We start from the raw sequence: 239,823 nt of genomic DNA, 5'->3' as shown, positions 1-239,823 counted from the left end.
AATAGTCTAATAAGAGCTGGTTAATGATACATTTTTACTACTCTTTTACAGGGAGAAACCCTATTGTCACATGTCAACCAAATACTCGGATTACAATCCTGAAGAAAACTGTGACTTGAGTTATTACTATGGCAAAAGCTAATGCTTGCTCAAACACCATCATAAAACCTGATTATAGGTCTAATGGACCTTGCTACAAACTCTGAGCCTGGAAACCTCCATTGAAAGAAAGGAATGGTTGGCTATTGGGAGTGATAAAGCTTTCTTTGTTTAGTTTAAAAGAAGGGGTTTTCTAATATATGAAATCATAAATCACTAATTTTCTAAATAAAATTCAAAGGTTCCAAATCCTGGTTTTATTTGCATTGTGCAAAGTGATAACTTCCAAATTCTGTCCTCTAACTCTTGCTAATGCCAACAGCAATAGCAGCAGGCTCTGAGGACTCTGAGTTCCCTGAGGACTGTGAAGACCACAGATGTCAGTGGGTCATGTGGGGAACCCACTGTCAGGAGTTTCATCAGCTCAAAACCGGACACAATTTTTTACACAGACTCCAAAGTCAGTGCTTCAGATTATTTACCAGAAAGAACCTAAGCAGAATTTTAGTTTACCTGATGGTGTGAAGTGCAGAGTCACAGAATGGATCAGGATGGCAGGGACCACATCTGGTCCCACCTCCAGGCAGGGTTATCCCTCAGCACATGGCACTGGATTGCATCCAGATGGATTTTAAACAACCCTGGGTGTGTTTGGAGTCCAACCTGTGATATGGATTGGATCAAAATTGCACCACAGTGTCCCACCCAGGCTGGATCTGTTCTGTTTCAGCTACAGCTGAACCTCAACCATTACACACATGCTAAAATCACTGGTAGCTCTATGAGTAAGTTTTTCTGAGAGGCACCACAATCTGGGATTTACAGAAAACTCTCCAGACACATTTGGAACCTGATCTCACAAGGCATCGAGCATCTTGGATTCCCATTCATGTTTAATATCTTAACAGGAGGATCTTGACACTTTGGAAGATATTAAGAAATGGGAGCACAAAGTTAAAACTTTCTATTCTATGACTCTTTGTCTTTTAAAACAATTTATTTAAATGACAGATGCTTTTTTTAATAATAGCATTTTAATAACAAAACCTTATCTGAAATTCTTCCTTTGTTGCACTACTCTTCAAGGATCTTGTACTCATTATACATCAGCTTCTCTGTCAATAAGCAGGCATCCTCTAGAACAAAAAACAGCAAATAGAAAAATACTAAAATGTCATAAGTTTATGTATATACATCAATATCTACATGTTTTATATTTGGGGTTGGCATCTAATTAATCAGATTTGTTTCTGTCTCAAAGGCTTATTTCTGTAAATTAAAAGTAATTACACGATCAAAGGCAATTAAATTCTAAAACTGGGAATATGTGTAAAAAAACTGAGGGAAGCGTGAATTCATTCATTTATGAGCAGGAAAAATATAATTATTTAGACATAGCAATGCAGAGATGATGTGTAATTGCCTGTCAAAATCAGGTTAAGCATTGATAGCAATGACATTTTGTAAAAATCAGCAGATTGGTATAAAGTCTGTGGATTAAGAGCAAATACTGTACCAGGAAGGTCTTGAACTGATGTCCTGGACAGAGGCTCACAGATGCTTTGAGGCACTTGTTTCTTTACCATGTTCTGTTATAAAAAAAAAAAAAACAACTGCATGAGTGTTTTAGACTTACAAAACTTCTAATGGTTAAAAGGCCTAAATGGATTAATTGAAAAACATGACCTACGGAAAAAGGTCACAAGAAAAGGAAATCTAAAAATCACAAAGGTGAGTCACATAAGATATAATTCTAGAAACAAGGAACTGACAGGGGTTTCTGGTCCCATTGCTTGTACTCCTGTGCAGCAGTTCATTAACAGGACAGGTCTAGGTGGGACCAGCTGGGGAGCCAACAAGGGAGATACATCTGGGAAAAGACCATGGCCAACAGAGCACTGAAAGATGGCAGGCAGGAGGAGGAATGGAGCAAGGCAGGAAGCAAGAGAAGGCTGTGACTTCTCAGTGGGGTCTTCCTCATGGGATGTGATCAGGGAACAGGTGGCTGGGAGGCCATGGCTTGACTCTGCAGTTCTTGACAGCCACAGAGCTCATTTGCTCCCGTGATGCTGTCTCATTCCTCCCTCACTCTGTTTCCACACCAAACTCCCACCTCCTGGCTGCACTTCCTGCTCTCTTCTCAGGGACTCTCCAGCAACACAATTTCCTCTGCCTCATTCCACCTACACCATCCCTGGGGCATTGTTCCTTATTTTGGGAACCACTGATCTGCTTCACCTCCTCAAATGAAGAAAGCGCACAGATCTATCCAGTCCATCCCTGACATCTATTCTCCAAGGCTTCTGATGAAGGCTGTTTCCCAACATCCCTAATCTCTCTGTTTCAGTGCTTCAAAGCCTTATTGCTCCGTTTCTTCCCTAATACTTAAGATAAATATTTATTGCAAATTAAACTGATTTTTCTCTTGTTCTACCTTTTGCAGACACAAAGAACAATGGAGAGCAGCCCTCTTTCAGAATAACTCCTTATAGCTTGAGAGACTATTTTCCTTTCTGTAATCTTCTCTTTTGGAGGCTAAGCAAACACTGTCACTTCAATATTTGAAAGGAACTCATGTTTCCTTAACTGGACGCTCCTCAATTTGTCACTACCTCTTTGTACAGTGATGCCTAAAACTGGACTTTAGCTTTCAGTCACAGAAATACCAACAGTGTTTGTTTGGCATTGTAATTTAACTTGTGGCCAAAATAAATCATTGTTCTGGTGGGGCTTAAAAATAATGCTTGAAGCAGTGTCTCTGCTGGTACAATGTCTGGAACAGATTAAAACTACTGCACGACTCATGACTCAATAAAATTTCTGTTTTGTCATTTCACAGCTTTTTATTAAGTATAGTTGCTAACTCGGACTTCATCCATAGTTGTATGCAAGTAAGAACAGAGTAAGTAAATCTATGAAAAATATCTGAGAATTGCCATTTCCCTATGGAGTCTCATTTTGTATGAGGGCAGTGTGTGTGTTAGTGGTTTACTCTGTATTTAACAATGCAGTTATTCCATGTAACACGTTCTGAAACTAGGCTTAAAGTACATGAATTCCTTTCCTAGCAGACCAAGCCTTAAATGAAAAAAAAAACTAATAAAACCTGCATGGCTTGGTTTGGTTTAGAAACTCAGCCTGTGGCAAGCAGCCCCAAAGTGCTCGCAGGGGTCAGAACTGCACTGTCCCACACCAGCTTCACACCAGCGCAGTGTTGCTGCTCTTTCCAGTGGATGCACTTTGGTGGAAAGGTGGTGCAAAGAGTGGCTGGGTACAGCAACATCTGTATTTCCAGGCAAACACATAGAAAAATGTGTCTCTGACAGCTACAGACACTGACACGTGCAAGAGACAGTGGGGATGTGCACATGACAGATGGGGACTTACAGCAGAAATTGCTTTTCTCGTGCACCTTTCGGCCTTTTGCCTTCACACTTGGGCACCAACCTATTATTGGCTGATTAACAGCTCTGCCCTTCCAGCACATATTAAGCATATCAAGGATAACTGATGGAATACTGAGCCATAAATGTTTTCTTGGCATTTGTTTGGCCTATGCTATTTGGAAACAATAAAAGCATCTCATATTCATAATGATAATACATATATACCAGCACAGATCACACCATCAAGCATTCTCCTTCCATCTTATTGTGCAAAATGTGGAGATAACATTAATATGTATTAATAGAATGTAAATATAATTAATCATAATAGGATGTCCCTGACAGATTACCACTGCTGTTGATAAAATATAATTAAAATTGTCTGGTTGGATTTTCAGTGCAGCTAGAATTGGCATCTCTGTTCCTTCTGTTTTCATGTGTGTATCTACAGAATGCTACACTTCTAAAAATCTTATTATTTCATGATGTTTTTGGGAGAAAACAATGAAGGACTGCAGCTCCTTTACATTATATGATTAATGAAAAGCCATACAAAAGAAAGAAGGCCACATCCACAAAGATTGAAGCTGCAACTAACTCCAGAGAAGACAGGAATTTTAGGCACCATTCTCTCAAAAGATTATAAAGAAAATGAAACAGACAACACCTGAGACTGCATGCCTGTGTGATGGGAATCCATTCAAATGCAAGGTTTGCATTATTCAAAGACTGCTGGACTTTATTAAACAAGAATTCCACTGAAAGCTCCATGAAGTGATGAAGTCATAAGAGGATTATTGTTTCAGGTATATAGTTTCAGCTGAAACTAGTTTGAAAAAAATTTTTTTTTGAGAAGATGACAAGTGTGAGCATAGCAAGCATGAGGTGACCCAGAAACCCTCTTTCACTGTGTTTTCAAAATAAAAAAATGAGGTAGGGTCTACTGAAAGTGGGAGGTGGTGGGCTAGGATACAAAGCAAGGACTTTGTGCACTGCCACCTCATCACTGGAATTCCCTGCTGCAGGATGCTGAGGATGCAGCAGTTTCCTGTGGGCTCAAGAAGTGCTATGGCAAACAAATAGAGGCAAAGCCCACAGGCTCTCCTACTCCTCCACTACAGCTCACCTGCTTAAGCAGAATCCTCCAACACATCACCTCAAACAAGACATGGTACCATGTTGTTATGTTCTCACATGGATTCAGGTGCCTGTACACAAACAAGGCCCTGTTTGCAACTCCTGTTGATGAGACTGAACTCGGACTATAGTGTACATACAAAAGTTGTAATACAAGGCAACACAGCATTTTCATGACATCTATTTTCCTTTAACAGAGTTACTTACATGTATTCAGATCCACCCCTAGCCAATACTGCATGTTTTGTCACAAAAGTGAGAGAAAGCAAGACTATCTCAATGTATTACCATGATACACATCTGATGAGATAGAACCCATTATTGTATTTTAAAATTTACTTGCCTTTTTAAAGGTCACACAGCTGCTTTGAGTTATATAATCTGAAGAATGATGTAATGGTGTAGGAATACAGATAGAGCAGAAAATAATATGACTGCAAACAACATGCTCATCCCATACTTGCAGATGAGCTCCTGATGTATTTTTCTGTCTTGATACATGAAAATTGATGCAATGCCTTTTAGAAGCATGTTGGGCCTACCTGTTTAACCATGTTTTCTGACTTGGTTCTCATGGAATGGAGGGAGTTGTACTGGGAGATTTCATTAATATAAAGATTAATGAATTTGGACAATTTGGGCATGCAAACCATTTCTATCAGGCACATTCCATTTAGAATAAGCAGTAAACCATATATAAGGGTTGTGTCAAAGTTTACTGAATAGGGCCCTTGGTAGCTAATGTAACATTTCTCCAACAAATCAAAGGTATTGTTCTATGCTCACATGAATATACAGTAGCCATTACCTTAAATTTAAAACTCACTGTGAGCAGCAAACACACTGTGGGGATATGAAGGCCATATTGTATCAGTGGAGTCTGCAGAGATTTTCTTCATATGGCTTTGCCTGGTTGAAATATATGTTGCAGTTGAAAGCTAAAGGGATTACTTTTGAATAGTCATCACAAAGGTTGATTATATTCGTATATCATTTAGCTGGACCCTGCAGGCTATTATTCCATTAGCTGTGCTGGCCCTGCACTGTCAAAAGGTTGATCATATAATGTAAAAAGGGTCCATGCTACGTTAAGGTATGTGGAGCAACTTGAAGCAGCAATCTTTTAAGAGCAGCACAGCTCTGTACTTGAAGGTAGATTGCATTTAAAATAAATACCCACAAAATGGAATAAGTACAATAAACCTACCTCTGTTTCCCATTTTTCCTTCTTCGAATAGGCTGTATATAATTTGAGTAAGTTAATTGCACTAGGTAAGATATTGGCTGTGGAGTATTTTTTCATGCTCACAGCTAAAGAACTACACCTCAAAATAGCTGTGTCTTTACATGAAACCCTCGCAGAAACGACATTTCTGGTGAAATAGGTTTGCTGATTCCACTTCCCTTGCACATGCAAACACACACACACATTTTCTTCCAGTGCTTAATAAAATGGATCTTCAGACAGTTCCATTATGTGGATGCCTTAATATTATTTTATGCTAAAACATGGAGAGAGAATTAGATTGAAAGCATCTTACTGTTGCAGGAGGCAGAGCAATCATGGACTATCCCTAGATAGCAAATGCTCCCATTGGGAAACACTGCCAACAACACAGGCTAATGAATCACAGCAGTTATTAATCATGGGCATTTGGAAAAGCCACACATAATAGAGATGGACTCTCAAGATGAGGAAGGTTAGAAGGTGGGACTGAGAAAAAGAAGATCATCCAATTGCATTTTAGAATAAGTTTATGGATGAGTATTTGCTTCAGTACAGTTGTGCCCATGCTTGCCTCTGTCTTTCTAAGCAGGCAGAGAAAGAAACTATTTAAGTGGCTCAGTTCTCTCAGCTTTCAGATCCTTGAAGGTCAATTTGGCAAAAATAAATAAATAATAAACACACAAATACAAGACCCTTAGGGCTTATGGCCTACTGGAAGTGAGACAGTGCTGCTTTTATTAGACAAAGTTGTTTAATTTAGATTGTAAAAGCAAGAGTTGGTTCTCTTTCAGCACACCATATATATTATTCAGGGCAATGAATGAGTCTTTATGAGTACAAATGGGAGCCTTTAGTGAACTACAGCAAACACTGGAGCAGGTAGATTTCTCTGAATAAAGGCTTCACAGATGGGCAAGTTTATGAATGAGAAGCAGAATTTATTTTATAAGCTTTTGAAGAGCCAACTCAGACTATGGCACCATAACAAAAGTGCAAAGTTTTTCTGGTTTGGGTGAGAAAACCTAACAGGAATATGAATTTTCCCCTGACTAATAACTTCTATTGTTTACTTACTCATATTCAGCAGTTCTCAGACAAATTAATCTTCCTCTCTTACATAGTTTGGGCATGTTCCAGACATTTGTACAACAATGGAAATCTCTCTTGATCTTACCTTTTTCAGTTCTGTGCATTGTTATACATTCATCTGCGACATCTTTTGCTCAAACCATTTGTTGAATATCGATTTTAAATAACAGCCCTATCAGGTCAAATTGTTGATTGTAGATAGAAAACCAGAGATTTTTCTCAAGGCCAAAATATGACACTGTGTCCTTTGTGTATCTGGAACTTAGAGATCACAAAAATTCTACACAAATATTGGCGACACAGAAAAATCAGCTTTGGAAAACAATCATCAAGATCATCACTTCAAACATTAGGAAACCTGGACAAAATTGCTGCCAGTTTTTAGCTTATAGTTTTACCTTTACTGTCAACAAGTTCTACAATAAATCCAAACTATTAGCCTAAAATTTCAGGACAGCATCTTGCCTCTGGCTCAACTTTGTATTTGCCATTTTGGGTCTTGAATATTCTCAGTCAAAGGCAAAGTTTTCCAGCAGCACAAAGCAGGTGAGCATCTGCCTAGCTGGTTAATCAAAGTTTCCACAGTCAAAGCAGAATTCCCAAATGGCCTAGAGAAGGGTTTCTTTCAGTCCCTATCCAGATGCAGAATAGTCACAACTGCAACCTACGTGCTGTCTCCTAAAGACAGGACAAGTCCTGGGGGGACCTGCTGAGCAAACTTCTGAGCAAAGGGTTTCTGCTTACTCTTGTGGTAGAAGCCAAACTTGCTCTTGGCTACCCTAAGGAGCTGGTAAGAACACACAAGGAGTATAAAAGCACTTCTATTACTTTTACCTTTGCCTATCACTAAAGACTGAGCCTGAAATCTACTCAGAAATCCATATGAAAGGAAGCCCTTACCTTGCTCACAGAAGAGGCAGTTTATTGTCTCAAAGAACATCTACCAGTATTTCAGAGGCATTCCTATACACTTTTACAGAAATGTGTCTATCTCAATGATATTGCATCAAAGTTTTAACACGCATCTTTAGAGTTATGAATGAAATCTTCTCTCAAAGAAGCAGTAAATGGCTGATGTTTCTGACAACATATTGATCATAACAGAAGCAGCATATTTGCTCCTAAATTGTGTGCAGAATTATCATGGCTACTTCACTTTAAAAAAAAAAGTGAAGCCAGGTATATTGGTTGCTCAGTAAATAAACAAAGTACAGTAGATGTGAAAACACAGATTTCAAGCACAGTTACAATTCTGACACCAATTCATAACAAAGCTACCACACTGAAAAATTCTTGCTGTCTTCCCCCAGTTCACTACAGTCTTGGTACTGTAAATTTAAATATTCTGCTGGAGAATTTACTTTTTGCGTTTACTGTGCAACTTTTGTGTATGACTACACATAAAACCTCATCCTTTTTCCTTTACTCAGACATAGTGCTTTTTATCTGTTAAATATTCAGTATAAAGACACAATTAAAACCTACAAGACAGCACAGTAGGACAGTTCATGTGCCTGCCTTTTGTGAACACCATCTTCTACCCACTCAAACACTGAGCAGAAGAGCTGCTCACTGGCAGTGTGTAATATTTATCTCTGAATATGCAGCTTGATGTGTCTTCAAAGGACCTGGCTGTCACAGAGTGGTCAGCACTCCTTTCCCTGAAATTCAGGTTCCTTAAAGGTGTCCCAGGGGAGGAAAGCTGGGAAACACAGATTACTTAAGACGTCCTCTTGCTTAGCTGTATGCTGTCATCATACCAAGGCTCAAATACAGTATCAGACTGCTCTGACTTAAAATATCTATGATTTTAGTTCCTTCTGCTTTACCTCTGATGAGCATCCTGTGTAATTTGGTTAAGAGTTTCTTGTTCTGCAGCTCTCATTCTTTATGTTTTGGATTGGCTCTGCTGTTTTCTGGTCTCTAAAAGTTTACCTGCCCTTCTAGAATTACACTTGTAAGAGCACTTTTTCATGGCTGAGAGCATCTCCAGTGATCTCCACCTCCATCTCTCTGTCTGATGGCTTGCAAACTGTTTATCATCTAAGGTCTCTATAATGCAGGTTTTTTTGCCTGGGAAACTGTCTTCCATGAGCTTAGCCAAAGGTATCATCTGGGTGCAGAACTAGAAGCCAGCAAAGCAGAGAAATCCCAGCAATGCATCTGCTACAAGAAAAAAAAGGAATGCCATGGAGATTTTTTTTCTCCTTACCTGACTTTAGCTTAACATCTTCTAAGGCACCCCAGGCATGAGTGCATCCTCTCTGCCTGAGGAGATGTAGGGAAGTGTCTGGAAGATGATGTTCTTTAAAAGGAAGATATGGAATCCCTTATGGAAGTATCAATTTTCTTGTGACTTATCTTTTAAAAATAACCAACAAAAACAGCTGCTGGAAATGAAAGTTCTGGTTTTGCAGGGTCCTTGCAGTGACCATGCTGACACTGGTGTCCTATAGGACATACCTCTCCCATGGGCACTTGGGAGAATCCCCTTTGTCTCAGCTTTTGTTGCTGATTTTACCAACAGATTGAGAACACAGAATTACAAATCAAACCTAATTCTCTTCACCGGGCATTGGGAACAATACTTTTGCTGGCCACAGCAACACAGGGTGTTTAGTTTCTCCCTCCTAGTTTTTGAATTTATGGCCAGGCTCTCCCAGACAACGTGTGACAACTTGAAAGACCAAGACTTGTCTTTACAGCTAAGTAGAGAGCTCCAGCTTTCACACCAGTCACTCGCTTCTTTTGATGAGAAATAGATTCACATGAAAAAAAGATTACACTGAAAAATGGAAATGGATTTTCTGTTTTATTAGCAGTAGCACAAGACTTGTGAGCTACTTTAGAAAGTTAGAGAACTACAGAGACTTTTAAGAAAAAGCAGCAGAAGCTAGAATTTAAAAATAAATGCTCTGGCTAGTCTGGGTCCAATTCTCAACTGATGCAGCCAATGCAGGCTCACTGAAGTTAGCGTGGTTATGTCAGCTTTGCCAAATTGCTTCAAAACAGATCTTTTCAGAAAACATTTGACTTCAGAAATTTTAAATTCACTTTGAATTATGCCATACCAGTCACACTGTTTTGCTCAAGGAACATCAGAGATTAGAAGTATGCAGCAGGAAAGCAAAATGTCTTAGTGAAGTAAAAAATGTCCCCTCCCATTCTACTCCTTAACCACAGTGATGAGAGTCACCAGCAGGTACTCCCAGTGTGGCAGACACTTAACAGAGCTGAGGGGAGGCATGGGAAGGAGAGCAGCAATGGTGACCTGGCTTCTTTTGGATCTTGTCCACAACCACAACACAAGGGGAGAAAAAGGAACAGGATTATTTAGGTGTTGCTGCTCAATTTTGTCCCTCACAAAGGCACCAGTGGAAGAGCAGGCAGACACCAGCTGCTGCTGGTTTGAAATGCTTTCCTAAGATGAGAGAAATCATCCAAAGCCATCAGCTGAGAAATAAGGAATTTCCCCCAGAGCACAAGTCTGATAGGGATTCTGGCAGATTTTATTTTTTTTATAAACTGTTCCCACAATTGAGGAAATCTGTTATAAGATTATCTTAGGGTTGAAAATATAATGATTTCCCCAAATTCACAAAGTGAATGGTGAACTTGAGATGATTTCAGGTGTCTGAATCCTTTACAGACCGGGGCACTTGACTGAGCCTTCATGCCCCTTCATGGGAGGATGTGAGAGTCTCTTTGGAAGTTGGATAAATGCCAAGCACTAGGTAGGAGACTCTGGGTACCAGTAATTTGATAATTTAACATCAATCTGTACTCAGGTGAATGTTTGGTGCTTTGACACCAGGTCTTCCTTATAAAAACAGTCACTGGCTTAAAATCCATGCTAGGAGCTGTATGTTCTGATCAAAACACAGTCCTACCTCATAGCCAAGCTCACAAGGTGTAACAGACAAAATCTATTGCTATAAATTGCAATAAGACAGCCCCACTTGGAGGTTTCAGAGTCTCCAGGTCACAGGGGAGCCTGCCAGGCATGGCAGTGGGGAATAGCCCTGGGAAGGTTTACTAGCCCCACTGCAAGTCTCCCTGGTGGAATGTTTGCTGTGGCTCTATTTAATTCTTAATCTCTGCATCTCTGTTTAATTCCTAGCTGCTTTAGAGACCTGTTGTAACACAGCAGTTAAAGAAAAATATTCACATGTACTGCCAGGCCTCCCCAAAGAGTACTAACTTGACACGTAGGCCATGACAGCTGGGCTTGGACTACTAAGAAATCTAATCCAGGGTTTCCATCATCTCAGTTGTTGCCTTTCTTTCATTACAGTTTGACTCAGCCCCTAATGGATTCAGCTTTATAAAATCAGAAAAAGAGGAAAAGAAAGCAATTTATTCATGTTTCACTAGAGCTCGCAGAAGATGTGAATTTTCTCTAAAAATGCAAATTATTTTGTGCCACGCAAGTGAGACTGGGCAGCTAAAGCTCTTAGAGGAAGGGCCTTTCCCAGGGCTAATGTTTTTATACCCAGTGATTGAATAAATTGATCCCTTTTTATCACATCTCTTCTGCTCTCCTTTTTCTTCAAAAGAATGTAACCAAAGGTACCAAAGCGCCCTTTTTAATTCTAAGAAAACTGATTATGCGTGTTAATTTAGTTTTTAATCCCAGACATATCAAAATAAACACCATAGGCATGCGGAGCAGAAATCAATATCTCTTAAGCATCAAGTTAGTAAAAACAAGGATTTAGTAAGAATCCAAGATGTAAAAGACTAATGTACAAACTAAGCCCTTATTTATGTAATGTGTCATTATACAAGCTCAATATAAACCTGAAAGAAACTATTCCAGAAGAGCAGAAATGGTTTACTTGCACTGCATCAAAAATGACCCCATAAGACCTCCTTTACTGAGCTAGCCCAGATATTTAATGTGAACATATGTTTTTAAAGGATTTCTTGTCTTATGTCCAGTCATTCTTGTTAATTCATGGGACAGCATACTGCAGATGTACTTTTTTCTATGTTACATAAAGCAAAAATTACATTTAACAAGTGCAAGGTTGGTCATAAAAAATAAATAAAAATAGACTCTTAAAAGCTGGGAAATTACAAAGTGAAGCTATCAGTCATTCTTATTGAGAAGGGTGAGGACAACGTGAAATAAAACTTGCACATCTATGAAGAGACATTCCTAATATGCCAGCACATGCCTGTTATTTCCCATTCTCTATGGGTTGCTTTCATTGGCCCAATATTTCTTCCTTTAGGGTAAGCTGCAGTGCATGTTTGCTCTAGATTCTGTTTCTAGTCATTGACTTCAATTTTAACAGTAATTCAATTAAACATTTTGAACCTATGTGCAAAGTTTGCTCACTTGAAAGAAGAGAGAAGTCAGTTTTTGGGCGTTTCCTTCTGGGTAAGAACTTCAGTCTGCATGTTTGTTTACCAGTAGTGTTATTTGTTAATATAATTGTTAATAGGCTAATAACATCACTTCAGCTTAGTTTTCAAACACTAATCCAAATCTAAGTGTTCATTTTTGCACCTTACCCATATGCAAACTAATCAGACCACTGTAATGAGTATTTAGTTCCTTTTGTATGATTTTACCCTTTCTGAGTGCAGAGGTAAGAAGCAATACCACTTCAAAAAAAGGAATATTCTCTCCTACTTTTTTCTGACACTAAAGATCTCAATCCTGCATCCATTATTTGTACTTTTCTTTCAAGAATTGGTATATTATGGCATTCAGAAAGAGGAATTACTGTTTTCTAGGTCATTGTTAGGTTACAGATCACTAAGTTCACCTATTTCAAAAGCATAGACATCTCAAATACACATTTCCTTTTTATATTGACATTCAATTATTATTTGTAATGGCAAAGTAGCTTCACAATTAACAATTATGTGAAAAGGCAAGTTTAATATGAAATTTGTTTTCTGATTTTATAGGAACACGTCACAGCTAGAAATAGCTACAACACAGTTCCCTCATGAGCTTTTAAGTAATGCTTTAGCAAAACAAAATATTTTTTTGTACCTTCATTTGAAGTTTAATCTCACACACAAATGATTCAGAATTCAATACAAACAATGGCCACTGGCATCTTAAAAGTAGTTTTAGTAGAGAAGCTTAAATTATGAAATAAGAGATTTATTTTGAAGAGTTCTGGACTTGTTAATGGACAACTAAAATTAGTAAGACAATGCCAATTCATAGTTTTGTATATAACATATTTGCTAAGGACATACCTATTCACCAAAAATAAGTGTAAACAAACAGCCTAATACAAGCCAAACTGCTGGTTCAGGTCTGGACTAAATCCTGACTTTGTAAAACTTTCCAAGTAATTTCATTAACCACAGGGTGTGTAATATCAATCAAAGTTTACATTTATCCCTATGTATTTTTTAAAATAAATGTAGGTCATCACTATATACAGAAAGGAAATAGAAAAACCAGCAGTTTTAGGACACTGTGAAACAAAGGGTTAAAAGGTAAGCTGTTGGAAAAGGACATGATTTTTTTTTCCAGACATTTAAATAAATTATGACACCTTAATTCAAGCATACATCATACACTTGTGAGAAAATATGACTTGGCAAAAATGTAACATGCTAACTTTGAAGGTAATTTTGAGAAACTCACACAAGACACCACAGAGCACACATTGCATATTCTGAAATTTCCAAAACAAGCCAGCAAGCCTAGAACCTTTCAGGACTCCTGTACAAACTGAAGACCAGGCAAAAATGACACACAAAGGATGACAAACTGATTTTTTTTTTTTTGTTTTCTTTCAAATCCCTGCCCCTACTTTTTGGGCTACCAGGTAAAACTTTCAGAAGATACAATTCTTTCCTTCTGAGTGCTGGAGCTCTCTACTGTCTCACCACATTTATGTATTCCAAACTATTTCTGTCTTTCCCTTTCTCTCAAGTACCCAAAGCCTTCCAGGACACATTCACTGAACTATTCCCTCAATTTGCTTCCCCAAAGAGGTTTGAATGTTCTTTCAATATCTACTATCTAATTTTGCAGACAAGTTAAAGCAATATGCTTGCATAAGCCTCTTTTTCCACTCCCATTTCGATTAGGATGTTACCTCTAAATTCAAAAAACAGCACTTTACTATCAAATCAAACTTCAAACTTCTCTGATCATTTAACCAGTGCTGTGAGGAGAGAAAAAGGAGTGAAGTCCCTATCAGGAAAGCATTGCAGGGAAAAGGTGAAAGAAAACCCTGAAGAGACAGCAAAAATGTGAAAAGATGATGAAGGAAAAAAGAGTGGAAATAGTAATTAACAATACAGATTTTTATTTTCCAAAAAAGTACCGAACAAGACAATACAGGGAAAACCAGTAAGTGACAAAAAGTTTAGTAACCACATGATGTTGTATTCTGACACTGATTGGTGGGGAAGCTTCCCCTGAACTTTGAAAATACAAGAAGGAAGGTAGAGGTGTCTCTAATATATAGGTCTCAATTAAAAGCAGAATCAGTAGGTTGTCAATCTGTAGGTTGCATGCCTGTCAGAAATTCCCCTGGATAGCCCAGGAGGTTGCAGCTGTTTTGCAATCACTGTATCCTGCTCATTTGCCTCTGACACAGAAAGCTGCTCTCTGCTGTAGCACATGAACAGCAACTCGATCCCCTCACTGCACCTAGGGACAGCTGATGACTGCCTGGCTTTAAACTGAACTCCAGTGTGAACTTTCATGGTGCCAAGATATCAGAGAGAATTTTTTAAATACAACATCTGGAAATTTTCAGGGTATGGGCATAAAAATACAACTTAACCCAGTGGTTTATTTTATGATGAACACACAAAAATAACAGAGCATTGATATCAAGCATCATATCTCCACAGATTGCATTGTTCTCCTATTTCTATTTGTGGCCCTAAGAGTGAAATAGTGGGGAAAAGCTCAATTACATTTTATTTTTTCCCCAGAAAAACAAACACATACACACACAAAAGCTGAATGAGAACTCACAGAATAGAAGAGAACACCACAAAGGTGAAATGTATTCTTGGGATGGTGGTGACTAAGGAAGACCTTCAGTAGAGATCAGCATTGTTATTTTCTAGATAAGAGAGGAACAGTCTCAAACCAAAACAATGTTAGAGTAGGATTAGAACAAGCTGAGAAATCAATCAGGCAAGAAAGCAGTATTTGCTCAAGAGGTCTAAAGGACATGAACAAAGGTATTGCTTAAATCAGCCTCAGTACAAGAGTGACATGAAGTGCTAAACAAGACATTAATTAAAACCTAGAATGTGTCATGGGAGGAGAGACCAGCAAAAATCTGACTTTCATAGCAGTCAAATTAGCTCCAATCCTAATAAAGGATATAATGATAGATAAGTAAATTAAAATGTTATAACAAAGAAAAGAAATCAAGATCACTTCTGTAGAGGTCTCCTGAGGTTGTTTTCTTTTGAGGAATACAAGAGATCTGAATGACTATTACCTGGTTGATTAGATTCCCAGAATGCTTCAGATATCTTCCCTGGATTAACAACTAGTTAAAGGCAGAAAATAAAGATAAAAATAGATGGATTGATTTTCAGTATGGAGAAACATCGGTAGTGAATTCAACAGGGATCTAAGGCAGAATTTGTTCTGTAAACATTTAAATGAACCAAACAACTCAAAATGTTAGTGAACAGCAAAGTGACAGAACCTACAGCTGACAAAAAATTGTACTGGGTGATCAAAATCAAAACTTTAAAGAACTTAAGAAAGAGTTTATGACTAGGCAATAAAGCATCAGATAAAATTCAGTGTTGATAAATGCAAATTGATGCACATATGTAAAATGTCTTTTATGCACAGGGAGGTTGGAAGCTGCAGCTTGATAGAAAGATGACTGATAGCAGGATATAAAGAGATGTATCTATTTTCATGAGTGCCATGAAGAAAATGAGTGAGAAATGATAACTTACTTTCTTGCAGAGTAAAAGTTGAGGAGTAACAGATGAAGCTGAAAAAAATGGGCTAAGGGCAGATCCAAGGAAGCTGAATCTTAGCTGCCAAATTCAATGGGGTGCCTTGGCTGCCAGTTTTGTAACAGAAATGCACTGGATAGGTTCATGAACAAACACAGGAAAGCCTATTAAATATAATGGGATCTAGATTCAACTTCTTCAAGAAGTCCCTGACTTCTTGCTGAAGATATGGAGAGAATACCACACAGAGGTCCTCCTTCCAAATTTCCTGGTTTTATATTTTTCCCTAATCTATTAAACACTGTTAGACAGACATCAGGCTAAACAGGGCTTTGATTCAGCTTACTACAGTCTTTTTTCCATATTGTCATGTTAGTATTAGAAAAGCATGATCTTTAATCATGGAGATTAGAGAAGGGTTAGCATAAAAAACCTACAGAGAAGCTCTTCTAATTGTTCCATGTAGGAAACAAGAGTTAAATGACCTCTGCTAAACACTACCAGGGGTTTTCATCACTCTCAATTTCATCTTTTTGGTGACTAAAACTTATTCTATCAAACTTGACATATTCTGAACATTAACACCTGTTTGACTTTCATTCAAAAGCTAGTAACAAATGATGGTTTGTGAGTGCCTATCCCTCCAAGACACGATTAATATTTTTTCTTGAGACAATAACATGAATTCTGCCTGTGGTGCTAACATAAAGGAACTCAGACTGTTTTTCTATTGTTCTAGCAACAATAGAACATATCAGCATTGCCATGGAAAGACTGGACACTAAACTGTCACCTCCACTCTTTACTCAAGAGCTGGATCTTGTGCTGTATAGACTGAAATTGGGAGCACATCAGTTGTTAAAAATCCCAAGGCAAGCACTGATATTTACAAATAGGAGCACCATTTCCTAGAGTGAGAGGAGTTTGCAGGCTGGTCTTCAGCTTGCAGATCATCTGCAGCCGCCCTGTGGGAGGACAGTTTTTATAAATAAAATATTTGGGAACAGTGGTAGTTACAGCATTATTACAAAGTCCAAAAAAAGATATCAAAGGGCAGTGTTGCATGTGTTGAACAACAAGTCTGTGGGTTTTTTTTTCCCTGAACAGCTGTATACTTCTGTACTGTGCCCAGAAAAACAGAATTTTTAAGGTACTTTAAAACAACATGCAAGACATGCTTTTAAAAAACTGGTGATATTACTTTTACCTACATGGAATTAATTTTACCTACACAATTAGCTATTGTTGTTACCATTTTTACATACTTTGCTAGCATGTCTTAAGGCTTTTTCAAGTAACTCAGGAACCGCCTTGACTCCCCAGTGATGTGGGAATAAGCACAATTCCTATGTGTTTATTGCTGAGGTGGGAAGGCTTAGGTAGGTACAGGCCTCATGTTTTCTCTGCTTAGAAAAATGATAACTTTTGGATTTGGGTTGTAATATGGCAATGAAAAACCTTCTTCTGCTATTTTTCATATTGAACAGACTCAATTTACTGTAACTTGTGTTTGAATGAAAATGCTAAACAGTTATTGGACAACAGGTTTATAATACATTTATCATTTACATTGAAAAAAAGGGGGCTAGACCAGAAGCCTGCATAAATGTATGAAAAGAAGTTCCTCAAAATACATCATTCAGCCTGAAGAAAATATCAGCAACATTGTATTCCTGCCTCTGGCAGACACAGAGGCAGGAATACAATGAGACACACTAACTCAGTTCTTTGTAAACACAACATCACACTGAGCTGATTGATGTGAAAGGCACAGGTGATCCCAGAGCATGCTTTGGGATTAAATATTACTACCAGACCTGAAGGTCATTCAGTAAAAGCTGGCAGGGGTTTTAGTCCTTTAAAATATTGTTACTGCATCACTGTCCAGATTTTCAGTGGGACAAATACACGTATCTGCACTGATCTTGCTGTTTCCTCCTACACAATGTCATTTTCTTCAATCACAGACTCTAAAACACAGTTGAGCCTCGATTTTGCATGACTACCAAGCATAAGCGTGGCAGAAAATTATGACAGAATTTTATGGCAATTCCTGAGAGTTTTAGGATAAAACACAGTGCAAGTAGGAGTTATTGAAAGACAATAGTTTTGTAGGAAGGTTTGAGCCAGATTTCTCAAAGAGTTTCTGGATTTCACAACACTATCGGTACCAGTATTTTGAAAGAAGAGGCTAATTTTCTTCTGACATACTAATATGAAAGTGTTTGGTTTCGTTCCTAACAGTTATTGTCCACAACTGACCACAACAGCATTGGTCCCAGAAGACTTGGACATTAATCTTTTTAAATGATGTAATTTTATTTATTCATTGGAAATGCCTACAAAGCTCACAAAAAACTGTCTCCCACCGTTTTTGGGATGAAAGTGTGCGGGACAAGGCTATCCCTGTGGTTTCAGTGGTGCACTTCTGAAAAAGGGAGCCACTGCTTTCTCTGTCCTAGTAATCACAAATTCTTCAGAACTAACCTTTCCAAGCAACTGCATTTTATTTCCTGCATATATTTCAGAGCTGAAATAGGAACCATACAGAACATTCCTAGATGACACTATCTGAGCTGAGGGTCAAAGACATCTTGTATTGCTCTGGGTAGGATGTAGGAGTTGGAGAAGACCTCAGGTAGGCATCCTCCCTACAGAGCATTTTTGTTGTTGTTGTTGTTTATTTTTTAGCAGACTTGTGCCTGGTTTTTGCCTTTTACTTATTCTATCTTTGGTGTAGTATAGTATACATAATTTAAATAACCAGGGAATCTCTCTGGGCTCAAAACCACCTGCTGGCTTATATTAGCTAATTAATGGTGATTTATCCAAGTTACTAATTTGAGTGGAGCTGATTGCCTTTAGGAATTTTGAGAACGTTGAAAGAATTTTGATTATAATTATGCTTATTTGATGGGCAGTCTACTTAAAATACTTAAAAAAAAAATTGCCTGCCAGCTGATTTTTAACTGTGCCAAATGAATGGCTCTGTGTTGCTTTCTGACTCAAGATCATGTATTCAGGTAGTTTGTTTACTCTGATACTCAATTTCATCTTGGTCTGACTCCCTATGATTTTCTCCTTTCTATCAGGGTTTATTTGCCTAGCTTTGAAACAATGACTGCTTGAAAAATAGTCCTGATCTCGAACCTGCAGAGCTTAATCATTTTCACAAAAACTAATATAGCAGATTCATTTTAGCCAAACTTCTCTGTCATGCTGACCTGATTCCCAGGGCCTGAAAGTGTGAATTTAATGGTGGTACAATGTCTGAGGTAAGAATATAATAGAAACCTCTCAGCAGTATATCTATTGGATCAGTGTAATTTCTTTTTTCTCTACTGGTCTCAATGTCTCTTAAGGCAATCTAGTCTGCAGACAGCAAAGGAGACCAGCCTTCTCTTATATTGTGATCCCAATGCTACTTATACTAAACAAAGAATCAAGTCCCATGATAAGGTTGGCAGTAGACATAAGCACATAATCCTAGAGGAAAATTTACTCTATTAAAAAACTTATTATTTTGCTGTGAATTCAAGAGGATGCTACTCGGAGGTCTATCCTGAAGAACAGAAGACAAAGTTATTACAGCTTAGCTGTATTACTATTGCTTTTTAACATTAGGGATAAGGATATTTTTATCTTAATCATTTTCAGGTACTAAAAATGAGAATTATATACTATATTTTCTGGTGGTAGATAAGTTGCCTTCCAGTATACATTTGCAGATGAAAATTTAAGAGAGCTAAAATACTTCCCAAACTGAAACAACTGTTTCCAACATAACTCAAGCATAATAAACTCTACTTCTGGTGGGTTTACTCTCATGAAAGTATTCTTATTGTGCAAATTTCTTCCAGAGAAACTTCTTTGATAAGGGAAACGTAGGGTATGGCCCAGGATAGCTGTGCTCTCACAGATTCTTCTTTATACAAAGCTTTCTGTCAAAGTCTTGTCTGCTACTGAGGAGGAAATTGTAGACAAGTTTCCTAAAAGTCTCAATTAATTTTATATGAGAAAGTATATGAAAAGCTATAATTTATAGAAAGTGTCTTTAAAACTGGATTGCTCCATTTAAGCATTTAATTTCACATCTTTGACTGAAATCCAAGAAGTTCAAGATAATAAAGAATGGTCTTGGTGTAATACTGCTGTTCAGAATCAGAATCAACTGTACCTGGGGCATTTTGGTCAGGCGATTTTTTACCATAAACTTTCAAAACTTCCAAAAATCAGACACATTTCCTTCTCTCCCTAGGCTTCTTATAAATAAAGTGTATATTTCCATTGGGAGTTCTGGGTAATCAACATCTCAAACTGCTTTAAATATTTAGGTATGGTTTTCACTGCCTAATTATAGGAAGCCAGTATTAAAGAGATATGACCTTAGGTTTCAGTGATCTCTTACCTGAAACAATAAGAGAATTAATGAATAGCTGTGCTTTTCTGTGATTATTGAAGAAACAAGAGAAAAAGATGCATCAGAGAGAAAAGGTGAGTCAACATTTGCAAAGCAAATCAGTGGCATGGAGTGAAATAAATTCCTATCACATAGTGCACACCCTCAGTGCCTTTTCTTCTCCAGACATTGCTCTACACATGCTTTTCTGGTAGTCTGAATCCTTCTTGTGGTGACAAATTTTGCCTACTATGAAAATCAGACTTTTGTCCAATTTACACTGCTCTTCATTGTTATGCGTTTCCTCTCCGAATAGTGTTCAATGAAATCAAGCAGAGTAATTTTTTTCCCTGTTCATTCATTAAAAATTGCCTTACTGTTAGGTAAAATGGATACAAAGGACAGAGGTGTTACAGTTCACTTCTGCAATTGAACTTGTTCAGCCAGATCACAGTAAAAGCTACATGGCTTTTGTTGTCTTCCACAGCAAAATAAATACAGCTACTCTTAGTTTTTTCACACAAAAAACGCACCTTTTTTGGCAGAGAAGACAAAGCCAACTCTCCCTCCAGTTCCTCTACAGTCTTTGATCTCTTAATTCCCATTTCTCCTTCCCCTTGATGTTCGGGTCTCTCTGATCTCTGTTCATCACTACCATATATGTCCGTATAATCTCCCACTCGTAATAACTCTAGGACAACCAGAACCTCATCCTTCATTTCTGGCACACATGCATTTCTCTGCAAATAAAAAACTAGGCAATCTTGCAGTTTCATTTGACACCAGTTCATCAGTGATGTTTTGATTACCACTGCCCAAATTCAGTGAGCAAGTCAGTGAATCATATATATGAACACTAGACTTCAAGATTTTATATTAATGGAAAATAAGTAAAAGAAAATCTAAGGAACTCCTTGTAATGTCATTTTATATTTAAAGTATTGTCTGATTTAGCTCACTCAATTGCTGGTTGTGAACATTTGAGTTTTGCTCAGTATGTTGACAACATCATGCTCCATTTTAATTTTTGAGCAACTTTTTGATGTGTTTACCTAATGTGTCCAAGAAAAGAGACTAACATTTCAGTAACTAAATGAAGTAGCTAAACTTGAAAAAAACATGATATATATGAAGTGTTTGCCATAACCACGTACTAAACAAAAAAAAAAAACCCGAACAAATGAAAGTATAAATTACATACAATACCCTCAAAATCTGCTGCATCCCACATTCTGAAAAGCAATTCATTGGAAGATACATGGCATTGTGATACCTAGCAAATGCATGCCTACTATTATTCCCTATTTTTAAACAAGGAGCTCTCCCAATTCTTCCACCACAAAAATGAATATGCTGACTAATCAAATTCAATACTGCTTACCTGAAGAGACACTATTGAATTAAATGATCTTCATATTACTAATCCCCTTCTTCACAACTGGTGAAAACAAATAGAGCTTAAATTCAAATCTCTGAATAAGGGATGAACCAAACTTCCCCTCTGTTGAATGTACTTTGTTCAGGCTCCATTCACATGTAAAACATCCAGAAGTGTTTGATATTTTGAACACACTGTATTTTTCACAAATTGACTGTGCAGCTTTGGACTTAATAATCATTATTTTAAAAAATACTTTCTTGTGAAAAAATGCCCTTTACCTCATAGGTACTGTCTTGTGCAATGTACTTATTAAAAAGAGCACATCTCTGTAGCCCAGAGGGCTGACAGCTCCCTCCAAAGCTGTACTGCTGCTCTGAGCTAACCTCCAGGGGCTACTCGAGAGTGATGCAGCCTTCATCCCCTCCTACAGAGTCTGAACACATCATGCCTACAACAGTCTCAGCCTCAGCTATCCTGAGAAATGCTTTTCCTAAGGTGGTTACTGAGCTCCCCTTCTCATAGAGAGGCAGTTTGGCTGAGCAGAGAAGGAAAAAAAAAATCACCTATCATTTTCAAAAAATTTCAAACAATTTAATGAAAGAATAAGAGCATGGATTCAGTGCAACAGAGGGCTTTTTTCTCCTGCTCAGACACAGGTAACATTTGTTTCCATTATATCACTCATCCGTGACTTTTTATCTCACATGATGAAAATATAACAAAGAAATAAAACTGCCAAACTCTGAGCCTTATGACTGAGACAGGGAATGCTTGCAGACAGCGCTGAAGAACAAAAAAGCACTGAACAAATCCAGTTCAAAAAGACTGATCATATCCTGAGGTATAGCTAGGGCTTTTTTGTTGTTGCCTGTTAGAAGTGGCATAAAATCTTTAGAGATTTTTTCCTCCAAAGATGATATTTCTCTAGTTTACTAGATACACTGTTTTGCTTTGCATGAACACCCTCTTTGACATTAAGTTCAGCCTTCAGGCTACCGTCGCTTATCTCTCTTTCCAAAAATCCTCATATTTGATTGTCACATTTATTAAGTCAGACTCTGAAAAAACTTCCATCAATCTGCAGCCCTTTTCTCTTTCTCATCTCCCTCCAAAATGTAAGCAAATAATTTAAATGCTTGTAGAAAACTGCTGAAATTATAGATATAGTTTAACTGTAAGGCATTGAACGCAATTCATTTTTCAAATAGTTGTCTGAATTTCAGATCTATAAATATTTGTAATTTTTAGAGGCCAAAAGACATGGAAAAACATTCAAATATTAAATATGTTACAATATACACCCTATGCCCCCATTTTCTATCTGGTGGGTTTCCCTTGAAAAGCCCTTTCTTGGGTTGTAGATTCCTTAATAATGAGTAGAGGAAGAAAACACTACAGACCAAATAGAATTTCTGTCAAATTCATCTTACTTGTTAGCTACCTATGGCTAACCTTGAGTTTACATGGAAACATATTTAAATTGAAAAAATATAATTTAACGAACATCATGCTATATTGGAGGACTTGGCAGCAAGAGAAACAATCTTGGGAGTTTAATTTCACACCAAATGTTGCATGAGAGAATGGATCTCTTGGCTGACCCCAGGTAGGGGAAAACAGGCCTTTCACTTGCGGCATGAGCTCATCTTTGAATGCTAAATACTAGAGGTTCCAAGACTCCAACAATGGGAAGAGATGAAATGGTCCTGGGCTGGAAAGTGGAGGTGAAAAAGGCTGGTCTGTTATTTTAGCCAGAGAGAGAAGAAACAGGCAATGGAAGGAGGGAAGAGTTAAAACTGTGCAATAGTTTGCTCCAATAAGTGGATTTCACTCCTTAGTCTTCATAGCCCTCCCTCACATTAAAGCTGAACAGGAAACTGATTCCAGGCTTTCCAACAACCAGCAAAAATAAATATGGTTGCCATCAGAATCAGTGGGATGGAAAAATTTGATGCTTTGGTAGCTTTGGAACAATTTCTGCAGAGGAGAAGAGCGTGGATAAGAATAGATGAAAGAGCTAGAAAACTTTCAGAAAGGAAAGGATGAGGGGATGAACTGAGTAGGTAAGGAATATCTTTCAATATCCTTAAGCCAAGGAGTATTTTGGAAAACTGTTTTACAAGACATATCAGCATCTTAAAGCTGACTTCACAGATGGGCAAAGTGAGACATACAGAAATGAAATTTATTACCCATCTTTTTTAGCAAATGAGTCTTTATTGTGAAATAAAATGCAGTTTTTTGTTCACAGAAAATAATTCCTTTTTATCTTTTCTAGGCCATGAGATCCTGTCATGGGCGTTTCACAGACTTATCTCCTGAATTAAAGCATCTGCCTGTATTCTGATATAAATGTCAAATACATATATAAATCACTCTCATCATAATGACAACTCATAAACCACTGGAAAAAAGTTCCTACAATGTTGTAAAGTTTTTCCCAGCAGCTAATCAGAAGCATCCTGCAAATTTCAGTCCACTACTTTTAGTTCAACCTATCATGGACAAAAAGAAAATTCATTAATTATTTTATGCTCCTCTTCAAATTCTACAAAGTTCAGACCTGCAATTTTGTTCTACCCTGAGTCTCTTCTATGGACACAGATGTTCAAATCTACCATCAAATCAATATCTTCTTTTGGCCATGATTATTAGCTCCTTTTCATCCTTCCTGGACCTTCTGCAGTTGCTCTGCATACTCCATAAAGCATTAAACCCAGCACTGCTATGATACTAAGCTGAGACCTTACTGGTGTTGAGTAGAGTGGAAGGATTACTTGAGGAGTCATTATTTTTTAATACCCCAGGAAGATGTCTGCACATTTCACAGCAGCTTAACACTGTTCATTCAGGTTCAGCTTGTGATTTACTGCTAGTCCTGTTTTTTTTTCCCACTCTACAGAACTGGTACTTGCTCCTTTTTTGTCATTCTGCCTTTGATTACTCCTGATTATCTATACTCATACAAACACACACATAAGGTTGAAAACATTACATGTGTTTCTCAATTTGCCAAGATCCTTTAGAATTACACCACCAGGAACAGGATGCTTATGTTCCTTCTCTAGTTTGTGTTCTCTTCTAAGGTAAAGCATACTTACTATTCCAGTCTCCAGATAAGGAATAGTACAGACTCAGATCCTTATATAACAGCAAGCTAAACAGCTTTCCATTTCTAACAATAGGCACAGATAGCTTTTATTTGTCAGAGGTATTTTTAATAATCATTATTCACCCACTTGATAGTAGATTCATGCAGTTTAGGCTTCCTTGCTTGCTTATAAATGTTGCATATAACACTGAATCAAAAGCTCCAGACAGATTATATCAGATATATTCTCCTTATTTTAACTTCTTTACCTGGCAGTCCTGCTGCTTGGTAATTATTTTGGCTTGACACAATTAGCATTAGCAAACCCATTTTGGCTGTTGCAGATTTCCTCTTTTTCTTCTAGATATCTGTTAAACACCTGGTTGTAGATTCTGGTATTTTTCCAAGACTGGATCTTAATTTGATCTATCTGAAATTCCATGGTGGCTCCTCCTTTTCCCTTTCTAAAAACAGGCATCAGGTTTGCCTTTTTCCATTACTCTGGAACCTGACTTGAACTTCATCAGTTTTCAGAAATGGCTAATGACCTCGAGATTGTTCCAGCCAGTTCTTTAGGGCTGTAGGATCAAGTTTCCACAGCCCATCTGATTTGAAGATCTATCTCCTCTAAGTACTCTCTAGCCTACTTTCTCTAGGATCTTACTGATTTTTTTTCTTGTTGCACATATAAACTCTGTTTGCCACATGATCCCAGCTGACCTTTTCAGTGAAGACTAAAGCCAAAAAAGCATTAAAGCACACTGGCCTCCCCTAGGTCATCTATTAAGAGTTTCTCCCCTCTGTCACAGAGAAGACTATTACTGTCTTTGACTTTCCACTGGCTAATAATGTGCTAGTAGTTTGTTATCACTGATAGTCCTTGTTAACTGTATCTCTAGCACAGCTACTCTTATTTTATATTTTATCAGAACACAAACCTTTTCTCCTCTGCCACATATTCTACTTTCTCCATTTAATTCTGTGTAATTAAAAACTCCCAAACACTGTTATATTGGTATATAAAAGGAGATGCACTTCTTGAATGCACCAAAACACACACATCTGCCTGAAAAATGTCCTGATGTTATGAATTTTTCAGTATTAGCAGGAATAGAGGTGCTATATAAACAATGCTTTAACCATTTATTGATTGGTGCTTTAACAACATCTGACTCTGCTAAAATCACAATCAGATGTCTAGAAACTCATTGTTTTATTAAAACTCTATGTCGCACCACTGCCAACATCAGAGACTCGAGCTTAGGGATAAAAATTGGTGCTGACAAACAAATTCACTGGAAAGGAAATAATATCAAAATTAAACATATCTCACCACTGGACTTTTGGCATGCTTCTTAGTACAGCTACTGAGAGGTGGGTATAACAGAAGCAGTTCCCCCAGGGTCTGGCAGCAGTGAGGGCACCATCTGGGTTCTGTGGTCGCAGAAAGTGCAAGGGGAAGGGGAGGGAAAACTCAGGAAGAGGGATGAGAGGGAAATATTGTGAAAGGAGATGATTGCCATGGCAAGTGAGAATAAGAGAGAGGGGGAGAACAAATGTTTTGCTTCCTTTGGGGGCCTAAGAACTCCTGGTATCTCTGTCTTTCAAATGTGCAATTTATTACCTAAATCCCATAAATTATTTTTTTCTTTTCCAACTTGCATATGAAAGTAAATAACAAGCAAATGAGCACTAATTAAAGTTAGCCTTTTAAATGCTATTTAAATCTTTTGACTGAGCTATTTCTAAAATAAGGGTCCACACCTGACCCTCACTGCAGTGAAACTATATGGGCAGGGATTACTCACATGAGTAAGAATCACAAATGTATTTCCTAATACACTTGCACAAAAAAAAAGGACCATTTTTCTGCATATTTCATAGATGCAATCTGAAACAATGAAGAAAAGGCTTCAAAAGGGGTCTTACTTCTGTTTATCTCAAGTTGGAAAGAAAACAAATTAATAATTTGCAAAGCAAAAAGAATTCAACCTTGAAATGCCTCTGGTCATCAATTGTTGCAAGAAAGGGAAAACAAAATGCAAAAGGAACATGGGGATTACATTTAAAAACCAAGAAAATAACAGCTTCTATACAGAAGAAATGTTTGCTTTATACTCTGCACAGATGCTGTACAAGCAAAATTCCCAGTATATTAATATAAACTGTCTGAAAAAAATTCAACCTGATTCCGTAAGACCAGCAAAAACAAAACAAAGGGAAGCATGACGTTTATGGGTTTTTCCTCCAGCACAACCATGCAAGCTGAGCTGTGAAACTGTGATGGAAATATTAGAGCTGTTGTGCCTGAAAAAACGCAGTGATCATTTCATTCTTCCTGTCTTTTAATGCTCCAGGGTTTTGGAGACGAATAGGAGCAATAAGTTCACTTTGCAGAATTAATGCTGTAATTCTTTATCATAAGAGCAGAGCATTACCTCAATCTGATTTTTCTACAAAATGGTTCAAAGTCTATTTTTAATGATGGCCCTAATTTGTTAACACCTTTTAAATTATTAATCCCCTTTATATTCAAGTAGTTATTGCATGTCATAACAATGTATCTATGCAAGGAAATTTAATAGTATTTTCTGCATGTCAAGAAAAGGCTTGTTCTGCAAAATGCTATTAAAACTGATAATGAGCTAAATATTTGCCATAGCAAACACTGAAATTACTATATCAATCAACTTTGGGTTCCCTTATTCAATAAACAAAATTTAACCTATTAACTTTGCCTAATTTTAGGCAGGAAAAAGCTTGTTTTCAGGCATATCTTGCCCTTGACTTAATATCTTTATCATCTGATAACTACATTTTCCTGGCCAATTAAGCCATTGTTTTGAATCAAATGTAGCAATATAAGCCTTTTATTCTGTCTTGAATCCAACTATATTACTGGATCCTGAATACTATTTTCTCCCAGCAAATTCAGACTACATTTTAAAGCTCACATATATCACAGGAAGATGATAAGCTACGTTCCTGAAGACACCTTTCACATTAAAGGAAAAAAAAAAAGGATTTATGAGGAAGTCAAAGGGTAAAATAAAATATTGCAAATCTCTTAACAGATCACCCTAGATCTGTTAATGTGGCAGGATGCTTGTGTTAATATTTTCAGAAAAAAACTCCAAAATACAAAAACCCGCACACAAGCATCAATGCTGACAGGCACGCCAAGGAGAGCATCCTCTTTCATGAGCATCTGAAGCATAAATCTGAATGCTGATTGAATACCTAACGCCCGGTTCAGTGACAAAAAAGGAGGCAGGTTCCATCTCTGCCGGGCACACACGGGCTGCGATGGTTTATTGCATACGCCGGGAGCCTCGCCTCGGCAGCGTGTGCTGCTGGCTGCTGCTGCTCACGCATAAGTGCCTGCGCTCACCCGCTCGCTCGGCGCTTTTGTCACCGCAAATTGTTGTGTGATCAAGAGGGATCAAAGCGCACCCTCTAGAGGCTGAACACGAGCCCCGGCCCCGCACGGCACCCACGCTCCCCTGCCCGCACCCAGGAGCTCTCTCGTCACCTCTTGCAAACAAAAACACCTCAGTCAGTCATCAGGGGGTATTAAAACTATCACCCTTGCCTTGGTGTCTCGGTGTGAAATGCTAGAAGGGAAGGAGTGCTCTTTTGGAGTGCACCCTGCATGGCATTGCTGTCCAGGACTGTAGAGGGGTGGAAATTCATTGAAGAGTGAGATTTTTTTTAGTCCTGCCTACAGTAAAAGGGCCATGCCTTGCTCAGGCTGGACTCCATCACGAAGCTCATCACAACTTCAAGGAAATGTAAGCAAGCGAAGTGCAGTCAAAAGACACATTCCCCCAATTTCATGGAAAAGAGTACTAAATTCAATAATCAGAAAATCACACAAGGTTTGGGTTGGAGGAGACCTTTAAAGGTCATCCAGTCCAGTGAGCAGGAACTTCTCCAACCAGATCAAGTTGCTCAGAGCCCCATCCAACCTGACCTTGGATGTTTCCAGGGATGGGGCACCCACTACCTCTCTGGGCAACCTGCCCCAGAGTTTCACCACTTTTATCATAAAAACCTTCTTATTTATATCCAGTCTAAAACTATTTTCATTTCCATTTAAAACCACTGCCACTCATTGTTGTCCTATATATCAAGAATTCCATGCATAGGTTCCATATCACCAGAGTTTGGTACCTCCTTGATGTTTCTCACAGACAACTCCTCTAAGCACTGACTGTTCCTGGTCCTTGCAGCACCCATCTGACTCCAAATCCCACCAATCCACTCTTTTATAACACTGTTCTTATTGGCTGCAGGTGTGGCCTGTTAACATCAGGCCTGCTCTTGATCTTTAGTAATTGGTTCAGCTGCAACTCTTTAGGGGATAAGATTACATTCCATACCACCTTCATTTACCCACACTGTATCCCCTACAACTCATCACAGCAGGTCCTGCTGAACAGTTTGTCCTCACCTTTCTCAGAGGTTCCCTTCAAGTGCTGAAAGACTACAATGAGGTCTCCAGGAGCCTTCTCTTTTCCAGGCTGAACAAACCCAGTTCTCTCAGCCCTTCCTCACGAGAAGTGCTCCAGCCCTGTGGTCATGTTTGTGACTATCCTCTGGACTCCTTCCAACAGATCCATATCTTCCCTGTGCTGAGGACCCCAGACCTGAAAGCAATAATCTGTGGTCCTTACTGAAAGACAAATTTTTTGTATAGAATATTTCCAATTAAATGATGGAGAGCCACTGCTGAATGGAAATTAACTGTTCTGTAAATGTCATTTAAGTAAGACAAAGCTACTTGTAAAGGCTCATGCTTGTGGACTTTTTTCTTCAGCTTACAATGATATTATTGCTTCTTTTCTCATATTTCACATCCTGCTAAAGCAAGCACGTGTGTGAAAGAATACCAATTTCATTTAATTGGGGGCAAGAACAGTATTAAGCTATTTTTCCTATATAAATTACTTCAAGAATTCACCTAAAAGCACCAAAATTCCCCTCAGAACAATACTGTCATGTTAAGTCTCTTACACTTTGCTCTCCACCACAGAACTCTGTTCATTAAGAAACAATTTTCTATTAAAGAGCTTACTTTTCATAAGGATTAATAAAAATTGTGATTTCCTAAAATGATACTATGGATTGGTAGCTACATGCTAAACTGTTTCATGGTTTCCTCTGGTCATCAAGACAGACCAAATTTTTAGACAAAAGTTTGCAATTCCAAATGTGTATAACTGCATTGTTGTAAACAAGACTGAGCTTGTGTCAGGATTTTGTATGTAAATGCAGTTAAATGATAACAGCAATTATCCCCCTAGTGAGCATAATAAAGCCATGAAATTCTGAATTACCTTAAGTTTAAATTGAAAAGAATCTCCCATTTACAGAGAGATTGCTGTTGAAGGTTCAGAAACACTCTCAGTTTCCTTGCAGTGACAAGCAATACATAAAAAATTACCATTAGTGGCTGCAGTTTCAGTTAAAACTGATTTAAGGAAGGCGCTTTGTAGTATCAAGTATTTCTGCTTGCAGTGCTGCTCATATGACAGGAAAATGAGGATAAAGAGTGACTTTGCAACAGGGGAGTGTTGCTCACTTCTGTCTCACACTGTGCCAATGCAGAGAAGCACACAGTGGAGTTACACCACGCAGAGATGTGGTGTGTTATGTGAATTTCCTGCAGTCAGGACCTACAGGGTAGAGCAGTCCACCAAAATCAGCCAGTGGAGACAACTTTGGAATAAGGAAAGATCTAGGAAGACCTAGGATTATTAAAACAAAACAAAAATAAATTGAATTTACTGGGGAGTGTGTCTGTGAATAATCCCTTTTAAAATCAAAACTATTATTTAAAATATTAAATAAAATATTAAGCAACCAAAGTTAATTAGCTGCAGACATGTCAGAATCACAATTAAAACAACACTGATGGAGGAAAACTTTTTTCATCAGTTTCCAGGAAAACAAGGTAAGAGGCGCTGTAAGAGCACAATCCTTCAGTCTTCTAAGTAATGATTACTTCAAAAGCTCTTAAGCCCTTGCTTTATCCATGGAAACTGAGATTCTCAGGCACATAGGAAACCTCCATCTAGTAAAATGAAATGCAACAGCCTCCTTAATATCTAGACCACAAAGTTCTGTGTACAGTGCTCACAAGGTCAGGGGAAAAATGTTTTCCCCTTAACTGAGACTGTGTCAGACACGAGCAGGTCCCACACATGCATCCTCAGAGACAAATACTTGAAAATGTTTACAGATAGAAAGGCATTGGAGACTCAATGGTTATGAAAACTTGAACAAGTTTATGGAAATCAATGATGGAGAACATATTTCATTTTAAGTCTGACAATTTTCTTCTTTTTTTCCATTAAGAACACACGTCCCCAAACACAATATAACAACCAAAGCAGTGTGTGCCTCTGCAGTGCAGTGTACATGTAAGTAGGGGAGAGAAACATCTTTTTTCTCCAGAGAAGCTCCATTAATCAATCTGGAGATTTCAGAGCACAGTGAGACAACTGAAATTGGTAGAAGAAAATCAAACACACCTCTATTTCACACGGAGTGAAAGAATGTATGGAAGATCAGCTCACTGCCTGGCCATAACTATTTCCACAGGATACACTTTCTGTTCAGCTATGATGAAGTCATTTTTCTGAAGCAGAGTCTCCTTGAGCAGAATGTTTGCTGGTTGCAATTTGAGTGGGTTTTATTGATCATTTGATCTAGTTGAAGATTGATGCTTTTTGTACTCTCTTCCCTTAGTTATAGCTTCTGCAAAAGACAAACACAGCCTCAGATTTTCTTTTCCATGAATGAATCCTAAGCAAACAAGAGCCTTGCCAGTTTCCAACTTAGGCTGAAGTGCCTCTGTAGGAAACTTCTACTAATGAAGGCTGCTATTGTTAGATCTTAGGATAGAAAAAGGAGCAACATTTAGAAATGAGTGTGAATTGAAAAACTGGAGCAAGGGAATTATGGCAGATAGTTTTAAAATAGATTCCAAGATGAGAAAAAATCCCAAACTCTTAATTAAGTTGCTATGGAATGGGAAAAAAAAGAATTAATGAAAAGGGAATAAAAGCATTTGACAAGGGTTCAAAAAGTGAGCTATCTGGCTTGTAAATATTTTGATTTTTCATTGCAGAAGATTGGCAAACAGGACTTGGTACAGCTTTATGAGAATCCAAAGTTGTGAAGGCACACAGTAGTACTGTAATTTTAATTTTTTGAGAATATGGATTGAAATAGTGAACTCTGAAACTAGATAAAAATCAGCCTGGGTTTTTGAAGTATCAAAACATCCAATCTAGAATGGATAAAGAGTCTGTTCAGTTCTCCTATTTGTGTTTATAGAAAAAAATCCTCAATCATAAATAAGGATCTAAAGTATTTTTTTTTTTTAAGATTAGTTGCATCTCTAAGAGGAGTTGAAGTATGAGTGGATTAACTTGATAAAATGAATGGAGAAATCTTGCTGCTTTCCTGCTTCAGAAACTTGTGTAAGGAGAAGAGTCCTGAATTATGTAGGAGACTTTGAATAACAAAGCTTCACAGCACTTAGGGAGATCATTTAAGAATACGTAGCAACCCTTCCCCCTGCACTGTTTACTTTTTCCTGCCCTTTTGGAGTGGATACCAACCTCCTATGCTCAGCTGAGTGATATGGACTAGTCCTACTGGGCACTATAACTGGAAAATAAACAAAAAGGGAAACAGGACCCTTGCATCCGCTCTCCACCTCCTTCCATCAGTCGTGCTCCTAAGGAAGACCTACATTCTATCATATATAATTTATACTTAGACTAAGTAATCCTTATAACCATCCTCTTCAGAAATCACTAGAAAATTTTATTCTAAAGACCAGTATGTGACAGATAATTCCTGTCTCTGATTTTACTGCAAATATGGAAGGGATGAATTTGAAGAACAGACACAGTGTTTCAATTACAGACAACTTTAGACAAGTGAAAAATTTCCTGGTTTATTCCTTTTTTCTGCATAATTTTATCCTTTAGAACAGATGCTTGTGGATGCTGTGGAAAATGAATTGCCAGATTTTTTTAAGAACAGACAAGACAAGCTTCTCTCGGAAATTACAAAAATACTTTGTATCATTGCTGCTGAAGAAGGTGAATTCCTAAAGTCCTTTCCACTACTATTTTTCTATGATCCTATGCTTATTGTCCTGGCTCATTAAATTCCACAGTTTTGGAAAAGACTGGAGATGATGCTGCCAAGGTGATTTGGGCATCTTCAAATTAACCCCACAGGCTTTGGCACTGAGAAACACAAAGATTGCCAACTGCTCTCTGCTTTTTCCCTAGCCTGCCTCTGATCCTTCTAACTGGCATCTGGTCAAAGTAAGACTGAACTTGTACACTTCTGTGTTAAAAGGAACCAAAGTCCCAGAGTTTACAGAGACAAATGTTAGAACCAGGTTATTTTAAATAGCAGATTATACCTATATGGAAACTATACGTAGGTTTGATTGTTCTATCCAAGTATCTCTTAGTAAAGATCTGTCTCCATGTTTTATCATATTCAACTTCTATGTCTGAGGCACTTGCATCTTCACAAGTGGTGAAGATCCCAAATCTCTCCATGAGAGGACAATTATTTCCCTTTTCCAGACTTTATTAAGGACAAATCTCTTTTTAATGGCGCCATTAACATATATTAAAAGAAGCCCAGGGAGTATACCCAAATAACTGAGAGGTGCTTTACAATACTGGGAAGCAAATTAGATGAGTTAACATCGATGATTAATTAACTAATAAACTTAAAATAGTACAATACAACTGGAAAGCAGCAACAAAGTAGCAGTTTGTGGTTATTTGGCTTCCAATTTCAAAAGATGCAAAACCTTTGTTGTTGTCAGCCTTACTGACTTCCCTCAGCTTTCACTGTTCTTACTTGGATATAGAGAGGCAGTTAAATGGTGAGAACCAGTAGGTTTTTTCATGTAGATAAAGTCTGACTCGAGGCTTCAAGGCTCAGCCTGGCAAGATAACAGCATGTTCCATGATTATGCAGGTAAGAAGCACTTGAGCAAACAGCATCTGAAGAAATGCCATGTGGAAAATGCCACAATAGCACTATGACAATGAATAGCATCAACAGTGATGGCTGCCTCTTTCTGCAAATATCAGATGCCACAGTATGCAATTTATCTGCATCCAAAAAATGTTTTCAACCTTGCACTGTAAGGAATCTTAGTTCCTGAACTGATACTCAATTCTCTCTGGAATTGAAAGGGATGGAGAGATGTCATGTCTTGTATTGGAACCTCCTTCTAGCAGTTCCAGAAGACTGACACTGATGTCTTCAGTCCAGCCAAGGTGGAGAGTAAGTGTCCTGCAGTTTTGACTCTATGGTAACATAACTGATATGAAGAAAGACTTATACTGCAGTTTGCACTTTATGCTGCAGATTGTGTATGGTATTACCAATTCCAGATGGCTCAGGGAACAAGGGATTTAATTTGAGAGAGACATGTTGCAAGGATCTAAATGCAGAACTTAAATACAAGGTTCTAACGATTGAAATGTAAGGCCTAGATCCACTGCACAAGGTACTATTGTGGACCAAATTGTAAAATTTAGGATCATGCCTAAAAATCATAGGGAGACCTAATGAAATGAAATTAAAAAGTAGCCTGAGTAAAGGTAGCCTACAAAACTAAAAATAAATAAAAATCCAGCGGCTGTAAATATGAGATGTATTGTTGCACGCACATGATGATGTATGTATCTAAACATTTTGTAGGTATAACTGAAGAAGAGAGTTCAAAATGCCCTTAAAAATCTATACACCTGGGTGCAAACCCTCTAGATTTCTTATTCAAATGAGGAGAAAAATCCCACTTTGAAAATAAACTCTTATTGTCACTTCAATACAAAATGGATCCATTGCTGACTTCATCCATTTGCCAATTGTTGACAGCTGTCAATACAGGGATTTGATTTCTTTATCCAAGCATCAAACATTACATTCATATCTTCAGAAAAAGATCTTGACTGTGAGCTGCAGTTTCACTGCCCCAACTCAATTACTGCATTCTTGAACTGCAATGTATTCATTTGTGGGCAGTGGGGCAGCCAGTGGGAGGGTATTGACTGGAGTATAATGTCATGTGTAGCAGCGAGAGTAAGATGAAAAGTGTTTTCTGCTTAATGGGTTGGTATTAAGTAGGTGGGAATAGCTTCTAATTAGCCAACAATTGCTGTGTTTCTCAGTTTCCCTCCCTTCCCTCCTCCTGTCGGTCACCAGCTGCCAATCTCTCTCTCCTTTTCCTTTTTTGTGTGGAGTTCATTGCTCACTGCAGTGAAAGCCTTTGTTTAAAAAAGAGGGCTCCCAGGGTCTCATCTGCCAGGGTACAGCTTGCTGCCTGCGATGAGTAGCAACTGTCAGTTTATTTTATCTCAACCTTTTCATCATCCTGCTGAAACTGGTCGAGTGAAACCACCTGAGAGACCTGAGGATTCAGTACCTACAAGTCATTAGCCAGGACTGCTCAGTCTCTCCCCACACAGCAAGTCAACTGAACACTGCTTAAAATATAGTCCACTTTAACCCCATATTTTCCTACGACATATTAGGACTTCTGCATCTTCCACATTTTAGTTGCATGATCATTCCTTAAATGTACTACAACTATGATTAGTGAGCAACACATTTTGCAGCATTTCCCAGCAAAAATATTCTTTAGAAATACAAAACATAACGTACTAAAATACAGATATTAGAACAGCCTCAGTCAGAACCTCCTTCTTATTTAGGTTATGTTCTCCAGCATAAATATCATATCTAGCAACTCTCCCAATTATTTGAACCTCTCCTTGTCTTGATGTTTTTGATAATGCAGTTCAAAACGGCAATATCAATTAGTTTTAGTTACAATTGTGCCATTCTCCTCAAAACAGTAATATTCTATGGACATAAAAAAGCAGTATTTGGTCCACAATTTTTAACAGATAAGCAACACTCTCCTCTCTTTGCCACACAGTTTCTCTCTCCATAGGTACACACGTATATGTTCATGTACTCAAAATGCACATCCATCTTCCAAATGGCAAATGGATTGCACTACAATCATTAAAAACTTATCAAAGTATGTGAGAGAAATAAATATTTTATTTTGATCTAAACCAAAATTAAATATATCCATATAAATTCTGTCATTAGTCTGAGCTATCTGCTTTTAGTAACCACAGTTAACTTGTTGCAGTCATTACTGACACTTTTAATACAGTAACTGAAGTATTATTTTTCCTTGTATGAACAATGAGCCCTTTCAAGATCTACAAGAGATTACAAGAAGAGAAATCCAGTTATCCTTCAATATACAGTTGATTTCTTAATGCTTGAAATTGTCAATGTTTCATCTCAATTCTCTTCTTACTGCAGCATGTATGTACTTGTATGCATATCAACAAAATGAAATTTAATTTGATTTAATACTATTCTCAGAACTGAGCTAAAGGTACCAGTGAGAACAAGCTCACTCTTGGAGAATTTTACATTTCAAGGCACTGTTTGTCGGGTTGAAAGGTCCTGGAGTCACAGAACTTGGCACTATAAAACCCTGAAGTGACATTTTCCAGCAGGAGCCTGAAGTGTGAGGTAAACAGAGGGCTGCAAGTGCTGCACCCAGGATAAGAAGTCAGTGCATTCTGTGCAGCACATGTCCCTCTCCCCTCCTGGTTCCTAAAACTGGTTTTCCTGGACACCTGGGTGTGGTCTGAAGTTCCTATTTATCAAATTCCTTATGTGCCCAACATGAGCCATTTCACTCCTAGTATTTACTCTAGAGCACAGGCATGCTCCATTTCTCAGCTTTTCTATCAGCAATGCACGGTGCTAGCAGATGCCCAGTTGGGATGCACAGACCCAGTCAGGCAGCTCCAGTCTCTGTTCATGTGACCTATAAATACTAGAGAGTAAAACCCACATTCACAAGAAAAACAGGGCTTGAGTATTTGCTTTCATAGACATTGGCATTAGCAGATGAATAAACATAAGGTTTACTTATTGAGGGGTGTTGGGCACTTGCAGTTCCCATTTCAAAATCTGCTGTGGAAGATTAATTCCCCACAGGAGCTGACACCAGCTACATTATGTTGGACTAATATTCACGGCAGCTCAACATCCCCAATATTAAAAATATGCCAGAATTTTAAGAAAAAGAACTATATTAAACCCCTGTAGCAAACATGGAAAAAAAAACAAAAAAAACCCCCAAACTTTGAACAAGAACCATTTCAAATAATCCTCTCCATATCAATTACTCTATTGAATACTTATTAATGTCAATATTGTAGGATAGTAGCTCCATGTTCAAAATTATATACCTGCATGACACACCATAAAAAATACTGAATAATTATTTGGCTCTATGGCAAGACCTGTATGAGGCCTTGCATGGGAATATTCTGTATTATAGATAATATTGAATGCTTAACTGACTGAGTAGGAACAAGTGGATGAGCCTGGAGGCATGGTCATCTACTTAAGCATGCATTTGGATCTTCAAGCTAATTAATCACCCAGTTGTATACTTAAACTTCATCAATCCATTCCCACAGGTGATTAAGATCTATTTAAAGGCCATTTTGATACTTCACAATTTTCTATTAACCAACTTGTCAAGATACTCAATAGGAAGTGTGATTCTTCCCACTCCATTCTGTGATCCCAATGTAATAAAAACACTGAGCATGAAGAACAGTGTGGAAACAGTAGGAAAACACTGAAAAAACTCTCAAAACCACAAATACAAACACAAAAGATATACCTAAGAAAATGTAAGTTGAGATGCCAGCTGCTGGGTATAGAGGTAAAACTGGCTTACACTCCTTAAACGTTGGCATAAACATACATAAAATTGGAATTCAGAGTGAAGGTGTAAGGCCAAAAAAGGAGAAAGAATAATTTTCTGCATGAAGGTGAAGAACAGGAAAGAAAACACAAGAGAACAGACAAGGAATGAAGAGAAACAAAACCTAATAAATGTTTTAAAAAAAGTTCAAAAAAACCACAAAATATCTCTGGTGATTACAGAAAAGAATAAAGAGATGTGGATTTTTGGATGAAAGAAACATGGTTTCATAAATACACAAAACTGTGGAACTACAACACTTCACTTTTCAAAATAGATTGGCTTATTATAAATGTAAATCATTTAAATCTTGACTATCTTCAGTCTTAATAAAACCAGCAATTTGTTACTTATAATAGGAACATAAAACAATGTACCTAGGCTGGGAAAAGGATCTCAGATAAAACCTCTCAAGGATGCAGAAAAGAAAGCTGGCTTGGGAAACCCAGGAGTAGGAAGCTGTTTGATACACCGCCTGTGACTCCTGAGATGACCTAAGGGCTCTGTTACAGAACATATGCACTGAACACAGTTTCTTTGTCTTGCCTTTGATTTTCTGTGTCCAAAGATTGTTGGGGAGCTTTGGGTAAGGATGGGTTTGCAGCAGAGAGCTGTTTTCACGTTGGCCTGAGGTCTAGACTGGTTGGCACGTTTGCAGACAGCAACAATGAAAGATTCTTTATGAAGTCTAATGACAACAACCATCTCAATATTAAACAAACACACAAAAATCTTATCTTTTACTCTTTATGAGGATCCATTCTCCTTTTTGAGCATAATCTCACTAGATACACCTCTGCTCACGTATGCAGCAAAGGAAAGGAAAGGATGGGCACATGGAGAGGCCCTAGGGCCACTTCAGAAGTTTTCCAACTGGCTGCTCCTACTTTGGTCCTGCCACCATCAGGGCACTGCCAGAGCACAACTCCTGCCAGTGGTTTGGTTTTGTGACTTTTCATCAATGCTGCAGTCAAACCAAAATCTTCTAGGTGCCTCAAATCAAAGATTCCTCCAGAAACGGCCTAACAAGGCTGGGCAAGAGATTCAATTTCTTTTGCACCATTCTATAAAATCAAGCAGCACTCAACTTCTACCCCAAGAATTTTTGCTTTTTAAACTGGAAAGGAACTCCACTTATGCAGAAGTACTGACAGTGCAGTGCACAAAACTATGCTAGTTCAGTGCATAAAGCTACACTAAAGGGTCTGACAATATACTGCAGTTTGAACATCACTTCCAACTTTTTTTTTTCCACAAGAAAGAACAATTCACCTTATTTAGGAAACCATTTTCTGCTGATCTAGGGAGCTTGTCTGAGAAAACACAGCTGGATGCCAACAATATTTAGTACAGAATGTGTCTAAAGGAAACGGGTGGCAAGATTTAGATGGTTCCAAATGAAACATCAGAGGGCAAAAAGCCTAGATAAGATCCAAATTCTCCTCCGGGTAAAATGTTTTTATATAACTATTGATGATAAGAACACTCACAATCATAGTCAGGGTGATAGTGATTTTTTTTGAACCTATAACACCACTTAGTCATAAAAACCTGCCAGCTCTTAGCAAAAACTAGGAAGAAACTTCTAACACAATAATGCATGGTTAAACATGAAAATGTTCCATGACTTCCCTCTTAAATATGGTACAGGCAATCCACACACCTGACCTAAAGCTGATCCTGTCTAGCAATTCCCAATTATTTATGTTGGTATTTAAAACAAATCACTGTAAACTCCCCTGGATATTGCATTTGTACAAAGCATGAGAACACTGAATATCAGCACTCCCCTCTTTTCAGACAAACGTCAGCCATCAACAGAAATTAGAGCAAGCTACTGCAGCTCTGGCAAAACTGACAGAGATGTTAATACCGTGTTCTCACGCTCTTCACTGAGAATCTGTTGCATCCAGCCACTGACCACAATGTGCTGAAAACCCTCCCTGTCACCCTCAGCTCTTCTCTTAACACTTGATTCTTTCTGTAGTCCAACAGTAATTAATCTCACTTGCTAAAAATTTCAGTGTATCTCTAAGCACACTTTACACATACTTAAAAAAACAAATCCCAAATAATAACAAATAACATATATGAACCACTTAAGCTGATTTTCAGAAACATGTTCTGAGCCATAAACATCTATACACAAGCATGCTCTATTTCAACACTCAGTTAAGGCTGCATTAAGACTTAGTTAAGAATATTTTAAGAGTATATCTTGCATTAATATAAAAAATGACTGATATTTTTAAAAGTTAAAGGTGAGACAAGTTAAAATTTAGAAAGCGATGAGTGCTAGGTGATGTGAATAAAGAAGAGGCAGCACAAGTTTACCACATTTTCAAGAAAAAAAGACAGAATCACCTCTCAACTTTTCATTTTCCTAATGATTTTCCCAAATGCATATATTTCAGATTTTTTAGCTACTGTATTTTTCCAGAAGGGAGAAAATGATTCTGTTTGAGAAATCCCATTAAAAGGTACAGAAGCCATCCTGTGATTTTCAGTAGGGTACTGATACATTTGAACTACGTTCAAAATAGGCTTATTAAGAAGTGAGCCTTTGTGCTTCTGGCACAGGGACAGCCTTGGAGTCTGTACTTGGTCACACACCTCCTTTATATAATTTAAAGTCTTAGTTCTTATTTACCAGTGTGAGCAATAATGTCTGTAATTATATGCACACTATATATGATGAACAATGGTGTGCATAATTCCCTTACTTCATGTTCAGTTGCATTTTTTGAGAAACCCCAAAATCTGTCTGTAAAATCCTTTCAGTTTCTCCCTATCTGCAGATGAGCACACAGTGCACTAACAGCTGAGAGGGAAGAGGTAACACCAGAAGTTTTCCTGGAATTAGTGTACTTTAGGCAAAAGAGACAGTAAAAAAAAAGCAGTTTATCACATTATGAAGCAGTCTGTTCTGCTGCTGAACACGATCACCAAAATGGCCCATAAATTACACAGCTCTGGTAAGTTACAGTAGAAAAATGTTGTCTGAATTTGTTAAGCATAATCCTTGATCTCACACCTCACTTCTGACTCTGCCATCCTGTATGGATAATCCTTTTATTAATGAATGACAAAGGTACACACACGTTCAATCTAAAATGCACCTGGTCAGATCGCTGTTTTCCAAAACATTAGAAATTTTGTGCTAGCTCCATCTTTTACAGAAACATGACTATAAAACATCTTAAAGAGCTTTCAAAAATGTGAATCAGTAGGATGAAAATGTAATTTCTTACACAACACAAAAGGACACAGTCACGCTATGGAATGTACCATTCCTTACATCCATGAAAGGAGGCTGGAGAAAGAATATTGAGGGACTACATATTTGGGAGTAAGCACAAAAGCTCATTTGATTGTATTTTCCAAGCTATAGACTTAGCTGGTGCATGCATTTTAAATTATATTGAAGTCTGCTCAGGTGTGGAATACTAGAAATAGTCCTGATTATGCTGAAGTTGATTGTACCAGATAATTCCATTGATCATAAGACTTCAAAATTGATGACAATATGCAGTATTTAAAGGTATCATAAAAAACTCCAACAAAATAAAGGCAGGAAATCCATGATAAATTGTGTCAATTTTGCCAAGTTCTCCAAAGCCAAGGAACGCAAATCTAAATTGTTGTCAAAAGCACATACTATTCCTCAAGAAAACAACTGAAGACTTTGTAGGATGGGGAAAACCATGTATTTTAAGTCTTTTCTTAAAAGTGTTCAGACAATTTCAAGCATACAAGGGCTCTTGCTGAGGCACAGCCCTGCCAGACACAAAAACCTGGACTGAGAGTTGCCAGACTACAGAAACTAATTTCTGGTCAGCACTTCATGTAATCAACATGCAAAATCTGATTCAAAAATTTCCTGCCTTCAGCACCTTTAATTATTCTTCTTTCCTCTAGAAGGCAGCAAGTCAGGTGATTATTTATTGAAAGACCTGTGAAATGTTTTCTCATCAGACAATGTTATGCTGTAGGCTCCTTTTTAGGATTTTATGTGGAGTCACAATCCTTTTTGCCTACTGATTCTGCTGATAAGGTTTTTATCCATTTTACTAAACATAAAAAGAACAATAAAACCATATTTGTTGTTGCAGTGGCATCTCACAATGATATAAATAACTCTCCTGTAAGAGAAGTCAGGTGACTGAGTCAAAGATAGCAGATAGAAACACATTCTCCTTTGCATTTTTAAACACTGTCTTCTGAAAATCCCATCCCTTTTATCCACGAGAACTCTGGTCAAAACATCTATTTTATTAATAAATGTTGAGATAAATTGAGTAATTAATGGTTATTGAAATGATTGATTTATAAAATAAGTCTTGGTTGAAAGACATAAGGTAATATGGCAATACTTGAATTTAAATGTAATTGTTCCCCCACTAGCTTAAGAATTTCTTTTGCCTATGAATACAGAAACTACTCTTATTTTTTTGACACAGGAAATTTTTTCAGTCAGAAGAGTTAGAAATAAAAACTCACTGCCTTTCTTCTCCCTTTCCTAAAATTTCCCTGTGGATTAAGAACTACCATTGTATCTTGTCTTTCTCTGTTCTATCCTCAAAAAGACTGAGAAAAATCTGGTAGATTATCAACACCGAGCTGTTTGAAAGAGGTAGAAATACTGCTCTATTATCACAGCAGGAATTTCCTAAGTGATGAGTTCATCATAGGATGCACAGACATTCTCCTGGAAGGTAGAATAAAGGCTGTACCTGAAACTCAAAGCCGGCAAATCTAATCTTGAATTGGTGCCAGGTCATGTTTTGCCAGACAAAGATATTAAAAATGTAATGCCAGTACTAACGAGAGATTTGGCACACGAAACATGAGAAATGTTACAGATTGTGCTGACAGTGTGACACTATGTTTTCCTGGATGTAATCTGGGTATCATGAGAGTAAGCTTGGAGCACTAATGAGAAGAATGATATTGAACTGGAAGAGCTGCTAAATATGCAGTAGCCACAGGGTTCCTGGAGTGAACTGGAACTGAAATGAAAACTGCAATACTGAAAGTAACAGAGGGTAAACTAGGCAGAAATACAGAAGGAAGAGAATCTCAGCAGGCAAAACTTGTTTGTGGTACCATGCTTGCCAGGACATAAAGGGCTTTTCTAATCATACTCTGTTTATCCCTGAAGTACTGTTAAAGAGGAGCAGGATTCTTGAGCTTAAAGGGGCACATATAATTTCAGGATATAAATGAGTTTCACAATTGACTGGGAAAAGCCATGTATAAAAGCTGAACAGAAAACCCCTTTAGGTGCAAGAACTAAAATTCATATTGGAGATACAAAGTTCATTCCATGTCTTTGAGGTTCCTGTGAGTTTTCTTTTTTTATTTGCTTTTGCCATTGTTGATTTTTGTTTGCTTCCTATTTTTATCAGCTACAGTTAGTGATCCTTATATGAAATGAATATAAAATTCTTTTATGAATTATTTTTCTGATCATCTCTGTTGGAATTCTTGGCATTTGCACTACAGGTCTAGACAGGAGACATACACCCAAATAACTCTGACAGTCAACAAAATCTGTCAGTGTGCTAGATGTTCACTTATTGAGACAAAAATCACAAATATAGATATGTATAGCCACTGAAGAAGTGTTACCGAAGTGTTAGAACTTTAAACAGAATGCTATCTAATTTATTTCTTCAGCCTCCGAATGAATGCCCTTGTTCCATAATTCTCAGTAGCTCCCAGTGTTGCCTCTGGCATCCTGGCTCCTGTTAAACTGCTAATATCTTCAATTACCACTTATTTTATATACAAAATTCACCACTGAAGTTATACTTAATTTTCCACTTCTGTGAGAGGGTGAGATACACAAGAAAGCAGCAGTCAGACAGTTCTTTGTCTTTAGGAGCAGGGTAATTGAAGGAATAACAAAGTAACCCTGAAGCTCCATATTGTGACTGCCCCAGTTGTCATTTATTTCCACTGCAGCCCAGATTCACACTCTTCACAGGAATACAGAGCAGGAAGTTTTAAGGTAGAGTAGACATATACCTCCCCCTTCCTCAGTACAATACAATTTACTACTATCAGTAGTATAGTAGTACTATACTACTGGAGATAATGCATAATTCAGTTTGTCTTGTATTAATGTATTGTACAAGGTAAAAAGAGCAAAGAAAATTTAACCCATTAAGAAAGAGGGCTACTCCACACCAAGTCCTCCTCTGCTCTTTCTGAGATAAGGAAACATAGTAAAGTAAGCAGACTTGCTTTTATTTTTTCCCTTTCTCTCTAATGTGAAGTACAAGGATACCAAAAAAAAAAGCAGCGTGTTTTTCTAGATTCAGAACTATGTGAAACAGAAATTACTTCTCACTTTTAGTAACAGGGATCTTATTTTTGGATGCACTTGAAAAGTGTACTGCAAATGGAGATTATTATTATTTTCTTTAAAGATTAAAACAATTATGTTTTGACTACAACAGGTAACTGTGGTGTTTGGCAAACAGCACTGAAAAAATGCAAGTTACCATCCAGAGCAACTACTAGTATCAATTTCTCCCAGATATATTGTATTTTAACTTGTTTAATAGTTATATTGTATTTTAACCTGTTTAATTCAACCTCTAAAACAAGCGCACAGAGGTAGAGCCCAACCTCCGTTCCATACAAGGATTAAACCCGGGAAATAATTTAATAAAACTCTACAAGAAAAATGACTTAAGTGTTGAGGACAATGCAGCACTAATGTGTTTCATAAGCACTGCCTTACCGCCTGGAAGAGGGTCAGTGCACATGTCACTTCTGTTTTGCTTCCATGCCAGCAGGCACTGCAGGCTGAGGGGATCGGCTGCTGCTGCTACGTGGCTGTTGAACGGCACCATCAGCTGATGAGCCTTGGCAATGCCACAGTAACTCTCTGTTTCAGCCACCAAGGGCAAATTGTTCAAAGCTTTCGCTGCCTCAGAGGCCTGACTGAAATGTTCCAGAGCTTCGTTATAGTTCCCCTAGTAAAGAAGAGAGAAAAAAAGAAAATAATGTTATAAGCTACTTGTAGTCACCTGTATTTTATTTTGACATCAGAGCCTGCTCCTCTGCCACCTCAGAGATGTGGCAGCCCACAAAGTGACTCATGGCAGGGCATTAAGGAAATCACTCTCCCTTGCTGTTTTCTAACCTCTAAAATCCGGATAACACTGCCCATATATTTGAATTGAATAGCATTTTGAGCATACAAATCCAAGTATATCAACAGTAAGTATTAGTACAGATTGCAGCCAGGCTGTTTAGAAATTATTGTTTCCCCGCATTCAACATATCTGTGGGAGAAAAGGTCCTAATTTATGGTAGTATTGAATCTTAAAAAATAATTCCTAAAAATGGAAAAAAAAAGGATAAACAAAGCACAGAAAAGAACAGAAATTTAAACTTACTCATTTATGGAGGAAGAAAGGGGTATACAAACACTATGGATATTCCTAATCACAAAAGAGAAAAAGTAGGAGAAATTTAGCCCAACTGTTGCTGAATTGAAAACTCAAATAATTTATCTCTCTATCCTACCGTTGGCATGGAATTCTGCTGCTCTGATGGCAGAAACTTCCTGACTGAAACCATTCTCAGAGCTGTTTTACCCTTTCACTCTCACCTTGATTTAATGAGATTGAAATTCTCTTCTGTATGGAACTGGGAGGTGAGACCCACTGGTACCTGTTTCATTTGATACCACTTTTTGGGATGAGAACTCCTATAACTGCTAACATGTGCTTATGATTAAAAAAGAAAAAAAGAGCAATAGCAATTCTGGTAGTCTTTCAGCTTTGTTTAATACAGCAGAAGAGCAGAATTAGGCCTATGAGGACACATCAATGAATAAAGAATGATAAGCTGTAATATAATAAAAAGCAGAAACATCTACTTACCATACTCATGAGAACTATAGCAGGTTAAGTGATGCAATTAGTGAGAGGAATGTAGCAAATCAGACTAAGAAACTCAGAAAAAGTGAAATGAGAAATGACAGAGTTACCATGCAAACTTCAGAGTGTACATATTAAGTAAGCAACCTGCTTATTGAACTGGGGGAAATGAGACCTACTACTCCTGCAGAACACAAACCCAGGCATGCTAGGAAAGAAGAAACATCTGGGTAAAACAATTGTGACTAGAAAGCAAACTGTGTGTACAGCATTAAAGAAAGATACTGCTGGTGAGGGAATAGTGAGATAAGAGAACTGGAAAGATACAGCAACAGTGCGGACAGAGCAACGTGAATTTGGTCAAAGTGATTTGTGTTTGGAAGAACAGGAAGAGTTATATCCCTGGTTTACTAAAGGTCCCCATGGATAGATCTGGATATAAACAGAAATATCTTTAATTTGATGGACTACTTCTGCAAATTTTATTACTGGGGGATGTACAGAGTTGAATAAAAAGACCCTAATAATGACTTAGAGAACACTGGTGATGACAGCTGACACCAGCAGGCAGTGATCCAAAAGAGGAAATGTTAATTCACACTCAGTTTTGGTAAACACTGCTGACCTTGCAGAAAAAAATGATACAGAAAACAGGGAATTGCAAACTTCAAGATTTTAAAATTTATGGTTAAACTAAATATTTTATATACATTAATATTATTAAGTTACTGCACTTGTGCCCTTCTACACCACTGCCTCAGCTCAAGGCAGAAAATTCTGAACTGAGAAGGAGAATTTGAAGAACAATCAAATAGAGATTAGTTATTAACATACAAGTTCTATTGAATTGATTATTAGCAATGGTGGAAGAAGGAATGAAATGCAGAAGTAGTTAAACAGAATTTATTTAATTATTTTTCAGATTTGGAGGAGAACAATTCAGCACAGTGTCATATGACTCTTCTTCTAAGTTTCAGACCCATTTTACAGCTACTTCATCAAGTTGTCAAAGACCTTAAAACTTAGTTTTCAACGGGAAATTCAGTATTTATATTAAGAACACGTGTAAACAGAAAACTCTCAGGCTAATTTAGAGATTATAGAGTAAAAACATTTCTACTGTGTATGAAATAAAACCAGGACAAACAGGACAGCAATTTTGGTAGTGGGAGTTCTCTGTAAGAGGAGCCCAGGAAACAAAAAAGAGGTACTTAGGGATAGTGTAAGTGAAAAGGGGAAAGTACTCTGTTCAATATATTACACACAGAACTGAGACAAAAAATATGCAACAGAAGATAGAAAGGGTATTTCTAGTTTTATCTTATTTGTAGTGGAAGTGTTTCCTAAGTTCCGTATTAGCCAGCATACAGAACAAATTCTTTTTATTACTTATTGTATCTAAATAATTTTGTGTAGCAATTCAGCTCTAAAATAGGTGTTAAAGCATGAATCCTTCACTTTTGCAGCAATGTCTTTAACCTGTTTGATTTCAAAACCCAAGTGTCACTGCAGTGCAAGTGGAGACAAGAGAAAGTCTTTCCACTGCTAACGGACCTTCGACAAACTATTTGCTGCTAGAACCCATTTCATAAATTTGGCTGAGAGAATGTAAAGAAGAAATGTAGCTAAGATTATAAACAGTCCATTAGTATGCAATGCAGTATACATTCATGTAGAGTGCAATAATATTTCATTTGCATTAACTGATGACTTTTTATAGGCATATATGGCCCCAATGGTGATCTGGATGTGGATTTTTCACAACATGTAAAGTTTGTCCTGATCTGAATTTGGAGTTTTTTATTCATCTATTTTAGAAAAAAAACTCTGTGTGTTAAACATGATGTGAAATTTTCACCTTTCTCAGAAAATTAAGGCACATTTCATTTAGTCACACAGTGACTTCTCCTTGGGTAGCTCCTGCAAGATGCAACACCTGGATCAAATCCTCCTGTGTCATCTCCTAGGCATAACCAGATTTTACCAAGAAGTAAATCAAGTTGTTTCAGATCATTACTACAAACAGTACTTACTCTTTCATTGTGAACTTTTCCAAGTAGGACATTTGCATCCACCAGGCTTTGGCCTAGATTAGCACTCTCAGCATCCTTCATAAACTCTCCCAAGTACTTCACAGCCTCACTTGATTTTCCCTGACTGAAGAAAAGGACAGGGGCAAAATGAAATATTTACTCAGATGGCTTCTTCAAATGCTGAAGATCTACCCCCTTGTTCTGAAGAAACTTTACTTTGTGATGACTCATCCATGATTGGATTTTATTTCCAAATGGCCTCCAGCACTACCTGTGCTGAGCCCAGTGAGACTACTTCACACAGAATGTCTGAGGGCAAAACTGGATCCTTTCAGCAAAATAGAACAAAACTTTCTTTCAGAATATTGTGCCATATTTTAAGGCCATGAATAAAAACACAGGTGGATGATTTAAGAGGGCTTTTGGATTTCCCATTATTTTATTTTTTCTTTCTACGGAGCTGCTGATAATATTTTCAATTTAGCTGGACCTCACGTCCTGACAAAATAGGGGAAGGAGATTTTTTCAGTAAGGCTTTCTGTCATTCAGAGCTGCTCTAGAACCTGGTGGTGCAGCAGCAGCTCCATGACAGCGCTGTATCTCAGTTCTGGGCTGACAGCCTTTCCCTGAACACAGCACTGCCCTTTGGCTGGCTGGATCAAAGGTGGCCAGGGTCACACAGGCAAACCTATAAACCATGGATTGCAGGTGCCACCCCCAAATCCCAGGGAGCTCAGAGCAACCTGAGGTCACAGCTGCATCTAACTTGAAAATTGGCTAACATACTTTGACAATAACATTTGCAGATTTCTTTTTTTTTTTTTTTTTTTTTTTTTAATAAAGCTGGTCATATTAACAATATAAGACCTCAGCAGTGTGATTGCAAGATATAAGACAGACATTTGAGCTTGCTAGTGAATAAGGCTTGGTGCCCTTTTTCCCTTTAAGGCTGGAGTGTTATTCCAGCTGACCTCAATATTAGCCATGAACTTGAGTCACTAATGTAGGAGTGTAGCATGTTAAATGTCAAGGCACCAAGACAGAAAATTCAGTCTTAATTAAGAAATTCACAAAAATAGGAGTTTCTGTAAGCAATAAAGAATTGTGATTTATTTTCTCACCATCTTAAACTACCTTCAAGTTATATTCCTGCAGCAAATGATGGCCTGGCATTTATTTACAATACAGTTTTTATTATAAGCTATATTAGGGATATGTGCTTTCAAAATCTGGCAGTACTCTGAATTTCTCTCTTTTATGCTATTGGAGTAATTATAACAGCCTACCGTGAAACAGGAAACATAGCAAAGCTTAGCTGCAAATTTAAAATACTGCAGTGATTATCTGTATGTGACTAAGAGGGTAAGATTACTACAAAAGAATGCTAAATCACTGCAAACTAACATTCTTGAAATGCTCAAGTATATGCTACTGTAAAGCTTAGAGGTCAATTAGCAGACTTAGATCTACTAAACTTTCCTAAGTTAAGTATTTTATTACCATGAGAATACAAAACATACCAGACTGTAAACATTTACCAAATGTCAAAAGGCTTCTAAATTTTAGAATTAGAAGCACATATTTTTTTAACCTGGTTTTTTTCCAAAGAAAAGAAAATCAAATGCTTCCCTAAAGAAATACAGCATATGATTTATATAAGTTAAAGGACAAGGTTAAAGTCTTAGACAAATATTAATTCCAGTTTTTCTAGTTTTCTATATGCAGTGCACAGGTGCAACTTGAAGAGCATATTATATGGTATAATCATTAAATCCATTCAACCAGACCTTTGAGAGTTAAAAACATATATTCTGAGGAAAAGGACTCCTTGGTCCAAGGAATGAGAATGAAACAGTGCAGAATATTTGTGTATCAAGGTGATTCCAGTTTCCAATTGGGAAAACAGGACTGTTAACACCCACATCCCCTGACAACTGTCCAATTATGTATATCACACTTGGCCTACTGTTTGCAGTAGAAGTAATCAATAAAGGATGTGGTTGAGTGAACATAGATTTTGGTTGAACCAATGCATGAAAACTTAATCATTTACTCAGAGTGGAGAAATCAAATAGAGCAGAGATGAAACAGCCACTAAGGGGTTTGTTGATTGTACCACCAAGTTTGTGGGCTAGAGGCTGAAAGTAATAAAGCAAATGGAATCAGTGACAGGAGAAAATGTAAAAAGGTTTTCTTAATTTCATGAATTAATAGAAATGTTTTGATGTATTTTTGGCCATTTTTTACTTTTCACATCAAAACTTCTGTTCCACATATAGGAAATATGAAAATTGCTAGGGCATATAACCTCTTTGAGGAAAACAGGAATCAATTTGATACATATCAGTAAGATATTTCTCACTGTTAGGACTTCACTTATGCCAGCTAGAAATCAGTTGGAACAGTTTAACAATTTTTCAAAGGAAGTACTTTTAAAAGCACTACAGCTTGAGATATTTAAAGTATGCTAGAAGGATTACTGAAACATTTTGCACAAGACCTGATAACATGATAAACAGGTCTTTCCTACTCAAAGGGCTAATATTTTATAGTTCCTTCAAAAATCTACATGTTATTTTATACAGCCATACACTTTCTATCTCCTTAGACATCACCTTCCTAAATGCATAAAATGCAATTTCCTAAAGATATAGTCATTCATGATCCCACAGAACAGTTATGATGACTTCAGCAGAAGAGATTACACATCTACAGCAACTCATTTTCCAGTTTCATGCTAAAATGCCCTATGAGATTTTTACCCCTATTAGACTTTTATGAAAATATGCACCTTTTATAGGATTGCTCATGTGATGGAATTGGATGTATAAATCATGTGTCCACAAGAAGTCATTACCATGGTGGACACTGGCAGAATAAGTCAAGAACATGATGCTATTATATCAGATTCTTTCCCCTGGAAAATGACATGACTAAATGCACATGATAAAGATTTTCAGTTTCCTATAGTCTCTGGAAACATCTGCAGCAAAGATTTCACAAAATATTCCAAAGCCATAGACAGGTTCTGAGCCATTCAGGAGGGCTCAGGCACTTTCTCCAATCTGTCATGAGGAAATAAGTGCAAATTCTCACAGACATTATGGTTGTAATGCATCATTTTTTGGAAACAGTCATCTTCCTGTGAAGAAGTTATTCATCAAATTTAAAATTATTTACACAAATCTAGCCTAAATCAGGTAACAATACAAGTAAAGGAAAATTGAACAAGCTGAATATGGGGATTCTGTCACCAGCAGTAATTACTGGTGCATTTATCCAAAGTGTTCTGTGTCCAGCTCTGGCATCCTCAGCACAGGATGGCTATGGACCTGTTGGAGTGGATGCAGAGGAGGCAATCAAGATGATCAGAGGGCTAGAGCACCTCTCCTGTGAAGACAGGCTGAGAGAGCTGGAGTTGTACAGCCTGGGGAAGTTGCCAGGGAGACCTTACAGCTCTAATGCCAGCTTACAATAAAGATAAAGACAAATTGTTGAGCAAATGTTGGGCCTGCTGCAACAGGGCAAGGGCTCTAAACTGAAGGAGGGTAGATTTAGATTAGATGTACAGAAGAAATGTTTTACAATGAGAGTGGCAAAACACTGGAACAGGTTCCCCAGAGAGGTGGTTGGTGTCCTATCCCTGGAAATATTCAAGGCCAGCCAGGATGGGGCTTTGAGCAACTCGATCTAGTTGAAGGTGTCCCTGCTCACTGTAGGGGGTGGACTAGGCTGATCTGTAAAGATCACTTCCAACCCAAACTATTTTATGATTCTATCATTCTATGATTCATAGGTGCCCAGACTTTTCCACGTGTAAGTTTCTCAAACAACTGAAAGTTGCTGAGAACCATTGTGACATTTGACAGGGTTGAACAGTTAATGCCTATCACATACCCAAAGCTCTTCAGAGCAGGTATATATGTAAGGTGTTTAATTTAATTAAATGCTCTTATGGCATAGCTACCGGATGAGTTTTATAAAAAGTAAAACAACAGCCATTTTTCAGAGAAAGGGTTTAGGGTTGTGTCTTCACCAAGAAGACTCAATCTATTCTTTAATCTATTCTCCAACAGATTAAATCCCTGATCCTACACATGAGATTGAACTACTCCTTCACCTAAATGAATCCAAATATTCCTCTTCCAGGAGAATGCCTTAAATACTAAAGTGTGGGGTCTTACTGCTCTTAGTATCTGCTCCCACTGCTCCTCATCTCCTGTTTTCCTTCTTTTTCAAACTGCAACAACTGGTAGCAGTGGGACTGTCCATTTCTGCATAGTTAAAGAATGCTCCCAGAAGGAGTGGAATACAGATTTGATACAAAAGAAAATCACTAGTCACTCCATCTTTAGGTCTGCTTTTAAAAAAGAATTGCATTGGCAGTATCTTTCAGATGAAGGGTTTAGCAAACTAATTTCATAAAGATTTCAAAATCTGAAACTTCTGAGTAAATAAATGCATGGGCCCTCATTCCAGAATGCCTAAATCACAGAAAGGAAATTAACATGGTTTTAAAACTGGGACCTGGTATTCTTAGTCTGTTCTGTGTCTTTTTGAAGATATTCTTTTTGAATATCTTTTTGAATATCAAAAAATATCAATACCTTTTTGAATATCAAAAATTCTTTTTGAATATCTTTTCCCATGTCCTTATTTAGGATGCTCAGAATACATGTAGACATGAATAATTATGCATCAGAGACCTGAAGAAGACTGTGGTTGTGGCTGATCCCTATGTGCTTGGATAAGGCCAAGAGACAAGGGATCTGACTCAAAGAGGAGAATTTGCTCTGCACACTGAAATAAATCAGGTGACAAGTCCCTCTCCATAAACAATTGCCAAGTTCTATCATGCCTCATATGCACTGAGGTCTTCAAGGATAAGTCATAGGATAAGTCAAGAATAAGGAACTTTCACTTTAATCTCTTTTTTTCCCTATCTCATATGATAATTTCATTAGGCAACTTTATGCCAAAATTATTTGTACCTGAACTAATTCACCTGGAGGAAGATTTTAATGCCAGATGCTGAAACAAAAATATTGAACACAAGCATTGTATTTGGAACAAATTTGTACCTAGTTACACATGCACAAACCAGAAATGCCTCCACAGAAGAAGTGAGTGCAATAAATGGAAACCCACAGTTCAGAAAATATTACACTGAGACACCTACTGGAGCTTGCAACATTCTTCCAGATTTTCTTTCTTTCTTAACCTGGAAAATAGGTCTGCATTTCCATTTTCCAGTAAGGTAAGGTCCCCCACAAACCAAAAAAAAAACAAACAACCAAACCCTAACACTTAAAAAGCCCTCAAAATGTGGAAGAAAAAGGACATGTTATAGTGTACAGGCAAAGAAAAACTAGAACCATACACTTTAAAAAATGTGTAACAGTTTAAAATAACTGTCGATGAAAGGGTCACTTACTGCAAAAAGGGCACTGCTTAAAATTTAAGCAGTCAGTAATGGAAAGCGACAGACCTCTAACAATTTAAGTCTTTCACAGCTGAGTGAATCTGCACTGACAGTCAGACAAGGATGTGCTAACCTACCTTGCCAGCATCTTGGCTACAGCTGCATATGCTCTGCCCAGGCCAGCAGAATCACAAAGGCTTGTGAAGATTTCTACAGAGGTGTTCAAAACCTATGAAACAGGAAGGTAAAAACAGTAAATACTCCAATAGGAATTTCCACTTTTTCTTTCCCTCCTAATCTCTCTGCTCACACAGAACACAAAATTAAAGCTTTCCCACTTCTTCAACTGTTCTCCAATTAGCCATGATGTGACTAGGGTTTTGATCATTATTAATAGTTGTTTGAAACTACTCAAAAATTACAAATCAAAAAAATGTAACTTGCAATTATATCTCTGTGTTTTGGCAATTTACAGAAAACCAAAGAAGTACTCCCTAATTTGCAGTATCAATTTTCCTTATCCATAATTTAAAAGATTTTAAGAGCCTGTGCTTTTATGAGTTTCTGATAATCAATGACTTAAGATGGTGTCCTTTGCATCCATGCTGTTTTAGAATGATATGCTGAAATACAACTCAGTATTATTTTTTGTTTCTCTAATTTGTCACAACTTATCTTAGTACAATTCAGATGCCCCAAAATGGAATAAATTACAGGTTATATGTTTAATCTATGCTGGCTTAAAGTACTGTAGATAGTGCTGCTATTTTTCTGATTAATTATTCACATATGAGAAATTTTTTAACATTCGCTTGGAATCTACTCTATTATTATGAACCCTGCCATAACTGAAGGCTTACAGCTGCTGCATAAAATCATATGATCTTAATTTATTTTAACACTGACATCACCTGTATTGCAGAATTCCTCTTTTCATCCATTTTTTTCCAATGGCGATGACAGGAGAGTGCATATAAAATTAAATTTTATTCTTTCATCCCTCCTCTTTGTTGCTTGACCCAATCTATTACACACATGAGAAAACAGGAAATCTCCAAAGACTGTCTATGGAAATCCTTTTTGCACATTTCCAAGAAAGGAGTAGTGAATGTCATTTTCCAATTCTGAAGGAGGATGGGAGATGCCCAGGGACATATGACAGTATCCTGCATGCCCCAGGATGCCTATTTATATTGAGGTAAAAGATTGGGCATTTTCTACTTAGAGCACATGCCTGTCACTGGCAAAGTGCACGGTTCAGGAGAAGACAACCTGTCTGTGCTAATGCTGTGGGTGACACCATTTCCATTGCTGCTTCCACTCAGATTTCTTAGTTCTTGAAAGAGTTTTACTACATGCAGCAGCATCCCTGGACATGGCTTTTATTCTTTAGCTACACAAGCTCTGCGTGCACCAAAAGTAGCATTTATTTATGTGCACTGCCTTATTTATCATCCCTCAAGTACTTTCTTATCAGTAGTGTTCTAATGTTGCATCCTATCCTTGCAGGTCACTGCCAATTGAGTTATCAATGCATGAGGTGTAACAGAAAGAGTACAAAGGCACCTCAGTTAGGAAGTTGTCACATCAGCTCAGAAGCTTCCCTAAACTGAATACATACATGATGCTGTCAGTGCCTGCAGTACATCCTTCTAATAATCCAGGATGGTAGCAGAAACACACAGGTGTCTGAGAAATAATTCCTGGTATTGCATTTAACTCAGGGGACCTACAGCATTTGTTGTAATAATTGTGCTCACATTAGAAAACCTGCTGTTAGAGTGTCAGGAGGTGTCACAAATGTTATGTGCTGGGCTGGAACAGTTCCTACTTTTAACTGGCCTCTACAATATTAATCTTGGATACAGGGCCTGCAGTCATTACTATCTGGCACAGAAAGGTAACTTAGAAACCTAAGCCTTTGGCTACTGTACATTTTTTTTCTATTAAAGACATCAAAAAGCCTGAAAAGTACAGATAAACCCAAGGAAAAATCATACAAAGCACAGCTGAAGTAAAAAGTTGGTTCATTGCATTGCTGCAACAGCTGCAAGAAAGAAGGAAGTAAATAAATAAAGCTCCTCATTCATATTGATGAAAAGTGCTCATTTTGGTCCCAGGTTACTACTACTGTACACAAATCATATATTTCATTCTAAATAATGAGGAAATAACATCAATTAAATCACCTCCATGAAAGGGAGGAAATCTTGATAAATTACCATTAAAAAAGTACTCTTTATGTCTATATTTCAAATGACTCCTCCAGCTTCAGGTAACAGATGGGGACATAGAAAGAGACACAGGAGCTTGATGGAAAGGAGCTGTGCATCCCTGGATGCCAAAACTGCCCAGTATCCATTTATGTAAAAGAAGTGAAGAGGGTTCTTCCCTTCTGTGATGTATGCCCAACCTTCAACACTCAGGACAGAAACATTTCAGGATAGAAAAAGAGGAACAGACAGAACAGGTTAAAATGATGGGTAAACACATAAGCATTACAGGATTTCACCCAGTGTGTCTTGAAATTACAACACATTTAAAATTTTCATTTAGAACAAGAAAATTATAAAATTTACATGCTGGAAAATCAAGTGGAATCAACACAGTGATGCCTGCCAAAATCTGCAAAAAACCAACAAATGAGCATGAAAACTTTCCTGATTATTTTTATGGGATAGGAACAACCAATCCATCTAACTGGCTTCCTGTGGATACCTCATATGAAAAGACATACCTGTGGCAGAGAGTATTGTGTGGCAGGGCTCTGCCAGTCATCTATCAGTTCTTTGCAAAGTGGATAAATATTGGGAACACTGGTTACCATTTGGATCTAATGGAATTTATAGGTTCCCAATGAAAAGTTTCCCTTTAGAAAGAAGCATAGCCAGAAAATGGTATTTTTTATATATATATATATATATTGGCCATTTGTGCAGGGGAAAATGACATCCAAAGAACAGGTGGAATAATTAATAATTAATGCTGAAAACTCCCACACAAATGTGAAGTTTTACTGGATGGGAAAAATTCAGACAACAAAAGAAAAACCATTTTATTAAGGTAAGATGATTCTGCTGCAGTATTCTATAGCAAATATTGTGTTTGAAAATGTCATCTTGGTAATTTCCTTTGTAAGCATTGATTAATTCTTTTATGCATTAATAAAAATATAAAACAATATGTAAGTAGAAATTTAATGGGACTACGTAAAAATCAATACTGGTAATGTATCATCAAAACCACTTTGGGTATTACACATATTTAGCTAAATTTCCTTCTCTAAAGTTAGACAAAGATTCCAGACATTTAGAGTTACTGAAGGAGTAAAAAATGTCTGTTTTTTCCTTTATATTTAGAATTAGGCATGTACAAAGAGTTCTGAGGAGGGAAGCTGTTACAATAGATTTATCTTGATCATACTAGACTCCATTATAAAATGATAAAATTTCCATATTGTTTCAAAGACAGTTTGATACTCCTAGCAACTAGTGGGAAATGATTGTTGTATATGAGGTTGAACAGATTAGAATAATGTACAGTTCTTTCTACCTCTATACAAAAATGCAACCTAAGCTTAACAACATAACAATTACAGAAACCACACTGATTCTGGTCATAGGTTATTTTTTGGATCAATGTGACCAAGCACATTGACTACCTCAAAATGTTTGCCTCTGTGGGTCTGTGGGAACACTAGCTTAAAAAACCCAAATAACATGAAAGTCAGAGTCTAATACAGAAATGAACAGTGGGTTTCAATCACTTTTCCTCCTTTGTGCAGGATGTGGGAAGGTAGAAATGGAAGGTGGACTTCAACTTTGTCTTCCACATAACAGACCAGAGGATAGCTCCTGTGGGAACATCCATTCACAAAACCAACTCTCTTTCAGTGCCTTTGTAAGTCTGTTATATCTACAATTAAAGTGTAAAAATAAAGTCTTAAGGTCTGCTTGAATCTACAAAGTAGAGCCTGTTTGTGGCATGGCTCTCACACTAATTCTCTAGCTAGGGGTGAATGCCACATTTACCTCCTTTTACAAGAAAAATATTAGTGAGCTATCAGACCCAGATTTACTTCTGTGATCTCAGCATTAGCCAGGCTGACCCTCCAGGGTTTATTCCATCAATATAAAACAGATACAGGAGCTCCTCCCTCAAGAACCCCCTCCATCCAAAATCCCACCTTTTATTTTTTATTTTTGTTACATCTGTAATTCTTTTATATGTGAACAAAAACATGCACACAGACCCCATTAGCATACACAGGACTCAGACAAAAGCACAGAGGCTCTGCTGAACGCTGGTACATCTGGGGATAATGGACAAAAGAGAAAATATTGAAAGTATGAATTTATGTTGAATAAAGAACATCTATCCAACTCAACACAAGATTAATGCTACTACCAGCATTTCACTGTTTTGGTAAAATACATTTCTCTGACAAGCACATCATGAGATAACATTGATTTATAATACTGTAACTTTAAAAACCACAAAAATGTAGTTCTGCTTTCAGCTTTAGATTTGATATTGTTGCCAAACTTTATTGGAAATACATTTATTTTGATTTCTGCAAATCTAGCTGTGTTTAGCCATTTCACAGCTGGTGAGCAGGAAAGATTCTTCTGCCTCATTTACAGATCTTGAACATGAATCAAACAATCAACTGGACCATTAGTCAAAGAGATCAGTAGCTAATGATTCCTGACAGGCACTGCAGTGGCAGGCTAAGGCCCAGCCTGGCTAGCAGCATCTGACAGTATTTTTCTGAAGCCAACAATAGCTGTTGGCAGACAGACAATGCAGTTGAGTGAGAGTACAGGACTCATACCACTTCGTACCTCTTAAATACTTTCAGGAAAAACCACTTAGTTCTGATGGTTATTAAACAATCACTTTGATGTAGCCCAGTGAAAATAAGAGACCATACAATTGTATGCATAGGCACTCTGCAGTTCAATGAACTCTGACCAGTAGCTGCCCCAGAAATGCATATTTAAAAATAACAAAAAAGTGCTGTCTTTGTTGCCATAATTTGAGTGGTTACACACCTGTGGCCATGCTGAGTAAGATCAAAGAAAAGTTTCACAATACAAACCCAGATGAATTCTTGTTTTTTGCCAAAACAGAGCATGGGAGAGGTTGGACAGCAAAAGAAAAGGGTATTGTTCATGAAATGTATTGATCCCAATGTGCAGAGCTCATTGATCCCAGGAATATTACACACCAGTACCACAAGCCACACCTTGTGCAATGCTAAATGTGCTCAGGCATAGTGAGCATCCAGGGGAGAAGCTGCACATATTCCACCTGCATGCTCACATCTCAGGGATACAGAAACTGGGTGTCACACCCAGGAAAGAGACAGCACTGCCTGATTTGACTGAACTGTTACTTCTCCCTCTTTACTCACAACTAAAATTCACCAACTCAGTCCTGTGAATGCTAACTCCTTGCCCTCAGCCACTTACACCAGCTATAGTCTTGGATAAATTACTAGAAATCCACAAATGTTGTCAGTCTTCTTACAGAGACAGGAAGAATTCAGCTGGAATTGGTGAAACTGGTCTGTTCCAGAACTCCTGTTCCAGGGACTTTATTTGGATAATGCATAAGAACACATCTTGCAGCAAGGGGTCAGGAACAGGGGAGGGAAGTAGAAGAAGCCAGCTGGAAGTCTGTCCAAGCCAAATGTCAAAGGGGAACACCCTTGTTGAAGACTTTCCAGAGCTAGGACAGGGCTATCACGGAGGTGCTGCTTGGCTCCACTTTCCCTGTGGGTAACTAATACAGTCCACACTCCTCCTCCCCTGACCTACTGGGCTATCAAGAGCAGTGTTTACCCTTGTGCTCTACAAACATTCAGCAACACATGCTTCAGGTTACTTGTGTGTGCATCTGCTTGAAGGATTAAGGGAGGAAGACAAACATTTCACTCATTTCCTTAACAGTCTATCAAGATCAGACCTAAGGCTCTTTGCCTGTATCAAGTCTTGTCTGCCTCATATAATACTCAAGGCATGTACATTTTGCTTTGATTCTGAATGGATGATATGTAAATACAAGGAACTAATTGAAAAGGTTCCTTTCCCTAGAGTAATTTCAAACTTCTATTGGCTTCCACAAGGTCAGGAGTTCACCCTGTATGTTTCATTTTGCTGCACAGAAAGCTTAAAGAGTTGAAATGTACAGATGATTGAATAAAAGTTAATTTTTGTTTCTGCCTCAGTATACTTAATTCTGCACTTCTGTGCCCCCAATAATTATATTAATTCTAATTCTTTAAACAACAACTTTGCAGGAATGAAATAATAATTTTCTTATTTCCTATACCTAATAAAGAGTTTTATTAATTCATATTTGAAAAATGTTCAAAAAGTCATCCAGATTCTTCAGAGCAAAAAAACTATGCAAACATCAAATCCAAGTATTTTCATTTACTGTTATTGTACAGTTTGAAATTTCCACTGCAAAAGACATTGCCCTAGTGAAGGTTACTGCAATCTATATTTAGGACAGGAATATAATGTTTTCCAAGCCAGCCATTGTTGACATATTTCTTCAAAATAAAGCATGGCTTAACAGTCTGGAGTGAAGAAGCTTCATCTTTTACCCTTTAACAGCAATATCAGAGGAAAAAACAGTTTATGTATCTTTTCCATCCTGACAGATGTGACAATAGCTGGAAACACTGTGCCTGCCAAGAGCTTTTATCAAGTATGTTATAACAACTAGTAATAAGTGTAAATAATAAATGGCTACGATCTTATGGGAAACGGTGGCAATACTAAACAATTTTTGGTGCTTGCTGATGGGAGTCTGCTAGTCCTGGAATTCCCTGGCTTCCCAGTAGAGTTTTGGCCTGACAATAAACAACAGTTTAATACTTTATCTAATCCCAGCCAGGAGGTAAGTTCAACAGCAAGCTTTTGCAGATGTTCACATCCAATAATCTATTCATAATTGATGAAACAGGGAGGTCAGATGTAATGGTTGCTACTATTCCAGCAACAAATAAATGGTTATTGACAAAACAAGGCAGTGTGGCGCTGAGTGCTGAGCAGTGACAAGCATGAAACAGTGCTGAGACAGAAGTAGTGATGTGAATACAGCCCTTCATCTTGAGAATTCCTCTATGTGATGTGTGGCACCAGGGCCACTCTGACACATCAGCAGATGGAGGTGACTTGTAAAGGAAAAGTGAGATTCTGCAAGCACATAAAAGACAAAGGCAGAGCCGGGGGAAGAAACAAGGAGAAAAGGGTGGACAGGACTGGAAACTGGGGTAAGTGCAATAATGTGAATTTTTAAGAAATGTTTTTGTATGCAGGACTGTGATCCAGATGTCTGGATTGCTTTTATCAGATTGTTGCGTCTACATGAATGTACGTGGCTGTCAGATCACTGTAGCCTGCTAAGCTAATAGTACCATAATATATATACCTGTATGCTTAAATGCCCATTACTTCTTAGACAAAGCACCTATAAATATTCTGCTTCATACTTACTAATATCTTGAACAGATATTTTTAACTACACAGCTTTCCTAGCTAAAAGCAAGCAAGCAAGCAAGCAAACAAACAAACAGTTAAATTTGCATAACATTTGTAAAAACTGCAGAGATAAACTAGTAAAGTATGAAACCAATTTAAATTAGATAATGTAGTGGATACTTTTCTGTAAATCAATATAGAAGTTCAGCAAAGGATCTCATTCAGCTGAAAACCTTATATTCTTCAAGTTTTAACCCATGTAATGCAGTAAAAGACTGTTCTTATTGACTGAATAAAACTTGAGTCATATAAATGCAAATAGACACTTGAGATCTTTTGCATCCATTTCAGTGCTAAAATATAGTATTTCTACAGTGTTTACTGTGTAATATACTAGTATGAAAAACAGCTGAATGAAATGGGGACCTTTACTGTATATGCAGTCATAAAAAGATTTCAGACAGAAATATTTTAAATATTAATATTACTAAAATCATTTAAAGCACCAAGGAATAGGAAATCGATTTCTTTAGAAGTACAATTTATTTCACACTTTGCTACCAATTCTTTTGATCAGCTCTGAAATAATACATAAGCTGAAAGCAAAACAGCAAAACAAATTGCTTCTAGCAAGCAGGCACCAAGCTCCCAGTTTTACACAGACATGCCTCAGTGTTTTAACTTCTCAGGTTATTTATCTATCAAGTGATAAATTTTAAATTCCTCAAGATCTAATGCCTGAATCAAGACCTACTCTGCAATTTAGCCATGGATGATTCTGATCAAGCAAAGTTGTTAAGCATTTGTGAATACCTGAACACATGACTTGTCCTCCCAAAGTCATTGAGAATAACTGAATTGAAATTTAAAAACATATGTAATAAGTGAATTGCCGTAGCTTGAACTGTACCAATTTGAGTAACCAATCTAATTTTAAAAGGCTTACTTTAGAGAGGTTTTTTTAATAATCTGTTCATTAGAATTAATGATACAATGGAAAACAACACCTCCCAGATTATAAATACATTTACATTTAAATACTGAAATTCCTGAATTTGTACAGTGTGGGTACAAATGTTTCCTTTCTCACAACACATTAAGAATCTGATTTCTGTAAGTAGATTATCTAAAAAAATTAGAAAATTTTTCTTGCAGTTCCTCAGCTATTTTCCACAGCCCTGGGTATAGAATGTGCAGTTTCACTAATGGAAGGGCACTAATGGGCTGGCAGTTCCTAAGATCTTGTATGTTATTGTTATCAGATAACAAAATACGGACTTAGACATGCTGTAGCTATACCTTTTCCTCAATTATGTACAGCATTTAGGTTCTGAGGTGTAGCCCACCCAAGCTAGAAATCCAACGTGGGAATTAAATGAGGGGAAATTTTACATTGGCAGGTGCTTTAAAAAAAAACCCCAAAAAGGAAAAAGGGAGAACAAGAAAAAAAGGAGCATATTTAGGAGCACGTTTTATTCGCTACTCTAAAAAACGTTTCAATGGATTCCAGAGCAAATGCCTAAATCACACCCTATAACTGACAGAAGACAGTTACTGGAGTTTCAGAAATCTCAGGACAAGCTAACCATAACCTTCTTTCCCAGAAGCAGACCCCGTCTAGCTGTGTCCCCAGTCTGGATGCCAACCTGCCTGGGAAAGCACAAGGAGGAGCCACCTGCACTGTGCACACCAGGGGAGAGCAGAGGCTGCTCCATCCCAGCAGCAACACCAAAAAGGTGAGACCTGAGCTGAGGCTCTATGGCTGCCAAGTGCTCTGCCCCCCATGCCTTGTGCAAACCAGATGTAAAGACACTTATTCCCTAGCAGAGCAGCTCAAGGAATTTTTATGGCTTTGTCCTCAATTTTTCAAGATATTAGACCTGAGCAAACCCCCAGCAAGGGCAGTTTGCTTCTTCTGAGTTCAAACATAACAGTTAGGAACAATTTCTCAGAAATAATTCAGAGTTATGCAAACAATTCTCTTGATCTTAGAATCTCTATGATGATGTAAATATACTTTAACTAGTGCTGCACTGCACTCCCCTCCAGTTCTTTTCTATACTCATACAGAAAGTGTGTCTAAGTGCTTCTGCCTGTGTGTGTATAATAAAATAATAAATAAAGAATAATAAAACATTACAATTTATCATTTTTAAGTAGAGTAAAAATATTACAAAAAACAGATTTTGAAGTTTGGGAAACCACATTTGATATGTTAAATAGCAGAACTTCCAAATGCAGGATGCTTAATATATATATTTTAAGTAAGGCTACATAATCTTATAAATATATATAAAGAAGAAACTTTCATATGTTTCAGAAGTAGAAACAAACAAAACAATGTCATCCAGGCATAGCCCTATTTAAAATTGAGGTTTTAAACTTTTTGTCACCAGTGGTCAGATAATTCTAACATTCTGAAAAAGTGCTATAGATTTATCTAATGGATTGAGCACTCAAACTTTCAACTCACTATGGTAGTCCTACTCTTTTGGGATATATGAATGAATGAATTGAAAACTGTAATTGATGAGATGGAAATCCAGTCATTCATGGTGTTTCTTATGGAACATGAGACTCCAAAAGAGTAGAGTCAATACCAACAATTTGCTAGAGCATGTATTGTTGCTGTGGGAAAACGTGGAATTGTGATTTTTTTTTTATCATCAGGTAATAGATTTTTAATGTATTTAATATTTTTTGTTTCTTCTACTCTATAATTTTTGTGTAACTGGACTACTGTAATTCTGCATCAGGACTGCATTTAAGAGTGTTTTCTTACAGAGGATGTTCTTGCGGCAAATTTATCTTGACAAAAATCCACATAACTGAAGGGAATTCTTATGCTGCCATTAACCAAGGAAAATTCAATCTGAACCAAAGACTGAAAAGGAAAATGGTACCATGTTTCAAGGCAAGCATAGTGGACACCATAGCAGCAAGCTGCAAAACTGTGTGGTGTACAGAAAAGTATTGAAGGAATGTAGCATTGCTGCTTCTCATAATCAGAACCCTTTTCCCCACAGGTTTTCAAGGAACTGGTTAAGATAGGAAAAATCTTATCTACCTTCAACCCACAAAAGAACTCCTTCATTTGCTAAGAGACTGTTAACTTTCATGTCCAAATAAAAAGTTATTGTCATTCCTTCACTTTAAGAATTAAGTGCTAAATTAATAACAAAAAATTAGCTGAATGATCAGACATTCATCTCTTTCCTGAAGTTCTAGGTCTTCTTTAGTATTGTCAACACAAATAATTTTTAATTTCTTAATTGCCTCAGCATTTGAGTGAGTCTATTTTGTCAGGACAAAATTCCCTTCCAATATTAATTCTCTTATGTAATTTTATTTGTATTATCTTCACCAGTGTCTAGCAGCAGTGGGACCCTCCAGGAACATGAAATTTAACAGTTTCAAAGATGGGCCACTCATTTCTCTGTACACAATCCATTGCCAGTGTCAAAATCAATCAAAAGTGCCTACCTTCTAAGAAGGCTCAAAGTTTTGGGGTTTTATTCCTCAGACATGAAAACCACTAAATTCCTATATGAATAGAGCTTTTAAAACAGATTAAAAGTCACTTCAATGAAAGTGGAGCCTCTAGGAATGATGAGACTTCTTAAACTGGCACGCTAACATGTTTTTCCAAGCATGTGATGCCATTTATTAAGCTGAAAATGTTACACTTAATTACTAATGGCTGAGGATCACTTAGACTTCTAAATCACATGTGTGATTTAAAAGAAGGAAGTTTGAAATAATTTCCATTGAAGAGTATCTTTGGATGTGTATTGCGAGTCCCCATTTGAGAGGGGTTTTTTTTGGGCAACAATAACGAAAGTTTAAACCCAAACTCAGTGGTCTATTCACCACTGACTTGAAGTTCAGCCCTCTAACTTCACATGCTCATTCTTCTCAACAACCTTACTCAATATTTGAGAGAAAAGAGAATAACATTCACTCTACCTTTTGGAGTTCTTTTACTTGCTAAGATCCTCCTTGAGTTACCAAATCTATCTATCCATCCATCCATCCATATGGGCGTAATCCATATAATGAGATATAATCAGATAAAATAGACTGTACATTCCAAATTCAGAATACCTGCACCCCACTCATATTCTCCCCAGCTGCATGAGAGGAGACAAAATTCCCAGTTGTTTTGACACAGACTTTTTCAGAAATTAAGTTTATCGCCATTAATTACCTCTGATTGCTGTAACAGGGTCATTTTGAATGTGAAGATGTCTTTGCAAGTTCATAAATTTTCTTGATAATTTTATGCCTGTGGCTTGTGTATTGTAATTCTGACAATTCATGCAGACAGCATTATGTCATAAATTACCACATTAGCTTGGCATGAGTCTCAGTACTCATGAACATTGCTTCTATTATTTAAATGTGTAACATATTTGAAGCACAGGATTCAATATCCAAAATAAAGGAACACTTAAAAAACCCTAACACTTAGATAACAAATGAGAACTGGATTTTTCCTAATGATTTGGGATGCAACTCTAATTGAAAGAGAAAAAATCCATGATACCCTACACTTTGAAGAATTCTTGAAAGCCCAGTTTAAGGAAAAAAATTGCAAATCAAGCATTAGATTATAATACTTTATGTAAGATTTCTAATGACACAGAAATATTTCACTTAATATTCTGCTTGTATAATGAGTCTGAGGAAAAAACAAGTAAACAGTAACTTTTACTTTAAAATTAGCCCAGATGGAGAACTCTCCATGACAAAATCTATAATGTTTAAGATGAAATCTATCTAATGCGAACTATTAATATTTTGTTGTAAAACCATTAGGCTTGATTATAAAATCAGAAACCAGATGATATGAAAAATATTATGAACATACCCCACTGTTATTGAACGTAATTAGTTCTCAGGCTTTTAAACTTGCACACACTTATATTTTTATATCTAAGCAGCTCCACTGAAATCAATCATATATATCAAATAAAATTCAACTTATTTATAAAAATTATACACCAAATGAAATCATGTTAAACACCAAGTCCCTAGCACATAAAAAGCCTTCTCTAACAGAACCAGCCCGTTTGATACAAAGTGACTGCATTTTTTATAGAATAGGCTGCAGCTCAATCATTTCAGTCTTTAATTACTGCATCAGATAATGACTATTTTGAACATATGCTTCTCTGCCATGCTGGAAGACATGAATGAGAGAAACAAGTTCATATGCATGATCCTGAGTGTGCATGTTGGGGGAGGGAGGCTAAAGAGCAAAAGGAACCAAGTGGCAACAATTGGAGGAAATGGTGCCTGTAACAGCTGCTCCTTTCAGATTCCCCTAGAAGGAGACTGCCTGAGGTGGACCACGGCACAAAGGGATAAAGAAGATGAAAACTGATGCAAAGCAGGGAAATAACTGCTGAGACCCCTGAGTCTACATCCGAATAGTCCCAAGCTGTGTGGCAAGACCTCTTTAGCATGCTACAGAAGCTGGTGATGAACTACATATTACCATGAGGCAAACTGGCTCCTAGCAGTATTGTCTGCATGTTATGTGTAATGATAACCAGTGGGCCCCTGGGAACAGGAGGCAATGATTTCATCTCCGTAAGCATCTGAGCTCCCCTCAGATACAGAGACCATTAAACTGAGAACAGAAGGGGAAATTTTAGGCAATGATTTCCAACTGGAGAGTGAAGACAACTTCTGCTCATCAGTACTATCAACCACGGATATTTTACTGCCGTCTATATTGATATGCAAAGGACAAAAGGAGCTAAAACTGTACCCCTTTTTCTTCATCCCAGAGAACACAGTGTATTTATTTTAACAAAAGTACTTTAAAAGTTTTTCATGTAATATTATTGGTAATGTCATTGTATTAGAAAATGCCACTGTTTTATTAACACTGAAAAGTATTGGTATTTCCATTACTGTTAAAATAACATTTTATACTTTTAATATAATGTATACCTTGTTTTTGTACTACAGAGACCTTCTTGCCCTTGCACTTTGCTTTCCTTAACTGTCAGGTGTTTTGGTAGGACTGAAAACATTAGGTACTACCTATTGGTTACATACTTAAAATGAGTACATTAAAAAATTCAGGATTTCAGAAGCTTCCTTAAAAAAAAATATCTGCATGCAACAAAAGGAAATGCAACTTCCAATGAAGCTGTAATTTTCTAACAAGAGATATGGGGGAGCAATGAAGGGAATAGCTACAAAATGTAGTCAAAACTGATTCTGAGGAAACAATGCCAGGACAACTAATATTTTTAACATTTTCAAGGGTAGTTTTATCTTTTGTATATTCTGGAGAGATTAAGAGGCAGGCTTCTTCATTTAGCACATTTGTTTATCTTGCTGCTCTTCAGAAATCACACAGTATATTATGTGAAATGAGAAGTTAAATTAAGTTTCTGAGAGTCTGAGAAAAGTTGCTCAGGTAAGAATGCCAGCATGCTTGTCAGGCAAAAATAATCACAGGTAAACTGAAGTACAAAAAATTCTTGTCTAATCTATCACACTGCCTTCTTGTAGAAGATCAAATATCATATTCTTGTTGATGTGGCAACTATTAGATAAAATTTTATAAAACTATTTGGAGCTTTTTAGTTTTGAGATATTTTTACATTCAGCTACAGGTTTAACTGCAATTCACTGAGAACAGCCCCCCCTTTCCATCATTCAATTGATTTATGCAGAAGACAGGACTTTCAGCACTGAAGAATAATGTATAAAGGCGGTCAATAACTTCTAAAAAATTGTAACAAAAATGAAAACAGACAGAAATCTAGAACACATCCTACACTGCAAGAGTCAAGCAAGTAATATTGATACACATGCTGAATTCATTCTGGGACTTCTATTGGTCTGCTTCTGAGAAAGACAAAATACAAACCATCTCAACAAATACCCACAATCAATTACATCTACAAAACAAGTTCATTAATAGAATACTGAGTCATTCTGCAGTTAAAGAACAAACAGAAAGAGAAATTATCCACCTGATTAATTGCAATAATCATGAACAAAATATTCAAATTTGTTTTCCACAGAACATTTCTAAAAGTATCATGGAGGCCTGTGATTGATGACAGGCACAAAAGAATCAAGTTGCTGCTTATCTTTCCTCTCACACTGACCTATGAGAAAGCAAGGAAACCCTCCTTTTAGGATAGAATTCTACATGCAGAGCTCTTATTGTCTCAGAATTATTAAAGCTCAAGGGAAACATCAGAAGAGGAGTTTGAACTCAAGTATCCACAGCAGAAATTGCATCAGCATTACAGCTTTTCAAAAGCAATTCATATTTCTTCTAAATTACTGATGTTCTAACAATGTAAGTGTGTGAACTGATATTTTTTATTGTTTCTTACAAATACACTGTACCAAACTAATTTGCAAAACTGGTGTTTTAAAAAACTGGTGTAGTAAATAGAGACTGTTTGATATTCACATATATACAAGAAAAGGAAGGCTAGTCACATATAACCTGAACAGTCAATTTATATTATTTCTACAGATCCAAGCATGAAAACCTGGACTCAGTCAGTTCTGGAATTTACTGGAACCACAAATGCTTGAGCCACATGGATCCCTGCCTACAGAACTAGATAAAGTTATGAAAGGTCCATGAGCCAAGTTTCTCCAAGGTTTTTCCCACTCTGCAAATGCCAAACAAGCTGAGGAGGCAGAGGAAGATACTGAGAAAGCTAAAGCAAAGAATAAACTTACTGCTAATGCTGTCTCATTTTCTCCACAAAAATGATATGCCAGACTTAAGCAATAGGCTGCTTCTCCATGCATCTTTATATCACCTCCTAAAGGAAGGGTAAAAGGTAGAGTTACCAGCATGATCTGAACAAAATTACATTGGTACAGACAGCTCTTGCAGGTTCTTAAACAAGATACACATGTAAAAATACTGTAGTAAATTTTTCCCTTTCCTTACCCCCCCATGTATCTTTCTGAAAACATACAGTAGTAATTAAAAATAAAGGCTATGGAGTTCACCAAGGAAGTTAAGCAAAGTCAGAGAAAATATCTTCCAGTAATAAAGTACAATCAAATTAACATGTGTAAGTTCTGTGTCATTAATTGTTTAATCATGGTCCTAGTGTCTTCACATTAGAAAATTATACTAGTTTCCCTATATAGACTCAATATAAAATAAATGTGGCTACAAATAGGTAATAAACCTTCATATATATAAACACAAAATGTATCTTAACCCACACATTTTGCTAATGTGAATCTTGGTGAAACACCAAGAGAGAACCACCAGTTGACCACTTTCATCTTCCTTATTCTCCTGTCTGTTTTACTAGCTACTGTGGGGTAAAATAGCTAAAAAAATGGATAACTTATACTTGCAAGCTGTACTTATAGAAAATTCTGGACAGGCTGTTGCTAAGGTGCATCCCACCTTTCCATGCCAGGTTTTATTTTACTGATACCAGTCTAACAAACACTGCTTGCTGGTTCTTTTGCATGGCTCCTTCAAGAGAAAATAGTCTATTTGATACCAAAACAAATATAAATTAATTATGTAGTTCTTAAAGCATCACACTATATTAAAAAATTTCCCTCCAGATCATGAGTAGCCATAAAAAACCCCTGTAGATGAAATTATATTAAAAATAGCCAAAAATCCAATTTTTCTCTTGCCCAATATCCATCTGCTCCAACACAATAAATAGTGAAAAATCAACATGAAGAATAAGTGCATATCAAGGTATTTTGTAAAATGCATAAACAAATACAGTTACAATGAAAAGGGAGATTGTCTCCTTACAGTTGTACACTTTTTCTGTCCAAACACACAGAAGCCTACACCTAGTTCTGAAACTCTCTGAATGATAATAATTGCTGAGGTCATATCAGTGCTCTATCTATAGCACTTAATATATTACTTACAATTATTAAAAAGCTGTAACTCAAAAACCTGATGGTCTTTTCCAATACTCAACACCCCTTAAAAGGATAAGGGATAATAAGACAAAAGGATACAGAAATATAGTTTCACATAAGAATAGTAAGTTAAAAGTTGCTAGGGACACAAAGAACTTTCTTCCTTGCTTAAGAGGATTTGACAGTCTGAAGCAGGTAATATCTAATCCTCATTCCTAAAGTGCATAAACACAGATGATGGTCCGGAAAGACAGAGTAGATTACAGATAACATGCAGTAGCCAGTATGGCTCTGGAATGAGGACTGGAGAACTGCTCAGAAAGAAGTTCCTAAAACTTAAATTTAAAGAGAACAACAGCTCATATATTGTGCATAGTGCAACATGCTTCAGGAAGCTGTGAAAGTGATTGATCTGAAATTTGAAAAAAGGGAAACAGAATACCCACCTGGTCAAAATAAATTTTGGAAATACATAAGATCCATTTTGACAATCACTTAATATCCAGCAGTTCTCACTAGCATTAAAAAGACATTCATATGTAATTTCATAGCAGTTCTTCTAGTTACTGTACCTAATATTAAGAGGAGTGTAACTGTAGCTGTAATTTAAGCATACATTATAGACAATAGCTGTAGAAAGTACTACAAGCTTGTATTATGACCTCTACAGTCACAATGTTAATTGTTGCAGAACTTATTTTTAAATTTGGAGAGTATTTTCATTTTTTGCCATTTTGGACAGTTTATCTATTCCAACAACTAGTTAAAGACTGGGCTACAGATTAAATATTTGGCATACATTATTAAATTTAAAAAACCTAACGCACCTGCTGATTCATATTGAATAAATATGTATTTTTAAAAAACCCTTCATTGTGAGGGTGTTTGAACAGCAGTAAATCTTTTCAGAGTGGTTATGGAGGCTCTACCTGTGGAAATACTAAAACCAGAGTGGATGTAATCCTGAGCAGCCTGCTCAGGACCACCATATGATTTCCAGAGGTTTCCCTTCCTACCTCTGTTGTTCTGCAATTCTGTAATATTTTACTTTCAGTTTAAAAGTATTTATGCATATTAAGATAGAAAATTTTTTTTGCTTATGATAAAACCCTGTTTTTTTCAAGTATAAAGTAACCATGTAGAGTGAAAAGGTAACTTTTCCAGCAGATAATATAAGTCAAAAACTGCCAAATCAACAGTGACTAGCCAATCAAAATCAGTGACCTCAGCTTCCATCAGTGACTTCACTTTCTGATTGTGGGTTCACAGTTTTATATTATTGTTCCCACAAGGTTGTCAGGTTTTTTTGGAGATAGAGCTTTGAGGAACCTAAAAGTTTCTTTGTAGACAGCAAGAAGGCATTTCTGCTTCAGTGAGATCTGCAAGAGTATTGATAGCATTTGTCTTTAAGTTTCATAGGAAATAATCACCCGTTCAAACCCTTGACAATTTCTACTTAACTCTTGGGAAAATCATGGCCTGCACATTGAATGAAGGAATAGGAAAGCATTGTTTTCCACCTACCTTCTTTGGCCATCTTTAAAGCTTTTATTAGCATTTGGATGGCCTCTTGGTGTTGTTTATTTTCCAGCATTTTGTCTGCTAGCAATGTATAAATTCTCCAGAGATGCTGACATGCCAGTGAAGTGTAAGTGTGGCCTGTCTCATCCTTCCAGGATGTGCCCTCTGTTAGCACATAAAAGGTTTCAAAATGCTTAGCAGCTTTTGTGACATGACCTGAAAAATATCATTCCCAATTAAAATCAGTGCAATCATCAGAAATTGTTAAAGTTTGTAGTCCATAATAATTTCATCATTATAAGTAAATTGTCGCCAAACATTCCACAGATTTTTCAAGACTCTTGAATACATAACCCACGGATCACTGGAAAACACAATCAAAATTCAGAGTACACAGTAACGCTCTAATTTAAATTTATCATATTTTTAATTAGCTTTCCTTTGTAAATTCCCAGCGTTGAGGGGGTGTGATTCCATGGATGCAAAGTCAGGATCTTCTAGAAAATAACTTTATTCTAGATTCATAAAGCCTTTGCCGTTCTTATACATTAAAATTTCATCTATGCATAAATAATCACAGCTGAAACCATTCCTCAAGTTTATTTTACCATAATGAAAACCTGTGGTGAAAGATTTGAAGTGTGGGGGATAAAGGTATCAGAATTGTGGAGAAAAACTAAAAACCTTCATTCAAACAAATTAATCAATGAGAAAAGGAATTATCATGCAAGGTAATTTATTCAGCAGTTATTGCAAGGCCAACTCTGGTGAGTTTATCTAGCAGATTTACTGCAAGAGCATTAACCATTGATAGATTAATTACTGAGCCTGAAGTAATATACTCCAAGGTCTTCAACAGTAAGTTATTCAAACACTTTTAAGGCAAAGGAAAGTTTGAAGATGGAATTCAATTCATTTTCACATTCAAGTCGTTTTTCCTCTACCTTCAGCTGGATTTACCTCTGTGCATAAAAATCAGTCTACGAGATTTCCATACCTGCTGGACAATGAAAATTCAAAGCTCTTGGAAAGAATAGAAAACCTTTTTCTCATACATAATGGGTATTGCTGGGAAGCAGGTAAGATAAGACTATTTACACAAAAATAATTTTAAAGAAAGCATTCTAGTCACAATATCTTGTTTAGCAAAGACTCTTCTGTAGCAGGGAGAACTGTGAATGTGACCCTGCCTTCATAAGTGTGCATGTGATGGAGGAATCTTGTCCCATAGATCACCAATATATTAACTGCATTTCTATTAACAGCTGAAAAAACCCCAATAAATAGGTTCATTTATATGTTTGTAGTTTGCACCTTTTCTGAGATGTGATTCACAAGGAACTATTGCTGTTTGGCAGTCTTTTTTGACAGTGCTGAATTCAAACTGAAAAAGAACCAGGAAGCAGAAAAGTTGCTTCCCAGCCATAGGAAAGGAAAGGAGAAAAGCTTGGAGATGTATCTTCTTTAAGCATTCCTTGAGAAAATGAGGTTATCTCCCCAGGCCTCTAGCCAACCTAGAGGCAGCAGAACAGCTATGACAGATTTCTCTTATTAACTCAATTTAGATTTGTCTTTTGCATATGTTACCCCTTTATAACCATGCTTTCAACTCTGCAATATAAAACATAACTCATCTTTATTAGAATTAAAATTTATTTTCATATTAAGTTTCTCCGATGATTAAAACGAGTTCAACTAAAACTGACAAGCACAAGAAGCTCCTCTTTCAAAGACGCAATGAATTAAATGAGTGCCATAGACAAATAATTTTATGGCTCTACAGCCTAAAATTCAAGTAAGAATCCCAGAGGAGACAACAGGTGGTGAAGAGTGCAGTGCCAGGTGAAAAGGGAGTCAGCAGGCTTTATTCTGTTCCATTCTACCCAGGGACAGGTATTGAAGAGATGGCCCAACACACTGGGAAAACAGGAAAAATTCTATACATTCTTCCCAAAATATCACACACTAGACATCAGACTGCACAAATAGAAAGGCAAAGGGAAATTATCACAACCAGTACAAGCTGTTAACAGACTCCCTGACAGTAGATGTAACAGACAATAGACACACAGATTTGCTAAAGCCAGATGAAAACCCTTGTCTATTCTCAAGAGGCTTCTAATTTGAGTTTTTGTCTATCCAGTTCAGCTAACTTCTGAGGGCACAGTCAACACTGCAGTCAACAGCATTCCAGCTATTCAAGTTGCTAAAGGCAGATTTAAGATATTGAAGAAACTCATGTTGGGTTTGTAAAAATGATTGAAAGTTGAGTTAAAATGTAACATTAATAGATAGAGCCAGCATTTTGTTCACTTGGTTTCTCATAAGCACATACAGTCTTACTTGGAATTCTCCCCAAAGTTCATTAATAAAGAAACTGTTCTTTTGAAAGAGTATTATTATACATTTGAGTCATTGGGATAAACTACATATGCAATGGATTCTTTACTAGAATTTGATTCATGTGTTACTCAAGAACTTTCAGTAAGAATGGGAAGCAGCAAACAAATGAGTGGTATCACCATGAAGCTGAACAGTATCTGAGTTTCTCCTGACACTGAACATGATCACTTAACAGGACACATTGTTTAGGTAAATAAAACTTGCAATCTTAAGGACTATTGATCAGGTTGCTGGAGCTATCAGGTGTGATGACTTTTACCAAGCTCCCTTCTTGCAGTATCCCCTTGAGAAAGTTTCTATCAGACTAGAAATGGAACTCATACATTCCATACCCATCATAGCTCTCGGGAGCTGAGACCCGACACTCCTTATGCCAGACCTCAGTGAAACCTCTTTGGAAACAACCCATCTACATCAAGCTACAAAATGATTAAGTAATATGATTTTTTGGTAATACTCAAGTGGATCTACATTACATTTGGCCTCACTGAATTACCAAGAAAGATTACACAGTAAAATGTAAAACAATCTGTTCATAGAAATGCTAAAAAGAAAGTGATTCACAGAAAGCCAAAACACCTGCTCATTTCCTAAACAAGGAAGAGATGGAATTCCTGACATGAAAGCCCTTACAAGGGAATTTGCTAACTGAAGACTCTTTCAAATCAAAAGAGCTATTTGGAGACTTCTCAAATTCATGGAAGGTAAAACATTTAAGACTTTGGAATTTATTCTTCCAAGAAAATAAACTGAAATTCTTTGTTGCCACTGGCAAATGACACATCAGCTTATTTATTTAATCCATAATGTTTTTGTGAAACTCAAATGTTGTGGGAAAATAATATTTTCAAGGGGCTGGTGAGTTTACTCCGTGTCATGAGTCAGTTCAGCTGGAACTGATCAGGCCAGTGCATTCTAATTTTTAAACACTGAACTGCTGCAAGTGTTACCTGCAGACATTCATAGAACACCATCTGAAAAATCTTGAAAAAACATTAAAAGAAAGCAATTAGCCGATTGCAGAACATTGCTGAGAAAAAGAGCATTTTTATCTTACTTAGGCAGCAAAAAGGCAGAGTTTTAAATTATTTTTATTATGAACTGAAAAAAAAACCAAAGACCAAAAAAAGCAAAATGAGAAGAAAAAACAATGGAGTAAGAAAATCACTTGAAACAGCTTGCAGAAATGTATTTTTATAGGTCTAGGAATTCAAAGAGAAAAGCAAGAAAATGTTTCTAGGAAACCCATGTTTGAAAAATCTATTTGCAGAATGTTACACAAAGCAGTAAAGCTATTTTCAGTTGGCAACATTAATAGCAATTGCATATTTATTTTCACACTGCCGCGCGGAATTTATCTCAGTGGATACCAAATGGACTTGGAGAATCTCTGATGTCTCTCTTCTCTTCTTACAAAAGGAATCAAAAACCAGAATGATAACTCTTACAACATATGTACTACCACTACCAAATTTTATACTTTAATAATTTTTTATAGTTTAATATAACTCAGGGCATAACAAAGGAAATCCCATCAGCAACAGCTTAATCTTAAATATGGGAGGCTACATTGTCTCAATATAATTTTGGGGGTAGAAAATCAGTTTTAAATAATTATATATGAATATAAGAAATTCTAACAGATTTTTGCTACAGTTTTCACTAAATTGCTTCAAATTAAAAAATTAAATCTATTCATTCAAGCAAAATAATTCAATGCAATTTTGTCAATATAGAAATGTTTTTAGATCATCTAAAAGTTCGTTCATAATTCTCCTTCTTAAAACCCAATCCAAAAATACAGATTTCTTATATCAAAATAGATACCAAACCAAAAGGGGTATGTATGGAGACTACTATTTTGCCTTTTTTTTAAGTAGAAAGATTGACTAGATATTAACACAAATGGGTTTAAATGTGGAGCTGCCATAAAAGCAGGCACATAAATGTAATTCTCCCAGCCGCTATTTTGATGCACATTTTTGATTCCATGAATATTTTATGAAATGGCCCAAACTAAAGCCATATAACATTCCTGCATTACTGATGCTTGCGCCCGTAAGCTACAAACATTAGAGGCATGATTGAGTGCATTAAAATGAACTCATTCAGCAGTGCATTGATTACTTGAAGGAGGAAAAAAAAAAGTTACTCCCACTTAAGAAAACAGCACACAAACCTGGAGTTTTCAATACTGAAATTAGAGACTCAAATTTGAATAATGTGGTATTTAACAAATAAAGGCAGTGCAAAACTATCTAGCATTCTCTACATACATTCCTGACTTTAATTAGGTGAGATGTTAATTAGGTCCACAGATTGCTTCCAGTAGTGCACAGGTAATTTAAAATGTCACAATCTGCAAAATGCAGTGACTGACCTGCTCTAGCTCCATGCCTCAGCAATACTGAGAGCACCTAATGATTTCCTTTTCTATCAGCTTGTATATTTGCCAATGAAAATAATGCCACAGAAACAACTGCACAAGAAAAGTGACAGGTCTGTTAGGTAACCTGCCCCAGCAGCACCACTAGAAGCAGGAAGCACATTTAATTCTAAATTGCAAACAGTTGTTGAGGGCTTCAGAAAATATTCTGCTGTAGATTAAAACAACTTCAAGGTAAAATAAACTTTGTGGATATTACAGTGTATTTTAATCCAGAGCATCTTTGGCCATCAGTTATTTCACTACACAATGAGAACACAAAATCTGGTTGAAGCATCAGCTAATGGTAACAAAAACCAAAAATGCTATTGTCTTTCAAAAGATAAATGCTTACATTTCAGTCTAACTGCTTGAACTACTTGTATTAAGCTCAGTTTCTCTGTTCAATTATGACAGCACTACTCATGCTGAAATACTTAAGTCTGCCACAGAGATTGTTACAAAAGTGTTTAACAGAGATGGGTTCACAAGAAACACAAAACAAGGCTCTCATTCAGCAAACGCCTCTCATTCAGTTGAACCAACTTGGACTCCTGAGGTAACATGAATTGTAAAGAAGCCACTGGGACAGCCCTTACATGCAATAACCTGAATTCATGTGCCAGCTGAAAAAAAACAAGAAAAAAAAAACTGCAGAAAGGATTTAAGATAAAATTTTGTGGTTCCATAACTCTCCAAGATTCATCTCAAACAAAACCAGTCATCAGCCAACAATCAAAGTGAATATTTTTAAGATAATGAGTAAAACCTTATGTGAATTTACTTTAGAGAAGCTGATTTTTTTTTTCTTTTTTTTTTCAGAAAGATTCCACATGAGCTTTAGCAAAATGATGTAGGCAGTTCATAAGAATATTGCAATGAACACGCTGGCTCTTCATGGGGTATTCTGACCATTCCTCCAGTTTGACACTACACCAGTAGTGTAGTGGAGTCTTACCCTGGAGTCCAAGTTGCCTAAGGCCAGCTGAAGCCATGCCTGAGAAGTAGGGCACTTGAAGGCACAAAGGAGAGAGGAAGAGAGAAAAGGAAAGTTGAGCCACACACAACCTGAGATGTAGCACTGGCAGACTGACTGATTGCAGTGGAAAAGGACAGTATTTTATCTTCCCTTCTCTGGGTGAAGGACTGCCAGGCTGGTCTTAGGTACTGCACCTTAGAGGATGATACATTATTTCTGTTTACATTACTTAAACAAATGTGTGTTGTCTGAAAAGCAAATCATAACTGTAGTAATACAGTGAGCATTAGAGCATATGTAGTCTTGTCCTCTGAGGACCTATATTACTTGCCTTAAAGCTCAAACACTCAAAATACACCCACACAAACCTAGAGGGCAGTGCAGACTGCAGAACCCGCAGCAGGACAGTTCACAGATTCTGTATCACACCACCAGCACACTGGGATATCAAACCTGTTCTAACAAGGGCTTCCTTAAAGGGTTCTCCCAGAGACACCTCACAAGGTAGGGATAATGCTGGCTTTTCTGGCTGCCTGGCTGCTCTCTAATCCCTTCCCCTTCTGCTGCCAGCACTCCTGAGCTACAACACAGGAGGGTTTTCCCATAGGCAGCTGAAATGACAGCTGCTTTGGGAAGGGTATACTGTGGACCAGCAAGGGGAAAAGAAAAGACAACCAAACAGATCCCAGATGAAAATTCCACTAACTTGTCTGCCTTACATTCATATTCAAATGAACCAACTTGCAAAATTCTGGTTTACGATTAAAATTCCTTTATCTTTTTAGGTTAACACATTTTATGAAAGCAGCATTTGTCACATGCTGCCTTCTGATTGTATATAAATAAACATTTTTTCATATATATCCATTTTAATCTGGAGGACAACATTTCAAACAATGTTGAACATTAGCTGAATGATCACACACCTAATTTAGAGAGAATGGAATTCTTGCTTCACAGTATTATGCAAGCCTTCTTTCATGCTTGCAGAGCATCAAAGTGCTCTGTTCAATATGCAAAGGCTACCCAAGATTCAAAATGCATTCAGGAAGCTCACACTCACTAGGACTCCAGGCTCTGGATAAGAGAAGGCCCACACTCAGTGGGATGCTCCCATTTCAGGTTTCACAAATATTTTAATGTCTATGGGTGGATATCTAAATCCAGAATGAGAAGGGAGCAGAAAACTCAGGGATGAATGGCACATATTTTGGAATTCTGTTTTTCAGGGCTTAAGAGTTTTTTAAGTTCAACAGAAATAATGAAAACAAGTTATATTAGTATTCAACCTCAAAGATTAATATGATCATTATCTTTTAAATAGAGGAAGGGATACTGAAGCAGATTTGTTTCACCAAATTAATTTTTTTGCTAAATTGTGTCAAATGCTTGCCTTGGTTTAAATACTTTTTTTTGGCAGTGTTTACATTTTATTCAGATTCCCCCCAGTTCCTGTTACTTTCTATAGCTTCCAATAATAAATTTATTATCAGATGCAGCACTCCAGCACTGGAGCTGTTCTGTGGTGCAGATGATTTACTTCAGAAGTGCAGCTGGATTAATGACCTGCTAAGATCCCAGCCAACCTGAAGGATTCTATGAAGAGCAAGATTTATTTTTATTAACAGCTTCATGTTTGCTTTACCTATGGCTTCTCCAGATTATTGGTAATGGCTGAGGACACGCAACCCTGGCAGCTCTCAGTGACACTGGAAAGGCACCTCTGGAAACAGCCTCCTTTATCAATTACTGAAAGGAAACACTGCCTCCAGGAAAGTTTATGATGACAACTGCTGGTCCAACTACAGTATTCCAAGACCTCTCAAAGCTTTGAAGCAAAGAAAAAAAACTCAGTGAGAGGGCAGCTTCATCTCAGTACTAGTCATTAAGCAGTAAATAATTAAAATACCCTGGAAAAGACAGGTAAAATACAAGCAGCAATGTCAGTAATAGACATGAAAGAGAAGAGAGGGAAAAAGAATTTAAAAAAGCAAAGAAATAATTCATTTGAAGTTTTAATAAAGTTTCATTTGCAGTCTTGTTTAAAGATATATCAGACTTTAGGGATGTAACCTAATTACATTTTTATTCTAAGTTCTATTCAAATATCTTGGACTTTGAATCTTTAACACAGATCAAACACAGTATAATTTACTCATGGCTATCAGTACTTTAAAAAGATCTCTTCATTAAATGTCATAGTCTTATGAACATGCACATAAAGCAAACAGAGCAATATTGGATACCAAAAACATTCAGAATATGATTTGTACCTATATAAACAGTTCACCTGAGTGCAACATACGATATTCAAGCACAAACCAAATGTTTTTTCTAAAATATTCCTGATACATCTTTCATAGTTCAAGTAAACAGCCACAGCTTTTTTACAGTAGTTTTATGACTTGAAAATGAACCTTACAATCACTGAACACATAGGAATGGAAATTAATTTAGGATTTTTTTTCATATGTCAAAACTTTTAATGACAATGCAAATGATAGTTCAGAATCAGCACCTGTGCACTGCTGTGAATGTTTTTTGAAAAGCTTATTAGAAAGCAAGAATACAGACTGCTCTCCAGGTGTATAGCAGAACTAAAAGATTCTTCATTTGAAGAGTTAGGCCAGGAAAGTGGGAGTGACCATAAAATGATTAAGGAAACTTACTTTTTCTTAGTGTAAAGAATATTGTTACTTCCTTGTGCTTAATAATAAACCTTGATTTAAATCAAGTGAAGTAAAATCATATAGAAAGTATTACATTTTCACAGATTTCTTTTCAGAAGGAGGATCACTACAGATTTTTTCCTGAGTTCTCTTATTCAAAATACCTTCATTACCAACCAAAACATTTTAAAAATAAGAATAAAAATAATTTTATGAAGAGTATTTTTATGAATTTAACAGGCCCATTTTTCTTTCATGTTGCATGTTCAGAAGCTTTTTTCAGACTTTAAGACTGCTAATTTGAGCTGAAAATATTCCTAATTTCTGTAACATCAGTTCAAGACAGTACTTGTTATCTCAATACCAGTAACAGCCCTGTAATAATATGATGTCATTTGCTGGGGAATTACTTTGTGCACCTGCAGGAGGATGAGCTCAATTATTTAATAAACCTGTTCAATCTGTCCTGCCAAGAATCTAGAAGGATTTATGGCTGCTTCTCACTGACAGAGAAAAGCAGAATATCCAAAGAGTAACTCCTAGCAATTTGCTGCATAAATTCTTTAAATTATGCTCTACAATTATGTTTTTCCCAGCCAACTTATATATTCAATTCTTAAGCAATCAGAAAACAATATAACCATTTCATGAGATAGAATAAATGCAGAATAACAAAGCAGAATTAGCTTCAGTTGATACATTGAAAATCAGTGACTGGAAGTACCTTAAATGGTCAAACTGGGTATGCAGAATTTCATGTCCCATTAAGGGAAAGCTTCTTGCTGTCTTTAAAGTTGCCTGATGTGGAGACTCTTTATAACTTAAAACTAAGCAACAGGTTTATGTGGTTAAAGACAAAGGATTTGGAAACAAGTGAGTATGTTCCTAGGTCTAAACTATTCCTATATGCCTTTTCCTGAATAAGTTGTTTGGGAAAAAAAAAAAAAAAATCACAACTAGGAATAAATCAGAGAAGTTTGTAGTTTGGGATATGCAACCTGAGGCGAGGAGGGGGGAATATCAAGATAAACCAATGGTATTTGGTTACTACTGGATTTGGTCTGTTATGTAAATATGTATGTTCTCTCCAGACAATGAACAGTACAAAGAGATACCTTTAGGGTAATATCCACAGGGAACAAATCTATACAATCATCCTGTTCTTCAACTACTTTTGGAGTGAGTTTCAACCAAATTTGGTAAGTAGTCAATAGGACAGTAAGTTCCTACCACTTTTTTAGAAAATTAAGATCTTGAGGATAGACATTGATCCAAACTCCAGACAGACAGAAAGGCAGGTAGAACTTGCTGTACATGTTGGGACAGCAGCATTCTGCTTGGCCAGGGAGCAGCATGTTCTCATCCAGCTTTACTTTACCACAGCACACACCAAACCTGGTACAAATGCTGTAGAAGCACAGAGGAAAGGGTACTGTACAAACGCAGAACAAACCTGTGGTTCCTGTCTGAAAGGATAGATAATCTCTAAATCTCTAGAACTATGACTCTCCTTTAGGCCACTGTCACGTTTTAACTAGCAGACAAGCTTCCTAAAAAAAAATTACATAGGAATATATATCTTTGAATACTTTTCCTCTTTTTGGTCCACACATTGACAAATGTCATTATAAAAAGGAGAAAGATAATGAGCTTCATGTTTTATCAAAAATCACAAAAGTAACTGGGTACCAAGACAAGTTGCTTACAAAACAGAATCTCCAACACAGGCAAAAGGATAGAAAAACCTATCTTTTAGCTGCTAATTTGAGTTGCCTTTGTTGCTGAATGAAGAGATTGGATTCATTTTAGGCTGCCTTCTTCCAGTGTCTAACCTGGGCTTGTGGATACAATGGTATGGAGATCTCAGATTCTGGGCATAGCCTTATGAGGGAAACATAACACAGTTAGGCTGGATTGTTCAAATGCAGCAATTCTGTTATCAGTGACAGCTCTGCACTCCACAGGCAGTGAGGAAGAAATTAATCTCTCTTCACAAATGCTGTCCCCCTGGTTTGTTTTATTTACCAGCTGTTTGCAATTATGCAATCAGAGTGTAAAGCACAACGTTTCTACACTATACTATGGAGGATTGTCTATTTAAGTGGGCTTGGCAGACTTGCAGCACAGATAACATCATAAAGCTCTATTAATGTAGATGGTGCATGTGGGCCACCCATCCCACAGGTGAATTTTATTCTGGCTATACTTAGCAATCTCCTAAAAGAAACTATATTTTTATATAATTAAAATAAAGCTGCAAATTGTACACACACAAAAGCATATGAAATTTCACAAGCAATTTTAACTTTTGCCTTTTTAAACCTTTTTAGTACTTCATTTTGCAGTATTAACATTCTCTTTTTTATATCTGAATATAAATTATTTCTGCCTGAAGGCAAACCAATTGGGGAAATTCTGCTTAAACGTGCATATTTCCTCTGCATAGATACTCATGAATTTATGCTGAGTTTCTCTCAATTATTTATACATTACAGTTTTCAATTAAAAAGCACTTGCCATAAACAATTCAAAATACAAAATCAACAATTTCGTAGTAAGAATGGATTCTTAACAAGAATTTCTTGACTAAGAACAAGAAAATAAACAGTTTAGACTTTTTATGTTCCAAAACCAAAAGATGTCATGATCCATCTTTAAGTTGTTGTTCAGCAAATATATCCAGTAATTAATAGTTAAGCTTCATAACTCAAAGCTATCCTGTGCAACTTGTTTCAGTTGTACCTGCTTTAGCAGGGCAATTGGACTAGGTGATCTTCAGAGGTTCCTTCCAATCCAGACATTCTGTCAAATGCCCCTTAAACACAATCAGAACCTATCGATCAATTTCTGCAATGCCTTAATAAAAACTTCAATTTCAATACAATGGCAAAGTGACAGGGAAAATCCTATACTCAGTTTCAATCAAGATTGTTAAAATCTGCAACAATCGTGTGGTGGTTTTTTCCCCTAACAAATTAAACTCCATAGTCTCTCCCATTCAGTAAGTCTTTCAACCAGAGAAGTTTCTATCAAAAAATATCTATCAACACATGAAATAGCCCATATTTTATCCATGATCACAGATAAAACAATTACACCTTTTCAAATAAACCAGGTGCAATTAATTAATATTTTTGGAGTAGGTGCAAAGTGATCAGAAGTGATGAACTCTGGCATAACGTTGCTCTGTTTGAAAAGCAATCAGAATTTAACATTGCTTATAATCAAGGCAGAGCTGGATTAGGACTGAACCCTTCATTAATTTGCAGAATATGGCAGATTTTTGAAATGTCTAAGCTATTTTAGAAAGAACTAAAGGAATTCCTTATTGAAGTCTTGTAAGGTTTGCAATCTAAAAAACACACCTACATGGACAAAACTGGGTTTTTGGATTAGCTGTATGTTGTGGGAATCAGCTCTGAGATTCCCAACATTGTTTTGTACTTGCTCCCTTTATCTCACCAGTTCTGCCTGGCTTTAATCTTTTCAGTCTGTAAAGACTTCAGATAAAGTATTACCTCCACTTTTGTTGATCCTTATGTGCTGGCAAACTATAAATCTGATGACTAATTCAAAGTCACCACTGCCTTGAGAATAATGGCATCATTTCCACACATCTTACAGCTCTCATAGCAGGGGAGATTCAGGTTCTGGAGTGGCACTGATACACATTTGCAATTAATTGTGAAAGTTTTATTCATTGGACTCTACTGTGATACTTATATGCTTTCTCAAACAGTCATTTAAGTGTATCCAGAAATGTTCGTAAGCACTGCAACTGACAGGTACCCTAAGTTCAGATGCCTGGTTGAGCTATGCTTTTGAATAATATAGAAATTTATCTGTTTTTTTTGTAACATATTTGAAGCAAAGAGCTCCTACAAGTACAAACTCCTTGTTTTCCCCCAGAGTGCTCTTTTTATTGACATAAATTACCTTAAAATTTGGGATGCATATATTTAAGGTGCATATCACTTCATGCATGATAGGTAGCAAGAATTTAGCACAAAACAGAAAGCACTCAAATATTGCAATGAGGTAAGAACCTGTACAAAACAATACTAGACATTGTGTTTTTCAGTGGACTCCAACTGTTTCTTCTGCAAAATACAATAGTGTAACCTCAAGCTCACAATTAACTTCAGCAGAAAGCACAGTAATATAATCTATCATAAACTATGATTATAATCTTACTCTCTTATATGCTTATAATGACTGATATTACTTCTGAAAATGCATTGAAAACACAGGAAGAAAAGTTTTTTTTTAAAACTCACATTTCTTAAGAGATTCTATCACAAAGCTGGTGCTTACTTAGTCAACAAGTAATTCTGGATTTAACATGAGAAAAATGTGTTATGTTATTGCATTTTCAGTGTCTGTAATGTAACATCACCACATTAAAGGGCTATATGAAAAAATAAGTAATAAATGAGTAAATAAAGTAAAATAATGAGTAACAAAAGTAATAAAATGATTCATTATCAGCCCTCTGAGGAAAGATAAACTGGGGGGGCGGGTAGCACAGCTAACTGAAGAGCATCAAAATCTGAACACTCCTACAATAATCAGTGAATGCTTCACACCTTATTTTACAGGCAGAGTATTTTAGGGAAGAGGTAAAAAATCTCATTCTGTGAAGAAATACCATTAAAATAATGTTTGCTCCAAGCAGAACATTCCATTTGTTTCTGTAGCAGGCTACTCACTTATTGTTTTCTTTCCCTTACTGGCAGCTACTAATGGACTGCATCCAAATATCATGACTGAAGTCTACACCACCAACACCTCAAATATTTAGCTTTGAAGATTAATGAACATCAGGTTATATCCAGCCTTTAGGACAGGGACCAGGCTGAAAGTCAAAGAACTTTAAATTTGATTACACAAAAATTACCCAGCAAATTTATTGATTTTCTTCCAAGGCAAACAGCAATCTTTACAAGTCCATGTTTAACTTTATACTCCCAAGCAATCAGTCCTAAGCATATACAGACAGCTTCCTTTCCCAAGTAATGAAAAATACACTACTGGATAAGAGAACTGAGAACAACTGGCACCAGATGTTTACATTTATTCCTGTAGATACACCTCCAGAGAAGAGGGAATCTGACTAATTTGGTTCACAAATTAATTATCAAATTATAAATAACTGAACAAAAGAAAAAGCAGAATTAAAATTTTACTTATAACACCATTAAAACTGATGGAATATTATAGAATGCCAACCCAATATGTCCTCTTACATGTTTTCTCCAATCAAAACTTGCCCTTGAATCGATTTTTCACCCCTAAAAACACAAAGTGCATGGAATACATCTGCTGTCTTTTTTTCTTGGTGGTCCCTCAAAGCAAATCCTATGCTTACTCTCTCAGCTTCTTTATTTTTTTTACCTCTCTCTCCCTGGAAATAAAATACTTTCAACAGACAGAGCCCACAGGTTCAGTGGAGTTTTGCCCTGGGCACTGAAAATCCACTTTGCTTTAGTTCTTGTTAATAAGGTTAATAAGAAGCTTCTCTTCTAAAAGTTTCTAATATTCTTCAGCAGGAAAATAAACTTTCTGCTTCTCTGATTATCTCAGGCTATTTCATAACTTTACTTATGTGCTTTTATAATGGGCCTCAAGATATTTAAGTATTCAACAACTTTTACTTAAGACATCTTAAAGTAGAAAACATTAAATTTTTTTTTTAGGCAGTGCTTGGGTAACAGCAGTGAGTCACACTCAGTAAGAGCCTTTGAAGTTACAAGTAGAGATTAATGTTTGCTTGTCTGTGCCTTAAAATTTTGTTTTTTAGTAACTAAAGGACCAAGCAAAAAGGTTGCAAAAAAACCCTTAAAATCCAGCAAATTTTCAGTAATTTTATTCTACTGAGTAAGAATAGATAACCGACCTAAGCATTTTTCATTCAAAATGAAAGTGACTTGGTTTGACTGGCTGGGCTTTAAGCAATTGCTTATCTTATCAACTGGGAAACTGGATGATACCATGAGTAGGAAAAGTAATCCTTCCATTTGATTGATTATTGGTACGTGCTCAAATTTTAAAACTGAATCCAGGTCTGAGTGTTGCAGGCAAGAAAGATAAGACAACAGTTCACAGAAAAACAGAGTGAATGACCATCAGTCTAGAAAGATGTGAGGAAATATAAAAAAAAGGTGCCATGTGTCAGCTGGAAGAGAGCAAGAGGAAAAAATAGGATAACACCTTTTCAATAAAATAAAAAGAGCTGCAGACTTCTTGTTTTAGATCCAGACTTTTGCTGGGAAATGGGGCCATCTTTCAAAACACATCCATTCCACCAGACATTTAATAGAATTAGACTATTTCCACAAAATATTTCAATTTCTGTCATTTTTATTTTTTAAGAGAAGCCACTTTATATGAGAAACCAGCCACAAGTTGAGTTCAGAGCTGGAATTGCTTCAACCCACAGTCAAATTCAGAAACAAAACCATTGTGGCTACACAAATCACATATTTTAAGCAATAGTTAGGCATGCAGTAAACTTACAAATTAGAACTGGAAGACAGGCTTTATTCAATTACTAGAGGCTTACTCATTGCTTGCCCTCCCACACCATGAAAGGATTTTAGGCAAACAAAGGAAAATGCATTTTTTGTACTCAGACTGCTATCCATGCACAAACCCCTATGCCATGAAAGGTAATATCTGCTCTTAAAAACAGAAACAATGTTAACCTTGATATAAGAAAGCAATATTCACAGTGAGAATAAAAGTTCACAGTGAGAACAACTGTTCACTGCAACAGGCTCCCCAGGGATGTGGAAGAGCCCCCATCACTGGCGATTTTTAAGATGCAATTGACAGGGTGCTAAAATAATCTCATTTAGGCTCCCTTTCCCTTGAAAGGTTGGATCAGATCATCTGTCAAGGTCCCTCAGAGGGACCTATCTCAGGCTGTTCTATGATTCTAGTTACTTCTCTTAATATCTTCTGAATTCAGACTCCCAGTTTAAGGATGTATATGGAGAAAGGGAGCTGGTTGTGAGGTCTAAGTCTGAAGCAAACACCAAGGTGGCAGTCAGGAACAAAGAAAGAAGGTGTCACTTGTGGACAAGAGAACCAGAAGATCATTTTAAAAAGAACAAAATACAGGATGTTTATCTAAGTGTAAATCAGAAGCAGGATTAAACATTACAGAACTACATGTCCCCAGCTCTTTTAATGCAGCCCAGTTTGTGTAACTAGAGATGCCATCCAAAGCAGCTTTGTGATGTCAGTGCCTTACCTTCTTCCTCTTCAAGGAGGCCCATGTTTAGATATCCTTGTGCCTTTCTCTTCCCACCATCAATGTCTACTAATTGGGCTGTGTGATAGCTTTGCTCATAGAAGTAGTTACTCAACCATTTGTCCTCAGGGTCATTGAAACAGCAGGCCAAGCTAAGCTGGTTATCATACACCTTCTCATAGTGCCCTTTAAAAACAAAAATCAAAATAAAAATGTTATATTATCATCAGTGTTCAGAAATTTTGCATGTTATAGCAATAATCACAATTAAAATTAAGAGCTATTGCTATTTCTTCCATTCAAATGCCATCAAGTTCTGCTATGTGTTCACTCAGAGAAGTTGAAGAGGAAAATTATAATCTTACAAATTAAGCGCAATTGGAAACATTTTTGTTCTCATTTCTGTGTGCAAAACCAGAATTCAGTTAAATAAAGCAGAACCTGGATAAAACACTAGTTTTATCCAGGCTAGTCAAAAGAGAAGTCAGAGTGAGACTGGAGAAGCATTTGTCTGAGCCTCTGGGCTATGAAAAGGCCTAAGAGCTTTCCAAACCTTGGACCTATAAGGTAACAACTGTGTTGATGGAGATAAGAATCAAAAAGAACACTCTGCAAACACAATCCATTAATTCATATAATTTTACATGTTCAAAGTATGACTTACAAGAGAGGCCTTGAGTTTTCATGTATATTCCCATGTTTAATACCTTAGCATTCTTAGAAATTAAAGACAAACTGAAATTGCACCCATTTCCCTTGGAACCCCCCACCCAGTTCACCAAGGAATTGTTCTCAAAACAAATGTGGAAAGCAGTGGATTCTAAGTCACAGATTTTCTCCATGGCCTGAAGTTTGGATTCTACTCTTTATCATCTCAGACAGCTGAACGAATACACATTATCCCTAAAATTCACAAAAAATCTGCAAGTCCTAAATCTACGCAGCAATACAAAATTACCTACAATTTAAAGTTACAGAATAACAACTTATTGCCTGTGGAAAAGCGCCTTTAAAAAAAATCCCACAAGATACCAGCCTTGAATTATTCCAAAACTTTGCTAATTTGGAATAGAATCTAAAACTTTCCTGACAAATGTTAGTGAATTTGAAAGATCTATTTCTTATATGATGGTGAAAAATCTATGAAATAATAAAGTAGAGCATGAACCTGATGTGAATAATTAGGTAAAATTCCATTGCAGTTTTGGTGGGCTACTTAGTGTGTTTGTGGCTGTTAAATGAATATGAGCCAAACAGCCAGCTCTAATAGGAATTTCCACATATATGGGTAAAAAGGAGTTAAGCACATGTCTGGCAGCAGGTAAGAGACTTTTTGGTTAAACTGGGTGTGTGAACAGAACTGCTTTGTTTTCAGGAGCTCTGCAATTTGTAAGCTTTGCTCAAAAGGAGAGAGAATGGAGAAAAGAAAAACCCCTCTTAATTCTGGGTATGGAGCACCACACAGAAATCAACTGATAAAAAATGAATCTTTTCAGTGTAGGCAAGATCTTGAAGTCCAGATCTTTCCCAAGTGTTTTAAAACTATGACAGCCATTCCAAAACACTTCAATCAAAAGATTCTCTTCTTCCATTATCTACAAGAAGAACTGGGGGAAAACCAGCTTCCAAAAGGATGAGCTAAATGACTCAAAATTGAACCACCTATGTAACTCACTTGCACTATTTGGAACACACAGCAGCAATTACTGAAACAAGTATTTTAAATTCATCACTAAACCACACAAGAGGGATTTGTCAGCATCGCTCTAGTATGTTCTGTCTTAAAATTACAAATTACATATAATCTAATTGAAGAAATGTAAATCTCTCATTCTCTCTATTGTCACGACTGTTATTTGACTTCTATCTTGATAAAGTTCTTCAGTGTGTTGCACAACACAGTAAGGACTTCATTCTTTTGAGAAAAAGGGCTACTACCTAATCATGTCTATAGTCTTCAAGATGTTCATTTACTACTTGTTTCTCCTTTTTTCTCCATCTTGGTAATTTCAGAGAACATTTAATTCTTCGTGCTTCAAGTTTTTTGAAATCGAGCTGAAACCTTTTCCCCATTCTTGAACACTCTTTTTATCTTTTGATTTAAAAATTCATCCTCTATTGGTAAACAACACTACTTTTACTGCTTGTGTTATTTTATTAATTTTATTTATTATTTTGCTTTCTTATCTATTTTCTCAGAATTTTGCCTTCCATGAAGTTGTAACCTCAGATTTCTTTCTAATAATCCCCATTAAAATATATAAAATTATTATTTTGAAGCAATGTATATTATATACATTTCTATTTTTATATTTTAAAAGAGATAACATCCCTTCCAATAAATGAGTGATTCACAATCTCTTTAAAATCACCAGAAAAGAAATAGCACAGAAATTACATTTAGATTATCATCTCACCATATGCATCTAAGGTTTTAAACCAAAACATCAGCTTAAGTTTCAAAATTCAGCTTCTGGAGGAATAATTATCAATATACAGACTTCATGTATTCCTAATCTGAATATTCTTCATGACTGTGAATTTTCATGCCTTTTGTTTCACCTCAGGACTGAAAAAGTACCTTTGGGTGCCTCTTTTTCAGAAGATCCTGGAGTCTACATCATATTAAACATATTTATACATGAGAAATTAAGACTATTTTGGTACAATAGCCTCATAAAAATATCTTCAAATGACTCTGGAATGGAAATTAAAAACCTGGGTTGGGCTTAATATACCTGTATTTATCTGTGTACATGCACACACACACGTATACATACATGCCTGTATTTGTGTATAACATATATTTATACATCTATGCAACATCATTATCTATCCCACATATCAACATTGTACTAAATCCAAGACACTGCACTGTACCATCTACTTAGAAGAAAATTAATTCTATCCTAGCCAAAACCAGGACAACACACAGAGATAAAGTCAACACCCAGTTGGGACTCATCCAAACTAACCAATTTAGACACAGATAGGAGTTACCTAGGATTTCTTTCCTCTCAGTGAAGAAATGCAGATACTTCTTGGGTGAGATTTATCTCATCCTGACTTGGACAATGCTTGCAGCACAAGGGAATGCTTTTAGAGATTATCTCAGAAGTAGAGGCAGAGCTTCCCATGATTACAAGCACACAATCACATGAGCAGCAAAAACCAAAACCTATTTATAACCACTAACATAAAGATAACAATACACATTAGATCACAGCCAAGTGAAAATGAACTCAAAGATACCAGAGGATGCATACAAATGGTTGCAATAAGCCAGAAAGAGAAGAGATAATTGGATCATCATTGGACACAGACACTCTTGACACAGATTTGCTCCTCTGAAATCGTTGCTACAAAGTATCAAGGCACTCGTGTGACATAAAATTACGCAAATAACTTCAGGTAGTGCTCTACAAATCCCAAGGGATGGAAGTGACCCGAGGCAGACTCCAGCTACTGCCAGGGCTTTGATTGAATGAACTTTAACGTGACCTGTGCTGAGGATCCTGCCGGTGCATAACAATGAGCAGTGCACAAAGACAACCTTGGCTCTGGCGCTGCCTTGGGCAGGGCTGACCCGATACACAGGCCGTGAAACACACCCCCACACCCCAGACTTTCACAAGGCATTTAGGTTCAGATCCCAAGTCTGACTTACCGATCAAGAAGTTAACTGATGCTATTCTGACAGTGGCAAAGCTAGAGTGTCAGACTTAGTGAAAGTGAACTTTTACATCCCCAGGAGAGGAATATAGGAATAGGTAAACACTCTCTTCTATAAAAACTCCAAGCAGTTCAGATGTTAAAACCTTGAACTCTCTGGTTTTGTAGAGTACCTTCTCTACAACTGATTATAAAATACATGTAGACAAGTCATCTTTAGGTATCTGTTAATCAAAAAAATTAAAACCAACTCCCTGAGTGTTATGTACAAAAGGAGTGTTGGCCTATCAAATCTTCCTGTGATCTTTCTATTAAACAGAGATTTAAAAAAAACCAAAAACCTTCAACTTGAGCTTAAACATTAAATCCCAGATATTAAACACACAGGGTATTCCCTGCTGTGTATCAGGACCTCTTTAGGTGCACCTCAGCTACCAAGTAGCATCTCCTCTTGTGCTCAAGCCATAGGCCCTGATCAGCCCACTGAACAATACCTTTGTTCCTGGGCTCTTCCCAAGAACTGCAAGGCACAGAACAGAGGATCACTCAGATCCATATCTGCATGTTCGCTGTGCTCAGCTAGACAACTACTAAGCAGTGCAATGCAAGGGATAGTGAGGTGCAGCTTGAGAAGCCCAACAGGGCTAACATGAGAGAAAAGAAACTCACAGAAAGCCAGCAAGCCATCCTAGTGTGACTCAAGTACAACTTGCTGCCATATCTCTATGATCTCCTTTGTGACAGGATGCAGTGAAAGAAAGAGAAAGAAGTACAGGAATGGTCTTTGGAGAACAGATGAAAACATCAGGAAGAGATCCTGGCTTGGTGTTTCCTTTGAAGAATAAGATAGGCAGGTGTTCCATTTTCCACTAAGAAGAACTTGCACTGATTTTTAAACTACAGGTATCAGGATCTTTCAACATCCAGCTGTGAGTCCTTATTTCCCACTCAAAAAGCCACCAGTCAGTGCTTTGTTCCAGGCAAAGGCCATATGGAAACTTTTCAACAGGTGTTAACACTCATCCTGCAGTCAGCTGTTTAAAGTGTGTATGACTGGATTATAACTGACCCTTCACTCTTGAAGGCACATAAAGGTGTGGCCTAAGGTCAATTAAATCACTAGGAGTAATTTTTTATGTCAGAATGAGACACAGTGCTGGAAGACTAACTTTTCTTTTGCCAAAAAGCTCAAAATCAGTGACTTAGTAGCAAGAGAGCTGATGCTGTGAAGAATTAACACAGAGAAAGATTCAGGATGGAAGATGTTAGACCAAAAAGAAGCACAAACTGCAGCTGAATATGGTGCTGCAATTGGTTATTTCCACCTGGATCTATACATGGCAAAGAATCAGTCCCTTTTGCTTGTTCAGAAAAAGGATGCCTCTACATCTATAGGTAGAAGACTCCTCAATCACTCATTTTTTCCAGAGAGTTTATTCTTAAATGGATAAACTTTTTTCCTGAATGTTTAGCTGTAAGTCTACAAATGAAGAAAGTGACAGTGTGAGTTGTGAGCATGATGACACCAAGTTACAGGCAAAAACTGTTTCCTAGAGTGTGCACAGAGCACATCACTCCCAACACTTCCAGGTACATATAGGGAAAATGCTTGATCAACGAACAGTCTATTAAAAAAAATGCCAAGGAAATGGTATAATTTTACTGGGTAAAGGTTAAAACCAGCTAATGATAATAATATAAGTCAATTAACTGGTAATTTGGAATGCTAAAAGGGAACTCCAAGCTATTGCAACAAAAACATACTACAGAAATCTTTTAACAAGTGCTCCTTCCGTTGAATGGTAGTTCTTAATGTGGCTGTTCTACTTAATGGTAGTTCTACAAGTGGCTGTATTTTGAGATGGTTTGGTTTCTTTCCTGGACAGAATCATTTCAACTTTTTGTAAGATAACCACAAAAATAATAAAATTCTCCACTGGTCTCCAGCAACTGCTGCATTTTTTCTGTGATAAAATATTAAGTAGGGAGTGACAAACCTGCTTAGAAAATAAAACAGCATTCCCTTGCCCAGCCCCTCAAAAGCAAACAAAACTAAGCCTCATCCAAGCAAATATTAAAAGAGGGTTTGTTATACTTTTTTCTTTTAAGGCATAACCTATTTCCATTTTTTTTTTCAAAATGGCATGGGCAATATGGTTATTGCAATGTTTCTAGCCCAAGCCTAAGGCATAACCTTACAAAAAAGCTTTCTACTGTAAAATGCTAAACTCTGCTTTTGACCTTGAGTATACTGGACAAAGATTTTCCAGAGCATGCACATCAAATACTCATGCTTCTTTCATACATTTTATGAAAAGACATCTTTTACAACAAAAACAAATGTTAACTCATACTGTCAAAATTTTTCTCTACACTGAAGTGAGGGAAAGAAAGCCAAGTTGTCACTTCTTTCTAATTGTGTGTCTGGTACTGTCTAGAACAAGGGTCAGCAGCCTGCAGCACATGCACAGATTCAGCATTTAGCACACAGCATAGCACAAAGGTTGAGTGGGGTCAGCAACCAGGAGCAGGTGGAATCTCAGAAGGGCAGCAGCTCCCAGGTTTTAACTCCTGGTTTCCAGCAGCTGCTGCAGGGATCAGCTAATAAGCAGTGTCTTGCCCTTCTGAAGGGGTGGTCATATCTGAGGATTCCATTCTCTGGCTTTGGCACAGTGATCTGCCAGTACAGTGCTGAGCACCCAGCACAAGCTGCAGCCACTGAACTGTGGTACATTCCCGGGTTTTGCATTCCTGCTCTGGCAAAGCAGAGTTAACAGCTGGGACACCTCTTCCTTTAATTGTTCTTGAGCTGGAACTTGCTTTGCACTCCTTTCAATGTCTACAAGCAAACCAGCTCACTCTGTATTGATAGAGTACTATCAGTACTGATAAATACAACATACAGCTTCCTTTTGAAGGAATCCCCAGTATTTCCATATATGTGCCAAGAAATCACTGTATACATGAAATGCTGAGCTGTGCAGATCCTTTGCTCTGGCATTTATCCTGCATTCTTCTATAAAAAGACCTACAACTATATACATATTTAAACAGCTCAACTACCTCCTTTTTTCCCCTAAGCTCCTGAAACCAGAACTAGTAAAAAAAGAGGTTAGTCCACTATAAAGCAACATCAAAGAATAATTAAAACTCCCTCAATTTTGAAGTCAGAAACATTTACTTTGCTTGTATAAAGAAGGCAAGACAAAAATACAGTCAAGAATTGGCAATATTTCTGCCAGTGCTTTTAAAATAATGCTGAAATCAGGGCAAAATAATTCCATCAGTCATTTTTCTGAAAAGCTTCAAGATTAAAGTTCCCTCTCTATTTTTTTAAATACTTGGGAGATATTCAAATGCAACAAAAATGACTTTAAGTTGGCCAGAAAAGCTGTTTTCTTTGCACACAGTAAAGTACTGGTAATAGGAAATTAAAAAAATAAGACAACTCCTGTACAGTTTGAAGTTCAACCAAAACATTCTATTAAAAACGAAAACAGAGAACCTTTACTGACGTGTGTAAAGGCAATCAGTGTAATGCTGGTAAACAAAATTCTACTATTTTCAAACACAGCAATAAAGAAAGTAATTGCTCTTTGATATCAGCCTGCACATTGTGATGAATGGCTCTGATTCAGTTCAAGCAAATTATTTATGTCCAGAATTGTGGTGTCCTAGAACAATAAACTGTGGAAACCATTACAATATTAACACTTTCCACCAATAAATATGAAAACTGAATGTGTACATAGCTTGCTCTGTACACTATGGAAAGTATCATAAAACTCTAAAATTCAAAGTTCTAAGTAATATTCAAAATTAAGACAGTAATACCCTACTATCCAAAAGTAACAGATGAGAAAAATTAAATAACAAATAAGAAAATTATTTACTGACAAAGTAAGTGTTTTGCTTTCCACATACCACTCCAGGTTCAAATCCCAACATTTTGTGATGTTTCAATTAATAACAAAACTTACAAGTAATGAATTTTTATGGCCATCATGTACAGCTGCTATCTCTTTTTCAGCACAATTGTTACCTGAGATAGGTAAAATTTCAGCCAACTTAATATTAGCAACATCAACCACGCTATGAAACTTTCACCACTTGCTGACCCAAATATTACCTTCACCCTTTTAAGCTTGAACTGTGGCAGCTGAAGAGCAAATGCAGGTCAGCTGCTGTTGTGGCTGCTACATCATGGTAAGTTCTAGCTGAGGTGAACTGCTGAATGATTCTTAAATGGTGTCAACTGGAGTTGTCAGGAGATCATAAGCCAGAGCCCCAAGCAATTTGATTAGAATCAGAGAGTAACTGGATTAGCAGAGCTACTGAATTAGTGTTTGATGAGCTGCACAATTCATGTGAATCTTCACAGCACCACTGGCTCTCAGACCTGCAACAGGAATTACCATCCACTCCTTCATCTGCCAGGCAACTCAAACCTCATTTTATCCAAACAAGACATTTGTGCAAAGATTTGCATTGAAACTGATGAAAAAAAACAACTTATGCCCCAATCCAGCAATTCAGTAACAACAGCTTGCCAACTCCTAAGTCCTCATTATTTTTTTCTTCTTTCATTTTAATCAACAGGCAAAGTTGGGAGGTACTCTCTCCCAGAGGCAAGGTGTAATCAGGCAGCTGGTGGTGGTACCTTGTCTCTGGGAGAGGTGACGGACTTACAGAGCCCAGCACACAAGAAATGCCAGGCTCACTGAGAGAAGGGCAGGAACTGCACATCTGGGAATGCCTTGCCTCTCATGTTTGCCATCTCTGCTGGCACACTTCAGCCTGTAACACTGAAAAATATCATGCACTGAAGGCAGGCAAACTGCTCTCCTCAAGTGGCTGCAGGGAGCAGGCCCACAGAGATAAGCCATGTCCAGTACTTTTTGACCATCAGATATTGGCAGAATATTGGCTTCTGACAGGCAAGTCCAAGCCCCAAACTTCTCTCTCATATTCTGCAAGATACACGGGTGCTTATTCAGGCTTTAGTCATATTCCAGGCAAAGCTAAAGATTTCTTCCAATTATGGTTGGCTGGGCTTCCTGTTAAGAATTACAGTGAATTAAATAAACGCAACTTTTGGCTTTCATGGCAAGCATCAAATAAACATTTCAAATAAGCATTTTTTTGAAGTGCCAAAAGGGTTTATTTTGCTGTTCCTTTTTTTGAAATGAAGTTGCCTGTTTCTAAATTTCAGTTAAAAAGCTTAGATTCCAAATTCACAAGATTTACTGTAGGTTTTCATATTTGTAATGATCAAATTGCAACTTGAAACAAGACAACTATACTCATATGAACTCAGCTATGAAACAAGATTGCAGGTAGAGCTTCGTCTGCCTCCATCCCTGCAATTATTCCAATGGAGAAAGATGGAGTAAGTTATGTTACTATTTATAGTAAAAGGAAATGATAAATATGAGTGCTTAGTAAGTAGTAGGCAATAGAGAAAATACAATAATTTGGAGTTATGTCTTCACTAATATCTAGTAATTCACAGGTGGCATGTTACATCTGTGTGCTGTATTTTATTTGACATGTTCACAATCCTTTTTAAGTCAGTCACAAATCCAAACACAGTTAGCAGGGTATTTAATAAAAACAGATTTATAAAAGTATTACTGTGTGAAACAGCATTTCACCTATTAAATTTTTCTAATACAAAACCAGCTTCTCAAATCAATAGAGGAAGAAAAACAATAAATAATGAAACTATGAGAAAATAATTGAGATGTTATCAAAGCTATAAATACATCAAACATTTCTGATGTTATCAAAATTCACTCTATGTGGTTTTTCCTTTTTTTTTTTCCTTCCTTCACAAAACCTCTCCTGATATCTGCAGCTCCTAATCATTTATTCTATAAATACAGCTCAGTTGACTAAGGCTGCAATGTGCTAAGATGCAGTAGCGTTTCAAATTCATACATGAAACAATTTGGAAGCTTCCCCCAGGCGCTGGCGGCTGCGGCTCCCGCTGCTCCGCTACCCACAATCCCCCCATTTACCTGCTCGCCGGGCTGCCTCAGCCCCGGTCAGGAAGTGGGAAAGCTGATCCAGCTTATCAGGCTGCTCCTCCAGGGACTTCTCATGCCATATGGCTGACCCAGGCCCTGCAGCCTCCCTGAAGGCATTCCACTTCTGGATCAGAGTGAGGAGCTCAGAGAAGGACTTGTGATAACCCCGGCGCAGCATGTCTATGCAGATGTTCTTCTTGTATGAATTCCTGTAACTGGGAATAAGGAAGGGAGATTTTAAGCCTTTAAACTTGTATTCTGATCTCCACCTTACCAAATAAGTGCAGATAACTACAACAGCTTTCAGGAAGAGACCTCTGCAGTTCAGCAGCAGGGAGCGGGAATTATTTCCCCCGCTCAAAAAGAGATCTGCTAAAATCTGCTTGCAAATGCCATACCCTAGGGAAGCAAACATGGCAATAATCAATTAATACCAATATATACATTGAAAACACAGTCAAGAATACACTGCTCTTCTTTAGCTGATATTTGGTAGAAAAGGCTGACTGATGGGAACACCCCCATGTTTACATTAGTCCATGAAAACACAATGTACCCTTAGTTTGCTTTAAGACAGTGCACAGGGAAAATTGAGGCTCATGTCAAAACAACATATATGATGTTATATATAACATTGTTATTATATGTTATATATACATATTACTATATGTTATACATATATGTTGTTATATACATACATTAAATAGTTTTGCTGTAGGACAGGATAGCTTGGCTTAAAAATGTCAAACAAATGCTATGCCAGAAACATATGACATGCCAGAATAATTAGATATTATTTTCTTTCCATTTAGCATATAACTTCAGCTGGTTTAGTGATGCAAGAGTTTGATAATTTTTCCTTAACTTCACAAATAAATGATGTTATGATGAATTTTTATTGAATTTAGTGCCTTCATAAACTCTGATAAGATATTCATATCAAAAAGTTGTGGAATCAAATATTCTCAAGTGGTAATACACCTTTGGAGGTATTATTTATGGAAATAATCAAAATATTTATTTTATATGTCATGAAAAAATTATATTGTGTCCTATTCTGGAAAAAACTATGAGTCCAGTGGGACTGTGACACAAGGTACAGATGTAAAGGCTTGCAGGGATGGTTGTCCAGTCTGGGAAAAGCAACATTCACCTCAGTAAAATGGCAAAGACAGATGTGTTACTTTTATCTTGTATATTCCATGAAGTTACCAAACGGTTTTCAAGACTGTCCTTTTAGATTAAAAGCAATTTAAATTCAAATTATATTAGCTTTAAAATCATTATGGAATTCTGAAAAATGAGATTTATACTGTATGTAATAAATTCAGGTGTAATAATAACAGCCCAATGATACTAATACCTTGATCTTAAAAACAGCTACTGCAATTATTTAACAATGTTGATAAGATGGAAGTGATGTGAAAAACTTTTTAGCTAGATGTCAATAAAATAGATAGCAATGTAAGATATAGGAAGCAAATAATCTGCATGATTTCATATTTAAATTAATTTTAATTAAAATAAAATCTCTTACTACACAGACGCACATTAATCCTTCACATGCACTTTTCACATTTCACTTGCAGAACTGAGCATAAAAATATTAAATAATACTGATACCATTTAGACCAGACAGTACTGAATTTGTGTTTAATATATTAATAGATGCTTTTTCAGACTGAATATCACACACTTCTCACATAGACAAGGGAAAAGATATAACTATTCTGTACTATAAAAATCTGCAATATTTATCATATAAAAGTATACAAGAATATGTTTAAACATTTAAGTTTTCATTTGCTAGAATATGCTATATTTGCCATATACCAAATGTAAAGCACATAGCTTCAAAATACTGTAAAGATACTATGCTAATACTATGCAACGTATTCTCTGTTTTTTATATGGAATACCTTTTTCTTTTCTGTTTAAAAACACTATGTAATAAAAAAAAAAAAAAAAACAAACCTGAAGAGCAGAGGTAAAAAATTCCTACCCACTTCCAAAGGCCTAGGACTGAATGCTACAGTAATCTAACTCAGAGAAGCGTAATAACAATCTGCATAGCAGGCACATACACGCCTGTTTAGTTATACAATGGGATCTGTATATGTTTGTGCGTGTACATGCATTAGATCAGGAGATGTATTAGAAATAACAAGGAAGTAGTGCTAAAAGATCTCAGCAGTCACTACCCCAAATGCCATTCAGGTAATTTTTAACACTCACTGGGCACAGAACCAGTATTCATACAAATAGAAAAACTGTGTCCATGTTATTTTCTGTAGACTGATGTATTTTATTGAAGTCAAAGCACATTTTCTCCACAAGAAAGCATTCTTAGCAAACCAGTACAGGAAAACAAAGCATATAGTAAAACATGTAATTTTTAAAAATCAGTGTCAAGCGTGTTTTAATAAATCCCATCCCAATTAATGGAGAAATTGAAATAATGCTAAGATAATCCTACTGTGCAGAGCACTTTTTTTCTGAGGCAAAAAGGACTGATTTTAGCACACAAGCAATGAAGCTATTGTAAAACCCTTCAAACTGAGTGGCAGAAAAATGAAAGTCATGTCAGTTATTATGCACAAAGCACACAATAATAATACTATTGTATTATTATTATATAATTACAATACTATTGTAATATTATATAATAATACTACTCCTTAAGTTTCTGTAATATATAAGCTACAAGTGACTGATCACACACAAACAGTGAAATTGGGCAAGAGATTAATGGCATTATGGGGATAAATGGTATTTGTATCAACTAAAAGAGCTTGGCACAGCAATGAAATCTAAGATAGTTACAGTTATCAGCGTTGCCAGATGAAAATTCCAGGGTCCTTTTTTTCCCCCATCAAACACTTCTTTTGAACGGAGGCATGGTGTAAATGAGAGCAGCAAACTTTTCATGATACCTTGAGATAAACTATAAATCCTCAGTCCTCAAAACACTTTCCACCCTGTTTTTTATGATGTCATGCAGCATGTAAAATCTGAGTTTACGCAGAACAACTCACGTTTTAGATAACTAAAGATTACTTGATTTCTAATATCAATATCAAAACACCATACCTAAGGTTCCTTCCAACTCAGGATACTCTATGATTCTGTGATTTATTTTATAAAAATCCCACTGTTAGCATTGGTGTAGTATGTTTCTACATTGATAAGCATTACACGAAACACTTTCGAACCTTGCTACCTAATAAATTATGATTTATTGTTAAACAAGCGAGCTTGTTTTTCTGCATTCGTCCGCGCTGACTTGAGGTTTCCTTGGAACAATTAAGTTACTTCCAGGAGCGAAATGAGAGAAGACTGCCGGCCCTCTGCGGTGCCGATCTCGGGGTTTAATGGTCTCTGGGGGCATCTACTGGAGATGTGGGAAACTGCAGGCACAAAGCGCGGATTCCGGCGCGGAACAAAGGGCCGTGCCCCGACACAGGGCACAGGGCCAGGGGCCGCCACGGCTCGCACGGCCGCTGCAAGCCACGGAATGTGCCGGACCAGGGAGAGCAGACAGCTCTGTCAGGGCAGCCGGGGTTCGTTTTGAAACTGAATGTGATGTGACTGCAAACCCAAAGTCCTCCCTCCCCTAGGGCGATCATGAGTCCTCCCTCCCCTAGGGCGATCATGCCAGAGAAAAAGGTTTCAGATGGATTTTTTTTAAAGCAAACTATTTTTAAATTAAATTTGGAGCATCTCTATGTATTTATGGTTAAAACAATGATCAATTAATCAGGTTTTAATTTAAAAGACAAGTGGCTTGCTTTTCTCATCCATGAAACTCAACAGATGAGAACCACAACACTTGCCACAGAGCCAGCTGATTTTGAGACTCCCCTGATCCTCTGCCTGTGCGCTCATTTCTGTCATTGCTGCTACCCCGTGCTGTTGCTAAATATTTATTTACACATAAATAACCAGGGCAGGGCACTAAGCTCCAGGTGGATCTGATCCTACACCAGCAGTTACTGTGATCCAGTGCTGCATCAGAAAGTGCTGAAATATTCTGTGAGCTTCTGAGAGTCTCTGTGTCATGATGAGGGTTGTGTGTCACAAGAGTTTTCAGCACCAAATAAATAACCAAAAGTTGAAGTTGCCATTTTAGTGGCACCTTGGTACAGGTGACAAATTTGCACTATGTAATATCACATGTGTGGAAGGAGCTGCTTATTGAATGTGGATCTGTGAGCTGGAAAAGACACTGCTGTTAAAACTGTGTTAAGTGTACTCAGATATTGCTACAGACTTTTGAATTTTTCCTAAACTATACGGCTGCTTCAGTAATTTTCTTATATGGATTTCTTTTTGCATTATCATTGCTATTACAAAACAATCTTGAGTCATGCTGAGAAATCACAGAAACCTGATTCTAATCTCTCTTTACCAGTGGAAGAATAATAAATAGCAATGTTCAGTGAGATTAATGAAATTACACTGTTGTTCCAGTCTCAAGGACTTTCCTATATTATGGTAGTGCACTTTTACAAGACCCTTAAGCAATGCTGGGAGACCAACACAGCACCTTACAACATTCCCTCCAACTTAAAATCCTCCACAACAAGGCTATTTGCATTCTACCCTTTAAACTGAAAGAGAGAACAGAAAAAGGAAAATAAGAGGCCAAGAGGCAGGAACTGGTGTTAGAAATAATCAAAACAGCCAGCATAGCATAACAGAATCATTTATCAGGAGCTTAATTCTCTATGCCTCCTGCCTGATGTGGTAAATTACAGACATGCAAAATAAGTCCAGAAGACTACTACTTTCAGATGGTAGATTTATATATTTATAACTATATATATTTAATATTAGGTTTCATATATTTTGATTTTGTAGGGCTTAATTAGTATTTCCAGTTAATTCCAGCTGCTGATTACAATACAAGTTGTTGTACTGTAGCAATCCCATTTTGTAAAGAACAAAATGGCATGGATTAAACAACGATAGTATATAAAATATTAAAGTGTATTTCCAGTGTAAAATAATTACTCTACCAATTATTATAATGTTTAAAAACTGTATTCAAATAGGTTTCATCCACTTGGGATTTCCCTCTGCAGTTGGCAAGTCAATGACTGATACAAATGCCTTAGATAAGCATCACAAAATTATGAAAAAATAATAAAGATATTTTTGCTTATGTTTATTTAAACAAATTTATTTTAATTCCCCCCATTTCCTGTCTATAAATCTAGAAGAAAATTGAAATTACATAAAGTATGTGAATACTTAGCTACTTTTTGCTTAACCTACATGCAAAAAAACCACATCATAAACATGGGAATATCAAAGTTTACTCCCTAAAATTTGAAAAATATATGCATTAAGTAAAAACAAATATAGTAAATAAAATACAAAAAAAAGCCAAATATGCTGTAAGAATTTGTACATTCAGGCTGCTCTGCCTAGGAATTGAAAGAGGAAATATTATTTAATTATAATTGGACAGCCAAAAACCAAGAACAGTTTTGCAACACCACAGGCGACCCATGCCCAAAATGAGCTAAATTTTGTGTAGGCAATTGTTGAACACAGAAAGGGCTCATGCAAACGCTTGGGAAACATGGAAGGCGAGGTGCCTTTAGCACCCAGGTTCCAGTGGTGTCAGCCCCTGTATTCACACTGCTGCTGTCTACTGGGCTGCAACCCACCAAAGGTGAGCACACAGCTGACTCAAAATACATCCAAGCCCTGTGCTATTCCAATTCTCTGGGAGAATTTATCCACACAAGTATTTTGGTAAGTCAAGCCCTTGTATGGTCCAGGCACTCAACGCATTTCAGTACCATGTACTGCTACTGATACAAAGCTATTTAACTGCATCAGGGCACAGCCTCTTTAATCCTGCTTTAAAGACTGTCCATTTAAATACTTTTCTTTTAATGAAATATTTACTGCATGGTAATATGTTAAATTGTAGACTATAGTAATCTCATTAAAAAAAGATATGACAGTACAGTAAATGCCATTAAGCAGTAATAGACAGCTTACACTTCAGAATATTTTACTATTAAGGCTGAGTGTTAAATTACATTGGGATGGGATGTCTGCTTTTTAATTCCAAATTACAAACTTGAAATAGCTAATATCATATTACAAAAAATAAAATCCACAAGCTCACAAAGGGCTATAAAAAGGATTCCCTATTCTAATTATAAATAAAAAATATTGCACGACGATCTGTACACATCATGGGAGGGAAAAAACAGCACTTGGAATTGACTTATAACAATACAGATTTTTTAAAGAAGAAAAACTTTATGGAACTATTTATCCAGAACTATTAACAAAAAGATGAAAATAAAGCATATATTTTAAAAAAGAGGTGTAGGTACTTTATACTATATATGTATATTTTTATGTACAAGAACTTTCAGCTTTAGCAATGCAGTGTTTTCTATCTGCTGCCTCAGTCACTGGATTGTTGTCAAACCTCACTTTAACCGAAATCATGCAATCAAAGGGAGATGCACACCCTGTCAGTAGGATCCCGCAAAGAACACATATATTGAACTCACTTCCTTTTGTTCAAAGCTACATAAAATGAAAAATTAATCAATTATAAACATCAAAGGATGACACATAAAAAGTGTTTTAAAATGAATGTAAGCACTGTAATAATTAAGAATCCTCATTAACCCAGAAAATGGAAATATAAATTTGGGAATGAACTTTTGAAACATTCTGTCCCTAAAAATAAATGCAAAGAAAACATTAAAACTAAAGATAAAAATTCTGCCCTTATAAAAATGTTCATCTTACATAAGTAAACACACCTGTGATTATTTCCAGAATATTCAGAAAAAAAACCATCATCATCATTAGTCTTTCCACTTTTATTTCTAAATTAATAATGTTCCTTAACCAAAAGCAATTCCAACCACATTTTATGGACTGCTATTTATGAAGTATTTCTCAACTTCTCTCTTTTATTTCAGAGCTGACCTGATGGTCTGAGAGCTAGAAACACGTGTGTTTGGAATCCTTTCCATTTGACTTGCATGATATCAAAGCAGTCACTAAATTTCTCTGCATGTTTATTTTGCAGTGCGCAGGACAGATAAACATAATTATTTACTTTCTGTATCCTCTCCAGCTGCTATCACAAAATTTCATAAAACCCTATACAAGGCTCTGCATTTTTTGCAGTATTGATATGAACAATTCACACAGTACTTTCGCTTTTATTTAGGAGATCTCTTATTCAAGTCCCCAGCTGAATTTACTCAGTAGGATAAGGACAAATAGACCACAAAGATAAGGACAAATAGACCACAAAGAGATTGATAAGAAAGGAAAGGCGAGGATTTTACACAATGCAGGATTCACTGCAAAAATTATTAGGAAGTCATGACTGTACCAAGGCAGATTAGACAATCTTTCTTCATCTCAGCCTCTCTTTGTGTGTTAGAGATGCTTCACCTTTATGGAGTGTTTTAAAAATAGAAGTCAGTTGTGTACTGCTTGTACATTATCTTCGGTAGTAAATATTGCTGAACTACTGAGAAATGAAAGCACTAAAAAACCGTAAGACCAAACTTAGTAAAAACAACAAGTTACATAAAAAAAGAAAAACTTCAGCTCACTGTGTTCTTCTTTATTAAAGTATGTCATGTATTTTATCTTTGCAAGAGTTTGATGAGTTTTTGCAAGTAAAATTCTGTTTCCTCTATACTTGCTAATAGTCATGAGAATCTGTAGTTTGCACCTTCCCATTAAAAATGTATTGTATTTTTTGAAATTATTCACCCCGCCTTTTATCCAGATCATGTCTTTGAAAGGAGGAAGTAGATAATAAATGGAATAATTCATGATTTCCCATTAAATATGAAACTTTCTTTTGCAGAGTTTAGAAAATGAAGTTCTACATAATGTACAGAAGTTGATTAGAACTTTTTTTAACCTTTTCAAGAAAAATCTTGCACATTACACAAATGCACAGAGAAGTTTCTTTAGGAAAGGCAAACCATTCACTTCCTACACAGCTCTGTTCCTCAGATCACTGCCTAATTACACTAAATAATATGCTTATCAGGCCCAAAATTCAGAGAAATCATTCATTTGACCAAAAAGAATGTGTGCCTCTAAGTTCTAAAATCTCTTTTTGAAAGTTGTTTAATAAACATTGAATCCTGGTCATGGCAAGCGAGATTGTTAGGAATTATTCAGACTGAAAAAAATACATATTTAAATAATATTGTGAAAGGAATTTAAAATTTATCATCTAGCTCACTAAGTGACTTGTGCCATCTCCCTTTCCACAACCAGCAGGGAGTTTGGGACAGAGTGCCTTAATTTAAAATTTCTTTTGCCATGAAAGGATAAATTTCTTTGGTTCTGATTTACCCTCTTCCATAGTTTTTAGTATCTAAAAGTGAAGAAATACCCTCATAAAATGTAAATGAGTTTACACAACATTCCACCAGTTTTCAACCAGAGTAATGAGAACAGAGGGCCATAAGGTGCTTACAGGTCCTGTCCAAAGACTGACATCAGGAAGAACAGCAAATTCTGGCTAGGACTGAACATAAAAGGGAAAGAAGTTTAAGTCTTTCTCTGTTTGCTGCTATCTCCTTGAGCTTGCCTCCCTCCCTCTGTCTCCACAGCGTTGTACACAGAAGAAATGGAAGTAGTTCACAGCAGTGCAGCACCGGAACCAAATACTGTCTAATCAAGGGCTGAAATACAAGGGAAAAGCAGAATCTGCTCCTACACTCTGTCTGCATCTCAAATTGCCTTTTGCAAGCTTGCTAGTAATAGCACATGCACCTTGTGCTTCCTTGCCTAACCCCACACCAACAAGAAATCTTCCTCACCTTTTTTCTGGTAGTGCTTCTCTTCCTTGAAAGCCTCACTTACGAACAGAGGAATGGTCAATTACCCTACAACATAAAACTCCCATGCCTAGACCAAGCCCGTTCAAACTGGGAAGCTCCAGTAAAAATTCCAGGTAATGAAAAAGAGAACATGGCAATATGATGTCAATGAAAAAAAGGTCCCCATCTATTTTTTGAGTAACCTAAGAAGTCACCTTATTAATTTATGTGGTAGAGGCGACAGCTACTAAAAGTATGGGTTAATCAAATCCCCAATCAGCTATTTCTGTTCAGCTTCCTTAAAGCACTCGTCCTTCAATGCATAGAATATAGACAGATAAAGAAGCAAATAAATAAAAAACTGAGTGCTGAAACAACTCTCATGATTTAAATAAATTACAAACAAAGGACAAGGTCAGAAAATCCCAGTCTAAAACTAAGGCTTACTAGTCCATCATGGCTATGATGAAAATACAGAACAAACCTTCATAGTAGGTCTCCCCTCCATCAGCCCACAAATCCCATTTTCCTCCCTCAGTGAACTCTCCACATCATCCTGGCCTCTAGTCAGGTGAGGAAGTTTCTCCCTCTTTAGTCCTGGAGGACAGATAGGGCTGAGTATTCAGAGATCTCTGCTAGAAGATGTATGGATGTAGGAAACAATTTATTTCCACAAACTCCTCTAACACTTAATCCCTCACAAATTTTCCCACTTCTTTCTTCCTTAACTCTACTTAGCTGATGTTGACACTGAAAAGAGCAGAAACTTGGGGAGGGTAGTAAATAATTTGTCTCTGCCTGAAGAATGGAAAAATAATTTTTTTTCAGATACCACCAACAGAAGTTTTAAAATGGATGCCAGGTCACTTATATTCTGCAGTTGACAGCTTCCTGTAAAAATGTTGCCTCAGGATTGTCTCTAAGACCTCTACTTCATCCTTTTTACAGCTTTCAAAATTCCATAGTTCTGCAGCATGGGATTGAGTGGTAAATTATGTGTCTACATCTGAGCTCATCACCCTATGATCTCTCTATAAGCAATGGAGAGAAACAGGTGCTTCGAAAGTCTAATTCACCTTATTCTAAAGCACTTGTCTGGATCCTGAAAGATGGGGCTCAACTAATCACAAGGCTGGGGTTATTAACCCAGATCAGTCAAACTTGGGTCAAAGTCCCTCTGCTCTTTTTGCAGGGAATTTACAGAAGTTATGCTTCACTATATTCATCACTTCTCACTGCTAGAGCAGAAATTTTATGTTCCATTTTGCAGCCAACAATCTGAAAAATAGTTTAATGATCCACCTTCACCATACTGGCAGAGACGGCCGCTAACTGCTCTGGAGGACACAGAACACCTGAGAATTGAAGCCTTTGCCTTTTCCTGTTTCAGGTAATCCTAAAGTGGGCCAGCCATTGGAGAATTCTAAGCAGAACAGCCCACTGTATCTCAAAAACATCTGACAGAATGCGTGTATGAGAATGCTGTCTCCCGCCTGAAAAAATTCATCCCACAGCCTGTCTTTGCTGACACAGATTTATCAAGCAAGCTTTCCATAACACACTGATCCTCCACTCATGAGACACAAAACACAAATAAAAATTTTCTGCATACCTAAGTAAGTCTTCACCATCTCTGTATAATAATTTGGATTTCTTTTGACCACCAGAGCCTTGAGGACTGTAGAACTCCATCATCCAACTCAAATGCATTTAAAATACCTGTAGTAACATCACTAATGTAATTATTTTTTTAGTTGCAGCTAAGCAAAGCTATTCCTCTAATCAAATACATTTCAAAGTTTCTCTTTCTAGTCTTCAACTCTTTTTTGATGACGTGCTGCTCTTTTGACAATTTTCATTTGTATGAAGAGGAGAGAACTGTTACTTGATCTTTCTGGCCCTGACAAAAAGGTCAGGAAACAAGAATGACAATATCAAATTCTGGACCATTTTAGGCTCTAAACTAATCTGAAGATTCAATCCTGAAATCTTAATGAAAAATGCTTCACAGTTCATCATGAACTTCTTGACTCTTGGTTCAGTTATATGAACTATTTTTAATTTTTACTGCAATTTGATTTTGAGCTGGTAATGACTTGGTGAGTCAGGACTAAGAACAGAAGGTATCAAGGAAAGCACACTGAAGGCCACAGGAGTCAGCCAACCTCTGCATACAAAAGCCTGCTTCTGTGGCAAGAAAGCATTCACATTCTGCATTAACGACCTTTTACTTTTTTTTCCATTTCCAGATCCTTGCATCACATTTACTTCTTATTTCAATTTAAAGTCTTTGAGAAGGAATGAAAACAAAATCAATGAAAAAAACCAAAGCAATATCCTGTTTTAATATAATTAAAGTACTATCTTTCCTAAGCACTATTTTTCTCCCTTGTCTATCATATCAGCCTGGGACAAAAAATTATTACAAAGAAAAAGAACGAAAAACATCTCTTCATTTTTCCACAGGAAGAAAAAGAGATTATATAATGAAGACACTTAATGGAATTCTTCTCTTTTGCTGAAGTTTGGAACACAGGACAATATTTTTACAATACAATAATAACTACAACCTTTTTCCTTCAATAGTTCATCTCATATTGTGATGGATAGGATTTTAGGGGAAAATTTTAGAGAATATCCCTTTTTTCCATAAATGTGATACTACCTATACACTCCTTTATTTAGAAGATAATAAATTTGTTGTTTGCCTATTGCAAACTTTAAAAAAAAAGGGTGTTTAACATTAAGCAGAAATGTAGCTACAAGAATTTGTCTTGGTGCAATAATCACTGGCATATAAAGTTAAGCTCAATATTAAACAAAATTACAGATCTTTATGTCAGAGGAAAGAAATTCAGTCCTTTTATAAAGAAGTGTAATAAGCTGCTTCTGGAATGGAAGCAATATTGAAAAACTAGACAGCATATTACAAGCCCTCTCTCATATTTTTAAAATAATAATACCATTGCCTGCTGAGATATACCAAGCATTCACTGATTTCAGTAAGAGCATTTATAGATATGGCATTGCCTTACTTAATAAATTTATTTTAGATTACATTTGATGCATTTAGTTTTTCCTAACTAGATTAGCATAATACTAATACAGCTGTGTAGTTAGCTTGCTACATTTTGTTTGCTCTCAAATGATTTTATCAAGGTTATGGAAGAGCATTAGTAAATTATACATAGAGAGAGAAATTTCGTAACTGCTGATTTATTATCAAAAGCTAAAATTCTAAGAGAATTAAATGCACAGAACATGAATGTAACCTTTTAAAGTAGGTACTTTAAAAACCTCCACAGAAATAAACCAAAATGCATATGATATTTCAGTTTAATCTTCTAAGAGGTGTTGGTAACTTTGGAAAAACAGCCTCTTACAAAACTGTAAGGGAACTCCACTTAGCATAGGTACTGCAGAACAGATGATAAAATTCTTACTTCATTGTGGATGTCCTCACTGGTTTCCTTTGCCACAATGTTCAGACTCAGGGTTTGGATATAAAAACATCACTTAGGAGGATTTTTTGCATTGTTTTTTTGTTTGTAAAATTCACTTTGAAGCCCCAAGGCTTTCCTAAAATAGCAGTCACCTCCTGAGTAATCACCTCAGGGAAAACACTTGTGTCCCTGGCATGGTGTGGAAATCCACTGGGGCTGAGGGCTGAAACAGCTCCCTGGGAAGGCACCTCAGCCTGTGGCAATTGTTGGAGTGCAATGAGCAGAGCAGCCAGTTCCCCAGCTGGTGTGGAACCGGGGGGCACTAAGGGAAGGTGCTCACTTCTGTGCTTGCTCCCTGAGCTCTGATACCTGCAGTAATTTTCTAGATTTCAACGTGAAAGTTTTAAGGGAAGCTTTGCAGGCACATTCTTAGGCTAGGAAGGAAAAAAGAAGCATATTTTGCAAGAAACTAGCTGGTGGAATTCCTGTCTGACTGATAGAATGTTTTTATGCTGCAAGGGTGATCTTGCAATATTCATTGTTAAGGTGCCTAGAGCCCTTGTATATGCATCCTTTTATTATTTAAATATTGAAATAAATAAATCAGCTCACTTAAGCAACCAGCAATCCAGTTTGTTAGAATTCTTTCATTAATTTTGATGGTGCTGAACCCCAGATCTGTTAAAATACTCCAGAAGAATAAGTTAGTCATAGTCTCTTGTAACTTCTGAATGTAAATACCTCAGCTGTAAGAAATCAAAACTTATCTAGATTTCTTTCATTCACTGGGTTTTTAAATAACTAATGGGGTATTAAATGCTTCACCACAGAAGTCAGCACTTGGGCTTGGCTAAATAGTAATTCAAAATTACAAGAACGTGTATGTCAGTATACTCAGCTCCCACCCCAAAGGAGATATTTCACAAAGGCTCAGAAAAAAAAGAGAAGGGAAAAGAAAAAAACAGCAGCACAATATAATTACTGACACAATCTTAACAATAATGTTACAAATCTGATCTAATTGATAAATATACAAATTAGTAAAACCAAGGAGATAAATGCTTTGATATATTTAACATCAGGAGAAATGAAACATCATTATTTAATATCAACTTCAATTTTTAAATGCCAAGTTCCACTAAAAAGGGTAGGGCCTAGGGAACTTTAAATTTAAATTACTCTGATGACTAGAAACAAAGGAAACAAACTTATGGATGTTAAAATGCCTCGAAAAAGCCAACTTACGCTGCGGCTTCTTGTGTTGACACCCCTTTGATATTCTTCGCCAAATAATCATCTATGGCATCTTTGTCTTTGATCAAATGAATCCTAAATTTAAATGAAAAAAATTAAAAGAAACACTGTAAGGTGCTAACATAGACTTCTGCAGCATGTATAATATATTATCATTGCCAAGTTGAGCTAAACACTGAAATATTGACAAAGTAATATATCAGACATTCTATAAGCACATACAAGTATCTTTTTAATTTTTTGGTCTGTAGTTAGTTCAAATCTTCATTTCTGAAAGAAAACAGAGGTGATACAAGCTTTCAGGGGATCTGGTTATCTGATATTTCTGTCTAAACTAAAAGAAATTGTGTATTAGCTAAATCAGTAATAATTGATTAAGCTATCCATATTTAAACTGTTTCCTAAATCAGAACTGTTACATTTTTATATTATGAGTATGGACCAGAGTGGTACAATATATTTCATATTTAGCTTCTCCAAAATTAAAAACAAAAGCAAATCAAGAAAAGAATTTCCAAATCCAACTCAAAATGTTTTCCTTGGTGCAATGCAATCTTTTAATGCTGCTCCTGGCTTTCCACAGTTTGAGTAGCATAGTGCAAAAGGGGCTCCACTGAGGGGATAATTTGAAGGTCATCAAAATAAAGAGCAAATTTCAGGATGCATGGATATAGGTTTAAAATGTGAACTGTGGACCATTTCCCCTTTCACTTCAGCCACCAGATCTTTGCATCTCCCCTCTGATACACACGAGATGCCTGGAAAGGGTAATATGCACTCACTGGCCATAAGGTGTATATAAATAGCATCTGATATCCCAACTGTAGAGGATGTTATCTTTATAAAAGATAAAATTATTTTTATCCTTCTGAGAAAGAGCACAAAGATTGTCTGGTTAATCACTCAAAGATAAAAGAAATTCAGCATTAGTGTTCCACATAAATCCATTACTTTGCTCTTTCTCTGTCTGTATTACACTGCTGTCTTTCATTATAGTGATGAGAGTAAACTCTTTTCATAATGTTAGTTATTATAAGCGTCACACTCCTTATTGCTCTGAGAATACTGAAGACACTTCACAAAGTTCATTTAAATGAAAACAAAATAGCTAAGCATAGCAGAGATATTTTGACATATCTGTATTTAAAACAATGTAACAGTGAAAACTTCCCTCACAAATAGTGCCTTTAAATTTGTTCCAGAATTTGCTGCTGCTGAGTGGCACCAGCAGAGGCTTGTGCTTCGAGGCTGCACTTAACACAATCCACAGGAGTTGCTGCTGATGTACACCTTAATGATGCTGCTGTGAAAATTCACTTTTAATCAATACCAAAATGTTTTCAATATCAAAATTTTCAGAGTAATAAAAATTTCGGAAGATCTTTGGAAGAAGAGAAAGTCAAAACCCCCAAACAGAAACAGTGAACTACAGCAGGCAAATTCCTATCAGCCTACTGCAATTCAATCCACATTGCAGTTAAAAAGCATCTCAAAATGAAACAAAGGAAAGCCCAATGTCTTAACAAAGGTACCTTAATAAATAAATATCAAAAAATCAGAGAGAAAGCCCTTAGAATCATATACCATTTAAAATGCCACCTGCCTTATAGCCAAAGTATGAATTTCTGACTTCTGACTGGCAACACCCTCAAACTTAAAGAAAACTACTGCAAGGGAAAAAAAACCCCATAAGCAAAACCTTGCAAACTAATTGCTGTATTACAGAAGTTGTGTAATAACCTGTATTGGACTGATGCAACTACAAACATGGTCATCCATCATAAAGAGCTGAGCTTACTAAAAATAACAAATACTTACTAAAAATACAAATACATAAACACACTCAGGCTGTTATCATGGATGATGCTAGTGTAGCAATAACACAGAAAACATGGGTAGGTGATACTTAGTTAAAAATACTAGGAAATTCCATCAGCTCAAGAAAATCATTATGGCTTCCTATATGCAATGAAAACTAAAAACATTAAAATTAATTAATTAATTAATCAATGTGAAGAAAAGAGATTGTGACTTGGAATGGACATTGTTTCTTTTTACAGAATTGAGATGAGGATGGCATTTGCTAAAAGACACCATTTCTTTTCTTCCAGAGGTTGTCACTTGTCCTTTTCAAGCTACTTTATCCTTATTTCTCTGGTGTTTCATAATGACTCACAGTACCTCTAAGTGTACAAAAAGAGTCTGCTTCACCTGTAAGCTGGCTCCTATTTAATTTTAAATCACTCAGCTGTTAACAAGAAATCCTTTTTAATCCAATGGAAATCTTTTTTTTTTCTCTTTTAATTTTGGAACTTTCCTAAGAGAGAATTTCCTTGCCTATGATTTTTGTAGCTTTAAATATTGCAAAAGAGCAAACATGATTTGTCACCATGGCACAGCTGATTGAAGCTGTTCACAGCAGAAATGATGCTTTGAAAGAGAAGTGGTACCTACCTTGCAGACTCTAATGGGGGGCAAAGAGGCTGCTCTATGAACTTGGGATGTTCCCCTGGGCTTTGGAGGACTGCTTGAGGCAACACCTTCATTTGCACTAAAACAAACAAACAAAACCAACATTATTTGAAACAACCCCTTCACAACAATGTGGTTTATTTTCCTTCTTGTGCTGCTTCCCAGGCCACTCTCTGGTATTTCCAGTGAATTAAAACCCAACTCCAGTTCCACACAAATCTCAGCATTACTTCTGTAGGACACAGCACAAAGGACTGGTCATTATTTAACTTTCCAGGGATTTCTCTCTTTCACTGAGGTGCTCTTGATTTCCATAGGGATAGCTGATTCAGGAACCAATACCTGCATGGGATTCCCCTGAGCTATCTCATTACTTCCTATCTTGGTCCAAGTAGTGATAATATTTTAACTTAATACACAACATGGACAGATGATGGAATATACAGGGTGCAAAGCAACAACAGGCACTGTGTTAATGTTCAAAATCCTACATAATCATACTAGAAAAAAAGCTTTTGAAGGAAAAAAAGGTAAGTAATGCTATACTTACAACACAGGTTTTACTTACAACAAAAGCCAAAAGCCTCACAGTTATTTAGAATCGTCTGGCTTGTCATCTTGAAGTACATAAATGCTAATAGGACTTTTTTGTCATATAGAGCTACTGTGTTTTTTCCCCAAGTATTCAGTCTACACTTCCTACCATTAAAGTTTCAGCTGCCAGTTCCTTCATTTTGCATGTCTGTGATCTGAGGACGTTAGCAGCAGGAGCACCCTTACTTTTAAATTTGGTTTAATGTAGGTATTGCATGCCCTGCTGGTAGGCCTGAAGGCATAAACTTTTAATAGGGATGGAAAAACAGAATATAATAAGAGGGGGAAAAAGAATTTAACTATTTGCTACATTTAGTGAAAGGAAATTTATTTTTTGGGAAATAGGTTTTAGATACGAATCAATTTGTTACTGAATGATCAGCATCAGATTAGCAGATATTTTATATATTAGCCTTTCTGGGATCAAAAGCCAGTTCACTGATGCAGTATTTTGCTGTGGTTATATTGACGTAATTTTTTAAAATTGTGTTACTGAGAACTGAATAATAAAGAGAACTATAATTTGAAAGGATGACAGGATAGGATATTTCTTCTAAGTCATTCTTTTGGGGCCTTGTACTAATGATAATATTTTCTACAGAAAGAAAATAGGTATTATTTATAGATAAACTGGTCTGCAATTAGAGGCAGCAAAATTTAACAGAAATGTGTCCTAGAAAAGAAAAAAAATCAATAGAACAAAAAACATATGGGTAATTCATCATTATAAAAGATTACACTTCTCACAGAGAATGACAGGTTTGTATACAAAAACTATATAGAAAGGAAAACCCCTTTTTAGGAAGATGCTATTCAGTGAGAAAGAGTAATTGGACTTTGAAACAACAATATTGAAGCCCAGAGAAGATGCAAAGCTTTGTACAAGCTTTGTTGTGAGGTATTAGGTGGGAAAATGAACACAGCCATGCCCTAGTGGAGGCTGAGGAATGGCAAGCCAGAGGGGCTGACTGCAGCTATGGGGCAGAAACGGGGGGGAAGCAGCTGCAAGGAGACCCCCACAGAGCCACTCCAGCCATGGAAAGCTATTGATAGGGAGCTCTCATTTGGGGACTGCCACAAAGCACCTGGCTGGAGCACACAACGAGTCCTTGCTGGCTCACACACTCCATGTTCCCAACTCACAGAGAAGAGGCTATCAGGCACACAGGTCACACATGAGGCACACATGCAGACATTTTTCTTAGCATGTTTCTGCCTCACAAGGACTAAAATACTGCCCTGGCTCCAATTTTAAACTCAAAGCTTGGGAGAGGAAAAAAACCCCAAGCTGCTTCATAATAATGCCAACTGAACTTTTACTTTAGATGTGGGAGATGACCTTCAGAGTGAAATAGAGGGTGTATTTCTCCTTTTCTCTCATTTCCAAGGTAACTAATTCTTACAGGTAAATTACATGACAGAAGGCACCACATCCTTCTGAAATTCATGTTATTTCAGTCGTGTAAATTTCATTGCTGGTCATTTAAAGATCACTTTACATCTTGCTCCTTTATGATAAAGTCCAAGCCATGTCTCATTTACTTCCTCAAACACCCAGAGAATTCAGTGAAACATGAGGTGGTGCAGTTTGTTTCTAAGAAGTGCTTCACTTAATCCCGCAATGAAGGGAATCTCCCCATGGATGTAATTGACCCAAGGTGCACTGAAGCTGAAGGTAAAACACCCGCTGAGAGCAATGGTGCTTTTCCCAGCACCTTTTGGGAAACCCCTTTGCTCTTCCTACACATTTTCTGAGGTATTAACTGGAGGCTGAGGATTTCCCTCCCGGGAAGGAGGAGAGGAAGCAGGCATGGATACACCACGCCTTTGTGGGCATATCTGCAGCTACTTGGCACCTCGTAAGATAAAGGGACATCAGAAAGTGACAGGACAGACTTACTGGCACGCAGCTTTACTACACTGAAAGTAATAGTGTAAATTGATTAAAAAAATAAAAACGAGCAATACATTTTTGAAATCTACAGCCAGCGTGATAGATGCTATTTGTTCCAAGTGACCTGGACGCGGTCACGGCCTCTGCCCGACCCGTATCCTCAACGCCCTCCGTCCCTGCGGCGCTGGGAATTCAGCCGCCATCCGCCGCTGCCTGGCTGTCACCAACCACTGCCCAGGGACACCCCAGCGTGTGCCTTCACCTGTCCCGCTACACACCCCGGCCCTTGGCTCCGGTACCGATAAAATGTACCCCATGGCCGGAGCTCCCCGGTGCACAGACCTGGGCTCATGGTGCGGCCGCCGGACGAGCTCTCTCCGCCGGCCCGGCCCTTCACGGGACGCCGCGGCCTCGCCATGGCGACGGGGCCGAGCGGCGCTGAGGGCCGGGCTCCCGGAGCTCTCACGGACCATAACACCCCTTCCCGGGGGCTCGGGAGGCGCTGAAGCCGGGTTAGACCCTGGGAAGCGCTGGGGCAGTGAGGAGTCGGCTCGGCCCGGGGAGTTGGTGCGCTTCCCAGGAGCTCAGGTGGGCTGCCAACGAGCTGCCTCAAACGGGAGCGTCCCTGAAAGCTGAGCGAGTTTCGGAAGCTGGCAAGCAAAGAGCCAGGATCGTGCGGACACCTGAGGAAGTGTGGGCAGGCCCTTAGATGCTAAAGGGTCACCTGCAGCGAGCAGGTTTTCTTCTTTCACAGAATGGTTAGGGTTGGAAGGGACCACAGTGGATCATTCATCTGGTCCGACCTCCCTGCTTAAGCAGGGCTGTCCCAGGGCAGCTGGATTGTGCCCAGATGGTCCATGAATATCTCAGTGAGGGAGGCCACGATCTCTCTGGACTATCAGTTCCAGTGTGTGGTCACTGCACAGTACAGAAGTTCTTCCTCATATTCAGGTGGAACTTCCTGTGCATCAGTTTCTGCTGTTGCCTCTTGTCCAATTGCTCATCAGAGCATCAAGCAGAGCCTGGTCCATCCTCTTGGCATCCCTCCCACAGATACTGACAGTCCTTCACGAGGTTTCCCCCCAGTCAGCTCAACTCAGGCTCAGCTCCCTCAGCCTTTACCTGTAAGATCAATGCTCCAGTCCCTGAATCATCTCTGTTGCCCTCCATCCTTTCAGGACCTCTGAACCCTCCTGAAGTCCTTCAGGACTTCTCAGTAAGGGAAAGAGCAAGTAGAAAAAAACATTAGACTGAATCTCTGAGTATGTGACAACATGAAGGCATTTGGTTCGTGGAAAATGTCCTCACTCTGAGGACATTTGATGAGGGTTTGCTGCTTAATTTAAATTTAATGTTAAAGATACACGTACTGTCACAAAGGAGCTGTCGTAAGGGACTGGCCTGCTTGGCTGTCTAGGGGCTGGCCAGAAATGGAAATATTGAAGAGGAATCAATGAGCTTTTGCTAAGTGCAAATGAAAATGGTAAGAGAAACCCAATTGGGATGTTACAGAATATAAAGAGCAGAGATTTTTCAGTGACTTCTCTTTTCGTTGGAAACTTGACACTGGCAGGAGATAATTTTTTTTTAGTACAGATTTGACCTAGTTTTTATTGCTACAACTGCTTGGAAAACAGGAATGTCAGAATCAATTGCTATAATCTATTTTGGAAGGATCAAGTGGACAGAAAGCACTTTAAAAATGTCATTACCTGTTTCTGAGTTGATGGCAATCGAAAACAAAGGATCTTGCATGTTTATGGGTCAATGTTCTAGTGGATAAGTCAGAAGCTGACAGTGTACTTAGCTGATATCAAATCACACTAGAGAACAGCCTGACCCATGCCTTACCCACCTACAACACATAGGAAAAGCACTGCTGGACTCAGTGAATTTCAGGCTGAGTGACGTGTGCTGAAGGTCTCATGCTGCCAGTGTTAAAATGTACTTGGAATTTCAAAATATTTAAAATGTCAATTTCCTAACTCAAAAAATGTTGCATCCAACACAGAGGAATTTTATATTAGACCTCATGTTGTCAGATGAAAAGGAATTGATCACAGAACTAAAAATTAGCCATAGCTTAGGTATAACTGATAATGATTTGATCACATTTGATATGTGCAAACAGAATTAAGTCCAAGCCAATAATACATATACTTAATCCTTTGGAAGTGCTAATTTTATAAAGGTGAATATTATTATAAGGTAAGCCTGTTGGGAGAAGAAATTTAATCTGAAGTGGGAGAATAATAATTGGAAGTGGTTTAAGGGTGGTAGTGCAGATACCCACTCAGCTAGAATGCCACAATTAAGGAATAGGTTTGCTGAAAAGCCAGGGTAGTTTACAAGGCAAACATCTGCAAAACTGGAGGAAGAATGTGGTGTCATTCATGTACACTGAAAGGTAGGAATTGTAGAAAATTCCTGTGGCAAGTAAAAGGTTATGAGGGAAATATACATATGGTCAACTGAGTTAAAATGAGGAAATTGGAGGGGTTTTGCAAGTATAGAATACAGAAAATTATCTGAATAGCAAGAAGACCCTATTAAGATGAGAGCTTAAGCCTTAATCAGTGAAAACTTCAAATGTTAAAGATACACATACTTGTTCTGTCCTTTGGGAAGATGGCAGCTGACGTAAATATGTTGTAGAGTTGTTTTCTATTCAAAGATGAGGGAGAATGGTTCAGTTACTGAAGGAAAAAGTTTTGGAATGAACATGTCTATCAATGTTCATATTCAGAAGTTCTTGAAACACTAAGACTTTTTAAAGGAAGATGAAGCTAGTATTGTTCTAATAGCTTAAAAGAATAAATGGCATAATAATAGCTTACCAGTGTGACATTGATCAGGCAAAATACAGAATAGACAGTATTGTTAACTCAGTTAACAAATAATTTAAAAGAAAAAAGACATTTCCAATTACTCTGGGCTCCTGCTAAAAAAATCTTTATATCCTGGCAGAAAAATAGAGCCTGGCAATCCGACTTTGCTGTCTTAACGAGGCTGCAGGTTTTGCTTATTGATGTAATTTAATTCGATTTCAGGAAAGCATTTGACTTGTTATCATTTGGCTTTTTGGATTAAACACTTCAACAACACAATTATTTGTATCGTGTACATAAGCTTACAAAGAAAACTTGTAAAAACAGAAAAGATAAACCAGAAGATTTAAAATTACTCTTAATATTCTGGAATGATATCTGGAGTACTTCACAAGCAGACATTTACGCCACAGCTACATCTCCTGTGTTAAACATATATAATTCATTTTACTTGGAAGCAAAGTTAGAATATTTTTATGGAGATGTGTTCAAAGGATCCTGCATGCCAAACAATATGCAAGTTAGAGAGAACACTCTTTAGCAGAGAATCAAAGGCAGTCTACATCTCTATAGTAATACGAAGAGGCAGTAGCCTTTCTGTGGTTAAGGACGAAACCAACTCCTATTACAATGCTGTGTTCTAGCACCAATTTAATTTGCCTAGAAATGTTTGGCCTGCAAATCCTAAAGAGAAAGGATGTCAGTCCATAGAAAAAAAATTCAGTCGCCAGCACATTTTGTTCCTATCATTAGAGTGGGTTTTCTCCCAGTTCTGTAAGTAATGATAATTTCCAAGGAACGACAATATTTTATAGCAGATGCTCTTTGCAAAAACTGTATGAAGAATTAATTTGTTTGACAAAAAATTGATTTCAGACGTTGGCATATTCAAAAATGTAACCTAGCGAGGTAAAAAGTGCAATGTATGGATCACTATGAGTAGCTGCTACCCTTAGGAAATATGTTTGTGCACCTGTAATGGTTACATGGAAAACAAATTGCTGTGCTTAAATGTGGCAATGTCCAAGACTTACCAGAACATATCTGGATACTACTGAATACTTGAATACTGCTGATTAAAAAAAAGTGGTTTGATTCCTGCCTATCTGTTAATCTTTGGTCCATGGTAGTTCTGATTTTCCTGTTACTTATCCACCTATCCACTACACAAAAATGCCTCAAATCTGAAATGTCCCCAGTCCTTCACTTTAGAAGGGAGGGAAGAGGGAGAGGCTTGGTGCACACTAAAATATCATGGAGAAAAGTATGGAGGGAAAAAAAAGGAGGAAAGGCCAGACTGTTAAAAATACAAAATCAGGGAACCAGAGGGGGACAACACTGAGCATGCTACCAGGTAGCAATCAGCATACATAGATTTTCTTGGCATTTTCCTGAGAGCACCTAATAAACGTAGTCATGAATGTTGGAATTGCAAATAATGCAGCTTTTCAAGAGTCACGGTCTTAAGTCTTTATATCATGCCATTGTAAGCTCTATATTCTATGTTGTCTGATATATCAAGAGTTCTATGCAAAGGTTCCATATCACCAGAGTTTCATACCTCCCCAATGTTTCTCACAGACAGCTCCTCTAAGCACTGACTGTTCCTAGTCCTTGCAGCAGCCATCTGATTCCTGATCCCACCAATCCACTCTTTTATAACACTGTTCTTATTGGCTGCAGGTGTGGCCTGTTAACATCAGGCCTGCTCCTGATTTTAGTGATTGGTTCAGCTGCAACTCATTGGGCGATAAGATTACATTCTATATCACCTTCATTTACCCACACTGTATCCCCCTACAATTCTACATGCATTACAGAAAAAAGTGGCCCAGCATGCACTTTATATGTTATAATAAAGTGAAATTTATGCCATTGATATCTCCTCCTGGTTATCTTTACTTATTTCAAATATTTTTATAGGTCTGCATCAGATGGATTTTCACCTACTGAAACATTTTTTACAATGTCAACTGACTTGTTTGGCCTTCTTTTGAAAGCTGTCTAGAAAGATTTATACAAAAAGTTAATCAAACTACATCACTGACTCAGCTCATCAGAACAACTTTTTCATCACCATAACAATATCTTTGTGACATCTAGCTTATCATCATGAATTATGGGGGAAAGGATAAACAACCCATTAAGAAATTAAAGGCCCACAAAGGTGCAGTTTGATAAAGGATAAAAAAAACCCACGGGGTATGTATAATAAAATCTCTCTCCCCTGAAGAGTGATTGTTATCTTTCTTTCATGAGCGTCGAAGACCTGGAGCTTCTCAGTGCCTCAGGCAAGTGAGTTTGAAGGTCTCCTTCATGATTGAATAGAAAATTGTAATCAGAATTAGGTTATGGCTGTTTATCCTATAGAGCATTTTAAAAAATGTTTTATGTGTAGAACTGATATTAGTAACTGAGAGGAAAAAGCCACTGTAATCACATTTAGAAAACTCCACTGTATTTTCAGTATTCAGTCTGAAATTATCTGTTTATTCTGGTGTGTGTTGGGACAAGCTGTGCCATAAAAAACTGAGCTAAATAGTTCTAAAACATTAATTTGTATAGTCTTCATCCTGTAATAAATGGAAGCCTGGGTAAAAGAACAGTGATGTACAGATAAAGATGTCTTTACAACCCCAAGAGAAATAAGTTATTCTTAAATAAGTTTTCATTTCCTGAGACAAAATATGCAGCCAATATTCTTACTGTACAGCAATTAATTATGCCTTTCTTTATCCTAATGGAAGACAGCAGTATTTACAGCCTTTCACACTCCTCTGAGTGAATTTCATGATGCTGTACGTGGTATGGCTTGTGGCTGAATGAGAATCTAACTAAATCAAGGGAGGTGCAATCAAAATGAATGACTTAAGTGATGACAGTAGAATTATCCTGTACAGTTCTGTTCCTTGCATGATAAATTATGCTTAAATTGGTGAAAAAAATGATTTGAGATAAGAAAGACTGCCAGCAAGATATGCTCATATTCAGCTGGCAGATGAATTATTTTTTTCCCAATAAGTTGAAACTCCTAAGTTTTGCTCTTGGTCCCTGAAGATTGTTTGCTCCTAATTGCTACTAAACTCTTCTTTCATTATAATTTTCTATTTATGGTCACACCCATTAATGGCATCTCATCTAAAACACTGATACAGACAACAGCAATTATTATTGCAGGCAACATCTAAAACACTGATACAGGCAACAGATCCCTTTTTGTGATGGAGCCCAGCCCTGAGACCTGTATGCACTAGTACAGTGGAAATGATAACTAACAAATAACAACATGCTTACTACAGAAAACAGATGTCTCTTGAGGTTGGCATGTCTAAAATAGTCTTTCTAGATGACTTCTGGAGCACTGTCAGTGACAGCCAGCATTGCCTTTGGCCTGTTCTCTGTTAGCCCACGATTTATAGGATGTGCTCACATGGGAGAATACCGGTAGAGGCTCACCTACATTTAAAAGGCTTACCTATAGAGGTGTATCAGTTAAAGTAGCAGGAGTGAAAAGGCATGGAAAGGTCACATCTAGGAAAATAATTTGTTGTTCTTACATAGTCTAAGGCAGCATTTAGGTGTCTCATGCCAGAGATAGCTCACATCCTTTGGGTTCAGTAGGTCTGGTGATTAATGGATGTTTATACTCCACTGGGTAAACTCCTTTCTATCCATAAGGCTAAGAACAGTTGCTCCTTTTTTTGGTGAGTAGATGCTTAAATTGAATTTTGGAAACTTTGGGGTGAAAAGCACTTTGTATGCATACACTTCCACATCCAGTACCACTGGTACTTACCTCCAAACCTTTGTTATAAACCTGTCCATTATACTGCTAGAACTTTGCCAAAGTGTCCCTACCAAATTATTTTGTGGAAGTTTCTCATACATTAGATTGTTGTTATCAACCAGGCACAAAAGTGATACTGAAATTACAATGGAGGCCATTTTAACATTCCCTATCAGTGACATGAATATAGGCTTCATTTATTAATTGTAGCTGATTAGCCACAAGGCAAACATTTAATTAAACCTTGGGAGACAATAACATTGCACATAAATTATCCATTTAAGAGCACAAAGGTCTTTATATTTCATTAAAAATTGTTTAACCAATAACAACACATCTAAAGTTCAATCTGTATTTGCAGAGCATTTGAAGCCAGAGAATTCCCTTGTGCATTGCTGAGGTTTTTTTCAGACATTTATTTCTTGATGTGTTTTGATTTGTATTTACTTACCATTTGTTCATGCTGTTTTCCTGATTAGTCAGACTGCCACTCAAATCGCGGGTTAACAATTGATTTAAAAATTCCTACCAAATTATTTACTTTTAAAATTATTTCAAAATAGTCTAAAAGATATGTTAGGTGCTCATGGGATTTAGAAAAGCAAAAATCCAAACAAATGTGATGTATTAATTGCTATGAATTGAAGGCTTCTCTTTTGAATTATTTTTGTCCAATGCAGTTATTTTCTGTTCTTCTAGCACTAGGATTTTTTTTTCCTGCAAGAATATATGCTTATTGTTTTATATGTTTTCCTGAAAACTGGCATATTATATTAAATGTATTTTTAGATTTAAGCAGAAAGATGACTGCTAAAGAAACCGTTATATTAGTCTAAAATTCAGTTTTCCACAAAAGCCCCCTACTTTTGGTGAGTTTGAGAAGATCATTATCTGTTCTGTGAAGTGACTTTAAGAACTGAGAACACCCTTGAAACATTTGTGGTCAGTCATAAGCTTTGTGGGCAGTACAATTTTATTTTTTTTCAGCACGTTTTCTACCCAGAACATTTTCTAAATATTGTAGACTGAGGCAAAGATATTTTAAAAGTAGCCAAGGGGGAAAAAAACCCCTCTGATAAAAATAAAAACAGTTTATATAATGTAGTGCACTGATTCTTATTTCATATATTTAATAGGACTTAGAGCTCAACCTCAAAGTTATAAGAGCTTGATACTAAATTCTATTTCACTATACTGTGATACTTTTTAAGGAGCACAGGGAAGCATGATGTGAGGTATACTTGATTTTCTTTCAGTGTGTTTTTATTTACATAAAATATTACAAAAGTATCATACAAATATTTGTGTCTCAGAGATTACAGATATTTTCTGGAAATAAGTCAAAGGATATTCCTATAAATGTTAATGCCAGCTCACATGCCTGCCACCTTCTTTACCTGGCTTTTATCTCTGTAGGCAATACTATAGCAGGAATCTTGCCTCTGTTTTCAAAGTGTCTTATTTATAGGAGTACAGTGAAAACAGATTCTGCTTAATTGTGAGATAAAGGCACTTCTGAAATCAGTCTGGTGAGGCATTACCAATGCTTTGCAAATAATTATTTCTTCTGCTAAGACATTGAAACCAGACAAGCTAACTTGTCTTGTAATACAACTTTTCTTTAAAAATTGCTGAACTTAAGGAAATGAGCACCACCAAGGGATATGATTAAACCTTAGAGATGAGCCCTCTAATATCCCAAGCTAGCCTCCTTCCATTCATATTTGGGAATAGGCTCTGTGACTTTCCTAAGCAGTTGGTTTTTTTCTCTTTTCCCATTTGATTTTTGATTTGGAAAGAGAGGATAAAAAACCCCAAAACATCTAGAAATCAATTATCAAATAAAAGCAAGCAGACAAAATAACCACACCAAAACACAAAAGCTGAAATGCAGTAGATTTGCACAACTGCCTGTGAAGTTAAATGTAGGTTACTACATTCATCTACAAAGATATTTAGATGGCAAATGGAAAGTAGCTGCTGTGAACATAACATTCATATATAATTGAAGTACCCAAGAGTAAAGTACTGAGGCACAATAGGTGACAACTGATAAAAACAAGAGAAGAAGTATAAAACAGGATACAAAACTCTGGGGAATATAGGGAATATCTAACGCAGGCTGAAGAGTCTACAATAACTGGATCAAAATTACCAGATAATACAAAAATAATAACTGAACTGATAAAGCCAGAGAATTCAGCAAAGTGCTGCTGTTGGAATGATCCTTTACTGAAACTAGAAACATTTGCTTGATTTCCTTCACTACCACGCAAATAAGAGGAAGATTTTTAGGTGCCTGCAAGATGTCCAGAACAGAGAAGCAGGAGTTTCACAGCAAAAGCCACTGGCTTCAGTCATTCTTTAAGGATCTGCCTCAAAACAAAGTGTTCACACATGAAGGTGATATTTATTGTCCCTCAGTTTGCAGGGATGTCCAAGTGTAACCCCAGTTAATACTGGTCCAGTCTAACCCTACACTTATTTTGCTTGCTTATCTGGTCAAAGTTAAATCTTTTAGAGTATCAAGCAGAAGACAGCAGCTGGAAATGACAGATGAGGGCCATAAATCCTGAGAAAGGCATTATCACTACGCTAAGAGCAGAACTTGGATCTACATGCAGTCGCAGTAGGCTTTGACGCAAACCCCTTCGTCTTGTGGTGGCTGCAAGGCCCAAAGGGTTGAGTCACATTCTCCCCTAAATGTGAAACAGACATTTGTGTCCATTTCTCATGAATTAGGCTTTGGGAGAGCATGTTTATTGAAAACAGATGGTTGTGGCATTCTTCCACGGACAAGCTTCATGCTATTGTAATTGTAGTACACATCTGTGTAGCCTTTTTACCCCACAGCTTCCTAAGATGCAGAGAATTTAGGCATGTTGTCTATCTCTCTCTATCCTGACCATCATTTTCCACAAATTTACTGGTGCTTTGAATTTTAAATTTCTCAGCTCCGGAAAGGATGATATTAAAGGTGGCTTTTCTTGGGACTTGACCATAAACTCAAAACCTTCATAACCTGGAGTACTGAGCACAGTTCTGGTCCTGCTAACATAAGAAGGACATGGAACTGTTGGAGCAAGTCCAGAGGAAGAACAAGAAGTTGGAGGCCTGGAGCACCTCTCCTATGAAGGAAGACAAGCTGGGAAGAAAGAAAATTTGGGCTTTTCAGTCTGCAGAAGAGAAGGTTGTGTGGAGACCTTGTAGCAACTTTTCAGGCTACAGCTAGGCTACAGGGAAGCCAGAGAGGGACTCTTTGGCAGAAACTGCAGTGGTAGGAAATTGTGGAGAGCTTTTTTCAGACATGGCTTATAGAAAAAGGCCATGATCACATACAGCTGGTTAAAAAGTAAAAGGCAGCTGTAAGCAGCAAGTTCTCAGGCTTTTCCTTAAAAACAATAAATACCTTGTCCTTGGCTAAGTTATGAGAAAAACATGGTGGAAAACATGGAGTCCTTGAGAATGGTCAATAACAAGTCAACAACAGGATGAGAAAAACAAGTATTAGCCTCAACAAGAAACCACAGGTATTAGCAACAAAGGAGGGGCTGGCATGTAATCTGTAACCAATGATGAGCTCAGGTTTTGCAATATGTATGAGCTTAATTAACACTACTATAAAAGTGTGTAAACTGGATCAATAAATCTGAGATCGATGCTCATCAATCGGATGTGATCGTCTCCCTTCACTTTCATCAGGAAATTTGGAAAATTTAAGGAAATTTAGGTTAGATCTTAGGAAGAAATTCTTTACTGTGAGGGTAGTGATACACTGACACAGGTTGCCCAGAGCTGTGAATGCCCCATCTCTGGAAGTGTTCAAGGCCATGCTGGATAAGGCCTTGGCAACCTGGTCTAGTGCAAGATGTCCCAGTCCATCGCCATGACATGGAACTAGGTGATCTTTAAAGTCCATTCCAAGGCTTCATATTCTATGGCTCTATGATTCTCTAACAACCCATTACCTTTATGTTGTAACAACATCAGTTCAGCTTTGTCTTAAGTGTTGCCAGATAGATGTTCTTACAGTGTGATTAATGATAATTTCTTTGAACAATGTTCATTAAACAGTTTGAACTAAGTACATGGAACAAGCTGAACTGAAATTGTATTTTAGTAGCATGGCCCAGCTGGGAGATGAGTTATGGCAGTAGTAAAGATAATAATTTGAGTTTACTGCTAGAAAGATTGGAAACAAATGTCCATAATGAAACTCAACGTTAAATCCTCCTGAATGATACACTGTAACATCAGCATCCATCTGTCCTTGGTGTTGGATTTGTTGAGAGGAATTTCTGGTGTCCAGAACCCAGTATGGAGGATTCAGCCAAGATATTTCTGCTTTGCAGAACCAGTCTTGTCTGCCATAACAATTTACATAAAGTCAGGGTTAAGAATTTTGCATAATATAGGTTTATAAGGACCTACATTATAATCTTATAATAACCTAATTTTGTAATTTTAACAACTACCTTCTTGTCCTCCCTGTGAACTTTGCCTCTGAACTCTCCTCAAGGCCTCACAGTGAATCCTTGCCCTCTTTAACCTGAGCAGAGCTCAGGCACTGCCTTTTGGCCTCTGCACTCAGCCTTAGTGGGCACTTTCCCTGCACACTCCCTGGGAGCTGGGTCCCTGCTGTCCAGCCAGGAAAGACTTCACAAAGACAAGCTCCCCAGGAGCCATCAGGAATTTCTTTCTCTTCTCCATTGCAAATTAACTGGCAAATGTTCTCAAAGTATCATAGCAGAAACATATGGTGACTGAAGTGTATGAAATACAGGCATTGTAGAGATCCTACCTAGATTTTAACAATATAAAGAGCTGAAGAAAATGGTGTGAGAAACAGGCAGCTGCCTGGCTTGTTTCTGATGAGATGGTGAGTCTCCTTCCTTGTGCATTGTGTTTTCCTTCAAGTATTGCTGTTTCTTTCCCTCATTACAGCTAAATTTTTGTTTTTCTAGAACTCTTAGCAACATGGACCTTCTCCCTAAAAGAGCAGTCCTTTGGTTTTGCTGTCTTTATGTTACTGTATTTTTCTCAGTATTTTTATGGTGTCTTTTGAAGAGGGACATAATTCTGTGTCCATACAGATAGGGAGTAGGCAAACAGGGCAGCACATCATTCAGAAGCACTGGCAGGCATGCCCAGAAAAGCAGGTCATACAGCTTATGACACAGTCATATGCACAAGGAAGGGAAGCAAAAATTACATATTTTGTTCTTCCCAGGAAAGATTTAGTCAAGAAACATTCATCTCAGATCACTTATTTACATACATGAGGACACATGATGACACCACATACAATGTCTAGTAAAAGTAGTGGCAAAGGTAGGATTTCAACATAAAATCTTAGATGGTTTATAAAATGAAATGAAGGAAGATCCATTAAATAATGAAATAAAATTAAAATCTCACATCTGTTCTTATACAGTCACTGATCACTTAATGGAACAATTTTGATTTAAAATTATTAAGTCTTTGCAGCTTATCTGTTTCATTTGTAAGTGAAGAAGGTCTAGTCAAATCTGCCACTCAGTCTTAAAAGATTCTGTTCATTCAAACAGTTTCTTATCCAAAAAGTTTTGTACTTATTTTAAAAGGTGAGATAATCCCTCATTATTATAATGCTAATAATTGGCAGGTTAGAAAAGCAGAGAAGCAAGTCTTCAGAAAATTTACCTTCTGTTTATATCTTCAAAGCTGCCAGCTGTATTTTCAGTAATTGACAATAATATATTGTTGAATTAATAGACATGCTATACTTTTTGATGTTTGCACAAAAGTTGAAGCAGAGGATAAATAAACCTGATAATTGTATGTATAATTTGAAAGTAAAATTGATAAGTTATTGTTAATTTTCCTGTGGGTTAAAAAAGTTTTGGGATTGAAAATCCTATGTACCTACACAAATCAAGCATTCCTCCTTTAAAAATTCTAAATTCTACAGGATTTCTGTAGCAATGATTTCAGACACTCTAAGTAATAAGAGCAATACTGCAGTTTGCAGTAATTACTATAGAATACGATATTTTATAAAGGTGGCATTTCATATTTCATCCAGTTAAATTCAGTTATTCATGTTTTAAAATTAATGTGCTGAAAGGTAGACAGGTAAATAATAAAGGGCAAAGATACAATTATGCAGATAGAGAAACAAGTATTTAAATCTAGACTTCTCTGTCTATATTGATATAATCTGCATACAGTTGCATTGCAGCATGTTGTTATAATAAAAGGGTAAAGAAGACATCAGATTTTTCTGGATGTGGATCTTATTACTAAGACAGAAAGTGGTAGCTAATGCTGCAAAACAGAACTTCGCACCAGTAAGAATATGTGGATCTAAAGTGCTAAATGCAACACATTGAGTATTATGGAGTGGCTTTATTCTTTGATAGACATCTGAGTTATGATTTGTAATTAGTAATCATTGGTCTAACTACTTTTGCCTGTGCCACTGTTTAACCCCAGCCAGCAACCCAACCTCTGGCATCCCCTTGCTCACTGCCCCACCAGCAGGACTGGGGAGAGAACTGGAAAGGTAAAAGCTGGAAAACTCATGGGTTGAGATAAAGACAGTTCAACAGGGAAAGCAAAACCACAAAAAGCAAAGAGCAAAAGAAGGAATTCATTTCCTGCTTTCCATGGACAGGCAGGTTTAGTCATATCCCGGAGAGCAGGGACCTGTCACAGGTGACTTGGGAAGACAAACATCTCTTCAACATACTGAGCATGATGTCACATGGTGTGGAACATCTCTTTGGTCAGCTGGGGTCACCTGTCCTGGGTGTGTCTCTTCCCACTCCCCCTTGCCAGCGTGACAGTAGAAAACATCTCCACATTATCAGCTCCGTGTTCAGCACAAATCCAAAGCACAGATCCATAGCAGCCACTGGAAATACATTAACTCTGCTGCAGCCAAAGCCAGCAGAGCCTGGCTCACAAACACAGCAGCACACACAGCTTTTCACCCTACCCCTGTTATTTCTATTTGCTATTGCCACAATTATTGCAGTAAGAAAATACTTTATCAGGACATAATGTATCCCCATGTGAAGTTGGGTGTTACATTTGTTGGAAACACCCAACTTCACATGGGGATACATTTTTCAAATGTCATTCTGGGAATAAAATACCAATCCCACTGCATGTTTTCCCTCCCAGGATTAGCTGGTGTTTGTTCAAACTCAGTCTTGAAATGAGAAATATTTATTCTGAGTAGGACAAAGTCATAATCTTTACAGAAGATAAAACACTTGAATGCTTTAATGTATTTTCATTGTTGTAACTGGTGGCACCTTTAGAGTAAATCCAGCAGTAAAACCTGCAGTGATTCACTTTTGAGTGCATGACATGATTTAAGTTATCATATGACCATAGTTAAGGTTACAGCTGCAAGTTAGTCTAAAATAATGTCCCAGATGTCTTTACATCTAAGAGCTTTCTACACTGATAAGAGAATTATTGAACACATTTCTTGCTTTTGCATAACATTTTTTGTACATCAAATGATTCTGCATCTTTCCTGCACATATGGCCATGGTATTTTAGTCCTTATTTTCTTTTCAAGTGTTAGCATCTTTAGTGGAATAAAGAGCTGATGTCAGGTGTCAGTTTGCATCTCCTTTCCTGATTCCAGTCTTGTGCTCTGATTCAGGCATTCCCACTGCTTATGCCAGTTACATCTTTTGAACTTCCTGTTCCATATAGATAATTGGGTATCTTGCACAGTCCTTTTCTAGACAGAATAAATGTACCACTTTTGGGTTAAGAGTGCAATCTACGGTCAGTTTTTATGCAGTATTTATGCACATCTATCCAGAAAGATAATTTGATGCTAATTTAGGCCACTGAAGAGCACAGTGAGCCATCACCAGTAAATTAAAACCTGTAGACAAATCAGATCTATTATTTCATATTTTTCAGAACAATGACAACCAAATGAGGTGTCAATAACACATCTATTGCCCTCTCCACCCCCAAGCTCTTCTCAAATCCTGTCAGTGCCATGGAAGTTCGCAATTTTTATGGTTTCTTTTCTGTGAACTCTCCCAGGGTTCATCTATTTATGAAGTGGCAGGTACTTCTGGAAAGTAAGGATTGATGTAACATGCAAGAGTAAGAGAAAAGATCTTGAGACACACAACTTTTCCCACTTTATTTTCCAGAAATCTGCCGACCCATCTGGTAGAAAATCTGAAACACTGACTAAACATATTATTTGTCCAAAACCACTGTGTATAATGTTTCAAAGTTGCTCCAGCATTATGGACCAAAATATATTATAAAATCATCTCAGTGGAATAATCAGAATTTGTACATTGTACTATTATTGCAGCAATCATAAAAGGAAGCAAACTCCAGCCTTGCAATAGATTTTTGAAGTTCTGTGTTTGTTTTTTAAGTACATTTTTGATACAATAATGCAAATGACTCTGGTAATGTGACTGTGCAAACCTTTCGATTTGTTTTACTTTTTTATAGTTATGCATTATTCATGTTGCATTAGCATATGCACTATTTATTTCCCTAATTGTAACAAACACTTAATTAATTACACTATAACCTCTTGAATCTATAGGCCAACTGTTGCGTCTTTAGTTAATATTTTAAAATCTCATCTTTTTCCATTTTTCCGTGAGTCTTTGATGTTTTGTTTCTTAGCCTTCTTGTTTGGGTTCTCTGTGGAACAGTCTCAGAATAATTCTGCAGTTCTCTTTTATGGCTGAAACTTTGCATTTTAACAGTTGTCTGGAGATAGTTTCTTCTTTGTGAAATATCAGTTTTAATAACAAGAAAAGAAAAATGCCATAAATCTGCACTAACTACATAAAGCTGAAGTCTCTGAGAGACTGATTAACATTGAGACTCCACACAGGTTTTTCAATAATTAGAGGATGTGCTTGCATGGAGCCATGACTGCTCTGGCCTTGATGCTGTTTCCCAGGGCAGGCAGCAATTATTATAGCCCACAGTAAATTTCCTACACTCGTTGCCTCCAGCCACTGAAGATCTTTTTGGAGTAAAGGTCTCTTAATTTTCTACATTCTTCTCATCAGCTTGGATTAGCAACATGTTCTATTTATTTTCTTCAGTTGTTTTAGAAACAATTGACAGCTACTTTTCTGCTGCAGCATTTTCTTTGCACTTAAGGTTGAAGGGATCTGATCAGAGCTTTTATTATATTAACACAGTCCTGGAGCTTTCGGCAGGGCAGCCAGAACCAAACTGTTATCACTGTCTTTGGGCTCAAGTGAGTAACCCCCACCCAGCACTCCCAAGCTTTGTGGTGCAGATTATGTTTATTTATTGTTCTCAGATTTTTATGGCCTCCATGGCTCACAAATGAATTATTCATTGAGGCAGAAGGCTCCTTCTTCTGTAATGCAGTGTCTTTACCTTGTTCTGTGCTTATTTTCACTAGAATTTCATTGTATTACAAAACCACCAACTATAAACTGACTTCTCTAATCTTAAAAAACAAAATAGATACTCATGGTTAGTAAATGAAATGTTAAGTAGTGAAATTTAAAGTGGTTATACTGTTCTCTGATTATACAGGTTAGATGCTGCTAGTTATTAGTGGGGAGAAAATGCCCAGATTGCTTTGTGTAAAATAATGTTGGACAGGGCTGTGTAAGATATGTAACCATTGCTGGTGCACTTCATAATTTGCCTTTACACCCACTGTTGTCAGTTCATGCTAAGCTTCTCCACAGAGATGCAGTAAAATACAGTAAAGGAACTTTTAAAACAAGAAGGGACTTAAAGCCCTGGAAAGAGCCACTGTAATAAACTGTATTTTAGTGCAAATTTGTAGACATTAATCCATCATTGTTTTGAGCAGACCTGCACTTACCAGTAGGAGAACCAAGGATATCACTTTAAGAATTAAAATTTTTTGTTAAAGGATGTATGTGGAAACTCAGGATGACTTTTCAGAAAAAGCTAAAGATTGAAATAAAAACTGACATTGAGAAAAACATTGAAAGAGAAGGAGAAAGAGAATAAACTTCTGACAGGAAAGAAGTAGTTCAAAGAAATATGAATGGTTAATGAAGAAAGACCAGGAAGTGTGGAGGAGGATGAAAGGTTTAAAGATATTAGTTAGAATGTGAAAGAGAAGAATAACTAATATTAGTGGAAAAGGGTAAATTACCTGTTGAATATACCTCTGGAGAGAAAAGAGAGGATAAACACTGTCAGGCTGGAGATTGTGTGGGAAAAGGAGAGTGAAAATGCAGGTAAATACAACTGGATTTGCAGTGAACCAATCTCAGAGTTGCCAAGTACAGTGCCTAGCAGTTATGAAGGGTAGGTGAGATGTCCAGGGCAGATATGACATTTCCATTCTCAGCTAGTTTTAGTAGGATAGGTTTGAACTGCCAGATGGGAATATCCTGATAACATCTTTCCTATTCCACATGTAAAAGATGTTCAGTCAGGCACCATTTAAACAGAGTAACAGTTTTATCTAGCATTTCTCTTAAGGAGGGAAACACAAAGTGTCCTTTTAGCATATTATCTCAGTTGCAAAAAACACATTAATAGTGGTGGCTTTGATTTTTTTTTTTGTTTGGGTGCCAGGGAATAGGTGCCATGTTGGAAGGAGGTGCTGATCTTTTTGCTTTATTCTTTCCTAAATAAAAAGGGAGGAAAGCAGCAGTCTCTGAAATGGAGAAGAGTGCTCTTCCTAAGCCACTTCTGAAAGAAGAGAAACCAGCACTGCTGCATCCAGCAGAGATGAGAAGAGAGATCCAGTACTAGGTCAAGAGAGTGACACACAGTAGTGTTGCTTGGAGCTGACCTTTTCTGTACAGTATTGCCAGAGCTGAGATAAAGGACTGACTGATGCTGGGAAAAGGAATTTTTTCTGAGACGAAAATTCCAGTAAAGCACATAGACTTATGGGAGAACAGAGGATTTATGTTTAAGAATCCCCCATAAGCTTTTGGTGTGGCCAAAAACTTCAAGCTCCCAAATAAGTTATTTGCTATAGAATATGATCAGTTATGTCTGATAGAGTAATTATATTTAAAATTTTAAAATTCTGACACTGATATAAAACATTCCAGCAAAACACACAAACCCGGTAGCCAGATTTGAAGCTGAAGAGCAGTGGCTGCTCAGCCCAGTTTTCAGACCTGTTTTGCCAGGGATAAAACCCTACAAATCTCATGCCTTGCTGTGGTATTAACAGCAGGAGCATCAGAGGAAATGGGACAAGATAGCAAATGCAGACAGAGTCCCTTTGTGCCAGGGATGAGATTAGCTAAGCTGAAGGTGACTTAGAAAAATGTAATAATGTGACACTAATAGTGTTTTCATTATAGTGCAAGGGTTCCACATTGCCAGAGTTTTGTACCTGCGTGATGTTTCTTGTAGGCAGCTCCTCTGGCACTGACTTTTCGTTATCCTCACAGTGACCAACTGACTCCAGTTCCCTTAATCAACCAATCCACTCTTTTATAACACTCTTTTTATTGGCTACAGGTGTGGCCTGTTAACATCAGGCCTGTTCCAAATCCCTAATAATTGACCCAGCTACAACTATTTAGGGGGTAAGATTACTTTCTGTACTACCTTTATTTTCTTATATTGTATCCCCCTGCATAATAGAACCCTTTTAGTCCAAGATCTTGAATGAGATCCCAGTTAGAATTCTGTTCCGTGTGGAAAGAAATTGTGCTCTTGTATAACATGCCCTGGACCTCATGGCTCCAAAGTTGTCCCTAAAACTTGTCATTCCCACCATGTACTGAAACTTCCTTCTGCCGGCTGTAGATATTTAATTAATGGTAATTCTGAAAACTGAACCTGCTCAGAAGTTCAACCTGGTCTTGCATAAACATTCTCCACATTTAGTCCCTAAATAGGTTATTTTGTGTTCTGCAATTTTACGTTTTGTGTCACTGAAATCAGTCCAGCCTTCAGTGTAATTTTCATCTCTGCATATTTGGATGCTTCCCTTTGTTTGAAACTTTAAGTCTTAGCTTTGACTCATTTATTCCCAATTGCCAAGACATTTTTTAGACATATTGCATGTGATTTGTCCCCTTACCACTACTTTATATACTCTACACATAACTTCTTCTTAGCTTGACTGTTTCAGCCTTCAACACAGTATGGCAGCATCTCCTCTTCAGTGAACTCCCTACATACTTTCTTTTAAAAATTCCACTGTAAAAATAACTCCCATGTAGCATTGTACCACGCTCCATTCTAAAGTGCAGATAGGAAATCGTTTGTGTTTCTTTTGTCCAGAAGGAACATAAATTATCCTAGCAAAAACTAATGTTATATATTAATCTGACCTTCATTTTTGTAATTACAGGCCGTATGCTTCACAGCTTCTTGTGTATATATATCAAATGTTATTGCATCTCTTAATTTCTCTTTAAATTAACAATATGTTTTAAACTGTAAATGAGTAACATTTAGAAATTTGGGGCTAGATTCTCAGCTAGCATAAAGGATCTCTCACTTAACCATGCTATTTTTCACAAGCTGAGAACATGGCCTATGACCTCCTTTCACTTATTGTATCATGTGTTAGAAATAGAAAAAAAAAATTAAACCAGTGAGATTTTCAGAAATATTCTCTAAATGAGAAAAGTCAGGAAAACATGTTTCAGAGTTCATACCTGTTAACAAAAATTTTTAAGGAATAGAATATCTTTACTTTCAGAATTATTCATAGTGCACTGATTTTTAGTTGTTTGCTGTTATTGAGATCATAATTAATAATACATTTCCTAAATAAGGGGTGTTCTAAATGGATTAGCATGTATAAATATATATGTGGTTTTATATGCACATATTAAGTCTAGCAGCTCATCAATGCATTGTGTTCCAGATTTGAATAGCACTTTAAAATGCAGCAACAAATAGTCAGCTAGAAAAAGAAAAAGAAAAAGAAGAAAAAAAGGAAAAAGTTTAGTACTCAACCGTAGAACTGTGTCTGGCTTTGAAAAGGGGAAAAGAATACATAGAGCTATTTCCAAGTGTAAACCAGTGGATAGAAGAGTGAGAAGGAAACATCCAGACAGGAAAGACTGTGTCACAATTCTGCACTGAGATGTCATATGCCTTTGTATAGGTGAGAGAAAAATTACCATAAAGAGAAGACATCTGCTTCTGCCTGATTTGGAAGATGTGTTTATCCTCTTGTGAGGATAAATAAGTGATGTTACCTAAACAGTACAGAAAATGTTTCAGTAAAAAATTCTGATACTGCACTGTGTTATTTTGGGATAAAAAAATTATTAACAAACTATTTGACCACACTCACAGCTTGTGCCTTTGTTTCAGGACAGTAGGTGGGATCTGCAGTGGCAGAGACAGTGAATGAATGAATTAAATACAGTTAGGAAGAAAGAAGTTTCCAGTCTAGAGCACTGAATAAGGTCTTCATGAAAAAGCAGTTCCTTATTTTCTGTGGTCAGATCAAGGGCTGTGCTGGCTTTGCACAGCCAAGTGCAGTGTTTCCAAGGATCCTGGGAAAAGGATCCTCTGCACTCCTCCTCACTGCACCCTCCTTTGTTGGGCTATTGTTTCCAGAGCTAGCTGGGTTTAGCTAACCAGGGATGCCAACACATGATAATGAAGTTGTGTCTTTAATTTACTAGGTAGACAGCTGCTCTGAAGTTAGGATGTTATGGGATTCCACAGAGTTGGTTTTTTTTAAGGCAAAACAGGTAATGATAGAGTTTGATGTTAAAATTGATGAAACAGACTATCTAAATAGACTTGTTCAGAAATATGGGCAGGAAAGAAAACAATACACCAGGGTAAAGCAGCACTCAAGACAGATTGATCAGAGGGAGCAGAAAAAGATATAGTTAGAACTGAAGACTGAATAAATTCTCAAGCCGTTTAGTATTATTCTGGAAAAGTATGGCTGGCTGTGACAAGAAGGTTCTGAAGGCTTAACAGAAGAAAGGGTGATCAAGGTCACATTTCTGACACCAGAAAATACTACACTGAAGGTTGTTGACTTTTTGTCAACAGGAGAAACAGATAAAAAGAAAAACAAGGAGGGGGGAGAGACAGCACAAAACAAGCTATCTATGCTTTTCAAATTTGAGTTAAATTTTGAATTTACCCAAAAATATGCACAGAGAATTTAAAATTTATTTTAAAAAACTTGATGGAAAAAGTATGTTAAATTTCTTTTACACTTAGATATATCCTCTCTCAAAAATCTAGTGTCTAAAAGCATCATTTCTGTAGATGTTTTCTCTTTAACTTCCATACTGTGTTTGCTCAGTTTACCAGCCCAAATAAGTTTTTGATCTTTTTAACATTGTAGTTCCGGTCTAGCAGATGCAAGGCTTTATTCTTTTGGTTTCAGAAATAATTTTCAACAATAGAAAACAAAATTGAGATTGAAGAATGCTTTTTTTTTCTTTTTCTTTTTTTTTTTTTTTTTTTAGTGATGCTGCCAAAAGCACAAAGAATGCAGTCAGCCTCTTGAAAGCAAAGTAACTCCCAGGGCACTGCTTGTCAAGACTCTTCAGAGCATTCTCTTCTGTGGATTCTCAGACACGTAGGACGGGCTGTCTGTTATTGACATTGCTGCCATGGCTGTGGAGCAGAGGAGCTACTGGGGGTGGGCATCACACGCACACCTGGACCTTTGCAACTCCATGCGAGTAACTTCAGTGCCTTCTGCTTTCCTGCTTTTTGGGAGCAAAGTTGCCCTCACGATTACGAGCAGCACTTTTGCTGCTCTTCTCAGCAGAGATCATCCTTTATGTCAGACTCTCATAGTCCTTGTAGAACAGAGACTTTTGAAGCACTTTCCTGAGATGTCTAAAATGTCCTGGGCATGTTGCTCATGATTTGGTACATAAGGGATAGGTTTTCATTGCTAGTGGTGCCTATTTGTATATTTAAAAAATAATTCACTTTATAAATACTTGTAAGCAGCTTCCAACTGTCTTTTGGCACGTCAACAGTATAACAAATTAGGAAGAAACAAATTGCAATTTAATACAACTTCCCAAATGCTCTCTCTAAAGTCCCTAAATTTAGGATAGAATAAAAATACTCTCAGGAGGCTGAAGAGTAACAGGGTATAAGGGAGTGGTTGAAAATAGAATGCAGTAGTCAGATCTGACTAGTGAATCTGAGCAGGGTACGGAAGGCAGAGAAAATTGTGTCTTATTACTTGATTGCTCCCTACTGTAGTGTGAAACACCCTTCAAATTATTTAAAATTAAGACTATTTCTCATCATCCCTAGCATGTTAGCAAAAGAGCTGATTTCTCCTTCCTTAGATATTCTCTGTTACTAATTCCTGCAATTGTATTGAGTTTCATTTATGTTTAAATGTTCAATAGACTAAAGATTAAATATAAAATTATCTGAATTCTGTTTGATTTTATTAACTTAAAAATAATTTAAAATTCTCAGCTATATGAAAGGCTTTTGCCTCAGACTCATTTCTTGGTATTTTATGACTGCATGAACTTCACAACCTGACTCAAGAAAGGACCTCTAATATTTAGATAAAAACCACTTGTCCACAAACAGATGTTTTCTAATCTATTTGAAATTATTTACACAAAGTTATTACTTATTATGTTCTGTCAATAGCTGCTGTGCAATTGTTTTTTTTCTGGTTTCCAAACTATAAAGACTCTTCCCTCTATGTGGCCATGCAGGTCACACATTTCCTTGTCCCCAAGGGGATGAGTTCAACCTCTTGAACCAGGTATTTTCTGTTCCCTGCTCTAAGCTTAAATTGGATTGTTTTTAAGATAGTCAAAAGAATGTTTCTTCTCGCCCTAGGACCCTTTTTGATTTTGGTAAAAGGAACTTTCTAAACCTTCCTTGTTAAAATAAAATATGAAGAAAAATCCCTTTGATTACAGCAATTTGTCTTGTTAAAGAAAATTGCACAGAGACTCTGTAATGTGTCAGACTGTGCCTCAGTTTCTGGACCAGCACATTTATGAAACCGCACAGTTTTATATTCCTAAGGCATGGTGGGCATTCCTCATGTCTTAGGGGACTAGGACTGTGTATAGAGTTCCCCTGTTCTCCATGACATTCCCCCTGAGGGTCCATCCCTGGATCTGTGCATAATCATTGAGACAATTGAGGGTGGGGAAGAGTTTCTGTAAGAGAAAGGCTGACATGAACTAGAAAGAGTTGAAAAAACAGGAGTAACTGGAGGCTGCTATAATCTTTACTAGTATGAAGAAAGTCATCAAGGAATGATTGGTCATTGTCCCACTTTTCAGAACAAAAATTTGGGAAATAATTTCTTGCTGACATTAGGGGTAATCAAATCTGCTAAAAAGACGGAGAAATTACTCTCATTCATTTTTTAAATCTTACACATTGATGATATTTTTGAACTTTCCTTTTTGTGCCCATTGCAGTTCCCATGCAGAAATTTGTTTTGAAAGGATCCATGAAGATGACCCCTGACAGATTCCATTGATTTCATCACTGTAAGTTGTTCCATAGCACAGTACTGCCTTAATTTAGATATTTTTGAGTGATAAGAATATAAAGTGTGCCTAAAATCAATACCCCATCATTTTTTCTGTTATAAATCATATATACACCCATAAATGTGGTGTGCAATTTTTCCCTGCTATTTCTGGACGACTCTAAATTTATATGAGCTTAATTGCATTATTTAATTATTTGCATTCTATTTTGTTATTTAGTAAGCTCCTAGTTTGGATAAGAAATAATGAGGAGTCTTTCAGCATGCAGATTAATGCAGGATTTTTTTTCTCTGGCTGACATTTCCTATAGACCGTCTGTACAAATGTCATCCTGGAAAATAATATTTGTCACAAATGTATTAGCATGAGGAGTAAAGTAGAAAAAGATTTTAAACAAAACCAACTTGTGTGTTTCTCTGTTTCATTTTTTTTAATGGAAGAGCTGCATTTTCACACCATTTCTAATCCAGAAATCATGGCAGAGATCTCTTAATCACTGACCACCTGGGCAGGATGTGGCCAAAGCTTTGACAGAGCAGGCAGTGCAAAGGGTCACATAACACTATGCAATTCTGTTTGAGCCTGCAGATTTGAAAGCAGGCTCAGCCATGAAATAGGAGGTATTTTCCCATGATCCATTATCTCCCTGAGATTTAAATAAAACATTGGGAAGTGAAACAAGTTGAGAATTCTTTGGAGCATGACAGGAACAAACCAAGTAAGCAAAGAATCACTGCTCTGGTACCAGCAGGGCACTTGTCTGCCAGTTTTCCTGAGCTAACAACTTCCTGCAAAACAACTGGTAGAGAATACAGTCATCCTAATGACAAAATGCTCTGAAGAAGTAACCTTAAAATGGTTCGTTTTGTACCTGGCAGTTTGTAAATTACCACAATACTGTTAAACAAAAAAGCCACCAGCTGCAATTTCTTCAAATTCCAACTTCAGTCATCAGCTGTTTCTTCATTATCAGTGTAAGAAAATTGTTTAAAATCAAGTTGCTATTGCCAGTCCAACTCTTTCTGTGGAGGCTCTCAGAGACAGGAACTTTTCCTACATGGGATGTCTTCTGTTGTCAGCTCCGTATGAAATGAATGCTGCTGCATTCCAAGTCATAGCAGAATCAGGATTTTACAATGGCTCCAAGACTTCTACAGCCAAAAGAGACACCAGCTTCTGAGTGTCTTTGTACTCAACACGAACACCAACTCTTTTATTTTTAACAGAGTTCACCCAAATTGAAGTAATTCTGCTTTCAAAATATTCAAATCAGACAGCACCAAGTCAGCTCTGATGCCAAGAAAGTCCCTTTCTTCTCTCTCCTCTCTTTCTCTTGTTTTTAGTCCACTCTCTTTTCCTTCCTCTGCTCAGCTTTTGAACTGAAGTGTCCCTGAGCACAAAGGAACGAGTCTTCAGTTTGATGTTTTGAAACCTTGCCTGGCCTCAGACAAGTGGATATAACAGCCCAGCCCCTTGTAGGGACGAGAGATGAAACAATGTCCAGGGGAGCCCAGATTCCTCCAATCCCCATCCTTGCAAACAGAACACTTAATCTGCACCGTCACCCCAATGACGAGGCCCTTCATGTTTAGCACTTTCTCTGGATAGTTTAATATGAAGTAATTCCATTAATGTTTCATACTCTTGTTTCATTAATTTTTTGAAGGAAGAATGTATTATTAAATGTTCAGTCCCCTCTCTCTTATCAGTTCAATTAAAGTACAGGAAAAATGCAAAAACGCAAAAATGTCCTCCAGCAAAACTGGAGTTAACATCTGGTATTTTGAGGATTAAGAAGGCCACGAAAACCCCAAAAAACAAAAGGTTTTCAAGCTCCCTTTATATATCACACACACAGAAAACAAACAAACAAAAGGACAGTTACTATTTTGTTATTAAAAAACAATGTTTCAGCTTGTAATTGTAAATTGTAAATGTGACATAAGGTCTGCTCTTTAAAATAAGTATTTTTCTTTATTACACTTTCCCAGGTGTATTCAGCCTTTTCTTCCCAGGATTACCTTTGTCTCTGCTCTCAAATCACAAGCCCATCTCTCCACTTCTTGCTAGTTTTCTTTGTCCCTTTCCCATTTCCACATAACTATGCTAAAATTCCAGGCTTGCTACCGAATTGTTCCAATGTGGTAATTTTTAATGCTGTTTATTGCCACTATTTATTTACTTAAGATACTCTATGAGTAATATAACTGCATGAGTGGTGTGTTTCCCATGAGCACTGTGTCTGTTTATTTCTAAACATTTGGCTGTGGTATACTTCATTCTACTCTCCATAATTCAGTTGACTTTCTAGTTAGACACAGTTAGAATGAGCCCACCTCAGCACAAAAATGCTGTTTTAAACCACTGATAGCTTTGTGAAATCAGTCTAGTCCTTATAATAGCCATGGTATATCCCAAATTACTGGGAATAGGATTCTTTTTGTGGTGGGTAGTAGAAAGACCTGAACTGGGATCTGACAGCAAAAAATGCTCCAGTGTCACTTTGATAAAAGCAAGATTCATGAAAAAGCCAGTTTCACTAGGTCTTAACCACATATGCTGTGGCTGGGTGATGGCACCAGCTGCTCAAGGGCCTCACACAGGCCATGGAGTAATGGAGTAATTCTGTCCCAATAAATCCTTACCTCAGAGTCCTGCACAAAAGCAGCTTCCCTTGGGATTCTGCCATCTACAGCCCTTCCCCAAAGCAGTAAGGCAGATTGTCAGAATTCCCCAGAGCTGATTCCTTCTATTCCTGATGGGATTCCAGAACCCTCAAATTGTCTCCATTCACCCCCACTTCCCTACATGTGGTTCTTTTCCCTGCCTTTCCTGCATCCTACATAGCACAGGCAAAGATGTACAGTATTTTGTTTTGGATATTTTTTTAATATGCTGTGCCTAATGAGAGCCTATATTCCTGTGTGTATGTTACAGAGTGTTCTGTGTAATGCCAATCATTCCTTTGACTTTATTGCCATACTTGGGAAAAACTTTCTGATTAATGAGTTTTTTACCCATGTGAGCAAAAACCGAAGAGATGCCATTTAAGCCCAGTGAGTTGTGGAGCAGGCAGAGGAATCAGCATAGGGTTGTTTATGGATTTGACTGACTTTCAGCTTGTTACACAACTAAAACAGTGAATGAATATTCTTGTTTTACCTTTTAATAGAGCACTGTGCTGAACAATATTTTCATCTACTGAAAATGTTTTTTATATGGATAAAGCATGTATTTTAAAAAAAAAATCCCACTTGTGTAAGTCAGCACATTAGTGACATAGTTGAAAACATTTTATGAAACAATATATTAACTCAGTAAAATACAAATGAAAACTGTATATTAATTGCTTTATGTGCCCTCCTATACTCATGTTTTATTAACTTTTTAATATTATCAAGTATCATGCTAGACTGTGATACTCCTCCAAATAAGGCACTTTTTTTACTCAGTTTATGAAAATAAATGAGCATTTCAGATTAGCATTTTGATTTTGCATGAAAGCACATAATGTTTTTTCTTGTATTCCCTGATTGTTTCAAGGGCATTGTATCATACCATAAAGTTGAAGACTCTTTCATCTTTCCTCAGATAAAGTTGGTAATTACTCCTAATTTTAAATGATATTTAAAGACTTTAGCATTTATTATTACCATCAGAACCAAGTCTTAACATTATTCAGATTAGGAAGACACTTGATAGCTTTTTTTTTTAGTGCTTCTTCTACAAAGTAGAGTGATGACATACTCCACCACCACCTCATTCCCTTCCCTGACTAGAATTTTATCAGAGTACAAATGTTAGGAAGCTCAATGAAAATACAGTTTAATGCAGCCAGTTAAATTGCCTGAGAGGAAACAGTGCATACAGCTTTTTTAAAGCCTTTCCCCTCAGGCCATTAACTAAGAAACTGGTCACTAACTGCTGGTAACAAACCATTTTGGAGGGATTATTGCTATTACCAGAATTCAGTGGTTTATGGCTACATTTTGCTAAAGACATTAGGAGCTGTTACATGGATGAGCCCAAAGTACTGGAAAAATCCTTCTTTTCCCTTGTGATTAACAATAGTTTTTCTTCCAGCCCAGATGTCTCGAACAGTGGTTTCATTATTTCTCATATCTCCCAAAGCTGTAAAAAAGGCTTTTCATTATGGCCAGGATTCAAATGAAAGGAGTGAAACTACAATACTGACTTCTGGGAAAGTACGGTTCTTGTAGAAGCCATGGCAAGTAGACCAGATTTTGATGATTTCCAAGAATTGTACCTGCCACAAAGCACTGGTGGAACAACACAGAGCAGCTTTCCCTTCCCGTGATCAGTCTGATGAAGGCACCACCACGGCTGAACACACCAACATGGTTTTATGTTCATTTCACATAATTTTGCAGCTTAAATTTTAGGTGTAAAAAAGGAGTTTTAATCAGTAGGTTTCTAGCTCTCCTCAGTTAGTTCCATTTCCTAATTACTCCAATTCATATAATCTATAGTATTAGCAAAGATGGCTCAGCCTCATTGGTAACGGAAAGTACAGAATTCTAGGAAGTTCAGCACTTAATTAGGAAAAGTTCTGTGGAGATCCAAAAATCTTTATTTTATTATTTTTCTTTTTTTTTTTTTAAGGAACTTCATCTAAGAAGATATTTTGACAGCTTGGTTGTACAAATGATATTGTTGAGTTGGAATGCAGATTACAAACATATTATTTGCATGGCAAATGTGTTTTTCACTCTATTCTATCCTCCTCCATCTTTTAATTTAAAAAAAATCCTAGATCAGAACATATCATTATCTGTGCTTCTTAGTGAACCTGACTTTTCTCAAGAAATTTACATCTTTCTCTCATTTTCTGTTAAGGTTTCTTACCCTGTTTTCTCACCTAAAGAATTATAATGAGGTAGAGAGAATGAGATCTATGGGGAAAGCAGTGGACCTAGAGACTAAAGGTAAAAGGATGATTGATGGTATGAAATTACCATAAAAGTACAATCAGGATCAGATTTTAAAATGAATTTTTAAGCAGCCTAAGAGATACTCTTTGATTTGTAGTCTGGTGGAATGGATAATGTCTCATTCAGTGGATAAAGTTTCTCACTGTGTGACTTGAGCTTTTTCTGATCTTTCTGACTGGGAGTAAAATGGAACCAAAGCATAAAGTGGTTTTTAATGCTGAAAATATCAAAAGCAATATTCCTAATGTCAAAACCTAGACGTAGCAGGTGAGAAAAGAAAAATAAATAGAAGATAATTATAGTGTTGATATTATTGTACAAAAGACACTATCGTCTTAGCACCCTCTTGGATCTACAAAAATATTTTAAACATAAGTAAGTAAAGGGTCAGATCTTCATGTTGAAATGTAAAACCTCCTGATCTTTAAACACTTTAGGTATTTGTGAATTTGTTAAATCAATTTTCAATCTAAGACAAATACTACAATTTATGTCTGAGCAGTACATGACATATATTGTAATCTCTATTTAACTAACAACAATTTACTGTGCAATTGGTGGCTCGGCAAAACCAGAACTTAATGGGTATTTAAGAGTAAAATATTCTGTAAATTTTTTAATGTATAATTGCATCAAATATTAAAACAAATTTACAAAAGTTGAAAATTGAAATTAACACATTTTTAATTTTCTAATTTAGTGCATTCTCAGGAGGCATCTTATTGGCTCTGTAGGACTGATGTTAGAAAGCATTACATCGTCGACAGGCTTTTTTTTTTAAAACCAAAATTCTTATAATTAGAAATCATTTTTATTCTCCCACCACTGTCTATTTAATTTATTTAATTTAGAGAATTTAATTCTGCTAGTAAATTTTTTTGAAAAGGATCCTTTTTTTTGTAAACTAATTCATTCCTTTCATGTAGAAGGAAATTTATGATTCATTTTTTTCCCACTATGTATGTAATAAAGATGCTCATATATACCATTTTTATGTATAACCTCAAACGATTTATTTTATTACAAAGATCCTTATTATATAGATGGATATTGTGATATTAAAATTACAGAAAATATTTTTAAATAGTTTAGCATTAAAAAAAAATCCCGAGATTTCCAACAGTTGCTTCTTATGACAGTTTTCATTTTTTTCCCTCCTCCTGACAGTTCCCATAATGACTTTAATCATATAGTCTGGAAATGGAGCAGGTTACTGAACAGCAACAAACTCACTGGTCAATGTCGGTGTCACTTTTCTGGGAGCAGGACTTTTTGAGCATCAAGGAACTAATTTTAACAGCCTGCTGGAAAAAGTGTTAAGTGCATTAACTCCCTGTCAATCACATTTTTAGCATGCTGGCCAAATTATTATTATTATTTAGCTCAAGACATTCTATTGAAACTTATTTGTATGGTATTCTTATCTGTGTACCTTATGTGACTAATGATGATTGTTTATGGAGAGGTGCCTGTCCAATTATTTTTGAAGGAACACAAGAATGCAGAATGACTGGAAGCATCAGGTTTTTGCCAGAGAATGCCTCAGGTAAGAGGAGAATGGCTAGAGGCTATAAGGAATCACAAGAGACAAGTCAGAGTCGTAAATTGGAAAACTGACATATCTCATCTAATATACTTGCTAACTAGGCCTTTAAAAACCTTGACATTTAACTAAGTTTGTGGGAAAAGTTATATATTTTGTCCTTTTCTATTGGCTATAACTCATTAATATGATGAACTGAGGTGTTTATAATCATTATCAGCATTAGCTGACTAGCATATGGGATCATTTAGAGATCCAGTTAAGCACCTAACAACTGCTCAGTTGTTTGTGTAGGTTGTGCCTTTTTCAAAGTCAAGTCAGTCAAAAATGATATTGCAAGTTATTTACCCTTTTGGTACTTCAGTGTGTGAAATAGGATGAAAGAATGCTGGTATTCAGCTGAGGCATTTAAATAATGCTTTGGAAGTCCTGGCCTGCTTAGAACACACTGCAATCCTTACTGTAAAACAGATATTTCTGATGGTTTCAAGAAAAAAAGGTAACACAAAAACAAACTTTGCAGCGAATGCTGCCTATTAACTCAAAACGATTTTAAATACGTTAGGGGCTTAACTTTCTTCGTGGTGAAAATAAACTTTGTCTTTACTCATTGATGTTCCAAGGATAAGACATTAATGGGTAATTAAATACATACCCTGTCCTGATTCTGATCCTGATCCTATGTAAACAGATTTTTTTATAGGGGGGGAAAATCTAATTTCTATGTAAAAAAATAAACCAACAAAAATTCAAGCCATGGAATTCTGTGAAATGAACAACAAAAGGAACTCACTTCAGTATGAAAAGTGGAAATGATCACAAAGAAAGCAGAAGGAGGCACTGTAGCTCAATAGCTAGAAAAGGGTATGTTTTAATTTCTGAAGAGCTCTCCTCTCTGAAGAATTAAATTAAAACAATATACTTTGCAGGCGAGCATTTTTATTCTTACGGATTGCCGTAATTTTTTTCAAAAAGCAGAAAAAAAATTGAAGAGAGGTAGTCAAAGGAGGGAGGGGGAAGCTATTAAGGATTGTTTTCCCAGGGCAGGAAGCTGAAATTCAGAAGGAAGTGGCATTTTGACAAGCACTTTGTATTTCCAACCAAAATGGAATCTTGCTCATTTAGTGCAACTGGAGAACAATTAATTGAGGAAACCCCCCCCATTTTAATCTTACACATGAGAAACTGTATTGACTTTTATAGGATTTGAGTTAAGTCTACCAGCACTAGGAATTCATTCCTTTTACCTAATGTATTTTGGAACATGAATAAATTATACAGCTACATATTACAGTAGGAGAGAAAATGACTACTACTGCTCAGGCTGTGTGACGTTTGCCATGCTATCCCCATTTTCAGCTCATAACTTTCTGAAAACTTCTGGCTGCTGGGTTAAATTTTTCATAGTTTAGGTCTCTGTTGGATAAAAATTATTTTTTGAAAGTTGGAGGGACTCATTCCATTATTTCTGGATATGTGTGAATAAAAACATATAGCCCATCAGGCAAGCAGTCTTGTTTCTGCTGCACTGCACTGTCATCCAAATGGAGAGTGGAAAGGGGAGCATTTTTATGGGAATTTGGGGACTGCAAATGAATAATAACTCAAAGAGTTGCTTAGTTTAAAAACAATTAAAATCTTAAAGGAATTTTGAGTTTCATCCACTGTGCTGCTGAATTTCCTAAGCTCTTTCTCCTCAGCACATTTTTTCAGGTGATAACTACACAAATTTGTCGAACTTAAGTGTTCTTTATCTGGTCACTTATGATCAACAATTATTTGGCAATATTTTGACTGGTCTGAGATCACTGAAGTATGTGTGCTAGGTTATACTCATGTAAGCCTTCAGATGTAGTGCAATGAAATAAGAAGGGACTGGAAAACACATGGAACCTTCACATTTTAAATGAAACATTTGCATATACAATTTCCTGTCCTACTAGGGTGCATGTGAAGAGAACAAGAGTATATCAGTTCTATCTAAGTCTTCCCTAATTCTGTCACAGATGAATGTTTAAGGGTGAGGAAGAGAGAATGAGCAGCCATGGCCCCTTGTGGCATTGTGACTGTCTTTCCCAACTCCGTGCACAGGCAGAGCTGTGGGGTGGCATTGCAGAGTGGGAGAACAGAAGGACAGGGTTGGAAGCTGGATTAAGCTCTCTGCCTCCCATCCCCATTTCCCAACAATGCTTCCTTTGTACCACTGAGCTATGTCTTCCAGTAGAAGAGTTCTATGGAGCCTCAGAGCTGTGAATCTGCTGCAGAGAGAACTGTAATAAAGGCACAGGCAGCAGGTTTTAGATGGAGCTAGAGTTGAGAAGAAGGATGAGAAATGTAGGCACAGAACCAAGTGAGAAACAACTGATAACCTCAAATCTCTTTCCCCATAGCAAATTTCTGAGAGCTGAGGTCCAGACAGCTCTTGATATGCAATATATGAGTACTTTATTATTATATAGCTTGACCTTGACTCACTTGAGTCAGTGAGCCCTTGTGCTCGCTTTTGTTCTATGTGTCCAAAATATAAATCAGTATTTCTATTAAGCAGCTAATGCCATATATTAAAAAAATATGACATTTGTCACCTCATATATGCAGTCCTTGCCTAAGGGACATCAACATGACCCAGGGTCAATAGCACTGAGTTTGGTGGACTCTGTCCCTTAACTTACAGGACAAACTTACTCTAATCACATAACATTCAGTGTCTTAGTTTCCTCATCTGTAGGACTTGGATAAGAACTCTCATTTTGTTTTTAAATACATAAGAACACTTCACAGAAATAGAAGTTACTGTTCTAACTTCAATCAGTTATGTCTGAATCCCAAGGAATCCCAAGTCTAGACAACACCTTTCAGTGGACGAAAAAGGCCACCAGGCTAGACAGAACATATGAATCTGTGAATGGAGCAATTAATGTAATATACTTATTTTTATCTTTTTTTTCTTCCTTCTCCTATGTTGATATACCTGGCCCTGTTGTGCTAGAAAAATCTAGGCTTAGCTATTTGAAGTAACCATATTGAATATATTTGTTTATTAATAACACACGCACAAACATCTCTGCAGTATCCAGGACAAGAAATACCCAACTCCCCTCATTCTGTTTTGCTCACTTCCTAGTCTCAGTGCATTCTTGGCACATGTGCAAGTAATCTGTCTGGTTTACAAGAAAGTACATCATCTGGTGTTACTGGTGGAAACAGTTTTAATAGTCTTCCTTTCTGAAAACAGCTCTGAAACCCTGACATCTCCATTAGATTCATGTCCATTATACTGAGTTGATATTTTTCCAAAAACCTGTAAAATTTTCCTTTCTCTTGTTCAGGTATTGCTAATAAAGCAGTGCCAAGAGTGACTTTATCTGTGTCTGTAATCTTTAGTTGCATCAACGGTGTTATTCAGATATGCCATTTTATTTTTATCAACACTTAAGTGAATCTTTAAAAGGCAATTGTTTTATCTTCAGAACTTTCTGTTAGTGTTTGTATCTTCAGTCTTTTGGATATAATTGTCCAATGTTTGTATGCCTGGCTGTAGGAGACTGCATTTATTTTCACTATTTCATAAGAATAAATGATTTCTCAGAAAATAGTTCCAAGGAGCATACATCTCTTTTCACCAGCAGGAATTGCTTGCAGCAGTATCAAGGAAGGGGTGTCATTTACTGTCTTTAAAAATTGCTTATCCATTGCAGGTTTAATTGCAACAGCCTTCTAGTAAGTGAAACCTTCTCTTACAGCTAAGCTAATCTGAATTCAGATAGCTTAGAACAATATGTAGTTGATATTAAAAAGTACAGATTAATTTAAGGAAAGCAGCTGGCCTCAGTTTCCTTTAAGCAATTATATTTACTATTCACTCTTCAATAATTATTGTTTTTATAAGTCTTACTTGCAGCTTAGATATTCCTGAGCCCCCAGTTCACATTTTTCTAAAACTCTCTCAAAAAGTTTAAAAACCAAAAGAAACCTTTTTCAAAATTCACCCTTTCCCAGAATGATCAACACCAGCAAAGATGTGAGATATTTTTTAAAGCACCTGCTTTGAGCTTCTATCAGGCTTACCAATACATTGTCACCAACATTTGTTTGCTGTGAAATGCACTATTATTCCCATTTATTGATAAAGAACTGAAGTAGAAAACAATTTACTCCACCTCATACTGAGGAGTTGTAATAGGACTATGAGAAAGGTTGAATTCCCCGATCTTCAAGGAAGGTTTAAACAACATACCACACAAAATTATTGACCAAAGAGAGATAAACATGGCTATGGAATTAATAATGCTTCTACAATTATGAAGATGAAAAGAACAATCTGTCTTATTTTAATTTTACACTTCTGGTTTATGTCTTAAAAGTCTCCTTCAAATTGCATGTTTTGGGGTGTCTCTAATGGGGTTGATTTTTGGGGAGACTGCTTCTGGAATATGTAGGGACTGATGGAAGAAAAAACTTCAACTCAACAGCTTTGAGAGTGGCAGGTGCCATTGCACCTCTGCTTTCATAGCCTGTTTGCAACTATCACTAAGGATTTGTACATCTATTGAAAAGATGGAGATGAGTAAATAATGTTTGATGACAGTGAAGCAATTTTTGTTGTGTTATTTGTGGATATAAAGAAGCTTCTCTTGTTTAGTGCCATTAGTGAATCACTATAGGAGATTGTGACTAATTATTATAACAAACAGGTAGTCATTAAAAACCAAACAAAATAATCAAGCTAAGTCTACAAAAGCATAGCCTGACTACAAAGTAATAATTCGAGGGAATTGAAGTGTTACCATAATTATTACAGCTTACAATAATATTTACATGTTTGTATATTTCTTTTATTAGTTCACTGGCATGTTTGTCCTCGCAGGCAAATTTTACATCTTTGTAAGAAACATGGTTTTGATTCAAGTCTTCAAATTATAATCCAGGTTTCCCTATTGACCATTAAACTGCTGATGCATTGCCTGTGGTAAGCATAAACAAACTTGGTGCAAAATAACCACCTCTTTTTGTTGGTGAAAGGTATCTGTCAGATCAAGGGGATGTCACTATTATTGTCTGAGTGGAGGGCAGAATGTTTGAGTCAGTATTTTGCCACAACTTTTGGGCTGAATTCTCTTGTACCTTGTATTCTCTCATATCTCTACTGAGAGGTAGATGAGCACTGTAACACACCTGTGATGAGTACCAACCCATCAACTCTTGGTGGTCTGGACTTTATATTGTGTGATTTCTGTATCATCCAAGATGTTTGAAATGTAAGACAGGGTCACTTGGAGTAGATCTTTGGGCTGGTTCTCAGAAAGATGCAAACAACTTTCACTCAAAGCATTTTTGGTGCCTGTGCTCATCTGTTTTTCTGACTTCCCACTGTGAAAAGTGTTTTTGAGGGTAGTGGAGAAAAGCCACTGGCAGCAAGAGATTCTTTCATCATGTTGGGCTTTCTACGCCCTGACAAGGTTGACAGTCAGCAACTGAATATGCAATGGCTATAAATCTTGCAAAATGATTAGCCAAAGGCTATCATAATTCATACACTCCTAAAGATTGAGAAGTGTTCTACCTAGCTGGGGTGCCTTTCCGCATTTAATTCACATTACTCTTTGAGTTAGCCTAATTGAAACAGAGCAGCCACTTTGCAAATGAAAAAAACCCGAACCCCCCCGCCCTAATATGTGTCTTTCTAAAAAAATCTTCATAGGCCTATAACTACTGAAAGCTTGACTTTGAAGATCACAAGGATCAGAATATAAAAATATATCACCCTTATAATAGATATTAAGAACAACATAGAGAAAAAGTGAACTGCAACTCCCATGTTCCCTACTGCTTCTGCTCAATCCAAATAACTTGTTTTCTTATCTTTGTAGACCTGCAAAATTATTAAAAAGCTGCAGCAGGTTTCTTTTTTTCCCACTAAAATGGAGCAGTTAACAACAGGTAACTAAAACCAAATGCCCTTATCATGCTCTTTACAGTTAGAAAGAGAGACAATAAATAACTTCTAAAAGCCATGTATACTGCCATGCAGCTTTGGTATGTAACTGTTTGCTTTTTCTACCTGATTTATGAGGTACTTACAGATTTTACTGGTGCTCAGTGCCAGAAGACTGTGCACACTGAGAATTTCTGTGCAGAATCAACTCAGTGTTTGAGCATTACACAGTAACAGAGTCCAGTTAACACACCTGGTTTGTGCATTCAAAAGCCATAACACCAATCAAGTGTAGACTCAGACTCTTCAAAGTGCATTTTTGTCTCTCTTGCACTGTAGTAAAGCAAGCATTTCCCTGAATTAGTGTGGGAGACTTCCCCCACGGGTTTTTTTCTATATGCGAGGTAATTTGGGGAAAGAAAGGAAAGAGAACTGGGACTTCAGTTTGGCTAAACTGCAGCTTTGCTGGTGAATAGTTCTACTGACAACCAGTGTGTTCACTGGAATTCTGGCAAATCTGACAGCTCTTTGGATGTGCACATAGAGCTTCCCCCCTCAAATGGAATATAGAAACTTGTGATGAGGTAATATTTAAGAAATTGAATGAAAATGAAAAACGAAAACTCACAAAATGTGTTCAAATTATATGATTTGAAGATTATTTTGCCTAAATTACATGTCACCCTCCCACCAATTTTCATCTAATGTATCTTGGGGAAAGGCAAGGAGGAAGGAGCCATCATCCTGGCCGAGTGGGAGCTCTGAGTCCCAGGGTAATTCAGCCCAGTGCCTCAGGCTGACCTGAGATCAGAAACATCATTTCAAATCCTCAGGCGCAGGCAGGTGAGTGTGACTAGGTCAGATTCAGTTCAGGAGTCATTTTACTGCCATCAGTGAACAGACAAGAGTAGGGAATGTTGATGCTTAATTGTAGTTTACACTTAATTGCAATTAGCATTTTTCACATGAATGTGTAACATTTTTACTGTGAAGAGGTTGTTTTGTAATCCCATTTTTTATACTTATCCCTATATGCTATTTAGTTATTTTAAATAATGTTAATATTCTTTTTAACAGCTTTAAATACAACAGAACATCTCCCTTTTGATTTATAAAATATGCTTATGAGATTAAAATCATGTATGGTATTAAAATACATCAGACTAGTGGAGCCCTGGCAATTAAAAGACTGCTCCAAAACTGCAGGTTTTGGTCTCAACAAAGTCTCTTCTAAAAATCAGCCCTCAAAGCTTCTAGGGGAACAATCTGGGGCTTTTTCAGTCACCAGGGAGGTGAACTCTGAGCTCTCACTGCTCAGCACAATTCATAGCAGCCTAAATATCTTTATAATTCAAGAATTTCATCTCACCTGAACTGTCAAAGTAGAATACAAATAGAGAAGTGACCTTTAATCAGTAACTGGAACCATAAAACTCCTGTGTTTGGCAACAATCTGGAAGCAACTGCAAGCTTTCCTGTGAGCAATCCCACCACAGCAAGCAGGCATGCACATCCTGTGTGACATGAAGAGACATCAGATTTAGCTCGGCTTGAATGCAAAACAATGTGGAGATGAATCTCCAAAAGGAGAATTTATATTACTCTTTGCCAAATGAATGAAGAAAGCACTCTTGGCTCCAAATATTACTATTAATCCATTAAAAATAGGGAAATTAATATTTTGCACAGATTTCAAACAAAAATATGTATTTTCCATCAGGTGTATTTTACCAGACACCATTTCCTCATAATAAAAAGCAAAACTCTAGCAACCATTAGTCTCCCTAAAATGCACTTAACAGCAATAGCTGCAACATGGGTTTTATTGATTTTCATTTAAATAAAAGATTTTTATTTAAATAAAAATTTTGATAAAGAAGAAAGGAAATTCTTTTAGTGAAAAGACTGAAAAAGATCCTATTTGACTAATGCCACAATAACTAATTCAAAATTATAACAACAAGAGAAAATTTTGTATTTATTTTTTAGACACAGTTCTCACAAACCAGATGTACACAAAATAATCCCTTGTCGGTGCTGCTTAAAGATAGCCCTGAAAAATCTCTGTATGGTGGACCAAACTATGCATGCAGCGTCTCACAGCTTTATTATGTATATAAAGAAAAAACTACAGAAGGATGTGCAGTGTAGCATACTACTGAATGGGAGAAAAGAGATTTTTAGATTTCTCCACATTTTCTCTGTGAGGCTGTGTTGGCGGCACTCATATTAATTTAATTTTGTGACTATGTCTCCTCAGTAAATATTCAGTCCTGCCATAACAGATGATTTGGGATTTCATTGGCAGAAGGAGCTCCAGCTTTCATTTCTTTTGCATTCTGCTGTTGGTCATTTCAGGCAGCATTCAAGGAATGTGCATATGAAAAGAAAAGGCACTTCAAGCTTCTCGCTGCTGTAAGAGGGGGCTTTCATTTACATCTCTGGAATGAAGAAGTAGTTGCAGAAGAGTCAGATGAGGCCCATGAGGCCTCAAGCTCCACAGCAGCACCGAGTTATTCATCAGTGCAGAACATGGTTCTGTGTGCACAGAGAGCCTCGGAGGGGCCACACTGCAGACCAGGGGAAAGATACTCACATCCTGGCAGGAGGACTCACATCGTGCCAGGAAGGGTACAAGAAATAAAAAGAGCTGATCTCCATCTCTGTTTGGATGTTTCTAAATGGGCACGATGTTCAGCGAGCATCTTTTGAGCAGTGGACACTTTTGTTGGGGAAATGAAGCCCGTGTGCTGCAAGAACAATTGCTGGTGTTGTCTCCACCTGTGGACAAACAGCCCCTGCCTGCTGCCTCTAATGCCAGGAGTGCCCCTGGACACAAGTGCTGCTCACAAGAGCCAGAGTCACCAAGATATACTGGAGAAAGATTGCACAGCCTGAGCACAGGTTAATGTCACCATTTGGTGAATGAGAAGACACTTAAATATTTACCCCAGAGAAAATTTTATCATTTCTGGATTTCTGCCTCAAAGCAGTGTTTCCGAATTTCCTCATAATTTCCCACAAACTTCAGGCAGAAAAGATTTTGAACCGTTCAACCTACTGTAATAATACATAGCAATACATGAAGCTGTCTACATAAATAAAATATGACATGCAAATAATAAACATTAGCTTTTTTTTAGGTATCCAAAGTTTAAAGGTAATTACTGGAATAGTGAATATACTCACATCCAGAAGGGCTGTGCAAGGTAATTCTGAGAAAAGGGAGGTAGAGATTTATCTGAGTTAACATCCAAAATAAAACCTCATTAGAGCTGTTCTCCTGCTACTGGAAGAAGCAGCAAAGTAGTACTCATCATTACATTATGACATTTCTTTTAATGATAGGTAAATGGAGGAGACTCCAAAGTTTCTCCATGGATTTTCTTCCGCCAATATACAAACACACACACATGTACTACTTATAAAAATCAATACTAAAAATAGAGGAGCCAATCATAAAAGATGCCTACAAAAACTATGGATTCCTGTTCCACATTTTATTGCATGGTAAACTGCTGCTACACTTTCTCAGCAGGAATCATCAATATAGACCCAAGAGACCAAATGACATCTTTGTGAGTGGCTATTTATCTCTATCTCACTTATGTCAGGAAAATTTGTATTAAAAGCATAACAAATGATTCTTGAATTTGTAATATCTAATTTATGTGATATAACTAACTGCTCAGTGATATATTAATGTCAATCTCAGTTAAACTGGCCCAATTTTGTTTCAGTTGCTACCAGAAATGAATGTCACCCTTACAAACTGTATTCATTTTGAATGCATTGAGTATAATGCAGAGCAGTGTTACCTTCCAAAACCAATTTACAGGGGTTTTACTATAGATATGTGTTAGCATGTTAACCTGTACAAGCCCTTTAGCCAGTGAGGAATTAAAGCATGGAGATGAACAAAACCAGACTGTAAAAGCTTTTCTCTTCAGCTGTATCAGTGCAAGAACAGAGGATGAAGCTGTGAACCTTTTTGTAAGGGGAGGACAGTTGCCAAGACAGTGCAGTAAAACAGGAAACACTACAGTTTGAGAAAGGAAGGAGATGGCCATGTTGCTGCTGGTCCTTCCCTGCCATTCTGGTTCATGTGTGTTTACAGAGCCATGTCAAAAAATGAATAAAGAATAAAAACTTGGAAGAGTAAAGTAATTTTCTGAGGGAAAGGCAAGGGAAACGTACCCTGTGCGGGAGGTGCAAGGGAAATATATGTAGGCAAGGAATGAGGAACGCCTGCAGAGAAGAAAGTGGGAGCCATGAAGTAGAACTCAAAGGCTTGAAAAGAGACTGTAAGACACGTAGCATGAAAGAAGGGAAAAAGGAATCTTACAGGAACAGGTCAGGACAAAGACTAAGAGGGAAGAACATGGTTTGGAATAAGGAGAAATAAAGCATAGCCAAGGCTATTTTGGTCTTAAGAAATCGAGAATGAAAACAGATGACAAGGAGGATGAGTGAAATTTACAAAAATATTAACATTCAACAGTTCTAAAGAAAAGAATTTCCCAGTCTTGAAGTTGTGTAATTACAGGTATAAATGAAGCAAAAAGTTATCTCTTTTATGAGGCTGAGAAGCTGCAAGCCAATTTCTATAAGATTTTGGATTTGCTTTGGTTTGCAGACAGGTGGAAACTACTAAACTGCAGTCTTAATTTTGAAAAAAGGACTGAGATGTTTTCAAGCTTTTAAGCAAATTGTAATAATAATACTGGGATATATGAGTTGTCCTCGCACACCTGCGGCAGATAGATACTAAGATACTTCTAAGCCTTCTTTAATGCTTCAAATACACAGATGACATTTCATAACTGAGCCTTTAGCTGAAAGATCAAGTTAAACATGCATATATAAGAGAATGGGCCTCAGTGATGGGTTTAGGACTGGGTAAACCAAGGACTGTTAAGAGCTGTCAAGATTTTCTGGAGTCCATAAAGAAAAGTTCAGTGTTTCTTTAACATCAAAACCATCTCCATCCCTTCCAAAAAACAAAAGACATTTCCCAACCATGCTACAATAATCTGTGACTCAGAGGGATTGTTGATAACTAGGAGGCTCACTGTAACTTTCAGGATAAAAGGAACTGGCCACTTTTGAAAATGATCTGTCATTGTTTCACTCTATGAAACACCAATTGGTTTCAGGTAGAGCACCAAGATATGAAAATAAAGTTGGATCTCTGTCTTAAAATTAATATGCCCAGAAGCAACAAATGTTCTCTGCCCTCTGCAGCCTTAGTTTCCCTGCAATCACCATCTCTTTTGTCTCTTGAAATGACCTCCATGGCTTTTTTGTACAGCTCATTTAAATGGTTGCTGGTCCAATGTGTGCCCTTCCTCAATATTTTTATTTGTGAGGGATCATTTACTGAACAGAGTTTCTGAGGTTGTTGATCAGAGCGTGAAAATGTTTATAATCATTGAGGGCATACAAGTACAAAGCATTGCCACCATTTATTTGGTGACTTCTAGAATCAGATCAAGCACATTTTCCTCTATGAACACGATGAAGCAATGAACATTTCCCCTGCCCCACCAACTGCAGAGAAGCCAATTTTGTTTTTCATTTTATATTACATTTCAGGGAGCATATTTTTATATTACATTTCAGGGAGCATAAATTTCTTTCATAGCTCGTGCTAATTGTTTATCTCATGAAGGTTTACAGAGAGGAAGAAACAAGCAACTCTGTGGCTGCTCCAGCAAAAGTGTCAGAGTAAGCAAAGAAACCTTGACTGTCCCCCAATCAAACTTACATTTTTTGCAGACTTGTCCCCTCAGACCATAGGTTTGCCACTAAACTTTGCACACCATTCTTGGACGTTTCCATCCTTGGCTTACATTCATGCAGCAGAATTATTTAGATGAGCTCCAATTTCCCCAGTTTGGAATGGGAGGGAAAATGTATGGCGCTGCCAGGCAGAAGATTATATCTTCGTTTTGGTGGAGATTTCAGGCTCTTCAGAGAGCCTCTGGTTGTGGCTGTCACTCTCTGCCACACTCAGAGGCTTTTTTTATTGTCCCTGTCAGTTAGCAGCCCAAGGTTACTGCCAGCTCTCTGTCAGTGCTTTGATTTTTGTCAGCTATGGCCAGGTCCTTTTAGTTATCTGCTATCTTTTCAGCTTTGTTCAGCCTGAGCTCTACTTGTCTACTAATTAGCTCTTTGGAGATTTCCCTTTTAAAACTCACTATCACAGAGGACAGGAACCGTTCAAAAGTTTTGTGCTTCATAGAAATTCCATATTCATCCACATCCCATACAGCCATCTTTTTAAAATTAAAAGTGGCAGGTCAGGCCAATTTAAGGTATATAAGCAGCACAGCCTGTAAAAAGATACCTTTAGGTTCTTGATCAGGTATGTAGATGAATGACAGAAAAAGAAAAAAATGGTTTCCACTGATAGGACCAAGGTGTACAAATAAAAAAGAAACTATCATTCTGTGTAACATATTCTCATTTTCTTTATCTTCTGGTGTGCAAATATTGTGCTAGCTGAATATAAAAGTAGCACAACTTTAGGGTACAAAAAAAAAAAAAAACACACTGTAACAACATCAAGAGTGGTCTTACATCAAGGAGGGCCCTGAGGATGTCTTTGTTGTCAACTTCAGAAGAAAAGAGAGGAACAGAAGAGGAAACTGGCAGAAGGAATAGATGCCAAAGAGAACTCAAAGGATTAGGTCTGGGTGAGGTGATCGGTATTCGAAAACAGTCTGCCTTCTGGCTCTGATCTAAGGGAATAGGCTGGCAGCAAAGCCAGAGGGCATAACAGCACAAACACACCTTCAGCACACTGCTGGAGGCTTGCCTCAGTGCCTTAAAAATTGTGGTAGCAATTAGAAATAAATGTATATAGGAGCAATAGGCGAAAGTGCTCTATTTATGAATAAAAGTCCTCTTTTTACATAATACTCAGTCTGCTTGTATCTTCTTTTCCTTCTTTTCTGACACTTGGTACGTTTTCCTCTGGTATCTCATCGATGCTGTAAGTTGCGCCTACATTGCACTTACATAGTGTTAATGCCTGGAAGATGAAAGTAAAAACCTTTGAATATATTAATGCTATAACACAGATGTCTTACTTTTTATACTCCTTTTTTAGAAATATGGTGTGGTTAATAATGATGCAGATTGTGCTGGATGGATGAGCAGATGAAACAGGGGAATACAGATTAAATAAAAATTTCTTCAAAGCTTACGTTTGCTTCATAATTTAACTTCTGTACTTGTCATGATAGTAGTAGCTAGGTGCAACTATGCATAATCACATTGTTCTAAAATATCCTGGTGAAACAGAGCAGACCTAATCTAAACAGCACTGCCACACTTGTTCAGATAACTGGGGGGAAAAGTGTAATTAGGAGATGTCAGCTTGGCTCCATGGATGATAATTACAAATCTACAGTTACAATAAAATATACACAAACAGTTTTACTGTGGAGAACCAAACATTTCTTACAGAAGGCAAGGCTGAAAAGAGACAGTGGAATAATCTGTCCAGACCTCCTTTTTAGATACAACACCTCATGCACTTTGGGCCTGATTTCTCTTTTTTTTAATTGCTCTGATATTTGTCTTATGCATTGGACACCTGAAAGAAACACAGGTTTGGCAGCTTTTGCTTTGGTAATGGGAAAAATCCCTTCTCAGGTCACTGCTAACTTGGGTGATGTCTGGCCAGCATGTGCTGACTCCAGAGCACTCACAATTCTGTTTTTGTGTTTCAGAGATCAGGTTTTCAATGGCCTGGGTATTAGGAGGAGTTACCAGGATAATTCTTACTCTTTGAACTCACTGTGTACATGGGGTCCTTTGCTCCTGATGTTTGGCCAGACTGACAGAACAATAAATATTTAGTTGTTTCTTGTTCTCATCTTTAGATGTTTCCATCTGCTTTTAAAACTGTTGATAGATCTGGAGACTTTACACATCTTTTGTATTTCTTGCAGGTTGAACATTTTGGACATATTTTACTACAATATTGTAACTCTGCTGTTTTCAAGGTTCAACCATAATCTTTACCTTGTTCAATTAATCTAAATTGGGGCATAAAGGTAACATAGATATTTCAGCCGCATGAATTGAAAACATTTTGATGTCACCTCCTACTGCTTTTAAGAAAAGTTCTGGCTAATCACACATTTTGACACTGAATTGCAATTATCAAATGGCAAAATTGAACTGACCAAATTTTGTCTTATAAAGGCCAATTCATTACTTTCATAATTTGCATGCTGTTGATAGCAGCAGTTTTTATATGAAAGCTGCCTGGTGTCCTTTTTGGAGGAACCATTGTTCCAGACACTTTCTCATTGGCATCACATCTTTTGTCTGTCCCTACCTTCTGAATCCTGCATGGAACAGACAGTCATCATCTGACACACAGCATGGACCCAGATGAAATAGTTGTGTCCACATTGCATCTTTGTTCCACTGACACCTTAAATGGTTAGGAACAATTTAGTTCAGAAAACTTAGAGATATTAAAATCTCTCAGCCTGCCCTTCCTCACTAGGAGGAAGGCATATTTAAGGTATGGGTGGCTGTCATGTCCCTTTAGCCTTCACAGGTTTAGGGAACCCTCATGACAGAAAGCAAGTGACCCCTGTATAACACTGCTGGCAGTCATTGCTCCTCTTGTTTTTCCCTTGCTTTAGTTCTGCTTCCTTTGCTTGATCATGGAAGCAAAAGGATGTTGCAGACATGACATACCTTGAGTTTCTGCTAACTTCAAATTTCTAGACCTGAGCATGCTGATCACCAGGAGATTTATCTCAAGGAGCCTTCTTAGCAAATTTGGCTGGCAGCATTAATATTCTTCCACAGAAAATTTAATCCACATTGTCTCAGCCTTCAATTTGCAGTGTGGTGATTAAGGTAAGCAGTTGCTGCCTTAATACAACATTTCTTGGTTGTGAGACAGTTTGTGCTGTTCCAGTCAATTCAGATATGATTTCCTCAATTGCAGGCATCTGTTACTCAGCTTATCTCAGTACCATCCTATTTAAATGAATTTCTCTACAGAAATGGATTTTGTCATTTTTTCACCAGATACTACTTATTATTATGCTGCTAATCAAGGGCTGTGTCTCTTCACTGAGTTTTTCCACTTGCTTATACTGATAAAATGCAATCATGAGGTGAATAATTTTATTTAGTTAGTTTTATTTAGTTCTACCACAATCATTTTATTTAGTTCCAGTACAATAATTTTATTCAGTTCAGTACAACTGATGGACATTACAGTCCTTGAAGTACCTCTCAGTAATCTCTCAGTTTGTTCCAAGTAGTTAACTTTGACCCATTGTATTTCTTCTTCTGTGTTTGTTTTATGGATTGTTTGTCATATATAATAAAAGAGGAAATGCCGTATTATAACAATTGAGGTAATGCATAACCTGCACTTGAATAGTGATTCAGCTGGTCAAAACCAGGGTGAGGATTCATTGCCAGTGCATTTCTAGCATGTTTGGGAATCTTCTGAGAAATGCCTCATTTGCTGGGCACTGGTGGATTGGCTGTACTGGGCAGCAAGAGAAAAGTGGGCACCCCAAGGGAAACAATCACTAGAAACACATTATTGTCAACTTTAAAAGAATCTGTTCATACTGAAATGTGTTCCTCGGAAAGGAGAACACCAATAGTAGGGATGCCTGGCCTAAATGATTTAAAAAGGTGGGACAGTGTTCACAGGGGTTTTCAGGTTTAGGGAAGCGACGTAGAATTTGACTCCATATTTCAGAAGGCTTGATTTATTATTTTATGATATATATATTACATCATAACTATAGTAAAAAGAATAGAAGGAAAAGTTCCATCTCAGAAGGCTAGCTAAGCTAAGAATAGAATAGAAAAGAAAGCTAAAAAAGGCAGCTGGCTCAAAAAGAGACAGCCAGCTCTGCTGTGACTGGTCACTAAATCCAAACATCCACACGAGACCAGTCACAGATCTACCTTTTGCATTCCACAGCAGCAGATAACCATTGTTTACATTTTGTTCCTGGAGCCTCTCAAATTCTCAGGAAGAAAAAATCCTAAGAAACGGTTTTCATAAAAAAGATGTCTGCAACAAAAAGGTACCTTCTCTCCTCCAAAAAACAGAAGTCGCTTACTATGATCTTGAGACTGTCTAAAGATCAAGACCAGTAAAAGAAAAATTGCAATGGAAATTTAATTGACTGAAACTGATGTCAGAAATAAGGTTCAAATAGTGGTCAAAACAATGATGGGTGCTCTGTGCTTCTCCTTTTCCACATCCATCCTATTCTCCCTGCACAGAGTAGTTCCTGAGGATGGATACACCAAGAATTGTGGCTGTGGAAACAACTAGAGGCCTGTACCTCCCAACTAAGGTTCATGAAAAGTTAATCAATCTCAACAGAATTAAACTTTTGCTGAAATAAAATTCTTCTAACACTCCTGGTCATAAAGAAAAGTTCCAGAATAAGATGTAAGTATAAATAAAGTCATGGATACCTGCCTATGTTTGCAGAGAGCTGTGTGAATATTTGTGTGTGAGAAGCTCCCATAGGCAATATTTCATGCTGTTTTCCTGCTTGCCACATTTCAAGTGCAATATAGAATTTTTACTAGGGACTGGAATAAATCTCTAGAAAAAAGAAAGGCAGACAGAATCGTGTTAACACTAAACTAATTTTCTTCCCAATAAATTAATTAAAGAGGAAAAATTTCTTCAGGACTTGAACAAATACTAAAATTCCTAAAATTGGGTTTGGAGGCATGTAACCTCCTTACTTTACAGGGAGGAAAAACCAAGACAGAAGTTTAGGCAAAACATTTTTTTAGGCCTTCATTTTAGTCCCCTTGCATTTTGGATGCCCAGGTCCGTATTTTCTCTTTCTGTTCTCCTCCTGTGCTCCTCCTTTGTCTATAAGATATTGGCCTCTCCCAGCTGCAGCCAAGAAGAGTTGTGTCAATGCTCTTTGCCACAGAAAACTAAACTCAAATTTTATCAGGTAGAAGTCCAAGTGTTAAAAGTTTCAGTGGAAGAAACTGGACTCTCAGCATCTTACTGAGGTCTTTGATATTTGATTTCCTCTAGCTCAGCACTCCTGCACCAGGAATTCACATTGCTGCCACCAGGTATCTATGTGAGTGCAAAAAAAAAAAAAAAAAATCTTGTACAGGGAAGGCCAAAGGTCAAACAACTGCATGATAAATACTTTGGATGTCAGACTCTGCAGTGGTGAGTGGTTATGGGGATATCTACAGTCTCTCAAACAGACAAGAGCCTGATTTGTTCATTCTCTGGGTTTTCCAGGCATGGATCACTCCAAGCTGAAATCCTGCAGCCATGGCCTGTGCTTTGATGAACCTGGGGCAGTGGGCCCTGCAGTGAGGACCAGCATCACAGTAATGGGATTATTTGGCTTTGGCTGCCCAGGCTGCAGCAGAGCCTCACAACATCCAGTTACAAACACTTCACAGGCTTATCAAAAACATCACCTGTTGCCTTACTCTCTCAGAAATAAAAGAATATAATGATAAGAAGTTTCATCTTCCACCTCTCATGGCTGGTTTAATATATTTTTGCTCCTTACAAAATCATTTTTATGTCTTTATGTCTTTTTCTCTAAAAATTATTATTTTATTTTTTCAAAGAATGAAGCCACTCTACAAGACAGAGTGCTGTGGAGAGAAGGCAGAGCAGCATTTTAGGAAGCTTGGGAGTTTTCCATATCACACCTTTTTCCCTGGCTCTAAGTGCAATGAAGTAATTGAGCTCCATGTGATTAATAAAATAGGAAATTTACATAACATCAGACTCTATATATGGTATGATACATTAAAAATGGTAATTCACCTGATCTTTACCAGGTACTGCTAAGATGAAGTGACAGCTTTCCTTCTTTTGGGCAGTTAAAAGAAGTCCCTCAGTAAATACAGCCTGTTCACTGGCTTTTAATTTCCTAAATCATCCAAACCCCACTCACATGACACTACATAGCAGCCAATGTTTTCATTATTGTGTTTTTGCTGATTTGGTAAATAAGGAAGGGAGTCTCTCGATATTTTTTAAATAGCAGCAGGAATTAAAAGCTTTACAGAAGTCCTTGTGTCAGACATTAAAAAGATACAACATAACCTGAAGCTGAGACTCCACATTCTTTTCCTTCTAGACCTGTTTCAAAAGTCATTTATGCTGTTACAGAGCCTGAAGACAACTGTGAGGTTAGTGGAGACCTGTGGTTACTCATAGAAGTTGTCCACATGTGTACATAGGTGGCCTGCAGATTTTGTCATCCCTTTCTTGCCATCTCAGTCTTTTCTCCTTTCAGGAGAGAACTGGCAGATCCCTAAAAATGCTATCCCCATTTTTTAACAATTGAACCAATTTAACTTTTGTCATGACAGGACAAAAATCCCACTGATATCTGGCAAAGTCTGGGGATAATATAGCTGCCTATAGATGGTTGTGTAGAAGGGTTTTAAATCCAGAGGAAGTGAGAAGAGGAAAACAAGCTAACAGGAGATAATCGCAAACTAAATGGAAACAATGGAAGTAGTGAGGAGAGAAAAGAAAGGAAAAAGTCAAAAATGAAGAAATGAAACGTAAGAACATCCACCTGTTTTAATTTAGAGATGCTATACCTGTGTTACACTGCTGCTCCAAAGGACTGAGATTGTTCTCAGCCCTGCAGGGCTGGTGCCTTTCCCTGTCAGCTTGGGGCAGGCGAGCCAAAGGGCTGTGGGCAGTGTGGGATGGGGTTTCACCTCCAGACTCTGCCAGATCCAGAAATGAATAGGAAGTACTGTTCAAAGTGCAGGTCTGAAATGTATTGCTTGAAACAAGACCAGAAATACTCCATTTCCTACTCTATTTCTGATTTAATCTACCTATCTCCTTCCTCTTGGCTTCTAGACCAACAGGTAAATGGCATGTAACACCCTCAGCTTAATGCTAATTCCAAATTAAAGACTGTCCAGCCCACAGCTCTGCCAGAGGAATTTAACATGCATTTTGAAGGTGGAAGAAAGCACACCACTTATGTTGATTAAAAAAACATACAGAGATTTGTGTATTTGGGGGGATCAGCAAACAAAATCCTACAGGAGTAGGAAAGTGAGCAGGGCATAATCAAACAATGCATAGTTTTGTCAGTGTTTGAGGAATATACAATCTAATAACCAACATGATATTTGACTGTTCTTGTGCCAGCTCCTTAATTCTCACCTTACTCAGAAAGAAAGGGATTTTTGAAAGAGGAAAGGGTCTAATTATTTTTCAAACAAGAAAATAAAGAGAACCTAAACACTTTGAAACTGATCTAGAAAATGGATCACTTCCCATGCATTCCAGCTCCCTGTCCTGCTGGTGACAGACATGTTCCTTCCTGGGCCTAACAGCCACATGCACAACATGGTAGAGGAGAACTCAAGACTCAGATTCACAGAATACAGGTATTTCATATCTTCCATATTCAGTTCAGTTGGTTTACAACTTTAAAAGAATTTTTGTGTCTCAAACAATGTAGTGGTAGATGAGAGGGGTGAAGAGTATAATTAATAACAAGTAGGATATGTAAAAACACAACTTCTCTGTGCCAGAGAAGCGTTGAGTTTCCACCTGGTCCCTTTTGGGCTAAGCTGTTTGATCAGCTTCCCTCAGTCTCTGTGGATGTCCTTATACCACTTTAATTGAAGGACCCCTGTTCTCTTTTTATTTTTGCTCTATGAAAAATGCATTGGAGATGTCTTATAATGAACTTTGATATGGTGAAATGATAATAATGTCCTAATTATATATAAAAATGTAATTACACTTGCTACTATTATAGAAAAACTCCCTTTATAATGAAGTGTTATGTTAGAAAAAAAGATTTCATTATAGCTGGATTCCTTTACTTGTTAATTTGGCCTGTGATTCATCGCTTTAATATTAAAAAAATTCTAAGTTACTTTTGATGTTTCTCATTTATGGTTCATTTCTCTGCTCTGGCACCTTAAGATGCCAAAAATTACAAACTTATTTAAGATATACTTAAAAATGCACTAGTTCTTTAAAAGGAAAATCAGAAAAAAGGAATAAGGTTACTTCTTCTGGTAAGAATATTTTATAACAGAACATGGAACCAGGTTAAATACCATGGCCATGTTCTCACTGACCAATTGCCTTATTATTAAAACTTTCCTTCTCAGCTTATTGTTAAAGGTAATGTCAAATAGTGAATATTGCTGAGGAAAGGAAGAATAATATTAAAATAGATAATTTGGAAAGATAAGTTCATTGAAAGAAGCATCCAGTCACTTCTGAAAGTTGCAATCAAGTGACAGTCCTGAGCAAAGGCTGAAGAAAAAAATAAGAAAATGAACCAGAATTAACATAATGTGATCTCAGGTCTAATATAACAAGACTGAGAATGGGCTCAGGATATTTTCCCTGTTGTATAATGAAAAGAGTACTCTGCATGTTTTTGTGTGCCCTCAAGTTTCTCACTGCATTATAAGATAGTTTGCAACAATCAGTTGGTGAAAAGCCAGAGGGGGGAGGTGTAGGTAAGGCAGTGATTTGCTAATGATTGGAAAACAGAATAGTAATTTTCTAGAGCAGGAATCAGCATTTCTCAAACCAAAACAGCATGACTTTGAGGTGATGGAATAACCAATTATACAAAAACACATAGTTACTATAAACAAAAATCTCCTAAGATTTAAAAAATATTTTAAATATAAATGATTTTTAATAAAGTCTACATCCTGGCATTCATCAGCTTTCCAAGAGCTTTAGTTTCTTTAGCATGGAAGCCTCCTGATCCTGTCCATTTGCTGTTTCCTCCTCTTTGTGGATGAAAGGTGGCCTCACTGGAGGAGGATGTTCCCCAGTAGCCAGCATCTCTGAGGGCTCCAGCCCTTGCTGCAGTGGGTAATGGTTCCACCTTGTTATAGAAGCATGAGGAAGAGACCCATGCACCTGAAAGCTGCTCTGCATGGAAAATTTCCTCTTCCTAAAGCCTTGCCTCATTTCTGTCTTTAGACCATTACCTCTGTTGATGATAGATGATAAAAATCCATGTATCAACAGTCAGGGCTAATGCGTTCTGTGTGATGTTTATACTGCACTATGTCCTCCACTCTTGCTCCTTTGACAAAAACCTGTGTGGAGATGCCTTCCTGCTCTCTCTACATCCATATACTTCTGCTGCTCAGCAAACCAAGGCTGAAAGACTCTGAAGGTCTGTTTACTTATGGGTGCAGTAGTATCTGGTGTTTTCCTCACATTACACTCTTGCAAAGCTGAACAAGAGGCCTCGTTCCTTTAAAAGTTGTTACACAGAACATCTAGGTACCAAGAATTTTAGTCCACATAACTTCCTTGCTTCATTTTGCTTACTTGAATAAAGAAATCCAGTAACTCTTACAGTTTAACAAATATGGAAAAAATGTGAATTTGAACATAAATAATTTAATTGAGACTGTAACTTTGCATCTATGTGGTTTTATCTGCACTGGTCAGGAGTCATGATACAAGAGTAGGTAGCTCTTCCAGAGCAACCTTTCAAAACACCCTCCCAATGAGGTCTTAGAGCAGGACTGCATTACACTTTTAATTATTAATTTCTTCAGCCAGCAATTCAGATTCTCATCTTACTGTGCATTTCAGCTTATACAATTCAGTCCATGGAAATAATTTAAATGAGGCCCTAAACCTGGAGGGATGAGAGAGGAAGAGAGGAAGGGACCAGGACCATAAGAACGAATAAGCAGTAGGATCAGGACACAGGCAGATTAGCAACAGGTCGAGCTGTACTTCCAGCTATGGTAGTGGAACAGCTCAGTCCTTTTCCATTTAAAAGCCCCTCAGCCTGTTAGTCAACCTATTTGAAAAATCAGCACAATTGTTTGCATGACTAACAGCATAAATTCTGATTATATTTTTGATATTGGAGTTGGAGAGTCCAGATAATTAAAAGAAAAATGAGATCAAATTAAGAGGTGGCACTGAATATATGCCTTCCTAACCTCCTGCATCCTGTAGCACTAGTCTCTCTTCAGAGAGAAAGAAAAGTAATAAAATCAGCAGGGATGTGAGGAAGGGCAGGATAGAAACTTCTAAAATGGAGCAGCAACTGTAGTCTCCAACAGGGCAGCAAGTGTCACCAAGGAGATGCAATCTCGTGCACTGCCACAATGCAGAATTCCCACCAATTTTTTATCCTCTGTCAAAGGAGCACTCACAAGAGTAACAGCAGATGAAGCAAGATTGATTTTGTAGAGGAAAACTAGTTACAATTTTAATCACAGAAGAAGTTTGAATTAATAAAAAGGCATATTTTACTCTGTTCCCTTTTCAGCCTTTGGCAAAGAGTGTGTTGGGATTCCTCTGATGTTTTGGTAGAGATTTTTGGAGTGCTGTTTCTGATCATACTAAAGCAATTGGCAAATGAAGGCCTTACTTTCTGCTTGGTTAAGAACACAGGGAAACATTTTAAGAAATGTCTAGTTCAGATTTAATTATAGTGCAGCCTATGGAATTTCTGATTCCAAACAGATATTCAGTGCTGGCCAGAGTCCTGTCTGCCAGCTGTGCTTTCTCCCAGACCATTGCAGCATCTACCCCAACATATTATCTGGTGGCTGCACTGATGGGGCCCTGGCAGGGCCACAGAACTCAATGGCCATTTAAATTCAGTTACTGACAGCACTTTTCTGGCATTCAGAGATGCTAATGTTGACGTAGCAGGCAAGCATTTCTCCTGTTAGCAAAGCCTCACACAGCAGAGCAATCACAGCCATTTTTGACAGAAAGCACACCTTTGAAGGCTTTAAGATCATTGCAGCCTTTAAAAATTTCATTCTAAGCTAGCCAGTTGCAAGATATTTCAAAAGCTTAAGCTTCTCATGATCAAAGGCACTCCTGAATCACTCTATTATGTTCTCCTCCTTAAATCCTGTCTGCTTGGCAGTGTTGGTGAGGAATTCGGCAATTTATTGCTCCTACTCGCGCAGCATATTGAAACATGCAAACTGCACGCACAGAGCTCCTCCACAGTGTCACATATTCTGCTGACATCTCAGGATGTGACAACACTTAGCAGTATTTTGAGAAAACCAGATTGCTGTTTATCCCACCACTTAATTTAGAAAGCAGAAAAGTGATCAATGTTTAGTAATACCATTGTAGGCAAGAAAAACATGTAGGTGCCACTTTGTAGTCATATACCTTGAAAGTAACATCTATTTGAAAATAAAATTGGGGACAAAATTTTCAGTCTCTGACTTGAAAATTTCTTGCCATTTTTTTCTTTGCTTTCCTGTCTGCAAAGGCAGGATGTACCCAGACAGCCCTGTGCAGGTGCCAGCTGGTTCACCATAAATGATAGTTGGCCATACAGCTTCTCATCTGTGCTTTATACATCTGGATTTATTAGCATAAAGTAAAAACATTCAATTCTAAACTGTTTTATCTCTCTGTTTGAACAACATAGCTGAATATCATTAAATGTTCAAATTGTCCATGGAACCTATGTGATTACTTATCCTTGCCATTATGACAAACACAACTTCTCTTCTTGCCCAGGAGGGGAGAAAGATGTTGGGATAATAATTAGGTATATTGCAGCCTACTAATGGGCTTTATTTCCTAGCTGTTGGCTCAAGTTTGAGGAGAAAGGACAGGAAAGCAACAGCTGTTTCCACAAAGAAAATGAGCTCTGAGAAAGACACCAGCTAACTCCCTTTCTTCATGGGTTTGTGGCCTACTGTAACCTGGTTGTATTCTCTTGTAGTCTAAACTCTGATCTTGGCTTTTAAATACTTAGTTTCTGCAAATCTAAAAAAAAATTAAAAAAAAAATTACAAAATATTAGCACGTGTGGCCACCTCCAAAAGATACTCCCCATATTCTGCATGCAAAATGAACATGCAAACAAATATATAAGAATTAGTATTCTCATCTGCCAGTACCTTTAAGTTTTGCAGATACCTACATAATACAAATACTCATCTGTTTCTGGTTTTACATATATCTGTTCATGAGAAGTTTTGACATTTTTTAATCTTTATCTTATCTGAAGTCACAGGGAATATGCACCATTTTTAGAAGTACCAGCAATCTTCTCTAAGCAAAATTGATAGAGAGACATCTAGGACACTCCAGCAGGCCAATGCTCTGGCATTTCAAGTTTATCCCAAAACCAGCAAGCAGGATAAAGAGGTTTTTAAACTGCAGAAGAAATTGTACTCTCTAGCAATAATGTCTGATCAGACAACTGATCTATTGTAAAACAGGTTTTTGCCTAAGCAACAAAAAACCCACAACTTCAGTAAAAGCTCATATTGCTTGTCCTTTGCATACAAAGTGCAGGAGTTTTATGTAGCAGATGCAAATGCATTTTCGGGGCAGAAAGAGGAGCAATATTTGCCTCAGTGTAGCAATGGCAGCTGCACAAGGCAGCCTGGATAATTTTCTAAGTCCTGGCAAATCTGAACTTTATAAATGCATAAAGACAACCAAACAATTGGGAAGCCATGAGCAGAAGCTTGGCAGTGCAGCAGAGAAAGTCACACACTGGCTCTTCCAGCTAAAGCTTTGTGCTCAGTGCTAGAAAGCCTCAAGGTATTTTCACTGGCTGTGACACAGAGGAAGCGATCATAGCAACACGTGTGAATATGATGTAATTTTAAGTTACTCAGGGTTAAGTTCCTCATAGATAATCACTTGCTTTATGAAAGAGCCTACCATATCTCACTCAGAATTATTAAGGCTGTTCATGAAGTGAAGCTTAACTTGATTAAGTGTTGCAAAATATCCAGCGAAGTTTGCAAAGTCAGGTAGCTAAGTGGTAGCCCTCTGACAGCTGGGAAAATAATGCAAATGAGAAACATGTTGTCTTATATATCAAGAGTTCTATTACCATTATAGTGCAAGGATTCCACATCTCCAGAGTTTGGTACCTCCTCGATGTTTCTCACAGGCAGCTCCTCCAAGCACTGACTGTTTCTGGTCCTTGCAGCAGCCATCTGACTGCAGACCCCACCAATCCACTCTTTTATAACACTGTTCTTGTTGGCTGCAGGTGTGGCCTGTTAACATCAGGCCTGCTCCTGATCTTTAGTAATTGGTTCAGCTGCAACTCTTTGAGGGATAAGATTACATTCCATACCACCTTCATTTACCCACACTGTATCCCCCTACAGAAACATAATTTCTAAATTAAAAATAAATTAGATATTTGGGGGAGAAAAACATCGACTCAAAAACAGGGAATGAATGGGAAGGTTCTTTTAGTGTTGCATCTTGAAGAGAAGCAACAGCACCAATCACCAGGATATGTACTACAAACACAGGAGCTCCTGCATTTCATCACAAACTGCAGTGCTACAGCAGCACAAACTGCTGTTGAGAGCAAACCAAGAAGCCCACAAAGTCTGCATAGAAGCTTTGCTGACTTTTGAGGGGTTTTTAATTTTTAACATGTTTTTCAATTTCAAATATTTCAGTTGAAGAGTGTTCATTTGAAAATGTGGCTTTTACATCCATGATGAAGGTAGGAATTGTGGAGGGTCTCAAACACATACTAATACATTTTTAGAGTGTATTGACTGAGAATCCCTGTTGCAAGTAATCTCTTGTAGATTTTCTTTGTTGCAAATAAAACTATCAATACACACCTAATAAACTGGAATGTCAATTATTCTTGGCCACAGAAATGTCACAAAAGGCAGACATTCTGACCCAGGAGCTGTACAAGCTGCAGACTGAGTCACTACAGAGCAAGCAGCAATATTTAGCTAAAGCACTGATCCTGCCATTTTTAAAATTCTCTTGATTTTGTGTACTGCCAAAAACTTCTTATTCAGAATTATGGCAGCTTGAGTCCCAGTCTTTGGGGAATATCTGCAAGACATTTCAGTGTCTGATTCTTCAAGTAGCTCATTAGGGTGATGAAAAGCCACATGATGAAGGGGCAGTGCCATCCATGAAGAGCTAGGGGTTCCAGTTGTCTTGAATTATTAACAAGTCAATATTTAGTGGACTGTTCCTGCCTGCCTGCTACAGCAGGTGGTACCCCACTGCCTTTCACTTGGAAAGCATCTGCTTGCTCTGAGCCTCCCCAGAGCTTGCTACAGTCATTTGTTCGATTTAAGACAGACACTGTCATTATTCCGTGCAGCACTTCACAGAAATATTTCCTACTAAATGCTTGAACCATCTGAGCAGCACTAGGCAGGCTGCAGGCTTCATTAATAATGCATCCCTGCTTATCAATAGATTTAGACAACTGGTATTTAGAAGCTTCTTCAGAAGGAGTGGATTTTTTTCACACCAGTTAGCTTCATTCTGTCAGTTCCTTGATGTAGACATTACATCCAACTGAGTTCTGAAAGGCAGAGGTGCTAAAATTGTATTTGAGCTGCTCCCTTGCTTTGGAGAACCATTTGACTGATGTAACTCTTCAGATCAACTCCTCTGTTATTTTATTCTTTGCTGGTTTCAGGGTTTGGGGAGAGGGGTGGAGGGCAAGGTTACATTTACATTAAAATGGAAATTTACCTTTGTCTTACTTGAAATACATGGAAATATTGGCTTCATATTCTCTAGTTTCCAGCAGAGCTTCTCTGGACTCAGGTCACAAATGAGGGGGGAGGATTCAGTATTAGACATCATATGATTTGCAGAGGAGTGTCAAGCACTTTTGGTGAAGCACTCAGGATGCTAAATACAGATTAAAAAACATGCTGATCCATGCCGGATCAAAAGCAGTGTGAAAAAAAGTATTTCATTCAGAGAAAGGAAGGAATTTAATACAGGGAAAGGGAAAATAAAGATGCAACTCCATTTTGGAAAAAAAATTAAATAAAAAGAAAGAATCCTTGAATAGCTGTGTCATGATTATAGAGAAGAAGTGCTCAGATCCATTTTGATACTCCTACTAAGCCTTCCTTCTGGACCAGGTTTCCCTTCCATCACCCCCTTGCTGAAGCCCAAAACTTCAGATGGATTTCAGCAATTTTCTCATTTGCTGCACTGGCTCTATTTGGTATCCAGGAACTGGGTTATTTTTGGTTTGGTTTCAGTTTTTACAAAGCATTCAAACAAATGGTTAGAAATATGCACCATAGAAATGGTTAGATAATATATTCCATGATATTATCATATTTATTTATGGTTTATAGAAATCTGTTTCAGCTTTGTTACCTCCATCCCTGCAAGTTGAAAAGCTGCTGTTTCCTGCAGTTCCTGCCTATTTGTCTCTAGAGATGCTAATTTTTAGCTGATGTGCACCTTCCACCCAGCAAGTTCATTTTTTTTGGTAGACCTGGAATGCTCCAGTGCTTTCACATCCCCCTTGTCTCTGACTTGCATGGGGAAACTGTGTACACAGCTTCCTTCCTTCCTTCCTTCCTTCCTTCCTTCCTTCCTTCCTTCCTTCCTTCCTTCCTTCCTTCCTTCCTTCCTTCCTTCCTTCCTTCCTTCCTTCCTTCCTTCCTTCCTTCCTTCCTTCCTTCCTTCCTTCCTTCCTTCCTTCCTTCCTTCCTTCCTTCCTTCCTTCCTTCCTTCCTTCCTTCCTTCCTTCCTTCCTTCCTTCCTTCCTTCCTCCCTTCCGCCCCTTCCGCCCCTTCCGCCCCTTCCTTCCTTCCGCCCCTTCCTTCCTTCCGCCCCTTCCTTCCTTCCGCCCCTTCCTTCCTTCCGCCACGTCCTTCCGCCACGTCCTTCCGCCACGTCCTTCCGCCACGTCCTTCCGCCACGTCCTTCCGCCACGTCCTTCCTTCCTTCCTTCCTTCCTTCCTTCCTTCCTTCCTTCCTTCCTTCCTTCCTTCCTTCCTTCCGCCCCTTCCTTCCGCCCCTTCCTTCCGCCCCTTCCTTCCGCCCCTTCCTTCCGCCCCTTCCTTCCGCCCCTTCCTTCCGCCCCTTCCTTCCGCCCCTTCCTTCCGCCCCTTCCTTCCTTCCTTCCGCCACTTCCTTCCGCCACTTCCTTCTGCCACTTCCTTCCTCCCTCCCTCCCTCCCTCCTTACATAATTCTTTGATTCTTAATGATAGGAAATAATCTAAGTTTGGGGCTTTTTTTTTTTTCAATTGCAGGAATTAACTGAGAGAGACATCAGCAGAAAGTATGAAAATATTGAGGTATGATAGCAATGGACAAAATTTGCTATCAGGCTAATTGCAAGTTGCTTTTGCTACAGATTGTTTTCAATGTAGAATTGCTGGTTGCTGCTATAAGGACAGAATTGAGATATGGGCAATAAAGCCAGAGTTTAAAAAATAAATAGTTTGTTCTGAGAATTTTGTGCAACTATAAGAGAAATGAAATTATGTTGATCACAACTGTTCCAACTCCTTTGAGTTCCACAGTGGGTGAGGCTTTTCATAATGACACTCATTATAGGGGATTGAACTGAAGGGACCTCTTTGGAAGTTTGCATCCTACTCCTGTCCACTGCAACTAGGTCACACATGATTTCTCCAAAGATGTAAGAGCATATTTCAGAAGGATGACTTTTGGATCAAAAGGCAGTTCAATCTCTTTGCCTTTAATTCCACAGCCTAGCTAAGAGGTGCCAGTGGTAACTAATTCACAGCTCTGTCCACCAGTAACTATTTAACTGTTTATAAAAACTTGCTTATTAAATTAAGAATGATTACTTATGGCAGAGATACTGTAAGGTAGAGATGCAATGTATGAACCAGGTTTTTTATGTTTTGTTTTCTCTTTTAAAGGATAAATTCCCTGATGCCATTATTAGGAGCCTACAAGAAAGATAGAGAGGGGCTATTCCCAAGAGCAGGTAGTGGCAGGACAAGGGACATGGGTTTCACTGAAAGGGTGTAGGTTTAGATTAAATATTAGGAAGAAATTCTGTACTGTGAGGGTGGTGAGGCACTGAAACAGGCTGTCCAGAGAAACTGCGCATGACCAGTCCTGGAAGTGTTCAAAACCAGACTGGATGGGGCCCTGAGCAAGTGAAAGATGTCCCTGCCCACAGCAAGGGGGTGAAACTGGATGATCTCTAAGCTCTGTTCCAACTCAAACCATTCTGTGATTTGACAGTATCCCCCTAACAGGGTAAAATTCATTAGCCATGAACAAAGTTAAGTAACAAATTTTTCTTCCCCATCTATATATAATCTTGATCTATAACTTCACATCTTTAGTGGCCAGAAAAAGGCAGTAGATGAAAGGAATGTGCAAAAGCAGTGAAGGAGCAAAGAAGCAAAAGCAGCAGCTCTTCCTGAAGCTGAAGCAATAGAGCAGCACAGAGCTTCATACTTTGGCTTGGAGGTGGACAACATCTGATTTTTTGACTGCCATCCAATCAGAATTAAAAAAAAAAAAAAGAAATAAAAAAAGGAAACCACTAGAACTGGTTTAATAATTTTTAAAGAGATTTTAAATGATACTCACTTTATCAAGCTGATGAAAATGACAGTAGTGTCAGAGGGTAACAGGTTGCTAATAAATACAATAGTTTAGGAAAGTGCTATTCTTGTCATGGAAAAATGTATTTTGAGAAAAATAATACCACTGTAATTCATTTCTGAGAGCTGTAGAGACATCTTAGATGAGGAATGCAGTTATTAAAGGCAAAAGTACACAATATGTTGTAATGAAATGGTTGTGCTACACACTTCATTAAACGTTTTGTGAGGCACCTGGGAAATTCCAGCTCTCCCCCCTCAGAAGGAAGGGCTTGACGTGGCTGGATCACTGGAGGAAGCACACAGAGCTAGGCTGAAACAAAAAACAAAAAAACAAAAACCACACTGCCTGCCTTGGTGACTCCAGCCTGCACGCAAAGCTGAATGTGAGCAAAGATTAACTAAGGGGCTGCAGGAATCTTCATTTACTCTTCCAGTGCAGAAATTATGGTTCCAGGAGTCATTGAGAAAGACCTGAACACTGCCAGTGTTCAAAAAGGAGTTGATGCAAAGCTGAAGTTCACTGTGAGCGACAGCGCTGGGGAAAATCCGACAGACGGTGCTGAGCACGTGTCCATTGGAAACAAACACACTTGTCATATGAGAGCCTGAAAGGCTTAAAAATTCAGAGAGCACAGTAGGGAGTCTTCCAGGAAGATTCAAAGGACTGATATGTTTTGAATGTGTTGAGTGTTTGATTTACAATATTTAAGGGTAGAAAATAAAGGGGAAAAAAAACCTAGTCAAATTTTATATGGATCTCAGAGAAACAGGAGCTCAGGAAGGGCAGATGTGCTGGAATATCCATGATATATGCATGATCATTTCAGAAGCTCATCCTTTTCGTAAAAAAACAACCCCCCAAAACACCCAAACAAAACAAAGAAAAACAAACCCCTAATCCTGTACTTTAACATTTTGAGCAGCATTGCTGAAATGATGCTGTTTACAAAGCATGTTTTATAGTTCTCGTTCACTTTAATCCACTATTCTTTCAGACATGCAGAAAGAGCACATTACAGACAAGAAGCAGAGCAGAGGAAACTGTGCTTACATCACAAAAGCCAGGGAGCTGCTGAAGTGCTGGTCCTTCCTTAGCAATATTTAGCATCATGCTGGAAACTTGAGGACACACCCAGCAGAGTGAACAAGAGCAAGATGAAGATCTTGTTGCACAATGTTATAGAACTAATATGCAATATCAATAGTGGTAGCTTCTCTTTTTCTCATGGTTTATCAAAGCTTTCAGCCTACTAATCTGTTTTCCATTAACTAGGACTTACATTATAATTTGAAAACCCTTAAGAGAAAATAAAGGATAAAATTTTAAATTAATACTTTCAGTAGCAAAGCTTTTATTAGTGTCTTAGAGCAACTGAATAACGATTAATTCTGCCCATACCCATAGATTCATTCTGAGAGAGCCCCTATGGGTATGAAGTCAGGGTGTGTCACCTGGCACACATGTAAAACAGTATTTCAGTCTAAAATTATCTCCTTGAAACAGCATGCCACATGCAAGTCCTGTACAGCCTAACTCTGAATGGCAAGAAGGCTTGTGTTCAGATTTGTTTATTGATACTCTAGCAAATAAAACAAGCCCCCTCAAGAGGTTCTTCCAAAATAGTTGATGGTGCAGATTCTGGCAAAAGGAGAAAGCACGAGGAAGTTTTGTGACAGTAGCCCTGTTTTTAGCACTTCTCAATTCCAAGGAATGTGCTCTCAGGTGTGTGAGATGTTTTAATCCACCAACACATCTCTCTATTCAGTGTTAGCATGCTCCTTGGAAAAGATATAGGATGAGAATTTTCCTCCTTGTTCAATTTTTGTTTGCAAAGCTGAAGAGCTCTGCAGGGAACTGAAATGAAATGAAAAGTAAAGTCTGATTTAACACAGCTTTTGGCCATTCTTGTTTCAGTTCTGTATCTTTTAACCTCAAGGGCATTATTCTTCCTCTTAATCAATCCCCTTTTGCATTCCTTCTGGGCTCTCTTCTTACTTTTAACACACAGCTTAGGATGACTCTCATTCTAGGGAGAGCCATACTCCTTCCGAATAGTATCATCTTGGCTGCTGCTAAAACTTCTTTTGATTCAGAGTTATGATATGCCTCCCCCCATCCAAATATGTAAGCTTTCCAGCACTCACTAAATAGCCTCAGCTTTTCACTTTGCCTTTCTAAGGCCCCAGAACTGTGGATGTATCTTTCACATTTCTCAGAGAGGAATTTGGACGAAATGGAACCTGGTCTAAGTATAGTTTTTGTGTCCAGACCCTTTAGGTCTTGCTGTTCAGTGAAACCATGCATAACACATGATTATTTTTTGCTAGTTCCCTGATCATTTGGTTAAAAAAAATCTACCTTAGTTTACTTCAGAGAAAGTCCAAGACCTGACCTTTTTGGAAAATAAATTTGGGAAAAGAAGTTACAGTATTCATATGTAGGGTTTTTCAGTGGACACTTTTGTTCTTTGGGTAAGTTCAAGGCTTCCATGATCACATAAATTCCACTACCACTTCCTGCCTTTAATTCCCACCCCACCTCACAAAATAGGTATTATCCACTTCCAAACCTTGGATATTTCTCAACATGCTTGTTCCTGGTGGTCCCATTTTTCATTTCACTAACAGACAACGCCACTACAGTTCCACTGGCATCTGCCTGTCTGCATTTCACTTTAGAAACCTGAGATCACAGAGGTGCAAAGGAGAGCAGCAAGGACACAGGGAGAAGATATTATTCTTCTCAATTTGACCAGAAGTTTAAAGTGCCCTGATAGCAACTAAATGCAGTTAATACAAATATATTGCCTGGTGGTATTCAGAAAGTAAAATCTCACCCTACATAGCATCAACTGCTTTGCTCTCACATCTGTCTCTAACCTTCTGCTCCTGCCAGGAGAGAAATCCTTCTCAGGAGTATTTTTTAACAGGATTAAGAAAATAATATGAATTAATTTCATGCTTAAGAATTGAGTATTAAATGCAGCTGTAAAAGGAAATGAATGCCGCTTCAAATTAAGAAACAGTAACATCCTTTGCTTAATGTTTTAAGTAAAAAGTCAAAAAATTAACCAGGCAAAGCTTCTTTCTGTGTGAAATCCACATTTTGAACTGCTTGGATGAAAAATGTCTGCAGTTCCATGAAACCTGAAAGCTCTCTGTGGTATTTGCATCTTCATTGCTCTTTTCCTAAAAGCATTTTTCCTGACATCCCTTAGTGCTGGTGCCACCAAACACTTGCAGGCAAGAGGGCACAGTCTGGGCCTTCTTATGCTGAGATGTGAAAAATCAATTGAATCCCCATCAGATGGAATCACTGGTGCAGAAAGTGACTAAATACTGAAAGTTATTCTGTGATCCCAAAGTCTTGAAAGGGGATACTGCAAACACAGTCTACAAGCTGAAATATAGGGTGATTATATTTATAATAACTCTCTGCATGGCATTGCTATTCTGGGCCTCTGTATTTCTACAGGTATGCTACTACTCATGGCTCAATTAATTTTCTCTCCAAATATTTCAATTCTTATAACACACATATATAATATGACATGCTATGACACTGATTTATCACATCACATCACGATAGTGAAACATGCAGAATATTTCCATTCCATTACCATTATGCATTAAAAACTGGGTAGACTGACAGCAGAGTCTACATACTGTGATAGAAAACATAATTTTTATTTCTGTTTCAAATTTGGGTGATTCTAGGCTCTATGTCCTTATTTTACTAAATAAAATCTAATTATTATATGCTGCATATTGTATCTATAATATATAATTTAGCCATGGGTATAAATAAAACCTACCTTACTCATCTTTCCTCATATTTTTTCTCCCTTTTCCCCCCCTCTATAATTTTCTATATTTTATGCTGATTTTCCCAGCATCTTCTCTAGCCAGTTCTTTGTTTCTCTCTTAAACTTCACATACTGCCTTATATATCTGTGATAGCATCCATCTGAGCTGCAGGAAGGAATTTTTCTTAGTGTACTCTCTGTTTGTGTCAGTCCTTTTATAACATACTCAGGATGATAAATTACACTTGAAAACTTCTAGCACAGATACAAAGAAGTCATATTATCTATTCCCAAAAGAATGTTAATCAAAACCCTTTAATCATAATGCTGATTATAAACACATTTGGAAAAACCCAAGCATTTTATGGTTGAGCACGGGAATAGATGTCAAAAGATAGATGTTGTCGTCTTGGCTTTTGCACAGTCTTGTGGTCTCAAGGAAATGATCTGATTTTGTTTTCTAGCTTGGTCTACTTGTCAAAATACATGAATAATAATTGGCCTTCTTGATTGGGTAATGCTTGATTCAGGTAATGCTTATAAAGGCTTTGAAAACACAGACTGTGCCTGGATAAAGAGGTGCAAATTGTTATTAGCTGTCAATAATGTTTTATAGAAAACACCACGGCTGAACACTCATCAAATTGGTAAATTAGTAGAAAGAAAAAAATAAAAAAAAGGGGGAAACTACAGCTTTGGAACAGTAAAAGTCAAAGCCCAAGTGTGATGCAAAGAAACAAACTTTTGCATGAAACCTGCACAGCTACTCCTCACCTGAAATGTGAAACCAGTGTAGACACCGACTGGTCAAAATGAAACTCTCCAGTTTTAGGTATAAACTCTGCACTTTAGGTACACTGATGCTAATGCCATGAGGTCAATTAACTTTGATCTATAATGACAAGAGTACCAGCTCCGTAATTTATTGGGAAAAATAAACTTTCATAAAATAAACCGTGAACCCTTGCCGCGCTGCATGGCGTGTGCTCCTGCTCAGAGCTGTAGCTGAGCACACTCTAGCGGTGCCTGGCACACCACAGTGCAGGCAGGCAGAACAGAGGGCTCCACTCATCCCTCTGTGCAGTGAGACACAGAGCCTCAGCTCCGGGCAGCTCTCCCAGAGTTCCAAAACCCCTGCCCTAAAGATGGATAGCGTTGGATATTTGCTGTTTCTACTTTCTGTACCTCGCTTCTCGTTGAGATTATATAATGCTTTAGAAGGCGGCTGGGGTAATTTATGGGGAAAAATGCACGTCACTAGATTAGCCAGTTTGAGACCATAATTTATCTCTAATGGCCTTTCTTTGACATGAAGAAAACAAAAGAAAATTAAAGCTGATAGGGCTGTTCTAGTAATGTCAAAAGTTGGCATTCTTTATCACTCTTTAACTTAAAAGCAGTCCTTGTCAGAATAATGATAAAGGCATCATCGAAATTTTGCTTTTCATCTGTCTGACATATAAATCAATGATCCAAAAAACAAATCATTATATATGTATTTTTTTAAAGTGAATATAAAACAAGCCTGCTTGTCTGCATTCTTTATTCATCTGTGACAGAGTCAGTTGTACCATTTCTCTGAGCCCTCCCTCACAGCTGAAGCTGCTCCCCCCTCCCAGCTATAACACTGACCCCGTTTAGAAAGCACATCTCAAGCAGAGGCACTGGAACCAGCAGCCTTTTCCAGGGTGTGAGCTGACATAATGGGCAGCTTTGCTTCCTCTGGGGAGCAAGCACTCTCTTTATCACGAGGACAAATGACCTGGAGGAGAGGTATCCAAGGCCAGCCACTCTATTTCCTTATAAATGCCAGATCAGATCATAACACATTACAGTGACTCACTGTGTTAATGACCAGGCACTTCCATTTGCAGGGAAAGCACGAGGGTGCCTCCAGCTGAATCCGAGCTCTGGCTAGCTCAGGGTACACTTTCCAAGCAGGAATGCTACTTTTAAAACTTCCCTTTCCCTTCCAGAACACATCTTTGAAATTCATGGTTACAAGCAGACCAAATCATTGCCAAATTAACAACAACCAACCAAATCAATAAAAAAGGTTTACCTTCCAGCACTGCTGACCTGCTAGAAGCAGAGTAAATCATGTGTCATTCACATCAGGGAAGAGTGGTTTTCAGCTCTCAAGGGGTTCCTCCAGGATCCTTCCACTTTTGATTTTTCTTTACTTTTTTATTTTTAGAATGCAGCTCCTTATTTCTCATAGTGGGCAGATGCCAGCAAACTTTTTTGCACATCTTTTCACAGAAGTACAAGACTTCACCTTGTCCCTCTATAATTTGAAAGTTGAGCAGGATTAGCTGAGCCTAAAAATAAAATAAACAGAACAAAATTATTTTTCAGGCTTGAATTAATAAAAAACAGAAATAGAACTATTCCATATTTTGGGGGAGCAAAAAAAAAAAAATCACACCCTACTATGGGAACAATTACAGATAAATTAAGAAAGATAAGAAGTAGAGAAGGAAAATAAAGGTTAGTTGACAAAATATAAACAAGAAGACAATCAAAACCACAGGATTAGAAACAACAAAAAGAGGGAAAGTGTACAGTAATAAAATGGAAATAATAAAAATAGAAGTATTTACTTTGATGTATCTGTTAAGTTTAACATAGGTCTGGGGAAAAAAGGAAAATGTTAAACATCCACAGTGAATCAAAAATCTTCCTGAAGGAAAAAACCCAATCAACCAAAAAAAAAAAAAAAAAAACACCAAAAAACCCAAACAAATCAGAATAAATGTAGGAAATTAGAATGAGACTGCAGGGAGGGAAGGAAAAATATAAAGGTATAAAGTAAGGACATAGCCTTCGCATTGCTCCTCTATTCAGTTGCCCTGCAGTCACAGAGAGTCATATTATGGAATCCAAAATCAGAATTCCCCACCAAATATTCAACTTATGTCAGACAATGAACCACATAACAAGTGTTTAAATTAAAAAAAAAATGCTTACTGCATCAAAATATAGTGTCTGAGGCAGAGAGCAAACTCAAATGTGTATCATGAGGTCCCACAAAAGTGTTTTAGTTTAAAATGCTCAGAAACTGTATTGCCATGCTTTACAGGAAAGTTAGGAAAACATTTATTCCTGCTGCCTTTACTGATATTACTGATACTGACCTTCCATCTAAAGATATATTAAAGCAGAGGATACTGGACACTTCAAGCTCCTTTGATAAAACAACCCTTAGCATGCATCCTTTCTCTCAGTGAAGACATTAATTAAATTATATGTATTCCCCAGTGTATTCAAACACATCCTCAGAGGTAGGAAATGTGTTTTCAAATTAGGAGCATAAGCACGAGTGCTCATTTCTGTTCAGATGGGGAAGGTGGAGTTCCCTTCCCTGTTATTCTCTTCCAGGTCTGAGAAATATGTGAGAAATCTTTGAGCTCCTATTCCTACACTGGTTTCAGCAACTTGCCTGAACTGTATTCTAAAAACAGTATTCAGGCTGAAGTACTTATTGTAATGAAAAGCTTCTGGCAATGGACCATGCAGAGTGCCTGTCTCCTTCCTCTGCCAAGATCCCTGCTTACTGTGCTTCTATCTGTGTTTATCCTCTAAACTAAACTCAAAGTTGGCAGCACTTGGATGTCTGTGTCAGAAGGACAAGAAGTTTGAGTTTTATATATATAGATGCACTCAGACATATACATAAATATATACATATCTGTGTGGGCTCTGTGGTTCTGCTAAGAAAACTTGAATTTAGGCAAAAATACATTTCTCTTTCTGTACAATACTAATCATGTGCCTGGTTTTGAGCAGCACAATTACTCCTCCCCAGAGCCATCAGGAAATGGATTCACTAACACCGTCTGAAGAGAACAGAATATAGATCAGTCCTTGCTAAGTTTATATCTGATAAGAGTGCCATGTTAGAGAAAAAGCACAAGCATAAATTCTCCAGACAGTAGATTGCCATTATTAGCTTTTCCCCAAGCCACTCCCTGACACCTGTTTTCAGTACCTTCAATTACATTAAAGAGTGAGACAGAAGCACACAGGTCGGAGTAGAAGAAATATCTATAGGTTGGATCCTTCATCCCTGAAAAACCCCAAATAACTTATTCTTAACTTAGCCTTAGTAAACTACCAAATTTTGAAGGGTTTTCTTTCACTCTAAATTTCTGCATCTGTTGTGCTTTCCTTGTTACCTCTGTATAATTATCATTTCCCATCTTACAGCAGCATGCTACATTTGATTGAGCACGATTCTGACATTTACATGGGTAATAATATTTTGCAGTAATTTCTTAGCTTAAAATTTTAATTAGAATTTTTTTAAACATGATTTTTTGAAGAGGCAAGTGCCAGGCAAGTGCCTGGTTTTAACTTCAGAAACATTAATGTTGATAGCATTTACTAGAAATATAATAATTTGCTAAATTTTAAAAATAGAGTAGTTAAACTAGGATTTTTATCCAAGAAAAAAACCCTCAAAATTGCTAAGCTTGTTATATTTTAAATATCTGTTAATGATGCCAGTCTTTAAAAAAGAAAAAAGTCTTTTTGGAAGGGATATTTATGCAGAGCCACTGTGATAAATAGGTAAGTGTTGGAATTTCTAATCCTAGGGACGATTTGCTGTTGCAAACTGAGTACAAATGGGTTGCAATCACATTTTTCCTCCTGGTTCTGTTCATATTTGGAGCAGGCAAAACTTCCTACTGGCAATTTGCACATGTAAGGCTGCCCATACACACACATTGCCCAGAGTGAATCATGGCAGAAAATTAGACTTTCAAAGTTTCCTTTCCAGCAGCACCAGAGAGTGCCCTGAATTACATAGGCTGGACACCCATGATACTCAGCTGTATGTAAAAAAGACAGTTTCTCTTCTAATGAAACCATCTATCTTTTGTTCAGCCTGCAGGACGACATAAAGGTGATCCTTTGAATTAAACTTACATAAAGCAGGAGTCACGGTGCTAAGCTGAGTGAGGCTAAGCATCCACATGAACCTATAGAAATTAATGTTTCATGGCTGTGGACAAAGATAATGGCATGCAAGGAATGTTGCTCCAGAAAACGATGTTGCCTTTCATCCCTAATAACCAAATAAAAAATGGGAAGTCAGTACTTGGGAGCTACTCCAGCAAGCAGATCTCCAGGAAACAAGGTTCCCCACAGACTCTTCCTTGATCTTAAAGCTTAACGTGAAACATTTATATGCACGTAGCACCTGGCCACAAGACGTGGGAAGGCACTTTTATCACACTGGCTGTATTTCTTCCTTAAATAATAGATTTCCTCTTTTCTTTTTTTTTTTTTTTTTCTTTCCCTCTCCTAGAAATGGAGTACATACTCAATAATGTTTCTGTACCTTTTTGCTTTTCTTTAAACATTTTGAGAAACGGGCAATCTTGAAAACCTCAACATCACACAACTTTAAGAACTATTAATACACCTCAAACTATCTGGGGCTGAATTTCATCCAAGTTTCTAAAAGCAAAACTATCCAGTCAAAATAAATAGAGCATTATTTAGATGAAGAAGTGTTTTTTTGTTGTTTTTTTTTAATGTGTTAATTGAATGCTAATCTCCCCCTTGCATTTCTCTGTACATCCAAGCACACGGATAAACTGTGCACGGACTAAGTCCAACTCAAACTACACAAAAGTCAGTTGAATTATACACAGAATTTTCCCAAAGGCACTCCAGAGGAGTTAAGAACATCAGTCTGTAAGCCTTAAATTGCTGCTCCAAAACCAGTGCCAGCTTTTCAACAATTGACTCACACGTGTCATAAGCAGGAATTAAAAGATCAAACCTGCAAAACACATATATTATATGTGCTTCTACATAATGTAGCTGCATTTCTGTCTTCTTCAAACTACTCTTGTTTTTATCTACATCTCTAATGTAGCTTGCAATCACCTCCACTATAACAACATAAAGCAATCTCAATGCTTCCACTGAAACAAACAGCTCTAGAATCAATGCATATTTGCCTCTGATTACATGAAAAATTCAAAATTTTCTTGACCAGTAGGAAATCCCAAACTCTGTTATCCATTCAGACCAATGTCTCTTGAGAGCTCAGGCACAGAAAGTAAAGCCATTTTTGTTTGTGCAAAACAACTCTTCAAAATTTTCTCAAACAAAAAGGTTTCATTTTACTTCAGCTTTGTCCATGTTCTGCATTTTGGCTGAGAGCAAAACAGAAAAAAACCCAAACAAAACCTAAAACGCTACAAAAAGAACCCAAACCCAGAATACTCAAATGTTAAAATTAGGCCATTTGGTCATTTGAGTTCCTGCTAGTGACTCCATTTCTACTGACACAAAGACATTTTTCCACAGTTTAAATGTGAGAGAAAATACATTTCAAGAAAAACTGAAAGTTTTCACCCCGATTACTCCTGTGGTCTGGGACATGCTGAGTTTTGACAAGAAATTTTAGCCTTAAAAAGCCCCTTGTAACTGCATCTCAACTTTTGTCCCTTTTGCAGTATTCCTATGGACTTCAAAAATAAACACTAAAGAGATCACAACTACACAGGAGGAAAAATAGCTGTAGAGTCTGTACACAACTCAGGCAATAACAAACACAATTAGATCCAGAAAAAGCAAATGAAGAAATATTGGAAAATTTCACCATCATTTTCACTTCTCACTACATAAGAAATCTTTGTTGTAAAGCCTGAATTAGATTTGCATCACATAAGATTAGGGTTTGAAACAAGGATAAAGAAGCAACTCTCTTCCTCTGCAACAGAAAAAGAACATGAAATACCTAAAACCATTTTGTATTAGTACAGTTATTTTAACAGCACTCATTTCTCCAGATGATTTTTTTCTAGATTTCCATATGTGTGGGATAATAATAAACATTCCTCTTCTCTGCCTTCCCCTGCATAAGGTGCATTGTTTCCCGTTCACAACCCGAGGCATGGAAAATTCTCTGCACAAGACACAATACTGGGTTATACGGCCCTCCCTGTGAAGTGCTGCTGTGTTCCTAAAGCTGATGTGTGGAGAAATGCAGATTCTCTGAATGGAGATTCAAAAAAACAGCCCAGCATAATAAGCAGGAACCCCATTGCATTTTGTGGCAAATAAGGGGAAGTGAGCACAGTCCTAACCCAGAGAGCGAGAGCTTGGCAACTAAAGCATTCTTCTGGGACACAGGACACATTGAGTCACAGCACACCCCGGCTTTCCTGGGCAAGTATCAGAACCAATGAGCAGCTGTAGCAGCATTTTCTACTCACTCTTGTATATTTTGCAGAGTCGACTCTAAGAAATACAGAAAGCAGAGCACAGGAGCTGGGATGGGCAGAGAAACCCCGGCTTCATGTGCAGTGAGAATCCATAAGGATGCTGCAAAGATTTAAACTTTGAACAGAGGCAGTCCAAAGGGCAGGCACCTCTGTGAAGAGTGAGTCCTTGATGAGAATTTACACTTGAAACCATCACTGTTGAAGTTTATTTAGTTTGCCAGATGCACTTATGAAGATAGTTTCTTAGCATGAGGCTGTTTCCCACCCTCATTAAAGGCTTAAAGAAGAAGTTAATTGCAAAGTCCTGCTCCAAGTAGGACTCATTTACATGAGTCCAAAGGCTGGGACTTGGGGCATCCTTTACAGATGGAGACAACAAAGATTGCTTCACAGCAGTATAACTTCCTCACAGGGAACTAAAGAGAAGCTGGGAATCGTATCCAGCCTTTGCACAGATCAGTTTGTTAACTATGAGACACTGCGAGAGAAAGGCCAGGCTTGTGGCCAAGCTCAGTCTAAATCTTGGTACTAACTCAACTTCCTATGTGACACCAGGCAAGTCACCTATCAGTCTCCATTATCCAGCTATTAAGAGGGAATTCAGGGCACCTCCATGTTTCCTCACCATCTGCCAGGCCTATTCATTGCAGCAAAAGCTTTCTATTATTCATAGGCTGAGGCCAGGTGGGACTAGAGCACCTTCTTGTCTGATCTTCTGCATACCTGGGGCTGTTCTGTGGGTATGTAATACTCACTGGGCAGCTGATCACAAATGGGGTCTCCAGGTGTTCTTTCAAAAGAGAAATAATAATATTTACTCAAACACAGTCATCACCATCCTCTGTCTATCTAATGTGCTGAGCCTATTTAGGATTTGGGTACAAATTTTGTTGTTCTTACAAAGCCAGCAAACTTCTGTGTGTTTCTTCTTTATTTGAACTCATGAAATTGTTTCTGAATTAAGCATGATATAGCTTTAAGAGAACACAAATTCTGGGAATCTGTGAGACTGTTGTTCTAGATGCATAAAACCATAAAAATCAGAGCTCTTTAGATTAACTTACCTCACTCATCAATGTCTAAATATTATAAGGCTTTTCCAAGTAAAATACCCATATTCTCAGTATTGAGATAAGTTGACATAAACTGAGTAACTTAGGTTTAACCAAATCACAATCCTTAACTTTCAAGCACTTTCAGGGAATGTCCTCAGTGGCATTATTTGCTTTCTGCAGGTTTATAATGGAGTATTTAAATGGCACTCTACTTAGGAAAGGATCAAATAAAAATCAGCTTAATGAGAATAAATTTTGCTCCTCGCTTCTGCTTGTATAAAAAAAGAAAACTTCACAAGTACTCAGAAGTATTAGCAGAATTTTCACGTTTTATATTTTTGATAAACTGGAAGAAAATAGAGGAAAATGGTGGAAAAAAAGCCCTGCAACAAGAAATGTGATAGATAGAAAGCATCACATACATGCTATGAAATCACCTGTTTAATTTACTCCTGACTGTATTATATGCTGCCATCATGTCAGCTCCCAGAAAAACACCATCCATATTGCAAAGGCAGCGATTCACCTGTTTCTCAGACAAGCCTGTGTGTTTATCCTCAGGCTTTTCAATCCTTGTTTAAGGAACTATGATCATCTGAATGTCAAAACTCAATTTATCAGCTTCAATATATATGAAGGGAGTGAAATACAGAGGCTAGCAACTTGTGGGAGTTAAATAAGATGATCTGATTGTCCCCTCTGGCCTTATTGTGACACCTAGCACTGAAGGCAAGGAGCTGGAAGATGTGCTGTCCCCTTTCTGCCTCCTTTTAATATGTCCAAGCTGATTTAACTACAAAATTTGAGACAGAATCTAAGACAGTCCTTGACTATGCTCCCTTCTCACCTTCAGCTCTGAAGGTGTCTTCTGTGAGAACTGCTTATATGAAAGAATACACTGAAGAATGGATGTAAAGTTTTTCAGATATGAAGATAGAATTTTAACTTAAACACAGGCTGGAAAATAACTTGGCTTGCAGGGCAGGCCCTATTCAGGAAAATGCCCTATTGCACAAGACATAGAATGGACCCTGTTATCCAGGATGGGGTGAGAGAAACTGATACTGGAGCTAGAGGGAATGAAATTGAAATGGCAAGCACAGGGCAAGTGTGCTACCAGCTGGGGTAAGTATATCAGCAGTAATCAGGAGGTAACAGGAAACTTGTAGGTTTGGGAAGGAGGATATCAGATAATCCAATTTAATCCTGGATAGGGCTGGGCTCAGAAGACAGCAACCCAGGGAGAGCTGAACCAAAATTGAACCAGGAAATCAGAGAGAGCACTGAGGTAGCTACAAATGATAAAGAGAAATAAGAAGAAGGGTTCGGGGAAGGATTCTGGGACAAAATACACTTGCAGGGAAGAGATGAGATGGAAGGCTGAAACGGGGAAAGGAGGAGTAGTCAAACAGAAAGGTTCAGTCTTTGAGGATCCAGCCCACCAGCCAAGACTTCCTTCCCAGAAACCTGGATGGGAAAATTTCTCCATACCTGGCAAGAGGTTAGGGCATCCACAGGATGCACACCCTTTCTTCCTTTCTACTGACAGGCAGCATAAAAATAACTCCCAGCTACTGCTGTCAGTGACACTGTTAGCTGAAGCAGCAGATGGCTGTCAGATGCATCCAGAGATTGCCATCTTGCTGATGACCCCTGTGGGGGGTGTCATGATTCCACAAAATCTAGTTCCATGTTTTCACTTTGCTTTTCTAAAAACCTAGGGGAGTTACACAAAGTATTAAAAACAATATTATGCTTGCAAGTAAAGCATGTATTAAGATAAGCAGTATCAAGATTAAAAATGCCTGCTCTTTTTTTAATGTGCTCTCTTCTTTCCATGTTTCATGTGATGCACATTGCTCTACAGGGGTTAACAAATGCTACTGTCCTTATAATTTTGTCTCATTTCTTTTTCTGCTGTTTTTCCTGTTGTTGTTTCTTTCTTTGTTTGTTTAATAATGCAGAATGGGTGGCAAAACAGGAGATCACTATAGCAAAAATAAAGAAGAATATTCTTAGGGTCAAGACAGTTGAATGCTGCCTAAAAAAAAAAAAAAGAGATTCCATATCTGTTTCTGTACTTAACACAAGGCAGAACTAAGCAGAAACCTTAACTAACTTGATGACCACAAACACTCTAAGTTCTTACACATCCCACGTGAAACATCTGGCCAGGTTTGCTGAGTACTCACAGTTTCAGCCAAAGTTTAATTTATTATACTAGTTTTCTGAATACCTAATATAGCATAAAAATGCAGAGTGCTTTGAAAAGCTTTTTCAAGATGTCTCACTATGATCACCAGAATTAATAGTTGTTTGATAATTTGAAACTCTGTCTCACAACACCATCCGTGTTGTCCAGTAACAGTGCTTGATTTTGTATGGATATTGTGAAGGGTTACAGAAGTGTCCACAATAAATTACTAATTCAGTCAGCATCACAGAATATGAATCTCATAATTCATAATTTTCAATGAAGATAGAACAAAGCATTGAATGCTGGTGAGGGAAAGACTGTCCCTGGTGAAGATGAAAACACACTGACATGGCAGAAATAAACAGTGTGTGTTTGTATACAACAGACACTGTAATTATTATTTCTGGGAGAAAACACGGGATGCATGGACAATGTTAAATTCAACAACCATGCTTGATTTTTCAGCTTTAATAATGTTTTGTTAATCCAGATTTTTGAATGCAACATGCTATAAACTCATCTACATAGAATTCAGAATTTATAGGAGAGACAAAATTTGAATCAAAGTGTAACCCATTTTTCCTGATTATGGCAGGGGGTATGGATTAGGTCATCTTTAAAAATTGCTTCCAGCCCAAACGATTCTATGATTCTGTACCAGTTTGGGAACTGTAACCTGACATGTTACTTTAGAACAAATGGCAGCACAACTTTCTGTCAAAGATAAACTTAATTATGTGGTGTTGACTAATTTTCTGGCACTGAGACAATCATAATTCATTCCAGTAAGAACAGAATCAACCAAGTCTACTATTTCCACTTGTGTTTTTCAGGCATAGGGAAGTGGAAGATGTGAATTTTGGATGTTTCATCCATAGGAAGAAGCACGACTCCCAAACCATTACAATTCTAGATAAAACCAACCCAAACTACACTTCTGGGAAACCTACCCCATGCACAGGTGTTTGTGTCAGACATGCCTGGAGCCTGGAGGGGATCTTCGCTCCTCGAGTGTGGGCCATGGCCATGATCATCCCTCGTCCTTGGAACAGGCGAGGCTGCACCCCAAATCCTGGGCTCGGTTCTGGGGCCCTCCCTACAGGAAGGATATTGAGGGGCTGGAGTGAGTCCAGAGAAGGGACACTGAGCTGGGGAAGGGTCTGGAGAGTAAATCCTGTGAAGAGAGGCTGATGGAGCTGGGGATGCTCAGCCTGGAGAGTAAATCCTGTGAAGAGAGGCTGAGGGAACTGAGGGTGCTCAGCCTGGAGAGAAGGACACGTGGGACACCTTCCTGTTCTCCACACCTCCCTGAAAGGAGGCTGTAGCCAGGAGGCAGTGGCTTTCTTCTCCGAGATAACAAGCAACAAGACGAGGACATGGAGTCAAGATGCACCGGGGAGGTTTAAGCTTGGATATTTGGGAAAGTTTCTTCATGAAGGGGTCACACACTGGGACCGGCTGCCCAGGGCAGTGTTCGGTATTTAAAAGACATGTAGATGCGGCACCTGGGGACACGGTTTAGTGACGGACCTGGCTGTGCTGGGTGGACGGTCGGACTCAGAGGTCTCACAGATCCTTTCCCAGCCCTGAAGACCCCGTGATTCCATGGAATACCGCGTTCCCTGCAAATGCGCTCTGGGGGCGCCGCAAATCCGCCGAAGAGCAACGGCGACATCTAGCGGCGGCACGGGGCGCCTCACGCCGGGCCCGCCGCGGGAAGCAGCGCGGGAAGGGGCGATGGCAGGGAGATCTGTGGCCCCCGGGAGATCTGTGTCCTCAGGGAGATCTGTGCTCTCGGGGGGATCTGTGTCCCCGGGGAGATCTGTGTTCCCAGGGAATCTGTGTCCCCATGGAGATCTGTATCCCGGGGGGAACTGTGTCCCTGGGGAGATCTGTGTCCTCAGGGAGATCCGTGTCCGCAGGGGATCTGTGTCCCCGGGGGGATTTGTTTCTCCCCAAGGAGATCTGTGTCCCCCGGGGACAGCACCGTGCCTCACGGGCAGGCAGGGACACCAGGGATGTCACAGAGTCAGAGGCACAGAATGGGCTGCTGGGTCGGAAAAGGCGTTTGAAACTCATCCAGTCCACCCCCTTGCAATGAGCAGGGACATCTTCTATTAGATCAGGTTGCTCGGAGCCCCGTTTGAATGTTTCCAGGGATGGGGCATCTGCCACCTCTCATGGCACATTCCAGGGTTTCATCACCCTTCCCCCTCCTCGTATCTAGTCTAAATGGATCCTCCTTCAGCTCAGAACTATTGTCCCTGTCCTACCCCAATGGGCCCTGCTACACAGTCCATCCCAGCTATCTTGCAGATCCTTTAGCTACTATTGGTGCTATAAGGTCTCCCTGGAGCCTTCCTCATGCTGAACAACCCCAGCTCTCTCAGCTGTCCTCACATGAGAGGACAGTCCTCTTATCATCTTCATGGTCTCCTCCACACCCATTCTAACAGGTTCATGTCCTTCCTGTGCTGGGGATCCCAGAGCTGGATGCAGCACTGCAGGTAGGGTCTCACCAGAAGACCTTTTTTTTTTTTTTTTTTTTTTTTTTTTATGTTACAGTTGGCTTTCTAGGCTGCAGTTTATGTTCCCTGGCTCATGTCCAGCCTCTCATCCACCAGCATCCCCAAGCCCTTCTCTGCAGGGATGTTCTCAATCCCTTCATCCCCCAGCCTGCACTGATACCAGGGGTTGTCCCAGCTCAGGTGCATCAGCTTGCACTCAACCTCAAGGTTCCCATAGGATCTCTCCTTGAGCTTGTACAGTTCTCTCTGGGTAATATCTCATCCCTCAGGCATTTCAAAGCATCCTCTCTTTTGTCCATAGATGCCAATTTAATATAACAAACTCTAAAAAGCCTCCAGTCAGGATACACAGTTAGCTGCTTTTTCAGAAAAAAACAAACCGAACCGAAACAAAAAAATCCTCAGTACACCTCATTATAAACAAACAAACAAACAAACAAACAAACAAACAAATATCAAGAACCACTTACTGAAGATACTATGAGTTATTTTCTGGCCACATTGGCAAAATGCATTTTTCCACCTTTCTCTCTTAGAAAGCTGAGTCATTTTTGCAGTTTCTGGAAAGCTTCATTCAGCCTAATAGTGACACTTACTGGGAAAACATGCCATGGAAATGCCAAGGCCAAATGGTTTAAAGCTGGCACACCATAATCAGTTGAAACAAGAGCCTTACAAATGGGAGCGCTGAGCAAACACAGGTAAAATGTGGTCATTTTTTGTTCTAGTCCAGAATTTACACAGGCTACACAAGGCAATAAAATTAAATATGATCTTTTGCAGCCTGGGTGTTTTATTATACCTGTGTAAGTTGACCCAAAATTCCTAAAAAGGAATGAAACTTCAGTTGCTGGAACTGTCCTTGAAAAATAGGAAACGTTGAGTATGCGACAAAAACCTTTTGAGGATTTATCCAATATAATGCCTCCATGAGCACATGGGATCAATTCCTCTAGAGGTCTGACACAGGAAGTTTCTTTAGCCAAAACTAAACTTTTGAGAGCCCTGTGTTTAGTTGTCATCCATACAGCCAGTGAGGCTTCTTCTGCTTCTTTTTGCTTTTGTACCAGAACAAAGGTCAGGAGGCTTATCCTGTCACAAGCTGTAGCAAAAGGCAAATAGAGCTGTGATGCTTTAAGCCATGGCCACACATCTCTACCAGCCCCAGCTTGCTTTCCAAACCCCAAATCTGATATTTCCTCACTGTTTGAAGCTAAAATGCTTCACATTACAATAGCTGAGACTCCAAGCACTTCCTTGACTCAGCTTAGAGGCAGAAGCCTCCAGCAGAGACACAATGGAGAGCTACAGATTGAGGAGACAGTTTAAGATACCATATCAAGATTCACCAGAAGTTGTCTGTTAAATCTCCAAATAAAAAAAAAAAATCAGTGAAATTTTTACAGACACCCACCTGACTTGCTGTATCCTACAAGATGCCAAGGAGAGGGATTAGGCTTAGCATGTGTATCACAGCAAGCAGTAGTTTCCTGACTACACAACTGCTTTTCCTGAAAAGAGTACATATATCCCTAATGTGCTGCCAAAAACTCCTACACTCAAGGAGGCCCAGATGAAGTATTTTCAAATACTTGCTGGGTGCCCCTGACTGAAGTGATTCTTGCTTGATTCAAGTAGCAGATTTCTTATACACAGCACACAGGGAACCTTCTTACAGACACATCAAACTTCCATGCAGATGTGGAGACAGAAGCCGTGAAAAGGACACGTGAAAACCAGAAATGACCATAACAGTGAAACCTTTCCTTCTCCTAAAAACTAATAAAAACACTACAGCACTTGCTGGGTAGCAGCAGTTTGCCCATGTGCCAGAAGAAAGCAAACAAAACAAAACTTAAATTAAAAAAAAAAAAAAAATTTAAAAACATCTAAAGAGTTACACAAGCCAAGCCCTTTGAGAGAAAAAGCAGTCCTCTGAATAACCAAACATTGGGTCCTGGCATCAGTTTTTAGAGCTGTTATTCTTCTCCTATATGACTGCAGCAACTCTGAATGTCCTTCTGAGAGCTGTGGAAGAATCTATTTATAGCTGTGGGATAGCGGTGCTAGTGCATCATGACACTGGCCTCTGTTACTGGAAATGATCCTGGCTGATTTGCAGGCAACAGGATGAGTGACTGACACATCCCATCAGAACAAGAAGTATGGTTCTAGAGAGGAAGTACCAAAAAGAAAAGAGAAGCCTCAAGATGCATGGGAAGGTAGTCAAAACAAAACAAAAAAGATGGAAAAGTCTCCTTTTGAGTCCAATTGCCCTCATTTACAGACAAGTAAATGAAGTCAAGAACAAGCCAAAGTATCATTTCTGTTACATGAGCTCTTGGATGTTCTAATCATGATAACAAAGTCGTAATTCATCAAAGATGAAAAGCATCCATAACCACAAGAACAAAAGCCAAGGGTACCAGCCCTGATATGCACTTAAAAAAAACATTGTTCACCTTACTCAGACTGTGCATCACCACAAAACCACTACAATAAAACTCCTAGAACTGATTTTGCTGTAAGTTAGAGAGTTATTCTCCTCTGCAACCCATCAGGACAGTATCCTCACCGAACCAGAAAAAAAAAGGCCCTACTAAGATATCAGCTGACACATTTTTGCATCTTCCACCACTTTCCCTTTTCCATTCCCTAGAGTGCTATATCAGTCAACACTTCACAACATCCACATTCCCTTATCAACAATCAGACATTAGTGTTCATGGCACTCCCTTGCCAATGGATAGGCAAGTTTGACACATGACTTATTTATTTTGGAGATTTGAGAAACTGTGATTCTTGGCTCTCGGCATTTCTAAGTTTGGGAACGGCTTTATTTATCACCAGCTCTGAATTGAGGCTGTAAAACTGCTATGAAAACACATAGATGGTCCCTTAAAGGAGAGCTGTGCAACACTGCCAGTGAAATGGTTAAACACAATGTCTGGTTATTAATAAAAGGAACTGAGCTGCATGCTAAGGGGTGAGGCCACAGCAGTACTGATATCCCTGGAGTGTTTGCCATGCTTTGGGATAACAGGACTCTATTTATATGCATGCTGCACAGACCAGGCACTGTGTGCTAAGCACAGGTGAGGGTAAGAATAGACAGCTGTGAGCTCTCTTCTTTGAAATTGCATTCTCAAGTTACGCAAATAAACCACTTTCAAGGTGTTTTTTAAGGGAAATCTACAGCATTACCACAGCTGTAAATGTTGTGTTTGCACAGTGTCAGCAGGAAACTCCTATTAGGCTTTCCAAAGGGCATCCCCACATCTCAGCCACTGCTAGAGAAAGAAGGTATTCCTTCATGTATAGTACTGCCTGCTAACTCACCTCAGTACTGTTCATCTAGCACTTGGAAATGGTTGTTTCAGAGGAAGCTACTATTCCATCTAGTAGAAATGAGTGATTTGCTTTAGCAGGGGTCATTGTTCCATGACAAAGCAGTCTGTTGCTTGGACAGGGCAGAGTATCACTATAAATATCAGCTTCTTACAGTTATTTCTCTTCTTGGTAGTGGTTGATATCTGGAGTGTCAAATCAAAGAACAAATGTGGTAACTGTGCCCTACACAATAAAATCAATAAGTCAACAACTGTTCTTGGATGCTTTATTCTAAGGCAAAGTCTCCATTGTCTGTACTCTTGGCTACAGTAGAAGATATTTAACTGTGAAGCTCATACTGCAGGAGTCAACAGCAGTCTGGAAAATGCTTTGCCTCAGTTTGAAGATGATGTGTTCATAAAAGAGTCATTTCTCTGAGGAAAATGGAAAGAACTTGCTAAGTCAAGTTAGGCAACCCTAAAGATGATGCTTGTGCTTTTGGCAGCCATGATGTTTAGGTTATACCACACCATTACATAGGAGATTCAGGACTTCTCAGGCTAAAGAGGAAAACTTGAAGCTTCAGTAAATCATTAAACAATACATTTAATCATAGGGAATGAGTTGCACCTTCTGTTCTGGGGTTACTTTGAGTTTGGTTGGGTTCTTCTGCCTTCTTGCATTGTTCCAGGTGTCAAATTTGCATCAATAATAAGAAAGTTCTTGCTTCAATGTCTCTTTCCCCTAGTTAATGGGATACTCATTACCTTGGAAGAGGAGCTGCGCCTTTGTTTCCCTTCTGAGTTTTGATCAGGTTGCACTTGGCCTAGAAGGTGCAATTGCAGCAGATGCACGTCCATGTTGCCAGAAGATCAGTCAGAAAACATTTAGCTCATTTCTTCATTCTGCCTTCCAAGAACTGTTAGCAAGAGAGTGCTTTCACACAGGTATGGAAAGACTAACGTCAGGAGGAGTTTTTGAAAGATTGAATGTTTCAGGATGTAGCAGCAGGACACAGAAGAGCTGATGCTATCTGGAAGGATCAACGCCCCGCTGTGATGAACCTTCAGTCGGGTTCTGGGCTTAGGTACTTGATTTCTAGGCACCAAAGACATCAATTTTCAGGCCACACACTCGACAGTTCCTGAGCATTAAAGAGTTGTCCCAGGAAAGCCCTGCTCAGCACCACATGCAGAGCCCATGGAGAGAGGCAATGTTCCCATTTGTGTATAGCCTACACCGTCACTACAGGGCAAACAGGATCCCTTTGTCAGCACCACTCTCAGCTCAGGGACTGAGTTGCTGAGCTCCAGCAGATCCTGATATCCAGGGGGTGCAGCTCCCCAGCAGGTTTGTTGGGATCAGAGAAACCTTTCTGAAGGCTCTCCTCTTTGCCCAGCTCCAAGCCACATTTCCCATGTAAGACCAATGACAACCCATCAGTGCTCAGCTGACACCATAACTTTAGCCAAAACATTTTTGTTATTTTGTAATACATATGTAATATTCTCTCCACAGAGTGCCCCTTGAGGAACTCAAGCCAATTTTCCTCTGAGCTGTAAAAACCCTGAAACCTTCAGTGACGGACCCTTCCCTTTGCCCAGTGTGCAGTGCCAGATTTAAGGAGAACTGTTACCTCTCTTTCTCCACACAAATATCTTGCTGATTTTTGTGTGCTACGATGCTTATGTTACTCTGCCATCCCTTAGCTGATTTGCTGCTTTCACGTCATTCACAGATGATTCAGTGGAAGAACACAGAAAGACTTGGAAAGCATTGGGAATGATATTGAACAGCACTTTGGGACATTATGATGCTTGCTGTCCTTGAAGGCAGCACATTTTGCACTTTCCTAAACATACACTGCTCTGGAGGCTGACAATTACCCATTTCAGTACATGATTAAAATACAGGGCTCTTTGTGGGGCAGCCTCAAGATTCGCTCTGTTCCAGTCATCATTTTCACCCACGCCTCTTATTCCCAGTCCAACCCATGCTAGAGCAGAGCCTAACCAAACAACCTTAAAGGTGATGTTTTGAATGTTTCCACAGGCATTTGTCTGTCCTGGTGAAAAACCTCTAAGTAATCTTGATTTTCTTTCATCCAGTTTAATAAAGGTCCAGCTTACGGGGGCTATTTTTGTTTTCCATTTTTGTCTTTTTTATTTCTGATTGCCCACGGCTTAACTAAATCTTGACTAAACTAATGATGTAATTAATCATAACTAAATAGATAAATTTTAAATGCACTACTACTGGTAACTGATAGGATGCTTTTCTATTTATGAAGAAATAAACCAGATTGTCAGTATCAACTCAGTTTCTAAGGAGTCACAGCAGCATACTTTTCCCCAAAGTGACCCAGAGAACACACAAAACATCTGTCCTCAACAGTTTTAAACTGTCCTTTGGCATTAGCTTGGCTTTCTCTCCATGTTATTCTTTTTTTAACTCAGAGCAACTTTTTCCAGTCACCCAGAGGAATCTCCAGTAAAAACAGACAAGTCATGAGTTGATGTTCTTGATATTTTTAAGGTTAAATAAGCATTTTTATTTTGAGTAAATCAACAAAAGTTCCTACAGATTGCAGTGGAAACTACTGATTGAACAGGAACTTTGTCTCAGATGCTTTATGAGGCTATGTATACATTTCAGTAAAAAGGAAAAGAAGGGCATAAGCCTTATTTTTCTTTGAATTACAGAAATAGTTAAATTCTAGCTATGCATTCAATAATACTCTCGTCTGCATCACAGTTTATCCTAGGATTTACACCCTCATGTAAAAAGATCTCACATTTTCATGGATATACATGAGAGTGAAAGTTTTAAAACATCCCCATGGGAACAGACCCAGTGCCAGTGAACATGGACATTGCCAAGGAAGGCTCAAGTATCGAGAGGGAATGGTCAACAGTGGCTTAATGGATTACCATGTGGTCAAGGGAATTGAATCAAGCAAGGATTCCTTCCCCAGCTGGGCTGACCTGCTCTTGAAGTGAGACAGGTTTAATATTGTCTATAGCAAGAACTAATTTTTCACTTCACTGTTCCTTCTTCCAGCTGCCTAATCAATTACGGCCCCAGATAATACACTTTCAAAAATAATTTTACTTGAAGAATGACAGACTTGCACTGGACTGTTGTTTCTGACTTCTGTTAGTCTTAAGTCAGCTTCAAATACACAAGAGAAGTCTGGAGCAAGAGTTCCTGGAAATAAAAACATTAATTTCCCCCAGTGAGCCTGAGAATTTAAAGAGAAAGAAAGGGTAGTCTAATGAAAAAAAACCCACTTCTTTTACTATTCTTCCCACAATTAGGAGGAACTTAACAGCTGCAACCATTTATCATTTAGTAAAAAAATGCCTTTTTTGAAGGCATATTTATTATTTTTTAAGAACTATTGCTTAATCCCTCTCCAATAAATTCACAGAGATCATGTGTTAATACAGGACCATGGATTTCATATGTTGTACAGATTAACTGTAGGCAAGGAATTTTTCTCCCCCTAGCAGCAAGCTGCTTGCCAGTAATATTGTCAGTGAACACATTGGATTTCCAGTGTGGAATAAGTCTCAATATATTTTATGCTTTCTTTTAGGACTAGTGTTTTTATATGTAGCAGCAGAATGTTTCTGCACAAGTCTTTGATAACTGATCTGATAAACCCATTTCATCCATCCTACCAAGATAAACTTAATGAAGGAGATTAATTTGTTTATCCTCATAAACCGGAACTTGGATGACAGGACATAACTTCTAGTAAGTTCTAGGAACAGAGAAGAACTATATGTACTAAAGGAATAGGGTGGTACAAGGACAGAAATAAATTATCCAAAAAAAGATGAAAAAAACCGAAAGGTTGTAATAATGAAAACAATGATGAACTGAAGCAAAAATCCCTAACCACTTCCAGGAAAAAAAAAAACCTGGGCGTGATAACGGAACAAAGCAATGGAAGAAGATGAAGAATACATGCAAGCCAGGGTAGGCTAAGACAATTTTCTGTGGCTAAATTTCAGTTCTCCAAAAGGAGCATGAAGGCAGGACAAAACAGCCAGGATCAAGTGAAGACTCAAGGACTGGTGTCAAAGGTAAGCCCGGGGATGTTCCACAACCAGAAACAGCTCATGAAAAGGAGGAACTATCTTTGAAGGACAGTTTTTCTCTGGATCCCCTAAAAAAATGACCAAACCACCTTGTTGGATCAAATCTAGCACAACCAGTGAAAGAAAAAATCGACAGGAGAAATATATCATATAAATAACAGAGACTCTGACTGTCTAGTCCTGTTCCACAGGACTGGAGTAAATGTGACCACTTAACATCCAACACCTTTTTCAAGCCACAAGAATCTGTCAAGTTACCTTGGTGTTTTCTCCCTGAGCCATGTTTAGTTTATGGAAATACTTCTTGGAGTTTGGCTTCCAGCATGTTACACAGTGTTCCAATAGTGGCTGAACTAGCAACAAACAGTTATGTTTATCACTTTCTTCTTACAAGAATTTCTACTGCTTATTGTGCACATTTGTTCTAAGTACTCCTGGAACTTCAGCAAAGCTGATTGAGGAAGGCCTGGAGTGTATGGTACATAAAATTACTGCTTGTGAGGAGAAATTTCACACAAAAATTCAGCCAACTGTCTTAACTCCTAAATATCTGTTTTGTTGTATGAAATAGCTTTTGGTTGCTCAGACCAAGGCAATCCAAATAATTTCCTGTTCCCATTTCCTGATCCATTTCCATCTGTTTCCTTACTTATAAGTTCCCATTATTTTACTTGTTATTTTAATTTTTATCTTTTAGTTGCTTTTGAATATTAGACCACTGAGGGACAAGAATAAGCTCCTACAGGGCCATCTAGAAGGATTCCTGACTGATGAGTGCTTTTTCTCCACAAAGAAGACAGGGAGTTGTATTTGAAGGTTATCATCTTCTTAAATTATTTTTTCCTTCCTAAGAAGAAACATGCTAGGTTTGGGTTTTTCTTTGTTTGTTTGACAGAAAACAGACCATGAACAGATTTACTGACTTAACTGGACTAACCACAAGGCTGGAATTATGTATGTGATTCAGTATCTTGCCAGAGGAGTAAAAGAAGTGTTACTATCCTGAAGAATTTAACACTGTATTAAAAATTCAACAGAAGGGGGTCATTTTAACTACAACATGCTTGCACACATGTGCCTTTACCTGCCAATGGAGCTTTGCCAAAAAATTCAGTCCTGCATTGGTTTGGGTGTTTTGAGTCCCTCTACTACAAAGAAAAAACATGTTCAGGCTAATTTTTCTATTATACAGCTTACTTATTTTCTATAATAAATAGCTGTAATTACTGAAGTCTTACATGATTTTCCATACAATTAAATTCTGACTTAACTGACCTTGGTTATAGACCTTACTTTTGCTGAGGTCTCTTCAGTGGTCTAATCCCAGGGTTAGGACCTGAAATTCTTCCCCTGGCAGGCTGCCATACCTATTTGGATGGCAAGTGTCTTCTTAGATTGCTCTACTCTCTTATTGAAAGTACTTTTTGATCTATTTCCTATATTTACTTGTTTGGAAGAGGGCCATCATCCTTCCTGAAGAACCAAACATGGAAGTTAAGAGGAGATTTTAAAACTCTGGGAACAGCTGAAAATACCACCTGGAAAATCTTTGAATAATGATTCTGTATCTTAGCAAAGACAAGATAACAATCTTGAAGAGCAGACAAGCTGCTGCAAGGAATAAAATTATTAATTTGTCGACTGTGCCCATGGTAGACAGAAAAGAAATAGTGAACTTACAGAGGCATATAGGGGAAAAAAACCAAAACAACACACCTTTTTAATGGCATGATTAGTGAAGGCCTGGAAAAGATTACCCAAAAAGTCATAAAATCTCTAGCATCAGAAGCCTTCAAGAAAAGATGAGGAAAGTGTTTTCAGGAATGCCACAGCACAGCCTGCCTTGCCTGTGATCTCATGGGGTCTACTTTTAGTCCATTTTACGGTAAATCTTTCTTTTTTTGCTCTGTCTTTAGGCAAATGATGTCTTAATAAAATTGCCTGCCTGCGCAAGCACAGACAGAGGCTTGTATCACAATTCACACAACTTACAATTCAACAAACTTTCAGCACAATGTTGAAGTATGTTCCTAGAATTAAGCACACATCCTTGAATGAGACTGATGACTCAGGAGGAATTGATTTTGGCATGTGTTTTCTATAAGGCATGTTTGCAAAATATCCTGTGGAAGAAAAACCCAAACACTAAAATTTCAACAAGAAATCCCAACAAATAGTCCAGAGAATTTTTTATTTCTTACAGTCTCTGCCTCCACATTGGGAAAGGAAATGAAAGCTGAAGCAAGTAAAGGAAATTATAGCTTTTTCTTTGTCCCTCCTACACATGCATTAAAAAAGAAGGGATGTGTGGGAGGAACATCAACATCTTAGCCCACTTACATTCCCTTTGCTCCATTTACTACATCCAGAAATCAGAGTTCAAATGAAACATGAGAAGCTTTAGTCCAAAAGCAGAAAATATCAGAGTGTCAGAGATTGTAATGGGAATGAGGACAAAGGCCTTCCAGATTGCATCAGTTACATCAACATCCACAAATTAATTACCTTACCTGCCCTGAACTTTAACTGTGCACATATGTTAAATCCCTAGTGATTAAAACTTAGTGACATGTTGTCAACTGGTTGTGTCCTCTGTGCACACCTTCAGGAGTTTTAATCCATACCACTTAAACTGGAAAAGGTTGCACACTCTAAATCAGTTTTGTCACTACTTAAGTATGAAGTTGAGACACTCCAGTATGTTTACAGACAAACATTAAATCTAACTGCAAACCCCATGTAAAAGTGTCTGATTCAGCACATCTTTGACAACATTTCTAATATATGACCAGTTTTCATACACTTAGTATTTTCCTGTGATGCTGTTGGGTGTCAAAATTATTCCCTGCAATCATAACAGATACAGAGCTAATCCATGGGAAAAAAAACCAAACTCAAACAACTTGGGTTGAAGTCCACAAAAAAAAAAGTTTAAATCTACCAAAGAACTTTGCTCTTGCTATGAACACCACAACAACTTACTATAAAAACAATGCACTTTATCAAGCCCATCTTCAGCTATTTGCTGTGAAACTAAATACCTATTGTACAGTATAAATCAAATACTTGCTTATAAGAGATTTTTTTAAATGTCTAATTAAGTTACATTTCCTTTTTTTGAAAAAATTCTTCAAATTCTTTTTAAAACAAAGTGTTAATTTTGAACTATGATCGCTGAGGTAGAAGTCTCTGACATAAACTTAGCTTTCTAGCCTTTGGGCCAAATATAAAACTGTTGATAAATTGAAATGAACCAGAAAATGTATGGTGAAACCCATTTGTAGAAACTTTGACTAATAACAAACATTTGTCCAGTGGCACAGATTCTAAGTAGAAACACATGACAAGGTGTGTGTGTGTGTATATATATATATATATATAATGTTTATATTAAATATATATTTTATATATAATATATATATATATATTATCAGCATTATTTCAATTTCATGAATAAAATTCAAAGTTTTGTAAGCTTCTAATGTTCATTTTATTGGTTTTTTTTTTTTTTTCTCTAATTTTCATACCATCTGCTTTATTGTACTGGCTCTTTGAACCTAATTTGGCCAAATTGTTTTAGAAACTGCCTGGCAATGTAACTAAATCCTTTTTACTGATGCTGCTGTCAATAAATCTAAACTTACCACAAATAAATAAAACTGCAAAGAAGTCATCATATTTATGAAACATTTAAGGAGGTGCTTCCATTTCCAAGCAGAATACTCTCATCTCTACTCTCTTTGTTCTTTATCATACCCCAGCATTAAAACTTTGTTTCCTTGGGCAAGATATAAAGGAATATGTCAGAATATTTTAGTTAGCTTATGTTCAACCCTATCTCAAATATTAAACTGAAATGCAATATAAACAAATTTTTTAAAGTTCAAGAAAGTAATAAATCTCCATGGTTCTTTATTTTAATAGGACACAAAGTTCTTACCTGGAAAAGGTGGTGTATTTCTAATTAAAGAGAGATTGATAGCACAGAAGATTAAATAATTTATAAAATTACCATATAAAAAGTGAAGCCAGGGTAGGGATCCCACTAAATGTGAGGTAAGGCTCACTACCAAATGTCATTCAAGGCTAGGTATTTAAGTATGCTGGTCTAATTTTGAGTGTCAGGGAAAGGTAAGGAGATGACTTCTGTTCATGTAAGCAGTCAAATATCTTCCTCAACAGGAAAAAACAGCAGCAGTTTTAAGCTAGCTTTTACTTGTGCTACTGCACACATCAGTCTGAGGTGTCACTGTAGCTTGGGTAACTTGATGAACGCCCATTTCTCCATATCTTGATGTATATTGGGTAAATTAATTGCACAAATATCAAAACAGTCCTCTGATTATGAGATTTTGAGCAGTCTTCATTGTCCCTAGTTGCCCTCAAGCACTGAATATGGCACAAATTTTTTTCTAGTTTCTAGTTTATAAATTATTCAGCTAAAATAAAACTACAGTGGTCTGAAGACATCACAGTGAGCAAGAGTCCTAGCTCTGTAAACTCTTGCATAGGTTAAGATCTTGTGGGTGGTGCCTGAGCCCACAGGACTGAGTACACTGAAAATGCTTACTCTTGAGTTTGGCAGCATTTCTTCAACAAACCAAAAAACCCCTCAAACTCTCCCACCAAAACAAAAACCCAAACAACTAAAACCCAAAGCATAACAAAACCAGCAAACATACACACACAAAAGGCTGTAAGACCATCAATTGCATTCTTAGCTGATCCCCACATTTAATTAATCAGTAGTCCCAGTTTTTCAGAATGAAGTATTTTTCTTGGAAACATGATTTCTTCTGGGCTCCTAAGTAGAAAATTGGGTGTTAGAAATCAGGACTCTTGTTATAGGGAGAAGATTTTGGTTGAATTTTTTTCAAGATGATTTATGTAGTGGAGTTTCAAGGAGTATAATTGCAAATTCATAATTTTGCTCTTTTTTCCAGCCCACAGTTTCAACAGAGACAGCAAACACCCTGTTCCACCTAGCACCAAGTGCAGCCATGCCTTCTGAAAGTGTTTCATGTCAAACAAGGTATTCATGGTTGCTGTTCATCTTTGTCCAAGATGCGGCAGTCAGCTCCCATCCAACATTTAAGAGCATCATGACAAATAGCTGTTTCTTGAAGTGTTTACTCAACAGGGTTGAAAGGCTTTTTTCAGCCCTGGCTCAATAGGATTTCAGCCTTGAGCCAGAAACACTGTGATCTTTGGGGGCTCACAAAGTGTGAGTGGCCTTACAAAATCTAGGCAGTTTGCCAAAGGCTCTTTCTTTTTTTTTAAACTTTGTTGAACCGTGGTGGAAGGTTAAACAATTCACACAGATTTGGTTCTCCCTGCCCCCAATTTGCCTTGTACTTAATGTCTTGTCAAGAAGTAAAGTATCTTCATAATGGGATGGATGGAACCATTTCAGCTATTACACAGCAGTGATGGTATTGCAGGAAATCTGAAACAAATGTTAACTTCAGTCCTTTTCAGCTCAAAAGAAAGAAGTATATTTGTAACATGCTGAGAGGTTTTTACATCACATGGTATCAATTTTCTTATGGTTCATTTAAAATAATAGAAAAAAACCCCCAACCCCAGCTTTATGCTGAGAACTGGCAAGCAGGAAGTGAACTGCTCATGTCAAGGGGCAAGCCTTGGAAATTTGACTCCAGGAAAAGAATGCCTTCTTTCCAAAAGCACTAATGCACACATCATACAGTGCACGCATGTTTTCATACATGCATTTTAATTTATGCATGATTTATGGCAGAAAAGGTCCATCACTTACGAATCAATAGAAGGAAAAAAATATGCAACCTATTGAAAATTAATGTTTGAAAGCCTTGGGTCATTCTGCAACTGTTTTTTGAGATTAGAAACAGATGTCTCTAAGTTGTGCAGAACACTATATTACTTTAGAAAACCCTCTACTGGACACAGATTTTATGTCCTATTGCGAGCCACAGAAATTTTGTAAATCAACAATTCAGTGAGCAAAAATAAAAGCAAAAATCCCCTACAAACTAACCAAACAGACTATTATGCAACAAATTTTTTGTTCATTTTGACAAGTGTTGTTTTATTCCTGATCTCACTTTCAAACGCTCTCATGAAGTCCCTTTAATAGGCTATAAAGTTCAGCTACTAAATTTGTAGATAAATTTAGGCTGACATTTTCAATATGCATATTATATCCTCAGTAGTGAAAAAAATATACAAATATCTATACTTGCTTAAAAATGTGTACAAAGAAAGGGAACCTGACATGTCTCCCTTTAAAGAAATCTAAAAAAATGTAATTTCAGTAACAGTTTTCCCACTTTAGGTCTCTTCTTCACCTTCAGAAGGGCTCTGCCTGTAGCCCAGCTGTGAGCAGCAGCATTAGCAGACAGACATTCACTTTTCTGGTTTGAAAGTAAGAATAAATAGAATAACGTGATGCAGATTGCATCTGTCATCATTCCCAGTGTACACTAACATGGGAATGTACCCTACCAACTTCTGCTGCTAAAAAAACACTGTCTAAAGTTAAAAGCCCACATTCTTGCCAGGATTTCAGTGGAACAGCACTGGGTGGGTGCCCACATGAACAGGTCCACTGGAAATTGTGGGGAACTACATTAATTTTTTTACCTCCTTGAGCGAGGCCTCTAAGGTCCTGTATGGTATGTTTTCTGAATTGTTGCCAAATATCATTATATATTACTAAAAAATCCTCCAAAAATATTTTTATTTCTCTTTCCAAATTTCTTTATTTCATCTTTCAATAGCATCTTTCTATAAATATTCAGTCAGTGAGGACATGCTTTGGCGTTTTTGCTCAATAGCAACATTTTTGTTTATGTCAGCAGGAGGTTATGGGACTGCACAAGGAATTTTTGCTGTGAGCTATGACTTCCATGGGGTGGACAGCAGAGACAAACCCACTTCTACTGGGTGAGTGATTGAGGGATTTGGCTTAAACATCTGTCACAAAAAGTTTATTCTCTCTCTGGCTGATCTACAGAGAGAATGCAAATCTCCATGAAATCTCCATGAAACAAATACTCTGAGGATGGGTTATTCCTTGGACAGAATAAACAACATAGCCAGTAGTTTTCTTAATAGTATTTTGTATTACTGCAATACTTTCCTTTGACTGTCCAGCATGAAGACCTTCCAGTTTAGTTAAGTTGTTTAATATTGACAAATATAGCAGAAGTACATTATGAAGTCACCTCTTCTTTATACTTTAATCTTCACTGTCCTACTTATTGCATAATTTGGTATCTTGTTCCTGATGCACCATCCCATATGATTGCCTATGTATTTTGCCAGGAATAATATTCATAAATAGTTTATAGCTCAGACTCAACAAATAGTGTTTTGAGGGAAATGTGCTATTTATCCCAACAGAAAGCCTTGTGGTAGTTGTATAAACACAATAGGTACAATACAAATTGTGAGCTGCTCCCTCATTCATTCCCTGATGTCATTTATACAAATAGGTACAGTTTACTTTAAGAAAAGACTAGGCACCTTTCAGCTAACAGAAAAAAACCCCAAAACTATTTTCTCAGTTCCTTAAGGCTCACTTCTGAAACTTTATCACAGAGAAAATTATCAGGATTTCAAAAATTAAAACTACTGATGGAGAGAATCAAAGCAAGCAAGCACATGGAGCAACTGCATTAAAATATTGTCATTTAACAGCACATTGGAACTACTATATCTGCTGTCTCATAGTAGTTAGCAGGTCTCTGATACAAATGCAAATAACTGGGTATTTATGCTGATGAAAACCACTTAGTCACTTGCCAGGAAAATCTAGCTGTATAATACTTAGCTAATATTATTGGGTAAGTGAATAAATTCATATTGTACACAAACAATTGACCCAAATGATTTGTGCTGTGTACTTAGGACCAAACCCACCTTTGTTTGCTCTGGACATCCCCACTGGGCTGGCAGCAACCATTGCACAGGCATAAACATGGAGGAGATTTGCTATTGTCATCATGAGAGCTCAACAGCAGCAGACAATTCCTGTTTCTGCCCACAGATGCACAATCCCAGTAATATCCAACCAAAAATTTGGTGCATGCAGCAGTCAGATGTGGAGGCAGGATGGTGCTTGGATCCCCAGCAGGCTGCAGCACTCACTGTGCACAGGCCACAGCTAAATCAGACACCAACACAATCCCATTAATCCTGGGAAGGGCCAGAGCATCACCCAGAGGACGGGTGGGTGGTGACAAAGCTCCCCCAAAAGCTGGAGATGCAAAGCCAGCGTTGCCCTCAGTCCAAGGGAGCCCCAAGCCGCTTTCTAGAAAGTGCCACTGAAGATGAGTCCCAGAGTACAGAAGACACATGGGGAACCTGCAGCCTTGTGCTTATTCTGACATGGATGCCAGGCAGATGTCACACCACAGTGTCTGTAAAAGTGGCATTAACATAAGGAGCAAGGAGAATGCTCAGTACTGTTCTCTGGCCATCCTAAATTCAGTTCAGTTTGTAGCTGATCTTACCTTTTATTACAACTGCTATCAAAGCTCTTATTTGACAGTTATTATTTACTTTGACAGAAAAAGACTGTTCTTTCCAAGAAGCCTAACTAGAGAAATGGGCAAAAATAATCTGAATTATTTCTTTGATCACACAGTTAAGTATGCATTTAATGCAGGCTACGCAGTCACATTAGTACATCTATTAGACCATCCACCTTAATCAGCCCTCAGGGAAACACCACTGCATTGAATATATAAATATTCTATTCCTGCACTTTTCAATTTGTTAATTTCCCCATAGTACTATTCTAATTTCAACATAATGGGAAAGAAAAAGCAACATAACCCCAGTCTTCTTTGGCAGACTGAACAACCAAATACCACATTCAGAGAGATGTTGATCTGAAGACTTGAAGAAGGAATAAGCCTCAACTGTTCACACAAAGCAAAAAGTCCCAAGTAAGCCAATTCTATATTTCAATTTGCAGTGCATCCTGCAGGACATAATGCATGACACATGCCTATCTCAGCCATTTGATAACTCAGCTCACTTATCTTGGTCTTACTGAAGAGAAGTTGGGAGACTAGTATTTATTTCTCTTTTCAGCTTGAATTTCACTTTTGGCAGTCCTTTTTAGGAGTAAAAATAGAGAACACTTTTCCCTTTCCTCAATAACATCAGTTTATATGTTCAAAGAAAAAAGAGGATTGCATCATTAGCTCATTTAAACAGAACAAACTGAATTTAAAAGGAAAGAAGTAGCCCTTTAAAGTACCATTTCAAGGTGTTAGCAGAGCTACATGAGGAAAAGATCTGTTAGCTCCAGCAAGAAGCAAAGAACCACAACCCAACCACAGAAAAACTTCATCAAGAGATGAATTTTCCTTCATCTTCCTCTTTAGGTATTCCTTTGTATTTTCCTCTTACATGAAAAGAACAAGAATTGATTATGACCCTATTGGCCTGTTTTCTCTCTTTTTGTGTATCTGTACTGAATTAAGCTGTGACCATAAACTGTACTCAGGGGACATCTGCTTCAAGTGGGTAGAAAATGTCATTAGCAAAACCTTTTTTTTGAAAGCCAGTTTGGCTTATCCATTCCTAGAGGCAGTTTAGACCAACACAACAAGGGAATTTTCCTTTAAGCCCCAGGTGACAAGTTCTGCTGTGACACCTGCCAGAGGCTTTCAGTGTTCACACATTTCTACATTCACCTGAGAAGCAGGATCATGACTTCTCTCACGGCACTTCTACTGGAGCCAAGGTTGCAAAGCTGTTTGTATTTTCTCCCAAGAGCCATCTCACAGCTTCCATCAGAGACAGAATTAACCAGAACCATTACAAGACAAGGGACAAACTGTGGTGTTTCAGCCTGACAGGTAAGATGCTGTATATCATGGTAGTTTTCTTATTCTGACTTTCTCTATTCTGACACAAGTATTTGTCTTGGACATCTGCTATTTCTCATTCCTTCCTCATCCTAAGGGTGGGACACACTTTCATGTGTCTAATACACGTTGTCTCTAGGCCTTATCACAATATAAACATCCAATGAGTGCAGCAAACACTGCTAAAAGTAAGAAGTGTTACATAACTCATAGCTCTGAGTGTTAATATATCACTTCCACCTACATGGGCCTCTCACAATACTTTTTACTATGAAAAGAAAACAAGCCTTGAGAGTTTGGAGATCTTGAGTTGGTCTTTGAAACCTCTGTGTTTTACTTTTGGGGTAAATAACTCATTCTCCCTTTACTAGAAATGTCTGAGGGATGTTGTGAGTGCTGCTGACCTGTTCATGATTTCAGACAACTGTGATTTTAATAATCAATCAGCTATGGTTATCTGTGATTGGCTCCCCCCACACCACTACATGAATGTAGTCATTTAAAGAGGGATATTGGAAACCTCCAAGTTCAAAATGTGCTAAAAATTTCCTCTAAGCCCTGAAATTTGGGCATTCCAAGGTTATGCTTCTGGTTTTCCAGGATTTCTCTGGTGCAATTAGATGCCTAAGTGGTCATTAGTAATCTGACAACCTGCCTGGTCATTAGGTACACATGCAAATTTAGGATAACATTATATATGCAGTTGTGTGGACTCAAACTTCCAGAATTGTGTCCTTTAACCTACCTCATTGTGGAAAGCAGAATGATAGAAATCCAACGCTGTATTTGTGCAGTGGAGCACTGCTAGGAATTCTCATGGGTTACCCTATGAGTTAAGGCCACCATCTTACCAGGAACTCTGTCTGGGAAAACTGCAGTTCCACAATAACACTTCTACCACTGTTAATAGTGAATCCCCTTTGGTACTGTTAAGATTTTCAAAACTTGTCCTTTAAAGCAGCTGGCTGTAAACTTTGAAGGGAAATCAATCGACCTTCTATAGTTGGCAGTCAAAATGAGTTGAGAGCCAGTGAAAATAAATACTTCCAGATTACATTTCATCTTGGAGTCAATTTTATTCCCTTTAATGTCCTTAAAATTCAAGGAGGAATAACCACACTCCTCATATTTTGTCCCTTACATGCAGAAGTGCTCTGCTGATCCCCCCTTAAGTGCAGCACTGCTTAAATCTGTGAATCACCAGCTAACCTGCCCATTGCAGTTCTTGTTTAGGAGAATTTTTAAATTTATAAATAAGACACTTGCAGGGACCAAGTTTTAGGCAAGTTTCAGATCTCTTTGCACTGGTTAGTAGCTCTGGTTTGTGCTATGTATAGCCTGTTAATCAAGGCAAACACAAGGGAAGTCTAGGTATGCAACTTCAGGAATTTATCTTCCAAGCACTGAGCCAAAACTGCCAGCCCTAATTTTCTTGATGCCAAAGAGCTTCACAGAAGTCCATTGCTAGCATAATGCAAAGAATACACCAAGATTTTTCCAGGTATTCTCACACAGAATAGTGAAAAGAACCCTCTTGTTCCCCATAATTTTGTACAAAAAGCAACAACACAAGCAGTGCTCTCAGGCCTGGAGAAAGAGGGAGAAAAATGAAACCCAAGCATCCTCACCCTGCAATACCTATGGGCAATTCTGGCTGACATCAGACATCATCACAAAGCTACAAATCAGTCTGTCAGATTAGAAGTCCCCTCTGTAACCTCATCCACATGGTTCCCATTTAGAGCAGCTGCACAGCCCTTGCAGCATTCAGCAATGAGGAAAAAGCTTGTTTGTGTTCAGAGTCAAAGCCACAGTCCCCACACCGACCCTTTAACAACTGACTTATCTTCTGAATTTGAGCTGTTTTCCCTCTTTATGCCAGAGCAGACCAGGCCAGTTTTCAGGGTGATGAAAACAATTTAAAATTAATCAGTCACACACAGGACCTTGAGGATTTAACTGCATCGTTTCCCCTGCTGCCCTCCCCTCGGTGTTATTCACTCAGGTTAGATTAAAAAGCAGTCTTAGGTTTTTCTTCCTGATATACAGCAGTTAAAATTATATATTCCAACATGCATTCATAACTTCTAGACTACAAATTCCAGTCACAGGGCAAACCCTTCTGGAAGCAGAGGGACTCATTTGACAGTAAGGACTGCTATATCTGTAAAGAAAGAGAGCACAATGAGAGTTTTCCTTGATGTGGCATTTTAATTCTGCTTGGTCTTTCCCTGTGAACATCAGCAAGAGCCTGCTCTGCCTTGTCTGTAGCTCCTCATTAGGTAGCGCAAGACAGCAGTAAGGGGCACCACTGGCCCCATCCCCTAGAATACATACAAGGGTTTCTTCTGAAAGTATAAAGGAAAACCCTAAATATGTTCCAAAATGGAAAGAGCAATGCAAAGCTGATGGAATTAACTTAACCAGTCAAAATCACCATTTGTTTTGTTAACTGGAAAAAGGCAAGTTATCATGTCTGAGTAATAGCAGCACCCTCTGTAGGAGATGAGAACCAGCAGGGTGCTGTGCAGAGGGTTTTTTAGCAGACATAGATCGTATCAATGTGATCGAGTGACTGCACCGAATAATTTGGTTTATTGCAAACATTCTCTTGGTATAATCTGGGTATCACATTCCTTATCTTGACAGAGCTTTGAAGTTCATGCCTAGCCAGATCAGATAAAGGATGATGCTACCTTATCTCAAAAATAAACCCACCAAAAAACCAACCCACCTGACATCCTAATTTAAAACCTTTTTTAAGCAGTTCATTTTTCTCTCTTAAGTATGCTTCTAAAGGCAGAAGAATGTTACTGAGTCTCATAAGTGAGAGACAGCAGCTGGAACATGGTTTGCTAGAGACACAGCTCAGTAAGAATATTTAAAGCCCCCTGCCTAACTTTAATCAAGGGAGTGTCCTTGTGAAGCTGTAAGACTTAGCTCTCATGTCTGAGTAGGCAAATACTTCAAATGTTTCATTAAGACCTTATGAACTGCAGCACCTTGTCTACTAAGTTCAAAGTAAGTTTCAGTGATCCCACAGGAATGTTTGGGGTGTTTTTAAGAGAGATTTTTCCATGGAAAGGGATCTTTGTCAGTGTAAAGTGGATAACTCTAAGCCAGCCATCTGTGCTGGGATGAGTATGCAGTAGGAGGGACATACAGGAAACTTCCTCTAACATTAGCTGAGACATTATTTCTAAGAATTTTGATGTTTTTTCCAGAGAAATATTTACCATCTAGAGTGTTACAAGATCCATTTAAATACTTAATATCCTCATCCAAAAAAAGCTGCATCTTTCCAAGCAAGGTAGAAGAGAGCACATCAATCTCAGTTTGCATCTACTTATAGACTTTGAAATAGAAATACTGGAAGTGCAGTGGGGATCAAATTTTATGGCTGATTAAAGTCAGGAAAATATGCCCTTCAGAAATTGTGAAGTTATTTAGCATCTTTGAAACCTTAGAACAAAACTAGATTCTGGAGTCTCCACAGCTAAGTGAAAACTCTGCTTCCAATTCAGTTTGATATTGTAAACTCTTAGGAATGTCAAAAATCAGAGAAAAAGTGCCCAAGTCAATCACACAGCAAATTTTGCCCCGAAACTCTAAAGGTCATTATGAGGTTTCTGACATGAACTAAAGAACTAAACCATTGTATGTGAACAGCTCTCCTGTTCAAGACATTTTCTGATTTTTAAGATTTTATTCTTTCAGATGAGATTGTCTTTTCTTTATTGCTTTCATCTCTGAAGATGTCTCTAAGATGTTTATAGGAGTCTGTACTGCATTCTTACTACTATAAAAGAGAAAGTCCCATAAGCCTTCCTATGAATATTGATCTTGACTATGTGATTCTGTCAAAATTATCCTCTGATTTTGTTCCAGGTCTCTAGACCAAGTTCCACCTTTCTGTTCATCCTATTTCTAAACAGTGTCTGACCCTCTCATTCCTTACCTTAAGTCACACTTTTTTTGCAGAGCCATGGCTGAGAGCCATGTCTCTGGGGATACAGGAAAGCACAGAATTCATTTTGTTCTTTGCTTTGTTCTGTTTTTTAAACAACCTCCTCCCTCAAAAATGGCTTAAGCAATATGATGCCAATGATGGACTAGTAGGAACTGAGAGTGAATGTGAACATTTAAAGACATCAATTTTACTCCCTGAAATGCTATATATTTTGCCAGGTGTTAGTTAACATATTATGGTAAAAGGCAAACACACTCTCTAAAAACTGAGGAGTAGAAAGTCTCTAGAGAAATACTATTGACTTGGAAACACGGGACACGGATAAAAGCTCATATTTGTAAACCATCAAATCTAATACAAAAAAGCAAAAAGCAAGCAAGCAAACAAAAATCTACAGACTATATCTAACTTTTTCTCATCTCTCATAATGCTAATGAATGAATATTAAAGTATGCCTGAGGAAAGATAGTGAGAATCCTGATAGAATTTTTTTGTGGACACCTGAACTCAATTTGTAGTTTTGGATATTTGAAGTGCATTGCATGAAAACACTTAGTTTGGCATAATTAGTTCCATTAAAGTCTGAACAGGAAGCAGAATCCAGATTTAGCCTCCAGCAAATAAAGTTCATTCTAGTCATGGAAGAAAGCCATAAGGGTGCATTAAAAAATTACCAATGTGTTACTTCTACAGTTCACAGCTACATTTCAGAAGAAAAACCTTGTCTAGATTGTTCCTGCTCCCATCTTTGGAAGAATTTCAGATTACAAGAACTTGCTACAAGTTCACATAGTCCATCCTGCCCCTAGAAGCTGCTTGTTAGGGCTCAGTACTGTGCTAACTTCATCCACAACATTTCTGGTTTGCTCAAAGCACAGGCAGCTTCTTCCTCTGTCCCAGAAACAGCCTTGTTACCTCCCACTTCCACACTTCAGCACTGTAAGAGTTTGGGTTGGTGGAAGTCTGTTTAAGAAACAGCAGTGGAAATTCATGTTCTCATGTTATCTTGATCAAAAATAAAATGATTCTGTCTGGAGCTGTGAAGGTATAGAAAATTGGGAATGTCTGAGAAAAACAGATCTAAGCAGGCTGGAAGGCAAAATATGTTTCAGGTTCTGTTTTTCAGCTATGTATGCATAAAAATATTTCAGAGCTTTGTTATGGTTTTGGAACCTTGGTGAAAAAAAACCCAAACATCTACTCATGTTCAGATTTTCAATCTCCTACACTTTTAACTTTCCTCTTTTTTTTTTTTTTTTTTTTTTTTTTTTTTTTTTTTTTTTTTTTTTTTTTTTTTTTTTTTAATGAGGAGGAATAAATAAGATCCTCAGAAGACAGAATCCTCCACAAGACAGAAATGGGAAGAGGGACAAAAAGTCTGTTGGCTTCTTGGTGAGTCTCAGCAACACTAAACAGCAAGTGACACCCTTTTACAGTCAAGTTAATAAGCCATGCCAAGCACTTGTTTCCTAGGGAGGGAGAGTGCCTTCCTTCCCCCTGCAGACAGGCATCGTCAACGCTTCATGACCAACAGGCAACTTTCAACACAAGACACATTCCCACCCATTCGTATGGCTGATATTTGTCCAGTGGCTGTGCTGATAATGGTCTAATTTTCCAGTGCACAATGGTTGATTAGCAACAAAACAGACTAAGTAAACATCACATTACAGCTGATAAATCTGCAGTTGTAGGCTTAGAGAACCATCCAAGTTTCAATCCTTCATAGATTTTTGGGTTTCTCCAAAGAACAGTTCTTTTATACATAGATTTGATTTTATTTCAAATTCTTTATAATCATTAACACTAGCCAGTGCATAGCAGAGCTGAAAATTCCCTCTCATCCATTTAATAATGATTACTGGTTTAAGGAACACATCCTACTAACACTGGATTTCAAAATACACAGTGTGGTCTCACTCATTTTTCACCCTGGAGATTAATTTCATGTGATCATTTTCTGAGGTCTGCTGCAGTGATGACTTGCTACAGAAAGCAAGTTCTTGAGTCATCCTTGCTATGGAACTTTTCTGTAGTGAATATTGTCACTAGGATGCATCTACACCTGGAAAAAAAACAACTGTGCTCCTGCTCATCTCAAGTCTCAGATACCTTGTATTGTGTCTCTTATCTTCAGGGCTCTCTCAGAGATCATCTTTCTGACACTTGCACAGCAAGGATTGACTAACCAATTTTGAGAGATTTCTATGAGACAGGAAACCTCCACTTCTTCTACTTGATCTGCAGTTCTTCCTTCTGTATCCCTCTGGGTGCATTGATAGTGCAAACAGGATCCTCCAGGCTGGGTGACAGAAGCAGCAGGGAGAGTTTATATGATCAATTTTTAGCTGTCTCTAGTACAGATGTGTCTGTGTGAGCCCTGAAAAAGGTGAGCTCGTATTTCTCTCCATTGTCTAGAACTCACACGTATTCATCCCTACACAAAGAGTATTTTTCACTTGGTTGACATCTGTTTAACATGTGGCTTTACAAGCATGATGCCAGGGACAGTCTGGGAGCAGGAAGGAGAGCTGGGAACCAGATGGACTCAAGTACTTTATAAGCCACTCTTGCTTTGAAAGAAATGCATTTGAGCTGAGGCCAAGTTCAGTGAGACATTTCCTAGCCAGCAATATCAGCTGGAGCTGCTCTTGCCCTGTCCATCCCCCTTCCTCCTCTTCCCAGCTGTCTTCCAAAACCACCAGTCACAACTGGCTATCTTTAGGGTGGGCATTTTATCAGCTGGTTTGGAGAGCTGATCTGGCTCAGTAAAAATACATAACAACAACTCCTTTCCACTCCCCCATAAATCTTGCTTTCAAATGAGTTCTCTTTCCTGACTTGGTTCACCACAGGGCCACACTGGCAGAACTGACAGGATTATAGAAAGATAGGAAAAACAATGAGCTTGACAATAGCTGCTGCCCCCCAAATTCATTGCTTTAATTCCAGAATGGCATAGTCAAAACCTTGTCTTTTTGCTCAGTTGCTCAGTTCTTCCACATAGCTCTGGGAAAAAAAAATCTTAGTACTCCAGTCTACAAGTATTTCCTCACTCTCATAAACCCAGAATAAACCTACTGAGACCTGAAGTCTCTCTAGAGGTTTCATTTCAGTGAAAACCAGTTCACAAATATTAGCTAAAAATGGTTAATTTTAGCTAATATTTGTGGGAAGACACTTTATCACGAGTCACTAAAAACTGAATAAAAATCGTGCAACTTGTCCCTCCATCCATGTCATTTTATCAATATCTATGGATATTGCTAATGCTTCAGCTGCATGCCAGAACATTTGAGTCCAGTCAAGTGTACTCCAGATAGGATTTGGGACACAGGAACAGGTCCTGAGGTACCTGCAATGTAAGAAACTCACATCTGAGCTGTCACACTGATTCCTCCCAGAGCCAGCAGAAGGAACAGGCAGCACTAATGTGCATCCCAGCCCATCCCAAAACAACACCCAGCCCATGCTAACAGGCTTATCCTGCTCCCAGCACTGATGCCCACAGAACTCGCCCATCCAGAGGACCTCAGGGGCAGGGCATGGGCAGTGAATTGCAATATGCTGGGATTTTACTCTTCAAATTCAGAGTAAAGGTGTCAAAGAGGGATCTTATAGAACAGAACTTGATAATGGTGTTTGGGCAGGTCCCTGCTATCCACCTGTCCATCTCACTCCACTCAATTTATCTCTCCAATTTCTTTCTAATCCACTTCTTTGCTCCTGCAGAGCAACCCATCTTTCCTTGTCAAAGCCAGAAGCTTTGCTAATGGCTTTCCCAGAGCACACACTCTTACCACCTCAACAACCAATTCCTTGAGATTCATTAAATACTGAATATACATTTAGGTTCCCTTTTTTTTTTCATCAAAAAACAACAGACATTTTGCAACTTAATTTCAAATTAGCTTCTCCTGCCCTGGCTTTCACAGCCTGAGGATACCAAACTGTACTGAGAGACACTGAAACAATGTTGTATTCCCTCTCTGGCAGTGCTGTTTACATTGTGATACAATACAGGGATAATCATTGAAGAATAAAATATTTCCATTGCCCTTGTATTCCCTCCCTTTTCCTGCTCTTTGCCCGATTTGATATTTCCCTTTAAAAGGGTGGTTTGTCCTGCTAGTACCATCAATCCTGCCCCAGGATGTTCAGTCCATGTCTCAATTTGCCACATTTCTTTTCCAGCCATTTCCTCTCCAGCACACCCACAACAGCCCACACTTCTGCCTTTGCCCTTACACTGCCTCCTCTCCAGTGCATTTTTCCCCCTCTTCTTTGGCAATGTTTCCTTTTTTCCATTTCAAGAGAGAGGGCAAATGAGCAGTGACCTCTGTAGCTGGCACCAGGAGCTCTCCTGTGGCCAGAGAGGAGCCAGCCCCTGCAGGAGAGGCAGCCAAGTCCCTTTCCCAGGAGAGGACTGTCACCTCCCCACAGCAGTTCCTGTCTGCTGAGAAGCAGAACAGAGTCAAGTCAAATTTAGATATTGATTAATCCTCTGTTTTTCTATTTCCTTCTGTGGCCTAAATTCTCTCAGGAGAATGTGGTAGCTATAATAGAGGGAGTTTATCCACATTTTTATCCCTAAGTAAAAACTACTTCTAGAAGAAAGACATATAAATTTCTGCTTACCAGATTTTTTTTTAATTGCAATTTTTAAAATTTTAAGTGCCTGGGTACCAGCAGAGATGTATTAGAAGTACCACAATAGTACAGATGGGAAGTTATTTTTTTGAAAATAGTATTTGCAGGATATGCTGCTTTCAGAGAAGAGGGCTTCATATACACGTTTCTCCTTTTCAGCTAGCTTGCCTTTATGCTATTTATAAACCCAGGAAAAGCAGGAAACACCCAAAATATATATTGATATGTAATAGGATATTTCTTCCTTGTTATTAAGTTTCAATATTAAAATTGAAAGGGCCAAGCATGACTTGCATAGGTTTTGCTCAAACTATTTGGGAGACCCCTGTGACAGTCCTGCACTTACCCCAGTCAAACTATTTGGGAGACCCCTGTGACAGTCCTGCACTTACCCCAGTGCCCTAGAGGCTCCACATCAGCCTTTGTATCTGAAGTACTAAGGCTGGGTGTTCACCAGCCCTTGCAGGGCCTCAATACCTGCCCCAGACAAGAATGGCCATTGCCATTTCCATTCTCTGTGCCTTTAGAAAGTGCAAATTCAGCACAGCACGAATGGAAAGGGAGATGCAGAACTCCTCTGTGTCCAAGTTTGCTAATGCTAAAAAAAATAGATACGTAAAATAATCATACATTATTTGCACTTTTGCTTTGGCATTCACGGTCTGTATCACCCACAGGGCACCAATTCTGTTACAATCCTAATCATCTTCAAATTAATTTTCTAGTTAAGTAGGAAACAGAGACAGTGACCATCCTTCAAATCTCCAGGCTCTCCACAGGTTTGTTTCTGGTTTTAACATGCTGCAGGACCTTCTGTTTCAAGGTCATTTTGACTGCACCAAGTGGAAACAGGTCACAGTGACACGCAGTGCTAGAGCTGCCCATCTGCACACACACTAACTCCAGTTATTCCTGCATTATTCCAGACCTGTTTTGCCTCTCTCACTGCAGAGTGTCATAACAAAACTGATTAGCACACAATAAATTCAGCAGCTATCAGGCCAAACAACAGTGAGGGCTCTGCATGGCAGGCATGTGTCCAACACTGCTGTTGGTTGCTCGACCCAGGAATGGCACCTCTATCCCAGGGAAGGAGAGCGATGAAAGGCACATCTGAAGTGCCCGGTGCTGGCTCCCTGCCCCAGGAATGCCACACTTCCCTTGCTGGGACTGTGATAAGCCCAGCTATGTTTAGCAGCCCTGGCTGTAGATGGGAGCAGCCAGAGCTGCTGTCTGACACACCGCGTGTCCTGTCAGCACAGAGCGCCGTAACCTTCAGCTGGTCCTGCACATACTCTGAATGTCAGACACACACAAATCTGGGTGGTGAGGGGGGTCAGAAATCTCTGTGAATTAAACAATGACTTTGTTTGGGAGAGTTGAGACATGTAGATCTCACTGCAGTGTTTTGGTAATGAGAAATGAAGTCCGAGCTTTTGCTGCTGTTGCTGTGAAGTCCCGTGGGACTCACAGCTTCCAGTTGTGGGAAACAAACTTTAGCAGAACAGAAAACCCTGAAAACCAAACTTAAAAGACAAAACAAGACAAACACACTTTTCTCTTCAGCAAAGATGTCTTAGAAGAGTAAATTTTGCACTAACAGTCACAAAAATAAAGCCATTTGAAACAAAAGTGCCCTGAGACATCCAAAACACATTTTCTTTAAAGCTGTTTGCTCTGACACATAAGCACAATTGGGACATAATCTGAAAGTCCAGGATGATTCACACTCAGAAACGTTCATATCTCCAGATATGTTAACTGTTGACATCATGTTATCAAGGTCAATAATTTAAATTTTTAAAAAATACACACACATTTATATACATCTCCACAGCAGGAACTAAGATAGAACTGCAGATAATATTTTTAGTTTATTTCTTTGGTTAGAAGAACTGCAATTTTTAAAAGTAAATTTAAATAAAATCCTATTTTTATGACCTAGATTGTCATTAAAATGAAAATTGTGCTTTGTTCTGATACTCCTATACATTAGATTTTTAACATTTGAAATAATCCCTATTAAATTAAAATAAATTTTGGTAGAGACAGAACAAGTAGGATGTGATCTGAAAACTTTTCATCCAGATTCTGTTTCCAAAACTTTGGAAAAAGAAAAAAGAAAATCAAAAAGCTTTCTTTGCAATGATCAGCTTCTAAATGTTGGGAAGAATAAAGAAACCTAAGAATTTGGGAATTTCATCTGAGGGAGACAATAAGCAAGAATAAACAAAGGGACAATAAACTTTTAGTTTTCTAATTTTATCATTCTTTCTGTGGTAGAAAAAGCAGAATACAGTGCCAATTAAGTTGATTGCCACTGGCATACCAATTAGAAATTTTAATATTAAAAGCAAAATACAGAAAAAATTCAACTGTAGTATTTAGGGCTGCTCAGAGGGAATCAAAATCTTAAAACTGAATCATGACTGGTAGAGAAGATGCAGGTGTAGATTAAGATGGCCTCAAACATCATTTATCCTCCATTAAGTTTTAAGAAAAGGATGCTCACAAAGTTAGCAGAAGGGCTCCCATCCAGGTGTCAGAAGACAACTGATAAATATTATGGGGAAAATGGTGATACAAGAAGGTCTGTCCCAAGGATTTCTTCAGCAAGATGGAGAAAAGGTCACCAAGAAAAGCAAACCTAAAATTTTGTGACAGCAAAGTTACACTACTCAAAACAGCACCTGTGGGACTTTGCCCAAGAAGATGGCAGAGCCATGGCAGGTCAAAATCCAATCTCCTGGCAAGCCAGTAAGGCCTGGGATGTGGGATATACAAGGGGCATTTACAGTGGCAGGCTCTGGAAGTCAGCAAGAGAGGTACAGAACTAAAACCAGCAGCAAGGGAGACAAAGGCACAGCCTTTCCCTCACCCACAAGACAGGTGACCTGGTCATAACAGGAGATCAGGTTGATCAAGAAGCACCTGCCTTGCCCAAACCCATGTTGGGGTCTGACCCCTTGGCTGTGTTGATAATCTGCTCCATAACCTTCCCTAGCACTGAGGTCAGGCTGACAAGTCTGTAGTCCCCTGGATCCTCCTTCCAGCCTTTCTTGTGGCTGTGTGTCACATTGTCTGGGACCTCCCTGGTGAGGCAGGACTAATGACAAAAGATGGAATGGCTTGGTGACCTCTCCCAGTATCCTTGGATGAATCCCATCCAGCCCCATAGACTTGTGAGTGTCCAAGTGCCAGCAAATCACTGACTAATTCCTCCTGGATTGCAGGGGATCTGTTCTGACCCTGTCCCCATCTACCAGCTCCCCTCAGGATTATCATTCTTTCTGTTAAAGACTGAGGCAAAGAAGGCATCAAGTACATCAGCTTTCTCTTCATCCTTGGTAACAATGTTCCCCTCCACCTCTAAAATAGAATGGATATTTTTCTTGGCCCTCCTTTTGTTGTTGCTGTATTTGTAAAAACACTTTTTATTAGAATTCACTGTGATGGTCAGATGGACGCCTTCTGAGTCTCTTTCTACATGACCTAACAACATCCTCATTCCTGAGTTGCCTGCCCCTTCTTCCAAAGGTTTTAAAGCCTCTTTTTTAACCCTGTTCAGTCAGGCTGGTCTTCTTCCTCACCAGCTCCTCTTTCAGCACATAGAGATGTCCTGCTTCTTCACCTTTAAGATTTCTTTCTTAAAGTGTGTCCAGCCTTTTGTTATCAATGACTGCTTCCCGAGCAACCCTCCAAACCAGTGACCTAAACAGACCAAAGTCCATCCTCTGGAAGTCCAAGACAGATGTTTTGTTGAGCTCTCTCCTTACTTTGCAAAGCGTCAAAAACTCTATCCTTTCATGGTTTTGATGTTGGAAGGTGCTCAACACAGAACTAAAGAAAGTTGTAAGGATGCATGTCAGCCACTCCTAAATCTACAGTTTGCTCAGGGAAGGCTTTGCATCTTGGAACAGCAATGGAACTGCTGTTCAGGATTGCCAGAACTCACAGGCAGAGGGAAGGTTTGGGTTGTGCTCCTATGGAGCTATAAAAAAGATGCTTCTGGAGCAGAGCACCTGGCAGTGATAGAAACTACCAGGATAGAGAGAGACACATTTGAAATACACCATGTTTGTGAAGCCCATTTTGCTAACAACTTTAGTGTTATTTGACAAGCTCCCTCCAGTCTCCATCAGTTTTAGCCTCAAAAATATTTCCACTAAGATTTTAAAATAAATGCAAGCTCTGTATTCTGACACACAGAATTTGCCAAGGGTTCTTTAGCAAAGAAACCCACAATATTGCTGCATGGCAATTAAATTAACAATCAGAAAAAAAAAAAAAAAAGGAGTACTGCAGAGCCGTGTGTTGATCCATTTCTTTTTTAACTGCAGGTTTTGGATTCTTGCCACTGAAACTGAAGAGGACCAGAACTCAACCATTTGACTTTTGAACAATCTACCTTGAGATTACCATCGTTCCCTTCTCAATTCCAGTGCAGCTGATAAACATCTCTCAAATCAGCACTAGATGCTTCTCTTAAATTACACATAAATTAAATTCTTGCAAGGAGTATTTTTCCCCCAAAAAACCACTGAATTTACTTTGTTTCTTTTTTCCTTCTCTTTCCTCTCAATCTTTTTCTTTCATGCTCCCAAACCAACAGGCTGACTTGTCCCCATGGGCTATTGATGGCATTAAAGTGGACTGTTCAGCAGCTGTGCCCTACTGCCCGCCCTATTGATTGGTTTCTCACATGGCTCTTAATAGGTTTATTGATATTTTGGATTCATTTTGTCCTGATTTTTGCCAATCTTCACATTTTCACAGTCAGGTTCCATTTTGCTTGAGGAATGTATGCAATTAGCCCAGCTCTCAAAAGGCACATTCTTTCACTAATGATTTATTCAGCAGATTTATCAACCCATTTCTTTCCCTTTTCTAATGTTTCTTTGTTGTGAGGGTTTTTTGGCTCTCACTTTGTTTTGGTTCATGTATTTAGGTAGGATTTGTGTATTATCTGCTGTTTTCTGAATGCAAACTATCTCCAAATCAATTTTAAATCTTTTCATGGCTTATCTACCATTATTGTCTGACCACATTTTAAAACTATTCTTCTATTTGTAATAAATTTTAGCATCCATTCATTTTGAAATCCCTTACTGGCATAGGATGAATGTTGTTGCCAGGTAGAAGTGTTTTACTAGAGACAAAGATTTGATTCTTTGTCTTTAGGAAGAAAGGCTAGTAAACAAATGCATTCAAGTCTGAACTGTTACTCACTTAAGTCTTACTGAAGAGTAGAAAACAGATCCAATGAAAATATTTGTCCCTAAGAGTTCAGGAACTATGGAAATTGTGCAGCTTCTGGAACCTCTTCAAAAGACAGAGTACTAAGTGGGTTTACTGACTGCTGACAAATATTATGCCACCAAATGTTTCCAAGTTTCTCATATGCTGATTATTTCACTTGATTTTGTGTAATTTTACTGTTGAGATGGTGTTCTCTTTGGCCTGCTTTGAAAGAATTAAGATATCATTTATCCCCAAGTTGTTTTCTCTATATAAGAATCAATCTCATCTATAAGACTTATTTTCAGTTATTTTTATGCTCTTTTCCCAGGACGCTCCTTCATGTACTATATTGCTTTACATTTTTCATACAGCCTTGCTGTTTGGTTTTATGAGGTTATACCTACTGCTCATTTACAAATCCATGGTAACAAGGTGCCTTGCAATACCAATGATTTTAAAACAGTAGGAATGTCACTTGTGGATTAAAGCAAAACAAAACCAACTGTACCTTTCTACTATATTAAATGCAGAGAAAAGGATTTGTTGCTTTAAATCCTCCCAGGGAGCAGGGGAAACCACAGCATTGCACTGCCAATGTGTAACCATCAGCCTTTAGAATATCACAGAGGGGTTTTTCCTTGAAAATAAGAGTTTAAAACTGCCTATGTGCTCATAGCAGGGATTAATGCTGGGATGCCTCTTATGTTAGGCTAGGCCGCAACAAACAAAACAGAGATTTAGTAATGTCAACATTTTTATGTGAGGGTTTTGTTTATTTTTGTTTCTTCATTTTAAATCTTACAGATTTTACCAATATGACTTCATTTCAAGTAAGTGTTTATACTCATAATCCCATTATTTCACTATCATGCTCTGAGTTTCATTGACAAACCTTCATCTGTTTTAAAAGTAAACAAATTCTTTACCATAGGCAGTGCTCAGCAACATCTGGCATAATTAAACCTAATTGTAAATAAGGCCTCTGGACTCTCCTTCAAAACAAATTTAAATATATTTGAGAAAGTAGCATTTTTCAGGCGTTTCTCAAACAGTAGAGGATCTTAATACAATTCCTTTGAAGTAACATGTATGTTTCTGGGAAATAGATCCCTTTGTAAGTTATACTCACACACCGAGTTGCCTCAATTTTTAGCTGAGTTGGAATCAAGACTGTGTCTGCCTTTTGTTTACACAGGAGGATTAGAACAGGAGGATAAATGAGGGGTTCTTGGCTGCCTGAGGATTATAGAAATAACAGAAAGACCTCATAAAACCAGATAGCATCCTGCTTCAGATTTGCAGCTCCAAAAAGCTAAAGTTTGGCAGGCACACACTGTGGTTAAAGCTTCCTTATTTGGGAAGAAAAGAGCAGTAATACTAAAAAGGTTGAGAGAGAAGCAGTGTTCTCTGAGAAGACTTAAATTCAGATAAGCTAAAGCAGGCATATATTAACTGGGCAAGCATCAAACTGATGGTCTGATAACCACTTCTTCCAATGGAAGAGTTTGGCTCTCTGAGATGTGTTTCCAGTCAATTTCTATTAGACAGCAATATTTAATATCTGAATACAGAGTGTTCCAGCTTCCTTTCCCTTTGAAGCCTGGAGTGCTATGGCTGCTCAAAGCAGGGAATCAGAGAACCTCCTGTTGCCTTTGGTCGGCAGCATCACCCTCAGAAGCCAGGAAGAAGGCAGTGCCAGCTGCTGGTTAACAAACAGATAGATTTTCCTGGAAAGCTCCAGGCTGTAAAGCACACCAAATTGCCAACAACAAGGGTCAGTGTTCAGTCTGTGCCATACTGGAAAGCTACCTGCTATGGGCATGGTTGTAAGGGACTCCTGGAAGTCACCTAGTCCAACCTCCCTGCTCAAGCAGCCTTCCCTAGAGTAGTTTACTCTGGATTGTGTCCAGATAGCTTTTGAAGATCTTTACAAAAAGAATATTGACATTTAGTAAAATCAGGTCCTCTGAGAAACTGTGGGGTTAAAAAGAGCCTCTGAGCAGTCATCTGGCCTGTTTCTTTGACACCATATGGAACAGCAGCTACACCTATGTCTTTCCTGACCAACAGTTGCCTAATTTGTTCTCAGAAGCCCTTCCCATGGCAGACAGTTCGCAGGGCTCCAGTGAGTCACCTTCCTGTTAGGTTTCCTAAAGCCTAATCCAGGCTGTCTTTGTGGCAGTTTCAGCTCATAGAATTTACTGTCCTCCTACCCCACCGAAATGTGGGGGAGAAGAAGTTACCATCTGTGATTGCAGTGGCCTTTTATTAGACAATGACTAAGTGGTGGCCTCAGAATTCTCTAGACTAAGCAGTAGATTTTTTTAGAGTTCATGGTTTCTCGACTTAGGACCATTTTTGTTGTCCTCATCTGGAACCCCTTCAATGGGCCAACTTCTGCTTGAGTTGCAAACCCACAGACTTGAGACATTATTCTAGTTAGGATTCTACAACACTTAGCACAACTGGGAGAGCTCTCTTGTCTTGTGTGGCCTATGCTTGCTGTTGTGGCCCAGCAAGAAAAGTCCCTTTTTGTCACAACAAAATAATATTCACACAAACCAACGTTTTTTAAACAAAAGGAACAACATAGGAACTCAGTCATCTTATACATACATAGGTCCTGCACCACGAGAGACACCTGCAGGAAGAATCTTCCCTTTTCTGGCACAAGTCTTCCCAGAAGTCACAAATCACATCTATCAGCCAGCTGCAAGGATCCCCTCCATGGGATCTGATCCGCTCTATTCTCTTAGTAGCTCAAATAATGTAAAAACCATATGGCATTACAACTAAGACTTCTTGCATATGGAAGCCACCATTTTGGGGCGCAACACATGATCTGCATGATCATATATTTATGAAAAGAACATTTCTGGGTCAACTCAACATTCTACATTTAAAATCTCTGAGTTCCAGGTGAATTCTGTAAAATTCTTATCAGATGATTAAAAAAATTCCAAACTGAGTATGGAATTTCTGGTAAGAGCATATTAAATATTAAAACTTGAATTCTAATCAAAATGAAAGATATTTCTGAAAATCCTCCCTACTGCAAATATCTGTGTATCTGTCATAATAGTTGTGGAATTTAGGAAGCCTGCAGACAAAGACCGTGGACAGCATTGTTGTGCTCAAGAGGATCTACAGGGATGCCAACACTTCTCAGATCTCAATACATTGCAAAATAGTGCACCTTTACCATATAACCCTTGGCTTCTTATCTCCATATTTGCCTGCTGCAGCCCCACTCGCTCTTATTTGGTGTCTTCAAAAGATACAGGGAGGCTGAAAAGTATCAGCCAAGCTCTGGAAAATCTCTGGAGCTGGGAGACTGGGTAAGGCAGACCATTATTCTTATAGCAGATTATTTACATAAGTTTGGCTGCTGGGACCAGCTTGCACACACACAAAACACGATCAGCAGTGACTTAAGGCCTGGCTAGTTTTATATCCACACAGTGTTCAAGAAAAGCTAGAACTTAAAGGTTGATCTCCTGTAAAGGTAAACAGGCCATGTATGAAGCATCCCCTTTGGAGTACACAGAGCATTGGTTAAGCTGGATGTAGCTGGTAGAGAAAAGAACCAGTTAAATCTACCCCTAAATTCCAGTTAACTCAAACCAGGTGTTTGGCTCAGCAAAAAAACCCTCTAACTGGTATTGTAGAAAACTGCAGCAACGGTGAAGAAATTTGGAACAGATTTTCTCAAGTGTTTCTAATGCATCCAACCTTTTCTCCCATAAAACTGGTAAGCACATCCCTTACACACAAGGGAAGCAAGCATATGTGTATGGATGTTTATAGACTTGAAGGAAAAAAGGAATCCATAGTTCCCTAACCACTTTCAAAAGCCACAAATGATCCTAAATTTCTTTATAAACACATTTGACTGAATGTCTTCACCAGGAAAAAGTTCAGTTGTGTACCCTTGAGCTAATTTACTGTGTTGTAAGACTTGAGGTAAAAAGTATTTAAAACAACATAAGCAGAAGGCTAGAAAGAATAGTGAGAGTTACAACTCATGATAAAGGATATAGTAATTTATCAAATGGAAGAGTCCAGCCTTTATTTATTTTCAAAGAGCCTGGAAGCAATTATTAAAAACTGGAAAGCTGAGGGTTTAATGAATGTGAAATATTATTACATGTCAAAAAGATCCTAGTCCATGATTTAAAGGATACAAATTAAATCAATCATTTGATTAGAATTGCTTTAAGCAAAAGCCTAAGTAAGAAATATTTAAGAAAAGCAAATGTAGACTCTGTAAATTAAAAAAAAAAAAAAAAGGACAGAGAAAGATAAAAAAAGGAATAAAAGTATTTTCACTGTGAAACATGCCTTAGTAACAAGCAAGTAAAACAGTAGAGGTCTGGAGAAGCTCCCAGCAGTGAGTTACATCATTTACTGCAATGCTTGACTAAATTTCAAATAGACTTGGAGTGCAGAACGTTCTCTGTATAATACCAGCAGGCCAATTGTGGGCTCCAAATAAAAGGAAAGGATTCATCATTTACCATCCCTTCTGCAGCTTTCTTTTCATTACAACAAAAGGCTGTTTCGATTAGAGCTGTGCAGATTCCCTGTGCTGAATTCAGTTCAAAGTGTTCTTACGCAGCGCCAGCATCTCCAGGGACCAGCCTCCATGATCAGCAGGGACCAAGCTGTCCCAGGGCTGGGACTGAGATCTGTTTGGGTCAAGCTCTGCTTGCCATCTCTCCCCTCAGCTCTCTGCAGAGTGCTGCTTCTCAGAGAGGGCCTGATCCAACCTCTTCCCAGCTATTCCAGCTCTGCTGCCTCGCACCCCTGGGGCTGGATCTCGAGGCTCCTGCAGGGCACCAGGAAAGAATCCCCTTGGCAGCTCTGCTCACCCCTCTCCACTACCTGTGTTTGGGGCTGCAGTTAAGCACACACTCATCTTCTACCTCCTCCTTTTCCAGCCACAATAATGCCTGAGATGTACATGCAATCGCCATCCCCCAGTCCTAATAGAAGCTTTAAAGGGATCCTAACAGGTTCCCCCTAGAGACACAAGGACTGCCATGCACCTGGCCCGTGTAGAAAAGCACACATAATACTCAGAGCTTTATGCACCTAATGATAGCTCCTCCAGCACTGAAAAACTCAGGCATGCAATGGGCTGCAAGGCATCTGCAAGCTGGAAGCAAATCCATACAGATTTGAAGCAATGACACTGCATTTGACAATCCTCATTTTTGGAATTAATTCAATACACTTGTCTCAGCCTATGAACCAAAACGTGACACCAAAAATATATCGCATTTTCTGACAGCTAGAAAGTAAAAAATACTTTCAACAAATTTATTTCATCTCTGAGCCTCATTTACAATTAAGTAATCTATAGCTGAATGCTAAAAAAGAAACAGGATTCCACTTAGAAGTGCAAATACCTATAAATTGCTAAGTACTCAGAGAAAAACAACATAGTAATTGTGTCCATTACTATTTAAATGAAATAAACACAGCAACACAACTGTTGAGTAGGCTCTGACCACTCCTGTTCAATACTGTGAATAACAGGAGCATCTCCAGACACAATTTCCAAAAACCCTGAACTCTTTTGCCCTCAGTATGTTGGTCTGTAACTATAACAGTGTGAAGTGTTCTGACATGCCTATGAGATTATGTCAGACCCCGACAGCTGATGCTGATTGGCTGCAAGAACCGATATTGTTTATATTTCTGTATATAATACCCTTTTCACCAACCCAAACTTTCTTCACTTTCTATTGTTAATAAGTTAAAGTATTTAACAAGCTTTTGGCCAGCACCAAACCCCAAACCAGTGCATTCAAAAGTACATTCTATTGAATAACACTACTAATTCCTTTTTTCACTTATTTTTGGGATCTCATAGCACAGTCCTATATTTAAGCTAGATTTTTCAGTCATAAAACTTCCTCTGACCTTTGCCTGAGAATGTCCAAAAATATTTTCATTAAACACTTGTCTGTAAAGGATACACAGAAGTCCCTCTTTTTGGAAGTGAGTGATGTGCCCAAAAAACTTTCCCCTGCCACATCCATTCCACAGAAAAATACTGGTAATATCTCAAAAGAAAAAAATGGCCCTAACTATGGGAAGGAGTTTGACTCACACCACTTCTGGGGCAGCAGCTGCAGCATGCTGCACTCAAGAATGCCAAGGAAATGTTCTTTTACCTTTTTTTCTCCCTATTCTAAAATAAAAAGTAGCTCTACGAGAATTTCTAAAAATAATTTTCACTGCCTAGTGGGTTGAACCAGACACTGGGAAATAGTAAATTTACAATTACCTATATGTCATTATATCAAGGTGCTATGATCCTTTCTGATTAGAGGACCATGCATAAATTTTCTCTGCCACATGTTTTTTTTTTTTGTAGGGAGAGTAGGACTGTGTAGAGTGGCCCAATGATATAGCAAGGGCAGGTCTGAATTTGGAACTTCTGAACTTTTGAGGACTTGGTTTGCAAACCAAGTACTAATAAAAAAAATATTCCCCACTGCTGCTGGTGTACAGTTTATAGTATAATTGTAGTAACATCTGTGCTCTTCCATTAGTGCAAAATTCTGTGCAAAGGAAGGCATGACCATTAATTGTACCTCACATAATTAAAGACCTAGTTGATATTTATAAGACTTCATAAATGAATTCATGTAGCATTATCCTGATGTAGATGCTCTTTTCCCCAAAAATGGGTTTACTACTTAAAACAATGGATGGCAATGCCCAATGGTTGGCAGTGTGGGGCATCTTTTGTTAACAGTGTTTACATGGGAAATATTCACAATTAAGATTATCACAGTTCTTTTGCCAGTCTGCTTTAGATACAGAAACATATTAGTTTATCCTTCTTGCTTGTGTAGCTTTGGTTTCATCAGGCTTGATGGGAACTGTGGTGCTCATTCTGTGTGTATCAGCTGGAAGTGGGATATGCCTTGGATGAAATGGGAAATTAGCATGAAACTCCTCCCTCAGCAAACCATCCTGTTTACCTCAGTACTTCTTTCTAGGCAGAACTGGGAGGTTGCAAACAAAAGGGGCCCATTGCAGGGCAGACACACAGACAGAGGAAACACAAGACTGTTAAAAAAAGAATTGTTACGACGCCTTTACAAACCCTAAAACTCTAACATACAGATGCTTTTACACATAACACTGAATGACAACACACAGAAACATATTCCCCATTGCAGCCAAATGTTGCAGACAAAATATTAAATAGATATATAGAGCATTAGAGAAAAACAGTGACTACAGCATGAAGGGAAATTATTTATGTCAGATTTTGCAATGGAAAAATGTCCTGAAGAAAGAGAGCTGAATTGAAAGAAAACATGAAGAGTTTAGAATGACACTTAAACATGCTTAATCCCAACTCTTCTCAATTATATTCAAAACTGAAAAAGAATCACAATCCATACTTGCCCAAACTAAAGATAACTGGAAGTATCCCATTCCCCCACCTCTGGAAAATGACCAAGTCTTTCTCTTTAAAGAAGTAAAGACATTTCAGGACGAGACAGAGATTCTTACACCAAAGTCCTAATTGAAAGAACATGGCATGACCTGAAGCAAAATGTTAATTAAAACCATTCTGCATTTCTTTTCCAAGCAAAGTCCTTTTGTCTGACTTTTATAGATTAATTTGACACACTCCCTTCCCTTGCCTGGAAAGTTCTGGGGATTTTTGTTTATTTGGTACAAAGCATGAAATTATTGTCCCTGACGCTTTGTTCTTTCCAATTGCATGAAATTTAGCAACATTTTCAAACATATTTGTAAGATGATGAAGGCTAGCATATGAAAGCTAAGAAGAGCTAACATGAAAAACACATGAGTGTGTCCACTTACATGGAGCAAATCCATACTCAGTACACATGAAAACCAGCACTTGAGCAGCTAATTATTTTTTTGTCCTCAAAGCACTAAACTACCAATTAACTCAACACACCTCCATGTTTCTGATGGGAAATCAATTGCAGAAACAGTGCTGTTATAAACCCTTCCATCATCGTCCAACACAAATACATTTCTCTATTTGCATGTACAAGAAAGCTCACTTTATTTAGAAAGGCTTGAAAAAAATTCACTCTAAATTTATGTTTCTAATACTACTTTCTCTCTTAGGCTATAGAGCCTCTTTTCTCTCCTTTCCAATTAAAAATGCTGAGCTTCTTATCCCAACTGGCCACACCACTGAAAATGAGATTCCTTCTAATTGTATTCTAAATTCTCTGGTTCTAGCAGAAGATGGATGTTGTTTAGAGCACTGAACATTATCCCTTTACTTTCTGCCGTCCAGAAAGCTCTCCTGTGTCTAATGTCAAGGACACTTTTAAACACACCAGCAGTAAAATCAGCCAAGTTGCATAAAGTGCAAAGAGATTTTGTTTTTCCTGGAGGCCAACAACATGGTGGGACTAGGGCAGACCATTTCCTACTCAGTAACACTTCTATTCCCTTTTAATACATTGCCCACCAAAACAAGAACAGGCAGAAAAGACCAAGAAATTGAAGAATTAAACCCAGATTTCCAGAAACACATCAAAAACAAAAAGCCCACAAAACAAATCAAAAATATTAATTACATACCATGGAGAAAAATCAGGTGGCTTAAGAAGGAGGTAGCACCTTGTTCCTTCTGTCCTTGCAGGAGGGGAGGGAAGGGAAATTAATTGTTTTTCCCGTGGTGCATCCTGAGCCCAGGTGAGAGCAGTTCCCTCCCAGGCAGTGCCTTCAGCTGAGCTGGGCAAGGCAGGAGCAAAAGGAAGAATCTGATAGAAAATCAAATGGTTCTCAGTGGGGGAAAGTAAAAAGGGGTTGAGGGGACATTTAGAAATGGGCATCTAGGAAAATCTTTGATTGGAGAGTTTAATTTTTGCCAAATGGATTCTCTTTGAAATACTTGTAATCTACTTCAATAGTCTTTAAACTGAAAGTTGTAAAATCCTTATTGTGCTCACTCTGCTGGCCTGGACATTGCATTAGTTTGCATATTTTTAATAAAATCATATGGACTGTTACCTTTGAGGAATTAATTTCTCAGTCATAATCTAAACAAGTGAAAGTGGAGAAAATAACTAAACTACTTGTGAATGTTTTGTTCCACCAGTCACCATGAATTCTGGTTCATCTGTAGTTCACAGCCAAAAGGAATCCAGGGTAAAACACTGGATTTCCTGGGACTATCTCCTGATTCAAATTTCAGCTAAGAAAAATAAATGGAAGTTTAATTGAGCACATCCCCTATAATTTCTCTCTTCATAACAATTTGAAAATCAATCATGACAATGCCACTTCAGGTAGCATTCTGAATTGCAGGTATGTAAGCAAATAGTTGAGATCTAAATTAAAAGTGGGAACAATTTTAAATTTCCAAATTACATATACTTAAAAAAGAGAAATGAACATTTGTAATTTTTTTTCTTGTCAGACACAGTTATTTCCAAAACCTAAATAGAATTCCTTACCATATTTACTTTCAGATATTCCTTTTTTAAATATGCCACATACATTTTAATTAAGAAATACCATTAGTCTGGTTAAATTATTATTTATCCTGGGCAAAACTTTTGGAGGCCTAATTTTTGGTGACAGCTAATGTACAGAACAACTCTTGTAGTTGTGAGAGAAATGTTTCACCAGAACCTGTCATAAGTCTAACTGGTTTTTAGCCAGAGTGATGGTAACTATTAGGAAAGCAGATTTTCTATGAGTGATTTAACTTGGGGTGACCAAAACTAGTGAGATCAAAAGCTTTATTGATTATAGGACCACTAGAAATCTGCTTTTGGCTGAATTTCATCTGTGTTTTGCTGGGTTAACTACTGCAACAGCTTCTTCTCTGTGCCATCACTCACAATATGTAGCACCAGGTCACTTCTTCACCTGTCTCCTGCCTTTTTCTTTGCGAGGAAAGAGGGAGCTGAAGGAACAACCTATTCTTGGCCTGCAGTTGATCTTTTCCTCCCTCCTACCACATTGCCAAGAAGTAAAAATGTAACAAAAAATTATACATATAAACATAATTTTAAAGTGAGATACTTTTAAAAAAGAGAGAATAAATACAAATTATTTACCAAACTATTATTATTATCTAACATCAAATTATAACAATCTTCTTACAAAACAAATCCACAAACTGTGCTGTTTTTCAGTAATTTATTGCAGCTAATTACATCTAAACGATACACAGATTGTGGTTTTTTTGTTGTTCTGAGTCAGTGAAACAGCTGGAAAAACAATTTAATTTTCAGAGAGAAAACTTATCTTCTAAAACTAGAGACTTCATGTATATTTTTGGGGCATGACTTGTAATGCATATTTGGAGGCATATGACGTAGGGTGATTTCTATGCTACATGGAAGGTTATAGAGGAGAATAAATAAGCAATCCAACCAGTTGCACTCAGCAAATATAAGTGCAACAGAGAGGTGCCAGACTTCCAGTACAGGAAGGTAACCCAGGGGTCAGAAAGCAGGTCCCTGGAAGCCCTTTCAATCCTGTTAAACATCTCACCTGAGCTCTGTCTGCAGCCCAGGAAACTTTAAAATGGCCTTCTCCCTTCCTCCCTAAAGCTCCTGAACCTTGTCACTGTGCAAGGACAAAACATGGGCTCCAGAAAAATGTCATCCTAGGAGTACATGAATGTCAGTTCAAGAGTGCACCTCACCCAGTGTCACCTCTCAGCCTCCAAGCAGAAGCCATTAGGGCATTTTCCAACCTTCCTGTGGCTTCCCTCTCAAGTTACCCCAATAGGCGTCTCTTCCAACTACCTGTTCAGTTTCCCTTTAAATCCCTCTTGCGGAAATAAAAGGCATACAGTTTTTGACAACAAACCCCATGGGTTTGCAAGCTACTTGCTTTATCTAGCCAAGCATTTCTACAAAGCACAGCAATCTCTTTAAAGTGGGGCTCCATACAGTACCTTGTCTCTGGGGCTGGAGGGCCAACAAACTGAAAAGAATGTCTTTACCTTCACCTTGTGAACATCAAGGACTTAAAAATGTGTTCCTTCTTTCAAGCTCTAATTGTCCCCTTTCAATTGGGCTCTTCCATCCTTTTGCTCTGTTGTGACACCACATCTTCAAACACAACAAAAAATGAATCCAGCCCATCCTCTTTACTCTTATCACTTATAAATTCACTTTTTTTCTTTAAGCTTTGTTTTTGCTTTTTTCTTTCTTCTTTGCCCCAAATCCCACATTTGGATCATTTCCAAATCCTGCTGGTTTTACCTCCAAAAAACTCCAGACCTCTACCCCTGTATCACTGTAAGTGAAACCTGATATCCAAAGTGCCATGAATATCAAGAATATCCAGCTTCACTGATGTAAATCCCTCTCATCTGCCTTTCTTAGCATCACTGACCATGGTCCAGTACAAATAAAATGGAGCCACAAAGATGCTGGGAAGGGAGAACAGAGAAACCACAGGAGCCACAGGGAGATTTGGATGTCAAACATGAAGAAAACGCCTATTCAGCCCAGATTCCCTGGGCTTGAGATTATGGGCAGCACAGAATCTTCAGGGACTGTTGCTGCCAAACTCTCATAGGGACTACACAGGAAATTTTCAGAGGGGATGGAGATACAGTCAGATTTACACAGGTTCCTGACTCCAGGCTCTCCAGTTTGTTTAACCACCTGATAAAAGTGGTTATAAGATTTAAAAAAAACAAACAAACAAAACACCATTGTGTAGACTGTGTTTTGCATTGAAGTTTTTCATTGTCTACTGAGACGTTCCCCAGAAAATTAGCCTAAGACTGATAGCCATGGAGAAATCAGGTCCATGCTTTTCAGATTATACAATAGCACAGAAAAGGGCTCATAAAGGAATGTATTTCATAACTTCAATGACAGCCACCTTTGCCAGCTTCACCTAAACCAAATTTTAACAGTAGAGTATTTTGTTTTCTAAGCAAAGGACCACCTACTTTCTGCTGTGTGACATTCTACAAATTAGTCATGCAGGGATTTCCAGATTAAACTGCAAGTCAAGGGTTCAATGCAAATCTTTTGTGATCTCCTTTTGTTAAACAGTTTCTAAATTAAAATAAAATCAGCAAGTTTCTTGTGAGTGTATTTTTAACTGAGTCTCATTGGTTGCACTCAGTTACTGAGAGCCCACAGAGTCACAGAGTAGTTTGGGTTGGAAGGGACCTTCAAAGGTTGTGTGTACAAATCCCTTCAATAAGCAGGGACATCTTCAATCAGATATGGTTGTTCAGAACTCCATCCAACCTGACCTTGAATGTTTCCAGGGATGGAGCATCTGCCACCCCTCTGGGCAACATGTGTGAGTATTTCACCACATTCATTGTAAAAAATTTCTTCCTTATGTCTAGTCTAAATCATTATTTTAAAACAATTTCCTCCTTGTCCTACTGCAACAGGCCCTACTCTTTGAGGCCCAAATGGGTCACTCCATCTTTTTTATAAGGTCCCTTGAAGTACTGAAAGGCCACTGCAAGGTCTCTTTGGAGTCCTCCTTTCTCCGGGCTCACAATCCCATTTCTCTGAGCCTGTCTTCATAGGAAATACTATGAGATTGCACTAAATCCCTCTGTCTATGTCATTAATGAGGACATTAAATAGCACTGGTATCATTATGGATCCCTGAGGGACAGCACTTGTCACTGATGTCCCTGATCAGGACTGTGAATAGTTGTCCCTCTGGATGCAAGAATCCAACCAATTCCTCAACCACCTAAGAGTCCTTCTGTCAATCCTTAAAATATTATGGTTCAGTAGTATCTGGTTTCTTCTATCTCCCAAAGGGAATCCTGAATTCAAGAAGTTTTAGACATTAAGAGAAGGATTAGAGATTCTTTGTTTAGATCTTTTTCCTTCCTTAGCAACAGAGTCAAGCAAGGGGTGTGAAGCAATTCTCTTGGACACTGAGTATAATTATAACTAATCATTTCCTTCTTTCTCCTTGGAGAAACACACATTGACTTCTCTTCATTTCAAGGTAGTTGGCTGACACAATTCAAATTTAATTACTCTTTCTGCCTGATAAGCTTCAGTCTGTGAGCAAACATGTGGTGTAATAAAGACCTTTCCACCCCTGGTGCAGCCTGTAACTTTTGAAATCTTTCCTGGATGACAAAACAGCCTTCTCTACAGTAGAACTTTATCATAACAGCCATATTAAATTAAAAAACCTAAACCCCAAGAAAACTCTGAATTAATCAACTGACTGCCAGTTATAATGAATTCTCCTGTCAGAATTGCTTGACGTGCAACCAGAGCAGGTAACAGGAATGTTGATGTTCTCTTTCAAATTAAGGTTTGTTAGGCAAGGAAGAGAATTGTCATAGTCATTCTAAATAACATTCTTGGTCTTCCCCCATTGAGAAAAGTTTCCAGTCTCTGAATGGTGGTAGTAGTCTAATTTGTATAATTACTGGATACAAATATCAAGGCAGAAAACTCTGACAGGGCTGCTTGTGCTTCACACCTTGGCTTATCTGCCGGGACTCCCTGCCCAGACTCAAACTAATACAGCATTATTAAAGAAGAGAATAGTTATTCTTTTGCCTTTTTAATTCTCAGTAACATCTCCAAATGGGAATTTCTATACTCAAATTCATCTTTGGATAGCCCTTAGCAATGAGCAAAACATAGAACTCTGCAGGACTAGGAAAGTCACTACCAATGCACCTCAAAAATACTCAGACTGTCTTCCAGGAGAAGGAGGCCAAGCAAAGGCAAGTGGCATCTCTAGTCAGTCCCATTTTAAAGCTGTTAGGAGGCAATTAAAATATTCTGATCATGGGCTGCCAAAGGACGAGCACAAACATTTGCAATTCCCTGGGGAACATACGTCAGAAGCAGCAGATTTCTCAGACACGAGGCCAAGAGCAGCATTTGACATACACAAAACTCAGTCTGCAAGAGGAAGATGAAAGGAAGTGTGAGAAAAAGTTTATGCCCTGCAAAACCAGCAACCAAGCCATTATTTTCCTTGGGAGAGTTTTAACTCATGGCCGCCAGCAGCTGTTCTCTTCTTCCTTGGTCAAACTGAGATAGGTATCAGGCAGCTATTGAGCACGTGCAATTTGCAATTTCTTTAAGTGGGGGCTAGAAGTGATTAGCATGTCTCTATTAATACAGATTTTGAGTGAAACCTCCAAAAGTAAAGAAACAATTGGTGGTAACACAAGAAAAATAAAGAAAAATTTGAGGACCCATAAATTACCCCTCCAATATAGTAAAAAGAATAAAATTGACAAAAACATTTCAAATAAAATTAGCAATTTAAAATTAAGCAAACACTGCACTTAAATGCCACTGTTCAGAAGGGGCCCTGTTCTGAGCTGGACATATTTTATGCACCCCATTTTTTTTCTTAAATGAGTGAATTTTGCATCCAACTTTTCTAGGAAATTCTAAGCAGGAGAACAATAGGTTTGGATAAAGGATCAATTTTGTTCAGGCTCTGTTGCACCAGTGAAGGGTGGGCTGCTAGCACTGGTTAGTTCAGCTTTCATGTGTACATGAACCACATTTACCATAAAAGCACCATGATCCTAAATGGAGCTACCAAAGGAGGAATAAACACCACAGGTGAGGCTGTTACAATGTCCTTACAAGGACAGATAACCACTTATATTTAGCTAAAATGCTCTGAATCAAGGCCGGCTGATGGTGAGAATATATTCTTACCCAGAGTATTCCCACACCTAAGAGAGTGATCAATGCTATGTTGTTGTCAGCCTTCCCTGCAGCTGTCTCCATAATGATATTGTCTTTCCTAGTGATAGTGGTAAACTTAAAGTGAAAAATTCTCTTCTTATATACCACCTGATCTATCTTAGATTTTAATTTTTTCACAGTAGAAGACTTCCATGTATCATGGGCATGCATATAGAGAGGCAGGGAAGACAGGAAAATTATTGTAAAATATTTTTATGAAAGAAAAATAGTCCCAAATACAGTTGATTTTTAAAAGAGGTCTGGAGAAATGTTATTACTGGTCTTGGCTTCAGTTTTATAATGTTACATGCTGAAACAAAACATTAATGTCAAGCAGTGTCAAACCATGCACTCAAGGAGGTTCCAAATATTAATAGTGCCTCCATTCTAAGTGGAGAAGAGGAAAATTAGTATTACAAAACTTTAGTATTACCAAATTCCCTGCTATTTTTATAAGTATCCAAAAGCAGCAAAGGCTTAGGTTTGTTAGTGAAAATGGATCTATAAAAATGTATATAGGGGTGGATGGCAGAAAACTTTTCTGATAGACAGACCTGATTCCAGATCGTTTAGATGTTGGCTGCATCTTGCAAAAAAAAGTAGTTTTAAAAGCTATGCTCTTTAACTTTAAAGGAAAATACAGGACCCACACAAAGTATCTTCATGCTCCTGAAAAATTTGATAAATAAAACCTAAGGACACATAAGCAATGTAAATGTTATCTATTATGAAAGAGGAGAAAACTAAAGTATATGCTTGGGCTCTTTTCTGATTTTTGTAGTTTTATAAAAAATTTTCTTCTGCTGATACTGGTAACATACACATTACCAAAAAAAGCAATAAGGTTAAACAAAGAAGCAGATACACCAATTAAACTTGATGTTACCACATAGACAAAACAATGAAAGTACAAAAGAGGTTAATTGCTTCATATAGTTATCTAGCTCTTTTCAAATTAAGATATATTTGTATACATACACTCTGAAAAATAATCTCAATAGAGTTCTGAAATAGATTTGTAGAATGACTTTAAACATCCCAGCACATATGTGTTTATCATAATTAATTGTGGAAGAGAATTAAGATAAACTGAATGTATGTAATTTATTTCTGAATATGTACAGTGTACTTCAGTGTCACAGCATTAATCCCTATAATTGCAGTTGGTTTTCTTGAGTTCTGACTCTGAAAAAAGATATTTGGCTTAAAAAAATAAAAATGAAGGATGTGAATTTTAAAATAAACTATCTTTTGAACAACACATTTTCAATTAACATACCCTAAGTTAAAGCACATACTTTGAGAATGTTGAATTAAAGTCTTGAGGAAACACTACTTGAATCTGCCTGTATACCTCAGATGGTCTTAATTACTACATATTTGTTGATGTGTAAGACCTTAAATTATTCTTTTAACCAGACAGAAAGAAGAGAAAGGACATTCTATTGTGCATTTGCAAATGTCAGCTTTTGAAATAATGAACCCACACTTCTGAATCTCAGCTTGTTTTTCACTCCAGCTTGAGAACAATGAAACAATCCTACTTCAAGATTTATAACAGCAGCTGTGCAAGTTACAAAAGCACAGAAGTGTCACTGGGATTACATGAAAACTCTAATTTTGCTTCATATTTTGCCTTCAAAACACCTGAATGTTATTTGCCTCAGGTTTCTGAAGACTGGACATTGTAGCTGATGTCAGGCACAGAAAGTGTCAAGCAAAAATCTCAGAAATTTATGAGCAGATTTATCACCCAGCAAGAATAAGTTAGAAAGACTACAGTGTTCATGGCAAATTGATAATCCATTATAATGGAAATTTCAAAGGTATAAATCGCACAGCATCATACAGAAATATAATTTGTTACCCCATGACTCCAGCACCTGGATAGAGTCATGTTACACCACCTTTTTCTGTTTCTTTCCTTTTTTCATCAAAGCAATATCAAATCATTCTTACATGAGGACAAACAAAAAAAGCATATTTACTGTGTTCTCACATTTGGCAATATTTGGTGTAATTTCATGTGCTTCATGAGATGACATATTCGTGAGAACTTACCATCTTCAGCATTTTTATCCTATCCTAGAAGTACCTTCTGATTTGTTCCACAAAACACCTTTTTTGGTGCAGTACATTCTTCTTTCTCCTGTGTCAAGGTGCACATCATGCTGTAAAAGGACAGTTACTTGAAATCAATAATGGATCAATTTCTAGTAAATATCTAAAAGCATAAAACCAGTGAACCACTACAGGCAAAGAACAGTGTGAGCAATGGTAGAAAAGCAGGCAACCACTTCTGGACCATCAGGTAGGATGTAGGGAAAAGAAGGCAATAAAAGTTCCATATCCATGCTCATGGCTGATGTGAAAGGAAACAAACCTAAAATGAAATGAAGTCCCAGGGATTCCTTAGGGCTGCAGGAAGAATTCTGCTTTTTGTTATCCAATCAATATTTGGCATCAATGAAAGTATCCCCAGGAATACAGGAACCAGCTTTAGCTTATGCAATTTTCCAACTCTCTTCTCTTTCATGAAGTAAATATGGCAATTGGACACGGAGGTTTTTGTTGCATTAAGCATTTGTATTTTAAAATACTTCCATACATGAGAATAGCAAATGCATACAGTAACTTCAGCCTTTTATCCTGTGAGTACCATAAACCATTATTGATTTTCTTGATTCTGTAACAATTACTTTCACACTGATGTCAACCAACAATTGATTTATAATTTATCAACAACTAAACTAGAGGCTTTCAAATTTGTGCTACATTGGTCAGATTGATGCAAACCACATGGTAATGTGATGATTTACTTATTAAATTACTAATTCTTACAGCCAGGTTTCTCATGGAAATACACCAGCATTTCTACTGATGAATTCCAAATTAATTTCCCACCATAGTTCACTGAACTTACAGTTTATTTGCCCCATGAGAGTTTCTTCCAGTAAGTGTCTAGACAGTTTCAGAAAAGCAAAAGAAAAGTAGAGGGAGCAGAGACATAGCCAACCAGCATTTGGTTCTTTACTTTAGGGATCCTTTCTGCCTCTGATCAGAGCTGCCAAATTTCACATATCTATCCAGATTTATAAAATTCCTCCCCCATAAACACCACAGCTCTTGTAGGCAAATGCATACCCAGGAGCATCCTCTTTCATTTGAAATGAAAGTCCTTTTCAGCAAACTGAAGACAAATGGAAAAAAGGCAAACTCCAGACTCTAATGAGGAGAAGTAAAGGTCTTAGCACTTCTGCAAGATCATTGATTGGGATAGACATGCACTAGTACTCAGGTAACAAAATATGTAAGCAAAGTATAAAACCAGATGCAGCTGGAGTAGAATTAGAAATCCACAAAAAGTCTGCATATTTATATTAATCTGACACACTAAAAACTG

General features: G+C 37.8%; 1 protein-coding gene and 1 long non-coding RNA gene across 2 annotated transcripts; both read right to left on the bottom strand.

Annotated features, from left to right (window-relative positions):
- Positions 1 to 1,151: 1,151 nt before the first annotated feature.
- On the bottom strand, positions 1,152 to 119,251 carry LOC132072014 (uncharacterized). Its single transcript, XR_009418281.1, has 3 exons — positions 119,196 to 119,251; positions 1,616 to 1,688; positions 1,152 to 1,235 (listed from the first exon to the last, which is right to left on the bottom strand). It is a non-coding gene; the product is annotated as an uncharacterized LOC132072014 (long non-coding RNA).
- On the bottom strand, positions 43,271 to 115,158 carry TTC29 (tetratricopeptide repeat domain 29). The gene is made up of 11 exons (XM_059471468.1): positions 115,149 to 115,158; positions 112,301 to 112,397; positions 109,838 to 109,921; positions 96,301 to 96,524; positions 86,609 to 86,794; positions 70,881 to 71,093; positions 68,181 to 68,266; positions 53,094 to 53,185; positions 47,535 to 47,658; positions 44,355 to 44,589; positions 43,271 to 43,380 (listed from the first exon to the last, which is right to left on the bottom strand). The coding sequence occupies exons 1-11, from the start codon at positions 115,156 to 115,158 to the stop codon at positions 43,271 to 43,273; spliced, it is 1,461 nt and encodes a 486-aa protein (XP_059327451.1).
- Positions 119,252 to 239,823: the final 120,572 nt, after the last annotated feature.

This window comes from Ammospiza nelsoni, chromosome 4 (assembly GCF_027579445.1).
Source record: "Ammospiza nelsoni isolate bAmmNel1 chromosome 4, bAmmNel1.pri, whole genome shotgun sequence".
NCBI lineage: Eukaryota > Metazoa > Chordata > Aves > Passeriformes > Passerellidae > Ammospiza > Ammospiza nelsoni.
This window is presented reverse-complemented; position numbering and strand designations above follow the sequence as displayed.

Coding starts and splice junctions, on each gene's coding strand:
- TTC29 (XM_059471468.1), bottom strand. Junction 109,922..112,300: donor CCCCCATTAGAGTCTGCAAG/GTAGGTACCACT, acceptor ATTTAAATTTAG/GATTCATTTGATCAAAGACA. Junction 96,525..109,837: donor TCAACACAAGAAGCCGCAGC/GTAAGTTGGCTT, acceptor CCTTATTCCCAG/TTACAGGAATTCATACAAGA.